Source organism: Cinclus cinclus, chromosome 5 (genome assembly GCF_963662255.1).
Source record: "Cinclus cinclus chromosome 5, bCinCin1.1, whole genome shotgun sequence".
Lineage (NCBI taxonomy): Eukaryota > Metazoa > Chordata > Aves > Passeriformes > Cinclidae > Cinclus > Cinclus cinclus.
Window position 1 is genome coordinate 15,589,400 of NC_085050.1, and position 288,358 is coordinate 15,877,757.

The following is a 288,358-nucleotide window of genomic DNA, read 5'->3' on the forward strand; positions in this document are numbered from 1 at the left end:
TCACAGATCCTGTGTAAGGGATTATTCCTGTAGCAGAATATCCCTGGTTTGTCTGATGCACTGAAAAACAAAGCATCAGGAAATGAGATGTGTGCAGCTAGCTGAATTCATCTCCATAAAAAATAGTCTTCCTTAAATATAAATTGAATTTGAAGCACCAGCACAGTGTGATGCTTACCATCATCAAGAAAACCTATACACTGAATAGACACTATTTTTTCTTGACAGTTTTCCCACACATGGTGAAAAAGTTGAATACAGGCCTGCATGTGATGATCATAATGTTCCTCTGTGTGGCCATTTTCTTTTCTCTGGTCAGTTTTGGATTCTGCATTCTTAACGCAATAAAAGTTCCTTACCGGGCTATTAACGGTCCAGCAGGAGCATGTCTTTGGAACTTCCTTGCAGGTAAAGAAATTTTCCAGTGTTTTTCTCTAGTCACATTCATAGAAAATGATACAAGTTTCTTCTTTCACCTTACTAAATACCTGTTTGATTTAAATACTTGTGAATACAATGAAGTTGGTGGTGAATTCACACCAATCAAAACAGAACTTACAAGTGGCATCTTGGCCTATTTCATCTAGTCAGCGTTTAACAGGAGCTATGAATAGCAGCCTTTAGGCTTTATGTCATGGATAGAAGTAGGTTTGGCCATACAATAAGGCCTAAGCATTCTGAAGGTGTTTTAAGCCATGCCTTTGTCTATCCCTACTCTGTATAGTGCTCACTGATGTATTCAATAAGTTTTTTGAAGCACAATCAAAATATCTGTCTTGTTTTGATTTGATAATGGTGAATACTTACTTCATTTTGTTGCAGGTGGATTTGTAGTACTTGCAGTCACTAGTTTCATGGCTGCTGTGAAACTTCATCACCTCACAGAAAGAATTGCCAATTTTCGGGAAAATGTCTTTCGGTTCGTTATCTTAGAAGAACGCTTTGAAGACTGCTTTTGGATTTGTGTGGCAAGTGCCACAACACATGCAGTGAATTTGCTGCTAATAGCCATTAGTGGGATTCATTTCCCTAAAATTAAGACTAAAACAGAAGAAGTGAATGTTACAGCAGAAGATATCATGTACTAACAAATCTACACAAAACTCTTCTGGTGAAGTCAGCTGTTGTGACAGGAACAGCTTCTTGGCTCTTCAGCCTTTGTTTTGGATAGGTGATTTATGAATAAACCTGAGTAAAGATGTCCGTCTACAATACCAGCTATTAACGTGTCTGTGAAAAAATAAAAAAACCCAAATGCTATAAATACAATTATTCTCAAAATAGACTGATATCTGCAGTGAACATATACTGTTTCTCAGTTTTTAGAACATTTGCACTTTGGGGTATTTTAGAAAACTAGGGTAAAATATTTCATCAAACCAACTGTCTTCTTTATTTAGAAAGACAACATGTTTATCACAAATCTTTGAAACTATAAGGTTATTTCAAAGCAGAAAGAATGTATATTTGGTATTTGCTTTCACAGAATGATCTAGAGCATATTGAGAGGGACATATATGTTTGTTGATGTTATACAGCATTAAAAAAGAGAACATCATCTGTGAGCCTAAAGTTAAGGGGCAGGAAAAGCTAAGTGTGTGTGTGTGAAATGTTTTTAAAACAGAAATTATCCAATACCACAAGGCAAAGAAGTGAGAAATGTATATGGGATGCTATTAGTCTATGAATTAAAAATTATTATCTGCTAGATGAATGTTTCACTGCAGCTTCTGGAAGTAAACAGATTAAGGCTAATAGTGTTTTTAGATAACCTGGAAAATATGAATCTGACATTAATTTTCTTCATAACTGTGTTAATTGTTAAGTCTATCTGAAATCATTAAAAGTGATGTGTGATTAAACAGTATTGGAATGAATAGAACTGGCTAAATGGATGGAAAAGTTACTTTCTTAGGAAGTACCATAATTTTGACATGGATTCCACCAGTTCATAGGTCCTGAGGAGTGAATATTTTTAAGAAAATATGGAATATATAGATATCATTAAAAATGGATACAGTGGCCTCTACCATTTCTGGGTTTGGCTCTACAGGGTTAGCAGGATTATGAATGAAGCAGAAATTTGTGAGGGTGCCTCTGCACTCAGCCCTACTAACCTGTCTTCTTCAAGACACCATAAGCCACTTATTTTTTAGCAGCACTAAAATTATTTTGAAATTTATTTCTAAAAATTTAAGAGATAGATGGAAAATTATGATGAGTCTAGAGAACTGTTACAATTTTAGCATAAAGGAAACTTAATAAAGCAGAAAAAAGTTCCTATTTTATACCAACTTCTTACTTAACTGTACTTCTAAATTCACTGGTGCTTTTTCTCAGACTGTACCCTGGGCCACAACTCCAGAAAGGTGGTGCAATAGCCAGTACATGGATAGGCAGCAAACAAACCCAAGCTACGAAGGTGTCTTAGATGGTAACAACACAGTACTGTCCTGAAAACTGTCCAAAGGGGTCCCTGTGGTACCACCACCTTCCCCTCCCAGAAAATTCTGAGTGGCTTTGAGACAGAAAAACTTGAAGGGCAGCATAATGGCACAAGTAGAAAATGTACTACTTATAATTTGTAATTGTTCTATGAACATGTATAATTTAGATGTAATTACTGTATTGAAAGAATTATATTGTGTCGTGTAACTTGGCTTTTACTAAATATAATTCTCTTCAGGAGGTGAGAAGAAAGCATATTCTTAAATCCTCCATAGAGTGATTGCTTTGAAATGCTTTTCAGTAGTATTAATATTCATGTATTGCAACACATTTTCATACTGATAATGCACTGCTTGATGGCCCCCAAATTTCCACCCCCTTCAAAAATATTATTGAATAAGAATCATGGGACTATTCAGGTGAGGACAAGATTACAGATTTGTTGGAGTGGATTCCTAGGGAGGTCACAGTAGCTCTGAAAGAATCTGTAGAATGCACTGTATGCATGAAGTTAAAGGGGGATAACTGAGCTGATTAGCGTTGTAATTTCTTGGTTTGAATCAATTCAACAATGGAGCATACTCTGCATTAAGGTCCAAGAGAAGATTTTTCTTACAGCAGAACTGTAAAGCATCATTTTGGGATACTATAGCTGCACAAGGTCAATGACCAAGGAAACATTATCACTCAGTGACTGTATTGTGACCTGTGAGAAAACAGTATTTTCAGAGTGAACAGGAGTATTACCATGCATGAACTAAACTTAATGAAACAGATGTAAGGCTAAATTAAACTTTCAGCTGCACAGGTTGTCTGAGTTTGAGCACTGCTAAGATACACTGACAGGTCAATGCATTAAATATTTGCCCTGGGAAATTTTGTCTGGAGAAAAAAAAAAGGTTAAATGCAGACATACATATTTGAAATGTACAATTACAAAGCCCACCCTGGGGTTAATAATGGGTAAGTTTATCGCTTAGACCTTTTCAGCTTTGCCTTGTACCTCATAAGCTAATTTTAAAAATGTGCAACTTTATATATACGCATTTTTATTGCGCTTCACATAGTGTATCTGATCATATGCGTGCTCTACATGTGGAAATGAATACGTCTCTGGGGGCACTTCTTACCTTGGAAGATTTGAAATCCCAGGTGAGAACATTTATGAGTAGTATCTGCGCTGGGAACGAGGGGAGTTCGCGCTCCACCGAACACGTCCGTCCTACCCCCGGTCCTGCCCCTTTTACAGGCAGTTTCTCGTTGGGCTGTGTCACGCCTACTGTGCTGGGGTACGAGACCGGGGAAGCCCGAACATGTTGGCTAGTACTCAAGCAGCAGTGGCTACAAGCCCCCACCAGGTCTGGACAAGGCTCGAACATGTTTTCAGGTTACACTTCTGAAAACAGGTAACAAACAGGTAACAGCAGTGACAAGCCCGTTCATGTTCGCACAAGTCCGCGTTTTCTTCATACATAAAAAGTGGATACCATTCCTAATTATAGTGGCAAAATAATAAAAAATACATTAAAACCCCCTAACAATTCACAGAAAAGTGACTGAAACAAATATAATGAAATCATTGTATTTTCCTGTGTCTCATGTCCATGCTTTACTTTCAGTTCAGTATTCTTGTTTATATTGATCCCATGGTGTATTTCTATAATGACACGAACCACTATATAATATTTCACAAATACGCACATTAAATATGCAGTATGCAGACTAGGGCTGCCTAAGTCTGTGAGAGAAGTACGACCACTTGTCTAGAACGTGCTACGAGAGGGCCAAAATCCGCGTGGAGCCGAGCCGAGCCGCGTGGAGCCGAGCCGAGCCGAGCCGAGCCGAGCCGAGCCGAGCCGAGCCGAGCGCGCTCCGCCTCCCCCCGCCGGCGCCGGCTGATGAGGCGCTGTGCGCGCCGGGCCCGCCCCGCTGCCGGAGTCCTTCCCCGCCGCCTTCCTGCCGTGCTGTGCGCGGTGCCATGCTGCTGCCCTGCGTGCGGAGCGTGGCCGTTCGCCGCCTCGCCCGGGACGTGCCCCGGGCCTGCAGCTGCTCGGCGCAGGGCCCCTCGCCGCGGGGCTACAGCCGCGGCTCGGCCGGGAAGGTGAGGGGCGGCGGGGCTCGCGTGTCCCTTCCTCCGCTCGGCCCGCGGCTCTCGGCTGAGCCCCCCGTGTGCCTCTCGGAGCTCATTCAGCAGTGGCTCTGCTCTCTCTGCTCCTCTTGGGTGTACCAGACCGGAGGTCTGCACTGGCGGGAAGAAGCTCTTTTGTACTTAAAATTACCGATTGAAAGAGTTTTTGTTTTTATGTGATCGGCAAGATTGTTGTAAGTTCGGTTATGTCGTATCTGATTTAATTTTCGAACTTTAAAGTAGTTGTAGTAGTTGATGCTGGTTTACTGAAGTGTTACTCTGTGCATCACGTTAGATAAATTCAAAAATGAGATAAATACATACAGACGTAGCAACAGTTTGAACAATATGCTCACTGCCTCTCTGATGGGTCTCTAAATTTCGTGTTTTAACATTAACGCGTGTCCTTATCTAGGGTCTTGTTCTGGGAGCCTACTCTAGTGAAAAGGATGATGGTGCTTCCCAGTTGACTAGTGCAGGAGATGCTTTTGATAGGCTTGTGTCTGGAAAGCTGAGAGCACTTCTTTCCCTGTAAGTATGTGATAAGCTTATGAAATGGTCTAAAGTACCTACAAATACCAGTAGGAACTGTATTTTCTGGGGGGGGTGGGGGGGGGGGGTCATTATTACTGTCTGTGTCCGTATCACTGTCAGGCTGGTATTTAGCTTTGACGGTTTGGAGGGGAACTCCCATGATAAAACCAATCACTGAGCAAACGTGGAAATTTCATGGGACCCATCCTCTACTCTGAATCAGCACAGAGCCAGGCATCCCAGTGCATGTGTGGCACACTGTGTGGTTGCAGAGTAAATGTAGTACTGTAAAGCTTATCACAAGTAAGGCTCTCTGTATTGAAAGAATCTTTTTGTATCCTAGGTGTGGGCCACCTTTGAAGAAAGGCAAAACACGCATATTTCATGGTTTGCATCAGGTATGAACTTTATGGTTTTGTATGCTAGTTGATTAATGTATGAATTTTGTCCTTACATCTAATTTTTATGCTGAATTCACTGCTGTGCTTGTATAAATGGCCCGCTCTTTTTCTCTTGTCTGGACTGTTTCAACTCCTGTTTTGCACTGCCCATGTTTGCATAGCCTTGTGCACAGTCCTGTACTCCCTCCACCATGCTGCAAATGGGGAGGATGTGAGCAAGTCTGCTCCAAAGGTGCTGTACTCCGAATCTCTTCTTCCTGAATCAGCTAAAGCGTGGCAGTTTTGGATCTGACTTCTGTGCCTCCTGTGTCCGGGAGGGGTGTGTGTAAGGAATTACTGAAAGGTGCAAAGACCTTCCAGACCTGACAGTTCTAACACAATGTAGTCCCTTTAGGCTTTTGTCAGAGGTTTTAAGTCAGGTGCTTGAAACCTTTGAAAACAAGATATGAGTCTGTTCTCCAAGCAGGACTTTTGTCTGCACAACCATGACAGATCACAAGGGTATGAGATGAGGATTCATCTCCTCAAAGTCAGGCTTTTGGTGCCATTTGAGAAGCCGGGATAGACCTAATGCACATATGTGAAGCTAACCCCTGTGGAATGATTTGTGCCTTTTTGGAGTCCTAGCTAAGGCCTGGGTAGGCATATGATGTGACATTAGGTGTTCCTGTCTAAGGAACTGAATCTTACATTAAGGGTATTTAAATAATCTGAAATAAATCCATTTGTAGTGAGAATTGCCTACCACATATAAACTCCTGTGCGCACACCCCATGCAGGTGACACTGGACTTGGTAAAAATTTCATGGAAGTTGAGTGCACTGAAGGTTTCATTATCCCAGCTCTGCATACAGGATGGGCTCTGAAGTGAGTAGCAAAGCTCTGCAAAAGAAGACAAGAGAATGTTAACAAGTATCACTGATTTTCTGCAAAGCTAATACAAATTTCAGCATTTTGTGGACTAAAAGACTTTACTACAGTGTAGCAGTTTGAAAGCTGATTGTTAGAGGCTGACAGAGATGGAAGGGAAAGCCTAAGATTAACTTTATTTTTTTCTTAAGAGCTATAGGAACATTATATATGTTCCCATACGTAGCTTTGAGTTTTATACAAATTTGACTTCACTCTTAAAAGGCTCCTTTGATCCCAATTCCTTCCACTTGCTTGCAGCTTATAAGGCAAGCATGTGTAGTCTGCTGTGCTACATTGTTTTCCTGAGTTCTGGAGAGGTGTACCTCTGTGCAGCTCTGGTTTGCTACCTGGCAAATTCTGCCAGCGGAGCTCCTGAGTAACACATTGATCTTTTGGAGTGATTTTATTTTCTTGAATATAGTACTGTGCCAAAAAAGGATACAGTTCTCCAGATAAGTTCTGTCCTTTCTTACAGCTCAAAAGCTGGATCTGCTTTCCAAGGACTCTTAGGCTTGCCCTTGGAATCAGATTTACCATGTATTGAGCATAAAGCCCTGTCTGCTATGTTCAGTGCTCATGTTTATTAACTGGATAACAGAATGACTGAATTCCTGTGGCAAATGATTGGGAGCACAGGACAGCAGCACCATGCAGGCACTCTTAATGAAAAGTGCCTGATATAGAAAAACTACTGCATGTATTTTAATGCTGTGCTTGGTTTGATTTGGAAAGTAAAGTCTTTTTAACAACTCTGCTATATCTGTAACAATGAGGAAAGTGGGTCCATTTGTGTGTTGACTTCATCTAGGACTTCCCAAGTGTGGCAGTAGTTGGCCTGGGTAAGAAGAATGCTGGAATAAATGAACAAGAAAACTGGAATGAAGGCAAAGAAAATATTCGTACAGCTGTTGCAGGTTAACTATTTTTAAAATTTTTTAAATTTTTGTCTGTAAAACAATTGCAGTTCTGCAGCATGTTCCATTTTTCAAGTCCAAGTCTAGGTATGCCTTTGTTTTGAAAAGCACAACTTACTGCATGGTTTCATAAATGCATTTACTTGTCACTGATACTTATGTAAATTTTTCCTTAGTGAGGAAGGAGTTATCAAGAATGTAAATCAAATCTGAAGACAGGTAACTGCAGTTATTTATATCAAATAACTTTCCTAAACAGTGTGATATTGAAAAGGCAATTGTCTAATTAGTATTTTGGAGCCAGGAAGCATCACCAATTCACTTTATGGTCACTCTGCACTTAAGTAAGCACCTATATTTACTTCTTCCACTTGTTTCGTAGCTGAGATATTTGTGTTAAAATCACAAACACATCTTTCAGAAATCAGTACTATGATTCAATATGCTATCTGTTGAAGACAGAAGAGGGCTTATCTTAATCAAGGATGACTGCTGCATCTTCAGTGTGTAAAATAAGAATTAAGAGTTCTCACTGAAGGCTTTTATAGTCCGTGATTGGATGACAGCTCTATGTCCAAAGTGCAAGCCTGTGTCTGCCATTAACATTGTTAATTAACATTCACTTTGTGGCTGACTAAAACATTGTTAATTTGCTTGGGAACATACTTAGGAAATAGAATTTATGGAGTGCATAGTTTATAAAAGATTATATTAATTCACTGGAAGAAAAGAACAGTCATATTCTTGGTAAAAATTAAATTATGACAAATTCCTGATACCTGTAGATAGCCATAATTCATAGCACTCCAGAATAGTAGAGCCTTGCTTTGCTGTAGAATAAGCTTTAAGGAGTCAGAGCAACTATGATATTTCCTTTTTTTATTCTTGTAAAACATTTTAATAATTATAATTAATGAACTGATATTTCTGGTAAAAATTTGCCAGTATATGGTCATTAGCATTTTCAATTCTTTTGCTGCATAATCTCTTTGACTGACTTACTTATAAACTCAGATATCTTGAGTTAAAGTTATTTTTTTTCCTTTCAGTGTCCCATTGATCACCTCAGACACCTGTTCCTGTGCTGTATTTTTCAGTTGGCTGCAGGCAGATCCAGGACCTGGAGATCCCTTGTGTGGAAGTAGACCCCTGTGGAGATGCACAAGCAGCTGCAGAAGGTGCTGTCCTTGGATTGCATGAATATAATGAGCTGAAGCAAAAAAAGAAGCCTGTAGTTACTCCTCAGCTTCATGGAAGGTGATGGCAAAGGAAAGCTTGCCTATTTATTCATCGGTTTGTTTGCTCATTTATAAAACTGTATGCGTGGCATGTTTGTGCAAGAGAAAAACAAAACTGAAAGGATAGGACTAGCAACAATACTCTGCTTATATCCTACTCATTTGAATTTCCTGAAGTATTTTACATCTCAAGTATATTTATAGTGTTTGTTCCATGTGTTTTGATGCCATATTCAGAGGTTAAGGGCAAATAAATGCTGCTTAATGGAAAAGAAGGAGCAGGATAAAAATAAAATTAAAAGCTATGTTGAAAAGAAGTTGTGATATTGTGGGACTTCTGTTGGTATTGTGTGCCAGAATTGTGGAGAAGAGGTATTTCAAACTCCATAAATGGATAAATCCTTTGGAGAATCAAGAAACACTAACTGACACCAGACCAGTGCAGTATAGATACATTTTACATAGTTCATTTGATGTATTTTCATTCACAGAGTATAATGAAAGAAGAGAAGCCTGGATTCTTCTGGTCTCTGAATAGGCATCACTTACTGAGAGCAGAAAGTAGAAACAGAGCTTTTGGTTTCAGAACAATTATCTGAATGGACTTGGGATGTTCTGTATAGGATATTCTGTCATGCAAGGGAGAGGTATTTCTTGTATGTACTTTAAACAGGAACAAGTTCTTCCTTACAAAGAAGTTAGTGAAATAAAGTGGAAGCTTCTTGATTAAGCATGTCTTGATAAGTTATATGTAAAATAAACACTCTTCATATTTTGGAGCATGGCAGTTTAGAAATGGATTAAATTTGTATTAAATAAACACTTTCTGAATACATAGATGTCCTATGACTGGTTATGGAAGTAATATTTATATAGTAATTTAGGTTGGAAAAGACTTCTGGAGGTCATTCAGTCCAGCTCCAACTTGGATTAGGGATAACCTGGCATTACATACAACATTAAAGCTTGGTCAGATTTGTCAGGCCTTTGTTTAGTCCACATTTTAATATCTGCCTAGTTGAAAATTCCACAGCCTCACTAGACCATCTGTTCTAGTGCTTAACTACAATTATAGTGAATTTTTTTCTTTGTGTCCTGTTACATTTTTCCTTGTTGAATGTTGAGATTGTTTTCTGTTACTGTCTTATTGTGCAACTCTGAGATGTGTCTGTTCAGACACCCGCCTGCTTCAGTTCATGTTTTCTCAGTTTGTCTGCAAGAATTCCTGTGTGAAAACCTAGCTAAAGTCAAGGAAAAACACAGAATCATTTAGGCTGGAAAAGACCTTTAAGATCACTTACATCCTCTCTGGTCCTCTGTGACAAACCCTCTCATCACAGAATTCAGTTATGTTGGTCAGGAATTTGCCCCAAATCTAACATGATGGCTCCCAGTGGCCATCTTGTCCTTCATATACCTAGAAATGGCTTTCAAAATTACTTTCTGTGCTAACTTCTAAGGAATTAGTCTAGAGTAACTGGCTTGTAGTTCCTTATATCCTCCTTGGCATTTTTAAAGATATGTACTTGTCTTATTCAGTTATCAGGGACCGCATTCAGTTACACCTTTTAAATTGAAAGAGCCCAGGCTTGCAGTGATGCCAGCCAGTTCCCTCAGAAGCCTCAGATATGTGCTGCCTGCTACCAAGGACTTGTGGATGTCCACCAGCCTTAAGCTAAGTCCTGAGTCTCTTCCTGTTATGAGGAGTGCCCTTCTTCCTCAAACTCTGTTGCTGAGCACAAAGAACTAGGGAATCTGGAAGCAGATCTTCATTGTTATTAAGGCTGATGCAAAGCCAGCATTGAGAACTTCAGTGTTCTCAGTGTTCAGTAGGTTGCCTGCACCATTTAGCAAGTGAACAGTATTATTCCTGTTGAAATCCTCTCCGTACCTTTCCCACTTCTTGCCAGTTTCAGTGTCAGCTGACATTTGGCTTCTTAATGACATCCTCCCATATCCAGGCAATATTTCTATATTCCTCTATAGTTGTCCTTCCCTTTTTAGAGGCAAAATCCAGTTCAACGCATTGCTTTGTGATAACTTATAAAGGAAGTTGTTTCAGTAAAATGAAAGGTTTTGTACTGGCTGTCTGGCAGAATAACCAGAGACACTTCCCCATTTCCTACACAAGCAGTACTGTGAATGTCTCTCTGTCATTTGTTAGTGAAGCACCTTGAGTGCACAGGGAAATTAGATCCAAATTCCACTCTTACTGCATAATCATATTTCAGTAAAGGGAAAAGCAGAATTGGGGACTTTATATATATGGTAAATAGAAACTTTCAATAGTAATGTGATTACAAACTTCTGAAGGGGTATTAAACCTTGTGTTTATGAATTTAAGCCAATCTTTGATTAGTAAGGATTAGGATAAGACCTAATTAATTGGATAGATAATTTTACATCTGTCTAGTCTTCGATTCTCCTAGCTTTCTCTGAAGTATTTGGCATTGACTAGAACCAGAGATGAGTTACTAGATGAGTCCTTGTAGTAAGATAACGGTGATATTTTTAATTGCTCCTAATTGATGATACTGCATTTTAAGAAAGAGAATATGTGAATGCTGACAACATCTTACTTTTGCAAATGTCTGTAGTCCTAATCATTGTGTGCTGTTGTTTAGTGCTGAAAGTGGTGCCTGGCAAAAAGGTGTTATCTACGCTGAGGGGCAGAACCTTGCTCGGTACCTTATGGAGGCTCCAGCTAATTATATAACTCCAATCAAGTTTGCTGAACATATTGAACAGAAGCTCAGAAGTTTCAGCAATGTAAAGGTGCACATAAGGTAAATTCCATGGAAATGATTCCTCTGTGGGGTAGAGGACCATAACAGTAAGACAAGATACCTTCTAGGTTATTCAGATCTGAAGTTATTCAAGTCTCATATTCCCTTTGCTACTTCAAATGACAAAAGCAGGGGAAGTGTTTGGGGAAAAGGTAAGAAGGATGCCCAGGCTGCAGGCTGTTCTCAAGGCTTAAGTGAGCTGCTGGTTTGCAGAGTAAGCGAGATACTGTGAAGCAGTAAAATTATTAGCTGTCAGTTAAGTCATGCAGTCAGTTACTGATTAATTAACACATGTGCTGTGAAAAGAAGCCTCAGTGAATAGAGGGCTAATATTAAGTACCTTTTGTTTTCTTCCCAAGTGGTTTTTTTACATACCTTTGCTTTTTGTGTGTGTGTGTGTGGATGTGGTAATAAAATATCTACTTATTGCTGTTACTGTTGGGATTTTTAAAATAGTTTTTTTAAATGTGAGATGAAGCCATAAAAGCCCTTGGAAGTGAATTTACACAGCTGGTGCTTCTTGCCCCTGAATTTCTACTTTCTGCTCTATAGTGGAAATGGTTGTGCAATGGTTGTGGAGGATATTTTGTTGATAAGCAAAAGACTGGGGGAAATCTTGCTAGCAGAAAGCTAAATGTAACCTGTTACTTCGCATACCTTTAGCATCTACAGCCTCACAGACAAGTGAAAGATCAGTTTTTCTAATGTAGAAACTGTAGACAAGCTGTTGTTTTGTTGGGATTTTTTTTAAACAAGACAAAACAAAAATCAAAGACCAGCTTTGATAAAAAAAGAGGAAGTATTTCTGTGCTTCTCCAAAAAAGGTAGTAGTGGTTGGATTTAAACTACAGTTTCCAAAGTAACTAACTAAAATGAAATGGTTTATGTACAAACCTTCAAGGATCACGATCCCTTAAAAAAACATCACCTTCGTCAAAGTGTCCAGTTGAAAAAAAAGAAACCCAAAACTAATACATGTTTCTTTTCCAGACAGGAGTCTTGGATAACAACACAAGAGATGGGAGCATTCCTGAGTGTAGCTAAGGGTTCAGCTGAACCTCCCATCTTCCTGGAGATTCACTATTTAGGGAGTCCTAATACAGATGACTCCCCGTTGGTATTTGTAGGAAAAGGAGTTACATTTGACAGGTGTGTATGTTTGTATGCTAATATTTTATTTACCAGAGGGAGAAAACGCTTTCCTGCTATTTGTATGCAACAGGGAGATGTTTTTTCTTTTCTCAGTGTGTCTTCCAATGCCATTCCACTAAACTTGCATTATATAGCAGCTTATGCTGCCTTTTCTGGTAATGAGGCAACATCAGTTGTCCAAAGTAGGAATTAATATGCCATCATCTTGTAAGGGGAAGAAGGAAATTCAGAGGGAAAGAAAATAAAGAAGGTGCTATTTATTTACTTGTGCTGAACGAACCTGTGGATTAAGGAAGGATTGGCATGTTTTGAATTGCAGTATGTCACTGGACATCTAGATTATGCTTGAGGAAATAGAAAATAGTTCATTCTTTGCAGCAATTCCTTATAACTGCTTTCCACTACTTTTCTGTACCACTGAAGAATTTATCAGTCAGTTCCCCATCCATATTTTGATTTTTACCAAGTGTACTATTTTGTTTGTTTTGTGCACTGCTATTATGAAGACCAGTCAGTTACTCCACTGCAGTTTACCTGGTTTCCTAATTATGAGGAGGTAATACTCTATCTGAAATGAAAACCCAGATAGCTTGCTTTCAGTATGCTTACTAGGGTTGCAGAAGTATTTGGAGCATCAGGTCTAGCATTTACTGATATTTGGTGTTACCACATACTGATGGACAGAACATCATCAGTGCATGTGACATACAACTTGAGCTGTTTGTTCCAGTGGTGGCATTTCACTGAAGCCATCATCGGGTATGGATGCAATGAGAGCAGATATGGGAGGAGCAGCAACTGTCTGTTCAGCCATTGTGACAGCAGCAGCTCTAAATCTACCTTTGAACATAATTGGTAAGTGCTTTTGTGTGGAGAATCCAAAAATCTTAGTTCTACAAGGTTTTGTGAGAGAATATTTTTCTAGTATTAGCAATGATAAAAGCCATGTACTGACATCGTGGACTCTTGTACACCTACTTCTCTCATTTCATTGCTCAACCTCTCTTCCATTTTTACTTGCATATCAAAACCTCCTATTCTTTACTTGAATAAAATATTGGAACACCAAATCAAGATTTTTAAAGTATGTTTTTTAGATCTTAAGTGAGAAATGTTTGTCACTAAAGATACTTTCAATGAGTCTTGGAAAAGTCCCAGTCCTTCATTACAAGAAGGAATGTGCATCTCTATATAAGCAGTTAGAATGAAAAGGAGTCAGGAGTGCCAAGCTACCTCCATGAGTGTGTGCCACAACTGAACAGGAAGGGGGATCAGCTCTAGTTTCCTTAGGTCAATGTCTCAGCAGAAAACTACAACAAACCAAGCCTGTCTGCTGATACTATTATGTATGTGCAATGATTTGGTTTTTTCTGAAAAAAAAAAAGTTTATTTCTTTCTGCGGAGGTAAAATTCAGACATCCTGACAAGATCAGCTGGCAATGACGTACAGTGTGGTCTAGGATAAGTTTTAGTTTGAGAAGCCCGACTTTGAGTTAACTGTTACTTTAGTCATTTCTGTGCTTCAACCAGGAGAGGGCAGCGATGCCCACACACACACACACACACACATCCTCACGGCCTTCCTCCCGAAGTGTGGGATGAGGAGGGCTGGCAGTGGAGCCGGTCTGTACATCATGCCACTGAAAAGTGGTGCTCCACTTGTGGACCTTGAGCCAGGTACAGGTTTTCCCTAGGAGTTTTCCCTTTCATTCCATGATCCCAGTCATAGTTGCAGTTTTGATGCTGAGCCTGTTTTTTGCTCCTTTCTAGTTCTTGGTATGGCTGGAGTTATGTGATAAGTCCTTGGACCACTCTAGACATTATACAATGAGCAGAGCTTGAATGGCTCAGAGCATTTATTTGAGAAGTTTTTAATTGCAGAAAGAAAGAAGTTCCTTTACATGTGAATAATTATATATGGGAGAGACAAAATAATATTTATTGCTTCTCTGATATCACTTGTCTGGGAAAAATGTAGAAGAAAACCTTAGTGGTAAAGTAGTGTAGGTGAGAGAGCCTGGTGTTGCATCATGCAGAGGAGTTTCCCTGTTTGAAAACTGGACCATGTGTCTCATTAACTTGGAAAATTTGGATTTTGAGCTTAATTTCAAAATTACACTTGTACTGTTTTCTTAAGGAGGTGTTTGGAGTTTATCTAAGTGGTTTTCTTCTAAATCTTTTCTGAGAAGAAAACTAGTAATTCACTTTGTTTTTGTCTCTGAGGTTTGGCACCGCTCTGTGAAAATATGCCAAGTGGTAAGGCAAACAAGCCTGGGGATGTAGTTAGAGCCAAGAATGGAAAAACAATACAGGTATGCATGTGAAACTTGGATTTTGTGTGCTTTTAGTGAACTGGTTTAATCAGCCAAGTTGAGTGTAGTCAGAGTACATTTGAAAAAATCCCTTAAAGATAAGCAGTGCAAATGTACCGTTTTTAAAATTGTAAGAAGCATGTTACTAACTAGAAATTGCTATCATAGGTTTTTTTTCAAATATATATCGAAGAGATGGGACATGTTTCATAAATTGCTAAGAAAAGCTGCAAAGAAAGGTCATTTATTGAGCATGCTTTTGGCACAAGAGATTGTTGCAATGCTCATAAATGCAGGCTCTAAGTCTGAATAAATAACATTAATTGCTTCTAGCAGACCCTTCAGGATAATTCCTTGCTATCTGGAGTAAAGCATCAGTTTCCTGCTGATGTAACCAAGGTCTTTACACTGCCAAAATGCTCAGTACAGTCAGAGCTCTCAGTCACAGGAGCTGTAGGTTCAAAGGAGCTTGCCAAATCAGTACCCATATTTATTACAAATGGTTCCATACTCATCTAATAGATTAAATTAAAAAAAAAAAGTCACTGTGCTGTAGATCATTGATTTAATGCAGAAGTAGATGGCTTTCTTTTTTTATGAATTTCTGGGATTCTGCCACTTTTGACTTGCTGGCTCTTCCATTTCTTTGACATTAATCTCTGAAAATTGAGTTGTCACCCTCTGATTTGAGGGAAAAAGACTGGGCAGGTATTCCCCCACCAAGAAGAAGTCTGCAAGAAAGTGCTGACAGCTCCAAGCACATGATGCAGTCTGTGTGCTCCCCTGAGACACCTCTCCAGACTTCTGAGGAGCCAGCAGTACAAAGACCCATCATGCAGAGGAGGCTGTAGTGCTGAAAGATGACTTACCTCAGCTATAGATAGCTTTTACTTTATACACATAACTGTGTATCAATACTGTATTTTTTTCTTTCTTTTTTTAGTGTAGTTTGAGTAAATTTTCATTACCTGAAGTTTCTAGGGCCTCTATCCAACAGCTATTTAAGATAATATATGAGAAATACATCAGTGAAAGAAGCATTTACAGTACTTTATCTGGCTTTTTACTGATTTTGCCTTTGAAGGTAGATAACACAGATGCAGAAGGAAGACTGCTGTTAGCTGATGCTCTCTGTTATGCCCACAATTTTAATGCAAAGGCTATTGTGAATGCTGCAACCTTAACAGGTAAGCAGTGTCCCTTCCCTGCTCATTTTGGAGTCAGTTTTGTGTTACTCATTAGTTGGGCTGTGTATATAAACCAACCTTAATTCAAAGGCAACTGAGATGATGTTACACATTTCAGGACAACAGTGAGCACAGCTTGTGTGTCTGTGGAGCGGGGAGGGAACATTCAGGGTACATGCTCAGCAGTGGAGATGAAGTTGGGTTGGCTCAGCCCAGCTGGAACCAAGAGCAGGAAAACCGACACAGACTTCAGTGTTTCCCTGTGATTCTTCCATCTCTGGGCTGAACCCTCGCAGCTCCCAGGCCTGTGTCACGCAGAGGTAGTGACTTGTCATGGAAGAATCCTGCCCCGTCCATCTGGCACGGACCACGCTGCAGCCCAGACAGGTTCCTGAATGGCTTGCTGAGTGCCTGAGCTCTGACCTAGCCAGTGCCAGTTCTCCCACTCTGAGAGCTAGCTCAGGCTTCATGGTGACAGGAGAGTCATCATCATTCCACAGGAATTCATTTGACTGAAGTACCTCCTAATTTTTGTGCTGTTTGCATACTTCTAGGCATTATGAAATGTGTTTTAGTTGTTTCATCTCTACAGTTGTATAATAATGAAGTTGTAAATTTAAATTTAAAACCAGAAATTGTCTGTGCAGCTCATGAACTTACTAACAAGCTGTCATGGGTGAGGTGACTGTAGCTGAAATAAAAGCAGACACAAGAGTAATTCAGACAGGACTCCACTGTGTTGCTTAATGAATATGCTAAGCAAAATAATCATGTTTATATAGATTCTCTGCTAATGCTTTAAATTGTGTTCTGTCAGTTTTACCAGTTCAAATGCTGTGGAAAATTTCAATTGACAGAACGAAAACTGATTTTAAGATTGTTGGCTTGTATGAAAGTATTCTTGTCTTGGGATCCTTGGGCACCAAGCAGGAAGGACAGATCCCATAGAAATTCCTTTGATATATTTTGCTAAGCTACTTTTTTTTTTCATCTCACTAAGGATTGAGTGTTGGTATTAGATAATCAGTTCTGGGACATCGAATAGATAAATCCCATGGTTTCATATTTTGATAAGGTTTACTTTAATGAATTAAATATAAATAAAGTAAATTTAGACATGATGTGCAAAAGTCTGTGTAAATGAAGCTCAAAATTTGTAGAGGTATATAAACTGGAAAAAACCTATTCACTTCTATTTTATACATAAAAATAATAATATCTAGCTTTTTTTGAGGATACTGTTACTGTTTAATACATTATCTTAGAACTATTTCTAAGAAACATTAATCTGGAATCAGAATATTTAGTTTCATGGGAAACAAAATATAATCTCTGTGATTTCTTGTGTTTTTTTAAAATATATAAATATTTTTTTAAATGTTCATACATTCAAAATTGTCCGTGTACTAAAGTCTTCAGTTTCTGCATTCTGATAAATTCCTGTTACTGATAATGGGAATTAAAAATGGAAAGTTCTGTGAGGAGTCAGGATGAAGGGAATAGCTCAGGTCCACCTTTGCCTTTGTCATGGAAACTTGAAGTTGTGTTTCTTTAGGTGCCATGGATGTTGCATTGGGATCTGCTGCAACTGGAGTGTTCACAAATTCATCTTGGCTTTGGACTCACCTCTATGAGGTAGGCTAGCAGCATTATGATTAAATCATAATAGCAATAATTCAGTTATATCTTATTGAAAAGTTAGTACATTACTCAAAGTCTATGCAAATCTGAAAGATGTTACTATGTTTTAAAATTTTAGAGGGATGATGTCAGTATTATATTTGCTTGAAAAATATGTTGACTATTAATTACTAGTGCTTCAGTGAGATATAATATACACCAAACATCTCAAGGATCTCCATGCTCTGATAACCCACTGCATATGCATAAACTCTGGACTACTGGCAGTAATTAGTTCATGTTAAAAAGATAACTGATCTTGGCTTAGCAACACAGAGGTAGGAATTCAGAGAGGCCTTTTGAGTGGCTGAAGTGTGATGGATTAAGGAAGCCTCTGAGGGGAAGGATTTCTGTTGCTAGGGAAAAGGAAAAACAGATAAAAAATGTGTTCTTTTGATGTTGCCTTTTGAGTAACACTTAAGTACCTAAAAAGCAGAATTGCCTGTTTTGTTTTGCAAACAGTGTATTTCCAAAAACCTGATGATGTGGGCTGAAGATTTTTAGACTGATAAAACCTAAACAAAAACAATCATGCATGAAAACAGGACTTACAAGTGCAGTTTAAAAAAAATTGCCCAAAATATCATTGTTTCTTTTTCAGGCCAGCATTTTGACAGGGGACAGAGTTTGGAGGATGCCTCTTTTTGAGCATTACACAAAACAAGTCACAGACTGTCCTCTTGCAGATGTGAGTAACATTGGAAAGTACAGCAGGTAAGATGAACCAATACCTTCCATGTGCCCCTTTCTTTCAACTGATTTATGTATGTATGTATGTATGTATATGTGTGCTGCTGGAATTGCTTTGGAAACAATACATCTTTGTTTCCCACAGAGCTGGAGGAGCATGCACAGCTGCTGCATTCCTGAAGGAATTTGTGACTGCCTCTCACTGGGCTCATTTGGATATAGCTGGGGTGATGTCCAATAAAGATGAGGTGCCGTATCTTCGGAAGGGCATGGCAGGGCGGCCCACGAGAACACTCGTTGAGTTTGCAGCTCGATTAAGTCAAGACAGTCACAATGCCAAATAAAAATACTTGTTCTAAAATCATCCACTCTGCCTTAAGGAAAAAAAATCTTAAAAGGTATCATTCATAAATGAATGCCCCAAGCACTATGGCAATTAACTAAAAATGCATTTTATAAATTGGGTAAGAATATCTCAACTTTGAGATTTGTCATCCCATACCATATTATGCAGCTTAAAATAAAGATTATTCTGTTTGAATTATTGAAATATTTAATACTGAAATATCATAATGAAAATTATTGAGACACCTATTTTATATGTAAAGTAGGCATAATTATTGTAAACAATAAATAACCTTAGTTGGATGTGAGCTTTGATTGAGAGTGAATAAACAATCTATGATAGATGTGCCTCAGTTTTGGGTGAACTGTAGGTCATGTCAAGGGCAACTTTATAAAATTGTTCCTAAAAACACCATTCTGGCATTCTTTTCCTTAGAAAAACGGAACTGTTTTTGGTATGTACTGAGGCAGAAATGATGCTGTGTGATTAGCGTTAGCATGGCTTCAGCACAGAATTATGTATTAAGTTATAAACATGTTAAGAAGTGTGTATATTGTAACTTTTTTACAGAAAGCTAGTGAGTGCAAGTTAGTGTTTGTGTGATTTTTAGCGGGACCTGCCCTCATCTCACAAGGCTTTTGTTATCCTGATAGTTCCCCTTTGCTTGGTGCGAGGTGGCCACACTCCAAGCAGGGTCATTCTTCCCACAATCAGTTCAAGCATCAAACAGTCCTGAAACTTAAAATGTGGGGTGATGTTTTCTTGACAATTTAGGGGATCCAAGGTTTAGGGTGGGTTTTTTTGTTAAATGCTGTTGTGGAACAAGCGATGCTGAAACAGTGCTTAACCAGGCTCACACGTGTCAGACAGAGGCAGGGCCAAGGCTGGAGGAGGGTCCCTCTGGGAAGGAAGGATGATGGCTTTGCTGTCTCTGCTTGCCTTGTTTTAGCAGGGCAATGCTGTCCTGGGGTGGAGAGGGAATAGTGTGGCCAGCAGCTTGAGGGAGGTGACTCTCCCCACCTCCTCTGCTCTAGTGAGGCCACTTCTGGAGTGCTCTGTCCGGTTCTGGGCTCCTCAATACAAGAAGGACGTGGAGTTACTGGAGAGGGTCCAGCAGAGGGCTGTGAGAGGAGGATGGAGGGTCTGGAGCATCTGTCATGAGTACAGACTGCAGGAGCTGGGTCTGGTTAGTCTGGGGAAATCTAAGAAGGGTTCTCATCGGTACATTAAAACCCTTCTTAGGTGCGAGGAGAACGGTGCCTGACGGCTCTCAGCGGCGCCCAGCGCCAGGCCGAGGAGCGATGGCCGTGACCGAGCCCACACCAAGCGGTCGCCCGAGGGTCCGGCCCTCAGCGGGCGGGGCCGCGCCCGGGCCCGCCCCGCTCCGCCGCCTGCGCCGCCGCCGCTCCCGCCATGGCGGGCGCGCTGGGCGGAATGTTCGGCTCCCAGGGCCCGGGACCGCCTCCGCCGGGGCCGCCCGGCCCGCCCGGCCTCATCCCGCCGCCCGCGGGGCCGCGCAACCCCAACACCACGCTGGTGGACGAGCTGGAAGCGTCCTTCGAGGTGAGGGGGGCAGCAGCGGGCGGGCGCTGCCCTGCCCGCGCCGGCTCCCCCCAGCCGCTCAGCGCGGTGCTTCCCTCTCCCGCAGGCCTGCTTCGCCTCGCTGGTGAGCCAGGACTACGTGAACGGCACGGACCAGGAGGAGATCCGCACCGGTGAGCCCTTCCCGGGGAACGCTGCTGGGAGCAGGGGCAGGAAAGAAGCCGGCCCGGGAATGGCCGGGCTCCGGTGGGAAGGCGGAATGTGCCGGTTGGCTCCTGGGGTTCGGTCGGGTTGTATTGGAGCGCCGTGAAATGCGTTTCAAGTACCGGGGAGGTGATGGGATGCGTTGGGAAGCCCTATGAAGCAGTAACAGGAAATGGGAAAGGCCAGGCCAGGCAGCTCGGTAGCGGTGCTCGAGGACGAGCTGGAATAAATACTGGTGTGAACTGGAGTTTGAAAAGTGGCCCTTGACTACTCCTTAGAAGTGCAGCTGTCTCTGAAATTTTTCTGAAACTTCACTCGAATGGCATTTCAAAATCGGCACAAATGCTTTTCAAAACTTTTTAGTTATTTGGTCATTTTCATGTGCTGGCATGAGACACCTTTTATTACCAAAACAATAGTGCATATGAGGGCAGAATATTCTCCTCAATAAGTGCATATTTTAGAACCCTAGTCTGAGCTTGTTGCTGAGGCATGCAAATAAGTTCCATGAATTATTTTATTACTACTTGTCAGAAGTAAACCTGGAAGTGTTGTCTTGCACTTTTAAAATAACTTGTAAGTTTGCAAAGCAGTGTCTTTCACAGGGACTTACTGGTTTATAAATGCATTATTTTAGATATTTTGAAGATTTTTATTCGAGAAGGTACTGTGAAAACTGTTTTTAATAGACTGCTACCATTACTAGTCTGAAGTATTTTATTTTCTGGAAGCTGTTCTTTCAATATTGTTGCATGTTTAGGTGTTGATCAGTGCATCCAAAAGTTTCTAGATGTTGCAAGACAAACTGAATGCTTTTTTCTACAAAAAAGACTGCAGCTATCAGTCCAGAAACCAGAACAAGTAATTAAAGAGGTATGTTAATTTACCTGTTCTGTGCTAGATCAGATAACCTACGTACCTTAATCACTGTGCTCATAATTTTGGTTTTCTCAACATGATGCTGTACCTTAAGTTAGTAGAACTTGACTGTTACCATAACTCTCACCATGAACATGGAGAAGCTGGATATCTGCTGCTGTCTAGAGTATTGGAACACTTGTGGGTAGAGACAAAATAGTTAGATTTTGCTGGGGATGGTGATCTCTGAAATATGTGACATAGGAGAGCAGCACTAGTGCATTCACAGTGCTTTCCCTCTGTATCATTAGACATTTTTCCATTATTCTATTTTTCTACTGTAAGATCAGCTTGAAAGCTCAAGGTCTAAAAAAGTTACATGCTCTTTATGTGAGGTGGTTATTCTTTTGAATACTGTTTACTAATACACAATTTTTTCATCCTTAGGATGTTTCAGAATTAAGAAATGAATTGCAGAGAAAAGAAGCATTAATTCAGAAGCATTTGGGTAAACTGCGACACTGGCAACAGGTCCTGGAAGACATCAGTGTACAGCACAAAAAGCCTGCAGAAATGCCACAAGGTCCATTAGCTTACCTAGAACAAGCATCTGCAAATATTCCTGCTCCAATGAAGCAAACATAATCTTCAGTTTACACAGCTCAATATTTTGAAAGCAATGGTGTTCTTTGTATGCTTTTTGTATAATGTAATTTGTACTGCAAATATAGTTAAAACAATTAAGCCAAATAAATTTTCTTCTTTTCTTTGATTACAGAAATAGGGATTGGTTTTATGTTTTAATGGAAAATATTCAGAGTTGCTGTTCAGGATGCTTTGTGGTAGAAGTGTGTCTCTCACAATGCATCCATCCTGTTCCTTCTACAAAGGGTGACCCTTTCCTTCCCCTTTGTCTTTTTGGTATGATCAAAATATTTGCAAAGATTAGTGTTTGATTTTTCTGGAATATTTAAATGTTTTGTCATCCAGTAATTATCCATGAGTACTACTGCAGAAACACCCTTAGAATTGTCTGTATGTAGGTCAGATCACTCTTTTTTTAAGTGAATTGTCACTCTCTACCAGACTGGTTCACCTCATGGAAGGTGTCTTTGGATATACAAATTTGATTCTTACAGGATGAACTGAAATGGAAGAATGCACACAAAAGGGTGAGATATGTAATGCAGGCCTCATGTTACTGATGTTCTGACTCTTAGGCTACTGAAGAGGTGTTCCAAAATACCTGCCCCCAAAATATAGTCACTGATTGTGGAGGTAGGCTCACCACCACTGTTCATTATACAGATTTACCTTCTATTGCAGTGCTCTATTTAGTAAGGTAAATTTAGCCAAAAAATTTTTGGAGGTCTGTGTGACCTGGGTATTACTAAACAATAAATTTAATTCACCCATATAACCACTTTTCTACATGTACTTTTTAGTTGTACCCCTTGAAATAAGAATTGCTAATTGTGTATTGAAATTTCCATTGTTCTTGGGGCAGCATGGATGAAAAGTAATGAAAATAGCACTGCACGTTTCCATCCTCACAGATGCCAAGGTACCCATCAGTGTTACAGTACACTATTTAATCTCTTTCTTGATTACAAGTACGAAGAGTGCCTTTTTGCTATATCTGCTGCCAAAGTCACTTTTCCAACCAAGCAGTTTCTCCTGGAAAAAAAACTAGATAGCTGGGATGGAAAGTACTGGCCTGTAGAAGTGTTCTGCCTTTCCTTCCACTTTTGCATCACCAGTGAGATACAGTGGCTGTTTTGTATGGACTGTTTGCATTTGGTGAGGTAGCTCTTGCTGGCTGTTGCATGTGAGAAGAGGAAGGCTGGAGGTACGCATGTAAAATTTTTTTAGGTAGCTGGGCCCTGATGGTTGAAACTTAATGGGGATTCAAAGCAATTGAAGAGGAACCATCCTGTCAAACAGCAGACTCTGGTTGCACAGTTCCCTGCCTTTCACACTTACTGGGTTAATTGCCCAAGAGTCAACTTCTTCATGGATTCTTTCCTGCCAGCAATGAATTAGCATGATCTGATAAATGTAGTCGTTCCCCCATTTTGCTTTTATGTGGGTATAAAACTAGCATGGAGTTAAAAGGTACAAGGGTGCAGTACCCAGTATACAAGTCTTACTTCAACATAACAGAACTCTTGAGAAACATAAATTGGATAATTTACAAGCTTTAATGTTCATACTTATACATTATCCTAATTTATCAGGCTGATACATATATTGAAATTCAATGGGAATATTACATAGCAATGCTGACTATACAAAGCAGTTTATGAAGCAAACCAGAAATTATTTCTAAACCAGCCTCCAATAAACATGCTATTTTTGAAGGTGTACTACATGCTGTGCAGCTTAGATTTTATTTAACAAAAAGCATTAAAAACTTCTAAAAATTATATTGTTATATGCAGAACTTACTTTAAATAGCTGATGGAGCCAGTGTATAAATGTACAGAAGGAAGATGTTTTTTCAGCTGGTGCCAAATTGACAGAACGTATCACAATCCAAATTCCATATATAATGAAACTATAGAGTGATACAGTCTCTTCATTAACAAGTCTTTTCATAGAACTGTATCCAAACTTTTCCTTCATTTTTACAGAAGTTGTTAAAAAATGCATTTTCCTGAATTCATGCCTGTAACTCCATAGTTACTAGATATAAGTGTGCAGGCATTTCCTAACTTTACTGAAAAATTATGTATTTTTTCCTTCCCTTAAATCATCTGTTGGGTATCATTCCTAAAAAGAAAACAGGAATGACTTTTATAGTAAGTCTGAGACGTATGGAAATAGTTCGCTTTAAAACGAAAAATACTTAGTAAACCATTCTTGATGCTGAGGGTCTTGTTTTTGGTCATCTTTGGTTTGTGGTGGTTCATTGCCATATGTCCTGTGCAAACAAATAAGCATTAGCATCACCAACCTACTTACCTACCTTACCAACTTGTAATACTTTTCCCAGAAAAATTCATCATCCCATGAATAGTTCTGTGCTCACATGAATGGATGAGGCCAAAAGGTGCAGCTACAGTTTTAGTATGATCTATGCCAGCCACATAACTGGACTAGCAGCACTGGTTGTAACATGAGGAAAAGCATGAAGCAGAGTTTAACAGCTATGGAGAAACATTTGAACATAGTTCTTAACTTGACACCCCAAAAAAATGAAACAAAAGGATGCTTCAAGGGTATGAAGTCTTGAAAATCAGAGAATGGCAGCTACAATTCACTCTTAAAAATATAATTTATGCAATAAAAGTGTGTGTAAAAGTTCTATTTGAAACGGAAAGATTTATCTGAATACTACCTGGTATTCATAATCAATCCTATTACATAGTCCCTGATTTTCCATAATTCAGGGGTTTTTTAACATATGATAGCAAATAGGACTTAACTTACAATTGACTGATTCAAAAGAACTGAGTAGTAGCCAAGCAACTCTCAGTCTCCCTATACGTTTGTTTCCCTTAAAACCAGAAATCCCATTTGCCTTGGCAGTCATCTGGCATGACACAGCATGTTTGTATCTTTAAGAAGTGGGAATTGCCAAACAGGAGCTAAGCCTGTGTCCCAGGTTGTTTTTATTAGCATCAGCAACATCTAACCTCAAGGGAAGAACTCTCTTGCACATAATTTACAGGATAACTAATCTCCACCAGGAGATAGGTGAGAAGGCTGGACTTTGCCCTGAAATATAGTGGTAAGGTTTGGGGATTTTTTAACTGTCTATTAGCTACACATGTTTTTAACAATTTCTTGAAGAGAGGGTTTATGTTATAAAACACTGAACATCATTTACGTAACTCATAAATTTGAAGAATTGAAGCTCCTTAGAGAGAAAAAACCAAAGAAGTTAAGTATCTACTGATCAGTTTAAGTCTCTTACTTTTGCCAAATGATCAGCCTAGATTCATTCAAATATCTCCTAAAATAAAAACATGCCATCTACATCTACCAAGTGCAAGGCAAGGCAATAAGAAGGAAGACACAGAAGACACATCCTTAACAGAGCAACTGAAAGATTTCATGTTCACAATTAACTACATTCTTAGTTAAATACTTGCAGCTCTTTTACCCTTTTTTGTGTATGTGTGTGTCTGTGGTTTTTGGTTGCTTGCTTTGGTTTTGTGATTTTTTTTTTTTTCCTGCTACAATGGGTTGTAAGCATAAGGTCTGCTGGGCAGGGATTATAGCCCACTTTTGCAATAAAGTTCTGGATCTGTCTGCAGAAAACCAAACATACAGAGTTCACTGCAGAGTAGGAACCATTGTTGTGTATTTCTACATGTCAAATGTGTTTGAATTGGCTACAAGATTTTAGATATGAATTAATTTATTGTCATACAAAATAGACAAATACCTTGTGGCAACACTGCTCTCTGAAGACTGTGTTGATGGAGAGCCCACCCTGAGGCAGCCAGAACTCTGGTCTAAGCTTGTAGATTTTGTTATTTGAGGAGCACTTCTTTTTGATCTCAAGTCACAGCTCAAAAAGCTCTTTGCGTAGGAAGCTAGATTCGGAACGCTGACAACACGACTGGGCACCTCAACCGTTTTCTTCTGCTGCTTTTTATTGTAACAGAAAACTTCATTACATACACATTTTTTACAATTTATTCTATGAAACCTCAATAATACCTCATTCCCAAATATCTTACAAGCAACACCCAAATAGGAAGATTTCTATCTTTTTCTGTAGGCATTAAAATTAAATTCTCAGGGTGTGCTGTGAGAATCTATGGATATTGTCATCCAATAAAAACAACTTGTCTATTTGACCCTAACATTTTAGACACATCAAGGTGCTTTCTACCAATTTGACCTCCCTTGTTTCTACAGCTATTTGTAGACAATATCATGCAGAGGGGCTGGAATGACAAAGGGCAGATCCCAAGCAACTCAAACAGATTCATAATTTTACTTGATGCATGCAATATCCTAAATTTCCTATCCTAAATATCCTATCCTTTAGGAGTTTAGCAACTCCAAAATCTGCAAGCAGTGGCCATGCTTATCCCAGTGGAAAACCGACGTCAGAGTTCTAGTGTTTTATATTGGCTTAAATACCTGTTATCTGTGTTGCATATATACTTCTAATGAATTTCTCCTATGCTCAACAATTGACTGTAGGTTGGCACTGAAAAGAATTCTACCGAATAACATTATCATAAAAAATTGATAGCATTTTTATTGTCCTGATTGCCTATATAATTCAAATACTAATAAAAACTATCACAATTTTTAATTTTAATTGCATTGCTCATCTTACCTTCATGAAGGGAGTCAGGCATGCTGTATTGGGGTTGAAAGAAAATGATCGATTCCTGTAAGATTCAGCGTTGGCTGCAAGTGAATGCTGACATTTTCTTCCTTCCTGAAGGGAAACAAAGTTATGTGTATGGAAACATGTATTTGTTGGAAGCTGATATAGAAAGATACGTTTGTCAAAGTATTCCAGAATAGAAAGAAACAACCTGTCTGAAGCAATGTGTGAAACACTGAATAGAGCCTTACAATAGATTCCAAAATACATATGTCCATATAAAAAGCAGTCTTACCACCAGCTGCTTGATAATCTCTTCTCTCTCACTTAATTCGTCTTGCAGACAGTTTATAAGGTGTGTATCTTCAGGCCTGGACTCCCACTTCCTTGACTTTTCTTCTAATTCTTTAAGTCTGTACCGAAGAAAATGCAGACCAGAAAAAAACTTCCTCAGATTAGGTTCAAGAGACAGCTCGGATATCCTCTGCCCTATGTTCCAAGCCTAAAATGCAGGGACATAGCCAGGCCTTTCCAATAAACCAGGAATTTTTAAAAATGGGCACCTGTATGTGCTTTATGTAGAAGTATAGAATCTTCTGGACTTCCAAAATAAATTGCCAGGGTTAATCCACAACAACATGTCCAGTAAAATCTAGCCCCTTGTGAAAAATAGTAACAACCTTGCACATCATATTGCTAGTTAATTTTCCTAAAGAAAGAAATCAGTGTCCCAGTATCTGTACATATCTATATTCATCTATTTGTTCTCTTTTCTGACCCAGTAACTTTGGAATCCTCAGATTTATTCAATTCCTGTAAATTTCATGAAGACAGGCTTGGATATACATGCTGCTTTACTAACCCTGCTAAGTAGTCTGTAGTCTGAGTTCAGCTTTTTAAATTCCTTAATCAGGGGAAAAGATTCAAATGCTAATTACACATTCTTAGATATAGTGTGGAAACATACATTTCATTGGCCCATAAAAACACAAGTCATTATTTCATCAGCCAGGTTCATGAATTTTGCTGCTTGAGAAACTGAATGCTATGATTCACCTACCATAACCAGGACACATACTGAGAAATGTATTAGAGAGTACAAAACACCATTTTGATTTTGTTTGTTTTTTTTTTTCATGTGTGGGTAAGCATTTTTGAGAGGACTACCCCTGACTCATATCACCTTAGAGTTATCTCTGAGTTAAAACATAAATCTTTTCATCTGAAAGAAGTTAGAGGGCTCCTTACATGCCAAGTCTCTCTTCTGGACTTCTGCTGCACAGTTGGGATAAGAGAAAAGGAGGAGGGATATATATATATATAAGGGATTATTTCTGAGGGGTCTCTCCTGATCAATCTGAAGCACCACAGAAATTCTTAAATCCACAGGGGGCTGAAAACTCCATTTATTTACATGAGCATCATTTTTCTTGGAAATTTTTAAGGGAATTAGAATGAGGTTAAGCTTTCACTCAATGATGCTGCTCTGCTGAACAAAATTAATACAAGATCATGGATCAAGGTCTCTGGTATCATCTGTGATACAGATGATTTTACATTTCATAAAATTTCTAGATCCTACATGCAAGTTTTAATTTAGCATTGTAAAACTTCACAGTGCTTTAGATTAAACAATATCCAGAATTTATTACAATATATCTGGGTCTTTTTGGTTTGCAAAGACAATACCTATACATTTCTATTTTGATCCTTATAATATTTTACTTATGGTGAATAAAAACTGTACATACTAAGAATAATAAATACAAATAGAACTAATTTCCAGCATGAGCCAGAGTTTATTGTTAAATTACTTACGCAGTTTCTAAGGAGAAAATCTTTGCTTGGAGATGTGCCTGAGTGCTGCTGAAATCAGATACTATATTTTCAATTTCCTTCCGGTGATCTTGTTTCAGTATATCCAGTTCTCTTTTATGCTTGATATTGAGGTCTTCTACCAGTAGCCTTTCATTAGTATTAAAATAAGTCTGAATTCTCAGGCTTCAATACTAGTTTATCATCTTTGATCAAAGCATGCAGTTTTGAGGTGTTTTATTGACTCCAAAGGTAGCTCACTGGGCAAAGATCTGGCTTCTGCTTACTGATTTTACTTTGAAATTTTGGTTGCAATATGAGAAAAAAATATTTTAACACTGAGGAAGAGAAAAATTATTCTGAAAAGTACTTGACCTTCACCCTTCAGGAAATTGAAGGTCTATTCCATATAATGATGCTATTGATATTCTGTCTAGGGTTAGTTCGTTCATCAACCTTAATGATAAAACATGACAACAAAGTAATGTAGGAACTTATTTGTATTAAGCAAAATTATGTTGAAATTTCTGGGACTGTAACATGACACTCTCATGATATATTTCAATACATCATGGCACCAGAAACATTTAATACTGCCTATCATCCTAAAATTAAAAAAAAAAAAAAAGGTGAAGAAATGTGGTAACAAAGCTTTTAGCTATAACATTAATCTTTTCCAGACAATATATTTTGGAAGGTACTGCTATATGATTAACACCATAAACTGAAAACTAAAAAATGCCTAATATTTTTTCAAGTCTAACCATAACACTGCATTCTAATACCAATCCCAAAAGCAATAGGCATCTATTGAAGAATCATAGTTTGATTTTTGTTTGCTATTGCTTGGAGAAACATTTTCATTAACTCAATAGAGAACCCATGTTCTATGGTTTACTAGTTGAAATAGACATCCTCAGCTCAGCATATTAACAATTTTCACATTCACATTTCACAAAGACATTCAGTTTATCTTTCATTTTCCTCCATCTACTTTTAAATGTATTTTATATACTTTTAAATGTATTCCCAAGTGTCTTTCACTTGTTTTTGAAAGGCTTCAGGAGAAAGGTCCATGAAAGGTTTCTCCCCTTGAAATTAGAGAACAGCCATGCAAGTGAGTGATTTGGTACTCAGCATAAAATGAGCAGCAGAAAAATAAGGGTAAAAAAGGGAGACTGATGAAATGAATCTTCAAGAGTAGAAAATTCTCCTTCAGAATAGCCATTTGGGGACTTGTTCTCTCTTCCCATAAAAACACCTTTGTCTGCTCTTATGCTAATCCTTGTAAAACCTTTCTGTGCTGGAGGTGGAATTCACACAATTCAAGAGAATGGAAAGAGAATTATTGCTTTAAGCAGATTACTGGTTTCATTTACTTGGCAACAGTAGAACTAGTAATTTTAAGTAATCTGTTATAAAAAATTGTCATATGCAAATAACAAGCCACTATCAGCTTTCAAATCAGAACAAAAACTGGCATAAGACAGGGGCACTGTTGTTAAAATTAAAAATAGCAGTTACTTATATGTACCAATTTAACTATTCCCCTACACAAATTATTAGTCCAGCAAAAGCAAAACAAGAGCTGCAAGTTAGTTTTTCAAGTCTTCCATGGGTTAATTTCAGAGCAGCCTGTATCAGGTGCCTAGGTCCTACCTCCAGTTATTTGAAGGATTTCTCCTTACATAATTTCCATTAATGCTTCCTTCCCAAATGCTTATTGTGGTAGAGCTACACCATTTATTCCCAGTAAAGAAAATCCTCCAGCCCAGCAGCCTTAGCATTTGAGGCCTTTTAGACCTCATCGCTGACACGTGAATAATTCTTCACGAACAGAGGCTCTAAATTCCTTCAAGGTAGCTTGAGGGCATTAATGAAACTCTCTGGTTTGCAATTTTCTCTGTTGATCTTGCTTCAAAAGCTTGAAATGAAATTCACTTTGAAGTAACTCTCCAAAGAGTGTAATGGCAAAAAAAAAAAAAAAGTTACTCATTCTTTAAATATCTACTGACTGGTAGACAGGAATGAAATTACTCTGGCCAGTGTGACAGAGAGTCTGCAGAGAGACATTCTATCCACTGAGTGCTTTTCTCTTGCCTATATGGGCCATAATTTTAAAGATTCCTTTAAGGGCACACTCTTCTGAAATCCTTTTACATATACAGCTTGTGTAGCTAGGGGCGTACATTCTACACCATTGCAAAAATGAATTGAAAAGTACCCACATACCAGATCCCTCAGTCTCTCTGCAAAGAGAATATATATTCATCCAGAAATTCCGAAGGATTCAACAGCCATACAAACGCAGTGGGCAATGAACCCAGTTTTGTCTCCTTTTTAAGTCGCACCAGGCGAGGTCTACGTTGGATATTAGGAAGAATTTCTTCAAAGGAAGGGTGATTAGACATTGGAATGGGCTGCCCAGATGTGTTTAAGGAAAGACTGGACATGGCACCCAGTGCCATGCTCTAGTTGACATTGTGGGATTTGGTCATAGGTTGGACTCAATGATCTCAGAGGTCGTTTCCAAACTGATTGATCCTGGGATTCTGCACTTTTACTGGACAGAAATGGGAAGACCCATTTGCACCACATGCCCTGAGTCTGTGGCTACACTAAGATAATTTACCTTCTATGAGATGGCCAAGACCCAAGTGACCTTGCCCTTCCTGTGCCCTGACAACCTCTCACAGTGCCAGGCTCATCATCAGCCCAGAGGCACTGTCAGTATCCACTGGCACTGCCCTTACTTCCCAGTGCACAGCTGGCTGCTACAGCCAAAGCAAATTCTTAACAGGGTGTATATATAGCATTTTCAAGTGTCCTCTTTGGAAATAACAGTTCATTGGTTTCAGCTACAGAGAGCACGTATAAAAATCTGATATTTATTCTCAGAGACATCTATATATATATATATTTTTAATAGCTCTTTGGTGAGTTTGTGATTTATGACTTCCAGTGCCTTTGAAAGGCTCACATTATGCACATTTTCTCAGGTCAGTCCTGTGGGGATACACTAGACATACTTTTCTGTAACATATAATGAACAATTAGTTCAAATGCATCTATTATGGCTGGAGGAAAATATGAAATGAACTACTGCTTTTGCAAAATTCATAGCTTCTAAAATTAGTACTTTAGAAAGATTCTGACATGCATCACACTTAGAACACCACTCACGCTAGTATTATTATTGAATCTCTGGGTAACACTGTCAAGTGTAAATTCAAGGCAAACCTTGTGTGCTGTTTATCTCTATCCTGAAGCTGTGCAGTTTCTTGCTTCTGTGACTCCAACTCAGCACTGAGCAGCTCCATTGTGTCCTTTAAAAGTAAATTCTCTTTCTTGAGTTCAGAAATTTCATTCTGACATTTTTCCAGTTCATCATGAAGATATCTGATCTGGCTTTGGCTACTTCCTTCCTAAGAAAAAGCCCAAATTTAGTTATTCACAGCCTCTTATTTTTAATGTTAACATCTTTCCAAAATTGTGTGTATTGCATTTTTGTGATCTGATTTTCAATTATATGTGCCATGATATATATGTGCAAGACAAAACCAGTGATCAAAATTTCCTGAATATTTTCTGTAGTCTCCAAAGAGTTTATATTATTGTAACATTCATTTGCTTCTTTTATAGATTCTGATCTTAAATTGGAAAGAAAAAAGCCTGCCCATAGGGAAAAAACTATAAACATTTAAAGTGAGACATAAAGGCAGAAAACCCATTCCATTTCTGGAAGAGACTACACTTTTATTATCACCGGAGACAGAAATTTGGTACTATTGCTTTTGCTAAACATAACATGGCAATGAAGTACAAACTGGTCCCTTGCCTGTTGCTTCTTCAGTGTCCTCACACTCCCCAGCTCTATTTGTAAATCTTCTATTTGTTTCTTTAGGTTTGTGCATAATGTCTGTTGCTCAGAGAGTTCCATCCTTAGAGATCCTAGTAACAATCAGACAGACAATCATTTAGGCAGTCAGAGGCCAGCTGGATGGGGAAGGCAGATACAGGGAATGTAGGTGAAAACATTAATACATTACATTTTGCTTTGTTCCTCAACTCCTTCCTCGTTAAGCATAATGACATCCTATTACTACAGAGGTAACTCAGCTGAGCAATAGTAAGATGATATGGATTTACAAAAGCAATGAGTCAACATCAGAGCCAGAGAGGTAATCCTGTGGCAGCTGTACTGCAGACTACATCATCCCAGTTGTTTCTTCTGATCTTGAACTTTACTGGAGCACCATTCAGCTTTCCTGTTAATTCAACTGGTGTTGAATTATAGTTCTGTAGAGGGCCATAAGGCAGACTGAAGAGAGCTCTGGTTGTGTTACAGAAGTACAATGCTTATGCAAGCTTATTTGTCACATACTGCAACTTTTGTGTATATTAGGTACAAGTTTTTCAAGTACAAGAAGGAAAAAATGTTTATCTCTGTTGTCTCCCTATAATTTTTCTTGAAGAAAGAATCTATCTATTGAACATATAAACTTTAGAAATCTTTCTAGCAAATTTTAATTACTGGCGGAAAAAACAAAGAATAAGATTTAGTTTGTATGCAGAATACTTTCAAATTATTCTTTATTTAATTAAAAAAAAATTTATAGATGAGCTTTAATAACCTGAGATTAAACCAGGAGATACTACACATCCTGCTAGTGCAGTGTTCTGTTTAGTTCTAAACAGTTTAGGGCACTTTTGAAACTGTCTAAACAGTACACAGGGAGCAACTGATCTCCACTGCTGAACTCAATAGAACAGACTTGAAGCACATATAAAAATTCATCTCAACATAGAATAAAAAAAGAACAAAGTCACATAAACTAATTATAATTTTCCAATCTAATATGCCTGATAATGCATACTTGAATGCTGTAAACCATACCACTCTCTCAGCAACATTTTGCTGCTGACAACTGAGAGCCTGGTTAACAAAGGATATTAAGACTGTATTGTTGAAATTGCAGGGTATGAAAAAAAAGATTAAAAAAGACCTGAGTTCCCAGAAGATGGGAAAGAAAATGAAAGGGATGAAAGTCAGTGGTTCTCAGCATATATACAGTCAGGAAGTAGAAACTGTGCATGATATGAGACACTATACCTAGCAACAAGGCTTGCTGCTTCTGTATCTGCTCAAGTTCATCATGTAATTCTTTCTTTGCTTTCTCTTCCAAGGTTTGTATTTCCAGCCTATGAGACTGATGTTGGATCTTGAAAGTCTCATTAAATTCCTTTTTCAAACGTTCTTCTGCCTCCTGTAAGCAAAAGTCCCCCCGAAAACAAAGTAGTTGGAGCCTATTTATCAGCTTGTTTTTTTAACTTGTAGTGCTAGGATGAATCTGCCTTTCATTATAGAACTTTAATTTTCATCACCACTTCACAAAACATTTTACCAATGCAAGCATAAAAATGAGCTGAAGTTAATTTTTAACATTTAAGAGGTACAAGACAAATTATCAGTGTATTGCTTCTTAGATTTGTTGTGCATGATGAAATAGTAACACTGATACTTTTGCACTATATGACATTAGAAAGAACATTTTATTATTCAACATACAAAAGTCCCCAGATTTGACCTGTCATTACTTATCACAGTGTGTCAGACAAAGGCATCTATCTTTCCTTGTATGACTCTTGGGTCACGCTCCCACTGTCACTAGAAGCACTGCTGGCACACTGTAAATGATGGAACAGTTGCTCTGTAGTGGTTCTGAAAGCAAACTCCTGTTCTCAGTTTCATTCTTACCAACTCATTGCCTTCTGCTTGGTTTTGTCAAAACTGGAATTTTATTTGGAATATATAAACAAGACAGTAAATTCTACTTAGGGCAGTTTTATTACCTAGGTTTCATAAAGTTCTCTAAGCTGTGGGAACCAACAGGGATATTTGAACTCCACATCACAATCACATGTACATTTTTCAAGTTGAATTTTTCTTGGACAGCAACAGTCTTTAGAACTTCAGTATATTGCATTAACTTTGCCATTTAAATAAATTCACTTGAACCTTTAAAAGCTTTGGTTATCCACTTACTGAATTGATTTCTTGAAGGTATATAAGGCAATACATCACTGTATGCATCTACTGTATTTCTCAAGTATTTATGTGTAAATTAATAATGGATGAAAAATAATAAAACTGAGTCCTGTTATTAATACACTCAGGAATTCCCTTGTATTTCTGAAGCAGGCGCACAGATCAAGGAGCTTGTATTCATTGCAGACTAACTGTAGGGTATATTATATTCACACTGTGGTCTAAGTTAAAATGTTTAAATTATTAAAAAAAAAAATTCGCACAAATCACCAACCAACCCACCCCTCCCAGCATGATGAAGAGATTTCAAAATTACAGAATAATTCATTATGTGCAACAATAGCAACCCATCATTAAACTAATCGGCGGTAACTGAGTTTTGATAACTGGCTCTCACTTAGATGGTTTACCCCATAAATATATATATTTCTTTTACATTAGTTTGTAGTAAACTGACCTTGAGTTCCTGATTCTTCCTTTCCTCCAACATTTTTAAGACTTTTTGGTGTGATGCCTCCAACTGCAGTTTAACATTTTGATTTTCTTTAATGGTGTTTTGAAGATCCTGCAAAAGCTTCTCTTTTTCTTTGTTGGACTGTAGATTATGTTTCTTCAGTGACTCCTTGAAATTATTTGCTTGCTGTTCTAATATTTGCTTCAGCTGAGCCACCTTCCAGAAAAGTAAGTCAGCAGGATAGGATTAATGGCTGCATTCACAATGGAGAGGAATTATGTAATGCCGAGTACATTTTATGAGCTTGTGTTGCTCTATGAAAAAATAACAAGATGCTTGTTTTGTGCAAGGAGCCATTTTTTCAGTGAAGAATGACAACCTTTTTCCATATCCTGTCTGTTGCTCATCAAGTACTTTTTAAAAATTTGTCTCCACGTCATAAATGCAATCCATAGTTCAATTTGCACAATAATATGGCACAAACCACAAGGCAGGCCTAAGGCTCTGCTGAAGCTATCCAACAAAACTGATATTTTTAAAAATTTTTAAAAATTTTAAAGAGCACCTGGCTTTGTCTGCCTCAGACTGAGTTTAAGTTAACTATTCATCCAGTTGTTTCTTAGCTTCTTCCACTGTGTCATCCAATGAAACACACACAAAAATATTTGTCTGATCAAGCTAGTGAAGAATAATTGCCTAACACCATTCACAATGAAAAACATTAATTGTTGTTAATATATCTGTGTAATGGGATCTGTCTGTTGCCTGGATACACTCCAAGAATACACACATGCCAGTGCCACTTGTCAACCATACTTTTGTTTCAAGAGATGATGAGCTTTTTTTAATTGCTTTTTAAAGAAATAAGTGGTAAATAGTAAGATTTAATCAAAGGGCACTTTGGTTTCTGGTTACAGGCAGAAAAACTACTTTGTCTTCACACCTACTGAACTCAAGCCAACGTTTTCCTATATAAAGAAAGGAAACTGAAGATTTTAGGTACTGCAGTTCCTTATAAAACTAACCTTTGATGAGAAATATTTAATGCTGTACAGTCCCTCCTATCAGCTGATACAATATGCATTAGCATCACTACACTCAAGTATGCATTCTTTATGGGCTTCCTGAAAATAAAGGGACTGAAAAAAATGTGCCAGAACAATAGGTTGTATATTTTGTAATAGAAAAATTTGAAACAGGAAAAATATTACTTGGAGTACTTCTTAAGCAAGTTATTTATCTAGGCAGGAAAGATGAAAAGAGGCCTATATAAACTTCATCTGTGACCACAACGTTATAAACTTCTCCAACTCTTCACAGACAATTATTGGCCCAAAGCACTTCTAACGTGAAACAAAAGATCATACTAACTAGAAATAAGCTAAGCCACGAACACAATGTAGTAAGAAATCAGATGGAAAAGTAGTTTTAAAACAATTATTTTTTCAGTGATTAAGGGGGAAAGCCCTACAGAAATGTACCAGGCATACAAACAGATTATTTCTCATGAGTCCTGGTACTTCTAACATATTAGAGGTTAAGAAACAAACATTTCCATCCTATCAGATTTCCTCCTCCTGTCTAGCAATTAAAAAGGCTTTCAAATCCACTAGAGAAAATCCTTCTCTGGAATGTTTTGCAGTGCCCAAGTATTTTTTTTTGCATTTCTTGACTTCTAACAGATAGCCAGACCCTCAATTTGCTTAAATTGGTAAAGCAGCATTTAAGCCAATGAAACTATGCCAACTCACATCAATCCAGAATGTATTTGGATGTTTTCATTATTGACAAAGCATCAACGCTGTGGGATTTTGTGCTTTATAATGTCCTCCTGCTGCAAAACAAAAATTCTTGAAAAAAATGTACTTTAATTCCATTACTAATGCACTTTTCTCCACCAGAATTTCATAAAGTGATCTCAGAGATGCAAACATCTAACATAACACAAACAGTAATACAGCATAAGAAGTAAAAAAAAAAATAAATTGTGTTTTACGGGTTTTTTTAGGCTTATTTCAGAGTTACTTCAATTAAGTTCACAGTAAACAATATTCCTAAACTTGTGGTAATTCCTGACTAGAAGAATTCCTGACTGCGTTCTTTGGCTGCTGTTTGGTGGAATCTTCAAGATCCATAAAAACTCTGGGCATTGCATTGTTCAGAGATGTATCATGACAAGACGATATTTGCACTTTCATTTTATGCATCTTCTAATTCCAGAATAGAACAGAATCATAGAATATACTGAGTTGGAAGGGATCTACAAGGATCATAGAAGTCCAACTCCTGGCTCTGCACAGCACCATCCCCAGGAGTCACACCATGTGCCTGAGGGCAGTGTCCTAACACTCCTTGAGCTCTCTCAGGTTTGATGCTGTGACCACTTCCCTGGAGAGCCTGTTCCAGTGCCCAGCCACCCTCTGGGTGAAGAACCTATCTCTAATATCCAACCTAAACATCCCCTGACTCAACTTCAGGCCGTTCCCTTGGGTCTGGTCACTGTCACCAGAGAGCAGAAATCAGTGCCTGCCCCTCCACTTCCCTCACAAGGAAGTTCTAACTGCAGTGAGGTCTCTCCTCAGTCTCCTCTTCTCAAGGCTGAACAGAACAAGTGACATCAGCTACTCCTCCTACGGGTTCCCCTCAAAACCCTTCACCGTCTCTGTAGCCATCCTTTGGACACTTCCTAATAGCTTCATATTTTTGCTTATATTGTGCCACCAAGATCCTTTAACACATGCTGAAGAGATCCTGTGGTTCAAAACCAAGGAACTGGAGGTCCCTAGTAAATTAGCATTCAATCTACACAGAAACTCACATTCTTCCTTCCAAATGACCAAACAGAGGCAAGTCTGATTTCTTTATCCATAGAAATCTTATTAATACAGAAATACTGCCACTTTCAAGTGCAACCCCAGAGAGATGAAATTATCATGCTTCTCTCTACTCTACATAGTGCTCCAGCTATGTCAGCCCAACTAAAAACAGGTCTTAGGCAGCCAAAGAAGCTATTTTTAGATCTGAAATTGTATCCAGGTTAGAACTGGATTAGTAACAGCACATTGCCTAACCTTTGAGGTGGAAGCTCTGGGCTGAGCCATTGCAAAGGTTCCCAGATGGGAAGCATGCCCTCAATGAAATATAACATTATGGTGCTTTCTTGGCTGTGAATATTCATTACCTACAGCAGGAAACTATTGCAAGTTTAAACAACTTCACTACCCTGGCAATACTGCCAAGTAATTAGTTCAGAAAGTAACTTTTGGAGTAATCAAGGAAAAAAAATCAAGAAAGCAAAATTTCTCTTCAAATGGAGCATTTCCTCCTTTTTGAGAGCAGTCAGATTCTAAGATACAATAAAATGTTTCTTAGTGTATCTGTTCATATTTACCATGGTGCTGTGAACATAACATATGGCATGCTATGTACTATTTGATATTATTTATGTTTACGTTCATAGAGGCAATAATTTTCCACCACTCTTTGCTAACTTACAATGATCTTGTGATGAGAGTGGATGAGCAGCTAGCAAACATAAGTTTCTTTCATATTTCACTGTCCTGAACATGTGATTTCAAGAGAAGCAATTTTATGACCCACAAACTTAAGTTTTTGCATTGGCAAAACCTGAGGAATAAACCTTCATGTCATAAACCTTTCACTCTGAATAGGCCAACATAGGTTGGATTGACCTGAAATTCTCTCAGAGAAGAATCTATAGGAAACAGTGGCATGCAGAAATGTGTAATGGAACTCAGAAATAGCCAGAACTTTCAGAACATTAAATTCTGTATTTGTAAGACTGGGAAATAGATAGAATGTCAGAATGTCACTGCTTGATGACAGAATATATAAATATGTTTTAGAGGAGAAATGAAAAAGAAAACCCATACTGCTCTCATAACTAGTACAGCTAGTATAGCACAGATGGGAGAAAAACCAGGCGTTGCTTATCTTAAATGAGCACAACACATGCCCTGATTGCTGGAACATGCACACCAAGGGGTAGTAATGGCATGTGGGAAAGTAGAGGCAGTAAAGGAAGGACAAGGTTTTGCTTAGCTTCCTGATAAACCTGTCTTTTCTCTGCCTTCAAACACTTAATGAGACCTTATTATGGCCACTGTGAGTCTACAAATAGCTGAAGAAGATCTAGGTCTTCAGCTTTTGCAGAGTTGCTGCCATGCAAACTCCCACTGAACTTGAGGGAGGTGAAAAGGGTTAGAATCAGTGAAGATACCTCTCTATGCATTAAAAAAAAATCAGAAAGTTAACAGCAGTTGTAAGGAAGATTTTAATCTCATTTTGTCCTGTAAACAAACAATCAGAGTCACTGTGCTACCCTGATATAGCCAAACTTCTCACCTCAGCACATCTCCAAAGAGTGATTATGCTGGTTTTATCTTGAAGCACCTGAAGGGAAGGGATACTAGGAAGTTTCTCTTCATAGGAACTCCCTCTGTGAATTGATGGGACCAATTGGAGGCTGCTTTAGTTGTTGACAGCCTGAGAAACCAATTGGAGAAGTCGGTTCGCTCCGTGAATCACATTTGAAGCAAGTAAACCCCAGGAAAGCTGTTTTGCATCGCCGGCCTTTGACAAGGTAACACCGACCTGGCCCGGGCCGGGCTCGGGAGGCTGCTGGGTCCCGTTTGTAACCGGGGCCCCAATAGCCAAAAGAAGAGAAGCTCATTGCTAAGATGAGGTTCGGGAGAGCCCCCAGGGCTTTGTGTGCTGGGCAGGGCAGAGGGAGAACCCCCGGGCTGCGGCTGGAGCTGGGGGCGGGCAGCGCCGGGGGAAAGCCATGGACACACGGCCTTGGCACCCATTTCTCCTCTGCGTGGACTCTGCGGTTTTCGTCCTGGCCCTGAGATCCTGACACAGCTCCAGCATGGCCTGGCCCAGCCCCTGCAACTTCTGTGTGAGATTGTAACTTTTTTACCAGTGATCAGATAAGACTTACAGACTTTGATCTTTCCTTGGGTGAGAGGGAGAAGAACAGAAAGGACACACTAAAGTCAATGAAGTAAAAGCTAAGTTTTCTAAATGGAAGGAGAATGAGGAGACACCATGAAGGTTGCCTGAAAAATCTTTTTGTAAGTTACAGAGGTGGACTGTGCTTCACGAAAAAATTCCTTTAAACCGTGGGGGGGTGGAGTAAGGTGTAAAGTGTTTGAAGAATCCTTTGCCCCGAGGGAAAAAGGGGATCTCTGTTCCTGGGAATGAAGTATGAACAGAGAAAAGTGAGCTGAAAAAAACTTTCGCCTTTAAGTAGCTCACCCTTAAAAGAAATACCGCATGGCTTTTACATAACCCACAAGCACGGCTCTGTCAAGACTCTGAAGTGGGAGGAGATTCATGATGGCAGGTCCGGGCGACTGTTATTCATGGAAAAAGTTGAGTCAAGAAAGAACTGGTTTTTATCTCTCGAAAAAAAAATTCTTATATAGCTAAACATTTAGAAACTCCTCTCCCTAAAGTGAACTGAAAATAATTATTTAAGGAATTGACTGAAGTGTCTCTGTATGTTGTTAAGCTGTAACAAAGAGGAAAGAGGAAGTGGTCTGAAGATCTATTCTGAATTTATTACTATTTTCCTTTATGTTGTTAATAAAATTTTTCTTTATCCTCTGTTAAGTTTTGAACCTGCTTTGTTTCTACTCCTAATATTATTTCACAACAAAAGGTAAATATATGAAAAATTGGCAAACCCAAACTATAACAGTGATATATGAAATAAATAGGCTTGTCAAAATCTTCACAGATATTTAGAAGCAGTTATTTCTGTTATCCTGTCTAGAGTCCCTGTATATTTTATAAATGATAGACACAACAAATAGTATTAAAAACTAATTCAAAATCTCTCAGATGGAATGAAAAATGAAGATACTTTTTATTACTGCATTACATTTATGCCCACTTTACCTCAAGTGAAGAGTTTTGAAGTTTCCCGGTTAGAACTTCTTTCTCTTTCTCTAGTTGCTTTAGTTCACACTCAGATTTTCTTTTAAATTCATCTAGCTGTGTCTGGAGCTCCTAAAATTCACCAAAAAAAAAAAAAATAAAATAAAAAATAAAGGCATGCAATAGCAGGTACAGAACATTTGGTATGAAAAGAACACATTTAATCTACATTAACCTAGATAATACGTAGTGTACACAATAAAACATGGTATTGTCATTTAATGTCATTTGTGTTATTTAATTTAAAATTTATAAACAGTTTGGTTTGGTTTCTAATATTAGTGTGAGACAATACAGCTCACATTATCCTAATCTACTGAAAGCTTTCCTAAGGTGTAAAACTGTACAGCATGAAGAATCAGACTGTTTTTCCTTGAGTGGTATTAATGTCCAAAAATAATTTAGTCTGCAAGAGTCACCCACAAGATCTGAAAAAAAACATAAATATACATGGGCCATATAAATAACAAGATGACTAATGGACCATTAGGGGAAAAGAGAACCAAAGGAAGAAATATCTGACAGCATCCATAAAGAAAATAATTCTGAGGAAGTAAAAATAAAAATTAAAAAATGAGGATTATAAAATCACCATGTTTCTGGAAATAGTTAAAAAATCACTGAGAGCATCATTTGCAAGACAGTGACCAAGAGCTTGTAGCAATTGTTTACAGCAAGTGTTAGCAATTACTTATTGTAGAAACACTAAATGTGTAACTTCTAGAAACTTCCTGAAGTGTTATGCATTACAAGTTTATTAGTGTGCTTGCTCTTCCTATCTGTGCACATTTGCTAACTCAAAAAACAATCTACAGTGTCTTCAGACACTACAAATGTAGGAAACAGAAAAAATAACTATTTAACACCTTCCCCATCCTGTACAGCTCCTTCTCATACATCCCTGTGTAAAACTTAGGTAGCAATTAAAGGATGGAATTAAACAGCTACATGAATATTGCAGGGGAGGAATTAGCTTTAGTTTTGCCTGTACAAAATGGAGCAGCTATAACTGTCTTTTTGACTAAAAAATGAAGAACAGGTGCAACATTCCCACCTCAACTCTGTCAACTGACTGTCTTCTTTGTATCTTAAAAAATAGGTATTTCCTTAACAGCTGTTACAGGTCTTAGTTGAATAGAAGAAAATAAACAGTATCAACAATGAAAAAAGTTGTAATTCTATTTGTTCTACTAACTCAATATTTTTCTGATTAAATTAATATGAATCTCTAAGAAGTTACTGTAAGCAATAACATTTATTGCCTATAAAAAATAAATGTCTACTAGTATGCCTTTTTCTCTAAAGTATGAACTGTTTGATACTTTAATTCAATCTGACTCACACAAAGAGCTTCAGCCTAGCATAATTTTAAGAATACATATACAAGCTAATAAGTAGAATATACTTTATAAAAGGCAAAGTCATTTCCATACGGTTTCACTAGTGCAACTATGTACCTGGAAGTACTTCATCTTCAGATACTGATCAAAAGTGAGCCATTCCACAAGCAGATAAAATAATTTACTCATCTGGGTTCAACTTTGAGAAATAAGATTGTATGCAAGTATAAACTCCAGCAGTTTTATAGAAATTAATTCTTTTGGCAAGCACTAAACACCATTCCTAGTCTCCAAGATTGGGCAGGTACTGTGAAGCTCAACATTTAGGGAGAGCAGCTGCTTGCTTTTTATGACTTCACAACTTCTCAGCAAGTATTTGATCATTCTCAAGTAAATGCTGAACTGAGAAAGTTATAGCAGTGTTAACTGCAGAAAATGGGTAGAAGCTCACTCTTAGCACCAAGAAGGGTCTAAAAACCACTTGACCAGTACTGTGATTGTCCCATTCTACAAATTACTGATATTAATCCTCTTCTACTGTTTAGATGATCTTTGATGAACACCAAAGTCTATTAGGAGTCAGAAACTAACTTCCCCCTTAGCATACACTCAAATTTGACAAATCACTTCGACGTGCACTGACTTGTGAACTCCACTAGTCATTAAAGCACATGCTTAAAACTAAACGTGTTTCAAGGTTATCCTCCCTCTGAATAGAATTCAGCTCATGTTTAGATTCCTACTGCACAGAAACATTAGAGACTGCAAATTTCCTAAAGCCAAAGGATTCAGTCACAGACAGCAGCGCTGATGAAAGTGAAATTCTTTGAAGAATCCCTTACGCCAATTGCTGCTAATGCATATCAATAACAAAAATAACATCTTAACCATTTAAAACACACTGAAAAAAAAGATACTGCTCAGGTAAGCTTTTTGGATCTACAAGAAGATGAGCCACCTTTCTGATTAAAGTTAAATAAGGACATACATATATGTATGTATTCATGTATTCATAAATAATTGTTATTTCACTGGTAACACATGCAGGCTGAACTAATTTACCAAAACTTTATAGAATTAGATCCTCTGCCTAAACATTGCAAAAATCTGATTAAACAAATTAATCTGATTATTTCACAGCAGCAATCCTTGAAAATTTTACTCAGAAATTGGAATAACATCCACAATACATTCTTCAGGAAGGATCTTATATAAAACATTACAACTTCCACATGCAAAGAATTCAAGTATAAATATTGCTAAGAAGGCCCATTTATCACAACAAGGATAAATTCACCTTCTTGTCTTCCGAGATTTTCACAGAAATGCATCAGTCTGATATTTTTTTTTCTCTGATTTTTTCCTGTTCCAAGAAAATCCTGGCATTTTGTGACAATCCAAAGTGCCTACAGTGAGCATAATTCAAATGATGTTACTGTAACCAATAAGATTAAAACCAGATTAATTAAAGCATCCATAAATAGAAGAGCATTCCTACGTTCTGCTATTTCTTTTCTCCAGATTCCATGAAGTTTTAAACTGGCCTGATTTCCTTCATATCCTTCATAACATGAGCTACCATTCCTTTTAACAGCTAATCCTTTAGACAAATCTTTTCCTTATAGGACTGATGCTTGATTTTACAAACAAAGTTCTCTTTTATTCATACCCTCCTTGTAAACAGCTGCAGTTTCCATAGTCTACAAAACACACTAGATATATTGTAAAACAAAAACCAGGGTAGAACTCTGGGGTCATGGTAGTTTATTTTGCAGTGAAAATGCTATTTAGGTGGTAATACTCCATTGAAAAATATTGGCTTTACTTTAGTTAAAAATGTGGAACTGTACAGAGTCAAGATGGCAAGCCTCTTCTGCAATCTAGGAATGATTTGGGGTTTTTTGCTGTTCTGGTTTGAACTTGGGTGTGTAACTCACTTCCAAACATGTAGGCTTCCTCAAGGACAACCTTAGGCCTGGGAAAAAGTACAGTAGACAATTTGCTGACTCTGATGTCAAGTCTAATTTTCCTGAATGGTAGCTTAACATAATAGTTTGAGAGAACTAAAAAGTATAGAAAAGATTCAGGGCTGAACAGTTGCTTAAGGGGAGATATTGTACAGAGGGTACTCTCAGGATACACACATTCCTCATTTTACTGAGTTTATTCCTGCAATCATTTCTGCAAAGCTTTTTAGAATGACTATTTTATATATTTAAAAATAAATAAATCAATATTCCAACTTGACCTCAGCAGAGAAAGTCTGCATTAGACGTTGTTCTCTTTAAGGATTTGGTTACAGAAGCAGTTGAATACTGGCCTAGCCCAAGGATGTCTGCAGCTCCTTTGCTGTCTGTGAAGAAACTCGTGCACCTCAGGTTATAAACACAAGTCAGTGCTCTACTGAATGAGCTCAGAGATCTGGGAATCTTACAGGATTGATTCCTGTACAATAAAGCCATCAATCTTAACCCCCCCGTCCCCCCGTCCCCCCGCATTGATTTCAGTATTTTTGGTATGTCATGTCTTTGAATATTTGAAGCAAATAACCTGCTAAAGCTCTTGAATATCTTCAGAGTTGCTCCTTTTCTGACTCTCTTTTGTACAAGTCATTTGCTGCAGCTGCATTATTTGATGTTTCAGTTCACCTGCTTTATTAACAGTTTTGCTTTGGAATTCAATATAGTTGCCATATCTTCTGTGGTACCAAAATTTACATTTCAAGTAGCATAAATAACTTGCAGAATTTCCAATGTCGCTGGCTACTAACATGGGAAATACTCTAGAATGACATTAATGAGCATCTTACCTGCTTTATGCAGGATTTCCTTTTCTTGATGTGAGTTTCTCTCACTACACTTAGATCTTCTTCCTCTTTTTTCACTATACATTTTGATCTCAGAATTTCTTGCTGTGTTCACTTAAGCTACACTTCCAAATCCTAAAATATGCATGACATTACTTTCACATTTATTACATAGGTAATTTTCTTGTAAAAAGAAATAAATGGTCATTTTCTCTCTTGGTGTTCCATGATATAAATCACCTACAGAGCTCGTTTAAATACATTTTTTTGCTCTTCCATACCCTTAAATTGCCTCTGCTGCCAGAATAATTGTGATGTGGAGCCCTTCCCCCACATGTAGCTGGCATCATCATAAAGTGAATACCCATCAATAGTTACCATCTAAAAGATGCCTGAGATTATCCTAAACTTGAAATAGGTTATACTTCTAATAATTTCATTACAACTTACGTCAAAAGTTAATTAATATTAATTATGTTTTTTTCAGCTGCTGAAATACAACAGTTTGTAACATAATCCATTATACAGATGCCTAAAATCAGAAAAAATTGGGTTCTACAGACTTTGCTGGGAGCTGTCTTTCCACAACTAATGGAAAAAAATTTGAACCACATTTAATGTTCGGTTTCTGGAGGTTCTAGTTGCAGTTTCAGATGCCTAGCATAATACTGCAATGCTCAGATAAAATTGCCTTTTTTGCCTAGATGGACTGGACAGATCAGACAATGATTTGTCAACCTTTGTATTCTCCCTTCTACAGCAATAATAATAATAATAAACATGTACTAATGTCATGTGTTTCATCTAAAGGCCTCAAACCTCTTGGCATATACTAAGGAGAAAACAGGAAAATTCATCTTGTTGAAATTACAGTCCTTTCACCTTTCAACCATTTTAATAGCTTTCCCTGCTAGTATTTACTAATGCTTAAAGGTATTTCTGATTAAAAAGATGTTTCTATTTTCCTGTCTGCCATTGTCCATAGAAGTCTGAAAAGAAATTATTCAATATTGGCATAAAAGATTGTCAATTTAGAAAGGAGAAATGTTTATATTTTTTTGTTTAAACTGTAAAGAAACAGAAGACAACACCGTGTCTTTTTTCCCTCCTTCCAGATATATCCTAGTCTGAGGGTATCTCTTCAAAGATTCAAGGCAATATGCTCCAGTGGTATGTAAATCAACCTCATTCCACACTTAGAGGACTTGAAATGTATGAGTTGAACATACGTCCTTCAGAAAATACTTCAGTTTTATCCACCTGATACTGAATTTAGAAAATGAGTTGTTAATGACACCACCCTCTTACTTCCACTTTCTATCATATTTTGCATTATTTATTCCTAAATTAATGCACTTCTTATTCAATAAATCAGAAGAGTGAACCATGTGCATAAATTTTGATGTGTTTATTCTTCATTTTCCCTGAATGTTACCTAGGGTACCGACAAAAAATCAAAATCTTCCTTTCTCTCTTCCCCTCTAATGCTTCCAGCTTCTACAGAGCCAGGATAATTTTTAGTATTGAAACAGACATTACAGATTGACTCAATTTTAAAAAAGGGCTTGTCTGCATCTCTGCCATTCATTGTATCCTCTCCACTTTCCTGTAAAAGATAGAGGTTGTTCTGCTACAGATCTACATGCTGAGACAATGAAATCTGAATAATGTTGGGAAAAGTGTATACAATTCATCCTCTGATCTTGTAAAACAAAAAGGTAGTGACTCTATTGAAGGCTGAACTCCCTCTAAGAACATCCTCAAAAAAATAGCTCAGAACTCTGCATCATCAGCAAAACAATAGAGGCAAGCAAGCTGTGAGGGCAGATGGTGAAAAGAGTTAGGATCTGCCTTGGAAGATCACAGCTGACTGGGCTGACCCTGCTCCCTACAGACTTCTGGGGCTCTCTTCCTCTAAAGGAAGAAAATCTTTTTCATTAAGGAACATTTTTTGTTATTCTGCAATGCTCCAAGTCTAAACCTTCAAGGTATTTTCTTATCTAATATTCAAGATTGCTGTCATAGGGCTGGGGGCATGTCTGATAGCTGAGTTTAGGTGAAGTAAAGGACCAAAAGTATCAGAAGGAAGTTGAACTGTTGAGCACAGAGCATGGCTGGGTGCTCCAGTTTCAGCACTGTGCATCAGCATCTCTCCTGCACTCTGACCTTATGTACCAAAAGCAGCAGATTTCCCAGGACATGCCAACCTCTGAAACTGCATCTGACACATGATGCAACCAGGAAGGGTCTGCAGAGCTGTGCTGCAAATGTATGAGATACACAGCAGTGAGGGTGGGCAGGCAAAGGGCAAGGTGAGAACCAATGGTGAAAGTCTCATGGCTCAGCACAGAAAACTTCACAAGTGTAAAGGACACTTCATTAAGTGGCACTTGGTACAAGCCACTGCTGCAAGAGTCATACAAAGAAATGTGATTCCTAAACTGCTGGCTCAGGTCTCTTATCTAGCTCTCTTGATAGCCATGCACGGAGCTATTGGAACCACAAGGAAAAAGGAGAATATACTGTGTAAACACTCAGTGGTGGCAGCAGTGCTTGCTTGCTGTTCTTGTCATATTTCCAGGCAGGAAAGGTAGAATTCCGTTCAGCCAACAGATAAATTTTACTTTGCTCCTCCCTCAAGGAATACAAATTCTAGTCTTCAAAGTGTTCTCCTAATGAGTTAGCAATCATCTTAACTCTTTATTTAAAGCTGTCAGCATTATACCACTCCTATTTCCATTCTAAGCCTCTAAAACTGCTTTACTATTTAAAAAGCATTTGAATCAACATGATATTTATAAGACACTCTTCACCCAAATTTTAAAGAATTGATAATTTTCACTTTCTCAGGCAGAGATAGGGATTACAGTCTCATATTCTACCTGTATTCTCTCCTTCAGCTTCTGGGAATGCTTCTTCTTCTCATTTATCTTCTGGCTTTTCTCCTCTAGGTCTGCTTCCAGCTTCTTTACCTGCTGTAGCAAAAAATCTTCCTCGGTCTCTGAGCTCTTCTTTTGCTCTGTTTCTCTTTGCTGACAGTTTGTTTCTATCACAGATTGCTGCATGGCTTTTTTCAAAGACTCTTTTTCTGTCTCACAAGGGGCTTGCAGTTTTCTTGTTTTCTGAATGTATTCTTCGGTTGTTTTCTGGTTCTTGCTCTTCACGTTTTCCATCTCATTTATTACAGTGTGTCTTTCTGCACTACATTTTTCATCTGAATTTACTTTTTCATCTAGATTTTCTCCTCTAAATGCTCTGTATTCATTTAGCAGTCCATCAAACTCCTGATTTAAATGTAGAAGTTTGTTTTCAAAGCCTGCATTGGTATCTACTGATTCTGTAGAAAGGTCTATCTGTGCTTGTTTCACTTCTGTTCTTGACTCCTTCTCTTCTGCTTGCTTTTTACACAATATTAACTCTGCCAAGGCTTCTTCCTTCAATCTCTTGTGTTGTGCTACTGCAATTTCAAGGGCCTGAATATGCTTTCTCAGTAACTGCTCTTCTTCAACTTTGCTTTTACACTGGAGAATTGTTTCTCTTGTCTCAGCAAGAATATTCTGAATTTCTTCTTCATGAGCCTCTCTCAGAGCCTGTATACTGTCCTCATGTTCATCATTCTTAGTGTTCAGGGCATATATCACCTATTGAACAAGAAAAATAGAAAAGCAAAGTATCTTGTGAACAATAGCCATTAATTCAGTTACTGTATTTATCAAGATGTTAAATCCCAGAAGAGAATTACTGCTATAGATTACTATTTTTTTGGTGGTGGTGCCTCTTTGTGTTGTTTTTTTTTTCCCAGTAGGAACAGAACGGACAATTATAAACTGCAAAACCTTATAAAAAAGGGAGACAATGCTGTGACAATTTTTTTCACTTTCTGTCAGAAAGTTCTTTTTTATTCTAGGTAAGTTGACACTTGATGTCACTAGTTTGATCTCCAATACAAAGAAGGAAGTTGTGTCCCTTTTCCAGCTAACTGACTATTTATTTGAAGTCCAGTTCATCTGATTTTCAGTGCAGCAGGCCACATTGCCTTTAGCATGACAAAGTGCTGGGGACCAGTAGTGGGAAATCTGAATATGAAACCTGAGGTCCTGACATCCAGTTCATGTGCACCAAAAGCACTTGATGTAAATGAAAGTATGAAAAGCAGATTAAATTTTGCACTTCTGGCTCCAGTCAGAACACCATGGAAGATGCACTCCTGCAATCATATTCCTGACAAGGCAGTTTGGTCAGCATTTCAGGGTAGGTATTGCCCAACTGCAAGCATCTTTTGACTTGATTCTGAGAAGTGTTTGGGCAATATGTTTCAGGGTTTTTGGGTTTTTCCCCATAATTTCAGTAACAGTGATAAATCTCAAAACAGCTTTTAGCAGACTCAAGCAAACCTCTGATGGTAGTAAGTAATTTTTTCCAAACAACTGATTTAAACCCTTTAATGCCTTATTTTCTTTTACAAAATGCAGAATAATAATTCTCATAACTTGCAAGACCATATTACCCGAAGCCGGCTTCATCTATTACCATAACATAAACCAAATATCTCTCACAGAAGCTGTTGTACAAGCATCACACTGTTACTTCAAAAAGAAAATGTTATTAGAAGCCCACAGCAGCCTGAAATGAAGAGTAAATGCCCAAGTAAAAATTACAGCTATATATAATTGCACAACAGAATAACTGCCTTGAAAAGACATATGCTTGTCTTTTCAGACCTCCACAAGGACATATGGGGGCTAATCCAGTTTCGACTGGACATAGTTATTAACTCAAGGAGAACAACACATTATATATGAAGGTTTTTTACTTGCTTGGTTGGTTTGGGTTTTTTAGGGATAAATTACTGCTCTAAAAAACTAGGTTTCAAATTTTTACACAAGTTACGACAGACATTTTCAGTCTGGCCTGAGCCCATAGAATTTAATCAAAAGATTCTTAGACAATGAGAAAATCATAGCCTTGAGAAAATCAAGTAGATAAATAAATAAATACAGAAACAATGACACAATTCTTTAATTATGTTAGAATTGTGGCCCTATCATCTTCAAGCCTTTATCAGGGCAAGTCTCAATTGAGAGTTCAGTAAATGTCTTGACCAGAGTAATTGCAATGTGTTATATAAGTCCAGAAGGTATTTTCAGAATTATTGAATTTGCTTATCTATGTCCAACCACTTTTTGTCCTATCTGTATATGAATAATATATTGAATTTCAGTCAACCATAAGTGAAAGCAAAAACATAAATACATCTTGTGTATAGTCAACTTCCTCCCTGGCAGTAATGAATTACATACAGAAGCCTTAAAAAGTCACAAATGAAAAACATGGTCTGAATATATTTCTCAAAAAGCATTTGATGAAACAGAACAACAGCATCATATTTCAGAAAAATATCAGACAAGAAGTTATTGTCTACATTTAGATAAGTGTATTTTGGGGCCTTAGATTACAAGCCATTAATTCCTCTCTGTTATTTTTAACCATTTTCATTTCAAATGGAAAGAGTTACAGTATACTGAGCTGGTTTCTTAATATCATTAACTAAAATAATTCTATGAACAATTCTTTTCTATTCAGAAGACAGACATAAAAACACCAAGATTATTCTTGCCCACATTTTCCACACTAAATGATCAGTAATTAGGTTGGGTAACTCTTCAGTTAACTAGGTCAGATGCTGATGATCACATTTCTGTATTTCATTCCACCAGCAAACCAGAAACGAATATGCATCCTTTGTGACTTAGACTTTCACTTAATGATAAATTTATCTAATAAATCACCATAGCCTGTCTCATGCCGTCTTATGTCATGTTCAGGTTTCCTCTACAATCTGTCCTAATCATACAGGTTTTCCAAATTCCACTAAGCATTAGACTACCACCAGCACCTTAGGTGAGTTATCTAAAGCAATGGAAGAACCTGGCCTCCCTGCCCCATCTATTAATCCTACACTTCTGTTCAATACTGGCTAGAACCATAATGAAGCATTTTGATTTGCATGCCCTTAAATTTAATCTTCAAGCTTGAGTGCTGAAACTTACTCCTCCATATCTTAACCTTCTTAAAAGATTGAATTTTGAGACGTCTGCTGCTCTCTACTTTATGAAATTTAAGCCCTTCCCATGTGCCTTTCACTCCCTACTGAACAGTTCCTATATTCCTACTCCAGATACAATATTTTGAAGACTGGAATTATATGAGATGAATACGGTGCTTTATGTGCTGAAAGGAAAAATACTGAAAAATTATTTCAGACCTGTACATTGTGAGTGTACACTGATGTGGTATAAATCTCTTAACAGCTATGCTGATAAACAGCTTTTAAAAAGCATCTCTAAAACTGATCATTTGACAGTACAAACAGAATACCTTTCAAGTGAAAAGAGCACATCATTGCTCTTGGAGTTGCTACCATAACACTAATGGCTTCTGCCTCCTTAAAGTTCTCCAAAACCAAATGGATTGAGAAACACTGTACTGAATTTAAAGCATCCTAGTGTTGCATGGCAAGTTGGTAAAAATATTACTACATACATACACTTGACTATTACCAGTGCACTGAATGTGAATACATCTTATTACATCTTATTACATTTTATCCTCCAAATGCTGTAAAACTAAATAGAATTTCCTTCCTCATTTTCCTTATGGTGATATAAAATAACATACAACAACAAAAACAAACAAAAACAAATAAAATAGAAAAATAAACCATTCAACTGCACCTTAACAGTGAAGACAGAGTTAAAGCATTCAAACCAAAAATTACTCTCCTCCTACAGCAGTGTTAAATACTATGCTTAGAGGAAACTGACTATCATAACAAAAAAATTGGTTCAAGAAGGTTGCTTTCTTAGCTGAATAAGAAGTAAGACAATTTGGTATGGAAGGTGAGGAGTGAGGATGTTAAGATGAATCAAAGAAAAGCAAAAGATCATAAATGTTGTTCCTTCAGGCCCAAGCTAGCAGAGAGGGAAAAAAAAAAACCCAACCAAAAAACCAAGGGGGGATAAAAAGAACAGAATAGAACAAAACAAAACAAACAATCCCCCCTCCCAAAAAAAAAAAAAACACAAAAAAAACGCCAAACAAACAACAACAAAAAAGACAAAACAAAAAAACAAACAAAAAAATAATGAGAGAAGGCCCTGTATAAAGATGCAAAACAGGGTACTCCCTGCAGCACTCTACACAAAGCAGGGAAGGAGACAAACTTCTGTTACTAAGGAAGAGGTTTTCTGGAGGCTCACTGATGCCAGGTGACTCTATGCATCATCTCCTTTTCACTAGTAGCAACACCACCTTGCCATCACTAGCATATGGATTTGTTTCTTTAATTCATCTACTTGCTGAGCAGAGCAGAGTGAGGTACTCATAAACATGCCAGCCTTAAATGGTCTCTTTAAAAGCAAAGGACAGAGAAATTATCAAAAATAGCTTCTGTTATTTAAACAAATGGCTCCTCTATCCCTTAGCTCCCTTTGCCACCAACTCCACAGACTTTCTAGAAAATAAATCCACCTCTCACAATTTATTAACTAATATTCTAATCAGTCTCTCATGTTCTAACACTGAAGAATAATGTATTTTAATTAAGGTACAGGCCTAGGCTATGATTACCTACAGTGCTGATCCAATTTTACACCTATGCTGATTTCAAACATAGGTGATAAATTATACAGCTCTAAGGTATGACCTGTAACCTAAAGAACTAAGTCTCAGCTCTCTCCTTGCATTCTCTGTGGTTCACTGAAAGCACAGGAATAATTCCATGCATCCAAATATTTGTAGCAACTGTTCATAACCTAAACACATATGTAGTGTTGTGTAGTATGAGAGAAGCTTTAAAAAAATTGTCACTCCAAACATCCCAAAGTGTTTCAGAAGAGGTGCCTCAATCTTGCCTGAATGCACCTCAATCTTGTCTTATCTAGAGATTCACAGTAGAAGAGGGCAAGTTGATCCTACATTCTTCAAATTTGAACATATCACTCCTTTTCCTACATGTAACATCTATTGCAGTCAGTCAAAAAAATACAATTAAATACTAAAATGTATCAGGAAAGCACAAACATAAAATACCTACAGGTTTCTAATATATTTAGGCACATTTTTTGACTCTTTCTGCCATTCCTTTTGTTCCTTCTGCCCTCTTTAGCTTAAATTTAATACAAGAAAATTACACCAGTACAATTATTTGGTCCCATTTTCTTACCTTTTTATTTTTCTGCTGGCTGTAGTGTAATACTGAACACAGAAAATGGTAGTTTAGGGATTTATGAATCACAAGTGTGATCTAACATAAAATGAGCTCTAACCTAAATTTTACTAAAGGGACATCCAGTTGTCCCTCATTTGTATTTTACAGTTTTTAATGAGCTACAAGAATAATTGCTAGGCAATTTAAGAATTAGGAAGGTACAACTATATTGCAAGAATATTTCCACAAGCAGAACAGGTGCTAAAAAACCCAATAATTTTAACAAAGAAAAAATACGCTGTAGAACCACGAAAGTTAATTGGGATCCAGGAAGTATGTTCACTGCAGTAAGTGTCACAAGTCTAATCTGTGTTGTATAAACCCCAAAAATGTCTCCAGAATTACTGAATTTGTTTCTCTATGTCTAACCACTTCTCATCTGTATATGAGAACATATTGGTCACCAGTACTACATTCCAACGATTTTAGCAAAGCAAAAATATATTTTAGAATTACAGAAGTTAATTCTAGAAAGAGACTCCTCTGCTGGGAGAATACCAGGGAGTTTATTACTGAAATTTATTCTGCAACTGTTCAATAAAATCTACTCAACTTTAATCCCTTCTCTTTACACTGGTCACAAATCCATCTGCTATGACTGGTTGTAGGCCGTGCCTCCGCAGCATGGTAAGAAACAGGTCTTCCTAAACAGTTGAGGAAACATTAAAGACTTCTCCAGATCTGACATGGAAATTCTGAGAGAAACTGGTTGTTCTGAAACACAGCTACCACATAAGGAGGTCTGAGGAAGCCACTAGAAATTACTGCAAGGAAATGTCTAGAGAAACCCTACACATTTGATTCTCAGGAAGATTTTTTCTGCATATGAGATGGGATTCATCTCACCCAACATCATCCATTGCATCACTACACATCTAATCCAAGTTAGTCAAAGGAGGAAGACAGTGACTCCAAAAGACAATAATTCCCTTCCCAATACAGATGTCTAAATCAGGTGACACAAGTGAAATTATTTGCTTCATTTATGAATTAATTAATATAATTGCTTTATATAATTTCTGCATACCCCACTTCCAGTGTCTTCTTTCTTCTACATAGATGAAAGAGTCCCATGCAAAGTGTAAAAGTTTCCATTCTCAGAGGCTGAAACTGATAAATTGTCTGTTCTCTAGGGTTTCTCTCCATCTTGCACCAATGCCTCACTTCATACTGATTCCATTTCTATATACCCACTTCATGCTGTTTTACCAACAATTTACAAACTGAAACAGATATTGGGTGTTAACTGAATGCAGTTTGTCTTCCATCTATATTACTTTTTTCCATTCTCTTAAAATGTTTATGACTCCCTTTGAATAATTATAATCTATTAATTTTAATATGTTGTTTCTTTTTACTTCCAGGTCATTACTTACTATGTGAAACAATGCAAGATCTAGCCCACATCTTTGTAGTATCTGCCTCCCTACATTATGACGTAAATCTTTCTTATAGTTCCTGGCTCATGTTGTATATTATATGTCAAAACCCTTTTCTACATAAATTTGAAATAATTTCTCGAAACTTAAATAGAAAGCACAAAATTTTTGGTAGATTCTGCGTGCAATTAAGAGCTAGAATAAATAAAATCAGTCGGCATGGCATTTATATGAAATACATTTCTACTACTTTCTTATCCCTGAGGTGATTCAAATTCATCTCGAGCATATTTATCAGGTTAAGCTGTATTCAAATGTTGTCAGAGGAACACATTATTTTTCAGTAAAAGCTAAATTAGGTAAAATGTCTGTCTATTAAAAACCACAGAACTAGATGAAAACACTTGAAAAGATTATGCTTAGACACTGAAAAATCAATGTCAATTAACACACACTCTTATGGAGGCAAGCAGAAAGGCCAATTTGTTTGATTTCAGAGTTCTTTCTCTTGACATTTTGCAATCTCTGTCTTGGTGAAATGCTTAACTCCTTAAGATCTCAAATTTCCCAATATATCTTAGGCTATTATAGTCTTGGACGAGTTCAACTTTATCTTCGGAACTATGTCAGATGCATAATGTACAAGAAGTAAAGGATCTGTCTGACAAATTTATGTACACTGTCCATTGCTGTTACTCCAGACCAGGTGAATTTTTAGTAGACAAGTGAAGTCATCAATTCTGTGTCAATGGAAGGAAAAGAAAAAAGACCTTATTTGCATGAAATTCACTGATAATTTAGCTTTGGGTTTTGTTACATATCAAGCTCTTCTGGGATATAAATCTAAAACTCATAGAAGGTTGATCTCAATTATGCTTCAAAAATATGTGCTAATGGATTTCATCAACCAGATTTAAATACAGTGGTGATAGAATTCATTTGCCAAAATAACACTATTTTGTGAAATGCTTCATTACATCTCAGACTTCCAAAGAACTTTAAAGAGTATAAATTGCAGACATGATCAGTGTTTTCAAAAGTTATGCTTGGTTTTTTTTTAAGTATTCTAGATATTTACCTAAAATTTTATGCCTCCAAAATACCTTCTGGTTTGCAGATTACAATAAAGCAACACTGTCCAATTTTACAATAAATACAGTACCAAAAGAGATTTGTCAAGTAAGCTCTTACTTGATTCCCATCTTTCCAAGTATTTACTTTAAATATAGTAGAATTTGGAAGACCTGTAAATATAAGTTGTAGAACTGTTGGTTTAATTACAGTTTGAGGTGGAAGAGATTTTTCCCAATCAAATACATGCAGAGACAAATATAATTCATTTAAAAACCACAGTATTTATTGCAAGTTTTGCCCCTTATGTAGATCTGTGATAATCATAGATAAAATGAGTCATGTTTCTTCCTAATCCAAATGAAAGCATTATACAGATTGGATCAAATTCTTGCTCTCCTGTAGTTCGCATTCTCAGAGAGGATTTTTTAAGATTTTAAATATTTTTTACACATTCTAGATACTTTGCTAATTAAGAAATGAAACCATGTGAACCCTCAGGTATCTATGAATTTATAATACCAGTTTCTGCTACTACAGGCACTAAAATTTAAGTTATTGCTACTGTAAGCAAATTCAACTGAAAGATCACAGGGATTCAAGAAGTGATTGTAAAATGTATTGAATAAAAATCCATTTAGGTCAAGGAAGTACATTAAGATACTCTGCCAGTCTCTGGAAAATCTCACAGATCGACGAAGGCAATGAAACTCTTGACAAGAAGAACACCAGATGTGTGTCATATTCCTGTAACACTCTGGGTACCATCAGAATCAGGCTATTGTCCCAGACAGACCTCAGCCCAGTGTTTTAAAAGATATTTTCTTTCAGTTCATCTCTTTGTTTTCAAAGCAGCATCACTGGACTCCAAGTCAATGTAGTATTATGAAGCTAAAGGGCTACATAATAATATACATAATAATACTACACTATTACCTATGTACCCAGTACATTTTTACACAAATATTTGTAACAGTGAAATGGAGCTAGATTGAATACAGCCACTACTCACATTCTCATTTCAGGAAGATATTCCTATTAAGCATATGCTGGACACCTTCTGGAATTGCATCAATGATCCCAAAACCAAGAAAGTTTAACCACCATTTATCATCAGAAAAAGTGGAAGCAGTCTGCAAAGAGTGTAGTGGCAATGCATCAAGTTGCATTGCAATGTCCTGTAGTCCACAGAAAATTCATTATTTTTATTAAACACTAAGGCATATCAGTATTTTAGTAAAAACATTTCAACATTGTAAAACATGTAAAAGTGCTAGCTATAGTTACTAACAGCCTTGTTATCAAATTCTAGTAGTTGTCTCTTGCTGAATGAAAAAAGTAAAATAATCAGCTGCAGGTTCATATTTAAAGGTAGCTCTTCTATAACTCTCTTGGAGGGTTATATAGTTACAACCAGCCAGTGCATAGTCACAGCCAGATGCTTCCAAAGATAATTAAAATAGAAGACTCCTCTGGTAGTAACTGTTCAAAGTTAAAACTGTGTTTATTTTATGTGCCTAAAAGCCACGTGAGACAAAGTTCTGAATGACAAACACATTAAAAACATATAATCTTCCTTCAGAAGAATTTAACCCAGGTCATTAACTTAAGAAAAAAAAGAAGAAATCCCTATTTGAAAACAGACAGTCAGTTTGTAGTTTCTTTATGAAATAAAGGCAATATTTCCTCAGCAATCTAGTTGTGTGTGTTCTGCTCTATCCAAGCTTTGGAAGATAGATTTCACTGTAGAGGTGGCAACAGAGGGAGTTCTACCTCAGTTACAGATGTTTTAATAAAACACAGAAAATCTTTTAACTAATGAGGACGTGACTGCTGGGGAGGGGAGGAAGAACATGATATTTTAAAGAAAAAGTGTATTTAATATACAATATTCAATGCTGGAGTGTTGAAAAGCCTAAAATACATAGCTCAAAATATTTACATGAGAATGTCTTCAACTGACTTGCCACTGTCTTCTAGACTTCTAATTTGGGTATAATTTTCACAATTGTAAAACATTGGCATGTACATACTGGTTAAAGGAAATATTAGGAAAGAGGTACTATTATAGTGTCATGGAAAAAGGTACTTTCAAATATTACCATTAAAAAAAAAGAACATGAAAAAGCTGTAAGATTGCAATTTTCTTTTGTGCAATTAATGGATCATTAGATATTTTATCGCCTATTGCCTATAATTTGCATATTAATAATATGCAAAGCATTGTATATAAACATTAACTAGGATTCCTTGATAAAGAGACTTGAATTTATTATGTACTCTCCATTATAAAGTAGTCTTGAGTTGGCAGTTACTAAGAACATCATATTTTCTGCAAACTTGATATTATTAGTGCCAAATTTGTATGGTAAGGAAGTAATTCCATACACAGATGTCATTCTTATACCTTGAGTTAATTTAAATTATGATTTCTAGCTATCCAAATAAGATACTAGGCTTTTTCCTAAATAAAAGTCTGGCTTTAATACTGCTTTTGACTAGCTGATCAACAGAGTTTTATGATATTGCACATGCATTTAATAATCCAGGAGTTTCCTTTTAAGGAGGAACTTTCTGCAAGGAAAAACAGTAATGACAAGTTAAGAAATCTTAGCCTACACATTCTTGTCAGCTCATAGGCAAAAAATAATGATGGATTTGAAATCCTGATAGTAAATTGTACACAAAAATCATGAAAACAAATACATCAGAAAGTACTGGGGGATATGGATGGCTGATTTTGTTGGTCTTGTTAGCACATAATTTAAGCAGTTTGATAAATAGATTCTCTCCATTTACCTACATAGAAATAATTTTTTTTATATTCCTTCCTCAAAGGAAAAATACTGTTGCTCCAAAATAATGATCCTAGTTTTTATTCTATTCTACTTTGCTTCATTTTTGTAGAATATTGAATACGTCTCTAGAGAGCTGAGATCAAAAAGCCTCAAGCACACAGGAGAGTTCTGGTAGCATAATAACTAACTGCACAACAGCTGAACCACTAAGCATTAGTTACTGAATACTGCTAACACACCGCAGCAAACAAGGTCAATAAACTTAAACTAAGTGAAAAAGGCAACATTTTTCAATAGGAACATGAGTAGACCACCGAAGTGCTCTGTTAGAATTACCCAGCTGTTAGGTGCTTCCAGAATAAACCATTAAAGTTTGATGATATTTCACGTTCAAAACCAATAAATGGCTGATAGCTCTATGGCAAATAAAGCATGAAAGGTTAAAAGATCTAATATAAAGCCCTGCTACAAAACACTGAAGTTGTGAAAATAGTCTATGCCCTCACACACATGCCAGGTCACTTGCTAATTCTTTGATAAATTTCCACCCACAGGAGTGAAGCTAGCAGAACTAAATATGAGCACATATTTTAGTGCAGAAGTCAGCCATCCCTCCCTTAAACAACAAAGGAAAGAGTTTTGCTTTTCTGGCTGATTTTTCCCTGAAGCTTATGAAATAATGGTCATATTTTCTACCTTGCTGGCTGAGCTGAGGGGCTAAACCTCCTCCTGACTGCTGGTGATAGGCAGTCAGAACATGTAACATTTTGAACTGCTCCATGCAGAGTCATTAAGGAACATCTGCCTATGCTGATGCTTCTAGAAGAGGAACACATTTGCTTCCCTTTGACATTTCTTTCCCTTAAAGGGAAAAAAGGGTTTGCAAGTGTGTTTTACCAGCAATTAACTTTTCCTTGCATCAGCACTCTCTTCCTCTATTACAACTGACAGTATCCAACACATATACACAGAAATCTTGCCAGACTACTTGACTTTTTTTTTTTTTGAGTAGCAATCTACTTGACCAGTAATACTGCAATTTAAAATGTGCTTCTTAGAACAAGGCTCCCAGATTCACAATATAGAGTCAGATGAACCCCGAGGTAAAAAAAGTATTTGAGAATAACTGTTATCTTTCATTAAAAAATACCCTTTCTTTGGTATCCAGGAATTTGTTTCTAAGAAGGAAACATAACTAGTTTGTGGTTTAGGTAGCTCTCTGACCACCAGGTATTGTCACCTTCCTAGGTATTCATATTAAATAGACTTGGTTTCAGAACTGCAGTCCAGGACAGCAGGTTTGGTTTGAGCCCACTGGCAGAGGTTTGAAAAGAAGCCTGGATAGCATGGATATCTACAGCGTGTCTAGCTCGTGTCAGCCCTGTCCAAACTCTCTCTATTAATGAAAGCTGATCCACTTTCCTCAACACTCTTCTTCAAGAGTTCATTTGAATTTCTCATCCTATTTCAAGTGCAAAGGACTATGCTGAGAAACCATAAGCACATGAAAATCCCAAAATAGCCAGTAGATGTTACAAATCCATAGCTTGAGGCAGCAGGGAGTAGACACCCCATGTCTTATAAAAGTCACCATGTATCTTCAACTCCACATTATTTCTAAACAGATACAGAAATACAAAGAACTGGGAAGCATGAAGCAGCATGCCATGGGTCCAGTGTCTGATGGAGTAATTTGAACATTATTGGTATTGCTTAATACCACTACACAGTCAGGCATTCTGCTACAATCCAATACAATACAAATACACCCATTTCAAGAGAAATGTGGCCCAAAGCAAACAAAACATTGCTAAAGATTTGTACTTCTTGTGGCTACAGCCAAAAATGTGCAGAACAGAAAAAATACATGATGGAAGGTATGAAAACTTAACTACATTCTATGTCTTCGAAAACAAAAATAACAGGGCAGTACAGTGGCAGCAGTTCTCAAAGTCTCTGTTCAAATTACCTGTTGGGATTCCCTGGATCCCTGAATTCCCCTAACCAATATCTTAAGACATAATCAGCACTACATGCAAGGACAGAATCAGCTCCCCCAGTTTGGCTCCTGTTGATACCTTTATGCACTTCTTTGCCTTTGAGGGTAGGAGGAGGCCCCTAGTGACAAAGGGAATGGAAGTCAAGATCTATATTTTATACCTAGTTTACATATTTTGTATTCATCTCACCTGGCATAACACTGAGTGGATGAATAATGAGATAATTATCTCCTCATCAATGAAAATCTAAAGTCACTGAAACAGGAAGTTGCAGCTGTTCAACAACATACAGCAGTATTGCATACTGAGTTAGAAACAAAAAGGAAATTAATATGGCCCATTTAAATTTAGGAGGGATTTTGTTATAATCATTCTGACTGTAATATAATGAAGAAAACAGTGCTTTTAAAGGGAGCTCCCAAAATTCCTAGGCCAAAAATTATTATAACAAATTTCCCATACAGCCATTTTTCAGCTGATCTGGTGTCAGATTTTGTTTCTTAGGGTGCTTGCTGTTGGTACTGCATTAGTCTACACAGAATTCAGAAGGGAAAGCCTATGATTTAAATTCCATTTGTGCCATGAATTCTCTGTAAGTGTAGTCTTATTGCAGAGAAAATTGCTTCTTAAAAGCCACATTCCAAAACAGAATTATTTGCTTTTCAGAAGTACTTTTTTGAGCTTCAGGTATAAATCATGTTCATTTCAGATAACAGAAAAGTATCTAGAGGGAAAATTCTATCCTAACTAAAGAAATCAACCCACACATACTTAAACAGTAGAAGTTTTGCAAAAGACATCTGAAAAAAATTCTTGCAATAAAATTATGCAATGTATGGGCAAAAAGTAAGGATCTTACTGTGCACAAATACTATTAAACAAACATCCAATCAAATAACCTGTAAAGTAAGTATTGGTATAGTACAGGAAGTATATGTAATTAGAGGTAGCTCTTGTTTATGTATTGACGCAGATGATGTACATTATCGTGTACAGTTATCATGAGAATGATGGCACTGTAACTAGTAAGCCAAACTAACTTGAACATCTAAACGACTTCTTATTCTTTGACCTGTATTTTTAGTCAATGTTTATTCATGGCTAATAAGTCCCTATCAGTTGCAGCAAGGTTACGGAACATGTAAAAGCTGTTATTAGTAAACAAGGGTGGCAAATAGGTTTTTCCCACTGACAAAGATGCAGCATAAGAATAGGTTAATAGATAACTGTCATTTCCTACATATTTTCTCTTATTTCTTACCATGGTGTGGAACATACCAAGTAGTTTAGTATTGACCAAAAGTTTTAAGTACAATATACCACGTAATTTAGTCCTGTCTCTTTTCCAACTCCTTTTACAAACGTCATCCAAAGTAGTTCTTCTTACGCACTTCAGGAACAATTAGCTGCGAGGTAGAGTACTATCGTACTGTAGTACCACGCATTGGCCGCAGATTTGCAACAATATTACTTGGATACCTATAAAACGCAAATTACTTGCAGTTTGTTGTTCCAGAAGAAAAGCGGATACTGTCAATCCCTCTCAACAGCTTCCAGACAAACCCCGCGTCTTGGCGGAGCTGGAGCTCTTCTCGTTATGGTCGCACGGTAATTAGAGCAGTTCAGTACGAGGCGTCCATCGTCTGCCACAAAGGCAACCCCTAAGGATGGGCTGCAGCCCCCGCAGGGGACCTGCGGGGAGGGAAGTTTGTGCACACCGATGTTCTCGGCAACGATCTAAAAAGAGAGGACCCCCTTCCCTTCCCTCCGCCCAGACAGGGACATCAGAGGAGACAATTCCCTGACACCCTCGGCCAGGGCAGCCTCACTTCCCTGCAAAGATTGCAACAGCGAGACTCACCTTAGTGAGCTGAGCAATTTTTTTGCACATTTTCATGTGCATTTCCCGATTGCATTCCTCTGCCGAGCTGCTGCGAGCGGCTTTAGATCCACTGCAAGTCCCGGGCTGATGAATGTTGTTTATGCCAGAGGCCATTAGGCTTGAATTTTAATCACGTCTGTCCGCGTACGCTCCGGGTAGCGCGATCCCGACCGCGTCGCTCTCCCCCTCGGCTGCGCTCACTCACAGCCCCCGGAGCTGGAGGAACTTCAGCCCCGAACAGGGCACTCTCCAGCCGCCGCCGCTCCCCCTTCTCTGCAGATGTCCCAGTCCTTCAGAAAAACACCCAGGCGAGCAAGCAGAGAACAGCATGTGCAAACGTCCTGATAGGGATTTTTTTTTTCCCTCCCCTTCTCTTCAAATGGTTGAGCTTCCGCCAGGAGAACACGCCAGCGGCTAGGTGCTACAAATTCCCCACTGGAGATGCTGAGCCAGCCTAGAGACGGTAGCACAGGCATTGTCCGGGGTGTGTTGTAGCAGAGATTGCCTGAAGATTAAATCATGCTGTGTCCTTAAGCGTCAAAGGACTGCAGAGGTCATCTGAGAAGAGAGTGCTGGCACCTTTCATAAGCTCTGTTATTTTGGCAATCCTTTCTAAACCAGGATGGGCTCATAAATGATGAAGAAAACCTTGGCTCACTTTTTGCTGCTGTGTTGAAAGCAGAATGGTAGCCAAGGGGCCCAAGAGCACAGCTGAGCCCAGGAGCTGTGTCCAGGATCCAGTCTGCCTGCCTTATTCAAGGATACTCGATTCCCTTCAGTTACACTAAATGCACTGGAAAAGTGCCTGAAGAAAACTGACAGAATTACAGGTTGGGGGGGTTTTTTTTGTTTTTTTTTTTAATGTGCACACTTTCAAAGAGATCAGGCTTGGACATGTAAAATAAATAAAGGAACAGAAAAGGTAGAAAAAATACACACATACACAAAAGGCAAGCTATTAAGATAATGGGGTTTTTAAAGAGAATGCTTCAGTGAAGTGTTATGCAAGAAGAAAACTGATGGTGAACACATTTAAACAAGTCTAGAAGAGAAGAAGTAGGAGAAGGCCAAGAAGGATGAAGTAAGAAAGGCAGAAAAGAGAGAAAGAACAGACAAGGGAAACCAAGAGCTGCCTAACACCCCTTTGCAGTGTCACTGCAGCCAGCACAAGAGACCCCATGGAAGTGCCAAGGGCTTCACCTCAGACCCTGCTGACTTGCAGCCAGCCAGAGGGACCATGAGGCTGCTGCTTCCCTGATGCCTATCCTGGAAAGGCAGGCAGCTTTCCTGTCTGATCTCCTGGCAGTACTTGCCATCCTTCTTGGGTGAGAAACTTCCACTTTCCTAGTGGTGGGTTTAAAAAAAAAGAGCTTCCTGAGGACTATAAGAATTGAGGAGGATATCTGGTGTCAGTTAATGGTAGGACAGAAGGAAAACAGAAAAACATCAGTGAGGGGAAAGAGAGACAAAGAACTGTTAAGACTAACACTTCTAAATGGAAAAGATCAGGGCAGAAGAGTACCTACAAGGCAGTGGGGAAAAGGAACACTAAAGATGTAGGAAGATACGACCTTGGGACAGGGAAACCAAACCCTTGATTGCAGGAGGAGAGACTCTGAATCTCCAGAGGCAGAAACAATCTTCACTCCAGGAATGAGAGGAAATTAAGACTGGGAAATACAATGTATAAATGAAAATGTTCACAGTTGCTGAGATGCTAAGCAGGGAAATTATGGTTAGCCAAGAAAGAACATTAATTAGAAAAGGTGAGAAATAGATCCTTGCACAAAGGAATAACAAAGTACAGTTTCTTTATTCACTGGCACTAGTGTCCAAGATGCTGCTGGAACTTTTTCTGTGACATATCACTGATAATTGTCTGATATCTGCTAAGACACGTACTTGCATATAAGTTTAACTCAGTTAATATTTTATAATATTCTTCTCTATCTGGTCATCAAATTAAGAAAAAGCCTAGAAAATTATTTATATGTACGATTTTGATTAAATTGACAAGCTTATTAGGACAATCAAAAGAAGAGCAAGGGTTGGACCAAAGTCCTAACACAGTTTCCTCAGAAAAAATAGAACAAACTAAGTGAAAATAGAAAGCAAATTAAGAAAACTGCAAAAGCTTTTACAAGTACTTACAAGAAGTTACCTGTGTTATCACACAGGTGGACAGTAACATTTATGGTTGTTCTATTAAACACTGGACCTGGATGCAGGGGTGGATAGAGACTTGATGGGCATGAGCAGAGCAGCACAGATCTTCAGATATATTGGAAAAGGAATAAACTACTGAGATATCTTCAAGCAGGCTGTTAATAAATTTTGGGGCATTAGTGGGAAAGAAACTGAGATTTTGCTACAAGATTATGTTTCAGCAGAACATAATTTGTCACTGGTGAAATACTCTCAGCTCAGTGAAGACTTTTCAGGCAATAGTTCAAGCCCTGGAAAAGTTTCAGTCAGATGTCAGGCACCAGAAAATACAACAACAGAACATAAATTCAAGGATGACTCAAGTTCATTAGTTTCATTACTCAAAATAGCCAAACTTAGTTTTAATAACAAAATTTCAGCAGATAATGCCAGAATGTTTCAGTAAGTATTTAACTTTTCTTTTTCTTGTAACTGATCTAGGAATCACCTATAAATAAGATGACAAAACAAGGATGTCACAAAGCATAATCTAAACGTATACTATACAAATATGGGTTTTGCAATTACCACATGGAACACAAGTAGATTATAGAATGTGTCTGAACTTGGGGCAGTAGATGGTAAAAACAGTTTAAAAAAAATTAAAATAAAAATTGTAAATCTAACCAGAAAATGCATACACTTCTGCTTGAATTATAATTGCTGCATTAGTTTTCGGTAAATTGTGAGAGAAGGTGATCATGTCACTATAGTTTTTATAAGTCTTTGATTAACTGTACACAGGTTTGTAGCCTTGCTGTTCAGATACATTAATTAAAAGAGCCATACTCTCAAATTCCAAGACATAAAAAAATTCCTGTTGCAAATACATGATTTTGTTTATTATAGAAAATATATATCCCTGTTTAATACCTAAATTTGCACCTTTGTTTAACATTGCAAACAGCTTTCCTAAAACACAATTAGCACAGCCCAATTCTTTCCCTCTGTCTGATCACCAGTGTTCAGTGAGATTTTATATATATATATATACACAACAGCAAAGTTAAACTGATTCCTTGGATTACATTCTACTGCTGCTTTGCAGTCCAACAAATTTTGCCTTTAAAAATGGTAGAAGAACAGTTAGTCATTAACTGTCATGTTATGTCAGAACTGATGACCAGGGCCCTGGGCAACCTGAACTAGCAGGTGGCATCCCTGCTCACAGCGGTGCTGGGGTGGCAGCAGGATTCAGATGATCTTCAAGGTCCCTGTCAACCCAAACCTTCCTGTGATTCTATGTTTCATATGAAAAAGCTATATTGCTAAAACTGACTTAAACTTCCCAAGTTAGTGTGTCAATAAAGGAAAATACACCCTTAAGTGAGATTCTAATCCAATTCCTAAATCACTATCCTCAGTTTTGATCTCCACTTACATTCACTTTGGTCCTAGAATAGCTTTTTGACCCCAGAATAGAGAATCCAGGAACTATTTTCTCTTTTATTTGACAAGAGGAAAAAAAAAAGGGAAATAAGGATTAAAATAACAGTCAGAAGACTTGTATAACTTATACTGCTCACCTAATTCACTATTCCATTTCCAATGAAAATTATTTTGGAACTGAGTACAAGAAAAATGACAAATATAAAGTGTTGCCACTGATACATCTTGGGTAATTACCTACATTATACATAATTACATATAAAATATTATAGATAACTACTTTATATTTTTAATCTATTCCCACCTCATAAAACAGACAGGATTTCAAAAACAACAAAAGGGCTACTGGTTTCCTCATTGACTGAAAACAGTAACTATTAAAAAATGTATATACAATTTTATAGATTACTTACATATGTGCAAGTTTAAGAGGAAGGTGGTGGACATAAGCTCTGATTCTATTGCATAATGATGGCTTGATTATGGATGAAACACTATGTTTATGTTTTTATGTTTTAAATATGGAAACTGGAACCAACCAGACACACATTACATAAAAGCCCTTGAACACCTAACAGGATAGCATCGACTTCCATTTTTTGCTACTAATATTTTTTATCCAGTGACCTACATCTAATATTACCACAAAGTAACTGGCATGCAGCAAGTTTGGCTTACCCTGTGGCACTGTATTTGCTCATGTTACAGGATCGACAAAGGAAAGATAAAGGATCTAGAATAGTGAGTCATGAGAAGTAGATCACAGCAGATGAGGTCACTACTTCAAAAGACAAGGAAAAAAGCTGGAATTAATAAGTGCATTACCCTCCAGGGCCTGAGGCATCATCCAAGGTTCAGAGTTTCATCATTCTTTTCCAGATAGAACTGTGCAAGCCCACTGGCTATAACCTCTGGGCTTTCATTACATCCTTACCCTCCTAGTCAGTCATTATATCCATCCCTCAGGAAGCAGCTGGTCCTCACTGAGCCCCCAGAGTCAGCTCAGCAAGGAACTGAAGGTACAGGGTGGAGCTGGAATGGATTCCTGGGCCCACAGACAAAGGCCTGTGGCTTCAGGCCTCAGGCAGGTCAGGGCCCATTAAAGCCGATTAGAGAAGTCAAGGCCCTGAAAAGTAAGCTGTAAAAACTATGACAGCAACACTTCTACCAGTTGAACAAGGTACCTGGTATCACAGAAACATGGCCAGCATTTGTGATCCTACTTCAGCATGTTATTTACCTACAGATGAAATATCAGTTGTACTGAGAATTTTCTATTTCTACCTATAAACACAAAGCCTAGCAGAAATATTTAAAGTAGTCGGGAAGAAACAAATCTCACATCCTAGATGAAATCTATGGTAAGGGACTATAAGGTATTCTCCAAGGAAGATCTTCTCCTGTAGACTTGAGATGCAGGTGGACACAACTGGGATGATAAACATGCAAATGAAAAATCGTTCTGTTTGCATTATAATTTCACTTAAAATAAATGTCCTGTGCTTTTAATGTCACAAGAATCACAAAGATTTATCTGCTCATCTTCCTGCTTGCATCTTCTTGTTCACAGACAGTGGTTCTGTTGCAGAAAAAAAATCTATATGAAGGTAATTATCTAGTAAAACTACATTAAATAGAAAGATTTTTACACATTGTATTTCCCCACAAAATTTAACCTTAAAAAACGTTTAACTCATTGAGGATTTGCAGTTTATTAAAGCGGTTTTGTAGAGTGACTATTTCACCAACACAAAACAAAAACTTTTAGAAAAATGTTAACATGTAAGATTCTATATTACTACTGTATTTGTGCATATAGAATCCATTTCCAACTCTCTAGGAGCAGAAGGGGATTAGGCCTGATCCATATGTTTTAGAAGTTAAAAAAAAAATTCACCTCTAATACTGAAGTATCTTTTTAAACACACACAAATGCATGGTAGTACAATACATCAGGGAAAAAAAAAGCTCTCTGCCACATATTTAAATTATTTTAGAATTAATTTTTATCTATAAAAGAAAATACTTTGTCTCCAGCTGTTGCCCTCCCTTCTTCACGTACAGCTCATATATATCCCATAATCCTTGACACCACTGTAAGGAGAAAATAATTCCAATTATTTGGTTGATTAAAATCTGCTTCTTAAATAAAACACTAGGAAGATTCAGATGTAGAACAAGACTGACCCCTAGTGTTTTTATTTTTAATTTTTTTTCCCTTAGTCTGTTTTTCAAGACGGGTCCTGCCTATTTGACCTATTGTCGTTACATTGTTTGTCACCTGTCCTTAATAAATAGCTGTCATCCCTTGAGGGCCATCAGGCACTTTTTTTCTTAATGCCCAACCACATATGTACGTCAAACACCTTAAGTTCCTGCTGTCCACACGGTCTGTGCTCACTTTGAATGCCGTCTATAACTCTGTAATTGATATTTGTTCAGAATGTTTCCCCTCATCTAATCACCCCCGGCCTCGTTTCCCGTTAACCGTGCCATTAAATGCTCACCGTACGTTCATTAACAGCAACGCAGCTCTGGGGTTTGAGCTTTGCTATCATAGTTCCTGTTTTTAATGAAATACTGAGATAATGAGATAATGGGGTTTATTAGTATTCCCAAGTTAAAGGATTTCTGGGAAAGCATTAGGTTCATAACAAACGGGGAAAATTCCACTAATAAAGGATTCAGTCTGGAAGGTACGCAAATGGGTATTGCATCCGCAGCGTTGGCCTCGTCATCCCCCTCGCAGCGGATACAAGAGCTGGAGTTTCAATGAGCTTTTATTATTTATACAGCGGCTGAGCTTTCTCAGGTCGCTGCCTCACATGCTTCGGTTTCCGAAACCCGTCTGTACTTACTTTCCCTGGTGCACACGTCCGGGGAGGACTTTGGGAGCGCGGCTCCGGGCGGGTTTGTCAGGCACATTTAACTACTTGGGCCAAGGTCATCGTGGCAGCCCTCGGCCGCGCCGCTTCCCCTCAGCCGCGGCGGGGCTGGTAGCGGGAACGGGCTTTGGGACAGCCGCAGGGAAAGCGCAGCCCCGCACGGCCCCAGCACATCCCGCTCCGTCCAGCCCGGCCCCAAGGCTCTGGAGCGCAGGTCCCAAGAGGAGCAGCGGAGGGAGCTGCGGTTTGTAAAGCCTGGAGGAGGTTCAGGAGACCTTATCACTGAACTACCTGAAAGGAGGCTATAGCCAGATAGGGGTCGGCATCTGCTTACGGGTAACCCGATACAGGACCAGGGAACAAAATGCGTCACCTTAACGCTGGACATTAGAAAGTATTTCTTCACAAAAAGGGTGATAAGACAGGGTGACTCTTCACAGAAAGGGTGAGTGGACTGTCCAGGGAGATAGTAAAGTCACCATCCCTGGAAGTGTTCAATAAATGACTGGACGTGGCAGTCAGTGCGATGGTCTAATTCACATGGGGGTGTTTTCGGTCACAGCTTGGATTCGAAGATCGCACACCGCCCCTCCAATTCATTCGGTAATTGTGTAAAAATGGCGACGCTCCGCGCGCATTGCCGGCCAACAGCGGCCATTGGCCGCCCGCCATCGCCCGGCCCGGCGCGGCCCCCGCCCCGCCTTCAGCGCGCGGGCACGAGCTCGCGCCCGGCCGCGCTTCTCGCGAGATCGGGAGTGGCTCCCGCGCTCGGTTTGAAACTGCGCGCCCGGAGCTGTGGCCGTTGCTGGCGCGCGCGCGCGTGTCTGTGAGGGGTCGGTCCCGCGCTCGCTCCTCGGCCATGGGAGCCAAAAAGAAGCTGTTGCAGGTCCAGGAAGCTTTTCAGCTGGCCCAGAAGCCTCACCAGAACCACGCGAAGCTCGTAGTGGCTCTGAAGAGCACGTACGCTCAGGTACGGCTGCCCTTCGGCGGCCCGGCGCGGGGGGAGCTGAGGGCCCCGGCGGCTGCTCCGCTGGTCCTCCGGGGGGCAGGGGCCGCCTCCGCGGTGTTCCGCTAAAACGAGCCCCAGTGTGCCTCAGGAGAGCCCGCCACTTAAAAACAAATACACAAAAAGTACCCCCAACCCTCCCCAGAAAACCAAGCCGAATGCCGCAAAATCAGGCCGCTGAGCTGTTGTGCACCGTTGTGTCCTGCGAACGCGGCAGTGACAGCTGCCCGCCGGTGTCGGCGATTCCGCGGGACGATGTTTGGACACCCGAGGTGTGAGTGTGACACAGGATGTAATGGACGGGCTGTTGATTGTCGTCCTGAAATCTGTCAGCAGCGGTCATAATGTCCTTGCTGTGGTTACTGCAAAATACTCACCGAGGAGGGCACGGCAGCGGGTGTGCCCCGGCTACTGCCTGTAGCCCTTTAAAAATTTAAATTCAATTGGAAGCTGTCATTTGTAAGCCCGCTTACTTTGGATTTTTGTGGTACAGCTTTGAAACTGGATAGTTAACTTTTGTTGTTTTTTTCGTTTGTTTTTTTTCCCCAGTTGGATGATAAAGAAGGCTTTAATGAAAAATTCATTCACTTCCTCAAGTATGCTATGATAATCTACAGGCGAGAACCAGCAGTGGAACAAGTGATAAATTTTGCAGCTAGATTTGTTACTTCATTCTATCAGCTGGAGAAAGAAGATGGTAGTGAGGAGGGGGAAGAAGATAATTTACTTCTGAATTATGTGTTTAAATTTCTGCTTGAGGTACAGTTAACATTTATTCTTAAATGTCTGATATAGAAAATGGAAGCTGTTTGCAGTGGGGAAAACTTGCTGATACTTGACAGTACTTACAAATTAGAACTTAAGAAGTGAAAGCAAAACAAAGCTAGTGCTTGACAAGTAACACCATCCCCATTCCCTCAACACAAAAAGATCCACCACATCCCACACAGTATTCCAACAACTGGATTTCAGAATTTGGGTATTTGAGAAAAAGGGAATATTCTCCTATATGGCTGTCAGATATGTCACTGTAGGATTTGCTATAGGTGTATTTATAAACAGGAAGCTATAGAAGTGTGGCGGAAATTAATTTATATTCTTCCTTTGATTAAAAAATTATGGAGATATACAACTTCTATACAACTGGTGTTGGTATATGTATTATTCCTTTCTGCTTACTGCAAGTATTACATAGGAAGATAAACAGTTCTAGTAGCATGAACACACTAATAGAATTATTTTTTCCTAAACTGTTGATTTGCCATGGTAAGATTATGGATCAGGCCTAAGGTAACTAATCATAATTGCTAATGTCTTTGTTTTCCTCTTCTAATGTTTTATGGAGTCAGAGCAGTAGGTCAGCATGCTGCTTTCTTTGTGAAGGCACTGCCATTTTGCTAGAGTCACTGATCCAGGCAATGGGCTGTAATTGCTTTTCAGTTTTGTGACTACTTAATCTTAAAAATATAATCAAATTGGAAAAGCTTTTGAAACGTAGACGTGCGTATTTAATTTATTCTTTAGAATGTTAGCCACTTGGATATGCATGTTAGTAGCTTTATGTTGGAAATGACAAAAGTGTGATTATAAGACTACCTTTTCTTTCTTTCTTTCCCTAAGTCTCACGATGCGAACAGCCATGCGGTTAGGTTTCGAACCTGCCAGCTTGTTAATAAGATTTTGGGAAATATGCCAGAGAATGCTGAGATTGACGATGACTTATTTGATAAAATTAATGAAGCTATGATTATTAGACTTAAAGATAAATTTCCAAGTGTGAGAATTCAAGCTGTCTTGGCCCTGTCAAGACTTCAAGATCCTAAGGATGAAAACTGCCCTGTTGTCAATAGTAAGTAGTATTGGTCTTTCTCCTTTGTCTAAGAATATTTGTTAATTTACATTACTTTAAAGCTTGATTACTTTGGGTTTGTTTTTTAGCATGGAGTTAGATGTTAGATGGATGTTAGAGAATATTCTTGTAATAATTTGTAAACTGTGAAACTCTTTGCTAGAGGAGATGGGAAAGATGCAAGTGTTACATGTGTTGGAGGGGAAAAGACAGAACTGTTAGCAGAGATCTGCTAGACAATCATACTGGGCTCAGGCTGCTCTGTGAACTGAATGTAGAAATGTGAAAATGTTCTGTAAACTAGAGTGAAGGTTTGTTCAGTTCTTGCCCTTTAAGGACCCTTTGGTACCATTAATTGAATTAGTACAAAACTCTTAGAAGAGTAGAGATGATAGAGAAAAACTATTGTCTCAAATTATTACCACTTTTCAAGAAGAGATTCATCTCTGTATGTTGATGATGTTTGTGGGTTTCTTTGTGTATTGTATGATTCTTGATTAAGCTTCTGCTTCCTTTGCCTAGAGGTAGAAAAAGTGTAGGTTTGCACCAGCACAGCTGATATGTAAACTGTGCCCTGATTAATCTTTACATAGTACCTTTTGTGAAGAATTACTTAGTTGGGGTTTTCTGTTGATAAGGCAGCTTCTTTGAAATTTTATTTTCTAAGTGCTATTTATAAGTTACTTATTTAGGAGGACATCAGTTTCACAGTAAACCATTGTCTCACAGAGCAAGATGAACTCATGTGTACCCTGATTAACCTAACTTTATAATTGCTTTCAATTTCGAATAAGATTCAAGAATATAATAAAAAAACATGAGGGATATGAGGGATTTACTGTAAGAGTTTTGTGGTAGGCTTAATGGAGATTGCGATTTTCCACTTACAGGAAAATTTGAGGATCTACTTCAAAGATTATGAAGAGGTTCAGCTAGTGAATAGAGGTCTAAAAGAGCCAATATTTTGTGGAAATTTTTTTCCACTAGTAAATGACAAAGTGGTTATTTATGAATGGGATCTAGAGTAGCAATTTTTGGAGTTAACTGATGATCTTACTTGTTATTGCGAACATTATTTCTTCTGACATCACAGCTCAGCATGTAGTTAGCATAAAATCTTGGGGTTGTGACCCTCAACTGTTTCCTAAATTATGAGCTCTGCAGGGGCAGGAGAAGGGTTTTGGTAACAGCTGCTGATTTTTTTTTAAAAAGTACTGTCTGTTTTTCTGTTTTTCAAACTTGTATGAAAGCGTTATTATGACTATTTTATTTTCAGTTTACAGCATGTTGCTTGAAAATGATTCAAACTCAGATGTGAGACGTGCCGTGCTGTCATGTATCGCTCCTTCAGAAAGGACTTTGCCAAAAATTGTAGGCCGCACTATGGACATAAGGGAGGCTGTCAGAAAGCTGGCATATGAGGTAAATTGGATCACTTACCATTAATTTCAAAGGCTGACTTTGGAAAAAGTCTTTAAATCTTCTATTATATTTCACTTAACACTAAGAACAGTCCAATAATTTATTTTCATTTACCAAAATTTTACGGGGGAGTGATTTAATACAAGTTTTCTAGTTACAGCTAGACCTTGACTGTAGAACTTGCTTGATAGAAATTACTTTTGTGTTAGAATTTCTCTGTTGAAGATCAGGTACTAACAGTATAAATTATGTATGCAGTCTGTTGGTTTTTATCTATGCATTTTGTGATGTTATTGAAGCAAATTTGCTTCTCTGTTATTATATAATGGATTTTAGGATGACAGCAGTAGTAAAATATTGCATGGTTTTGGTATTGCAATTTTGAAAAGTATCAACCATTACTCATGTTTACATGCAGAGATAAGTATGCTAACATGTCTTTTTCTTGTGCAGGCATCTTAGGTGAGATCTTGAAACAAAATATTCAATTGTTTTACACAGCACCATCTTCTGCTTTCTTATCTCAGATAGTTTTTTTCAAAATTAGTCTCTATATTAGTTGGCTTTTTAAGGAAAGTACTAACTTCTGTAATTTATTGCAGGTATTCACTACCCTGGGCACTTTAAAGAGAGAGGATATTTTTCATGTCCAGGTGTTGCATTCAAGCAGAGCTGATGATCTTCCAAGCTATTATTTTATTAGTTGACTATATTGTTTATTTAAGTTTTTAAATAACTTAAATAACTATACAAGTTAACTTTATTGTTTATTTTACTTTACATTTCTTCCATGCACGAGGATCTGATTGTTAATGTGTTGGTAAAGTGCTGTTGGTATAGGTCTTACAGATTTCTATTGATTTAGGATTTCTGTGGATAGTTAAAAACTCAAAGTGTAAAACCATAGTTAGATAACGGGTTTGTTTGTTATCATATGTGGAAATGTATTTTAATGTCCTAATTATTTTTAAGGTTTTGGCAGAAAAAGTCCACATGAGAGCTTTGACAATAGCACAGAGAGTAAAATTGTTGCAACAAGGACTTAATGACAGATCTGGTAAGAGATCAGAGGTTTCTTAACCTTTTAATACTAATGTTTGAGAGAATACTTTCTAATATGTTGTGGTGATGTATGCATAAGCTGTGATGGCAGTAATAAGGAGCTCAAAGGGAGTAATGAAGTACCAGGAAGTATTTAGACACGTGAAATTTACTTCCTGCTTTGTTTATCCAGGCCTTATAGTGAACAAACCATAAAAGAATTCCTCTTTCAAAAAACCTGAAAGCCAATGAGCTTTAAAAATAGGACCAAATTCTATTAACATTAAAAAACAATAATGTAATTAAATAAAGAAGTAGGAAAAATGTAATTAATTTGGTGTATTCAGAAATGTTTCATTACAGATATTTTTGTAACTAATACGTGTATTAAAGAATTTAAATATGAAATCAGTTTGAAAATGCTTCCTATATGCTTTCAGAGAGAAATCTTCAGTGCTGTTTTTTTTTTTTTGTTTAACTAGCTTGATTTTTTTTAAAATGAACTTTGACCCTTATGCATTTCACCATGGGGCAGCTTTTATTCTTTTTAAAGTCTTTTGTACTGTATCACTCTATAGAAAGAACCATTCAGAATGTACCCATAATTGTGTGTGGTGGTGTTGCCAAAAGATCGGAACATCACTTGCATCTGCGCAGGACAGTTTTGGCCTGCCTACATAGAACACCATTTTGGTTTTTTTGTTTCACCCAGCAGGAGCAATTACATGCATGAATTGCACAATAGAAGCTACCAGTTTTACTGAGTGCTGATGTGTCCTCTCCCTACCTTGTTTGGAAAGTCTGCACTGAGTTGAATTTTACTCTGAGGATTTCCCTTGCTCAGTAGTAATGTGCTGCTTGGGAAGTGTGAGAATTCCGGTCTATGTGGATATTCACATAGAAAACAAGACTAAAGTGCTGCATTTTCTGGGAACTAGAACTCTTTAAGATGTGTCATACATGCATATGATTTTAATGATCTACTATTCTTTTTGGCTAGCTGGGGATCATATTCTGTTCTAGGAAAGGAAGGGGCAATCAGCTGAGTTCTTTTTTGTGTTGTATAGAGCTACACTTAAAAAGGCCACCTCCTTCTGTATGAGAAGTTTTAGTCACTTTGCCCCACCTATCCTGGATTGATCTGTAGTAGCCTCCAGAAGTTTGCCATGTTTTTTTTCTGTAGTCCAGCACTGAGAAACCTATGTTCTGAATTACTGTTTCTTACTGATACACTAGTTTGCTGTTTTATCTAAGTAGTTGCTGCTTGTCTGCTAGCTGCCACCACTCACCCAGTAATGCTTGGTCTTGAGAGATGCTTCTTCGGGTGAATGCATTTCTCTGAGTAATCTTTCCAAACTGGGAAGGAAGCTATTTTCCCTGATTTTTTAATGTGATCCTTCACTTCTCAGGAGCAAGTATTTGTTGTATTCCCTCAAAGAGAAAGTACAGCCTTTCTGTGTAGCCTGTTTTTTGGTGACATTTATGTTTTCAACATCAACAAGTGCCTTTTTTATGATCCAGGAGAGATACTTTCTTAGTGCCTGTCTCTTCCTTAGGATGATTTTACATCCCATCTGTTGGACTTTTCTTTTTCTTGACATCTAGAATCACAGGGGAAAACATGTGCCAGGGTATGTAGCTTGACTGATATTATATGTTCTTTGCCAGGTAAGATAGATTTGTATTCCAAATTGGCTGTTCTATATTGCAAATCTTGTAACCCTGAATATATATTTATTGAATCTGCTTATCTGGGTAACTCCTGAGCTAACAAGTGAGGAACCTGCTTATTCAAGGTACTGACATTGAAATTTTGGATGTTTTTCCTTATTGGCTTCAGAACAAGGGCTTATAATAGATGAGGTCTAGAATAAATAATCCACATTCTGCTTAGTTCTACTTTTCAGGGTAAGGTCGGCTCTCATTCTACTGTATTCTACTAGTTTGCACTTCTCACCTTCTTGGAGAGGTTTCTTATTCTTAGGACCGTACTTTAGCTTTTTCAAGGCCTTTTTACAGTTCTTTTTGAACTCTTAAGCTATGTTCCAGTGCTGCATTTATTATGAGGAGTTACATATAAGAGGAAAGATGAATGTTGTCAGTGTCTGTGGACTTTGTTTCCCTTATACTGGATATTGTTTTCTGAAAGAGCCTAGGAGTGTAATTGTTTCACTCCCTAATTATTATGTTCTTACCTCCATCAGACTCCTAGCCTTTCAACTTTCCTGCTTAAGTCTGGGTGAATGCATTATTAATGTATACATTCTGGATGTTCCCATAAATACTTTTCTCATTGATTAAATAGTACTCTGTTGGTCCAGGAGCTTTTTCTTGTGGCAGTGGTTAACAGGGAGTTAAAATATCGCGTGTAAACTTCATGATCCATTGACGTAATTGAAATGTCATGAGAATTCTGTACGTCAGTTCACGTGTATTATCCTGCCTCCAAAAGTGGCTGATTCCTGAAACAGAGCAAGTATATAACAATGGCTACCCAGAATATTTGGATCTAGAGCATCTCTGTTACGAGGACAGGCTGAGGGAGCTGGGCCTGCTCAGCCTCGAGAAGAGATGACTGAGAGGGGAGCTCATCAATGTCTGTCAGTATCTGAAGGGAGGCTGCCAGGGGGATGGAGCCAGGCTCTGCTCAGTGCTGCCAAACAATGGGAAAAGAGGCAATGGGCAGAGACAGATGCACAGAATGTTCTGCCTGCATGTGAGGAAGAATTTCTTTACTGTGAGGATGACCTTGCACTGGAACAGGTTGCCCAGGGAGGTTGTGGAGTCTCCCTCACTGGAGATACTCAAGAAGTGTCTGGGCACAGTCCTGTGCCTTGTGCTCTGGGATGGTCCTGCTTGAGCAGGGGAGTTGGACCAGAGGACCCACTGTGATTCCTCCTAGTCTTACCTATTCTGTGATTCTGAATTTGAATATTTTGTTGTTCTACAGGAGTTTGTGGTTTGTAGATTTTCTGGGTGAGGTACTGTCTTTAGATGTACAAGTTTTTTGGATAAAGGTTTTTTTTTAAATTCCCTCTGAAGGGAAAAATTGCATTGCCTTTGAAGAAAGGTGTCCTAAGTAGTTCTTGCTCAACTGGGTTTTTCTTTATTTAAGGTAATGTTAAGTTTAACTGTATAGTAACTTTTTTTTGCAAGAAGTCTTATATGGAAAAATGTTTTGTGAAAGTATGTTTAAAATGTAATAACTTTTTAAACTTTGTTTTAAACTGTTTGAATTCCTGTATTATTAGATGCTGTTAAGGAAGTAATGAAGAAGAAGCTACTTCAAGCCTGGTTACAATTCACTGAAGGGGATGTTTTAGAATTGCTTCATAGACTGGATATAGAAAACTGCCCAGAAGTGGCCATCTCAGTACTAAATGCTATGTTTTCATTATCTCCACTTCATGACATTGTTCAGAACTGTAAAATCCTTGATAGCAGGTATGCAGAGCATTCTTCATGTCCAAAAAAAAGATGAGTATTATATATGAGAATATAAGACATGTTTAATTTTAACCTCTTAAAATACTGGCACATTTCCAGAGGCTGTAAGAAAGTTATTTCACTATTACAGGTGCTTTTTAAAGCCAGACAGGCCTACATCTATAGCTTTGGAGTGCAATGCGTGTAGCATCTACTGATTTCAAAACATCTGTCATGCTACTGACAAGAATGCAAGGCACTTAATTTGATACTGTGCATTTCCTCCCATAATACAGAGTAAGATCTTGCAACTGCTTTTTAATCAGCGACAATTTGTCATTTAATTTTATTATCTATGATTAGACTCCTACCACTGTTCAAAATCATTCCATTCTGATTGGTCTGACTTGGATCCTGAGCAAAATGAAGCTTCCATTCTGAAAAACTGAGCTGAGAATTTTTTAAGTAGCAGATCTGTTAGACTAATGACATTTTGAAAAGTAAGTCAAATTACTCAGTTTGTAATCAAGCTTACATTAATTTAATTTATGGAAAACACTAGGGTTGTTTTTGTATGAAGTTTCTGAGTACAGCTTGAATGATGGAGTATCAGAATGATAAATGGCTACGTTTTTGAAGTCTTGAGATTTTTTTTTTTTTTGTTAAATTTGCATTTAAATAAAGACCTGTCAGATTAATGAGAAGCTGTCAAAGGATCAGTTTTCATCTACATGTTGCCTCGGGTGTTTTTGTTTGTTTTGTATGTGAGCAATCTAAAGCAAAACCAAAATTGCCAATAGTTTACAAGTAAAATGGGGTTCAAAGGACTAAAAAGTACCACTGCAGTGATAGTGTCTTCTCTGTTTTGAGGAAGAATTAATGCACAACTTAATGTTTTGCTTCTGAAAATAAAGCTTAATTGCCAGGCTTGGCATGAAAAGTACTATGAATCTAAAAAGTAGTGGGTGTCTCATGATGGGTGATCTACCTATGATGGCAGACAGATGATGAGCTTACAGAGCTGCTGAGAAGTTGTATTAGGTTTTGCATTTGACATGCTATGATTACTACTCCATTATTGTGTCAAGATCTTGTATTAAGAATGGAAGAAACAATTCATGGAAGCTGAAAAATACTTTAATGCAGTTTTGCATTTCTGTGGCTTAATGGTGTTGAGTTTTCCAGACTTGTGCAGTGATAACAATGTTTCATAAAGTACCTGGGTGGTTGCTCTAGGAAGTCTGAAGGGTTGGGCAGGATGTTTCTACAAACTGGTCTGAACAGCCTTGGGTTAAAATACTGAGAAGGGCAGTGTAGTGAATGGCTTGTGGAGCTCTGTGTCCTCAAGACAGGAGGAGTTATTTTTCTCAATCTGTAACTATTTCTGTGGGGAATACTTTTGACAGGGTTTTATTTGCATTTTAGGAGGTAATATTTATTTCTTATTTTCTAATCTGTGTATTTATCGTTTTAGACTATTTTATTCATGTCTTCATATTGCTTTATTTATTCTTGCTTAGAAAGCTGATTCCACTGGAGGACTTAACAGCTGAGAATGTGTTATACTGGAGATGTCTTTGTGAATATCTAAAATCAAAAGGTGAAGAAGGTGAAGTTGTACTAGAACAGGTGTTGCCAGAACCAGCTATATATGCAGATTATTTATTAAGGTACATTGCATTTAAAAATAAATCTCTTATCACTGAAGGGATTTTTTTTTTTTTAATGAGAAAATACTTCTTTTATTCAAGTGTTCAGGTATCCTCCAAACCCAAAATTGAGCTTGAACAGTGATTTTAACTTTGCTTTGCTTTTTAAAAAAGATTTTTGAGGGATTTTTTTTTAGAGCTTGCAGAAACCGACACTTCTTCCATTGTTGTAATTTGTGAAAATAAAGTAAAATTTTGCTGCTGTCCCTAAGAGAAGCATTTTTGAATTGAAACTTCCCTTTTCTTTTGCCTGCTCAGGCAGGCATGCTTCCTAGGAAATTATTTGAAGGCAGTGATAGCGCTGCAAAATGAATCAGTTACTGAACAGTTATTTAACTGAAGGGTGCAGGAGAGTGGAAGTGAATGTTTCTGTTAAGGTGAAGAATGGTAATTTATTTTATTTAGTGGGGTGTTTGTGCGTTTCAGTTTTTTTGTTTGTTTGGTTGGTTTTTTTGGTTTTTTTTATTGTTTTGGGATTTTTTTGGCTTGGGATTCTTTAGTCTTAACATGAATTTTGAACAGAGTTTGCTTCTGAGCATGGATAGTACTGGGAAATCTTCCTGAAATGATAATAAATCAGATCTGCTGAAAAATGCATTGTATTGATGCATGTTTCCAATTTAAAATATGCATATTCTTTTCTCACTGTAGTGGGTGTAGTATACTGGTAGTAATTATCGAAGTCATTGCTGCTTTTCAGTGTGGAATGTGTTAACATGTTTCATAAACATGTAATAAATGAAGCATCTGTGCTTCTTTAGTTTTGAAATGTATATCCAGTCTGGTGGGTATAAATGTTTTTGTTCGTAATTCATTTAACAGTCCATGAAACATTTATTTTCCACAACATCTGTTCTTCAAGAGAACATTTGTTCTGTTTCCATCTGATCTTACTCAAAGTGCCTTCAGTTACATTATTCTTCTGGGTGAGGCTAAAATTAATCAGGTTTGCTAATAATTGTTTATGGTATCAACTGTTAAACCCCTCATTGTTGAGCTGTTGTTTCAGGTAAGATTTGTTTGTTCTCAGTCCTCTGATGTACACTCTACAGTTGTGCAGTGCACTGTGAGGATAGGTTAGGAGAAGAAAGAACATGGAAGTCACTGGGACTTCAGAAAAAAGCAGGATTTTGTGCTGCATTTTGATAGTCTCTGTTACCCAGTGCAGGTGACATTATTAAATGAGCAGAAACACTTGATTTTCATTTCAAATGTTCTTAAATAGTAGTTGGATGCAAGTTTTTTTTGTCCTAAATTTGAACAAATTTAAAAATTTTTTTAAAAATAACAAGCTGTTACTGAAAAATATCTACAAAGCTGGGGTAGAAAAAAAGCATCTTTTTCTCAGCTCATGTCAATATTTGAATTATATTTTGTGATATTAAATTTTGAACATGATGTTTCTCTCCAGATTTTCTGAACATGCGTAACTCTCACTGGTAGATAAAATTTTGGTAGAAAACCAGTTGAGTCTAGAAAAATAAAGAAATGGAACAAACTGATTACGCTTTCAATGCAATATGGCTGAATGTATCTGATAACAGATTATTTTTCTGTGATGATATATTTAATCAGATTAAGAAGTCACTGTACACTTTCATGATTTTCATGTATTTTGTCTTGTAGGCAATTTAACAATTCTGAACTTTAAAAAAATACATTGTACCTAAATATGCAGAAAATAGTAGGAAAAATGGTACATATATACATTTGTTCCTGAGGTGTTGCCTTTATGCATTTTTACACAACTGAAATGACATATGGCATTACTTTACACTTTACTTTTCTTATTGTATTACATTCACAAAAGGATATTTTTAAACGAAGTGCATTATTTTGAAACTGTACATTATTTGGTATAAATAACTTCCTGAAAAATAATCCATGAAAAGAACACAATAATTAATTTTTACAGTTTATACCTAATGTAACCATTTATTTATACAGGGCAAGATAGTGGTGAGTTGTTTTATTGGGGGTGGGGGATGAGTGGATATTTGGATTTGTTTGGAGGGTATTTATTTATTTACTTATTTATTACTGTCCAACAATGAATCTGAATGTAATTATATCTGTTCTGTTTGGATTCAGTTATCTTCAAAATATGCCAATTCTCAGTGAAGAGCAAAAAGAAGACTTTAATTGTTTTGAAAACCTGATGACAAAAGAATTTATAGGCCAGCAACTGATTCTAATCATAGGCTGCATGGATACCATGGAAGAGGGAGGAAGGTAAATTTAAATATCAAATTTGCGTTACTAAACTTAAGAAACTCATGTGTGAGGACAGGCATAGAACCTCTGCTTGGAAAATAACTTGATCAAACAGACAAAATACAGTTCTAATGCTCGCTGGAATAGAAATCAGTCTCCTTAATGGATTGGTCCCAAAATTGTGCCAGATATTGTCTGCTTGCTTTTATGGAAAAGCCAATTCTAATGCAGATTCAACATTGTTGGGGGGGGGGAAACAAATTCAGTTGTTTTCATGAAATTAAAAAACTTCTTATTTGGAGCACAGTATGTAAAAAATAAAGGAAGAAAAATGAATTGCTTCACAACAGATGACTTGGAGTAAGTAGCCCATTTGTTTCTTGTGTTTTTAAACTATAATCTGCCAAGGCCAAAAAGGCTACAAATATCTTAGATGCCAGGCTAAATTGGACTGTGTTAACTGAGTCATTCTTATAACTTGAACAGCCTTTTGGTGTGAAGTAAGAAGAGCAAATGAATATGGAAATTCATACCAGGCATTTTGTGAAAACTTGCAGTTCTGATAGTATAAACACAGCAATAATTTCAAACTCTCAGTGGAATGTGTAAATGTGTGCCAGACTGGTAGGATAGTTTAAATTGTTCTTTTCTTTTTGTTAAATTTTCAGTCAGATAATTTCCATTAAAGCGTTCTACAGTGTTGATACTGAGTGTTTCTGCTGGTATGACTTTTCTTTAGACAGTAGGGACATCTGATTTAGAAATTCAACATTTTCTAATCAAGAAAAAACAGGTAAAATCAACACAAAACAAACATTGCTAAATAAAAAGATACATTCAGCAGTTAATGTAGCCATGGAGAAAAGTTCCTCTGATACTGTATTATGAAGTCTTCATCATACTATCTCCAAGTTGGTAGAATAGTAACTCTTATGTCTTCCGTTTTCTTGAATAAGAAAACGTTTATTTCTTTTTTTTTCTCTAATCCAGAAAGCATCTACTAGTTATTTTACAAAAGATTCTCATTTTGCCTTCAACTTCAGCAGCACTTATACCTCTGCTTGTTGAACGGTTGCTCAGTATTGTTAAGGATGAGGACAGAAGGATTCAAATTGTAAGTAAATGTAAAAGCTTGCTTTATAGTCTCTCTTCTCCATAAATCAAACAACTTTTATGAAACATTTTAAAATAAATATCAACATTGAAATATTGCCTCTCTCCCCCTTGGATTATTTGGGGGTTGGGTGTTTTTGTTGGTTTTTTGTTGTTGTTGTTGTTATTTTGGTTTTAAGCATAGCTGAATTTTATGGTTTTCTAGAGTCCTTTCTGTTGAAAGATGCGACTGGTGTTGTAAATGCAGTCCTCAGACTAGGAAGGTGTTACACTTCAGTAGCCTGTTCCAGAATACTTTATTGTGTTAGATGCAAAGTGTTTTGATGAAAACATTCAAAGTGAGAATGATGTAGATTTCCAGGTTTCATATTTCTTTTCCCTCCTGTTAGCTCAGATAGGGACTTAACATCATGTTGTTCCTTGCTTACCCAGCTGGATGGGAGAAAATGGGATTGAAATGTGTTCATTGTCACATTGTGTTGTCAAATTGAGAGTTATTTACAGTGAACAAGCTGGAAAAAGAAACTGCATGGATGTGCAATACTTTTTCAGAAGGATAATATTTTAAATTTGGAGAAGTTAAATGCTTAGTATATATCTGCACTGCAATTAATGACACTAATATACTGCTTGTAACAATAGATTGCAGAAATTATATCAGAAGTTCGTGAGCCAATTGTTGCAGTTGACCAGCCTGTTGATGCTGCTGAAATAAGAAAGCGGGAGCTTAAGGTGAGCAGATTTTAGTTAATAGGAAAAAAAAAAATTAAGCTTAATCTTCTAGAGTTTTATGTAGTAAGTTAATATTGGCTAGCATCAATAGTGTATCACTGGCTAGTACCACAGAGGTTATTATGTTAATTTTCTTTTTACCTTGTATTTCAGCTTGCTGAAATAAAAGTGAAACTTTTTGAAGCAAAACAAGCTTTGGAAGAATGCATTACTCTTCAGGATTTTAATACAGCGTCAGTATTAAAAGAGAAAATAACAGAGTTGGAACAAACAAAAAATGATCTGATAAAAGCTGCAGAGCAAGTTGAAATTAAAGAAATGCGTGTGGAGAAGGTCTCTTCCCTTTCTGTATTCCTAAGTGCTGGTTATGTTTTAAAATTTATTCTTAATTTTAAAAGAAAGTGTAGCTTGGTCTTGTTTCAAATACATGCTTAAAATTGAAACCAAATGTTTATGGTATTACTATTCTTCTGCAGTTATAGAAGCCAACAGTATGCTCTAGCAAAAGATAAATTGTGTAGAAGCTGATGGTATGCTCCAGAAAAAGCAAATTGCAGTTAAACTGTTCTTTTGTTTGAATAACTAAAGACTTCTAAAAGGGTGTTGTTCTTAGTCTTTTTACTCTTAACTAATTGAAAACATAAAAGGAATTAATTTTGATCATAGCTTATAGAAAGATTATTAATGCTCTTGCACAACAAATGTGTAGTGGACAGGAAGTGTTTATTTGGTAGGGAAAAATTATGATTAATAGCCCCATTCTTCTTACCACAGCCATCATCTGTACTGATAATGTTTTCCTCTTTTCCCTGACCAACTTGAAGAATGATCCTGAAACACTGTTGAAGTGTCTGATGATGTGCTATGAGGTTCTGAAGATCATGTCACTTTCTAAAGGAATCAGTCCAACCATTAATGAAATCATTCAATCTCTGGTATGTAGGAATACAAAATAACTTAAACTCCTTAGTAAGTGCAAAATAATTAAATTAAGCCATTGCATTGTTCATAGTGTATCTAATCTGTTTTTTCTTTTGTGTGGCTTTTTACAATTGTCTTCTCAAAACTATTTCAAGTACATCAGAGTGGCATCTGTATTTCATAACTTGGAACTGGGTATTGTTTCTCTGCAAGAATGTAGATGTCTTTTATGAAGAAATGTGTTGGCTTGTTGTTGTGTGTTATTTTTTTCATTTCCCAGAGTGATCAATTCCATTTTGTTTGAAAACAAATATTTATTAAAAACAAACACAAAGCAAAACACTCATATGACTTTTGCCATTATTTTGTTTATTTTGTTGCTGATTTCAAACAACATACTCAATCCACTTCTGTTTATACATAGATAAACAGAATATTTGGTAGTTGCCATTTTCCAGTCCTGAATCAAAATAAATTATTTTTCATTTCAGGGTAAGCACATTTTAGTTGTCAGAGTTTTATTTTCAATTTATGTATTTTTTCTATGAGAAGTTTAATATTATTGTTTTCAGATACTTCCAGGTGTAACTAATGTCCACCCAGCTGTGAGAAATATGGCAGTTCTGTGTTTGGGTTGCTGTACCCTTCAGAACAAAGAGTTTGCCCAACAACAGCTTCCATTGCTGTTACAGGTAAAATATATGATGAGAAACAAAATGATGGTCTTTGTGACTTAGTAAATAAATCTAGTCTTGTATCTCTAACAGGCTACAATGCATAGTAATGTTCTTTGAGAGCCAGTAATTCCTGATTTGTGGTTTCCTGTAGATTTTTTTGATGCCTAGTAAGATTCAGTTTTATCTTGGTAGTAGCATGTTTTTCCTTTTTAAGGTCTCAGAATTCCTTATCTTTAAGGTCTAACTTTCTCTTCCAAATCTGGGTGAAATCTTAGTTACTATTTCTGTATAACAGTTTGTAACAGTATAAACCTGTTTGTTTTTAATATGTTTGTGAATATTTGTTACTCAATACAGAAAAGAGAAGCTGTAGAATTCTCTAAGCCTTCCTTAGGAAACAAAACTAAAAATGTGTCTGATGGTTTTGACATTTCTGTTGCATACTTACCTGTGATATTTGGTTTCTGATTAAAATTCTGAATAACTAATATGTTTATATTAAGAGTTTATTAATATATTTATATTAAGGAATAGGGTGTTAACTGGAGGGTAATGTAATATTCAGACTAATAAACAATAGCATGGCCAAACATCTTTGGATATGGAGTATGCTGGATGCTATACTATCCACAATTCCCATCCTTGTGGTGAATGTTCTGGTACCAAGCTAATTATAGCAAATATGACACTTGTTAGCCCTGGTTTTTGACCCTGGCTTTGAGGGAAGTGTGGGTGCTTTTCTAAGAGTGTGTTCAGGCAGACATTGGAGAAATGACAGTGGGAATTGAGCTGATGTACTTGGCTTGGACAAGATGGTTGAGTTATCAGTCATAGTAGGAGAACTTCGGGTTCCTAAAAAAGTAACATTTACTATTATTTTTAATTTGCCTTTGAGTATATCACATTAAAAACAATTTGTTTGGAGAGCATTTCAGTTACCTTTAGTACCTTACATTTTTGAGTTAAGTAATCTTTCTGCAGGTACTAAACCCCACATTCTCTATGCAGGCTGCCATCAGAAGCAGGGTGTTGGGTGAAACAGGTGTAGAATCTGTGGGCTAACCCACAATTCATGGTTTTACTTGCATGTAATTTGAACTATAATACATGGTAACCTATGTGACTTATTACTTTCTTGGTCCCTGTTGTCTTTTTACATACTGTTGATTTTAATTAAGATGTACTTTTATTTAGCTATATTTCTGTAATGCCTAACACTCTGGAGCTACCACAGGCAAACAGACTTTGTTTGTCCAGTGTTTATTTATGGGTTGAACAATAAAATTACGTCTCACACATGCATGCTCACTCCAGGAGTGAAATTAATTTGATTTTATGTAGTACAAATTGCATAGATGACTTGATAAATTATTTCACAGATGGTATTATAAATTCAGATTTAAATTTGTATCACAACTTCCTAAAGTTTGAAAATTTATTCAAGTATTATAGAAAAGTTTCCCAAAATAATCAGTCTTATTAAAGGAAAAATCTTACTGTGCTTAATTTCAAGATTGATGGTATACTGGAAGATGATATATTTATTTTCCTTATTAAACCTAGGTTTTGCAAATAGATAACGTAAAGATAAAGCTCAGTGCTTTAAAGGCAATCTTTGATCAACTAATGCTGTTTGGAATTGAGCCTTTTAAAACAAAAAGAGGCAATCACTCTCAAAGTGAAAGTGCTCACATTAGAACTGAAGATGGTGAGGAGGAAAGTGAAACAACAGAGGAGGAAGAGGAGACTGCCACAGTTCACAGCCTTCTGAAGCTTCTTTCTGGTTTCTTAGACAGTGAGGTAAGGAGTATTATAACATTTGCCTTAGTTTTGTTTTGCAGTTACTTTTGCAGATGGTTATCATCCCATTAAGTTGCCTGGGAATATTATGGGATGTGATGTGAAATGAATGGTCTAATTTGAAAATACCTGTCCTAGAAAATGACTTACAAGGCTGATGTTACTCTTGAGCTGCTTTGCTTTGTGTGCAGGTGGAAATATGTGAATGTAGAGAAGTGATTGGTAAGATAGGATATAGGCTATTAACAGTAAAGTATTAGTGAAAAGCATTATGGTTGGTGTACTGTGTATGTGATGAGCTCTTTCTTCAGTATTCAGAACTAAGGACAGAAGCTGCAGAAGGCATTGCCAAACTGATGTTCTCTGGGAGGCTGATCAGTGCCAAGCTCCTTTCTCGTCTTGTTTTGTTGTGGTACAATCCCATGACTGAAGAGGATACTCGGCTCCGACACTGTCTGGGGGTTTTCTTCCCTTTATTTGCTTATGCAAATAGGTAATGCTCTTTGTAATTCCTTTTACGACAATATACATTCATCTAGCAGCTTTAGGAACCTTTTTTTGGTCTTGCACAAGTAGAAACAGTACAAATGCAAATTAGATGTCGACATCCAATTCAGCCTCCTATGCCTATTGCTTTTGAAAATACGTAATCTTAACCTGTGGCCATTCTGAAGACTTTCCATTCATTCCCTGTTACCCATGTGGCTTTGCATGTTTTTTGATTTTTCATTTCCTAAGCCTACAGTTGAAACTGCTCTCAAAGGTACTGAATAAAATTAATTTGAAAATATATGCTTTATTTATTTATGCTGTTGAGCACTACAGGTAGGCTTTGAAGTGTCACTAAAAAGTAGCTAGCAGGAACACTTCGAAAGAAAGTAGTCAGTGCCCGGCAGTTATCAAAGCAGCAGGCTGCTGGGTCGTGGTTTGGGGGGGTTTTATCTTTTTGAAACAAGGAATACTCCAATTTAAATTCACAGCATATTCAAATCTCCTGTTTATTTTGGTGATGAGGAAGAGGTAGAGAGCTTATAGACCTAAACAGCAATTCTCATCTCCTTTTACCTGCTGCTGAAAGCTTACTTTTCAGTAGCTGCTAGTGGTTTTATTGAGTTACAACAAACTAAGTATTTATCTGCTTTTTTGTAGTTAAGTTTTAATTTGAGTGTGTTATGTTACCTTATTTATTTTTCAAACCAAATTGAATTAAATTTTAGTGGCCTGTATGGCCTTGCCACATTAAGAGGAATAGTACAAATGGGGGTTGTCTTGAGAGGCAAAAAACCCCTAAGCAATATATATTTTTGCTGTTGTCAGAAAAAAGCCAAAGAAAAATACCCAGTTTCTTATAGAATGGGATTTTCCCTACTTAAATTCATAGAAAAGTAACAGAAAAATTGATTTCATATGTTTCCAGTATCTCTGATAATGAGTAATGAATTGAAACTTTTAACATTGATAATCTTATGTCATCTTCTGATGCTGGGAGTTTTATTCTCTTTTTTCATGAGTTCTGGTGATTGCCCACCTATCCCTTGATAGTGGTCTACATGGATACTTATGCCATGAGTAATCCTATGTACTTCCAAGTCCTTTGCAAATGAGGTAATTTCTTGTGGCACCTTACAGATGATCTTTTTTTCTTGCAAAAATAACATGGTGTATGTGTTAAGCAAAAATCAGAAAAATCTTTGGAAATAAAAATCCTATGTCTTAGTCTGGCTCATTGATTGAGAATCTCTGTTTATTTAGGAAATTTCATTTTTCTGTCTCAAAACATTATCTGCATCCTGGATCACCAATGGTCCATTTTAAATTCAGTAATTTACTTTCTTCAGTGATGGATACTGCATTATTGGAAGCGAATTATTAAATACCATGTGTAATTCAGAACCTGTCTTCCAAGTTGCCATTCAGTAAAGGAGAATTTTGGTAATTAATGAGATTTGGCAGAGGCTCATACCTAAATTTGATACTTATCTCCCACTGAATTTTAAAATTCCATTTGTTTTCTGGGTGCTGCTCTGTTAATCTTTCCATCTGGTCACAGATATAATCAAGAGGTTTACTTTTTGAAATGAAATACTTGAACTCTGAGGAAAAAATGTTGATCCTGAGTTTTTAAATTATCTGTTGTGTCAGAAAGGTGGTATGAGATCCTAGAATAGGGAGAAGGTCCTGTAACCAGTGAACAAATCTTATTCATGGAATGTCTTCTATAGTGTATTAAACCTTCAGGCAGCATAGGAGGAGAAGCTTCTGCCTTGTTGCTGTGTATTATTAGAGGTGGTCTTGCTTTTCATTTACAGGGAATAACGTGAATGATACTTCAGTAATGGTTGAGCCAGTATAAAGCCTTAAAGCTGCTGAAAGGCAGAGTTCTTGCTTTGGGTCTTTTGTAGCCAGTTGTAGTGCTCAAAAGGTTTTTTGTCAGCTGGTTTGGCTCCATAATCCAGCAGCAAATAATCTCCTTTTTTAAAAATTACTTGCTTTCTTAGTTTTCTCCTGTAGTTACTTGGGTTCAAATAGGAAGTTAATATAAGTATCAGCAAGAGTGAAGGCTTCACTTCAACCGTGCCTTGTACTTTTTGACATCTTACTTGTTAAATTGTTTTGACAAGTCTTGTGGAGCCACACTTCTAGACAGCTTGCTGCAGGACCAAGTGAAACATGATTTTTAGGCTTGCTTGGCAGGAGTTATGAACTCTTCTGAGAAAGTATCAGGAGCATTTCTTGCGAAAATCCTGTTAACCACTGCATACTTTTTTTTTGCCAGGTTTCCTTGCTTTCTTATACAATGAAAAGAAAAATGCTAGAAGAAAGGAGGAATGAGCAGACAAGAAGATTAATATATGAAAATGAATTACAGAAATGTATTTATGGAAATGTTTTCTCTTGTCCTTTGAGATAGAACATGTATATATCAATTGGGTTTTCAGTAGTAAGGACGAATGTTCAGATTCTTCAGAGGAAGGAAATGTTACTTAAAACTTGCTTAAAATACTGCATGCTAAAATTTCAGATGGTACTGTGAAACAGTTTTGGTATCTTGATCTTGCTGGCTGTTGCTACCAAGTTTGGCTGTTCCCACTTAGCTTTGGTTGATATACCAAGTCAGAGAACTTTCATAATGGAAGAGAACTTAATTTCACCTTACTATGCCACTAATATTTGACTTCACTGAAACAGGTCTAACCAGGAGTGCTTTGAAGAAGCTTATGTTCCAACTCTGCAAACGCTGTTAAATGCTCCTGCAACATCACCTTTGGCTGAAGTAGATATCAGTAACGTTTCTGAACTGTTAGTGGACCTGACCAGACCAAGTGGACTGAAACATCAGTCCAAGAAGTCTCAGGACTATCAGGTACAGTGTGTTAAACTGTAGGAAAATAGTACTTGTGTTAGATTAAGAGCTGCTCCCCCTTTGCTTACTGCTACCTGTCTGGGCCTCTCTGGGATTGCCAGTGTCAGCAGTTGGATTAAATGAGTGCCGGTTCAAGTAGTGAGGTATTTTAGCTTGACCCTTTCCTCCCCTTTTCTCCCCCCCCCCCCCCCAAATTTCCCCTCCTGCTTACAATTAAAAAATGCTAGTAGGAACTCGCACATGACTGATTGTTTCTGTTGTGGAAGATATTTATAAATATTAGTTGGTGAATGTACTGAAAATGGTACATTTTAGGAAAATGTTGGCTGTGTAAAATTAGCCTACTGTTTTAATCAGATTGTTCTCACTGCTGTCTCTTGGAAATAGTTTCCAGCAAAATTACTGGTAACTAATTTCTTCCTTTGCAGGAGTTAACGGTGCATGATACTTTAGCCATGAAAATTTGCAATGAAATCCTGGCGGACCCAACTGCACCAGATGTCCGTGTTTATGCGAAAGCTTTAAATTTGCTAGAACTCAGTAGTTCTTCTACAGAGAATCTTCTGGTGCTGCTCAGTGAGATTCAAGAGGTAGTGCATAAATAACATGGTTCTTACTTTTTTAATCATTAGTAGTCTAATATTCTGATACACTTAAAAATGAAGGGCCTTTTGTTTACTACGACAATATGACTGGAATTTCTCCTCTAATCAGTTTTGAGAATTTATTTTTGAATCATTTACAATAATCTGATCTGATAACACTGCATAAACCACAGAGAGTATAAGCAACTTGAAACAGTGTGCCCGACTTGATACACTTGATACAGTACAGTAAGTGATGTAGTTATTTTCTTAAGTTGAAATATAATTCATTATTAAGTCTTGCAGTTTTTCAGCTTATCTTTAGTTAATTATTAACAACTGAAATTTTACATGTAAACTTAAGGTATAATGGGAAGATCATTAGGCAACATGAAGAGGATGCTTGATTTAAGATCAAGTGGGAAGGGATTACAAGAGTTTTACTTTGGTGTTTTTATCAGTATAGAAAAAAATTAAAATATGGAAGTGTGGCACATGAACACAATGCTGTATAGAAAATTTGGTAAGAATGCTGAATCCACTGTGGGCATGTCATCCTGAGGTAGCTGTACTCCATGTGCAGTTGCTTTAATTTTTTTTTCAGGTTCTCTTTAAAGAAAATTATGGAAAAAATTGGTATTTTAGTGCCTAGTGTTGATGGAGAAAGTGTTTCTCCTTTCAGCTTGACTGGTCACTTTTGTGTCACATGTATCCTTTGTGCAGTAATTTCAACTAATCCTATTAGAAGGCATATTTTATGGATAAAAGAAAATAGTTGTAGATCTAAGTAGCATTTGACATTAGATGTCTGTTCTCCAGAAAGTGGAAGATAAACTATGTCAAAGAGCTATTGAGAAGATGCAAATGAAATTGACCAAGGATCCTAATGTGGGCAAAAACCACTCTAGAAGAACTGAGGAAACAGCTCCCTCTGAAAGGACACAGGAAAGAGACACCACATTGTTTGAAAATGCTGTTCACTGTGAAGAAGGTAATTCAGGAGGGATGTAGTACAGTAGCAGGTGTGCAATTCAATGAATTGTTTAGATGTTATGAAAATAAGAAGTAATAGAACTTGGGAGACAACCCCAGGTCCATTGCCCTTCTTCAGACTCACTCCAGCACCTCAATGTCCTTCTTGCAGTGAGGGGCTCAAAACTGACCATGGGATTTGAGGTGGCCTCATGAATGCTGAGTGCAAGGGAATGGTCACTGCCCTGGACCTGCTGGCTGCAATCTCTGGTACTAGCCAGGATGCCTCTGCTGGCTCATGCTCAGCTTACAGACATTCAGCTGTTGGAGCTGGTCCCTTACAGTTTCAGTGTCCTCAAATGGAAAATCACTGTTCCCATGGTCAGGGTCCTCTGATTCAGGGGACCGGGCAGCCTGAGGTCTATCCGTAATATTAACGAATCAAGCAAATAAAGTACTGAATGGCTCTGCTTTTTCTCTCATCCTGTTGGTCAGGTGAATGACCAGCTTCACTTTGTCCAGTGTTTTGTTTGGACCTTCTCCTGCTTTTACTGTACTTTCAAAAGTTCTTCTTTACTATCTCTAAGAGCACTGACCAGGTTCAAGTATAATTGAACTTTGGCCTTTGGTGCCTTCTCCACGGATGTATCAACCACAGCTGTGTCATCTTCCTGCAAAGCCTGACCTTGCTGTCAGAGATCTTGCAGTTCCTTTTTGCTTTTGAGCTTCACAAGGAGGTCCCTGTTCAGACAAGCTGATATTCTGTCCTGCTTCCTCAACTTCCAACACAGTGGAAGAGGCTAAACAGTTATCAGGAGTAGTTTATGTATGATTGACCTTAGCTGGGGTGAAGTTACAGCTGAGTGATATTTTAAACTTCCTGTTAGCCTTATTAGCTGGTTTCTGGTTTAAAGAAAAAGTGGGGTTCAACTGTGTGCCTTTTTAATGTAACAGCCAAAATTTAAAATGGTGGTATTTAAGATGATGAAGTTTTAATTGATGACTTCTGCATGTGTTATTCTGTTTAACAGAAAATAATAAAGATACTCTTCATACTCCAGTTAATGAAGTTAGAGAAACTGCAAAATTAAGACCTACAAGAAGCAAAACTGGCAAAGGTACAGTGACTATAATATTAGTTGTTTTTAATAAAATAATTTCATACTAACTTTTTGTGAATGTATAGGTGGGAAAGCCATTCATACTTTGCTGTAGTTTTTACTACTGTATTTGTTAAAAGATTAAAGTAGTTAAATTTTTGTGCTGTTAGCCTCTCCCAATAACACAGATTTCAAAAAAGAGAAAAGGACTGTCCTACAGGCTTGCAGATAACCCAGCCATAGCCATTGACAGTAATGTACAAGTCTTTCTGGGAGAAGCAGAAGGTTGTGGGGTTTTTGTTGTTTGTTTTTTGTGACCACATTCTATCAATGCTGACTGCTTATGTCTGTGTTTCAATGCAATATCAAACACTGAAGAAAGATAGAGACAAAACAAGTTGAAGAAAAGAAATGGTATCAAGATACAAAAAATGACTTTTGCTTATACTTAGGACAGCGGAAAGCAACAGAAGTGAGGTCTGTGAGCAGAAGAAAAACTGGTGCGAGTGTAAAACATGGTCTTGAAAGGTAAATCCTTGTCTCCCCACCATCAAAACCATGGTGTCTGTTCTAGCAAGTAAATTTAATTCAAATGTTTTTCTTTCCCAAACCCATATGTTTTGATATCCTCTGCTCCTAAAACACTGATAAATATTTAAGGAAAAAAATTTTTTGAACTGCTGCTTTTGAAAGTGGCAGGTTTTGCCAAGAAGCCTGTAATATTATTTTAACAGACTTTTTGTGTGTTGAGTCAACAGATATTCTAGCTGAAAAAAGTCAGATTTTTTTAGTGTACATTATTGCTCTTCTTCCAATTAGTTTTTTGTGCCTTTTAAAATCTGTTCTGTGGAAGTATACATTTTTAAAATATGATTTCCTTTTTCCCCTTTCCCCCCCCCAACAGTTTTGTTGCTTGTTGTCCAACATGTAGTTGACAAGCATTTAGAAATGACTGAGAAGTGAATATAGACAATGGATTTCATTCCTTATTGATTTTGCAGGATATAAGCATAAAAACAACATTGTCTTAGTACTTTTCAGCTATGCTCAACTCTTTCTTCAGCAAATAATCCATTTACTGTGGACTTTTTATTGTGACCAGGGTCAGTCTCTCCCATTTACCTATTTTGATTCCATCTAATTTTGGGGGGATTTGGTTCCATCTAATGTTGCTTATTTTGCAACTGCTTATCACTTGGCTATCTTTACTGATGCTGCTATATCACTTGGAAAACACCAGTATATTATTAAAAAAAAAACTGTTTAATTGTTAAGAAGTATTTTTGCACTTTAAGACCATTTTTCAAGTTCGTTCCTATAAAAGCTCTTCCATTTTCTTAGTCTTTTTTTACCTAACTCATAAATAATCTGTTTCAGTGGTGATCAAATTCCAGAACCAGTCCCAGTGTCAAGTTCAAGGCCTCAAAGACGAGCAAAAATTTTGGCACAGGAGAAAACCCGAATGAATCTTTCAAGACTGTTGAATGAGGAAGCAGATGAGTGAAGACAAAAGGAAAAAGTGCCTTTTTCAACACTGGTAGTTAACATCAGACCTGAAAATAAGATTTTTTTTTTTCTTGCAAGTTTTCTTTAGTCCTTTTATATGAATCATTTATAATTCTATATTTCTCTATTAGTTTTTTTAAAATAGATGTTTGTATTTCTTGTATTTCCTGATATGAAGTCCCGCATTCATGTAATAAAAATGTATTAAAACATTACCTGAACAAAACTTGGGTGTTTTTTCTTTTACTTTATAGAGAAGAATGCATCTTACCTGCAAATAAAAATTGCTGTTGGTGCTACATATTCCATAGTTAAAGCTGTTTTGATATTTAACAATACAGCAGAGAGTGGTTGCTTGTGATGGCAGCAGTTTTGAATGTACCTACTTTTATGGCACATTTAATTTATTTCTTCATGTTTATAAGGTTTTATAACAGTAAAACCTGGGCAGCAGATGCAGGTATTTACTGTTCATGTTAATGTAAAATAGTTGATCTTAATTGGGAGTTCTGCTTCCTGCAGGTGTGTGCCCACTTTATTAAACAATGTCAAAGTGATAAAACTGAGTAACTGACTTTACAAACGATACTGAAAGTCTACTCGTGCTGGCCTTGTTTTACAGCATCAGTGATGTGCTTTTAGAAAAGCATAAAATTTATTTGTGGTACAAAATAGGAAATCAAGTTTTGTGTCTTTTTAAAGCAGTATCCAACTGTTATTTCTTTGTAGCTCTCAAGTTCCAGACATACAGGAACAGTCAGGAGTTTCACAGGACAGTAGAGGAAGCTGTGCTCACACAGCAGTCAGTAGTGGGTGAGCAGGTTCACTCGTGTTGGAACACTGAGACAGTCGTGTCCGTGTCCGCAGAGCAGTCGGAACAAACTCCCTCGATTCCTCAACATGCACATCTCAACTACTGATGCTAAATGCAGCTTGCTAAGGAACTTGCAATAGGTAAATATGCTATAAATGATCTTTGGAGATTCTCAGGGACACAACTGAAATTTAGTGTTCCTAAAATGTAATGCCCAAACTATTATGCTTGTTTCCAAGCTTCCAGGAAACAGAGGGATTCTGTTGCTTCTCCTCCTTTGCAGTTTTCGTTGGAAACCTGTCAAACTGCAAAATACCATGACACGCTTTTCTGCTGGTATTTGCTCTAATCAGAAGCTTCTGTTACTGTGATGAATTAATTTTGTAATTTGAAACACAATTTTGAGGTCCTGACCTCCCTGTTTTGGTAACTCTCTTTAAATCCCCAAATTGTGTTGCAGTATGACTTTGTGTACATGCAGCCACTTCAGATCAGAGATGCTCTCTGTTCCTTGAGTGCTGCCTGAACATAGTTGAAATGGGCCAAGAATATAGGGGGTTTTTTCTCAGTTATGTCAGAGCTTCCCTGGGGCTTTAATGTGTTTTGTGTTTGTTTGTTTGTTTTTTTTTTATAAACTCAAGTTCTCTCTCATCTTCCCTCTCTTGAGTGGTCTCGTCTTTAAGTGCTACTGCACTTTGAAGAACTGGTGCTAGTCCCCTCTTTTCTTGAAATTAATTTTGAGGCAAACCAGGAGCAAAACAAATCTACAAAAGCCTCTGGGCATGCCTTCCTGAGTAAGACTTCAGCTTTGCCTTCTTGCTGTTCTATTGTGCCTTACCACATGTGCAGGTTTTGTCACACATATACAGGCATTTCTTGGGAATGCTGGACTGAAAAGGCTTCCTTCAAGTCACCTCCTAGTCTGTGGATGTCTGCTGTGGATGTGGCTTCACTGATGTGTGTTCATAGAAAATTTACTTTGTCTAACTAGAGCCCCCTGGGGCTGGTGTGAGGCTGGAGTCCCTGCCCTCTGGGGAGAGGCTGAGGGAGCTGGGCTTGTTGAGCCTGTGAATATTGGGAGGATCCCCAGTAACCTGCAAGGAGTCCAGTAAAAAGATAAAATTGGGGTCTTTGTTGCTTATGGTGAAAGGATATAAAACCAATGGGTGAAAAAGGCAGTGGAACAGGTTAAAAACTGCTGCAACAGATTGCCTGTGCAGGTTCTGTCCTAGGAGTTTTTAAGACAGGCCTAGGTGTGAACGACTTCACAGCTGGCTGCATTTGAACAGGGTGTACAACTATGGACCTTCCTGATGTCCTTTTATGCCGGACCTACCCTGTGATCCTTTCAGGCCAAATACCTGAGCAGCAACTGGCACTGAATTTCCAGCCCCTCTGGGCACATTGCCTGTAAAGGGAATTCCCTATGAAGGAAAGGGTTTTCTGTGTAATACAAAATTTGATGTGTTCTTGTAAAATTGCTTTACCTTTCCAGGAGGGGTAGCTGCCTAATTGCAGGTTGGAAAAATCAGATGTGCACGGTCTCTCGAAGTTCACTGATAATCAAGGGTTCAGCGTAAGCAGCTGACCTCCTGAGAAAGGCACATGGTAGCAAGAATGCATCCGAAGGTGACAAGGAGCCAAGCCTGAACTTATCATCCTTACCGTGAAAAAAATTTCTATTTGGTATGCATCACTTCTTCTAGCTAAAATAATGCTGATTTTTTACTTTAATTCTATGTACTTAACTTCCCGCCTGCTTAATTAATGAATAAAATTTTAATTCCTAAAATATTTTATTTAAAACAGCTTCTTTGTTGCTCTGGACCAGTTACTGTGTGTCCTTCCCCTGTCTGCTGGCTAAACAACAGGGTGTCAAACGTGAACCACACTAGACCTAGACTTGATTGCCTAGTAAATAATGGTAAAATAGCAGTGGTCACTCATCAAACTTAGAGAAACCATGTATATTCCCACACTAATTTTTGTTTCTTAATGTTGCGATTCATGCTTCCTTGTGTATTCAGTCTTTTCAGCTTATGTACTAAAACAGCTTCTCTTGACAACAGCCCTTTGGCCAGTTGCTCTCCAGGTTGAAGGACAGCAGGGGCTGGTGAGCTTAGGTTATACCTGAAAACTCTCGAGTCAGCAGCCAACTAAGACTCAAAGGAATAAAATTATTATTATTATTAATACTGCTACTACTACTAATAATAATAAATAATAGTTGTTAACAAAAACCAGACTTCTGCTTGGAGCTGAGGGAGACATGTCTAAACTAGCAAGGTTCTGGTATTTACTGGGTCTTTGAAATCAGAAAATCCATGTGGCATCTCTTCCCATGAGCACACAAAATTCCAGTTATGTTGGCTCCAGTGCTTGTAAGATTCCTGTGATCCTCCTTACTGCCCTATAACCTATATCCTCCTTACTGATCCTTGTGCTTTGGTGGGGCTCCACAGAAGTCAACTTCAGTGCCTCTCCCCTGGGAAGTTAAATTCTCATTTTGGCTTTCTTTCCCACAGAATCAACGTGCATGGAACGGTTGAGATAGACAGAGATACAGTTGAGATACATAAAGACCTTCTAAACAGCTCAAAACAGGATGAAGTTTATTCTTTTAATCACATTCTGCACTTTTCATCATGTCCAATGTTTTAGAGACTCAATACCCTCTTGAGATCTCGTGACACCAGAATTCATAACAACTTCTATTTCAGTTATTGGATTGTACCTGCAAACCAACAAACCTCTATAAGGAGGAAGTGCATCTTCGTTTTTGTAAGGTGAATCCTTAAAACCTTTGTTTTGTATAATACAGTGTCTTCCAAGGAAATTTCCTTCTGGAAAATTAGTTCTTGTCAAGTGAAGGACAGACAACTCATCATGAATTAAGAAACCTCTACTCTAGCTACTGAATGTATGACTCCAGAAAAGAGAAGTATATTATATGGTTTTATTCTAACACTTTTTTATAGCTCTATTAATAATAAAGTTTTGATGAATGAAGTACATGAATCTTGCTAAGATCATTTAAGCATGGAATGTCTACAATGTGGTCAGCTACAACCATTTACTACTTCTTTGAGTAGAGATAAAATTTTGATTTTTACATTGAATTTCCAAAGTACACGGAAAAAATGAAATAGGAAGAGCATTTACATCCATTTTTAATTGGTGGCAGGCATAAATTCATAAAAACAAATGGGGAAGAAAGACCATTTAGCAGAAACCTCAAAAAGTGCAGATACAGATTTGTTGAATGACAATCTTTCATGAGATTCTCCAGCACACTTGGTCTTTCTTTTAGACATTAGGGTTATTAAACACTGTCACACAGTTCTCAAGGCAAGTGAAGATGAAATCATACTGCAGAAACAAACTGGTGCTTCCACACATTTCAATCCCTTGGTGAAGGAGATCCTCAGATAATTTACCTTTGTACTGCTTTGATTCGAGGTAGTCGGTCTCCACCTGTTACAGATTTGTTTGAATTATTACCATAAATCTTTACATGGTGACCTATGCCACAAATTACATAATATATTAACTTTCGTGCACAAAAATAAAATTGGGAAACCATAGTTAAATTTAAAGAACATAGAAAAATCACAATACTATTAAAGGGGAACATCCGATTCTGATAGAAATTTGTACTGCAAGAATTTCATGATGGTCAGCTCTGAAACTTCATATTTAGAAAAGTAAAAGTACATCAAACTGAATAATGCTAGTAGTATATAAAGCCAAATCACACAAGATAATTTCAAGATCAATGTAATAAATGCTTATTATTTAGCAGAAAAAAAAAATCAGGAACAATGTACAAAATAATAGTGCAAGAACAGCTGCAATCTATTTGCTCTCATCAGTTTTGAGATTTTGGTTAAAAACTTTACAGCTGGCGAGAGATGCTGCTGAAAAACTCAGATTCCACTCAGTGGGCTGATTAAGGCACATCTTTATGGACTTCAAATGTTCATTTTCTGTGTTCATGTCTATTGAATTCTGCGGCTCCGAGACTTTCACTTGTAGCGTGCTGTGAGAAAAAAAGTGAGGGTAGGAGAGGGAAAAAATGAGAAAAAGTTTAGTACACTTTCCTCTTGTCCTGCAAACAAGCTGATAAGAGGCAAGATGAGGTGGTGGCAGATTGTGTATTCTGTCAGGGATTTTTGTTGTTTTAGTGCAGTGTGTTCCAGCAGCACTGAGATTAGAACCCGACTGTGCTGTGCTGTGCTGTAGATTGGGTTTGTCTCTGTGGGGATGGCTGAGGCCCTGGCCATTGGCAGTGCCCATCCCAGGTCAGGCTCCTGCTCCTGCTGTTCCTTTGCAGGAGGGGCAGTAACAGCTGGCCTTGCTTCAATCATCTCCAGCTGACTACTGTAAAGGCACAGAGCAGGAACTGGGCAAGAGTTTGGGCTTGGTTTTATTGCTGTAGCAATACTAATTTAGTGCAGGAAGGACTCACATATAGCCAGTGTTTTGTTTTAAATCTAGGGAAAAAAAAAAGCAAGAAGGGAAATAAACCCAGTCCTTTGTGAGGATCACTGAGCAGACTAGGACAGATGTGTGGACTGAACCATCAAACAATTTGGGTAGGAAGACACCTTTAAAGGTCATCTACTCCAACCTCCCTGCAATGAGCAGACATCTTCACCTAGTCCAGGTGCTCAGAGCCCCATCCAAGCCCGATCCTGAATGTTTCCAAGGACAGGGCATCATCCAGCATGTCCAGCATCTGTCTGGACAACAGTGCTTCAGTGTTTCACCATCCTCATCATCAAAAATGTCTTCCTTAATATATAAAAGCACTCGGAAGACAATTTCAATTCTCTTTTCAGACCTCTTCATTCACTTTATTTTACTGTCTACCTCCTGCAGTGATTTGTCCTCCTGTGTATGATACATTGTTTCTCACCACCCCTTTCAAACTCTTTGAGAACTTCTAGAATGATAAAAAGTTGAAAATATTTCTGAGGTACTAAAAACAATGTTCTAAATCCTGTAATTAAGGGTAGGAGGTAATCATCATGATAAAACCTATCTGAACAGAGTTTCCTATCAAAGCGGTATTTAAGCAGCAAAAATATTTTTTACTTGCATTTCAGGAAAACAGGTTCATCACAGAACTCAGGTGCACATTCTGAAGGATTGACTGTGCTGTAGTGTCGTGCTCACATGGGTGCGCAGAGTACCTCAGGACAGTCAGTCAGTGTAGGACTATACCCTCAAACACTGGCTTGTGTTACTCAAATACCAAGGACTAACTTAGATTAAAATTTCTTATGTCACAGCAAAAGGGAAAGAGCAACAGCTAAAATAACAATTCACTGTCGCTTGTCACAGATATCAGAAAATGTCTTAATTTTTTTACATTTTAACATAAGTGTCCCTCAAGGCTGTGTGCTCCCTGACATGGCAGTGAAACAGAAGTTTCTCATTTACTAACACTAGTTCCCAACTTTCCAAACTGGTGCACTGCTCCCATGCCCCACATTTCCTCGTGTCATTATTCAGCCACTATCTTTTGCCTGATTTTGCCTTGTACCCTCTTCCTCTCGTGGCTCTAATCTTTTCATTCCTGCAGGAAAAGGAGTGCAGGTGTAGATGATGGACAGGACTTCAGTTGGCAAGGCTACCTTCATGAGTCGATAACTTCTTCAAATTTGAATCTTTGCCCTCAGAGTCAAAGGCTTTTCCTTATGACCGTGGGATCAAGTGCATATGGGAGATGGTGTTAAGGGTGACTTCTGCAGTTAGAAGCTTTCCCCACCCCTATGATTTTGTACTTTTCAGGCAAGGCCAGGTAGCAAAACAAAACTTTTAACAACTACCCAACAGCTAAATGAAGGCTAGGGCAGGAATGTTTTAGTTTGTTTTTATTTAAGGGTTGGGGTGGTTTTGGTTTTGTGGGCTTTTTTTTCTTTTTTTTTTTTTTTTTTTCTGGTGGTGGTGGTGGTTGCTATCTGAAAGGAACATAAATGCCTTGGGAATCAAGAAATTGCAAACTATGAAGTAATATATATACCTGCAAAATGCTTTCAAACCCAGCATTTCTACTGTCTTTAAAGCAGTAGACAGATAAACTGTGTTGAATGCTGGGCAAGTGCCAGACAGAAAAAGCCAAAGATTTGGGGTCTTTGTATGACCTGGCACATTCCTTCTGTAGATCAACTAGGAATTGTACCAAGCTGGTAAGGGCCATTTTCCAAACTACACTGCTGGTGATAACCTAGGATTTGGTGCAATTGTGGCCATCATTCCTTCTCATTTGCTTGGACTGCAAATGAAAATGCTGAGTGCCATTATAGTACCAAACAGCCCTTTCCAAGGACTCAGCTTTGTCAGGGACTGTCCTACTCTTCATCTTTTAGGTTTGTACAGGTTTCTGTAAAAGGTGAAATAGGCTGGACTGAATTTGCAAAATTAGAACTGGAGTATGTGTTGATAATTGACATGTGGTGATCCATTTACCTCTCAGAGAAGAACTCTAGGAAACTCAAGACTTTGTTTTTTAAATGAATGCTTAAGAACAGGAATAGAAAAATGTTTTGTCCCCAGTTCCTTGGTATGGAGGAACATGAACACAAAAAGTACTTTAATGTATTTGTTTAAACAAGAACCTAGTCTTTCATCTTGCTTTTCATTCCTTTACCTGTAGCAATTTTATTTTCCAGATGCTGATGTAACAAGGTAAAACATTAGTGTATTTCAATATTTTAAAACCAGAGAATGTAATTAAAGGGATAAAGTTAAACAGAAGCAGTTGAATTTTTCCAGTCAAACCCAATAGATTCTACTCCAAATTTTATTCCACTCTACCTGCACAGGCTCCACAGTGCATCAAGCATTCCTAGCAAAAGAAAATGTTACACACAACAACTCTCCTGTCAGGAATTGTGATTACAGCCCAGAAGCCATGGAGCCTATTTCAGGAGAGCCTGGAAGAGTATCCCCACTTTAGAGCCCCCTGGAGCTCTGCAGTACCCACACTCACACCAATAAGACCGATTTCCAATTAATGCCCTAAACAACAGGCACATACTGACCTTACATAATGGTCTCTAAAAAGGTTAGAATTTCCAATTCTGACACACCATGTGTTTATCATGCCAGCAATTATAATCTGTTTTGTATTTATTCACTTGGGACCAACTCAGTTAATCAGCTTCCATGCATGTGATCTGTGGCAGTCAGCTACAGGTGCTTCTGTGACGTGGAACATAAACTCCAGCTATCCAATAGCTCTGTTTTCGTTAGGCAATTTGAAGACAGGACAACAGTGCTAAAATCCCAGTGAAAAAGATGACAGCCATCTCATTTTTTTTCATAATTTGTGTGACAAATTAGTGAGATGTCTTGAAAATTCATCAGTTTTTCTTAATCTTTAATTACGCTGCCCTTTCCTAGCCTTTTTCTCTAAATAGTCTTGAAGTGCTGGTAACATATTTACTGCTTAATTGAAAAGATTTTATATTTCACCATGTATAATAACTGATCCATGTAATTGTTGTTTCTTCTCAGAAAGTAAACAGAAAAATAAAGGGATATAGAAACGTGACTATACTTTTTGGTCTGAAACAAGAGCAGTCTGAAGAAATGCCTTGGGAAGCCAAATTCAGCAGCCCCTCAGCAGGTGCTGTGCCATGGCTCTGTGCTAGGGGCCTGCTGAGTCTCAGGTTTGACTCCTCCCTAGAGCCGTGCGGAGCACAGAGGGGCGGCAGGCAGGGCACTGAGGGCACACACTGCCGGGTCAGTGCAAGCTGGGAATGCCCTCACACGCTCTGGGCTTTCTTTGGAAGCTGCTGCTCGCCAAAGCAGTGGGTCTGGAACAGTCAGTGAGGACTTCAGGATGGTATTGTGTGTCACTCCCAGTTCCCCCATCAGCATTACTGAATCACCTCTGACTTTACCACCTTTCAGCAGCGCTGCAGAAAGCATGGACTGCCTGTCTTTTTGTAACAAATCACCCCTGTGTTATTCTAACTCAGCAGCCAGGTCAGAGTAACACTGATGGTCTCTCAGGTCCTCTCTGGTCTCCTTGGCTGAGCAGAGAACCCTGTGTGTAGTTAAGTTTCCAGACCTGCTGGGGCCTAAAGGAATTATCTCTCCACACAAAAATTCCCTTCTATCGTTAAATAAAAAAGAATAAATAGCAAGGTTTGAACTCAACCTTCTACTAAAGCAAGCAATGAGTGGCCTCCCCATGCTTCTAAGCACGAAAGAAAACCTTGTTCTTTTCCACACTTCTGTTAAAACAGCCTGTATAAAACCTTTTATTTTTAATTCACATTTCTTTCTTTAGTTTTACCCAAATCATCATTTTAGTATTAGAAATACAGATTTTTAATAGCAGGATGGGAGAGCAACACCGGAAAAGTTGATGCTGCCAAGTACAAAAGGAAAATAATATTCTTTGAACTGCTTAATTTTGCTGCAGTTTGGAGACACATTCTTCTGGAAAAACAGGATATTTGACACCTGTTGTTGTATGAAAATTATAAAGTTTGAGAAAATCTGGCTAGCTCAAGTCCATATATTTGCTGAGTTAATCTGTCACAGCATGTCGAAAAAAAGTAGGGAAAAGAAAAAGTAGGAATGGGTAAAAATGTCTCTTATCTGTTAGGTCAGTCCCCAGCATTTCCCATCAGAGATTGCCGTAAATGCTGTGTGCTCGTGTGCTGTAAAACAGCTATGAAAGTATCACTGTAGGGCTATGTTTCTCAAAGTCTTTTGCAACACCTACAGGTAAAAACATATCCTTCCCCACTATTTGGGAGCAAGGTCAAACTGCTTTTTACCATCCTGTCTGACAGAAATTCTGCAAAATGCATTTCTCACACTACCAGCAGTGATTGCAGGCTGGTAGCTTGGAAAGCATAAGAGCATCTGTGGCACACAGCACTGACTCGAGGCTGTTACAGAAAGCTTTCAAAAACACAAAGCAGAAACAGTAAAACTTCAGCAGAATGTAAAGAAATGTTCTCTGTATAAACTCCACTCAAACAATTTCTCAAAAAAGGAACCAGTTGAACATGCTAGGTTAAAATCCACAACGGCAATCTACAATGACTACAGTAGCCTCAGTACGATTTCCAACAGAGACTGGTTTGGTAATGTAATATATATTAAAAAGAGGTAAACCAAGCATCCACAGCCTGACTGATTGTCTCTAAAATTTTAACTCATTTTTTTTCCACAATGTCAAAACCCTGCAGAAGAGAAATCTACAAAGAAAATTTTAAATGTCTCATTTCCATTTACTAACTGGATTCTCACTGTAATATGAAATAACATATTTCAACTGTTGTGGATGGAATCTCATTTGGGAATCAGAGAGAGAAAGAAATGCCCTGGAAATCAATCAAAGCAAGATGGGGAGATAAGCAATATTCAAGGAGTTTTAAAAGTTAGATGTAACAGTCGAATTTAACACAGCTGGAGTGCTAAGACAAACAAAACAGCACAGAATACCAGGACAGGAGTTGAACTGAATGGAGACAAAAAAAGACAGGGTGAGAAGTCAGAACCAGCCATAATCCCCGACTGAAATTATGGTGGAAAGTTTATTTTGGTCTTCAGACTAACTCAGAGTTGTTTTCTTTGGTTTGAGGAAAAAAAAAAGAAATATGAATGGAATACATACAAAATATATGAGAAAGGTAGCTAGAAGAGGCAACTAGGAATTTGTGAGTACTCTTGGCTTGTCAGTTAAAGAGCATTACTTACTGGTAGCTTTTTTCTGAATCTATATATTGAGACAACCACACACTGTTCAAGCTTCAAGTTTAACTTGCACAGAGACAAGCAGTAATATATAGCTATAGATAGCTATAGTATATATAGTATACAGCAGTACTGAGCAGCAGGTGGCTACATCTCAGGTAAACATTTGGCAAGTGGAATGGATGGCAACAGTTTCAGAGTGTAGTCACAGAAATAACATAACTTTCTCCCCAAAACCAGTTAGCCTCAGAAAATTACAAACAGATCACAGGCAACACAAAAAGTTTAAATTGCAATTTCATTTAAGAATTCAGGAACTAAAACTTTTTAAAAAATAAATTAATCAGGCTTCCACAGCCATAGAAGTACAGAGCTCCATTCTAATGGCTCCCCAAAATACAGGGCAGACTTGAACATACATTGACAAATTCAAATAGCTACAACATTCCTTCCCCCTTCTAAAGTTACAGTTTTTTAAAGCAGCCTGACTGAAAAGGTTATGTAGAACAGTGATCTTTTTGACAAGAATTGCCATTTTTGTGGTATTACAGACTCCCTAGCAGTCCACAGAAGGCACAGGGTTCTTCAAGAACAAGGAAGTAGAATATTAATGTAAGCTGTCACTGAAGTGGGCATGAAGAAGTCATAAAATTTTAGGGTGTAATTTACTAGTGATGATAGTATACAAACTGTTTAAGAGAAAAAATAATCCTATTATCTCAAATTGTTAACAGAATACCGTCTTAAAATATCTTGGGAACAAAAAGCAGCTAAGATTCTAACAGTTGAAAGGCAGCATCATTAATTTGATGATGAACATAATGAATTCTTAGCCTCTAGGCACCACCATGAAACAAGCCCTCCTCTGATCATCAGTTCCCTGAAAGAAAACTAATTTCTAGTTATTACTAGAAGGTAGCAGCATGCAAATAATTAAAACCCCTAAACACCTGTTGTGCAGATGAGCACTGTTGTATTTGACTTACAAACATACCATAACAGAAGAAAAGCTTTTGCTATTTTTTCCTGCCTAATAATAATTAAAAATGGTTTTGAATGAGGCACAGTAAGGTGAAGGTTGGAGGTTCAGAACAATGTGTGCTGCTGGTTCAGGCTGTTCTGAGGAAGCACAATGCCTCCATCTCAGTTCTGTGATGAATGCAGCTATGGAAGTCCTCTCATTTGAGCTCAAATCTTTAATCCATAACAGTTTTTTGACATTATAAATGCAATTATGTCATGCAGAGAGATCATCTTAGAAATACAATGAGACAGTCCCTGGGTGGTTTAAAACCCACCAGACTTCTGAATTAAGGAAGGTCAAACAGCAATTTGCAAATAAGTAATTTCCTATTCTGAGATTTCTACTACTTAAATGTAATTTAAAACCAGCTGTAAGTAGTAAACTGATAAATAGGAAATGTCAGCAACAAATATGATACACAAGAGAATTTATTCAAACACATATCTCAAGAACTTTAAACTAGAAAGACAGGTAACAAGAACCACCAAATTTTAAGAACTGGTACCGTAAGTATAACTCTTAAATACTCACTTTCATCGTAAATAAACTTCTTAAATTTTAAAAATAAATTATTCTTATTGAATGTTTTGAAAATTATGCTAAGTGCCCCAATAAAAACACTGAAGCCTAACTTTTAAGTAGTTTTTTTCTCCCTAGAATTTACCCTGCATTCAAAATGAAAGACTTTACACTTTGGCAAGAGAGCCCAATTTAAATAAGAATTTATTTTTAAAGAAAAATATTTTAAGTCATTCTACAAGCTTCTAGACAAGATGTTTTCAGCTAAGTTTCCATTCTATGTACAGGGAAATAATCCATTGTTTGGACTAAAATTTCAGTAGTTTGAAATACGACAGCTTTGAGGGCAGGCCTGTGTCAGTAAAATACCAAGTATAATTTGAGTATTTGTGAAATCCATACCTTAGGAAACAAGAACTTTTGACAAGATCTATGTGAAAAGAGTGACTTCCCTGATCATCTTAATTTTCATGTATTCATGTATTTTAGTATGAAATGTGAGAGCCTAATTATTCTAATTCCTAGCAGAATCATAATTTCGAAAATTCTACCCTGAGCTACAAAATGAAAACAAAGAATAAGAATACCTACATAAGACTTGCTTAGAAAACTTGACTGTAGTCACATTACTCACTGATGGCTTGACAACTGATATAAAACATCCCAAACCAAGCAGAAATTCAGACTTAGGCTTTTAAAAGTATTTTAAGACCTAAGTTAATTTTAAGGCCATTTCTACTGGTATGCATGAAGTAAGAGAAATAGGTCTAAAGTTGATCTTAACTGAAGAAAGATCTGCAATCAAAATAACTGCCCCACTTACAGATAAACCATGATAAAAGAAGCAGTTTCCTCTTATGGATGCCCAGAAGTGGAGACAGAAAGGAGCATGTGGCAGTAGGTGGAGAATGCAGAGTAGGTGAGTGGCACAGCCACTGAAAGCAAGTGTGAAACTCCTGCCTAAGTTTAATTTGTGGTAAGAAACAGTAAAGCTGAAAGCAGACATAAGTCAGGTGAGTTTCTGTTGTTGAAAAGACAAATCAAATAGTAAAATCTAGTCAGATTGATGAAACCAAAGAAAAGAATAGAGAAAAGGGCACATTGCCTCCATAAATCATGATGTTTCCCACTAAAGGTTTACTTCCTCTCGACACAGCAAAAGATACCATTATTTGTACTCCAAAGAAATTGAAGAATAATCTAAACAGCCTTTACTGATGTCTGGAACATAAGAGGAATCAGCATCAGAAAATGGTCCCCGTTCAGTCACAAAAAAATGAAAAGAAACAAAAATTGCTTGACCTATCCCACAAGAACAGAACGTGCAATTTGCCATGAATATGAATCTGTAGAAAACTGTAACTTATCTAGAGTTATAAAGCATGAAGAGCTGTTGGCCCAAAAGCATGGAGACAGCAAGATGAAATACGTTTAAATATGCTGACCTTGGGAAAAGACATATCTTTACACTTCAGGAAAAAAATTAAATCACCTGGTCATCAATATGAAAAAAATGCATTAAAAATCTGGTTTATCTTTTTACAAAAGACTTTCTATACCTGGGTTTGAAGAAATCTGTGACAAAAGCTGACTGACATTTTGCTCATGGTATTAAAAATCTCTTGGCAGGTGTACGGACCAGATAGAATGGACCAGCCAAAGTACACAATGAAAATCATGCAGTAAAAAAATCAAAACAGGACTAAAACTGAGCTGCACTCATTTTCTGCAGAATATCCTTTGGCACTCACAAACACACAGCTTGGGATAAAAGGAAAGCTGATGCACAATCTGAGAATCAGTTACGGTTTGGTACAAAAAGAGAGCAGAGTATGAAGGCAGGATGCAAAGAAATGTGGAACAACCAGGGTGTAACAGCTTGGCTGGTCTGAATCACGGCTCAGACGTGGGTCTGAATAAACAAAATTAATAACAGCAATGTTGTGAAATGAACAACAGCTCAGCAGGACCCTCCCTGGTGCTGCACCAGTGCAGGACAGGCACTTCTGGGACAAAGGCACGGGCAGCTGTCGTGGAACACAGATGAAGCACAAGTCAGTGCTGTACTACTGCAACACCACAAATAAGTGTCATGAGACACAAAAAGCACCAGGACAGCCAGCACAGGAAGAGACGGCCAATGGCAAAGGTGCAATTTTCACTACAGGAGCAGAGCTGATGTGCAATAACTTGACATCCCAATTGGGCTCATCACCCTCCTTGAAAAAGTGTGCACACCTTTCTAGAAAAAGGTACGAAACTGCAGGGAAAACATAGATCATCTGATTTATTAAGCGAGTAATTAACACAAAGGTTCATGAAAAATCACACACTGAGAATGAAATATAAAGTGAGCATTTAGATGAGAAAAGTCAGTCTGCTGAAAGCTAGCAATCCAACAATGGGAAAAAAGAAGTAACAGATGGAGGAGATATGAAAACGCTGGTTTTCATTGATGGCTTTCAAGATGATACCTCATGCATTGACTGAAAGGAGACAATGGAGAATGTGTCTCAGGAACAGCATTATTTTAACAAATTACACTGCAACCAATCAGAACATTCAGTCCTAACCTGGTTAGAACTGTGGAATATGTATTAATTATTACTCACAATAATTTCTATCTTTTATTTGACTAGCAGTGAAATAAGATTTACTTTTCTAGCTTTTCATAAAGCAGTATTTAAAAAACCCTTGTGAGCAACAAAGTAAAAAACTCCAATTAACTTCCCAATTGGTATCTCAATCAAGGTTCTACTTGCAGTTTTTCGAATAAGTGATTTTCTCTTAAAATCATTCCTTAGAAAGGTTCACAAGCAGCACATATCCCTATACATTCAGGTATAGGTCTACAAATCACACAATTTATACACACATTTTATATTTCTATATAAATATATTTGGTAAAACCCTGATTTCCAAATAATTTCCTCTGATTTCTTTTAAAATATCTAATAAAATCTTTAAATAACTATGAAGCAAACATGGGTAATGAGGACTCCATAGATTTTCTTTATCTACATCACACACCCAAAACCACCATCATGTTTGACATGACATTGAACACAGGATGCACGACACTGCCCTGACTGTCACCAAAGGCAAACCCCCCAAGCTGTGATGCTGTAGTGGGGTGTGCAGGATAATATTGCAAAATGCTGCTCTTAAAATATTAGGCTTCTCATATACAGCAATTTCCTTTCAGATACATCCATCTATTCAGTTGTTTATCACTATAAAAAACTGTCTAAAAAATAATTAGAACCTGAAGGTTGTCAACAGCTTTCAGAAACACAGAGCATTCTGTGACACCCAAGATTCAAGGACATTTTAGAAAGCCTTTCCTTTCCATGTTGACCACAGGAAACATTGGAGAGAAAAAGGCTTTTGATAAGAAAATACTGTCCTTAAAATATGACAAAAATACTATTTGTATTAAATTAATATCCAGTTATTGATTAACAAAAACATTTCTATCAGTCTCAAAGGTTGTTTAAACAATATCCTTAAGGCACAACTGTGCAATTATAGGAAAATTAAAGGACACTGCAAGCAAAAGGATGAACAGTGAATAAATGTGGCATTATATTTGGCTCAAAAATCTGAGAAAGATTTCAAACCATCAAGGGTCAGACTAAAACTATCCTTTGATGAGTGAAGGATGAATTAGGAAAGGAAAATCTACCCAAGAATACATACAAACAACAACCAGTCATCTCACACAATTTTAAATTTCCCCCTTTGATTCTGGACCAGAATCCACACTTTTTGGATGTAATTAACTGAAGATTCCAGTAAAAGACACTTTACAAAGATGTGGTGAAAGTAAAAAGGCTGCACTAGCTTTAGCATACAAACAATAGAGAAATAGTGCACAGGCCTCTATGAATTAAAGCATCTCTCTTGAACTATTTTCAACACCAAAATGTGGAATTGTCTCAGCAAAATTAATCTGCTCTGGTCATGGTCAGACTACATAAATACTTAATTCACAGGTTACATCTTCACAGGCTCTGTTGATTCCCTCCTTTTCTAACAGCAACAGAAGCTCTGTTTCAAGGCCATAAACTCTCAACAGAAGAGAGGATTTAAAAAAGGATATGTACTTGACAGATTTTCAAAAGCACTGTGCAGGCCTTGGAAAGCTGCTATTTTCTCTTCTAGAAAAAGGCTTACAAAGAAAGACAGAAGATTGTCTATATTTATTTAGTATTACCAGTCCCCTAAAGAAAGCTGAAAAATGTAGCCATTTCCTCAGGACTGAGGACAAATAGGAAAATATGACTACGAGTTTCTTAGTTTTTGAAGAAGTAAAATTAAAAACAGACAACAAAACAATACCGAATAAAATTATGTAAAAAGCACCCCAGCTTAAGTACAGAAGTGGGTATATAAATCCTACACAAATGATTAATGATCATGGCACTAAACAGCAGAAAACTACATATCCTAGCAGGTAAAGAAATTAGAAGACCTCAGAACCAAGTTATTTTAAAAAGTCCATTATTCTAAGAAGCAAGAGTAAAAGTCCTTAGCTCAGAAGCTTCAAAAGAAGATGAGTAGCAGCATACTCTAAGGTAATTTGCAAATAACTGCAGCTTAAAACCAAACGGCACCCAAAACCTACACACCCCGCATTAGATGACATGATGTGAGAAAAAGAAAAGGAAAGAAGAGTACGTCATTTGGCAAGTAGAATTCCAGAGTGTAAAACAAAATGGAGCATTAGACTGTGGCATGGGAGCTGCTGTTATTCCATCATGGGGAATGAGGCAGAGACCATTAAGTTCTTTAAATGAGTAAGGATTTATTACACAGGTATAGTCAACTATATATCAAGTGTACCTTTCTGCTTTTACACTTCTGCATTAAAAACAGCCCACTTACATTCATTCATTTAATACTCTTCTCATACTTCTATTAATGCTCTTACTTAGGTTTATGTCTGCCTGTGAAAAGGTAGCTTCTTGTCTGGCAACTACAGGTATGAAAATTTCTATCTGCTTGCTCTGCATCACAGGTGAAACTTATTTTAGAGCCAAGTAACCCTCTGATGAAAAACCTTTGTCAAAGGAGCCTTCTTAAAATCAAGAGATTTAATGACTGTTACAGTATGTCTCCTCTGCACTTTTCCTAAGCTAGTATTTTAAATTTTGTCACTCATTGGGAGTGTAAAATGTGGTCCTTCATGAAAGCTGAACAACTTGCTAAAACCAATCTTGTTTGTCACTAGCTCATTCACAATAGTAGGGAATTTCTAGTATTATCATTACTGGATTGCACTACCTTGAGACAAATAAGTAGCAACACTGGAATATTGAAGCCATACTAACACGGATGTGTAAAAAAGAATTCACAGAATTTTCTCTTCCAATTTTTAGCAAACTTAGAGTAATGGAAGTTTAGTTTAAGAAAATGTTTGTCTGTAATATAAATACAGATATTATTTTATGTGCACAATGAAGAGACCAATTAGACTCACAAAACCAAAGTTTTCATAGTTACGATTCTTCACTTTTGCAGCCAACTTTGAAATCACTATAAAAATTAGCTAATTCACTTTTCAAGTACAGCACTAACTTGATTTCATTAAGGTAGAATTTAAAAACCACATTCAAACATAATAAAAAAATTAAAATTCAGAAGTCACATTCTCTGCCAACAAATCCAATAGATCTAAAACTCCAGAATATTTGAATAAAATCCAAAATGTAAGGGCAAAAATGAAAAAGTTCATGTTAGATTAAAATATCCTAACTTTAAGTGATAGAAATTGATTTTTAAAAGCTTTTGTATGCAAACTGATGTGCAGGGCAAGTGCACAGGTCTGTGACGTCAGCTCTGCCTGCTACTGTAGAAGGTTCACAGTCTCTTTTCCATCTGTATGAAGTCCATATCCCCTGAAGCAGATTTTTAAAATCTTCAGTATGTTATCATAAAATTGAGTATTTTATGTGTCCTGGTTTTATCATTGGATTAATAGATTTTTGTATTTTAGCTTGGCTTTTTTGAAACCTTTTGCCCAAGTCCAAAGAATGTGAATGTGACCTTCAGTGTTACAAGTAAACTACTCTAGTGAAAAAAAAATAAATGCTCTCCTAAAAACACGCTTATGTAATTTTCTTTACACAACGGAGAATAATAGTGTTTCAGCTTTGCTAAAGAAATTGAAATTGCCAGAAGATGGATTTAGAGCAAAAGGGAGCTGCTCCTCAACACATGAAATGCATCGTGGAAGCAACAGCTCAGAAGTAGCAACAAACATCAAATGCACCAATGTATCTACCAGCCACCTTATCTTGAATACAACAGGCAATGAGAAAAAACAATTACTCTTTTCTGTTGCTGCACTGAGTCCATGGCTAGTTCTGGTTGCTGGACACTACCTTGAGCTGTAAAAATTCAATTGTTTATTCCTGCTTGCACATGGTAATGACAATCAAGTGTACATAAAAATTTGGTAACAACATTCTGCGCACCTGACACAATGTTTCACACAAAAAAGCATCACAACATCTCTCTCTTTGAAGAACATTTGATAAGACCCCAAGATCCACAAAAGCTGAAGAAAAACTTCAAATACTGACCATAAATGTATCTATAACAACATTTCAATCATGACAACAGAACAATGATATAATTTATGATATCACATAAACAAAAATACAATCCAAAGAACATATGAACAAAACACGATGTTTTCATGTGCATTAAATTTCCAGATGCAGGAATTATGTTTGAAATCACATGCATGCACAGCTAGAAATCATGTTGCTTCTTTTTAGGGAATAGCTATATTAGACTAAAAATGTTTGTATGATTTCCTTGGCTGGTGCAGAGTACACAATGTTGAATCAACACAGCAAAACAAGACATCCTTCCAATATCAGAAAATCCTCTGATAGTGCAATAGCACCCCTAAGAAAGATCTGGGGTTACAAGTGTGGAGACAATTCCAGAATCATCATTCTTTGTCTTTTAACATTTTCTTTATCAATGAACTTCCTATCATAGTCTTTCTAAAGACAATGACTGACATGAGAAACCATGAGTAAAAGGGAAAATAACAAAAACTGTAAATGAAGTAATGTAAAATACCAAAATAGTTATCAGATTTCCTGAAGATCCAAAACTAAAGAATGAAAGTTATCAGGTAGATAAAGTTGAATCCCAATTAAAACTAACATGAGACCATATCACAGTAATAGGTCTTGTATTACCATAGGAAAAAAAAACATTCGCAGATAAATATAATTGGAATGTAACATTTTCTCAATGAGTTACAGTATGAGAGAGCTCTTTCCTCATTTGCAATACAGAAATTGATATGTGCAATCCTTTCCTTTTCTAGTTTTTTTTTTACAGCAATTTTGTTTCAAAGTTTGAACTTCTTAAAAAGAAGTTATTTTTGTTGAGCTTGGCTCCGGACCGATGAAATAAAATAGAAAAGAGTAGTCTATAGAAAAAAAAATACTGTACTTTGGAAAAAGCAGGGTTATATTGAATGAGGTTAATATGAAGAATTCTACATATCACATGAAGTACAGGAGAAAGAAAGCATACAAGAGGCATTAAGTTGTGTATATTACAATTTAAATTAACCTTTCAATTTATTATCAGAGATCCTTTTCTAAAAGATAGAATACAAAGGAGGCCCTAAGATTTTGCTCTGATATTTTGAATAAGGTTTCTTTATTTGGGCAGTATATCAGATTAACTAATACAATATTATTTCTACAAAGGCAGTCATTTAAATCACATTGCAGGAGCTGTGTTTTACTTGGTGAGGATTTCACACCTTAGTAATTATGTTGAAATGTGTTGAGACTTCTGTTTAAGGAGATCTCTTCACCCAACAGAAGAAATAATTACACAAATGTGCCCTCTTTCTAAGTAATATAATGCCTGAGATCACAATAGTATTACAATGTATTTATAAATACCTTTTAAAAAACTATTTAATTTCGCACTAGCCTAAAAAGATTCCAAGCCAAAGTACTTAGCATAGTAACTCTATATTGTACTTGTCAAAAATAATTTTTGCATTTTAAATCATTGTGTAAGGATTCAATGTGCAAACCCCTTAGAGTCAGCAGATTTCATCTGGCATGGAAAGGGTACTAAAATGGTTCTCTGAAAAATTTTCAGAAGTACAAAACACTATCTTTTTAATGCAAAATTACAAAACTACTACAGATTTGTAACAGAAATTGTTCAGTGAGATTTTTTTAAAACCAGCTATATGTTAATGCACTGCATTTATGCTTCATTTTATAGCTTATGCCTCCTCACACTATGAGAAACTACACAATGGAATGAAATTATGTTCCTTTTGAAGTCAAATCAATTGTGACTGACTTCAGAATGTCAGAACTTGACTTCTTGTCTGTCTGAACTATACTGGTTAGCTTATCAGAGCTGAAAGAATGGTGCAAAATAGTATACACATTTTAAAATTGCACTTTCTGAATTATTCTGATGTTATGCAATGTTTAATGACTTTTCTGAAATTAAAATGAGTAAACATGCAATTAAAAAAAAAAGGTGCTTAGCTGTTTGACCTCCAATTCTTTAGGATTTCAATTTTAAGATGAAGTGGGGAACAGGAACTTACCTACTTGGTACTTTGGGTAATAAGGTGCCATTTGTCCACTACTGCATGATTGTCTCTTATGCCTTTTTCTTAAATTTGTATCAGTGGTCTCCCATTGTGGACTTTTTCTTTTATTTATTCTAGTATGACCTTCAGAACTACTAGCAGGATTATCGTCCTGGTTTACACCACTACTTAATTTTCTGCTGTGAAACTGGCCATCCAGCTTTTCAGTCACTTTAGAAGAATTAGATCCTTTAGATGTTTCCACTTCATTTTCTTGTTTCTTTAATGTATTTTGTTTAGTAGAATGGGACCTTAAAAGAGGATGTCTCTTTTCTTCCATATAGGCCTGAGTGCTTTTACTGTCAACAGCTTCAGGAGAATAGATGACATTATTTAACTTAAATGAATTGTGCTGCTCAATATGGTTGATTTTTCTCAGAAATATCCTACAGTCTTTAAAGGTTTTGGCTTTCCAAGTATTTTGAAACAGTTTATCTTGGCTTTGTTCTTTTCTAACATTTTGCTGGCAACGACTTGTTCCATTTGCCTCTGAATGTGACTTAAGTATATTTGCTAAACCAGGATGTGGGTTGAAGTCCGAAGATCCCATCATCTGTTGAACAAATGCATCTCTGGCTTCACTTTCAGTTGGCAAGAGGCTATTCTGAGACTCTACCAAAGTCTGAGTGGGCTGGATTTCTACTGTACTTTTTTCCTGGAGCTTGGATGTTTCATCATTGGCTTCCCCACTTGTACTTTTAAACAACTGACTTTGGCAAAATAACTGCAGATTTTTCTTTTTTGATTTCCAGCCTCCAGAAGCCTGATTATAGAGCTTTTTTGTTTGTCCCCACCTATCACGCTGCAACTTCTTAAATTCATTTCTTTTTAATCTGGCTAAAGTGAAATTACTTTTCACACTTAAGACTGGAGACCTCACCATGTTATGTAATATTTGCAATTTCCCTGCTGGTTTTGAAGGGGAGGATAGTGCAAACTTTTTAAAGTGCTTTCTGAAAGGACAAGTACTAGGATCAGATTGTTTAGTTTCCACCTTTATTTCTTTAGTGCTAACTACTTCTAAGGGACTGCGAGCATTTGCCTTTCTCACAAGAGAGAGAGACTGTGTTTCTGTAGTTTGCATAAACCAGGTGCAGAGTTCATTCATATTACACTTTTTCTGGAAAAGCATTTTTATAGGTGATGTTTCAAGTTCTACAAGGCAGGAGTCTAAAGGGTCTGACATTTCAGTATTACACTCTTGTTCAATAGGATCCCTTTTTTCACATACACATTTATCAAAGTCACTTCCCCCCACTCTCAACCAGGTATTAGTCATCTGTTCAAATCTATTGTTTAGTTCTTCCAACAAGGTGTCACTTGAAGTGGAAGTAGGCCACCACCTGAGAGAGGGATTTGATGAAAAAATGGGATCTGATGATACTTCATTAATGGGCCGGAATTCACCATCCTTAAGATCCTTTCTAGCATTTCCTGAATTTCTCAGTTGTGAGGTATCTTTGGATGCCATGTTCTGATTTGATTGCGTAAGTTTTTCCTTTCGCTGTTTAGCTTTTTTCAAATGGAGTTTGTAAGATTTATGTAGTAAGGCACTTCTACAAGTAAATGCACTAGAAGATGCTAATGAATGCAAAAAATGCAGTGAAGGTTTTCTGTCTCTAGCAGAGTGTCTTGACGGAATTTCACGTTTTCTTGACACTGTTGTAGTAACGTTGAGTAATCCATCCTCTCTAGAATCTTTCTGTGTGTTCTTTACTTGACCCACATTATTGCACAATTGATTTTTTCTCTCCTGTGGTATGTTTTTTTCTAACACATTCTGCGATTGTAAAGGAGGCAAACCGTTGCTGATGCTCACTTTTCTTTCCTGAGGGGAAAGTCTACTGACAGTCACTGATATGCCAGAAATTTTTACTTTTGCTGGCCTGCCAGGTTTTCGAATGGTGGTTAATGGTTTCTTGATCTGCCGTATAACATTGCTGCAAGGATGTGGTGATGCCAGATTACTCTTGATAGGCCTGACATAGTCATAACCAGAGAACTCCCTTTCAGTAGAAGGATTCTGGAAGGCTTTTACCAGTTCAGTCAAAGCATTTCCAGTTTCTACATCGTGCCTTGCTTTGCTGGGATCATTGGCAATATTAGAGTCAGTATGTTGTGCGGGCAGAATGCTGATTAGATTTAGATTACCTTCAGAAACATGTCTCTTAGTTCTTCTTGACCTTCCAAAAACAACTGTCACAGTAATATTTTTGTTGCTGTTAACTTCTTCCATTGCTGCTGCATCAGACTTGATACTCTTACCACCACAGCCAAGTTCATGTCTAGGTTTTGTGCTTCCACTCATGTCTACTTTAGGTTTAGGAGGTCGTCCAATAGGTCTCTTAACCTGTTTAACTACTTGAGGACCTATTTTCTTTGGTCTACCAGGTTTTCGTTTGAAAACTGATTCACTGCTATTGCTTGATTTCTCCACAACTTCATCTCTTTTTTTTGAGTCATTTATATTCATTTGACCAACTGGACAAGAGCTTGTAACTGCTTCTGCATAAATGCAGCTTGACCCCTCCTTAGCATCATTTTCACTGCAATCACAACCCTTGACACAGACTGCTTGAGAAAGGTCAGCTGTGGCCTGTTTATCTAACAAAGTGTTTGTGTGCCCTTGAAACAAACAAAGATCTGTGCTTCCCTTAGAAGATGCAGCTGCAGATGTCAAAGTATATTTGACTCCTTCATGACTATTAACTTCTGAGACAAACATAAGCTTAATAGGACTAGAGTAGTTTAAGGGAGATGAGGTCTCCCCATCTTCAGACGTTACATGCAAGTCCCCATTACTGGAAGTTGAACTGCTTGAATTAAAGGTCAGAGATTTCAACAGGCCATCATTAATTTCTTGATCTATAACAGTTTCTTCTGTGTTTGATGCAACACAAATTGCTTTGATTTTACTGCTGCTTGGAACATGTGAATGTGGAAGGAAGCTTTGCCCTGTGCATCCTGTTTCACTCAGAGTGAAAGGTAAGCCCCTTCTATTAGCTAGGTTCATAACCTGTTCATAAGCATTATCTTTTAATTTGTGGCTTATTTTGTAACTACCCAACAGTGAGTTGCTAGTCTTTCTGGCTAAGCTTATTGTATCTTCTAAACGCTCCACAACCACTTGCAGATTTGTGTCTCTCACAATTTTACTTATATCACTGCATCTTTCAGCATGAATATTTTTATTTATTTTCGTTTTTTCCAAACTTCTCAAAGACTTTTTTGTACTGGAGGACTTCCTAAACATGATATTATTTGTTACATACACAGAGTACCACCCAGGAGGCACAATGGTACGTTTACTTCTACTCAAGATTTCCTTACTCTCTCCCTTCAGAGGAATCTGACCAGCCTCTTTAAAGGTTGCACAATCTCCTGTATTTGGAAGTTTTGCCTGGCTGGCTGTAAGAGCACTGCTTTCTGAAAGAACTAAAAAGCTGGAGCTGGTCTGAAAATTAGTAAGAGGTAGTTTGAAAGACTCTGTTTGGTGGACTGGAAAGCACACAGGTTTGGTTTGGCAATTCACACATGGATTACTTTCAAGATGTTGCAAAGTCTCATCTTCTATCACAGAAAAACTATGTCTTTTAGTTGGATGCATTTTATCATTTTTTTTTGTAAATTTCTTTGTATTTCTCTCAGAAATTGACTTTTTTCTTACAAGAGTTTCATCAAGGCTTGCAAGCTCCCTCTTGATTTGCAAAGACTGTCGTCGAATGATTGGTGAATCAGGAGAATTATATGTGGCAAATAAAGTTTCCTGACGCTTGCGAAATCTTGTCTGGATAATTTTACTTTCCACTTGTTTATCATGTTGGTGAAGTAATTCCATAAAGCTGTAATCACTTGCCTTAGCATTATGCAAAAGAGAAGTTATGAAGTCTCCCAACTTGACATCATTTTCTGGCGCCCTGTCACTGCTAGAAAGTTTTACAAGATTTGTTGCTAGATCTGTAGTGTCTATTGATTTCAACTTCTCATTAATGCGGTCCATTAAATCTTGAAAAATGGCAGAATGTTCACCTTTCTCAGAGTTCATATAACCATCACTACTTTCTTGGTCTGCTGACACCAGTGCTCCATCTGAATAATCAATCTCTTTTCCTCTGCATGTCTTACCCTCATACTCAAATTCTCCCTTGCTTCCTTCAGCAGGCAAGAGGGATGGAGGCTGGTTGATGGATATTTCAAGCTTGTTGTTCTCTAAAGTTGGAAAATCCATAACCATTCCTTCTGATAATTCAAATTCTTTACTGTGTACAGGTGATAGCGGAGGTGGTGATGGGCTGCGGGATCTGTTTGGATTTTTAATGCTGCTTATGAGGTCACAGTCCTTAGCTGAATATGTACATGATGCTGCTTTCACAGAATGCCTGTTATAATTTTGCAATTGGTCAGCACAATACTTAGGAGAACTACATGCTTTGTTCACCATTGTCTTAATACATCCAATTGCTACAGCTTGGCATGACAAAGAATGGAAATCTTTAATACAAACAGACAGAGGTGGTAAACAAGTGTTAGGCCTTTGATTTTGTAAACAGCACCTTTTTGTCAGCATTTGTCCATTGCAACTGCAAAATGGAACGTGAACATCCTCTTCAGTAAGGGAACTGGGAGTTTCAGAGTGGACCAAATGTGTTTGCTTGCAACTGCAAACTATAGGAACATTTTCATCCTGTATTAGGAATTTTAACATAGCCAAAGTCTGTTGCCAGTGATATGAACAAAAAGACTCCAAAACTTTGTTTAATGTTGATTTTCCTTTTTCCAAATTAGCTGTTTCCTCTGAATTTGCATCAGCTGTTGAGCTTGAACTGAAAATGAAAACAAATCAAAACAAAATATAAATTACAGTAAAACAGCACATCTAATGTTTGTTATAATGGTAAAGCTCAAGCCTAAAAACCTGGCTTTACAAAACAGTTCTCTTCTATTTGCAGTATTCAATCATGCTTGCAAGTGTCACTAGCAATGATGTGCATCTTATCAGTGATAGCACTAAACTACCATAAAGAAAAACAATCATGAAGAAATTAAAGGCAAAAAGAATAATTTGAAATACTGCTTACTGAACCTAACTAATTACAACAAAATTAACTTTCTGGTATTTCAAAATATCTTAACTATTAGTGACAGAAAACCTCACCAAGAACCTGGCAAGCTTGGTATTACTCCCATTTCACTAACTGGGGCACAGAGAAGGCAAATGACTGAGCTTTAAAGGTTGTGGCAGAGGAAAGAATGGATCCATCTCTACTGAATCTCACTCTTAGATATTTAAATTCTCAAGTGTATTGAGTGCTCTTCAGGAGACACTTAAAAGGTACTTCTAAAAACATTTTTATTTCTATATTTATTTTAAAGAATACTTAACAAGCTAACAGAAAATGGAAAAAAAATAGCCTAGTGCTCTTTGCAGATAAATTTTTCCCTTTCAGTTTTTAAGAAAATTGCAGTGGTGCATCACACACTTTTTTTGCAATATATTAAAGACACAAGTATGTGTGCACACACAAATTCCTTAAACAGAGAGAATCACCACTGGAATAAGTAATTTCCAAGAAAAAGTTAATATCCTTTAAATAGGGTAGGCTTATGTCTAAAGATTGCTGAGCAGCTGTTCCCAAATGTATTAACTAAAAATAACCTTATAAAATACTACTTTAACTATTTAATCAATTTCTCATAAATTATTAAAACTAATGTCACTACTTACCTAATCAATCACTTATACTGAAAAGCTGAAAATTTTCCATGGTAGAAATTAATACAGGTATTTCTTCAATTAAATACAAAATCCTTATGCTGGATAGCAACTATCAACAGATAGTTAACAACTAGTTCAAATGTTTTATTAAAACCAATTGCATGAGCAGAAAATGTTGGAAGAATTCTGTTTTAGAAAAGTATGTATAGTTTAAACATATCACCAAACTCTGAACATGACACTAACTTTTTTCTCCTACTATTATCCCCTATCTATTTTTTTTGCATTTCAGCCTATACTTCAAAAATTTTCATTTTGATTTGTTTTACAATTTGATCAAGGAACAAACATATTTAAAATTTAATGTGCTGTATTTAAATATGGTGACATATTAATTCATTAATTCATACCCAAAATTATAAGCATCAATAACTTTTAGCTTCAAGTCTCTTACTGGAAGTTATTACATGCAAGCTTGTATTTTTATTGTCCTAGACAGATTTTAAACTTTAGAGCTTAAAACCAGCCAAGTGTACATAATTCTTCATGTTTTTTTCCCTCTCCTGTAATATTCAGTATGAAATGGTATACATTCAAAACCAGGCGTCTAGATGATACTAACTCAAAGTTGTAATATAATTGTGATGGTATTAGTTGAAGCTGGGATTATATTTAATCTGAAACAATTATGTCCTAAAAAGAAAAGACCCCAAAACCCTCTTTGCACTTGCAATCTAGAGTAAAACTCGCATTATTCAAGGGAATGTGAGTGTCAGGATTGGACTCTTTCTGAAATGCCATTACACTGAGAAAAGCCTGACTGTTACTCCAAGAAATTTGTGGGTCGCAAAGTATCAAAATCACTACACTTGTAAAAACAAAGTTTATTCTAATAACACAGTTAAGGAAAAAATGTAATTGCCCTCTCCCCACCACAATTTTAATTTATGTTTTGAGAGGCCAGCTTAAAAAAAAAATTAATCCACATGCCACTAGGCTTTTACTTCCCATATTCTATTTGTAAACCAGAGTAAATTTGCTTTTTTGCAATTTGTTAAAAAGACAGCTATAGCAGAGTCTTTTTTAGACTGAATTTCTAAACAGGTACCTTTCTATCTGTCTAGACTTGCAAGGTGTGTCTATAGTATCAATGGAGAGCTTTTGACTGTAGAGGACCTGTATCCATAACTGCTATTTAAAGCCTGTTCATTGGTGGAAGAAACTTCTGGAGCCTTACAACCTTCCCAAAGTGAGAGACCAAATCATCCACAGGCCTCAAGACTGTTTTGAATTTGCTGTGTGGAGATGAATTTGTTGTATAGAACAATATTCTGATTATTACAGACATAATGGACCTTCTTCTAAAAGAATTTCTTTCTTGATTATCCACCCTTGTGTGACATCTACACCTGCTTTCCCCTTAATGTGAGTTAGTTTCTAAAGCTCACAGACAACAGACAACTTTCATCTATTCTATGCAATAATACCACAGTCCAAATGATCTTCTGAGTTCGTAAAAACACACTGAGCCCTTATTCAGTCACCACTTGGGAGCAGAGCTTACTACACAAACAAAGCATTAAAGCAACACATTCTCTTTGAAGTGTTTCTCCAAGAAGAGATGTCAATATATTTAAACATACTAATTTTTAATAGCTTTTCAATACAACTATGGAATAATACTTCAGTTTCCTTGCAATATCTTCCTACATCTCTTTAAATTTGTGCTGTCACACTGTAGTTTAGACTGTCCTCAGAATAAAAGACTTAAGCAATAATTTCATAGAAGGAAGACCTATCACGTTGACAAACTGCACACTTCCTCCAAATCACACACAAAAAGATGGCTGGAGAAAGTGGGCAGGAAACTGGTGGGTTGAGAGGTGAGAAGATCAATATGCACTGCTACCCTGGTACCTTTTGTTTTGCTTAAGAGAAAGGTTAAGCATGGAATGATGTTTCCCTTCTGGCAGATAGGGGCAGTTAATAACATGGAGTGGGGATTGACTGGAGTTGAAAAATGGCACAAAGGCATCAATGTGATAAGGTTAATGACCAGACTTCCAGTGTATTAATTTACATATAAAGAGGTAAAACTTTTCCTCCTCCACAAAAACTATCAGGGAAGAGCTCTATCAGAGGACTCCCAAAAGAGGTCCTTCCCTCCCCTGTCAGCTCAGCCAAAGAGAGGACAGATCACTCCAGCAAGATCTTTACAGACTGGGAACAGGAACAAAACTGGAACAGAACATAGTTTCAAGTACTCATACAAACAGCATGGAACTACTATAGAAATATAAAGCTATCTTACAGAAATGTTTGTTTTCTGACTTCTATTAAGTAAATAAATACCTCAAAAAAGCTATATCCTATTTATAATTTTTAGCTGCTAACTGAAGGGGGTGTTAGAAAATTAATTTTCTGATTTTCTTCTCATTAGTAATTAATCAATTCTGAGAAAATAAACCACCCTACCTTAAAGCTACTATTTCTGATAAAATTCTCATAGCAAATTAGTCATTATGAGCTTAATTTATACAGTTCTTGGTCTTATGCCACTGCTAATCAACTTTTGCCTCAGGAATAAGTCAAATAAGTCAGTGTACAGGTTTTTGTTTCTTTCTTTTTTTTTACTGAATGAGCAAATCAATCACACATCAGTGTTGTAAATTTATGTGCAAAAGCATTGAAGTGCTTTACTACAAATTACAACGTAGAAACACGTTAACTAAACAATTAAATTCATACAATCAGATTTAGGAATATAACAACACAAAGAAGAAACAGAATTACAGTACATTTACAACACAAGACAAATACATGAATTCATTAGAAAATATTGTAATAAATAATTCATGAATTATAGTGCAATTGATTTATGCATAAATATAACTAATTGCCTAAAAATCAGTTGTTAACAAAAATCTGTCAAAAATCAAGGCAGCCACAGAGTTTTACTAAATTACTGCGACAATGGAAATACTGCAATTAAAAAACAAATACAAGTATTTGTACTGTAAACAACTAAAAAAAAATCAGTCTCACTAAAGTTAATATACAATTTAATATAAAATTGTCATTAGCTACCAGAAATGGTTTAAACAACTTTACTGAGCAGTAGTTCTAAAAACAGAGGCACTGTTTTTTAATATAAAATACTTGAGAAACATTCAAATAAGTAGAAAGCATGTAGGGCTTGCTTTCACCTTCATTTAAAATTCTGCTGAAACAGGAATTTTCAGAAATTGTCAATTACTAAGTAGTGACTGGTAACTGAATTTATAAAATAGTTCAAAATGTATAATTTAAATGACATTAATGAAATACATAGGGGTTGGGGGAGGAGAATTTACACAGTTCCCTGCCTTTCCTTAGTTGTGTAATTAAATGCTAGCCTAATAATTAGAAACAAATAATTCTGTTCTTTAACACTTACAGGTTGAGTATCATCTATAAACTATCAAAAAATATTTTAATTACTATTTCTGACCAAAAAATAAATACAAGTACTAAAATGTTGAAAATTAATTATAATATTACATACAAAATTACTGAGTACTGTTAAGTCAATAGTAAAATGATCCCTGATTTTATGAATCCTGTTAAGTTTTTGGTCAGGTCATCTTTTAAATGATATAAAAAGAGTACTGTCACTTGCCTTCAATATAAAGTTCTGACTCAAATTTCTAACAATGTCCGAGGAGTAGAAAACATCAGTATGGTACAAATATTAGGCAATGTATTGAAGCCCCAGATTTTTGCAAGTAAAACTGTATAAAGACAGATGTTGAAACTTTTAAGGTTTTCTCAGCTGCATTTTTCAGTGGGGATATATTCACAAATTAATCCTTCTGGCCCTCACAAAATATGGCTTAATTATTTTAAAATGAAAGATGACCCTGACATCTGTTCTGCAACTCCTTATCAGGTACAGTTCTGCTTAAAATCATAGACTCACAGATTAAGCTGAGTTGGAAGGGACCCACCAGGATCACGGAGTCCAACTCCTGACCCTGCACAGGACACCCCAAGAATCATGTGCCTGAGAGATTCATTCTGTAATATGCAAGTAAACCTTAATGACTCAAGAAGATTCAGTATAGCTCTGAGAGACCAAAGAACTGAGATACTGGTTGTGCAGTTTCAAAGGACTATTCTGTTTTAAAGTGGCAGTTGTCATTTTTTAGTAGAGTTAATAGATATGGGCTGGATTTTGCCACCAGTATTGCAGTATGCTCTCCACTGAATTTAATGGCAAGTTCATCTGTACATGAAATTACATGATTTGGCCCATATGTATCTAACGTCCCATTTAATTTCTATAATTAACCCATACACATGCAAACTGAAGAAAATATGTTTGCATGTCCATCATGTGTATAGAAGTTGGAGAATCTAATGCCAAATTAGATACATACAGAAAAAATGACATGTTGAGAGGAAAAGGGCATTGATGTTCAGTAGTGAATGTATGAAGCAAGCCCCCAGTCAGATGCAGACATATACTTTTGATATTACATAAAAAATTAAGTGCGATAAAAAGTCCAATGTGAATACTTTGAAATTCATGTAAAATTGCAATATGCAGGTAATTGGTTTCCCTCAAATTGTAAGTTATGTATTTAAAATGAACTGCCTAACTTCTAACTACCAAATTTATAAAGAATTTATATTACTGAAAGTTCAAAACAGCTTCACTGTTTTGTATTTGTATTTCTATCAAGACCCTGAACTGCAAATTTGGTTATTAGCAAGATGATAATGTAACTTTGTATTCATTTTGATAAACTGAAAATGTTTTGAAATGTCACAGCAGCAAATACATTACAGTTACAGTGAGGTTTTTCAATAGGAGTGTGACACAATCCTTAAATAAATTTTAAGTAGTCATAACATCAACTAACCAGCACGTTTAAACAAAAAAAAAAAAAACCAAAACAAAAAAACCAACCATTCTCAAGCTCATTCTGTGCACATTATGAACATGCTCTAAGTTGCATTCCAACTTTCTTTTTAAACCTTACAAGTTACCTTGTCAAACTAAAAAGAAAAATTGTTAAATTATTTTATGCTCTTAGTATTCCATCTTATTTAATATTTAATAATTCTATAACTACAGTAATTTCTCAGATTTCATAAGTGTACACTTTGTAAACACCAATTTCTTTCTAAACCAACAACAAAATTTTCTTAAAATGATAAAAAAATGCAGTTTATGCCTGCTAAACACACATTTTTGTAATGAAATGTTTTTCTTACTTGTATTGGATATTTAAATAACGAACTTTTTTCTTTCACAGAATGTACTATATCCTACTAATACTTCACAAATCCACTTCCTTGTGAGGAACTATCTTTTTTTTTTTTAATCCCTTGCTGTGTATAATCTGAGTTACTTACAATTTATTGCAAGTATTCTGTGAACTACAAAAGTCTGCTAACCCTTGGTTGTGTATTTCCATAATAAGATGGATAATTGAATGGATAAAGTGGTTCTTCACCAATTAAAAATTATGCTTCACATGACAAATACTTGTTTTCCCAAAACATCTTTATGCTAGTGACTACTAAATAAAACCTGAATCTTTTCACCTATTTATACAAGGATTATATTAAATACACACTATCAGAATTAAGTGAGCAACTCTATAATTCTGTCCACAGTGAAAACCCTGAATAAAACTATTTTTCAAAAGGCATGTATGTGGTTTTTGAACTGTAAAATTTCATGTCTTCTGTCAGAGTGAGCATATGTATTTCTCACGTCGTGTGTGTATACAGACATACATACACACACACAAAACAATTTGCTAACAATTATTCTACACAGGCTTGCTACTATTTTTGCAGCTGCCAGTCCCTGAATCTGTCATATTAAATAAGCCAGTATCTGGTAATCGGAGTTTCTTCTTCGGTGGTGTCTTCAATGTTCCAGATCTTTCTTTTACTTTATATTCTAAAGTGCTGTGAGGTACCCCATAAATTCCTTGTGCTTTGGAAACACTCATTTTCCCACTCATTACCATTGCAATTGCTTCTTCCATTATTTCATGGTCATACTGCCGATAGCGGCCACGTTTTTTCCTTGGTTGCTTATTATCTTTACGATCCAAACTATCTTCTGTATTTTCTGAGGTTCCATCTACTGTCCCATTCTTAGCATTAAGACACAAAGGAGAGAGGTCCCCATGCAGAAAGTAGGAGTCAACACTTGAGTGAGTTACAGGTCCAGAACATTCTATTTTGTTCTGTTTAGGGAGGATATTTTTCAATTTTTGAAGAGCTGATCCTTCTAAGACTGAGGTGGTTTTAGAAACGTGGTACATAACATCCAGAAGACCAGCAGTATCAGACTGTGGTTTGGACACAGAACTTATTCTTAGCTGAGGAATTTTTAATTGTACAGTAGGACTTGAAGTTTCATATTGTAGATTTTCATTTTTTTCTTTAAACTGAGTGACCATTCTCTGTAGAGTTAACTGGTGGAGGTAACTGGAAGCTGTTGGGAATTTTAATTCTGAGGTTTCAAGTAGACTGAGTTTACTTTCTGTGCGCTCTGCTTGAGCTCTTGCCCACAAGGCTACTTTTTGTAGGACTGCACAAGTTTCTTTACTGTCTTTAAATGAATAACTATCATTGAAATCTCGAGTTTTATTTTTAAAAGGTGCAGGCTTTCCTGCTGGTAAGGCTTCTAAGTGGAGAAGTAAAGTTTTTTGAGGTATGCCATAAAGTATGCCTGCTTTATTTATGTCCAGTGCTCCAGACTGAATGTCTTTCAAAGCTTTTGAGAGCAAACCATCTGCAAACTCAGCACTTCTTTCCACATAGTCCTCTCTGTTTCTGTGTAGTCTCCTGGATGGATGGAATGAAACGATGGTAAACTGATGTATGAGAGACTCTCACACAGCTATGGAAGGGAAGGGTCCACTCCTTTATTATACTCCTTGCTTCGGTAACATCACTGCTTCTGATACTTTTTAGCCTTTGAGATGTGGTAGTTAAATGATTATCCTAGCAAAATGTTACAGTTCTGGTAGGACAGTGGGTCAAATATCATACCATGGCTTCTACAGCAGCCCTTCCAAGAACTTTATATCCTAGCTCAGTATTTGGTAATAGTCTCAAGTGCTTGCTATATTCCCTTGTTCACATGCTTGCAGAGCAACACTGTTATAATTTTAATTATACAATTAACGTTCCGTTAAATACCCAAATCCTGAAGGAGTTTTTGTTAGTAGAAACGTGACGTTACCGCTAAACAAGTAATAAAAGAGTCAACCCCCTCATAGAAAATTTGCAGCAAGAAGTACATAACTACACACAAACATCCCAGACTTACACAAAACTAGGCTTTCTACAACAAGAAGATAAAGTGCTGTAGTTAACAATCAAGTCCATTTTTTGCAAAATAAGACACAATTTTAAAAATTTCTACTCGCTATTTACAGCTCACTAATTACAAAGCCATATATTTTCAAACCTTTTCATATCAGCAAATTAATAAATGCACTTTTACATCATTCAACAAATGCTGCTACTGTAGTCCTATTTGTAAAAAGTCATTTGTAAGACGTACAGGTGACAAAAAGGGTCCTGCTATGGCTAGTGGATGGGAGGATGCCAAGATCATAAAATCCAACAAAACAATTCACTAATTCTGTGGCAGCTTTCAGCAGATGCAATAATGTTTTCCTTGCTGAATAAAGAAATTTAACCATTTGCCACCACACACCATAGTGAGAACCATGATGCAAGTTATAAGTATGATGATTAAGAGCTCTCTCTCACACGCTTGCTCTCTCTCTATTAAGGAATATTATCGATAATAGTTGTTTAATTTGTTCATGTTAGTTGAAGAAGATTTTGCATCTAATTATTAACACGGTCATTTTCATTGAAAATTGAAGTTCCCTAAATAAATTCTAAAATAATTATTTGCATTTTCTTCTACTAGTCTCTTACTTTTAATGTGTTATGTAATCAATTTTAATGTAATTTTTTAGTAACATGAACTAAAGTTTGGTGATTGTTCTGATAACTTTTCTTTAAACAGAAAAAAAAGGAAAAAGACAAATGAAACATATGATATATACATAGACACACACTTATGAGTGACAAAAATTCTTTTGAAAGCAAAATAGGAACCACATGTGTGTGCCAGTATATAAAGGTATGTTATGAACATAAAACCTGGCCAGAGAAGAGAAACCTGGATTGCCTTTTTGATAAGCCAAAGAGAGTCCTAAACATTGCTTACCCAGACACTGAGTTTTCAGAACACAGTGGATCATATTTTGGTTCTTCCAACCTTGCGCTTTTCTTTGTAGAGAGATCTAGCACTCCATCCCCTGCAAAGAACGAGTAGTGATGATAACAGTGGTTTTAAGGAAGATCTCAGATTTTGTCAGCAAATGTATTTGCACCTACGGTACAATTTTCAAGCACCTACTTTATCTTGTAAAATTTCTGATACCTTATTCCATTACAGTACCAGACATCAGGAAATGATTTTATCTATTTGATTTGGAACCAAACTTTTTTAAAATTGAGAAAAAATAAAAAAAGTAAACCCATTCAGATATAATAAAATTTAAAAGAACCTGTATTAACCAAACATGACTGCTTTCCTAAAAATCATGTATATATATTGCACTTTTTACTTTCCAGGTAACAAAAAAAAATGCACTTGATATTACAATTATTATTCATATTTACATTAACATATATTTACATTCTGTAAACAAACATACAATCCTGATGCTGAAGTTAAGTTTGACATAACTAAATCGTAGGCTTACAGGATATTTCAAGCTAATAAGGATCTCAGGAGGCCTCCAGACCAACATCCTGCTCAGAGCAGGGCCAGCAATGACACCAGCCCACGTTACTGAATGAGCAGGTACCAGAAATTGGGTAACTTCCCAGTAGCTTCCCCATACCTGGGAAAAGAGCTTGAGCCTAATACAGAGTTCTAACACATTAACTATACATGCTTCTCCTGCTGCCTCCCCATATATGCAATAATATTAGAAATTAGAAAAATGAAAGACCTAAAGTGGGGTTGGAGTCCACTCTGTCCAGTCACTGGTAAATGCTAAGTTCAAGATTTATACTTGGCTGTTAAATTCTCTGAAGTATTGAAATAGAAAAACATACCTTTTAAAAAAATCAGTATTTAAAAACATTAAAAGTTGAAATAGTAATTTTAAATTTTATTTTTTTCTTTAAAAAAATCAGTAACATTTAAATTATAATTACATCCCCTAAATATATTTAATTTCATACCTTTCTTCCTTGGTTCTCTGTTTCAAACTTGGGCTGTTTTGTGTGCCTGAGCTCTGCGAATTCAATTTTGAGTTTCAACATGTAGCTTAACATTCAATTCTATAATCACCCTTATACTACCCCTTATTGCATTTACAGTGTCATTTTCATGTTACTGCCTATTATTTCTAAAACATCAATTGCACATATTTTCCCACAGCCTCAGATGCACACAACGAAACACTGTTTGACGTATCCAAATGCCAACAGTCAAATAAAAAGTCAAGGAAATTGTTTGGTTAGCTCTCCTTTATACCAATAATGCAAAGAAATAGAATTCAGTGTAATAATCCAGATTTTTGGTTTTGGACTGCTTTTTGACTGGTCTTCCAAAATTATTTTGCACTATTTGAAGGAGGTTAAAGAAAGAAAAAGTAACATCATAACTCAGCATTAGGGGATGAATATACATAAATATGCCAAGTGGCAAGGGTGCTCCTTCTCACCTGAATATGTTCCTTCCAAAATTTTACTTAAGAGAGTTAGAGGAAAGACTAATGCTAATCAACCTTCCTGATGCACTGATATTACAGAAGAAAAAGCCAATTAAGAACACTACAGAAAAGTTCTACATGGATGTTTTGGTCTACCCAGAAATACCCAAGCTCAATCCAAGTCCCTGAGTCCTGTGCAACAGATTTCGTCTCTTGTGCTCTGTCAGTCACACAAAATCTATCTCCCTTTCTTAACTGCTTGTGTATTCCCTCTTACAACAGTTTCTCCATCTTCAGTTGATACTCATAGACATCACAAAAAAGTTTAGAGGACATCACTGGAAAAAAAACTACTTCAAAGTTGACAACTTCACAATAAAAAGCTAATTGTCTCTCCACCAATTTACAAAAAAAAAAAGCCAAAGCTAGATAGATTTTTAGTAAAAGAAAAATCCCCAAAAAATAAACAAAATCCAAAGGCTCTTGTAATATCCCATAATGAAAACAATTTCCATTCCCGATCTTTCAGAATTGGCTTTGACAACACCATGCTAGCAATCAGCCTGAAACAAAAAAACTAGACACATTTTCAGCCTCTAAAGGATACGGAGAACTGAAGTAATTTGAGGTTCAAGACATTTCGTACTTCCGACACAGCAAATTCATTAAGTACATGACATCTCCCTAAAGACAATGCTTTACGGGAAGATGATACTCAATAAAAAGAATCCTACAAGAAATTTGATATACATGCAAAATACCAGATAGTGTCACTGGACTACAGATTTTTAAAGTAATTTCATTTGAATTAAAAAAACAAAAAAACAAACAAAAAACCAAACCATCCAATAAAAAAACAAACAAACAAAAACCAACCAAACAAAAAAAAAACCCCACCAAAACCAACAAGAAATAACCCTCACAAAAGCCCACCTCAAACTTGCAGGAAAATGAGAGCATTTGCTGTAAAGCTCTAAAACATAGTGAATTCATACCTAGTGAAATTAATCTATGTATTTATACACAGTCAAGATGTTCACTTTGGTACATTAGGTACAGGACCACCAATAAGTTTGCAAAGAGGCATCCTACATGTGGACTATGAATCTTGGAAGCTTGTTACTTGCAAAGTAGGAATAGTCTTCTCTAAACTGAGCCAGAACTTTCCAGTATTTCTTGCAAATCAGTCAAAACTGGTATTACAGCAAGATTTCTGGACAGGAACTCAATTACACCAGGAACAGAAAAAAGCACTCTGTAAGGTGGTTTTAATAAAAGATATGAAATTACTTCCACTCTTTAGGTGAAACCATGACTACTAAGAAGTGAATCTTCATAAAAAAAATAAGTAACACTGGATAATATAGAAAACTATATGTTTTTCAGGTTTGCTGCTCATGGTCTTCTAATGCAGCTATTTCTATGCAAATTAAATTATTCTTATCTTCAAAGAAATGGTTCAACCTCTGGCCTTTGATTCTCAGTGTAAGATCTATGCACCAATACTAAGATGAAACTAAGTGTGATCAAAGTTCATTTCCAAAATAATCAGGGCCACAATCATTTGAAACTCCTCCAGACTAGTTATGTTAGGGAAGCAACAAAAACTAGGTCAGCCTTGAGTTCCTACAACTGGTATTTCTACATTGATTTCTAAACTGAGATTTTTTTCTGGGTTTCAGGAAATCACTCATTAGCTATTATAAACTGTTTTATTAGATTTTATTATCTATTTATCAGTCCTCAGTCTCCAGGCAGGGGGAGCACTTCACTTCCAGTGTGGAAGAGCACACCAGCTTGGCTACTACCTGCAGCTCTTTCCTCTCCTACTCTCCTAGCAGCTGCTATCCTAAGCCAATGCCTTAGGGATCTCAGAGCTTCATCCCTGCCTACTCTAGCTTTAGTTTCTGGCCTTGGTTCTGTTAGCTGTGAAGTCTACAGCCCTTTTTGATGAACCCAGTGACCCACGACCTCATGTTACAGCAGTTCCCATGTTTAAGAACTGTTGAGCAAAACCTGCCTGTTACCTGTTGCTTCCTCTAAGAATTTTCAGAGACCCTTACCTAGTTTTAATATAGTGAGATTTAATAAATAACAACTCTACCTTTTCCATCTACAGGATAAGGGGCTTTGCAGCAACAAAACAACAGTCTTGTCTTCAATACTTTTCCTGATAGTGCCTTGCCTTTTGCTGTCTATTTTCTGTGCTTCTGAACAGTTTTCAGAAAACTGTCAGAAAGGTTTGGTGGAACACCAAAGCCTTCCATTAATTCTTAACTACTACTTTGAGTAGTCCCTTTTGACTTGAAGTATTATTTTGTAACTTAAAAAAAATGGCAGATGAGAAGTATATGGCCATACATTGGGTGATCATGGCACAGTCCTGGCAGTATCTGTGAGGACAGGCCAGGGGCTGCCCTCTGCCAGACACAAATGGCTGGCTCCAGACCTACTGGACAAAAAAAATGGGAACAAAAAAAAAAGAAAATGCCCAAGGTAAGTCCAGTGGCAGAGAGAAACCATTAGGTACAGACCATGGACAGCCCACACCCAATCCCCTTGCACTACTGGGGTGGCAGTGGTGTTAACAATGGAACCTGGAGTAAAGCTGAGCCTGAGAAAGGAGAGAGGAAAGAGTGTTTTAATGACTATTTTTGTTTCCACTGCCTGAATTAATAGTGAAGTATTTATATTAATAAGCAATAATTAAAATTCTTTTTCCCAAGCAAAGTCTGTTTAGCGCATGATGGCAAGCAGTAGTAAGCAATGACCATGCCTTTATCTAACTTGTAAGCCCTCCTTTCTGCTCATCCCATTTCCTCCCCTGTGCCATCATGAGAGAAGTAAACAAGCAAGCATCTGACAAGGAGCTTGGCTGCTAGCCACCATGGCAGCCAGGGAAGAAAAACACCTACTCCCTTCCAAAGTGTAGCTTTTTAGGGTGACTTTCTCATACAAAAGTATTAAACTGTTTCTTGAATGTACTTACAGCTCATACATTTTTCTTGAGAACATAGCACGTACATCTTCAAAATGCATAGTATTTTTACCAATATATACTGTAAAAACAGGATCTTAAGAAAAAGAAGTTTCTTTTCAGTAAAGTTTGGAATTCTTTCAATACACTACCAGTTATCCTTTGATGTCTTCCAGTCTATGATGGCTCAACAAAACAAGGGAATAATGAAAATTTTCTTGTCTATTTTGCCTTTGTTTACACACTATCAGTGTGTGGTTCCAGAAAAATCCAGAAACAAGAATAAGTTTGTGCAGCTAAACCAGCACATCATATATTTGTACAGCTTCTACTTCTGACTCAAAGTCACTTTGCTTACAAGCCTGAGAACTACCAACCCTCCCGTATCTATGAAGTGGAAGAAGCCTCTGCAACAAATTTTGCTGCTGCCAGGAACATTCCTGGAAGAGCTCAGCCCCATGACTGCATGAGGACCTAAGTTGCTGCAGGATATTCCAACACTGTTCCTTACTCACCATTTCATTCTGCAAGGATGCTGCTTCTTCATTTGCTTAGTTTACAGGAAAAGCAATATTGCAAAAGTAACATTCCACTTTTGTTAGACGCAGTGCATGGAAAGCAGGTTTTGTTTTACAAATACAGAGTCTTTGTTTTTAAAGCCTGGGCAATCTAAAGAGTTACATGGATCAGAAAAAGGAGCAAGATACAGGTATTTTTGGAGACAGTTGCTCCTGATTCACTGACAGTGAAATGACTGCCTGACTACCAGCAAGGTACACAGGAATTAAAGCACCCTGCTAAATTACCACACTTGCACCTGCAGAGGAAAGCTGAGCGTGCCCTGGGACTCCACCACCAGTCAGGCGTCAGCTAGACATACCTGGACTGCCAGTACTTAAACACTCATACTCAGTACTAAATGCTGCAGTTCCAGAGATGCAACAGGTTTACCACAGCCAGTAGCTAGATCCCAACTCGGCCCCTCTACCACTCCTTGTCTTCAGTGGGGGGCAGGAAGAAATGAGATGAAGATAATCAAAATCACTTGCTAATTACCATTACAGGTAAAACAGACTTGGGGAAAATTAATTTATTGCAATTTAAAATAGGTTTGGTAAATGAGAAGATGATAAAAATTAAAACATTTCTCCACCCCTATCTTTTCCCAAGCTTTCAACTTCACTCCCAAGCCCTCTATTTTCCCTCATCCCCAGATGGCATAGGCAAGACTGAGAATGGGGGCTGAAGTCAGTACAATTTGTCTTTCCAGCTCCTTCTCAACAGGCCACAGATCCTTGAGGAAACACCCAGATACTCCGATGTGGGGTCTTCCACAGGCTGCAACGTGAACAAGCATCTGCTCCACACACTGCAGCGGAACACTTGCTCCCCCATGGTCCTCTCCACGTGCTGCATGGAAGTACCTACTCTGGTGCCTGGAGCACCTCCCTTCCCCTTTCTATCACCTTACTGTTCCCAGTGCTGTTTCTCACCTCCTCTGCCTGTCCAGCATTTCTGCACTTTCTTAAATATGCTTTCACAGTAGCATCATGAGCCCAACTCCTGTGCTCCACTTCAGCCTGGGGAGGGTCTGCGGCAGAGCCTCACACAGGAAAGCCACAACAGTTTCTCACAGATGCCACCCTACAGCCCTCCCCAACTACTAAAACCTTGCCTTGTAAGCCCAAAAATCAGGGCTATCAGGTCTGGAAGTATCAGAATTGAGGACTTCTTGGCTTCAGAGATGGCCTCCAGACACTGGAGGAAAGTAAGAAGTCTTCTTTAATGGAGAAACTTCAGTGGCATGATCTCTTTTCAGTGCTGAGCTAGCACTTAGCTTGGATCTGCTCAGAGTTTCTAGTAATCTGGAAAATAAAGTTTACTCCTGCTGCTCAATCCCAAGAATCATTCTCATAGTAAAGGAGCAAGATTGTCTATTTAACTAGTTAGATAATTCATTTCAAAGACAACTATTGTAAATAGAGCAGCTGCCTAAGCAGAAAGTGAACCTCAAGAATTTATACTTGGATCATTATCTTAAGAGAATTTGAATTAAAGATTTCAACTTTGAGGATCCATCAAAGCAATGTACAAATCTGAACCTCCTCCTCTGCTACTGCCATTTGATTTGAAAATTGTAACAGGAATTAGAAATAGCAAATATTAAAGAGCTGTATGACATTCAAAAAATATTACTAGGAATGAACCATGGTACAGCTTTTACAAGTCTCCAGACCAAAGAAGTATACAATGTGAGAGAATCAGACATTTCAAAAAATAATCAAATAAAAAAAAACCTCGTAATTCCTTACCATAAGTGTACGACACTTTATTATAACCAAGCTGTCTTCAGGAAGAGTACAGAACTGAGAGACAGATGCAATAATAATACACAGTCCCTGACACAAGCTAATTGAAATAACTTTTTCATTAATCTTTGCACTTAGAACACAATGCAAATAAAAAGAGCAGGCTCACATTTTTCATCTTGAACTTATTTGCTTGTGTTGCCATCACTACAGTGAAAAGCTAAAATAGCTCAAAAATTAACACTCATGGAAAACAGAAAGCACAGTACAATTTCCCTGGTAGGTAAGATGTTCAAGCCACCTTTCTCCAACTACAGTCTTATTCCACTATTATTTCTCATTTCAGCATCTCTAAATTTCACAGCAAGATGTTATCTTTAGCATCTAAAAAGCAGTCCAGCAAACATGGCAGTCCCAGTCCTGAGACTCTGCAGTGTCTTACATAGTTTAATGTGTAACTCAGACTGTGTGTGCTGAGCAACTATTTTAGCTATAAAAAGATTATTTAAATAATTCAATTTCTCTATATTTAAGAAAAATCTTAAAATAAAAGATCAATGGATTTTTAGATAAGAGTGGCAGCATAACTTTCTTCCTGTCCCTGCCCACCTTCCACCTTTCCTTTCATTCCTCAAAGATTTATTTGGGCTCAGCACTGATCAGAACCTGCCTTTGGGGACTTTGCTCCTTCATGAACATTTAAGACTGGTTATTTAAAACTAGCTGTTGAAGTAAGATACATGCTATAGTGTTGTTATCAGGAAAGTATGTTTTATTGCTCTTGCAAAAGAAATGTGCTTCAATCTGGCCAATTATAAACCTCTAAAATCCATAATTCATCCATGGCAAAATGACATCCAAGCACAACAGGTATTTCCTCAGGAAAAAACACTAAATACTTACTAACCTTGTCATGAAATTATTTCCACTGACTACACAGAATAAAAGCAAGAATTCCAGTATTTCTTAATGGTTTTTCTGTCAAAAAGCATTCTATAACCTAGAATAGGTATATTTATCATGAGGAATCCATCAGAACTTCCTGCCCCCAAGGATTTCCAATTAAAGACCGCATCATTAGGTACACACACCTAATCTGCTGATGTATATTAAAACAGACAAACAAAAAAACCAAACAAAACCCAAAAAACTTAGTTCTGGCTTCTTTCAAGTTTTTTAGTATGGACATGACATACATGTCAACTTTTCCCTTTGGTCTGCAGTATTATAGGATTAACACAGACCCTAGTATCTGTAAAAGACAAAAGCTGCTTTTGCCACTGCTTTCATTTGCACATGACAGTCACAAACCTTCCTGAAAACTGCTGCTAATCCAAATCTAGTTCAAAGTCCAAAACATTCTTGTGATTATACTGTTATCAGTTTTGGATAGCAATATTCCTTGAGACAAAAAAGTTATTTCCTTTTTGTAAACAATAGTGAGACAGGCTTTGTTTTTCCAGCTTTACTCTCAGTTAAGAAAGCTGCACAGACCTCTAATGATTAAGGTATGAAGTATGGAAATTTCCTCCCAGATAATCTTCTTTTCCCATCATTCTAACCTGCCTGTATTTAAAGAATCAAAGTGTTCAAGAGCTGATACAGACTGAGTGACATTTGCTCTCTGAAATCCCAGCATCTTTTACTCTTTTCTCAGGCTTCTTGACAGCCATTTCTTCATCAAAATTTTGAACCACTGTTACCTGTGACAGCACAGGTGAGAGGACTTAGATTCAGTATTCTAAAGCTGAGAAGTTCCAATGCCACTTAACACAGGCACTCAGAAATCAGAATAGTTATCTGCTAACACACAAAAAAATGTTTCTATTTGACATGGACATTTATTTTTAAGGGAATAAGACAGCATAAAGTAAGCACGTGACAGCAAAACACAGATTATCAAATATAGAAATTTACCTTGCTGAGTATTCTGTTCTTGAGTTCGATTCACAGTGAGGTCTAGAGGGCTATCCTGTTCTTCCTGAAGGGAGTTTTCCGTTTGGTTCATTTGGATACTTTTACACATCAGACTTGGTTCAAATGATGAACCATTTCTATTCTCTTGAATTTTGCTACTTTTTGAAATGTACTCAATCGCAAACTGACGGATCATTTTTTTCATTAATTCCTGAGCAACTAGGGGAATGTTAGGATCACAGTTCTGAGGAAGATCTAGAAATAAAAAACACAGGCAACAGATACATTAAGAACCAAACTTAATTACTTTTCTTATAATAAATGCTTCCTGTAAGCACATAAATGTGTTAAATAAGTACATATGCAATGCACATATTAATTCAGGCATCTTTCAAGTTTTTTTTTAATGAGCATTCCTAACTGGAAATCACTTGGAAGAGCTTTTAGCATAGATCGTTAATTTTCACCTTACTCCTCTATCATAGCATGCAAGCAAGAATATGTGGGGTTGCTTTACTTAGAGGACTCAAAATCTGTATTGTTGGCAAATGAGTTGTATTTTCATTCGCGCACTGTTAATTTTTGGTTTTGAAAATAAAGACTTTTGAATACCATAAAACCATGAAAGTAAAATAAGATATGGATTAATACAGAAGGAAGTTACTTTCAAAGCAGGAACGTAAGAAAAATAATTTTGAAGTGTAGTTCTAAAGATAAATCCTCTTCTTAACACAGAAGAGTTGGACTTTGGAAGAACTGATCTTTAAAAGGAAAAAAAAAAAAAAAAGCAAAAAGACATGTGTTCCACTCTGGCATAATAATCCCCACTACAGGTTCAGGATTGAAATGTAAAAACTGCTATGACGCTATTTGAAATGTCCCAGACAATTTGTAGTAATACAAGCAACTAAATACAAACAAAGTTTTAAACTTTTATTATAAAATCTTACAGGATTTTCAGGAGATTTTCAAAGTGCTAGCAATAAAAACACTTGGAAAAAAAAAAGCAGCTTTATTTTCTATTTTAAACTGCGTATATCCTATTTTTGCTTGTGTATGTAACATTTCAATGGAAAGAGTTACCTCATTTCAGAAATGAAAGGATCAAACATGGCACATATGACTTTATTTTAATGTTACTTATCAGCTAGAAAAAAGGTAAAACCTCTTATTAAAAAGCATAACTGAAACTGCAACTGTGAATCACCAAAAAGAAACCTAAAAGAAGCAACAGAAAAAAGCAAAATGTAACTTAGCATAAATAATGTAATTAAGAAACTCACAAGTAAGATGTGCTACTGCATTGATAGCTGTGCTACTGCATTGATGGCTGCAACACACCATTTCACAAGACAAGTAAAATTGATCATACTCAGAGATCTGTGTTTTCCCTTAAACTGGCAGTAGTAGTATTTACTTCACTATCCCACTCTTCCTTCTTCCCTTCAGCTCTACACCCCTACCCATATAAATATCCTTTTCAATATTTTAACCATGGCCCATCCTTGAATTCATAGATAATGAGTGAAAAGTTTCCATCAAGAAGGAAGAAGGATTTCAAGTGAGTGTGAAAGCAATGAAGAGGAATCAGCTTTTAGGTGAGCCCTGACTGCCTGGAGGAAATACCAAAGGACATGGTTCTGTAGTTACTGGGATCATAAAGTTACTCTGAAACAGATAAAACAGATGTTAAACTGAGGGTTTTTTCTCACGGAAGTGAAGAAATTGAAAGGGTAGATGTTTGCATGCAAAATGTATATTTTCTAACAGGAAGTTTGGAGGATCACACAGAATATTTGCTCAAGCATTTTATGCCAGTGAAGCTTTATCCATGTACTATAAGAGAGTGACTGCCAGCATTGATCAAGAAATGCTGCTCAGGTTTAGGATGAATGTGTGAAAGATCTTTTGCTTCTTCATTTCAGATTTATTTAAAACATATTCCATCTTGAGAATTCATTTGCACCAACAGAGCATTGCAAGGAATTACAAACCTGCAGCTATGAGATCTGCTGCCTATAGCACACAAGAGGATAGTTGACTCTGCCAGATGCTTCCTGTCAAGACCTTTTGGTCAGCCTCTCCGCAGTGCTTGATGATGTATGGTGAAGTTCCAGCATTTTTAAGACATCTTGGCTTCAAGAGAACTTACCCAAGACACGACATAACAAATCTGCTTATGGTTAAAGCTCTATATGCCAACAAACCAGTTCTCTACCAAAATACCTAAAATTGGCAGGTGTTTCTTGAAGAGAGGTATGAGGTAAAATTCTAAATGATGGATGATACCTACAAAGAGAAAAATCTCTCCCCACCATGTAACCTCCAGGCACAGCAAGATAAACAGAGCATACCTATCTCCTGATTCTTCAATAATGAACTCAATAAATGTTCAACTGGAATTTACCATCCTAGAGATACACTTAGAAGAAAAAATTCAACAACAGATACTGGAACAGTAAGGCAGTAGGTGTAAAACACTGATGCATGTGCAAAACACAAGAAAAGAACATGGGAAGAGATGAAATTAAATAACTGAATTACCTAGGAACAAAAGTGTTTGCATGACAGAGGAGTGGTAGTTCCAGGCAATGAAATCTACTGATCAACAGCTTAGCTTGAAAACCAAAAAATTTGACTGCCTGTAATCAGAAACTCATACAAAATGAATTATACAAAACATTATCAAGACTGAGTAGGGTCTGGAATGACCCCACTTAGAGCAATTAGTCTGTTGCATGCACACTACAAAAACTTCTTAGACAACTTCTGGATAACAGGGGATCATCAGTGCAAATGGGAGATTTATTTTACATCTTGGTGGAATCTGTACCTTTAAGAAGCAAAAGACCAGAGAGTACAGAGGACCATTAGCAGGAAAACACAACAGCCTGGAACAGATTTCTCCTTATTAATCACCATCCCCTGCATCAATTATTATAAAACTGCAAGACAAAACTAATTCAGAATTTACAAGCTTTTACTGCCTTTCTATTCCACTTCAGACTCTGCACCTGTAATAGCCAAGCATATATTGCTTTTAGGCACTTGCTGGAGAAGTCAGCTTTTCCCTTAGGAGCAAAGGCATCTTTTACCTAGTTAGAATAGTAAAGGATTTGCTTTTTGTTCTTATAATAATTTCTTAGTATTAGTTTAATTTTTTGCAATGATTTCCAAATACTCCCTATTAAAAATACATGCAGCAGAATTTCTCATATATTCAACTGCTACAGCTATTGTCAGTTCACAGATTGAAGTTAATTTACTCTAAAAAATGTAATATGATGAGGCAGTGTGTGCATATAAGAGCATATACTCTGAAATATGCATTCCTGGGTTGCATCTGAAGTCCTCTTGCTGCTAAATGCACGTTCAATCAACAGGGGTAGACTCAGGTAGTCTAAACTTACCTGCAATAAATGCAAATAGTGTTACTATCACATTGACTGATCTGTAATGTAAATCATTAACTGATAAATAATGGTGGAAGTACCTTGGGAGGTCTCCAGTAAAACTGACTACTCAAAGTAGTAATCTTTGAGGTCAAAGCAAGCTCCTCTGCATCTTGCTTAGTTAGGTAAGGAATACTTCTATGGATGGGAGACTCTATAACCTCTAGGTGATATGTTCTACTGCTTGCCTGTCCTCATTTTTCCTTACATTAAAAAGGACCTCCCAATTCCAACTTCTTCACAATCTGTCATTATCCTACTACGAACCATTGTAAAGACTTTGACCCTGTGTTAAAGTCATAGAATATCCCGAGTTGAAAGGGACCCACAAGGATCATCAAAGTCCAGCTCCTGGCTCTGCACAGGACAGCTCCAAGTCACACCATGTGCCTGAGATTATTGTCCAAATGCTTCTTTAACTCTGTCAGGCTTGGCGGGGCGACCACTTCCCTGGGGAGCCTGTTCCAGTGCCCAACTACCCTCTGGGTGAATAATGTTTTCCTAATATCCAACCTAAACTTCCCCAGGCACAGCTTTGGGACTGAGGTCAACCTCAGGTCTTGTCACACGTCACCAGGGAGAAAAGATCAGTGCCTGCCTCTCCCCTTCCCCTCAAGAGAAAGCTGTAATTGCAATGAGGTCTCCCCTCAGCCTCCTCCAGGTTTAAAAAGTAACTTCAGCCACTCCTTACATGGCTTCCCCTTAAAACCCTTCACCACCCTTGTTGCCCTCTTTTAGACACCCTCTAATGTTTAACATCTTCCTTATACTGTGGTGCCCAAAGCTGCCCCCAGTACTCGAGGTGAGGCTGCCCCAGCTCAGAGCAGAGCAGGACAATCCCTCCCTTGCCTGGCTGGTGATGCTGTCCCTGATGCTCCCCAGGACACACTTTGCCCTCCTGGCTGCCAGGGCACTGCTGGCTCATGTTCAACTTTCCACTGACCAGGAGTCCAGTAGCTTACTGCCCAGTCTGTTCCACCCAAAATGGGTAAGAACTTCACCTATCCTGTGATTCATAGTGGTAATTTTCCACTGCATGTAAGACATTTCTAATCATTCATATAAAATTTCTAAACACAGTGAAGTGTATTTTGGGCAAGAAAGGTATTAGAACTCTGAACTTAGTACCACTACCAAATATTTCTTAATTGTTATCAGCAGATGGCACCAGATATACTTGGTATGACCTGAATCGGCTTTTTTTCTAAGATGTTTCATTCAGAGTCGTGATTACAGCTAAAACTTGCAAAGTTTTCAATTTACATATCTGCATCTGCTTAAATTCCCATTTTTAAGTTGTTACAAAATACAAGGCAGCCGTATTTAGTCCATGGATCATGTATGTACATACATACTACTTCAAATGTAGTGGAACAGTATCTAAAGGTTTAGAATAAAAGTAAGCCCTCATGTTATTCTAGTTTCTCTCAGATCACTGCAGACCCAATGCTATTAGGATAAAAGACGACTGAATTTGTATGATGTAATCTGATATTTACTGCTTGTGATTGTCAAGGTAATGGTGTGAATGCAAGAGAAGAGAGCAATAAACATAATGTAATTATGACTAAATGTATATTGCAATGATTTATTTTAATTCAAAGCTCACTTTTAGGATTAATACTTCCTCAGTTTATGTGCAGCATGAGCTTATAACTACTCAAGTCTGTACTACTAACTATTCTGCACATTAACATTGTGTGTGATCACTAGACTGCAATGTCTATAGTGACAGATTTGACTGTTTGGCAGGATAATGAACAGTGAGCTAAAAGCTCCCAAAATAGTGTTCCACAACAGTACTCCATTTACCAAAAATCAGTACTTTTTCATTAAAAAGCTAACCTAATGACTTAATTTGTCTTCTGACACAATGCCAAAAGGCAGTGAAGAGCCGCAGGGAATCACAATCCCCCTTATACCAGGAATCCAGTTGTGTGAGGAGCAGGACTAAGAACACATGATTGCTTCTCAGTGTGTTTTATAAATTCACTCCATCACTCCCCTTTTCAAAAAAAGGTCACATTTTCTTTTAACAACCTCACCTCAACAACCACCAAACTGTCCCAGTAACACTCTTAGTTCTACTTGTAAAATCATTCAGGTTACTGTCAGGCTATCAGCACACTAAAACAGGAATACAGTTATTTATTCTGAACCATGTATCACAATTAGTTCAGTTAACTTGACCAATCAACAAACAGAAGGAGTTCACTCCTCTCTTCTCATAAATGTTCCACCTTTTTTCTTCCTCTATTCAATTGCAATTTTCACTACTCTATATCAGTCATATTTCTATGAATCCTCATAAATGTAGCTGAAATAACCAAGAAATGCAGTCAGTGAAGAAAATAACACTGGCAGTTTTGTGGTCAATACTAAAAGTATGCTTTATCTCCTTAAAAAAGCAGTGAAACCCAATTGAATAGTTTTTCCTGATGAAGTTTAAGAGGGACAGCAAAGCTGTCACAGAAGTTTACCACACAAACTGTGTCAATATCAATGATTACAGAAAACCTCCCAGATTTTGAAAGGAGAAAGTAGATTTCTTAAGATTATTAATCAAAATAAACTGCAGGTTTTGGATGAAGTAGCATGTGCAACTCAAAACTACACCTCAGAAAGAAACATTTTTTTTTTTTTAGTCTGAGATAATATGTGCACAATTTCATTGTCATAGGTTTGCTAAATTAAATATACATTGTCCAAGAAGGATAACCAGCTTGTGACAGCTACACAACTTAAAGGAAACTACAAAATGAACAGGACAATTCAAAGTTAAATTCAGGTATATGGTATGGTATAAGAAAGCTATATTTATGAATGGAAATATTTTAGAACATAACAGGGATATCTAGAAATAGCAAAGAGCTTTAAAAAGCTTACAGGAGAATTACTTTGGGATGGGAAACCTGGCATTGAAGACACTTGACAAAGCAGCCCACAGCATCTGAAAAGATTACTTGAATCTCAGACATTCTCTCTATAATTTTGTGCCTAATTCATTATATTCTACAAGAGCTTCTCATATCTCAGTTGTCTCTTGGTGGATCATCGATCCTGAAGATGGAACCTGATTCACAACTGTTTTTCTTTGGTTTTGTTTAAAGACTCACATTAATATTGCATGGAAAAATGAGCTTCTAAGAATACAATGTATGGCACTAAAAATACAGAAATAGTCCACAAACAAAATGTCTGATCAAGCTTTTAAACAACTGTGATATAATAATGATCATGTGTCACATTATGTAATACTCATAGTAAAAAAAGACTTAATATGTATTTTGTAAAGCACGCTGTTTTTTTCCCTTAACACAACAGAACAGCATTATGTAAGTGGAAAAGCACCTAATTCTACTCTTCTTACACCACCAACAGGGTAAAGAGAGATGTCATACTTGGAAAGAAAGCATCTGGGTTTCAGACACATTGTTTAATGGCAACAATCAGTGTTTGATGGCAAGAAGGACTTTGGGTTTGCTGACGTGTCTGCTGAGCACAGGACTTTCCCACAGACAACTGAGTACAAAACTGGTCTTTCACTAATACATAGCGAAGTTGGGTTCCTAATGGGAAGACTGTACTTGTTTACAGAATTTCAAGAGTTTACTCATTTTGGCAGGGGTTCATCATCTTTTATCCCAGATTCTATAGACAAATTGTTAAACCATAATGCCTGAAGGCTGTCTGCTCCAGGCAGCAATATACCATTGTTGCATGTTTTGAGATCTTCTGAATAAGTTCCTTGATAAAAAAAAAAAAAAAAAAAAACAAAAACCAAACAACACAAAAACCAAACCCGCAACCAAATCCCCTCAAACTAGTCTGCAAATTAAAGAAGCCATATACTAATTTCTTCAAAATAGAAGATTAATGGGACCAACAGATGAACTCTCAAATTTGCTCACTAGTCTTAGAAGTTGTTAATAGAGGCCTAAATTAGCTACAATAGCAAGAGAGTAGATCATCTTGAGGAGTTTGCATCCCAAGCAAGCGTTACTCTACCTTAAAGACAGCCAGCAAAGAATTTTACCATTTTCTAGCAATAAAAGAACATCTGTCTTGGGACCAGGTATAAGAACTATTTCTTAGATAAAAAATTACTGGATTTTTTTTTTTTATTCCTATATTCCCAAGTTGATACTTGAACTCAAAAATCTACAAAAATTCAGAAAGCAGACTTGGGATTTTCTTAGTACAACTCTTCATCTTCCTCCTAAAATCCAAACCATTACTTGACTACCTCATAAATTGGTTTCACACGCCCTTGACTACTTTTTTCCTTCTCACTTGCCATAATTTGAACAACTTTAAAAGCTTTGTTAAAACCTGAACTGAAGCAATATTCTTAGTAAATTCTTATCCAAGAACAGAAATACTGCAGATAATCACAAAAAACATGGTTTTTTAATCAATAGACAGAAACTCTTTAACCTAGCACTACTGATCCGGCAGATCAAACCTAAAGAAGATGCTAAAGCCAAATGTTCTTTGTGAAAAATCTTCGCTTAAAAGTCATTCACTCCACTGAGGTGAGGTCATGCCAAGTTTCACTTCTCCCGACAGAAGTTCCTCTCAAGGAGTATCAAAAGAGATCATCTGCAGCAAGAGTATAAAGCAGGCGAACACAGAAAAACATTGTACACATCAAGACCGAGAAGAAATAATGAAGTAGAAATTTGAAGGAATTAAAATATCTGCCTAGGGAGATGCCACGCAATTGAGCCTGTGATAAGACTATAACACAACTTTAAGAACTTACAAGGTCCCAACTTCATTGGACATTTTATTTCAAGTAGAAAATAGCTGGTTTGAAAGAAAGCCAAAATATGGACTCAAAATCCTGTTGCACTCCATTTTAAGTTCTTTAAAATGCAAAAAAAGCAAAATGTATACTGAGTAGACAAAATCCATACAGAAAAAGAGTCTACATATCCCAGGTTCAAGGACATAATCTCTCCTGCTGCAGCAATGTAAAAGGGAGAAAACTAACTTTGCTTTTTTTCTCCCACCTATGTGAAGACGAGACAGTATCTGACTAACTCTATTATAAGCAAGAGAGAGCTGTCACCCTAGCCATACTCAGCTCACATACACATACTAAACCCAAGAAAAATCTATGAAAATTGTAGTTACTGCATTCACAGTAACTTCATTCACATTTCCTCATTCACATGAACTGAAGGAGGAAAATTGCTATTTCTGCTCTTGCTGACAGCGAGTAACCAAGTAACTTTCATGAACTAAACAGACTTGTCAGTCACTCATGTACTACTCTATTTGATGAGTGTCAAAGAACAAGAACAGTTAAAGAATTAATAACCTACTAAATACTGTATTTTGACAAGAAGTTTTAACCTCCATCTCGGATGCATTTGAAGGAGCAACTTTCATGCAAGAAGATCCCAAATTCCATTTTGCAACCTGCAAAGCACATTCTCTCATGCAAAATATTTCTCCCATTGGAAACCAGAAGCGAGAATTTAGGAACAGAAAATGTTTAAATGCCCAGAATTCCAGAGAATGACAACTGAGGCTGGCATGAAAACAAATCAACAGCTCATGGTAAAAAGAAAAATCCAAAATAATTTATGAACAGCAATTCAAAAGAATGACAAGTAATACAAGAGGATGAAGAGAAATGGCAAGTAGGAAGGGCAGTACTTCATTTGGTGATTCAAATGATTAAGGAAAGCCAAAGGAATAAAAAAAAAGAGAAACAGCAGAAACATCTATTTCAGTAGATAAATTTAGAAATACTTAGGAAATAAAATTAACCCTGAATAACTTGATTATTCTAGACTTTTTGTCATATTTCCTAACACAAAAGACATGCTTTTATTACCTTTCTTTCGAAAGAGTGCATTTAGATAGTTTTCTGCTTGGCATTCAATCTTATCAGTGTTGGACTGGCCCTGAGATGACAGTTCCTCTGTAGGCGTTGACTGTGAAGAACCGAAAACTGATGCACGATCCTAGAAAACATATGAAGATCATAACGTCTTTCAGAAGATAGTCTGCTAGTAGTAAAATACACAATTAAATTATGGAGCTATTGAATGGAACAGAACCACTAAAATCAAAACTACCTTGAGTCAAAATGCAGAATTTACTTATTAGCAAAATTCAATTTTCCTACTTTCATATCAAAAAATGAGCGTTGGGGATTAATGATTAATATAATGCTCATACTTACACTGGCTGTTTCTTTGTGTAAATTACAAAAGGAACATTTCTCATCCATAGACCAGTCAGTTAGCTCTTCTGGCTCACAGTCTTAAAGGAAGAAAAGAAAGCTCAATGTTTTAAAGAAGCAAAAACGGCTTTTGAAAACAAAATATACTTCCTAAAATTCTCTTAAATAAATTCCATCCCTAATATAATATGGATTTATTGGTACAATGCGTTTAGTCATACTCAATTTGTGCAGCTCAACTTACAAAGATCAGAGTGCCTTTCTTAAAGGAAAAGGTAAATTTGTGTAATTCAATTGCCAATCTGTCATAATTACATAATTACAGAGGTATCTGAATACTGCAAAGAAAGCTCTGAATTGCAAACCTCATTCTTTTCAACTGAAGTGTGCAAACCTGTAGTAAACTAAGCTAAAAGTCAGATATGGGCTCCTCACCACGTGAGCTACATGCATTATACTCACAATAACTTAATTGATTTGATATAATCACTATAGGAAAATCCAAGCCTTATGCTCACTTGTAAGCACTTCACTTATCTAGGAAAGTACTTTTATACGTTTTATCAGAAAATGTACTTTGGTCTAGAGGAAATGCAGGACTTAAACTTACATTGCCTATATCAAGTCCAGTCTTATACTGAATGGAGACATATAATCTACTTTTTTTTTTTTAAACAAGCCACTAAGCTTCATTTCAAAAAATTAAAAATTTTCAGCCAATACCCTTTGCTTCACAAACAAGTTACTTTAAAACTTTTCCCAAACCAACTGTGCTGCTAATAGTTAAAATTAAGCTTCTAATTGCTTGTTTAAAATTGCACACGGGCAACTTATTCCAGTTTGCTTTTGTAGCAATTTGATTCTTGTATCCATGAACAATAACTAGGTATTTAGCACCTCAATGCATTTACAGCCTTTCATTATCCCCTTTACACTTCATTTTGTGGCTAATCTAGTCCACCTGGTTTTCCTCAAGATTCAACTCCATCTCTTCTGCACAAGTCTCACCTGAACACAGGAACCAAAATCTCAAGATGATGTCTTTTACCTTTACACCAGACTTCCTTACACTGCAGGCAGTACTTTTCCTACAGTATCCTAGTTATGCAGCAGCCTTTATTACAGCTGCAGTGTTTTGGCAGGTGAATCCAAACACTATTCACTACAACACCATCCTGTTCACTTCCAGTTCATGTGCTTACAACCTAAACAACATTTTCACTCCCCTTATTAATTCCCAGGTATGTTTCCTCCTTTTCTCCACACCACTAAACTACAGTCAATTGTGTTTAGGGAGGTTCTTGAGATTATCTGCTTTCAATAGCACATGATGGCAGCCTGATCTTGGCTGGCTGCCAACCCCAGTCCCCTGATACTCTCACTGCCCCTCTTTAATAGGGCAGGGGTGAGGAAGTAAGATGGCAGGGGAGAAAATCAGGGGGAGAAACTTGTGGGTCACGGTAAAGACAGGAGATCACTTACCAATTACTGTCACAGGAAAGTCAGAGTCAACTTGGGGAGAATCAATTTCACTTATAGCCAATAAAAACAGATTTGCATAGTAAGAAAGGGAAAACACTAAACCACCTTACCACCCCTTCTTCCCAGGTTTCAGCTTAATTCCTTCATTCCTGACTCCTCTACCTCTTCCCCCACCCAAACAATGCAAGGAGGATGGGAAACAGGCTGCTCTCAGTCCATAACAACTCCTTCTCTTTTTTTCCCTGCTTCCAGCTTGGGGTCTCATCCATGGGCTACAGGCCTTCATAAACCGCTCCAGTGCTCTTCCCACAGCTGCAGCTCTTCATGAACTGCTCTAGTATGTGTTTTATTCACAGGGCACAGTCCTTCAGGAAGAGAGCACTCCACAGACCCACAGCTCCTGCCAGGAATCCTGCTCCTGCATGGGCTCCTCTCTACAGGCTGCAATTCCTGACAGAGGCCTGCTCCAGCATGGGACCTCCATGAGCTGTAGCTTCCTCCAGGGCATCTCCACCTGCTCCAGTGGATCCTCCAGGGGCTGCAGGGTGGATAGCTGTTTGACATGGTCCTCCATGGGCTGCAGGTTCTATGTGCTTCACCACAGTTTTCTCCAAGGGCTGCAGGGGGAATCTCTGCTCCAGGGACTGGAGCACCTCTCCCTTCTGACATTGCTGTCTGCAGGGCTGGTTTGCCTGTCGCCCACCTTCCTCCACCCTCTTCCCACAACTTCTGAGCTTTTACTTCTTCTCAAAGATATTATTAAAAGGCAGAAATCAAAATAAAATTACCCCAAAAAATAAAGGTTCTTCAGTTGAGAACGAATTCTGTATTATTGTATTATATGCTTTCAGCAATGCAAAACAGCAATTTTTACAGGTTGGACAGCTGATGTTTAAAAACAGACATGGTATTTTTCTTGGCTGGACAGTAACAAGAGATAATGAGTCATTTTTGCTGAATTAATTTACCTGTCCCAACCCATTAGAGCTATTCCTTTAGTATGGCCACAGCATAAAAACAACACTATTCCTTCATGACAAGCTCATTGTTTTCCTTGCAACCATGAAAACTATTTATGAACCATGGAATTTGACACTTAACTCTAAGACAGGTTTCATACTTTCAGAGAAGTTCTTCTGCCTTGGGATGCTGAATTTCCACTGGTAAAAGTCAAACTAGAGAGCAATCCTTGTGTATTGCCAAAAAAGCCAACCCTGAGAAACATCAGCTCTACCTAACACTAAACTCTGTATTCTAAGTAGTATAAATCATGTACAAGACATATTAAGTCTGCCAGTGAGCTAAGCAAAACTGTATCAGATATATACAAGTTATCAAATGCCAAACAGCCAACAGTTTCAGGTCACCACCACAGGAAACATCCTGAGATCAGTATTAAGTTTTTAACTACAGATAGGCAGCCATACTCTCAGAAAAATCAGTCACAGACCACACTTCAAGGCGAACAAACTTTCCTCAGCTGCACTGAATTTAGGAAGATCATCATCTTCCTTCCCCATTTTATCTTGTTTGGGGTCAGATGATGAAAGATTTGCAGACAACCTATAATGCTTGCCAGTCCATGAGAAATAGTTGCTAAGACTGTGCAAACAGGATTTTAACACTAAACACAGTACAGATTATTAGTTGAAACCAAAGTCCTTTAGCACAAAGCTGTTAATCTTAGTTCCATTTATTAAGAATAAAATGGTGAGCTTTGACAAAAAGAATTTTTTTCATTTCCTAAGAGGCTCTCATCTTTGTTTCGCCAAACCACATTTCCCAAAAAGTAATGCCAAATTAAGTAAATTAATTCCGACATCTGTAGTACTGAACAGATTCCATGTTTATATCTTATAATATGAAGTAACTGCCTAGTAAATCTAAATACAAAATAGCTTAAAAAATTCAACTCTTACTTACCAATATTTTATGATTATAACATTCCAGAAGATTCTCCAGCTATTTGTGACAATTTTTAACATATCCCACCCTTTCTTCATACACAGCACTACTGCTTCCTAGTAAGTACATTAAAACAGCTGAAGTGTTTATCATATCTGTATTTTTAATTTCATAGAAGCTCCAACTCTATTAGATTTTTGTGTTTGAGGTAATTTTTCACTACTATAAATACTTCAAAACAACATAAAGAAAAAATAAAACCTTTCCTTCTGTATGAAGACTATTTTTTTCCAGGCAGAGAAAGAGCATTGAGATCTGCTTCTCTCCAACAAGACACAGCTTTTCATCAGTGTTAAGAGAACAGAATCCCAGCACATAATCCCCCCCAAAAGGAAGTACACACATACCACTTGATTAGAGGAAAAGCTTTTTAACAGTTTAGCTAACTATCCATATGTAAGAATAAAGAATAACAATTTATATGTGAATCTACTTAGCTGAAAATGGGTATAAGGAAAGGATTAGAAAGCCCTAAAGATTCAATGACATAAGAAGCCTCAGTTCAGAGCTTGAGCCAAGGTCAGATGCCAAGACACAGAACTCGACCCCTCTGCAACCAGAAGCTGCAGAATCCAAGCAGTCAGGAAAACAAAATGGTGCTGAATAATGGTGACAAGAACCACTTTAGCAAGTTCAAAGTAAATCCTACATATACAAGAATTTCAAGACACAAAGAAAGGTTTAAAAGGTATCTTCTTGGAAAAGTGTAATAGTCTAGTAAAACTGAAGTGTACCTTTTACCATTTAAATTTGTCATTACAGTTTATTATTCACTCAAGTAACTTTAAGATAATAGAATACAGTATTTTAATTTATAGATCAAATAATATTTCAAGAGAAAACTAAGGAGGAAATACATCAATCATGTAACACTTTATGCACATTATTGATTTTTTTTCATGTCACAATAGATAAAGTCAACATCATAAGAAAAAAATTGCTACTGGATCTAAGCAGCATATGTTTCAGCCAATTCTCACATATTTCTGCACAAGAAAGCCACAATTTCTTGAGGTATGTTTGAGGAAACATACTCTTTCTGCTAATGAGCCATACTATTCCATGTTGACAGTATTAATTTAGTGGTTATGATGAGGAAAATTAACAGCCTAAAAGATGCAGTAATTCAGGCACATTGCTTAGAGTCTAAACATGAATTGTAATTCTACCAGCCATACCTTCTAACTAAAGCAAATTTTTTTACTTTGTATCTTAGTTTCATTATCTGTAAAATGAAAAGTGGCACTTAGGACAGTAGAAAGATTTGTACAATTTTTACCTGAGAGTTCTGTATTAATCTTTACAACAAAATTCAGATTTCAACTCAGAAATAGCCTGCCTACTATACTAATGATAAAGCTGACCTCTACTGTGCCAGTATAAACAATTGCACATAGTATTATTGAAGTTACTGATACTCTATCTATAAAAATGAACCAAAAATAGAGTAAGGTAAGGTGGGCATCCCAACCTACCATGCCATCTCTCTTCTGCAGTTGGCTCCAGAACTAAAATCAATTTTATGGATACATCAGAGATGGAAACAGACTTTAATTGTTGAAGAACTGTTGCATATTACTGACAAAAACTTTCAGAAATTGAAGAAAAAAGCTCAGAAACGTTACATTTTAGATAAACACTTATTTAATTTGCAAGTCACAGGGACATCAAATGGCAAAGATATGCAAGCAATGGGAATAAGAAATCTTCAACAGCATGAGGCAAATAAGTTAAAACTTTGCCCTTAAGACAGCTCAAATACCTGCACACATGAACTCCAAAGGAGCAATATAAACTTTACTGTGTAACATATAATGCCCCTTCAACTGTAGCTTAGACTTTGGCCACTACCTCATTAGCTCAGTACTTTCTGCCGCCTTATTAAAACAAACAAAAAAGAAAAACAAAAAGCAAAACAACCAAAAAAATCCACCAAAAGAAAGAAAATGTAAATAAACCCTTTGATATAAAAAAATAAAGCTTTAACTACTAATCAGTGTAAATCCCAATACATACAATATATTGGAATTACAATAAGAAAAAAAAAGAAAAAAAACCACTGCACACTTATAACAATATCCTGTTTCCTTTTCAAATATGCTTGCTTATCACAGCAGATGAGAATACCAGTCATGAAAACAAGGTTTAATCCAAATGTACATATTTCATAAATGTTTTCATGTCATATTAGTGGCATGCCTAGCTTGAGACAGGAAAAAATATTCTGAAAGCATCAGCAAAGAGGTATTCCAAGCTCACCCCCTTCCCCATGAAAAGACTGTGTTATGCATATGATACAGGCCAAGGAACTTGCACATTATGAAGGGGACAAAACCATAACCAAGTTAAAGCAATTGCTCCAAAAGTATTCTAAGCAAAGATATACACTACGTGCCACTCTGCCTCATGTACTAGCACTAAATAAATTATATGCTTTACAAATTACACTATCAGAGAATGAATTATAAAGAAATGAGATGGAGCATTTTAAAGGTTTGATAGCAGAAAGAACATTTTTTTTAAGTCATAAAATGAACTTGGCAAAACAATTTTTACAACATTCCAAAGCAATTTTTTGCTGTATAGTCCTCATGTTTCCAAAGACAGATAAATCATTCCATACTTAACTAAGCACTTATGTGTTACTGACAACTATTCCAGCAAAACCAAACCCATTTGGATTAATGCTAGGTCTTATAAGAGTAATGGAGAAGGTGTAAATATATGCAAATACACACACACTTACTTAAACTTACTATGACTTTATATACATACACACACAAAGCATTATAAAAATTAAAAGCTTTGTGTATATAAAGATGTAAAAAACATGAATGTATAAACAGCATAAACTTTCTTGACCATTGCAAGACCAAACTAGCATCCACTACCTTCCTTTTACCAATTAATGTCAATAGGAAGCTGAGCAGCTTGTCTGCCCTTTCTAAAAGGTGTTCAAAACCAAAGTAGGAGATGCACTCTTCCAGAAGAGTAAGTCTTTCTCACGAGAGCTTTGCAGAAAATCTTAGCTAATCCAAATTCCCCTGTAGTGGAACAAAACCTAGGTATTATTTTACCTAGTGTTTTGCTTATGCACAGTATTGGTAAGAAAGTGAATAAATTAATATTGGAAAGAAAAGCACTGGAAGATTTCCTCTTTAAAATTCAACACATATACCTAAAACTAGTTTTAGCTGAAAGAAAAACCAGTAAGTTAAGGTCAAAAGTTGGCTCATTTACCTTCAAATAAACTGAGGTCTCTTCGTAGCCTTGGTCCATAAAGCCCTTCTAAAATACTTTCAAAACCTGGAGACAAAAGAAACATTTAAAACAGTAAATAAAAGGTTTCTTAAAAGAAGCATATTCCAGAAAACTGGCAATAAGTATCCTCAAATTCTCAGAGCAATTCCAAAAATTGTTACATCCATCAAACAAATATTTACTCCTTCCACTAGAGTACTACTCAACAGCATTAGAAGATAAAAATAAGACAAGGCAATTGCCATCTGCCCACAATCAGCCTATTAAGCCATGCCCCAACAACCTCATTAGACTTAAAATAACCACCACAGAATCCTAAAGGTGGAAGGATTAGCCTCATAGCTCTCAGCAAGTGAAGGAGTTTCTCTCTTAGCCTGAGACTCTGAGTCATGTACAAAGAGAGGAAAAAATGAAAAGAGAGAAAACTTCAAGACCAGAAACTTATCATCTCTTGAAACTATATAATCTGACCAGGCTAATACTACAACAAATAGAAAAAAAAAAAAAAAAATCAAGCTTCTTTTACTTCTGATACCATGACAGTATTCTCTAGTCCTCTGTATCCCTACAAAAACGTTTAAAATTAAGGATTAGAAAAATCCAATTATTTTACAGATTTACCAGCTAGTTTGTTTAGGTATTTGGTAAAAAAATACTTCAATAAGGGTCATGAGACACAGAGCAAATCAAATGATGGATACATAAATAAATGAACAAAATTAAAAAAAAAAAAAATCTCAACCCCACAAAAAAGTACATGACAACTGATGAAATATGGTGACAATTTACAGCATCACTATAACAGAAGTTTTGTTCAATACAGAAACAGTTTCCAAGTGCTCCCATTTCTCCTTTCAAATAATAAGCTTATTTGAAAATAAGAGGATAATTGAAAGCGGCATTTGAAGTTTCTCATTCTTTATACTAAAGGCCTGTCTGTAGCTATTTTGCTAGACCAGAACTTTGCAAGACCCTTTTATCACCACATCACATAAAAGATACCAAAATCTTCAGGAAACAACTGCTATCAACAACAAACCTTCAGAATCATAAAATGTGCTCATCATGTGATATCTTTTAAGACAACACAGTATCCTGTTCTCTCACCAAAAGTCTTATTTACATTTTGGTTTAGATTGTATGTACACAAGTATAAAGAAGAATAAATATGTACCTTATTTGAAGCAGACAAGGGAAGATATCAACACATAGGAGCTTTTCAGTTTGACAAGTGAGATTTTGTTAAAATTTGCATTGCAAAGTAATTTTAATATATGAACTGTACTGTGAATCACTTATGTCTACAAATCTGCTATTTGAGCTATATATGGATTTATATCTTTAGATCTTGAATTATATGGATTTTATTTTCCACTTTTCTTTGTAATAAATGTAGTACTGACAGACAATACAAATTAAATGACAACCACTGTCCTCTAGCATATATACATATACACACATCCTTTCAACAGCCAACAAGAACTAGAAAGCAAAAAGCCCAAAGCCCAGGCACACACTAAAATTTACCTTAAAGCATCATCCAGCAACTCTTAGATTCAATGTAATATAAATTCACATCATATTAGCATTGCACAAAACCCCTGTTCTTCTGGCTTCAAAGGGTTACAGACAAAAAAGGCAAGAGAGACGAAGCCTGAAGTTAAGATAGCAATCCTCCAAACACAACAGAGCGGAAATAGAAAACACACCATATTTATTGCCATTAATGTTACAGACTGTAAGCCATTTTAGGTCAGCAGCTACTTACATTCTGCCAAGTTACTGTCCCTGGGTAAGGAAATGAATGAAGCAGCTCTTGGAGACAGCTCTGCTTATTTCAAAAGAACAAACAGCAACTCCTGTTTTTCAGAACTTTCGTCAATCAAAGAACAGGAAGCTTGTTTACCATCCCAGTCATCCCACCTACCACCCCTCCCACCCTGTGGAGGGTGGTATTTGTTTCTGCCTTTACTTATGTCCTTATCTGCCTGCCCTACCTAGGTACACCTACCTGCTCCTGCCTGTGCAAAACCATGAGTACAGAAACCCCAGCTCTGTAAACAGCAGTTTGTCAAGGAAGATTGCAATCTCCAAACAGACTTCCATACAGCCTGTATTAAAGATGGCAATTAGCACACTGTTGGAGATGGTTTTTTTTGCTTTGTTTGTGTTTTTTTTTTTTTTCTTACCCTGAGGACAGGATACATCAGACCGCTTCTTTGCTAATTCACCAAACTTAATTCCATCCTACCCATCCAAGGGGATACTGCTCTTCCTGAAGTATTACAGAACCTCTCCAAGGAGCCACAACAGACTTACCCTGCCCAATCATTTGCTTCCTCACCTTCAGATACTGGACGCCTTCTTTTAAATAAAACATACTTGTACAACCTAAGAACATCAAGAGAATCTTTTTCAGACCGTAGGCTAAAATTTTCCCAGAAAGCACCTATGTTACTTCCATGCTCCACAAAGTACTTCTGCCTTCCAGCAGAATCGATACAATTTTAGTTTAACCTAAACATGAAGATATATCTTAGTTTCTAGTATTGATGAACAAATGCTAGCACTGTTTCCTAAAATGTAGCCACCTGGACACAAGCAGTTCAACAAATCTTTTGTTTTTCTTCTTGAGTCAATATGCTTAAGCAAATAGTAGTAGCAGCTTTGGAACTCTCCAGAACCTGCAGAGCCTACAGAAACCAGTCAGAAATACACTTTGCTTGTATTTTTTTATTATTCATTAATGGAAAAAATTTGCTTCAAAATAGTTTTACAGAATTTGCTGTCTCATGGTAGTTGATTGCCTCTGATTCCAAACTGCCTTTCAAAAGTGTTACTCGAGATCTGACACTTTCAAGCTCCAAACTGAAAAGCAACCCTTGGCTCCAGTATCTTGCAATACCCTGATCTGTCAAACTCCTCCCTTCTCTAATACATTTATTATATCTTCATGTAGAAAGAATCAGCTTTCTTTATTATCTGACACTCTAAGTAGAAATTTGTGATAGAGGTAGTCTCTTAACCCAGTTACAAGTTTCCACAGTTTGTTTTTCTGAATGAAGCTGTGAACAGTTTTGTTTTTTTTTTCCCCCCCCATATTAACTCTCCTTCCTGCCTTTCTCCCACCAACGATACTGCTTTCCTTACTCAGGGCTGGGATGGGACAGGAATTCCCACGAGTAAGGAGGCTGAAGCTGTAACCTCCAGCAACAGGAAGGGGGCTCTCTTTTTCCATCGGTAGCTATTTGTGTCCCAAAAAGGCAAACAGCCCAGGAACAAGTTCTATCAGGTTTGGCATATAAGCCATGGGTCACAGCCAAAGCCACCAAAAGGAAGCAAGAGGTGACAGTAACTGCAGACTCCCATGGGGCTTCTGCCCAGAAACTAGACTGGCTGTCTTAGAAGTTCAGCCCTTGCCTCTGGTCCAAACCCAGACAGCTACAGAGAAACTCTTATGGGTCATCTGGCTGCTGAAAATATCATGCTACCCATCCACCTAGCCACCATGATACTGCCAAAAGTCATCTGCAGCAGACCAGAGCTAACTACAGGAGCAGAGGGGCAATGGTGAATGACACCAGGTGTCAATGTAATAAATACCAGAGCCCAGGTGTTGATCCAAGGTGAAGGCTTTCATAGGGCAAACAAACATCCTGTTGGATCTACATCTGACTACATGGCCGCAAGCAGAACTTCAGCTCTTACAACATTAGGATCCTTTGAGAAAGACAGGATCTATTTGATAATGCAAATCATGATTACCATCAGGCCCATCTCATAACGTCTTCAAGCTATGTTTGTCAGGAAAGTGGAGACTGAAGCCTAGAAAGGAAGAGAATGGTAGAGAGGGTAAATGCACACAAGGCCCTTACAATTCCCTGAACAAGTGGCATAAGCAGGGACACACCTTAAGTAGCTGTACATGAGCCCATTCAGCACAGGAAGCAAGGAGCAGGGATTATAAACCAGAGAATGTAACAATCTACCTGGTGAGACAGTTCACACAACTGCAGTGGATAGATACTGGCTTTTAAGAAATGTAAAGTGAGAAAGTCAAGGAAAAGTGCTTAGATTTTAACTTAAACGGAGCCTTAGTGTGGAATGGGCTACAGGACAGTTAAAAATCTACAGGCCAGGATTCAACCAGGCAAACATCATAGTGAACATCTATTACAGACTGTACAGACTGCCAATCAAAGATAAGTAGAAGTTCCTCAAAAAACAAAAATAACCCCCAAAAAACACCACTACAACAAAAAAGGGAAAAAAAAAAAGAAAGAAAGAAAAGAAAAAAGACTGCACAATCACCAAGACACATGCTGGAAATGCAACATGCCAGTGCACAAGCGACTCGGGGGATTCTGTGGTGTCTGGAGGACACATCTGCCTGAGGTGATGGACAAGCTCAACAGGGAAGAGCACTATCCAGCTGCTACTCATCTTTAACTAAGAGATAATCAGTGATGGGACAGTTAACAGTGGTCTTGGCCTCAGCAACCATGAGACAGAATGCAGGATCCCAAGGGAAGTGAGGAACTTGAATAGCTGACTAATTTTCTGTGGGCTTAGTAGTCACTGATTTACATCCCTCCCCCAAGATGGGGGGAGCACAGTGGAACTAGAAGTGGGATGCTATATCGTCTTGTACAAATCACAGAAGTTTCATATGGGCCAAGGGCCTATGGCAAGGTTTTTATTGAGTTATCCTACTAAATATTTTATAACGTCAAAGAAATTGCAAGATGAAGAGCAATTACCACTACTGAAGGATTAAAAAAACCCAATGCTTTGTGAATTAATTCCAGTATGTTAAGTGTCTCTACCAGTTTACTCAGATTTAAAACAGGATACCAAGTCCAAAGCAAGTCTTTAGACTGTCTTTACAAGTTTTTTTTCTTTCAAAATCTTGAAGTGAAGCTACCTTTCAGCTGCTCATAAAGCTGAAATCATAAAATCTTCCATAAGGTTTTATCACTGTAAACTACTTAAGAGTCTGAAACATCTTAAAGTCTATCTATACATTAGAGAGTGCCACATATGAACAGTGCAGGCTCTAAAATTCTTCATCATTAATAAAACAGAGTAATAATTAAAAGGATGTATTCCATGGAAGCTTCCAACCCTGTGCCACTTATACAGTTACAGGCATTTAAGTAATATACAGGGACTCTTCCACATGACCAGATACAGACTTTCTTCATCCTACTCCTCAGCAGCAGCTGCATGGCTGTGAATTACAAAAGCCTTTTCCATTCACAAACTCCTAAGTAGCCATGCAGACCCTGTCACTGTGGAAGCAATGGATAGTCTACCCTGCACTAAGCCTAGAGAAAATCACAAGGTCAAGATTTACAGAAATTTTAATGCAAAGCTGGTCTAGGTTAATTTTGGACAGATATAGTAATTGAACAGTTATACAACACAAATTGAGGTAAGACTGGTTTAGCTATACACTGACTATTGTTTTTCCAAAAGCTTTATCTCCATAATGTTTCTCAGAGGAAACAGTTACTTTAGCCTCAAAGATGAATTCAACACCCATCTCCTCCTTTCATCCCCACAACCTGTAAGTGAATGGAGACTGCAAGTAGGTTTCCAAAAAACTTGCATTACTCAGACTATGTGTTAGAAAAATAGCCAAAAAAAAGGAAGAAATTTCATGCAATAAATGGAACTGACATTTGACTACCACCTTCAAATGAAGCACTTGGTGGGTCTGAAGATAGGAGTACCACTTACTCTGCAGCTGGGAAAAAGAATAGCAAAATATGCACAGGTTGTATTAAGTTTTTTATAGGTTTGGTGCACTCCACATCACATTAATTTCTTGATTGCCCTAATCTTGGTCATACTAACTCCTGGATTTGTATGCTCTTTTCAAATTAAAGTCCACTTCAAAAAAGCAGATATATTTCCTTTCCCCTTTCATTTTTTGTTTCACTACTAGTCTTTCTTCTCTACCACTTTCCATGTTTCTGTTTAAGTAATCCAATTCTAGGGCTTTAGCTAAAAGGCCTTTTTTTTTAAAAAAAAACCAAACTGATATTTAGGACATTTTACTAAAATGTAACCATTTTTAGTTAAAAAAAATTACCAAAGCACTTTATTTGCTATTTTATTCAGTGCTATAACACAACCATGCTAAATCTCAAGAAGTGCCTCACAAAACTTGCACAAACTGTAACAATGACACCAATGACTGCACAGTAAGCTACCTAAAAAACTTTTTACTTATACTTGCTCTCCCCTCCTCTGATCTGCTGCAGCTTTTTCAGTTTAAGAAAGTGCAAGTTTTTTTATCAGTTCATCTGCTCAAGATTAAAGTGCAAATACTTCCAAATAAATTCACTTCTGATTTGATATTTTTCTAAGTCATAAAGACTGTTTTATTCATGCCTCTGGATGCATACCACAAAGAGTAGGTAAGTGTTCCTTACAGGTACAGAAAAAAATTAAATGAAAGAGGGAGCTGCTTATCAAGATTGCTCATCTGATTCATAGTTACTGCTCTACTTTTCATCTAATGCGAAAGGTTACCCTTTAGATGAGATCCTACTGTCATAAGCTGCTCTATGTTTTAAAGAATTTGGAAGATTCTGGGTGCATGAAAATTAAGTTCTGCTTCCTCCCTTCTTTTCCAGCATATCACCAGCTTGGCACAGGGTATGACTGCTGCACACTGCTTCGAAGGACAGAGCATGTACGTGTATTTTTGCTAAAATGAAAAGAGACTTTTAGCCTTAAGTACTATGGCCTCTGGAGGCAATGGAGGAAAAAAAAGAACCTAGAGGCTCTGCAAAACACAATTTTGTTAATCCACCTAAGAAAATTAGCAGCAGTTTATGTTGAAATCTTCACAACTTCTGTGTGCCTGAAAGTTCACTTTCATCACCCTTCATTTTGTGACTTAGTACACCAAGAATCACTTCTGAATTATGGTAGTTTGATTTGTTTTACTGGAATCCAAAACACTTGTATTGACCTTCTTACATAAAATCAGGCCTCAACCCTACTCCTGTTTAAGATCCTGCTAAGTAACAAGCATCAGCAACGAAGATTCATGTATCCTCCTTGTTTCTTGAGTTTAATATTCTCAGCAGAGAAAACAAAGTTGAAAAAAAAAAAATGCACATTATAAACAATGTGGAGTTTATCCCATTAATATTGCTTTTCAAATCAAAACTAATTTGAAAGTAGGCTCAGAACTGCTGATTTCAATTCTTAAAAGGTTGCAAAGTTAATAAATGGTCTTTAAAATGTAATAAGGAAAATCCAAAGAATAAGATTACATTTAATGAGATTGAGCACCATACTTCAGACAGCATTAAACTACCTTCTTTTACTTCTTTGGTGCGGTAACAGCTACTGTTACTTTACCCAGTTGTTAAACAGACTTGATAACAACTCAAGTTCAATTTCTGTTCCTGCATTTGCCTCTATAAACACTTCTCTAGTAGACATGAGAATTCTGTTCCCATTCTGAAGTCATACAACCTATATTTTGAGTTATTTTGAGGTGTTTCTTGATCTATGAGGACTATTATACAATTTGTATGAGGAGTCTCAGAATCTAAAATCACATGGACAAATAAAGAACAAAAGACAGATCCTGCACACTGCTTTATGCCCCATCCAAGAAGCCAACCTCCACCATCACCTGCCCCTTTCACCCATACACACTTTAAGTAGCAGTAGCTTCATGCCAAGGTATAACAGATAAACATGAAGTTCTGAGCTAAAACTCCCCGAGACAACTGACATTACCATGAGAAAAATGAATTCAATTTTCCCCCACTACCCTTGAAACTTTGCTGCTTCATGTATCTGAAAAGAGATTTTTTTTTAAAACAACATATAATTCAAAATAGTAGTATATCGAAATAAAAACTTCAGTTCTCCTTCTCCCCATTTTGTACATTTCCATGACTGAATTATTTAGCTTGGCCCCCTAAAGGAGTATATCTGAAGGAAGTTTTGTGGTTTGCCCTACAAAGACAGCTACCTTGGATTAAAACAAACATACCACAGACAGAATTCAGCTTCACTGGTTTTGTCAAGTATTAGAATTGCCTTTAATTATTTTTTAAAATGTACCCCAGGCAGACAAAGCACCAGCTGCAGTTGCCCTAAAAGAAAACCCTTTACTTTTCTACAAATTCTCTCTCAATAATACTTCAATATTTACTGATAAATATTATTTCTCATTAATAAATGATAAAGGTGCAAGAGTAGGAGGCAGTATTTTGTTTTGGCTTACTTGAAAAAGCCATCTGCCTTTCTTATAAGTTACCCCTTCCACAGGAAAGGGACTTGGAGCTCATGTTTGGTCATCTTTTAGCTTCTAATCACATGAATTTACAGCCTTCTGAAGTACACACCTATATTTTCCAGGTGCAGCTTGCACTCTGTTGTCCACCGTTATTTACCACTACAGAAGGGAACTGGTTTACCTGAAAAATAGTTATCTGCTCCAAACTTTTTTCTTTTGTCTCCAACTGACAGGAAAATAAAATTAATTACATCAGAAACTCAAACCCCTTAAGAGTATGTGTTTATTACTCAGCCATCACCAAGCTCCTTTGATATATCAGACCACTCTCAATTATTTAGAAAATAATTTGAGTTTTTTGTAGCCCAAATTCAAAATTTTGAAAAAAACAAAATAATTACATTTTTTTTCTTATTACACATCATTACCTTTATCCCACCATTAGGATATAAGCAGAAATTCTCTTACAACTTGTTAAAGGAGAATACTCTGTAGAGAAGAGAATTATTTTAATATTTTATAGGAGTGGAACAGTGTGTTTAAGAGAGAAACTTAATTTAACTATTAAGATCTGTGTCTGTTTCTTTTGCCTCTCCCTTTGTTCCACAGGCCAGCAGCTGTCCTCTTTGCCACTGTCCACCCCAACCAGAGAAGGATTAATAATGTTAGTCTTGCTTATATATTGACATAAAGCTTCAAGTCACAGGGTTTTTGTTGTTGATGGTGGCTTTAGTTTGGTCCTACTTATATATTTGTTTAAAAATCTACTACTGCAACAATCTGGAAAGGATTGACTATAGTATGAAACAACTCAAGCACTGGGATAAATAAAAAACAAAACAAAACAAAAATAACCTCAAACGTGAAAATAAAAACACACAAACCAGTAATAAAGATAAACCCCCCCAAAACAAAAACAACAGCAACAAAAAAGCAAAAAAAGAAACAAAAACCAACAAAAACACCAACAAAACCCCCAAAAATACAAACACACAGACCAGTAATCCAGTAATCAAACACTCAATCACCTTCCTGCCATTTATACAAATGGCAAGAAAAACAAAAAAGTAATCTGCTAGACAGAATACTCAAGACAAAGCATGATAACCAAAGCAAAAATTATTATATATTTATTCAAACATTTTATTTTTTCTGTTTGTAACACCACTACAGAATATCTATTCTTAAAATACATTATTAGATAAAGTGTTGGCCGGATTATCAGGTAAAAAGTAACCCATTTTTCTTGCAGAAAAATTATCGGGATTTAATTTAGGACAGATATTGCATAGGAATGGAGCAGGGAGGGGGCTTCTGTTGAATATGTTGTCTAGTTTGAATTCATTTCTTGCTTACAGCATTACAAAGCTCTCTTACAATAGAAAGTTCTAAACATTTAACTTAAAACGCTCAATTTCTTTACCATATTGATTCAGTTCCCTGAGCAAACAGGAACCAGCATACCAGAGATTCCAAAATGAAAGGGAGGAAATCCTCTATTTAGACTCCAATACAAATTCCAAACCATAGCTAAAATGATGCTTTTCCTTCTCTGCAAATCTTGACTCCAAGAACTAATGCAGCTGGGGACACTGCTGCTGCCAGCAACACAGGGTGACCAAAACCTGAAATGGGACTACAGAACCATGTCAGTGCTGACTGCTTAGTTTTCACTTAGGATAAAAATCCTTGGTTTCAACTCTCTGTGCTGTGCTTTATTGTGGGGATAAAGACAGTGATAAAATACAATTTCATAAAAATACTATGTACATTAAAAGAGCTAGCTGCAACATGAAGCAGTTACAAGCATTAGGCTGAATACAAAGAGAGAGACTGACATTGGCCATACCTCAGACACAGAACAAAAAGAGGAAATGTCATGCCTCCCCCCCAATTGTTCACAATTTTAGAGAAAAGGGTGGCAAGCCAACAGAGATGGGAGGGGGAAGTTTTTGTAGGTTAAATAAAGACTGCAATTAGCATCAAGTCTGAGTTCAGGTATTTATAAACCACAGCAAGAAAAATGAGGTTCAATAAAAAGGAAAGCAGCTCCCTTCTCCAAAGTAATCTATGCCAATGTGTCCTTGCAGACTTGCAAACAGGAGAGCCCAACATGACACCTCTTATTGTACCTTCAGACATTGCCAAAATTAAAAGTAGATTTAATTTCTAATGCAGTAGCCAGATATTCTGAGACACTTGTGTTATTTATAATTTAAAAGGCATAAGGAAGATGCTTCAGAAGTGACTATGCTGCTCTGTGGACAGGGAGAGAAAAATGCTTCCAAATGACAGTTACTTAAAGTTCATTTTTGTTCTCTCTAAAAACTCTTTGACCAGTAATCTAATCCCAGCTGCTGCACTGGGACATTTAAATATGTAACTGGTGTGAATATTGATGTTCTTCAGACTGAAGCTTCTCTTTTCCTTGCCTTCTCTTTTTTCCAAGACGCTGCATCAGAGCTAGCTAGATACCAACTATAACTCAGAACAGTGCTGGCAATAATTCAATCAGTTCATAGCCTGCATCCTTAGAGAAGAAAATTCAGAGGGAGGAAGACACTGTAAAAGAAGATTACATCCAGCTTGGAAAAATGCTTATGACTTCCTCATTTGGTATCAATTTAAATGTTTTATGAGGAGAATGATGGACGAGTAAGACATAGAAAGAACTGTCACTCTGAGAAAACCACGTACCTAAAGCATGTGACTGCTTCTTAATTCTCATTTTAAGATTTACAGGAGGACTAAAAAGTTTGGCTATTTTACCTAACAAGTTGAGAATTGTTAGATAAATTCTTTTTTTCTGCATGAAGGCCCAGTCAGATGTCTACTGAACCACAGAAAAGTCAAGTCCACAGTGAGTCTGTAACAATGAATAGGTCACAACATTGTTTCACTACTGCAGTATCACACATCCAACCAGCATCTGGGAGAAAGTCTAGGAGTCAACTAGCAAATAAACAGGTCTTGCACACTTCCTGGATTACCAGAATCAAAGAACACTGGGCTTTCCGCTAAGAAAAGCTGTTAGAAAACACCAGTTATCAGAAAACACCAGCCCACTGAGCCAAAAAAATCAAAACATTCCTAGCCTGATGGGCTTTTGAGAAACTGAAGCTAAGGATTCTGTGTTACACCATATATCCACTGCAAACTAATGAAGTTACAAGCCTTTAGAGCATTCCATGAAACTGATGCCTGACACTAGGTTTTCCAATGAAGAGGAATTTCAGAAGAGAATCCATTTCAAGGGAATTTTTAGGTTTCTTTTCAATTATAATTTCTGTGCCACTCAAACAACCTATTTCCCATAAATAGCTTTGAAATTATGATCAGGAGAAAAGTCATTCATCTCACCCAGCATATTCATCTTCCTCCTATTCAGAAACTATTTCCTATTGAGAAACTATTTATTGGTTTCTATTATTTAGAAAGTTTGAAATTGACTGAAATCGTGCAACTAGACTGCAATAAAACTGACACTTTTCTTACATAATGAAGCTCCAGAAGGAACAGCTTCTTGTATCAAGCTACCGAAGTATAACACAGTGAGTGAATTATCAACTCTATAAATCTCAGTGTCGGATTCTTCAAAATATTTATTTTCAAATTTTCATCATTAACACAAATGCTGAAACTAGATCATAAAAAAACATTTTAGTAATCCTAGAAGTACTGAAATGTTTGCATGAAATGAGTGGAACGTACCTTTCCAATAGCAGTTAATTCCTTAAATTTGTCTTAAGTTCACTTTTCTGCATTTTATAATACCTATGCCATATATTTTCACCTTTAATTTACAGCTTATTTTTACAAATACCTAGTTTTAAATCCCCCCAAGCCCCTCTAACAGCCTTCATTTTTTAATCCAGGCAGAAATTTGCTTTGCAAATTAGACACAATTTAGAGCCAGCAACATGTAAACAAGAAACCAACTTTTATCTATTTAAAAATGTCATTACAAATACAAATTTTTAACTCTGGTTACTTTCTCTAAAAAATATTTTCTGGTGCTCAAGGCTAAAATTACAAGTGCCCCAGATGCTCCTGTTAGATGGAAACAACTCAGCTAAACTGTGATTTTAAACCAATTCTTAAACATGCTCAGTGAATAAAAGAAAAGTTGACATTGCTCAAGGCATGTAGGCAGTGTAGCCCAGCTTACAGGTCACGGACAACCAACCTGGAATATGCATCATTTAAGTCAACATCTGTTGAACTCTTAGAACACACTGAAATGAATAGACAAAAGTTTTCAACTGCTTAACTTTTGATTTAAAAAGGCTGAATCCTTTCATTTCTCCCTGGAGATTAGAAAAGCAGAAACACAGAAAGAAAGACTTTAAACATAAATTTTAGCTTCACACTGGGCATTTTCATCAGATAAAAGGTGTCACATATAAGAAGAGAGCACAAAAAAGTCTCTGGGACTTGCTTTTAGTATTTGACACAATTCAAAAGATTAAGCAGGCATGGTTGGGGGGTTGATTTTTTTTTTTTTTTTTGTTTTTATTTTTTGGTCTGCTTTTTTTTTTCCTTTAAGCTATTAGTATGCATCTGTAAAAACTTCTGATAAACTTCCTCCCAATCAAAAAATGGCACAAGATAAAGCAGAAAATGGTAAGCTTCAAAGTGTGTGACTCAAACTCATCTGCAGTGGAACAGAATTCATATAGCACTCAATTCAACCATATATTAGAAATGAGAATTCACTGGGAGATTTTTGTAACTGTTTTGTATTGAATGTCTGATTAGACTCTATAAAATTCACATTAGTAACAATGTCTGACCTGCGTTGGGAAGCAGGGAGAACACCACAAAGGAAAACCAGATAATTTTTTAAAGTACCTAAGTGGCAAGATCCTGAATCATGCTGGGAACAGACAAGAGCTCTTACACAAGGCAGACGGGTTTAAACAGCAGTTATCCTGTCTTACAAACACCCTGTTCCTGCTGCTCCAGCACTATGTCTCTTCCTTAGCAAAAGCAAACATTCATTATTTCCACAGACAGTAATTCTCACTTCTAAATTTATTAGTCTGCTCTAAAAACAGAGATGCCTCTTCACTTTACACTATGCAAAAAAGGGGAAAAGTGAATGTCCCCATTTTATTCCTTAGAACAAACAACTCAGCACAAATTCTGCACTAAGATCAAGCATCTGAAAAAAAAAAAATTCAAATCAGCTGTTTTGGGGTTAATTTCTTTTTCTCCATAAGAACCATAAGATAAATAGAGAAGGCAGAATCTTTAACAGTGTTCATTATTCCACTCACAGTTTAGGGAGTCTCTTTGACCCAAGACAGCCATTACCCATTGCTTCCCACAAATCTCAAGCAAGACAAAACAAGAAACTTCAGTACTTCAAGCTGATCTATAAGTAGAGTACTTTTCCCTCTTAATGAAACAATTTCAAAAGACAACTACAATCACAGCAGCCAAGTGAACTACAAGATCAAGAATACATGAATAATATTTCTTAAATGGAAGGTGTGATTACAGTCTGCATTTCCAGCAAGAGGGACACTTCTGCAGGAAATATTTATCTCAGTACCAGCATTCTGGAAAACTAAGTTACTTATTTGGTACCAAATTTCTTAAATCAGTCTCATAGGTCAAGATCACTCATACCTCTCACATAAAGAGCAAAAAAACATTTATTACTTATCAGAAAGGTTGAGAATGAAAGAGGAGAAAATCGCTGATTGCCACTTGAGATGCTGAATGCATGAAGCTGCCGGGTATCCAGTTAATGCCACTTAATCAGGTCAGTTAAGGGCAGGTGGAGAAGTGCAGCACCACACAGAGCAAAGGAGAGTTAACAGCTCTTCAAATACACCATCTAAATCACTACCAAGTAACTACTCCAGCAGACAACAGTAGAAGAGGCTGTTTTGGCTTTTTGTAGTTTATGATGCTGGTGGCTGAATGAGGCAGACAAGGTGAATTATTCCATTCCTCAGTCCAAAAACATGTCAGGATCTCCTCAGACAATATGAGACAGTGGGGAATCACTTCATGTTACATCAAGGAGAAGCTGTCAAAATACTACTGTATGTGACAACCTGAGGTAAAGGCCTTATAAACCTAAGTGTGGGCCAGCAAAACTCCTTCCTGAACCAATGGACAAGTATTCTTAGAGTCACCAATTAAGAGACACATGCAGCAAGTAATATCACAGACTTCAATAACCTAAATTCATCATGCAAGTTTTCTCAGGTCACACTACAGTGTGTTTCTCTCACAGCTTTTTCTCCTGCAGTGTAACTGCAGAAAGCATTGACTACTTAAATAAGAAATCCATGATACATTAAATCTTCAGCTCACACTTTGAAGGTTTGTGGGACAAGGAGCACTTGCCAGAGCTGACAACAGTATACATCAGTTAGAGTTAGGACAGAGGTCTTGTCAGAGTTTAACCAATTTAAACACCAATTAGCATCTCAAGACAAAACTTTGTCAAGCCTGAAGGGAATTGTGCATGTAAAACAGGCGCAGAACTGACAAAAATGAGGAAGACAAGAACAAGTAATGCTGAAGGAGATGGTGTACCCTCAAGAAGACAATTTCCTTAAGAGTAAGTTTTATCTTGCTAAATACATTTAACCAATAATTAAAATAAAATCAAAGTACACTGGAAGTTCTGATTCATTGCATCAGCAGAGTACGATGTAGGCTTCGAAGATAAACAAATGACTTCATTTCACATCTAATCAAATGATGTGCAGAACATACCTGTAATGGAGTAAAGAACCCAGTAAGAGCTGCACAGTTGAAATTACTTTGACCCAAGGCACTCACTTCCTGATAGATCACAGGACAACTATAACTGAATAAGATTTAGGCATTAACAGAAAGAGGTGTGGCAGTACTTCAATCAGGAGAGCTTTGAAACTTGAAATATCACAGGAAGATCTCTGACCTCAAAAGCCACAACAGAGTGGAACACACAACAGGTGGCAAGATTGCCAAGTAAACAGGGGTCATAGAACAGCTTGGCTTGGAAGGGACCTTAAAGCTCCTCCAGTTCCAGCCCCCTGCTGTGGGTAGGAGCACCTTTCAAAATGGCAGAAGTGAGTTGATAAAACATATTTCCCCAAAAGCCATTGTACTATATCGCTTTCAAGTTTTAGTCGAATACTTCTCATGAAAGTTGGAGAGAAGGACAGATATGTCCTTCAGGACAGGAAGAATAAGAAAATTGAAGGAGCATGTACCAGAACCACAGGTAACTCCCACATTACTTAGCTGATTGCACAGCATTGAAAGAGTTTGTCACAGCTAGCACTCAAGCCCATACACAGAACAGTTTAAGGCAGCAGTAAAATTCAAACAGATTTTATTTTTCTTCCCCCTCAGTGGCAAACACCAGAATGACCTACACCTGAACTAAGGTCACAAAACACTAGCCATTTGATAATCCTCCCCCATTTTCAGATTAGGGGGCTTAATAGTAGACTTAAGTGAAGTCAGATCGTCACATTTATCTGGGCCTTGCTGTGGCACACTCTGTTCTGTGAGCCAAACTGCCAGCTGCAATCACAAGCAGGGCTCCTTTAAAGCAGTCTTCTACAATCTACATTATATATGGCAGCAATGCTAATTCATTGTTAATCAAAAGACGTCCAGCAGTTTTACACCAGTACTGGCATTACTAAATGGTGTAGTCATTCTAGAATGGAAAATAAAACTTTTAAATAAGATATACAAAGCTTTTTGACAATAGTTATGAAAAGGAGGAGCATATTCAACCTAGATTAATTGTACTCCTCTCTGACTTATTAGTGGATCAGCAGACTACAGATGCACCAAAGCTAGTTTATAAAGCTAAATAGTCTGTAAAATTCCATGAACGTAGAATTATGACAGTGAGAATTATTATTCACATACAAGACTAACTAGACTTTAATTAAGATTATTTGAAGAAGCTGCTAACTGCAGAAGGAGGAAGATAAATACTTAAAATCTTAAAATTTAGCATTTTAAAAATAAAATAGCAAAATTTTATAATAAGATACACTGAAAACCAGTAATTTTTCCCACTGAACATCACTTTGAATATGAGTAATCAATCCCCAGGTGCTACTAAAGCTAGGATGTCTCATAATTTTATATCAGGACTCTACTAATAGTAGTTATAGAGAAACTGAAAGCAAGGAATATAGTTAAAGAGGTCACAAATTCAGTGAGCTTAAAAAATTGCATCTGATGACATTTATCAAACTCACACTCCTGCAGTACAACACATGCTGCTATGGAGACACAAGCCTGGATGGACGTTGAGAACCAAACACAGCAGTAACTGAGATGCTATAAGAATTTTGCCAAGAATAGGATGTTTATCTGAGAAGAGGTTAATTCAGCTTCTCAAGACACTACACAGGAACTTGAACTGTGCCAGAAGTGAAAACAAAGAAAAATAAACCCCTGACTCTTTGAACTGCAGAGTGACATGCTGCTTGACCACACCCCATAAAGAGGAATTCAGCCTCCACAGCTCAATGCATTTCTGCAGATTCAGAGTTCTCTGCTCTTTGCAATACATCTTCTGTGCCCTTACACACTCAAACAGATGAACCACTACCATGCATCTTCTCTACTCCCTCCTCACACCTTCCTGGCTTTTTTATGCCTTTAGTGAATGGAAGGACAAAGTAGTAGATTAGCAGTGGAAAAAGAAGAGATGCATTACACGACTTTACACCCCCAAACAAGGTTGGTTTTGATTTTGGTTTTGTTTGGTTTTCTGTTCTGTGACTTTTTTTCCTAATACATGGTAGCTAAATTTAGAATGTCATCTTACTTTTCTGAAGTTTTAGTACTGTACCTGTGAACCACACCAATTCAGTTCTGTTACAACCTCTATTAATATTGCAGCTTATCTTATCGAAGTTCCCACCAAGCACATTAAAGAGAGCAAAGCTCAAGAATAACATAAAAGACAGTAGTTCTAACTGGGACAAAGAATTTTAAGTTAGTGAAGCCTATAAAGCTCTGCCTGACCTCTACACTTTACATAAACACACTGAACTCTAAAGGTTAGAAAAACAACTTTGTTTGAAGCCCTCATACTTGAGTCATAGTCAAGAAAAAGGGATCCATTGTAACCATCTACTCAAAACACCCATATAATGTAGCAGAAAAATAAAAAAGACAAGGGTAGAAAAGGGAAAGAGGTACTAATTTTTCCCATTTTAACTGTTGGCAGTACAAGCACTAGCTATTTGAGAGTAGTTGGACTACAGCTCCTCAACAGCATACACTGATCTGATAAACCTATCAGCATAAAACATACCTATTATTATTTCCCTTACATAGCAAGGCAGGTCAGGAGACCCAACTGAAAACCAACCCAGAACAATAACAACAAAAAAATTTACAGTAGGCCTCCCAAACTAACTTAAAACAGAAGGGCAGCTCACTGTCAGACTAGACAAGTTCTACTACAAAGGGAGAACAACTAGAAAGATCTTACTGTTAGTGGTACTGTATTCTCTCTCAACAGTTTTGTTGGTTAGGACACTCTCCAGCCAACTTACACACTTCAAACATGCAAAAATGTTGCTAAAATAAGCAGTTGCTAAAAATCAGAAGCCTTGTTCTGTCCAGCAAAGTTACTTACACTTGACTCAGGAAAAAACAGGGACACTGTAAACCTGATTGGAAAACTGATCCAAGTTAAACTAGATCTGACCTTTTCTTTCCTCTTCTTCCTCCTGCCACGTTTCCTCTCCTGTTTTCTAGGTTAGTTTTTCATACTAGTTTGTTGAACTGTTCAATAAATGAATGCTCATACCAGTCAACATAAATCATGAAGGTAGGTACAGTGAGTTCAGAAAGAAAAAAAAACAATCACATTGTGTTATGCATCAACCAGAAAAAAAAAAAAAAAATCCCCCTGAAAGTTACCAACCTCAAGCATTAAAGTACAGAGTTACTAAATGCCAAAAATCAAGGGAAAAACTGAGAGGGAGTTGCAGTGACTTTATTTGCACTCCATGGTTTTGGTTTACACAAGTTCCAGCTTAGGAAATTCTCAGTGCTTATAATGTAGAAAGACTTATCAGAGTTTAAATTTCTCAGTTCTCTATCAGCACATAAAAAGTACACAGCTACCATACAAGAACATACAAAAAGAAAGTTCAAGCTATGCCTAGAAACACTGACTAAGATTACAGTAGTTCCTGGAACACTTAAAAATTGAACTGCTTCCACACAGCAATATCTAGACATAGGGTGCACCAAAAACAACCACAGGTTTTATCAACACTACTGAAAATATGCCTATCTGCTTGCATGCCCAGCAACACATTTCTGTTCCATGTGCAAAGAATTCAAGCACTGCATGCATGCTACACAATCCATGGAGTCAATGTAGCAGGTACAGTTTCATCTTTCATAATAATTATGCTCCACAGATCCTTACAATTGCAGGTTCTCAAGGGATCAATGAACTAGTATTGCATCTACAGCTAAATACACAGAACTACCTCCCTCTGCCTTTTCAACTAAATCTCTGGGTGTCATTAATCTAACTTTTCTTGTACTGTTTTCACCACATATAAATTTCTCTCAAGAGTCAATCATAAGACAGCCATTCAAAAACATATAAGCAGTGGGGAATTACTTCTTTCTGAGAGAAAAGCTGATGAGTTGAAATGGATTATGAGAGAATACAGAAAAGAAGGTGATTTAACACTACATATTTGAAACAGAGGTAGTCCAACACAAAACAAACACCATGTGTTTTCTCTTACTTCAATCTAACGAAAATTAATGCAATACATACACCACAGCAACTTCCAATGACCTATAAACACACACTGACCATTTTTTTCTCTTTTGTTAACCTGTTTTGCTCAGGGCAATTGGGATGGTACATTTAGGACTGTGTTCCATTGCTGCCAGCTAAACCAATCCAGTGGTTCCTTTCTGCTACTACCCATGCTGCTTCTGTTGCAAAGGTCCTTCCCTGTCCTCGTGCTAGCAGCAGGAGCCATCAGTTTTGGTTTTTTTCTGCAAACCCCCAAACCCACAACAGTTGACCAGATATTGAGTTAAAGCAGGTAACATAGGGGTCCAATGAGTGCTGATGCAAACATCCAAGAGGTACGAACATGTAATCAGAATTGCAATTACTCCATTCTAGTAACAATTCCATCGGATTTGACAATGCAAAACAGCACTTTATTACATTCTTAAACTGTGGTTTACAATTAGTGTTCAATGCTAATGCCTACTTGCACACCTGGCTCTGTAATACTAGTTCAAGCTACTCCCTTACATGATACCATCTTCCCCTCATTGTATCAAAAATTGCCTGTGAACCTGTGCTGTGACATACATCTAGATTTAATTCCTGTTCTTCTTCCAATATCTGCAGTAACACTGAGATTACTTCCTTGATCTGCTTCATGCTGGAATCACACCAAGGGTTTTGCTTCACAGCTCAAACTACAACAGATCCACAGGAACACCTTATACCAATATTACTGCCCAAAATATAGGATGACAGCATTATGGCCATAGCAGGCTTGTTGGCTGTTTAAAGATGCTGCAGTGCCAAGGAAGCAAAAGAGCTCAAAGCAGGTGTCATACTGAAGTCACTGCTGCATGCAGTTGTTGCAGTCTCTTAGTGGCCTGACAGCCACTCAGTGACAGAGCACTGAGCCACAATAAAAATAATTATTAGATACACAAGAACATTACAGATGTGTAACACAATAACTGGCTCTCCCACGACTACAATGGCAACCATAGAAAAATCACCTAAAACCATGGTGATAATACAAAAAAAAAAAAAAAGTTACACTAACCTGCTGCAAAGGAGACTTACAGCCACATCAAAAGTGAGAACACTACTGCATATTGTAGGAATAAAGATATAGGGTATTTAATGCAGGAGTGTTGCCAAGTGTGGGGATACCACCAAATGAAGCAACTATAAATCTTTTGTTTGGGGGGAATTCCACTGCTTGGAAAGGGCACTTTTGAGACTGCTTGTTTGAAAATAGTAAGCTGGAACAGAAATTCAATTACTAAAAAAAAAAAAAAAAAAAAAAGAAAAAAAAAACAAACTCTAGATCTATCAAAACAATTAGATGCACTAATGTATCCTACTTTTGAAGGAAAAGAGTCCGAAAAGATTTAACAAGAGTCAAGGAGTATTGCATGCTTGTGAAATCTAGCATATAAAAAATGGATTTTCACTTTGATCAAATTTCAGTTTTCATAAGAAATACCAAGGCAATTTCCTGTCAAATGTGTGCCCTTGAGCAGCAGCAGAACGACAGTAAAACTTCTGCCCTTCCTCCAAATAGCAACGTATTATTTTTTTTAGAAAAAGTAGCAATAATATCTTAATCTTTCACTGAAAGTTTTACTTAGACACTTATTTTCATAACACACTGCAGAGTCCCAGCAAGATTCCAACATCCATGGTTGGTATTACCTGACACTTTCATTAAAAAGCCCCTTATTACTGCTCCAAACCTCACCCACAGGCTACTGTGAAAAAACAGCAAAAAGCCCAACCCTGTGCTTGAAGCTTTCTTGCATCCCAGCCATACTTGGTCTGTCCTGTTCCTATTCAAGAAAATAACGGGAACTCAAAGTACTTGCCAACATTCTACCTACAAAGTTCAAGTGAAATTGAGCAGTGGGATCAATTACTGCTTGAAAAAACCTGCATAAATCCTGTTTCTTAAGGCTGATCACAAAGCTAGACTTATAGCTCCATACTGCCAAAGCCTCTCAATCCAATGGAATAGAATTAATCAATTCACATTACAAAGTTCTAATCAAAGAGCACCAGACAGCACTTTTTAATCCTTCTGATATCCACCTCTATGAAATACCTTGCAATTTAAACCACCACAGAACTCAGGTACTTCAATTCGGAGCTTTCTGGCACTTTTCTATAAATACACAATTTAGAATTGAGGGTATTTTGTGTTAGTTATGTCACAAAGACTGTACCGAAGACAAAACATACCAGTGAGCACTGCTGGTAAGTATAAGCAGTACTTGTTAGCATGTACTATACAGCTGTGAGGACACCAACAGAATTGAGATCTCCAGGTGCTTTTTAAGAGCATCTAGTATTGGACTCTGATCGAGTCATGCAAGAGTTAGAACACCCAATAAGCACAAGTCTAAGCATCTTAGGAATGTCAGTGCTCAACATAACACACACAAAGATTTCCAGCTGAACAGACATTTTGTACTGAACACCTATTTCAAATTTCTGTTAATATATTCCATCCATTTACCATGTGGAATCTTTTATACCTTCAAGTATGTTTAGATATCAAATAAACAAATTTTCAGCAATGTCAGTGAAATTTTATCACTGTTTTTCTTTTCAAATTCTTTAAGTGTTTGAACATTTTGACATGAGAATTTAAATAGTATTCTGCAGGTCACAAATTAACGTACTAGGCTGGCAAACCCAAAGCTTTTACATGTACACATGGGCTTCAGAGTTAAGTCTGCAGCCAGGCTTTGACCAATGAACAATTCAGCAACTCAGCCCTTCAAGCAGAAGTCCCTAACCATCACTAGTCCTCCACTGAATATTATTTCAGTCTCACTGTCACAAATATGACCAGTGTTCACTGTGAGCCTCAACCTTGGAGTCTTGGAGCTGTTACCTCTGTCTCAGTTTAATACTTCCATAAAGAAAGTAGATGAGGAATCCCTGACAGATAAATTATTTCAGTGTTCAATTAATTATACTACAGAAATGCCAATACTAAATTTAGTATTGAGACAGTAAATGACACAAGACATCAAGATAAAGTTGATCATCCAAAAAGTTCAAGAACTGGGGGACTATTGCCTTACCATATTGTTTTTCTCACTTTACTACAAACATATGATCCTTGAGAAGACTGCCAAATCCATCATACTCACCACTCCTTCCTCCACCACGTTGCCATTTCAGCCATCAACCCAGTCATTGTTCAGACCTTCCAGTCAACACTAACTTTGTTAGACTCTTCAAATCCTTAGGAATACTTTGGCAAGCGAGAACAATGAACCATTATTACTTTAGAAGTTATTTTTAGCTACTGTAGGAGGTTATTTTACAGAATCTAATGCAACAGAATTTCAAAGGAGTAAAGGGGAAAAAAAACCCACACACAAAAAACCACCAACCCAAACCTGTTAAGCGTACTCTACCTCCATTATCCTGACCACTCACTTTCTTGCCACTTTGTTTACACTCTCTCTCTGATAAGGGCTGCTCAACAGGCCTGCCAGGTAACAGTTCTTAACTGAGATAGCTCTTGACTAACTATTAAACCATAACCTATGTCCTTTCTCCTGAGCAGTTGCTAATAATTTCATGGGTCCTTTCTATTAACTGGATTTCACATCATGAACATACAAAGAAGTTGTACCCTTAAGTTTTATTCCAAATAAGACAAAGCTGAATGTGAAGCACCACCACAGTGTAAGATATAAGTAATTACATGACAGTTTTGCACTTAGCAATTCTCAGGGAAAAGCTAAGTGGAAAGGCAATTCTGAAGAAGTTCGCTAAGCTCAGGAGATCTGCCCAGCAGAGGACTCAACCTATTGTATTTCTTTACACTCCTTCTCAGGGTGGGTTGTGCTCTGCAACTGTTTCTCGAACACATCTGACAGTATACAATTACCACCCGAGGTTCCTCCAGTCATCCACTGTCAGGCAGACTTCTAGGATTTTAGTTTAAACTTTTAAGTGAAATGCCATTAAACAACAGGCAATCACAGAAAGTGTCACTTGTGAGAGATACCTATCCTCAGATTTCACACCTTATCACAGCATTTATGCCAATAAACTGGCACTCTAGTATATTCTAATTAAACTGTGTTCTCTTTATTTGAAGTGTTATGTAGCGTAGTAGTGTTTAGAAAATACTATTCTCTAAACAATACCAAAGCTTGGAGGAATAAAATGACACTGCAAGCTTACACAGGTGTCACAGCAGGTGTTTACAAGTGCTATTGGGGCAACACAGCAAGACCAAGAAGCTTGTGCACATGAAGCGGTTTCCAGGTTACTGAAAAATGTAAAAAAGTCCACGAACTCGGACAGTGCTAATTGCCTGCAAATACAGGTTTACCAGGTGATTAGGTATTCACCTCTTACTTTGCTGTAGTCTCAAGCGCCTGCAGAAATACTGAATGAAGTGCTGCTCACCCTCCCAGCCACACTAGATGTATTTCCCCGCTCAGCCATCGCGGAGGATCGGCACTGACTCTAACATTCTACTCGAAGATCAAAGATTCTGTTTTCTCAAGAAGGGAAACGTCTGTTGAAACAATACAAATAAGCAGTTCCTGGCCTCTGTGTTCGTACCCCACCTCCAGAAAACAAACAACCAACCAACCAACCCAGCCGAAGCGCCCGCCGCCCCGAGGCGGCTCACGTGCCGAATGCCAGCGCTCACAGGGACAGGGGCCGGGGCCGGGAGAGGAGGCTGCGCTTGCCCGGGCGGAGCGCAGCGGGAGCAGCCCCGGTCCCGGGGCTCCTCCAGGCGGGAACGCCGCCGGTGCCCGCGCGCCCCCGCCAGCCGGACACGCGCGGGGAGTCACGTGACCCGGGAAACCTCCCGGCACGAGAGCCACCGGGGCAGCCCCGGGGGCGGGGGGGGAGAGCTGCCGTCGCCATGACAACTTCCAGGGGGAGGGAAAACTTCAAATCCCAACCGTCAGTGCAGGAGCGGCTCGCTCTTAAAGGCGCACGCACACACAGACACACACACAGAGGCGGGCTCCCTTCCCCCCTCCGCCCCCCAGGCACTGGCGATGGAGGAGGAGAGGAGGGGGGCAGCCACCGGCGCTCACCGCGCGAACGACGAGGAGCCGAGACAAAAGGACCCGAGCCGAGAAATGGTCTCGATCGGCGGTGACGGGAGGGACCCAGCGGCCCCAGGCAAAGCCCTAACATCCACCCTGTATACTGCCCGGAGGCGGCTTAGGACCTTCGCTCTCCCCTATATATCCCGTCTCCGCTCCCGCCCTCCAAGAAAGCTGCTTGAGCCGCTCCCCCCTTCCCCCCCCCCCCCCTCCGCCCACCCGACAGACCTGGGCTCGGAGAGCCTCGCCCGCCCCACTGCCCGTTCCCTTCTCAGACCCCGCTCGCCGCCCCGTCCCCCGCCCCTCGGTCCCCCTCGCTGCAGCCAGGACACGCCGCCGCCCCCTCTCTTACCCACACAGTGCATGAGCCGGTGCCGCCAGGAGTCGAGTTCTCGGCGGACTCCCCTGCGCTCCGCCGTGCAGCGGGGGCTCCGGCACTGGGAGGCGGCGGCAGGAGGAGCGGGAGCCGCGGCGGCCATTCCTTCTGTTCCCTTTTCCATCTGCCTCTGACCTCACGCCCGCTCATTTACATACGAGCGCGCGCTCCCCCGGCTCCTCTCCCTCCCCCCCACCCCCCTTTTCCTCGTCGAGCGCGCGCCCGCTCCCCCCCTTCCCCCCCTCAGCATCCGGCGCGGGGAGCGCGCGCGCCGCCTGGCGGGGCGATTGACGCGCGTCCCCGCTCCCCGCGGCTCACTCGCCCCGCCCCGCCGCCCGCCCTGCCCGGGCTCCGGCTCTCCCTCACAGACCGCGGCCCGGGTCGAGAACCGAAAAACCTTCCCTGCCCGCCACTGCCCCGCTGCCCATCGATTTTCCCCGGCCTGCAGCTCCCGCAGGGCAGAGCACGCCACCTGCTCTGGCCCGGCCCGGGCAGGCGGCAGCAAGGCAGGCCGGGAGCTGTAGTTCGTGAGGGAGGGGAGCGGCACCGCCCCCGAGGTTTGTCCCCGGGCGGACAGCGCAGCCAGGCTCAGAGAACCTCGAGAACCGGCGCGGTTCTCTCCGTCATCCCAGGTCTATCCTGGGCGCTGCTTGGAGCGGGGCTCCTGGCTCAGGTGCCCCTCCGCCTCTTCCAGCCCCCGGGCTGCCGCCAGCTCGCTCCCCCTCCGCCCCTGCCACCACCGCACGGACGCGGCTGTCACACAGCGCTGTGCCTTCCAAGCCAGCTCGCCAGGTTCACTCCGCGGGGAGATTTTCAAAGTTCTCTGAACTGCTGCCCGGTTCATCAGTCTGTTCTCGACGGCTTTGCTTTCAGCCCAGTTTTTACGGGGGTGTTGGTCATGCGGAGCCGGACAGCGAGGTTTGCAGGGGACTGGCGTCACACAGCATTGTATCCCACCACCCCTTTGGAAAAGGCTAGCGTGAAAACTAGGAGCCAGATCAATTCAGTTCAGTGTCTGGGAGCACGCCTGAGAAGGCTTACTATCAACCTACAAACTGAAGTCAGATTAAGGTAACTGCAAGAAACTTAACACACAAACGTCAGGTTGGATTACTTTGGAACATTTGACAACCCCTTGGACGGGCGGTTGTGCTGCTCTGCACAGTCACCCTCGTGTTGTGCCTCCAGCACAAAACACGTATTCTTCCACACCAGTCCAATGCGACACTCACTCACCCATTGCAAGAGAGCAATTAGCAGTCTTTAATTCCCTAGACAGAAAAACCAAGATCTGCAGTCTTCTCAGATCCTGGTACATATTTGAGCAGCTCCTGCTCCTGCATGCTTTCCTTCTCATGCCAGTCTTTGTAAGCAGTGTCACTTCAGCAAGGAATTACATTTTCTGCGCTTATTTGGAGGTTGTAAAAGAAAACAGGATTTAATAAGGCCGCATAAAAGACAAAGGGCCGTTTCTTCTCCCCTTTTGAAGATGCAAGGCTGGAAAGAACCCAACCACTCTGTACCAAATTTTCAGCAATACTGTGTCAAAACTGCAAAAGAGCTTCAAGTTTGAACAGTGAAGGGGAAGTTAGTCCCCACTCATTCATCCCTCTACATCTCTGTGTAGAGAGTCAGAAGCAAGGCTGTGTAGCAATGGAGGGAGCCCTTACCACCTTTTAGTGGAGCCTTTTAGGAGAACGGCAAGACTGGAAGTGCAAGTGTAAAGGCAGATTTTGGCTTCCTCTAATGTTTCATCATGGCAGCCAGCAATAGATAAGCAGCAATTTACCAATCTCCTTCTTCACTCAAATCTGTTGCAAGTATCTTGGGTCTCACACTGGCCTTCCAAACAGCAACAAAAATTCTCATTCTTGCGTCAAAGAAATGGCAAAACCTAAGGTAACTCAGGGAAGACAAAACCCACACAAACTAAAATGTAACCTTATTTGGACAATGCATCAGTTTCAAACTAATAGTACCCCTCCTGTATTTTTTTCTTTCTTTTTTTTTTCCTGTAAGACTGGTTAAAAAACAAATCTGTCATGAATTGGCTTCTGCTGCAAACCTTACCTGATGAATATGTCCTTCTGAACTTCATAAAGATGTTCCTTTCTTATGGGTGAAGGAGACATTCAAGGATTGCTTGTAGAGGTCCCTGAAGTTGAGTTCTTCTTCCATTGGAACAAACCAAACTTTGGGAATAGATGGCAGATCACATAATTGTTTTGTGAAGAAATTTCATAAAAATAAACTTTGTCACTTCTGTAAAGCAGCTAATTGAGCTTAATTAATTCAACACAGAAGAATTTTAAATGAATGGTGTTTAACTGAATCCCTGAGCTTATGTGATGTGACTCAGTTTCATAGAGACACAAATGTCCCACATCTGAAGAGTTTTATTTTGAGGTTTCTGTGATTAAATAAAGAGTAGGGAAGGAACTAACACCTCCCCCCCCACCTCCCCCCTCCCCATTTTGTAAAATTAACATAATATTTGTTGCAGCTTCAAGGTTTCTCCTGTTTGAGAGTTCTCCAGGCATGAAAGGAAAAAGTAAAAATAAACTAAAAACCTTAGTGGACAGATTTCAGAGAGAAGGAGAGGAGAAAAGGAGAAAGAAAGCATTTCAAACTGAATTTTTAGAGTTGCCTAGGTTTTGAACTCTTAGTCCTGAAAATACTGTCTAGAAATCAGATATGCTGTAGAGACTAGTTTTGCACCACTTTTTTGCACCACTTTTGCACATTTCCAATTTTCTGAACAAGGGTTGGATCAAAACTACAAAGCTGATTGAGGGCAGATGCTGAAGCAGTGAGAGGTAGTTTCAATTTGGTTAATTTTAGCTGCCTGTTCATGCTAATTTTTATGGGATCAGAGTGCCAGTTACTTAGAAATGGCTCTGGAGACAAAGTCCAGTACAATTTTTTTTTTTAAACTACAAGAATTATTACTGCTGTTCTTCCTGTGTATTTCATCTCATATTAATTTGGCAGTAAAGAGAAATTAAAACACTCAGAGATGCTTACAGTTTGATACCACAACCCCATCTGACATTTTGAATTAATTTTTGAATTAATTTTTTTAACATATTGGGGAGATTTACCTATCTTACTGAAGCATTGCAAAATTGTTCATCACCAAAACCTCTTTATAATTATTCCCCAAAGATGAAATTCACTCCTGTACAGATAGCTTTGCATGGCTCTTTGTCACATAAGTGCTGCTTTATGGAAGCTGGGGGCAATGATGAAGTGTAATTAAAACAGTCTAACGTGAACGGTCAAAACCTTGTAGCAATCCTTCTGCAGATGCAGTCAGTGGTGAGCTCCTCTCTCACATGAATACAATTTGTAAACCTTGAATCTGTCAGTGTCTTGGTAAAACACAAAGGGTTAAATGATGAATTGTGTGATAGTTTTATGACTGAATATTGCAGATGATCATTGATACTTGAAAGATATGCTGCAACAGAAAACAGAAGGGTGAAAATAATGACACTAGAGGACATTTCGGCATAAACACTGACACGATCATTCTTTTTCCTTCAGCAGAGGCAGCTGGACCAGCAGCTGTAGAGCAGTACAGCAAGAATGCTGTTAGAGAGGGGCCAGCTCATTATCTACCACTTCCGTGTCTGGGGTGGAAGCAGCACAGCCCAGGTAAAAAGATTATCCCTAATCTAGTAGTTTAGACTTTGAATTTTCATAATAACCTCAATCAGTGGGAAGATATGCAAAAATATGTTCATAATCCAGATGTTGCTGACATTTGGGTTAGGGGCCCTGTGAGTCTTGAAAGTTAAACTCCAAACATTTCTTTGCATTGTCATCAGTTCTAAATGAAAATGAAGGGAAATGAAAGAACAAACTCTAATAGAAACAATTGGAAAAGTTTCCATTTCATACACAAGTGGAAGAATGAGCTTTTTAACTGAGCAGAAAAGTCAGGCAACTTCAGGTCTCTTCCTTGACTTTTAGATCACCAGGGAAAAGTATGATTTGTAAACATTCCAGGTTTACATCTTTTTTTATGTCTATGCTCATATAAAATTCAGAATAGTTTACAAATGGTGATGGGTGGAGAGACTATAATTTAATGTCAAATATCTTATAGATGAAGAAAGAAATTTTCTGTTTACACCTGAAATTTCAGGGTATGTTGAATACTGTGATTTAGAAGGGATCCATATAGATCATTGAGTCCAACTCCTGGCCCTGCAGAGGAAGACCCCCAAAATCATATCACACATATTTGGTATAGCTCAGAATATATATTTAGTGTTCAATGACTGTGTATTTCAGTAGAATATACAATTAAAAATACTGCTAATACCATAATTACAGGGTCTGTTTTTCTGATTCTTGTTGGCATTAGCTGATTCCACTGCCTGTATTTCTGTTCCTGTTATTGACCTAATTCTAAGTACATGAAACATGATTATTTCAGGCAGATGACCATCTTTTACAAACATTGTAGTCGTTTGTCTAGGAAGGTAGAAAATGGGGATATTATTCTTGTGTTCTAGCAGTAGTGCTCTTAAATCTGTGAGCATCTAACTAGGTGAAACAAAGTTTGTATCTGAGAGGATGTGCTCTTACCACATCATCTAATTAGCTCAGTGAGCAGCAGGCAGGCTTTCAAGAACACCAATATTCTTCATGTCCTGTCTACTTGTATCAGCTAGTTCAGTTAAATAGAAATGTCACTTCCATATATCAAACTAGCCTTGTTTGTAGCAAGCGAGCATTATAATGAAACTCTACAGTAAATGTTTATAAAATACAGGCACTTGATTTTATGTGGGTAACTAAAACACAAATGGAGTTCTCCATTATATGCCATTTTAGAATATGCAGTGAAATTCTCATAGCTTATTTTCAGGTCTATTGTTTACTGTTTAGAGACTGTTCTGCTACGCAAGAAAATGCGTGTATGGAGACTGCATTGTATTAAGACAAACTCTTAGAGCTAGGAAAACAAAAAATCACACAACTTTTATGATGAGCTGAGCACACTTGATCATAGTAAAATCATGTTACTTTATAGAATTATTCCTCAAAGCAGAGCTATGTTTCAGTAAGGTCAAAAAAAAAATGGACTCTAAACAACACAGGCTTGTAAGGTGAAATAAAATATCAATATCCAACTATATGAAAGACTCCATGGTGATATATTATAAAAAAACAAGCAGAAGAGAAACTTTTGTTTAGTACTAATTTAAAACATTTATAATTCTTGAAGTGTTCTTATAAGGATGATGTATCTTGTTTCAGTACTACTCTGGCAGAAAAAGGTGTGTTAGTGAGAGCAGTCAGCTTGAAATGCCAGAAAATAACAAATTACTCTACTGTACATTGGACTGCTGTTTTAACATATCATTATTTGACTATTAAAATTGAATTTGGAGGGAAGGTAAAATATATACTCCTAAGTGATGTCTCTATAGCACTATCTATCAAATATGGCTGTTTTTCCTTCCACTTAAAACGTTATCCTATGTTCCACACAGCTGAGTAATGTCACTTACACTCTCTAAAGTTTCCCATGTGGCCAAGTAATTTAAGTATGCCATCACCAGAGCAACTCTGCAGCTGAAAATACACTGCTATTAAATCCAGAGAGAATAGATTACTAATTTCAGCTTAATATTAGAGATGGACATGAAATACTAAGCCAGCCATCAGAGAATGCACTGGTAATCCAAACTTATGTTATAATTGAAAAGACAAAGAACTGTTTATGTCTTCATGTATGACTTACAATTACAGTAGCTAAGAACTTGCTAAAGATAAGTAAGACAAAGACTGCTACTTCTGTTGCAGACTACAGCTTAATTATTATTTAAAGTAAGAATGAAGTTTTTTCCCCAAAACCTACCCTTCCTTGTATGGAATGTCACACTGGGTAGGTTTCCCTGTATGAAAGCTGAAGCAACAGAGCATGTGACAAGGTACAGCACGTGTGGAACATCACAGGAGGGGGATCCTTCTCCATAAAGGATTGCAAGGAAGATGAAAGATTGCATAAACAACACCCCATTCTCAAGTTGGCTGCTCCATGAAAGCCATTGCCCAGGAAGCAGAGCATGGGGTATCACCTCCTAGGTCCCTACCATCTCTGCAGGAGTGTGAGTCAGTGATGAGGAAGGTGTATGCCTGTAGCAGGTTTTTTTTTGATTTACTGCAGAAATTAATGTTTTTGAGTCCTTTGCACCTCTTTCCAGCTGCAGCTTCCAGAATAGGCTGCAATTTTATAACCAACTTAACCAGCATCCACCACAAGTGGGAGTCACTTGGGTAAGGCAGTTTATTTCCTGTAACATCACTTGTAGATTTATTGCCGTTTGGAGTAGAACTGTTCATGGATTTATTTAGAAAAACTATTTTTATTACATATTTGGGCTTCATCTCATCAATTTTATGTATAACCTTTCTTTTTACTGAATTGCACATGATTCTGAATCCCCCACTGATCTTCCCTTTTGCTCTTTTCCTACCAACTCAATATCTCAATTTCCAACCTAAACTTCTTGAATTGAAAAGAAGTGGAAGAAAAGAAGGGAATATCGTGTATGAAATTCACTGTCCTTTTAGCAAAACAGGGAGATTAACATGATTTCTCAAACTCAAAATAAATTGAAGAAAAGAAAAGAACCTGGTTATTACTGAAATACAACTCTTTCTGTAGCTAGATCAGTCTTGTGGGGTTTAGTTTGCTGTGACCTTAGATTTCTTCACATAACTGCATTCCTGAAATATTTTGATTTTTGTCTGCTGGTTCTCAATAAGTATATTTTCATGTGGTTGTTATCAATCTCAGTAGTGCTGCAAATGTACTGAAAATAACATTTTGATTTTGTAAAGGCAGTTAATTCAACATAAGCAAGATGTTTTCTTATTTCCCTTTTTTTTTAATACTGAGATTTTAAAAGCAAACATGGATTTTTTTGTTCATGTTATCTCTAAAGTAGTTTAGGTTTTTTTAAGTTATTATTTTCTCACATTTACCATTTTCACATTAATTTTAAAGACTGTTTTGTATTAGACTATTTCATGTAAAGTGACAGAACAAGTATAGATTCCTATTAAGTATTCCTTTTTAGGACTACATTAAGTAATCCCCTCAGCTAATAAAAAAAAGAAGTCACAGTTGGCTGAATATGACAAACTGAACAGCTCCTCATTGGATTCTTTCTGAGAAAAGTAGACAGCAGAGATGATCTACTGCAGATCATAATGAGAAAAAGTATGATATTTCTGTTGTCCTTTCCCATAATTTGATCATCCTTGAAAAAGCCTTTTTCATTTTAAGTGATCATGGATTGAGATGCAAAGAGAAGTAATTCTTTCCTTCTCTATCTTATGCAAACCAGTTTCCCCATAAAACCCAAATATTTTGAAGGTTTCTTCCTTTTCCTCCTCTTGTTTAAAACTTAAGTGTTTAATTTGCCATGAAGGATGTATTCACAGCTAGCTATCTATATTCCCTGGCAATACCTCCCCACAGTGCAGAACAAGTTGGCTGGGAAGCTGTTGTGCCGTATTTCAAAGCAATGCTGGGATCCCTCTCCTTGAAGTTTGGGCCCAGTGCCACAGTGATTCAGGTCTATTCCTTCTCCATCCATTCTCTCTAGTCTATTACATTCTATTTTACATTTTTTCTTGCCTTTCTGCTTAGGGTTGAATCAAGGTATGTTTTCAAACTTTTCTGCACGATAATGTTTACAGTTTCTTTCAAAGGATACCCAAGAGGCCTCTGTCTTCTGGTTCTAGAGCCTTGGGCTTAAAGAAACAGCAGAATTTGAAATGCTAGTGTTAGAGATGGCAATGTTTTGCTCTTTAAAATAGAATCTCTATCTTAACTTTAGTGCTTTACTGTTAATTTTAAAAATTAACCACTTAAGTATTACACAAATATTTTTACAAGCCAAGGCTGTACCATCACTTCATCAAATTTGGCTGACAAAATTTCATAGTGAGTATTTTTCATACCCTTGTAATAAGCCCTTCCTATTTAGATTATTTCTCATATTCTTAGTCTTTTATACATTCTCACAATCAGCTTTTCCTCAAAATTTATCAGTTGGGTGTTGCTGCCTTAATATAGATCCTAGTGAGATACTCTCCAGACTGGAGAGTCAAAGGAAGTGCTCAGAATGTCTTAAGTCAACAGTATTTGTTGCTTCTAATTTAGAGTGGGCTCTAGTCTTCCATTATTGTGTCTACAGGTCTATGAAATTGGAAGAGATTTAACAGAAAACTCATTGTAGAAATCGCATAAGCTTTTAAAATCCAAAGCAATTTTGATCTTGAATTCTTCTCCCAGTGAAGGGATAACAGTAACAAGTTTCCTACTGCTGTGCAGTTATAGAATGTTTCTTAAATTTAACCAAACATGCCAATTCTCACCTTGCTATTTTTATCACTGCAGAACTAAATACAATCACAGCATTCTGAGGTTTGGGTTTTTTTCGTAGGACAACACTCTCCAGTTATTTTCAGCTTCACAAAGCATTTGGTTGGAACAGACACACTTTCTCTTGTTAAAGATATCTAAGAGGACTGTGATTAATGTTTAAAGAGCTCCATGTGTACCCAATTATGAAACCAATTAATTTAGTCAAACACTAGATTAACTGCCATCTGTGGCCTGATTGTTTCTTAAATTTTAGTACTTCTGATCAAAGTTGTCATAAACAGTCTTACACAGCATGTAACAAATCAATGTCATGCAAGGATGTCTAGATATGAAGAGTTCATCATTAAGTATTCAGTATTATTATACAACTTTTATCACCATTCTTTACAGCATATATTATTTGGGATACATTTTGTTTCACTAGAAGTGAAACCTTGGAGCTTGCTAATAAAATAATGCTGCTGTTGCTTTTGTAATAGATAATAGAAGAACTGTGTCTAGGATGAGCTGATAAATATACACACAGTAGAAGACAAAAGCCAAGGGGAAGGCATGAAAAAAACAAGCTGGAGAAACAAATGAAGCAGAAACTTGAACTTTGATTGGCCTTCATGATAAGAACTTTTATGGACACACTGTTGGTCACCAAACAGGCTGTGCACCCATTCAACTATTTGATTTTGCTTTTCTATTTTACACTTCACAGTGACCCTTCATACAGTATATGATGTTCAGCTGTTCTACTCAACATGGGAATTGGCTATACCATCCACAGCTAGAATTTACTCTGGGAGGCACGTCTGTGATCTGACTAGACCAGAGAAAATGAGGTGCTAGGTTTATCTAAAGATAGAAACTTAAACGGTGGAGATTATAGACATGGGAAAATGGTCACCCTTTTTATCATCTGGAAAGATACTTCCTCTTAGTTACAGAGGTATTCAGCCAAGCAATAGCATGCCATGGAGCAGAGAAATGCATGTAAAACAAATCCTTCTGAACCAGTATGCTTCCTTAAAATGCCAGTTTGTGACGCTGAAAACAGTAAAAACATCTTAAAGGTGAAGAAACAGTTCAATTCCACGCAGAATCCTGATCACTCACAACAGTTTTCTCTCTCTCAGAAACAAAGCCACATATACACACACACACACACATAAGTATCCCTATGTACACATACAAAACCCAGTAGTAATTCCTTGTCATGCAAGCAAAGCTCAGGATGAAAATTAAAGTCAAAAGAAAGGAATGTTGAAACATTCTTACACATTTTTCTTCCTTCACATTCCTTCTTATAAATATGACAAAAATTAGACGTGAATAACTGGGGTCTTACCAGTCCAGCAAAAGTATTCAAAGAAAGGGTCAGTATGACAGTTTTTCCTACTGCTCATTGAGAAGAAATACATCTTCTTTGTACAAGTGATAGGCAAGAGTAGCTAGAGAAAGAGGTTGTAAGGAAATCCTCTTGGTACAAAGTATACAAACCTCTAAGCTCCGTAAGCTTCTTGAAGTTTCATTTTAGCTTTCATTGAGCTTTAGGTTAATTTTGGTATAGCTTGCTGAAGAAATTATGGCTTAGAAATCTTCTTTCCTCAAAATCTTAAGTGATCTGTTAGTCTTCTTGCATCTTTCGCTGAGGAGGAGTGGGGATCCTGGAGTTTATGGAAAAGTTGTTTGGAGACCTGCCCACCTGCCTCTAACATAACTAATGCTGCTATCTCCAGCACATACTGTGGGCTTTTAGGCAGTATCAGTAGATTTATTATTTAAAAAAAACCCCAAAACCAACAAAACAATGAAGCAAACCCAAAACAGAATAAAAAGAACCCTGTAATATGCTGTCTTCAAAAGAACCAGAGCAAAGGAAAATATATTCAAAAAGTACCCAGTACAAGAGCTGAGAAATGAAAAACAGAAGCTCATCACTCCCTAAATTAGGGTTTGTGGTGGTTTCACCCCAGCCAGCAACCAATGACAAAAGCATCTATACATTATCAACCCTGTGTTCAGAACAAATCCAAAATCTAGCCCCATACCAGCCATTGGAAAAAAAAAATTACCCCAGATTAAACCAACACAGCTATAATCAATATTAGTTTTTTCCCCCTTTTTTTCTAAAAGAGACGCATTTCAGATTAGAAAATAGAACACAAAGGCTATTTTTATCTAACCTGATTACCCAAACTTAGAGCTATAACCAGGCCTATTATAATAGTCCATTGAACTTTATGTTTATAGCTTACTCCATGTTATGCTTTGTTAATAAATCTATGACAGGGTACAGAAAGAAAAGCTTCGTCTCTCTACTCCTCTGGGTGTTGCAAATGCTCAAGTGAAGTCCATAGGCAGAAGGGGAAAATCCCCCTGAGAGCAGTTACCAATGTTCACCTGGGAGTTCACAATGCATAATTTCTGTAGTACTTGGTGAGAAAAACTCTTGCCTTTTTAGTAGGGTGAGAAAGAGTCTGAGGAAGAGGTCATAGTGAATTTCTACAAGAAATAAATTTGTAAAAGAGTTAGGGTTAAGCTGTAGTAGTGTTAATACTCAAATAGTCAAGCTTTAGAGGGAATAAAAAGATATATTTTTTTTCTTTGTTGAGGCATTTGTACAGGCTGCATTTAGTTTGGGGAATTTCTGAGTAAGAAAAATTACCTTCAAGGAAGGTTGTAGCCTTTAGGGGGGCTTAGCAGGTAGGGGACAGATTTGTTCTCAGACTGTTTTTTAAAGATATCTCAATATTTTTGAATTTGCACTCATTACACACATAGTTTGTGCTACTTTTTAGGGGTGATAAATTGGTCATATCTTTGGGTGACTTTAAGAAAAGGAGAAACTGAGCTGATATTAAGTTTCTGGCTGAATTTGGGTTATTTTTTTGTATAACTTGAAGCCTTGGTCCTGCCAGGGTATTTATGTGGCCAAGTTATTGCTCTTCCAATAATTCCATTCTAACTTACTTGACTGCAGGTAAAAAATTAAATATCTTTGTGTTCTTATTTCATTACTCAGCTCTATATCTGAAAATAATTGTTTCTTTTTTCATTCTTTAACTAATTTTTGTCACTTTTCCCAAGGTGAATGTTTAGTAAAGCTTTGTTTAAGCTATGCAATTCTGAGGCTATCTATGGTATCTTTTTTTTTCTGGAGAAAAGTGTGATAACAAACTTGAAATATAACAGGCACAAGGATAGTTCCCTACCCCTGAAATAAAATGGAGTGAGCACTTAACAACCTGAAAAACAATTTTTAGAGAGCAAAGATCAACCTATGGATTAATAGGTGCCCTTGGTGATGCTGCAACTGTTGCCACTATCTCTGTCAGCTCTGGTGTGAGCAGAACAAGCTACATTTATGGAAAGCTGGGAGTATTTCAGAACAGTTAACTATATTTCTGCTTTTTATGACATTCTGGAGAATGTTTAGTAAACACAAAGGTGTGGAAGTGTTTTTTGCACAAATTCATTGAACGTAAAACATTGCATGCTGAATGATCATTTTCAGAAACAAGTGTCCAGTTGTTTACAGTGGGTAATAGGATTATACTAATTCTAGCTCATGTTTTCTTGTTTATTGTGATTTTTAAAATATGCTTTAATAATATCAAATGTATGTATTTACAGTTCTTTAAAAATCAACATTTTAATTAAATTGCACTGAAATTATGCCCTTGTAAATATTTACTCAGAAAGCTTCTCACTGGGGTGAGGGACAGGAAACGTATACACTGAACAATTATGATTGGAATTACTGCAAACCTAACAACCGTATCTGTTTTGCAATAGAGGTAAGAAATGGTACAAATTGTTATAATAAGAAGGAAAACAAAAAGCAAAAGGGAAATGAAATGTTTTGTATAAATAGGCTATTGCTTAGAAACATATCAATCTCAAATTACAAAAAATCAATCAGATTTCTAAATAAAGTTCAAACTGGTGTGACAGCATTGAAAAAAAGCTAACAAAGTTAGCATGAATAGAATTTACTCAGCTTCATTTCACTTCCTTTAACCTGAATGCTTTCTTTCCCTGCTTCTGTGTAGAATCACAAAATGTAAAGATAGTTATCAGTTATACCAGTGTATGGCTCTAATTCAGGAAAGCACTTAAGCAGGTGATTAAATTCAAGCATCCACTTACCCACTTGCCTAATTATGAACTTAAGTGCATACCAAAAGTTCTTTCCTGCACTGGTTTCATGCTACGCCTGCTGACCACAGAGAGCACAGCACTGTGTGAGCTGCCTGAAAGCACTGTGCTCAGGGGCTGGAAATGGTCTGTAAGCACAGCTGCCTTCCACTGACAGGCCTCCAGTGCTCCAGCTGCCTTGGTAAAGCCTAATGTGTTATGCAGCTTGCAGTATATACGCTTCCTTCTGTTTGTCACCTCTATTTTTCCAGTATACTGCTATTCCTTTCAGAGGAAGTCTACTACTAGACCTCACAATCAGAGGAATTGGATAGTAGCTCAAATAAAGGGCTTATGAAGACTAAAGAGTGATCCCCAAAGTAGCTGTTTCATTCTAGATGCACTTGACTTCCTTTGCTTCTTTTCCTTTTAATGTGTATATGTGTCTAGACACTTGTTTCTGTGCATGTCCTGCTTGGAGTTTTCCTGTGTTCTGCCTTAATCTGGCAGCAGTCTGGGAACCATTTGTCTACCAAATCCTCTAAGCAGCTTCATCTGGGAGGTATTCTCAGAGCACACCTAATACTGACTACAGGATTAGGCCCCTGACAAAATGCAGTTATAATGTTTTCTAAATCAGTGCTAGGAATCACTTTTTGTGATGGCAGCTACCACAACCTACAGACTGTTATTGAGTATTCCTGTCTTTAACAGAAATGTCTCAATCAATAAATTAAAGTTGGGCTCCCCCTTTCTGATCCAATTTATGACAAATTTCTTTCTGTGTGATGTCACAGTTTCACTGGTATAGGGAGAGGGCACATTCTCCCCCCAAATCACCCAAAGGTTCCTGGTTACAGATATTTCTTGAGGGAGAGAGGTTTAAATCCCTGCAGATGGAACCAAGAGTGGAGTCTGGATCATCTTGGTGAGATTTTTATTTAAAAGGTGAAGATGTGTTGTCAATAAGGATTTGTCAGAGATAACCTGGAAGCTTAAGTCTCAAGGATGGCTTATCACTAGATACTTTGGGAAACCCATGGAGTTAGAAGAGGAACCATTGGCAAGGGAGCACTTGATGTTCCACTAAATTATTATATACTTCATAAGAAGAGAGCAACTTCCTGTCATCTGTTTAATTCACCACAGTTTTTATAATTTCTATTAAAAATATTTCGTTTAAATTATTTGTACATTTAAGCATCAAAACTCCTGTAGCATTTTTCTGGATGGAAGGGCTATGTTTGTATCAGCAAGAGGCTTTCCTCACTGAACCTAAAGAGTTTTGCACTGGTGATTGTGTCTTATGTTCCTGTGACATATATTTTTTTTTTTGTGGTTTTCTTTGGACTTGTAGTAATCTGTCCCCTGGCCTAGATGTCTGGCCAGGACTGGACACTATTACACATGCTTCTGGTACATACCTTCTACCTTAGTTTTATCTGGAAGGAATGCAGATTTTGGACTCTAAACCCGTTCCATGATGTGAAGTGGAGCATCGTAGGTGGCAATGAGTGGGAAACATGCTTGAGAACAGTAATCTTTGAACTAAAATGCTAATGTAATGTAATAGCCCTTCAGTAAAGATAATGATCCAATTTATTAATAACAGTACTTTGCTGATGGTGCTGAAACACGAGCATTATTTTACTAAGAACTTTGATATACCTGGAAGAGCAATGTAAATACATGACAGCAACTCCATACTATCTCAGAGCAAGTAATGAATTCAATGACGAAAGAATAAGGTTTTTTTGTTAAATGGGTGCTTATTTTCTAGAAAAGTGAGGAGATGGTTTTTTAGCATCTTTCAACATATAAAACCAAAAATATTTAGTAAATATTCCTGCAATAATAATAAAAATCCCATAAAACTTTTAGAAAGTCTTTTCAAAGTCTTACATTTAACAGCAGTTTTGCTCTGCTGGCTGTGCTGCTTTTGATGCAGCCCAGGATGCTGTTGGCATTCTGGGCTGTGAGTGTACATTGCTGGATCATGTTGAGCTTCTCATCAACCAACACCCCCAAGCCTTCCTCTTCAGGCTGCTCTCCATCCGTTCTCTGGCCATCCTGTGTTTGTTCCTGGGATTGTCCTGACCCAAATGCAGGACCTTGAACTTGGTCTCATTGAATTTCATGATCTTATAACCTATTCACAAGTGGCTCAATAACAGACTAAATTAAGACCAGTGGTGATCTGCTCCTATATGATCTCCTATAAATGCAAGCACAGGTTTTGTGGGGATAATTTTACCCATGCTATTTTTCATCTCTAATTTCTTGGTTCCGTATCTTTGCAAGTTAACAGGATATTTGCTCAGATATCCTGTTGGTGCAAACCCTATGGCTTTTAATCCCCACATCTGCTGTTTGGAATTGTAATTAACTCATTGAAATTGTTTTAAAGACATATAAAAAGTGGAGATATGATTTAAACAGAAAAAGACTAAAGTGTGCATAGAAGGCTGATGGGTGGACAGTGTGTCAACATTAAATGCCAGATGGGTTATTGAAGATTTTGATCATATAATTGTGATCATTTCAATGAATTTTATTGTAGTAAGTACACTAGGGCACGCTTAAGTCAATATGAATCATCAGAAAGATATAAAGTAAATAAGTGCTCACCTAAGTAAAGCCATAACTTTACTACAGAAGAGACAGGTAATTGTATACATAAAAGTAACATCCTCACTGCAAATTTTTCCCTTGGTTGTATCTCCATTATCTCTCTCCAGGTTCTCTCCAAAGTTACAGTGGACATTAATTTTACACACACTGTGCTCAGTAATATGTTCTGTCATGAATTGTTTCATGTCAAGTAAAATAATTTTTAAATATGTACAGTATTTCATAGCTATTGTGAAAGAAGAATCAGAAGAAATTATTTATTTTATTCTTTAAAATAATTGTGTGATATAATGCTGTGAAAATTCACCAAAAATTAAGCTTTGTTGATAGGATTCCTTATATGACATTCTTTGATTACTGCTTTTAAAAAAGGAAAATAAAATATGAATTAGTGTGATATTTTGAGCTCCACAGTTGCTCATTATATGCTAATAGCATTTTAAAATTTTAAAGATGAAAACTGACATAAGATATAAGCTGTTAAGCACTTTAATTTTATCTGCATTTTTTTGTCAAAAATAATTTTAATATTAAAGGACAACTGTAGACTGTTAATGACTTGAATGCAGTTTGACTGTTTTCATGAAGTGCTCTGTGGGATGTCAGAATATTTAATTCAGGATGTTAAAAACATCCCAAAATGTCACAATAATTATATCACAGCAGGCAATTAAAACACTGGAAAATGCCAACTGACTAAGTGTGTTCTCTGTTATTTAGGAACCTAATGAGTGAGTGACACATAAGGCAGAAAATACAAATTATAGACACAAAATCCAATATACATTATAATTGATTTTAATATGAATGTGTATTAAAATAAAGCATCCTGTGTTAACAAAAACAAAGAAATATTTATTTAAAGCTGCTGTTTCATCTATAAATTCTATAATTCCCCAGGCATTAGAAACTGTTTTTGTTTCCCCTTCATTATTTAGTTAATTAGTTATATATTTGTGTTATGACACTGTAATATGGGCTTGTTCATGAAGCCCTTACTAACTACAGTGGCTCCATTCACTGCACTGCAATAGTTTCTGCCAAATTCTCCATGTGTCTTCAAATTAGTCTAAGGGCAGCTGTGGGAGGTCTGTGTGCTTGTGGGTTGGAAAATACAACTCCCTTCACAGCATGTCAGAGAAACTACAAAATCTGTATGGACTGGGGGAAGTTACAGCACAAGTAAGGATGCTGGTTCCCAGACAGAAAGGAATGGAGATCTTCTAGCAGAGTTCCTGCATTTGAAGGCAATGGGTTAATTGAAGCAGCAATTCAATAAGAGAGATGCTTTTGATTTAATTTGTACAGGGATTTAATCCATAATTATTAAACCAACATCCTATGTTAGCAGGCACAGTGGAAATAAACTCACCCTATTCAACTTATGGGAAAGAAGTACTGTAAGAAGCAGAACTATTCAAAAACAAAGAGAAAGGAGGGATGTAATAAAGGTGAAAATAGGCAATTATTCTCATTAGTTACTGTATTAAAATAACTATAATTACTGCAGCTGAATTGCTTAAGTAACAGAAAAATATATGAAGTGCCAGGCAGAGAAAGCAACTATGAGAGATAACTGAGGAATGACTGTCATTGCTCCTATGCAAGACTACAGTGGGCAACAGCCTCTGTGCTCCAGTTTTAGGGTTTCCCCGTCACCTGGGAGTCCAACAGCAGTCAGCAGAGTTTTAGTTGTTTATTCTTGCTCCTTCCCTTGAGCAGACCTGAACATTGATCGAACTGCAAGGTCAATTAGGTCTGGCAATGATCTGGTTAAAAACTAACCCCCCAGCTGTAATTTTCATGGGTGTGAGATCTATGTTTGATGCACCGTGCGTTTTCCTGAGTGCTAGTGCTAGCACCAGAGAGGTTATAGGAATGGGGAAAGGGGAAGACAGGCTCATGCCCCTCAGCAGTAGTGTGGATTTATACTGAAATAAACTAATTGGGGAATCATGACATAAAGAATTGTGTTATATTCATAATTGCAACAGTTCAGACATAATGAATTATTGCTGCATTAACTTGAGCTGGAAAGTCAGCATTTAGCCTCTTTTAAAATTACTACTCTTTCCAGTTCCTTTCAGTTCCTTGACATGAAAGAATCCTCAGTTTTCTGTTAAGAGTGCTGAGTGCACTGAATGCCTCAAAGGCATAAAAAATAAAAAAAAGAGGAACGGTTACTCTAGTAGTTTTTTTTTTAAAATTTTATTTTTTTAGTAGATCTCATTGATTCTATTTAAAAATTAAGCAGTATTTTGCATTTGTTTGGTTATTTTTTACATGTCCAGAGTTTTAGCTCTGGTTGTGGATGACCCATTTGTAGCTGAGTTTCCCTTCTGTATCTGGCATCATGCAGTGGCCAGTAATTACTCAGCCCTTACAATGCTTGCATTTTGTGTTATTTTGAGGTGTATTATCTTGCTTCTGGCTCTATATTCATGTTATTCTCTGGTCAGGCTGTTGAAGCTGATATCTGGCTTATTACACAGCCTTTGAGCACTACTTATAGCTGGTAGACATTCAAAAGGAAGGATTTTGGGTCAACTGATTACCTGTCTTACTACTTCCAGGGAAAAAGAACTGCAAAAGTCTTACTATTCTGTGCACTTTTGAGTCAGACTGAAGGGAAAACTTTGAAATCTGTCCTCATTTGGTTGCTGTGGAATAACTGTGCATATCATACTCACCTGAAGGGTGATTCCTATTCTCTGAGAAGCCACACTTAGTTCCATGAGAGAATCCCTGGCATCATGGGGATCTAAAGTCTGAGTAGTTGAGGAATAAAAAATTATGTTCTTCCATGTCTTGACACACTTTCAGTCCACTTTGCTGTGATGCCAGCTGCTCCTTTCAAACAGTTTGGATTTTTTTTTCTCCTTTGCTATGACAGGATGAACCTTGCAGAGTAGCTGTAAACAAGAGAGTTAGAGAAAGCAATTTAACAAGTAGAAATTACTGAATTGTGATTTCCTTGAAAAAGAAAATCTAGGCAAAGATTATACTCATTTCTAGGAAGCTCTTTTCAGTCACAAAGGCATTGGAAAAGATATTTATAGCTGACCTTTGAAGATTCATAATTCCTTTCAGTAGAGAACTATAGAATTTTGTACTAAATATTCCATTACATTCTTATAAAAAGCATGTGTCATTTTAAACTATAAAATTAGTTTTAAAGCACTTTTTAGAAGACCACTGAAGCAATGGTACAGTATATGGAAAAATTTCTGTTGTTTAAAATGATCCTCTGACAATATTTTGTCCACGTGAGGTAGAAGGTAAAATATTATAAATAAATGCATGTAATATATTTCTGATTTTGACCTATGTACTTGTACATGACGAATTTCTTCCTGTTATCCTGAGGGAAGGAATTTTTTTTTCCATTTCTGACAAAAGTATAGCTTCAAAGGTTTGAAAAAAAAAGTATGGAAGCAGAAAACTATTTTAAAAATGATAGTTTCTGAATAACAGCAGAAACAAAATCCCCTTTGGTTTAAAAAATACTATGAAAGACTCTTTTTTCAAAGGTGAATTTTATTTCTTTTATATGTGTTTCATATTCTTCCCTAGTTGAATCTGCTTTTCTAAAAGCACCATGTTGCAGGCTGCTATTCTGCAAATACCTGTAAACAACTGTGCTCACAGTAACTAACCCCCTTTTAGTAAGAGCTGGTTACTCAACATAGATAAAATTAAAGTCATTAGGCTATGTAATATTTTATCTATAGCCCACATACATTTACCTCAGAGTTCAGATTAAAAAAAAAAACAAAAAAACAAAAACAAACCAAAAGCACACAAATATTATTTTATATTTACTAGATGCCTTGGGATGTATCACTGTCTTAATGATTGGTACATTACTATCTTTTTAGGTATATTAATCTTCTATGGTATAAAGAAACAATTTTAAAAAACATTAAAACATTTATAGTAAAGAGTTCATTTCCTGGTAATTATTTTAATATTACCAAAAATATTTCCAGATATTTTAGCTATATTTTCTGACAAAATATGTATTGCAGAGAAAATCTATAGCAGTGTTATGCACAAAGAATGACTCCAGCTCTTGGAAGAAATACACTTGATTAGCAGCCCTGAAACTGCAAGTTGCAGTGAAATCACCTGCTCCTTTCCTTTTCTCTGTGTGGCCAGAACACTGCAGAATACAGCACCTGTATTAAAGTTATTGATTAAGTACAAAAATGGTATGTCTGGCTCTGTCATTTTTTGAAGAATTATTATTTGCAAATTTGTGATTGTGAAATTGTGAAGCCTAGCATATTTGATCTAGCTGAAGGTGTAGCAGACCATGCAGCCTTAACCATGGAGCTGGACAACCTCTGTATTTCTACCTACTTTTTGTCATCCAGAATTGGGTGAAAAGTCATCATCATCATGGTATTTTCCAAATAAAGAACCAAAGTCTTTCACTGAAATTAGTATGTTTTTCTTCTACAGATTTATTTATGTTTTTGAGGTGATTTGGTTTGCTGGTTTGGTTTTGGTTTTGTTTTTATAGGGGATTTTAAAAGGAATATAACAAATGAGAGAATGGCATTTTGGAAACATTTTTCATTTCCAATATTAATGGCTTTCTGAAAGGGAAATTTGAAAGCAAGAATAAGCAAGTGAAATTAAATTCTGTGAAATTATAAAAATACAGGTGCTGTTATTTAATGGTATTGAGGAGCACACAGCTGTACTAGAAAACAGCATAAGAGGGTAAAGCTTGGGACTGTTGGTTGAAACTTGCCCTACATGTTTCTGTGGCCATAAGTGAAAACCACAAAATCCAGTTAGCTTTTTAAGGCTGAAAAAAAAATCCCTGCATTCTTTAAAACAGGATTACAGTAGTGTATGCATGGGACTGGGAAGACATCTGCATGTTCTTTGAGTAACAGGACACTCCTGCCACTTTTATATCTCTTTCAGTCCAGATACAGTTTTTGATGATGACTAAACTGTTAATCTCATGAATGCAATTAATCCTATAGGCAATGTGTTTATTAGAAGCAAGCATCAAAAGGCATGATAGTTGCCTTTAGGAGCTGCAGACATGGAACAATGCAGCCAGTGGCCTGTTTGGGCCAAGGTCAGAAGATGTAGATCCTCAGAATCAAGTGTCTGTTGTTACTGGTGTCAGGTATCTCTTTTTCAACCTTCCTAAAATCTGAAGTTTACCTACTCATTCTCTTTCATGAAGTTTTTACCACCAGTTTATTAACATTTAATTAGGAGTGTGCAAATAATGACTGCTTCATTTTGAGAGCTACTGAAAAATTTGACAGGGGCAGAAAGTCATAGGGACAATACTGGTGGAAACAAGCTTTCAGCCTGTCACTGTCTTAATTCTCTCTCTCTCTCTCATCTCACAGAACATGCTGATGTGCTATTACTCCAGTTCTCTCCCCCTCTTTTTCTTCTAACTCTGTAATCACTTCCATGTTTGGCTGGGCATGTAGCAGCTCGTGCAGAGGCTGGCTAAGTCCATGTATACACTTCTGTAAAAGAGGAAACTGCTGGAGTTACACTGTCTTGCTTTAAATAGGGAAATGCAATTTAGTCTGCCTTCTTCTAACAGCTCTCAATTAGCAAACACATTTGTAGAAATGAATATTTTTTTTAATTTGTATTTTAATGTAGTCATGGGATGAAAAGCTGTCGGAAGACCTACAGTACAGATGTCAATTGACAGTACTGTTACCTAAACCTAATTTATTTAGATAATCAGTGTAAAATTAATGTGGGAGGACTCAGGATAGAAATTGGGACATATGGAAAGTTTCTTAGGGGAAAAAGAACAAAATTCAATTAGCTTGAAAGGCATTCTTTTATGTTGTTCAGGTCAAGTGAAGTAGTTGAATTGAAAACAAATGTAGATTTCTGGGTTCATAAGATGGTTTCACATCCTATAATTGTTTCTGTTTCAAAAAAAAAAAAAGCATAGTTCTTAAACAGTGTTAATAATTCTTGTAGCAAATGTCTGAAGAACTTGATTTCCCCTCTAATTTCTGATGTTTCTTTTTTTTTTCACCATATCTACTATTTATTCAATCTCCTTGTTTAACTTCTTGTAGCATTTAGTTTCAAAATATAAATGGTATAATAATTTCAGACATGACATTATCCTGGCAGAGATCATTTACATGAATACATTTTGGAGAATTATGAGACATACAATATTTGTGATTTCATCCTAATAATAATAATAATAATAATTGTCTGCTTATTTTGGGTGTCTGAAATCTTCCAGTCTCTTGCTTGTAATTATTTGTCTTGATCTGTCCTCTTAACCCAACCTGCCTCTTCTGTTCTTCCACTGCTCATCTGTCTGTTGGCAGAGACAGAGAGATATGAAAGGCAAGAAGATCGAATTAGTCATGACCATGGAAAGTAGGTCAGAAAGCAGTGATAGCTTTCTAGTGTTTTTTGGTCTGAAAGTTATCTGGCTGTTAAAACCCTTTTACTATTAGATTTTTGGGCTAATTAATTTTTTAGTCAAAAATCAACCCCCTAGTTTAATTACTGATTCTTTCACATTTTGATTTTCATTTGTTTCCTTTGACTTGGAGAAAACATCAAAGCTGTACATAAACAGGGAAAAATACATGTAGCTGGGATTTCCCCTCCTGTGCACCAATGACGTTATTCCCGATGATTGTTGTGAGTTCGTTACCTGTTAAATCAAATCCCTTCCTGTCTTTTCTCCTTAAGTGATTTTAAATATAAAAGAGTGATATTTTTTTTCTGTTCCTGAACTCCTATTACAACAGATGATTATACAAAATTGAAAAGCACTCATTTAATGTGGAAAGGTGAAGATATTAATCTAGCCTTGAGTGGTTTCAATAACTCTTTTCTTTCTTAATGTCCTCTCCTTTTGCACTGAAAGACTTCAGCCATCTTCGATAGCCCCATGCTTATGCATGATCTTTCAGTAGGGAGTTAGCAGGGTTGCTTAGGAAAACAGCACAAATAAATAACTCTCACAGTTGGAAGACGAGTAGCACACAGCGAATAATCATTAGAAAAAATATAGCATCAAGTTAATAACTGCTAGAAGCAAAGACACTTTAATCCATAATTTCTGGTTATTCAAAAGGACTGGTGTCCCAAACTTTCCAGCAAATCTATTTAGGACTGGGCATCTAAAACTTTAATGAAGCGCTGAAATAAATTCCATGATATTCAGTGTTAGAAGAAGTAGCTCAGGTTTTCTGTGCTGAATTACCAGTTCAGGCTTGATATGTTTCCACTGTCACAAGCAGTATTTCCTTTGCACTGCAAACTATAAAACGGGTAAATTGCTGTCATTAAGTAATTGTACTCCCTTGGTGACCGAGGCAGCCAGTTTCTATCCTGCTGCAGTCCTGTGCCCATTCCCAGCTCTGTGTGACGTGCCCTGCCAGGTTCAGTGATGGGAGATTTGTCTGCTAGAATTTGAAAAAAAATATCACTTGCTTTGCTCAGGAAAAATAAACAGTCATTGATCTGCTCTGGATTCAAAAGGAGAGTGTACACACATGACAATTTCTGCCTCTTTCAAGTTGCCTTCTGAGACAGCAGATGCTTGAGAGATATTTTAAAGTGACAGAGCAGCAAAGAAGTGGAAAAAATCCTGGGTTGTTCCTGGCAGGTTTGTGCTCCATTCCTAAGCCTGTATCCTCATTACCAAGGGAAGCAAGGCACAAGGGATCTCTGCCGGGCACCTGCTTAGACTGTCAGGTTGTTAGAAGAATTATGGATGCTGTCTTTTACAGTGGTTGAAAAGTTCCATTAAGTATTTATTTCTTAATTTATTTTTAGATTTTGAAAGAGATTAAATGATTCTCCTTTGAAGCAGTTTATGTTTGAAAAGTATTTTTAGAGCATGGTTAGAGAAGGTGGGCATGTACTTTAGGTTGGGGCAGCCACTGGAAGTGTTCTAAAGAACACCAGATCTTTCCCAAATGCTGCAAAAAACCATTTAAATCAAAATGCAAAAAGAGCAATGTAGGAGTAACTGCAGTCTTTAATCCACCTGTTTTTGTGGGATGCACAGAAATATTCCTTACATTTACAACCTTCTATGAAGCTTTGAGAACAAGCAGTAGTCTCTTTTGTGGGGAGGGTTTTGCTGGGCTCTGTGGGCTGTGTGACTGAGTGCCCTTTGCTTGTGGCACTTGCTCTGTAGCCATTATTAATATTTACAGAAGGCGGCACCTACAACTTTCAGACTTTACAGGAGGCAAAGTCTTTGTCTCAGATTTATGAGCCACCTCAGAGGAATTCACCAGTACCACACATAATCTAATAGTACAACCAAGAAATACTGTTTCAGCCTTTTTCCAGCTTTGTTAATTTATTGCACTAGGTAGTACTTTTGTCTTTTTAGTTTGTGAAACAATAGTATTTTATCAATGCAATAAACAGCAAAATATAATATGCTGGAGTTAACACAGTGGATCAAACCCACAGTCAGACTTTCCCAATAGCCAGTGACAGGTAGCTTAGACTGAAGAACACAGTTCCAAAAAACTCCAACAAGCAGCTGTAGTAATTTTTTTTCCCCACATACATTAAATGCCATCCTAACCTTTTATGCACAGGAAGTGGTTTGACTCAAAAGTTTAGTTTTTTTCTTAGATCTTTCAGTTAAATGCCTTGGTGTAACTTTAATTGATATATGTCAGAAAGACTATCTCTCAATATCTAATCCTTTTTCTGATTTTGTTAAGTTGTACCTGCTATTGTTATAAGCTCCATGGAAATGTCTGACAGTATCCTATCAGTTTTGGTTTTGTCATTTTTCTGATCAAGAAACTCCCTTTTAATTTTGTGACTTTTATTTCCTCTTGGGACAGGGGTGGTGGGGAGAGCAGGAAAAAAGCACTTAGTCTCTAAATCTCAAGTGCTTTGTGAAAGAGGGAAACCATAGTTCAGGATTACAGAGGACGATAGTATGTGACAGTTAGAAATCTGCTTGCCTGCTCTGACCCAAGAAATCTCCACAAATTCTGCAGCACAGTTTGGCTGTTTATGTTCTGCCTTACTAGATCATCCTGTGCTCTCTGTTGTGAAATGCAAGGCTTCAAAATAGATTAAAAAGATTACCTCTAAAAATGCTTGTTTTTGTTATATGACAGATGACTCTCTAGCTGGGAGGTTTATTGCAAATACTTTAAAAGTTTTAGGAGAGGCTGGAATACTAGTAGTCTAAAATAATAATCTGCAAGTGTCCAGTTATGCTCTTTTACAAGACAGTATGTTTAGAACAGCATGACTTAGCAGTGAATCTTTCCAGACCTGACCTAAAATATTTTAAGACTGCTTTTTCTGATACCTAATTAAAAGGGTAGGATAAAGAAGGAATTTACATATATTTATATATGTATATGAAGCTGTCAAAAGCCTCACACAGATACAGAATAATGAATTAACTAGGTGAATGACGAACAGGCTCCAAATCTGAAAATGTGATAAAGTATGCTTTTCCAACAGATAGCATAAAAATTTATGCCTGTGTGTGTGGATGGGAAAGGGTGAGAAAGGAGAGGAATAAAGACTTTATTGTCACTTCTAAGAATGAGTTGTGTAACTTATTTGTGAGGAACAAGCTCTTCCCAGAATCATGGTTATAAAACCTCTTATTATTACTTGTTCTGTACCTGTTGGATTTTTTTTTTCATGACACTGTCTTTAACTGCATAAAATAGAAAAAGGCAGGTACAAAATAGGATGATGTAACTGTTCTACATGTTATACAAGTTAATAGTTATACACTAGTTATACAAGCTCTAGTTTAACAGTTTATGTAATTTATTGCTGATTTGGCTTTCAGGAAAAGCCAGTCTTAAATCATCCTACAATGTATCCATTCAGAAGAGCAACTCACAACTTGTCAGCTTAGGTGAAGAGCTAAGAGAAAACAAACCAACTCTGGCCGATACTTTTCAAAGGAATTTGAATGGATGAGGAAGTCTCCATATGCCTTGTCCTACAGAGCTAGTCTTTGGAAAGTGAGTTTGGGGCTTCCCAAAAATCAAAAGTATTTGTCTGATTTCAGGTTGGGCTCTTGAAGATAAAGTACAATCAACCAGCTTTTGAACTTGATATTTTTTCCCTGAATTTTCTTTTAGTTTTCTAATCTTCTAGGATTTGTCCTTTTTGCTCTACCTATTGCCTTTTAGGCAGGCTGAAAAAGATGTGTGTTCTTCAAGGTGTCAAAGCTGTTATTTTGCACTAGTGGATTCCATGTCACTGAGGGAAAGGATTAATCAGTATTCCTTCCTAACAACATTTTGACTTTGAATTGCCATATGTTTAAGGTGTTGATTGTTAGTTTATAGGAAAGACAGATTATAAGGGATCAGAGGTTCATACTGGATTTCCAAATACTCTTTTCTTCTCCAAACGCAATTTTGGAGAAAACACTGTTCTTCAGAAGGGTATGAGGACATTTGGCATAAGCATGAACTCGGAATGGCCATAAAAGTTTTTCTGGTTCAGTGTTTACAGAGCAACAAAAGTTCTCTGAGACGTCACTGACTATTCAAGGTGTTGTAAAGTCTTACTACAGACAACTGGAAGCCAAAAAGTGATGTGATTATTATGGAATGTAATAGTGACAACTTTTCTTCTATCCTCTTTTTCTATGAACAGAACAATAGCCAGACTTTTCCACCTGGCCCAAACTTTTTAGAAATAAGGCATAGAACTCATACTGAGATTGATCTGCAAGATTATGCAGGCTGGGTCTGAAAAGATGTGATTTGGCAACATCTGGGCAGGCTAAGAATCTCAGGGAAAATGCTCCACACAGGAAACATCTAAACTGAATCAAGATAATCCAGGTTACTGAACTAGGGACTCAGCCCTTTCATGAGTTTGTAAATCTTCTGGTGTCAGACTAAGAGTATGAAAGGTGTGATTCCTTTCCTGCAGTGACCAGTGAGATGAGTTGCCCTTAAATATTGTAAGTACTCTCTTGGGGTTTAGCATATTGGGTTCATTAATGTTCTCTTCTGTTCCTGCCACTCTCTGGGACTCATTGGAGGGTTGCTCTGCTGAATGTATCACACAATGTGTTCAGTTTCCTGTGACCATGGAAAAAGTTACCTTTCCATGTCCAGAGTAGTCTGTGCTTATGTGTTCATTTTTGTGCCCGGCCTAAAAGAGTTGGCATGCACACGGGTTATGAGCAAAAGTCTTACTATCCCAAACATTGGAAGGCATGTTTCACTTAACCTGCTTCTAGAACACTCCATTTGCTTGTAGAAGTAGGTTATAAGGAAGCCATACTTCTAATTCTATTTGAGAAGATGTAATCTGTAAGGACCAAATATAGACAGGCTACGGATTTAAGCAATGACTTATGGGTTTTCAAAATGTGCTGATTACCATGAAATAACATTTTCTGGAGTAGTTTACCATACTTTATTCTTCTTAAGAACCTTTACAGGTATACAGGCTAAGTATATCACCTAAAATTTAGACACGTGCCATCTAATGTCTAAATATACATTAAGTAACTACAAATAGAAATCAAACATCTGCATAAAGCAGTACACCACTTTTGAATATAAAAATGAGGGCCATTAGCATCTGGAATTTGCATAGAATCTTTTAAATCTAGATCCACTTTTGCTGCACTCAGAAACTGGCAATATATTGAGGTGGAGCACAGAACCAGGCTACATTTAGACCTGTATGTCAGGTGTAAACCCAAATTTTTACATTAAAAAGAAGGGACTTTTTCTTGATACCATAACCTGAAATTTTTGCTTTTTTCGGAAGTGAAGTGCTTGAAAATTTGTCTTTTGACTAGCAAATATTCTGTCACAAGCAGAGAAAGCCTGGGGTGGTGCAGAGCTCAAGTTCTACTGACAGTTTTAAGTATGCTATTACTAAAGGTAGTTCCAAAGTTTTATATTACCATTTATATTAAATGGCCCTTGTAAGTATAAGAGAAGAAAGCAAGCAACCAAATTTTAAAAATTGTAACTTAAAAAAATTGTGGTAGCATGGCTTAAATGTAAAATGGAGTTTGTGAATACTGTGGAAAATCCATTTTATAAAAAAAAAGGAGTAGGTATGGAATAATTTATCTTCTTGGGACAAAATCCTATCTTGTAGCAGACTTGAGTGGAATGTGCTGGTTTCTTCTAGACACTGGGCTTGGTGGGGTTAGTCTGAACAGTAAGGAATTCCTTATTTTAGGGCTGGATCAAGGTGCTATTAAGAATTCAGACTAAAGTTTTATATAATAAGGGACAGAAAAAGGTGTTCAGGTGTGTGATACTCTCTCTAGGGTAGGCTGGTCTGCAGATAACTGGTCTACATTTTGGTTTTTAAACCCATAAGGTGTGGCCAAGCCATGCATTCAAGAATATGCTTGCAGATGACACCCTGAAATCCTTATTTAGATTACATGAAAGCTACAAGTCTCATTTCATGGCATCAGTTTGAGAGCTAAGGCATTACAAAATCCTTTTGTACTGAAAGTTTCCAACTTGTGGCAAAATTAGCTGTGAGATTGTCAGCAATTAAGCTTTTGTGCAAGGAATGTGTTGTGATTTGTATGTTAGCGGTGGGGTGCGGTGTTGAATCTGACAGGGTTTTTTCATGTTTTTCAGATAGTCTTGAATAGGGTTCTTCAGCTGAGAGGAAAAACTACTAGCCTGAGAAGGAGTGCTTCTTAATTTCTTTGAGAACTTGCGGCCATTTGCAATGTGTAGGTTTGGGCATTCTATTGATTGAGAAAACCATGAAAAATAAAGGCTCCAATACCCCCAAACATGTAATATAGAACATTAAGGATTTTCTTATAGAAATTCTATGTGTTTAGGGAAGGATGGGTGAGTACTCTGACCTGCAAGGTGCTGCAGGGCTCATGGGATCTTCCAGATTCTACTTCTCACTGTCCCAGTGTCTGCCTTGAATCCTGACTTTCATGGGAACCAGATTTGCACAACCTTGCCCAGCCACAAAGACTGACTGAAACAGCTCCTGGTTCACCTCCTGGGTTTCTTAGTTAAAGCTGTGCAGCCACTGGAAAGCACTGAGTGCTCTTCTGCTTAATCATCACCAGCATCAGAGTGTCTGTTGTCCAGCAACTTGAATCAAGCTTACACCTCTCCGTCATAGATGTCTAATCAGTTCCTTAAACAAAACCCTATAGGCTATAATTTTCAGCATGTGCCTTTAAAAATGGTTAATTAATTTATTAGCATGCAAAACATGTACACAAAATGTAGTCATTAGTAGCACCACATGCTCAGTACAAGCTATATATGTTTGAATATATATATTCAAATATATATAGGTATATATATTTCTGGCATTTTCCAGGCTGCATCCACACAGTGCTACAAGCAGACTTTCACTTTTCCTTCAACAGACTATGACCATCTTTCCTGCTAGTCCTTCAGTTGCATAGCCGTGATAATTAGACTTTGAATTTTTCATATCTTCATATCATTGTGTGCATGACCTTTGCTCTGTGTCAGTTGAGTATTGATCTGGTCAACATGACTGCTGTTATTCTGCGTTGGATTTAGTCTGGTGGAGATAGGCACCTTCTGTTATATATGTGTACAGTGCTTAGCGCAGTCTTTATGCTGGACTCTACTTCCGAAGTGTTTCAAAGCATCTGAAACTGGCAGCAGAATTTAACACTCCCACTTGGTATCCAGTTGGTATTATCAATCTGTTTCAATATGTGCCTGAGTGCTGTTTAAAGATCTGTAGTAATCAACAAATTTCTGTCACTAGAGAGCTGAAACTGTGGCATTTAATTTCAAAATAGTAGCACGAACACACAATGTAAACAGGAATCACTTAGAAATAAGAACATGGTCTTTGATTCCTTTCCTGGAATATGCCCACTATTATGATTTTCATTAAAAATAAATTATTTGTAAGCTATGGATTCTTTAAATTATAACACCTGTTAGTGTCATGTATTCACTGTGCGCAATTAGAAGTTTAAAGTTACAACATCACCAGAAATAAACACTAGAAATAAATACAAATTGCAGTTTTGCACAAAAAAACTACTCAGTCCTGCACTGCAAGTCGCACAACATCTCACTTTTGTGAATTCAGCATTTCTCTGTTCGTACATCACAGTGAAAATCAGGATTCTAATGACAAGTAATTATTATTGTATGTACTATGATTAAATTATAGACAGCTTCAATTTTCTACTTGACTGTCACTGCACATGGAAATAGAGATGTATTTAATAATTCAAGCGTCAATTTTTGAAAAATGCATGCTGTGTTCCTGTTTTTTTCTAATATTGCAAAAAGCACTCACGTCACAAAATGATCTGTATTTAAAAAAGAAAACAATGTCAAAGTAGGAAAAAGTCAAAGATAATACACATGATTGAATAAGGATGCTTTAATAAGGTATCTTTAAAAAGGGTAATTTATGATATGCATATGGGAGGAAAAAGGAGAGGAAAACAGAAAAAAGTATACTATAGCAATGAATTGCAGCATTTAAAGAAAGTCCTGATTACTAAAATATCTTACAAACCTGATGGTATTCAGGACATGGGAATGAACTCTGCAGTGATTTAAGAAGGCAGTATTTTTAAGAAAGATACATTTACTGGTCCAACCCCTGTATGATAGAAAGAAGAGAGCCTTCAGGTGCATTTCTTTTCTATAAGACTATTAACACCTTTCTCTGTTTCAAAGCATCATTTCCCAGAAGAGTTGAATCTTCTTCATCAATTTGTCAACATATTCCAGAAAGCAAATGATCTGACTTTTTGAAGAGCTATGTGTTTATCAGAAAATCAAGTGCTGTTATTAACTTTCAATCTACAATTGGATTTAATTGGATCAGCTTATATCACAAGAATATAAACTATACAAATCTTTATAAATCATAGAATCATGGACTATCCTGAATTGAGAGGGACCCACAAGGATCATTAAAGTCCAACTCAGCCCTACACAGGACAGCTCCAAGGATCACACCATGTGCATTTCCAAATGCTTCTTGAACTCTTGTCAGGATTGGTGCTGTGAACACTTCTCTGGGGCACCTGTTCCAGCCACCCTCTGGGTGAAGAATTTCCTAACATCTACGTTAAACCTCTCCCGACTCAGCTGCGTGCCGTTCCCTTCGGTCACATTACCACAGCGAAGAGATCAATGTCTGCCCCTCCTCTTCCTCTCATGAGGAAGTTGCAGACTGTAATGAGGTCTCCCCTCAGTCTCCTCCTCCAGGCTTGGAACAGACCGAGAGCTTTTTGTTATTACTTCCAAAGGTAAAACAAGAGACTTTCCTTATGACAGACAGTGTTCTTTCATGTTTAAATCTAGTCATGTTTCTGAACCAAACACTGTGTTGGGTTTGCTTGACAAAGTGCCTCTGTGTGGAAGACACAACCCATCCCATCTGAGTCCCTTAGCCACTAATAAAGCCTCTAGATAAACATACTTAAGAAAGATGGGATGGTTGTTTAAATTTTTGTCTTTTTTTCTCTAACCAATTCTATTTTAATTGGTATTAAAATAAATTAGTTTTTCCAAAGTCAAGTCCTTTTTGCCCATGTTGCAAACTGTTAAGCAATTTCTGCAAGAACAGGAATACTTTTGTCTTATTTTCACCCCCTGGACTGTTGAAGAGGAGCGACAGAGCTGCTGGGTGGGAGTTTAGTCAATGGCCAAGGGTAATCCACTACAAAAACATTACTTTTCCTGAAGATAAGTGCACTGTAGTTCAGTTTTCCAGAAACTGTAATACAAGAGTACATATAATTCATAGTTTTCTGGTTTTCTACATTTTTTGCCTTTTAGTAAGAGAAATCAATCATAAAGCATTTTGTTACTGTACTGTTTTTGTCTAGAGTGGGAGCTCAGAAAGAGCTGAGCACACATCTTCATATTGAGTCATCCAGCTCTTAAAGATGTTTTCATCCTAGTCCTGGCTTTTTTCTATTTGCTGCACTGCAGAGTTCAGTTTCTATGTGTAAATCGAATATTTGATCTACCTTTTTTATTTACAATCTGTCATTATTTTATTAACATTCTATTTTTCAATGAACCAAACTAGGAACTACAGAAAAGACACCAAACAAACAAATAAAATAGCCCATCCCAAAACCCAAAAAGACAATACTGTGTTCTGAGGATTGCAAACATCTGCAAGATGGCACAGCTATTTCCTGAAGAGCAATTAGCCAGTATCAATGACTCAGTATGGTCAGTGCAGGGAGATACCTTCCTTGCTTCTTAATTGCTGAAAGTCTTTAAAAGGCTTTCCCTTTCCACCTTTTTCATTATTATAACCACTACAAAATGTGATTACTTGAAATAAATATGTGGCCCCTCAGCAGCACTTTTGAATAGGAGCGTAGCCGGATCCAATGCCCGGTGCAGGCTCTGTTCCCTGCCTGCTGCAGGCTGTGGAGAGACACGTCCATCGTGCATTGCTCCCAAAAACCCTGCTTGGCTGCTTTCCCAGAGTGCCCTCCATTCACTTCTGAGTCCTGAATGGTTTTCAATTAATGTAACAAGACTAATTAACTGTATAAGAGTAGGGGTTTTCATAGCGTTACTGACAATGCATTTATTTAATAGTACCTTAGAAATTCAGTGCTTCTCATTCTAAAAGTACACAAAGCCAGTGGGTTACTGGGGGTCAAAATAAGGAACATGATTTTCTTTCTTTGCCTCTGAACCTGAACAAAGTACAAAGTTACTAGGACAAAAGTAGTCTAATCAGAATGAGACACCTTTTTAGCTGGTTCTTCAACAACCTTACCAGACAGCCTCTGCTGAAAGTGGTGTCATACAGCCTTGCTGTTTCAGTACCATAGCTGAAGATCCCTGTACTTGTACCTAGCAGTCAAGAATAACTGTTAAAAGTAACCATCATGTATAAAAACCCATTTTCCCCTGAGCTCTTTTTCCTTGCAATGTAATATCTTTGCAATCAAGTATGAATACAAGGCAGTGTTAATGAAAACTTTCCTGTATCATTTTACTTAAACTCTTTTAGGGTAGCACCTGTTATGTTCAGAGATCATTTAAGCTTCTGTCCCTCAAACCTTGAGGTTGTCACCCAGTGTGCTAGCTGATGTCTCTCTTTATTGGGGTGGAGGATGCATGACTTGTGGCAAGAAAGGGAAGTGTGATCTGGATTATATGAGCTATTAAACACTATCAGATGGAAACAATATGATAACAATACATGGCATTGTAATGACTAAGTAATCCAATTAATGGCTTTACTATCATATTTATACATGCTGGTGGGTTAGAAAAGATTTATTTTTATTATGACAGATGGTTGCTAATAAGTGAACTGGACTTCAGTGATTTTTTTGTCTATTGTAAGAATGCTCATTATTTTTTTCATATGAAACTTGAATGCAGTAGTAAAAGAAGGAATGAGATGACAGAAAACAGTAATGCTTGTTTGTTTCCTTTTATTGAATATTAAACATCAACAATTCAAAGGGACCCACTTTACCAAGAAAAAAATTTATTAATATGAAATAATATGTATATTTCTAAAAATATTAGTCTTAACTGTAGTGTTAATGTGTTATACTACTATTTTATGGTGAAAGAATTCTACTTAATACATGACCATTTTCAGTCTGCAAACCAAGAAAGATTCTCAAATTATATCCCCTACAGTCCTGACTTTTTAAGTGTGAGGAGAGAAATTCTACCAGGAATCTGGATGCATATAAGCTACAGTCCTTCCTGTAGATTTTTTTTTTTTTTTAGTTGAGCTGAATCTTAAATTTTGTGGTCAGCAGCTAAGAAGTAAAGTGTGGCAATGGTATTCTCAATTGTTTCTTTGTTATTATGCAGTCTCCTCTTGACAGTTTTCTACTTTTTGAAAACAGCATTAGAAGTCACTAGGGAGTGACTTCAGCCTCTTAGAGGAGAGAGATGTCTGACTCTAATATAAAGCCAGGGCTATTCAGGATCTGATCTGAAGTTTATGAAATTAAATAGAAAGATTCCCTATGATTTTTTTCTGAGGTTTGAGTCAGACCTTTAAGTGGTTCTCTGAAAATCCATGTGTTTTTAGTGGTATTTATCTGAATGAAAAGGAAGGCCCTGACTGTTTCTTGATGGGAATAATAGGTACAAAATTGGCACAAAACATTACTGTTCTGGTTCTTCTCTTTGTGCTGAAATAAATATTTTGCAAGATCCAAGGCAATGAATTGCTGAACAAAGATATGATCAGAGATAGTTTAAGGACAATTAACTGGCCAATATCTACCAAAGGGCAGAGCTCCTACTGATAATCAATAATCAATCAAAGTAAATTAATAAATCACCTCTGAAGTGTAGCTCAGCAAATAGCTCACTAGGAGCCACCTACTGAAACTGGTTATCTGATTAAAGATGCATGTGTAATGTATTGTATATAGAACAAAGGTGTTAGTGATGCTTCTTTCACATACAATATATGAAAACTTCAATTTGCTTTCGAAGAAACTCATAGAAAAAAGCCCTAAACCATTCACTGCTGACCTATGTAATTCTTTTTTATTTTTGTTTTAGATAATTAGTAGACAAATATCAACAAATGTATTTTGCAATCTGTTACTATAAGTTAAAAAACATTGGCACTGGAGCCAAAAATTAAAAAACCGGTAACTGCAGCTTTGCCATAACTGCCTTCAAAAACACGGCAAGCCATCAACAACACAAGGGAATGACAGTTTATGGACAAGAATGGAAAATATGAACAAAAAAAGATAAATATTTATGCTCTTGTCTTTCTAAAACTATTCAATTTTCCATAACACTCTTGTCTATGTACTTGTTTTTCTATCTTTCTCCCATTTGTATGTGACAAGACCTGTACCTTTTTCCATATAAAAATGAAATTCTTCCAATTCTAGCTTCAAATTTTGCTACGTTTCCCAAATCCCGACGATGCAAAGTCTTATAATTACCAAACTTGTTTTCAGGACATTTGAGCTACTTAATACCAATGCTATAGTTACTGTTACAGATTTTTCCTTCCTTCCTTCCTTCCTTCCTTCCTTCCTTCCTTCCTTCCTTCCTTCCTTCCTTCCTTCCTTCCTTCCTCCCTCCCTCCCTCCCTCCCCTCCCTCCCCTCCCTCCCCTCCCTTCCTTCCATCTAGTAAATTATACTTTTAGTTCTCAAATAATAAATAAATATTTAGAAAAGTATTAAATTTGTGAAACAGTGTGTTCTTTCTTATATGAAATACAGATTTTTTTTTCCAGATCTCTCAGTAATATGAATTTAGGCAGTTTCCCAGTCATTACACACTTCAAAGAATCTTGGATTGAAAAGCAGAAATTGGAAAGGACTTCTGGAGATCTAATGCAACTCCCTTCCTCAGAACAGGTTGCTCTACTCTGAGGCCAGTCAAGTTTTGAATATCTCCAAGGATGGAAACCCTGCAGTTTCTCTGGGCAACCTGTTCCACTGTTCAACCACCCTCACAGTAAAAATGTGTTTTATTATATTGATTTGTCATTATTTATCCTGCTTAGCTAAGACCTGCCTTGCTTCAGTGTCTTCGTAGCTTCCAAACACAGAAGGGCTCTTCAAGAGCAAGAGCAGTAGAACAAATCTACTGAGAAGCTTCAGGACAGATGTACAATAATAAAGATCACTGAAGGCTACTAGTGAAAAGTAGTCTTCTTTAAACATTAGTAAATTTCTATATTTAAAGAGAAAATTAAACTATCAAGTATTTAAGTATCATATCAAATATTTCAGACTAAGAAAAAAAGCAAGGTCAAGCCATGACCACATTATTTTTGTATTTAGTGTCCATTGCATGAAGGGTGGAGGAAATGCTGTAAAAAATATTACTGATTATATTCTTATTACAGCATTTCCATTACACTTGTACAAAGGTACTAACACTTTAGTCTTACTGACCTTGCTTTTGTTTGCTAACATTATGGCTCAACAGGGCAACTGCTTTCTTTGTAACTGTCATGCCACAAAAACTCTAGAAAGGAAGTGCAAGTGACATCCTTGCAAGTGACAATTCATAATTACAAATTCCTATCCCAAGAACAGTAACTGGATTTCTTCTGTTCAAATTCCATGGTCACCCTGACTTGAGTTTGTTCTCTGACTTGAGAACAAACTCATCCTTTCATCACATCATGATTTAAATCATACCCAGTCATAGTTATTTCCTTTGATTTCCAGTGAGACTTTGCTTGGTTTAAGTTTTGTTTTCTCTTGTTGGTTGAGGAGAAAATTTGGAATTTTTTCACTGCAAATTTGAGAGGTTTATACTCCATTTTAGACCCCTTTACAGTCTTGCCTACTGACACAAACACATGAATGCTTTCAAAAGGGTTACTAGGGAAACTAGAAACTATGGTAACCTACACTGGAAGCACTCTTATTTGTCCAAGGAGATGGAAAGGAAAATTCAGGCAATGCATACTGCAGTCACACTGAAGGTCCCGATCTTTCCTTTTCTCTTCAGCTGTTGCAGACCTTCTGTTTCTCATATTTCCCCTCCAGCAAGGCTATCAAAACAGAATTTTAACTTAGATAAAAGGAGAGAAAAATAACAACAGTAATGTAGATGAATGTAAATGGTGGTAAATGGATTTAGGCAGTATTACTACACCAAACTGGTAATGTATTTAGTTTTACCATTAGATCAAAAATCCCTCTAACCTCAATCATTCTTCTGTTATTAATATAGCAGCTTGGTCAGCAGTGCACCATACTGCCTGCCTTTGCTCTGAGGAGTAAGGTGTTGTGTTAGCAATACTCTTCACAGAACCTCTTGTGAAAGCTGTCACTCCACAGATGCTTATATTCACTTTTAGTTCTGCTGTCATAAATAGTCTCATGGAGTAAGAGCTACCAAGGGCTAGCAAATGCTCTATGATTGCTAAGTAATGGTGTTTTGTTAGAAGTAAAAGGAGCTCAGAAGCTCATTGAACTGGTCTGGAGATATTTAATTTGTGCCTTGTAGAAATGTTTCTTTTTACTGCTGAATTAAGCGACAAAATGTTCTGTAATTGTAGGGCATGCAACAAAATTTAGTAATGGATAAATAATGGAAAAATAAAAGGCATCATAATAAAAAGATTAATCTTGATCATGTTCATTCCTTTAAAGTTTTGAGAAAAGTAAGTGCTGTTTATACTGCAGGATAGGCCCATTTATTTAGAAACAGATATGCAAGTTGCCTAGGCTGAATATATTTGTCTATCTTTGCTAATGATCTGATTCAGTGAGCTGACAGGATATTTAACAGCACAAATGTAAATAGATTTACTGAAATTAGTGATATTATTCCAATGAAGTAATTTGATTCAGGGTTACAAGACTGGACCAGGATTGAACCCTGTGTTAACAAAAAGTATAAATTCTGTCAGAAAAAATTTGCTACAATGTTCAACATAAATGCTTAATGTGCAAGAGATTGCTAGCCACAAATACTTGTCTAAGTGAAGCATCCAGAGAAGAATGTGGCTTTCTTATTTAAACAAGAACAGCAAGTAGATTTGCAAATGTTCATGCTCTTTATATATTTTTAAAGAATTTCTGTATATACAATACATTATGAAACAGACTAATTATGTTATTGATATGTTTTTGTTATTGCATAGATGTGGTCATCAATAACAAACTGATTAATATCACATGCAAAATGGTTGCTGAAAAACACCTCTTGAGCAGAATTGTGACATTTTGTTCATGTGAGCTAGAAAGACAAGGGATGATGTGAAATCCCTCCCATTTAGCATATCCACTTCAGAGGTAGCCAGGATTTTGTTGCTATGAGAGAGGGAGGAAGCCAACCTCTGCTGGCTGAATGACACACAGAGCTTTTTAGTCACACAGGCAAAAACACGAGAGCTAGGGAAAAAAAAGTCTGATATTAATAGTTTAAAGGAGTTAATTAAATGGAGAAGTCACATCATAAAATAGCACGAAGTCCTCTCTGCTATCTGCATGAGTTATGACCTGGGGCTGGTAGTACATGTTTTGTTAGATTAGCAAATATTTACAAAGTAAACTGTGATTTAGGGGATGTGAAGTGTGTAAATTAAATATTAAAAACATACCTGAAATTTTACTGCTATAATTTCCTAATTAATATTTTAATAAAAATGTTGACCATATCAGATGTGAAACTATTTTCTACAATCACAATTTAGATGAATGTTATTTTTCCTGTGGCAAATACTTTGTTTTCAGAAAATAAAAAAAAAAAAAAAAAGAAAAAAAAAAAGAATGCTAATGTATATAGTGGCTGGAACAAATGATTTTTACTAGGTCTATTTGTATTGCATGCAATATGCTAATATGGACCATTTGAATCAACAGGATCACCCAGTTTGCATTTGCAGGTTAAAACTCCTATTTATGCAACTCTGAGGCACAGATTACAAAGACATTGCTTGGTCTTTGGGCTGGAAGCGCTATAGAAACCGCACAGAAACACCACAGAGCCCATGGGTCTTAGTGGAAGCAACATTAAAAGCAGAGAGCAGAAAGTGGAGAAATAAAATTAAAAAGAGGGGCAATTCCCTCCTTCAGAATCCAAATATACCAAAGAAGGAAAGAAGTCTCTTTTGAGAGTGCCAGAGAGGTAGAAAACCTCCTTTGCCATGCAGCAAATCTGAAAGGGAGGGATATGAGGAATGGAAAGACAAGGGTAAATAAAGTGCCTTTTCTACCTGCTCACAAAACCCACAGACAAAGCTGTGGAAAAGTGGCTAATGGTCTGCTTGGGGACTTGTCAGGCTGGACTTGCTTATCTGTCCTCTTCCCTGGAAGAGGAACGGAAGAAACAAGGTACAGATACAGATACAGATACAGATACAGATACAGATACAGATACAGATACAGATACAGATACAGATACAGATACAGAGATAGATACAGATACAGATACAGATAGATACAGATACAGATACAGATACAGATACAGATACAGAGATAGATACAGATACAGATACAGATACAGATACAGATACAGATACAGATACAGATACAGATACAGATACAGAGATAGATACAGATACAGATACAGATACAGATACAGATACAGATACAGATACAGATACAGATACAGAGATAGATACAGATACAGATACAGATACAGATACAGATACAGATACAGAGATAGATACAGATACAGATACAGATACAGATACAGATACAGATACAGATACAGCAGCAGCATGACAGGACCTGCAAGTCTGGCCTCAAGTTTTTTACTGATTATGACCAATGTCAACTAAACCTCCTGGTTCTGTCACTCTCAGTCTTTATCCTACTGTGCTTTTGCTCTGTCATATTCAGTAGTTGTATTTCTCAGGGCAATTTGTTAGAGTAGTTAATCAGAAAAACAGAGGCATCTTAACTAACTCAGTACTCTGAACTTTCAGGAGAAGCAGCGAATGATTACTTGTAGGGACACATTATATCCTTGGAAAGAGAGGCTTTGCTCCTTTCACCTGATTCAGCCTATTATTATGGCACCCATCACATTTTCACAATAATTTTGGCTCTATGAGCAGAAATAAATCCATGCCAAGAGCCCCCCAAAAATGTTTGATTTCTTGTTTTGATTGTATCAGTCCAGTTTAATTCCATGTCCTTTAATGTCTTTTTGATTTATATCAATATTTTAAACCAGGTCTATTCCCCAATTAATTGACTTAATTTAGGCACCCCCATTGCAGTTTTTCAATTCAGGGATTTAATCCTCTATATTTAGCCTTTTGATTTTCAGTATGAAACTCCAACCTAAGGGAAATAAAAACTGATGTTGAGGTCATTTACACCTTTTCTATTTCTAGCATGCAGAAAATCTTGTCTCTTTCCTGAAAAAAAACAAGAGGATTTAAGAGCTCAAACAGTTTATGACTATTAAAAAAACTTTTGATAACTATTGATATTCATGTGTCCAAACACTTTTTAAATTTTAAATTCTTTTTTGCTTCTGGCTACAACTACAGAACGTGATGTGTCTACCAGCCAATCAACTGGATAACTCCAGTTCCCACAGCATCTAAAATTTTTACCTATTTTCAGGCAGATGGGTTCTTAATATGCCTACTATACAGAATAAGGCTTACCTGAATTACATTATCTCTTTAATATCTGCTGCTAGTGATCTTGTGGTCTATGAAATTCATTTTAGGAACACTCATTCTTCATCTGAGCTCAGCAAACCATCCCAGCTGGGTCAAGTCTGTCTCTGTTCCTTTAAGCAGAAAATATGCAAGTCAGAGTTTTCAGCAGATCTGCTTGCCAAAGAATTCCATTTAATCAACTACTGTGATTTTCTGTATGTCAAAGGCTGTTGTGTCACATACTCATCTCCCCTATAATCCAAATACTTCAGTTTGTGAAAATCATTCCAAATGTTGGGAGACTAAACATGTCGGTTGTCCTGGCTGATCTGTTGCAAACAGCAGCAGAAGTTTACTCTCTCCAAATCTAGTGATAGAGATATAATCTTTGGAGCTGAGTACTTCATTCATACTTGGTAAGAAAGTGAGCTGTACACAGCAAAGAAAGCTGATTGAGTTGTCCTGTTGACCTCTCTAGGTAAACTCTGTTGACCAATATCCTAAGTCCTAAAAAAAGAAAAAAACAAACCTTTCCTGAATGCATCTCAGATCTGTGTTGCTGAGAAAATGAAGGATTTTTTCCCTAATGCAGTTAAGGGACTCACTGAATCCCTGAAGTATGAGTTTTGATAAATTACATACTACATGAGCACCAGAACAGCATTACTGCTCTGCAGTCCTTTTAAAAAATTGTCTGGTGACGATTTACCAGGGGCTGAAATGACCCAGCCTCCTCATTCTGGTCACTCTCCCTACCGGTTGTTCTCATCACAAGTCCACGCACAATGCTTTGAGGGGCAGTCCGTAGTGAAAACCCCTGCTCACACATTCCTGAAAATGGGAGATATTGTACAGCTGGGCATGAGAGTCCTTCTGTGCCACAGAGGGCGATTGGCAGCCTGCAATCCCTGATTCACCCTTTAGCTTGCTCATGTCTGACATTAGAAGAGTATCCTAGTCCTTAGAATAACCCTAGAATTTCCAGTGAGCTTTTCAGCTAGTTACTGTGGGGATCTTGGATTCAAGATGTTCAGCTTTAACTGCAATCATTAATTTTAACAAATTCTCCTTCACATCTTTCTTTGTCAACAGATGGTAAATTTTACTGCATACTTAACATCATATGGGATGTAACATCTCCTTCTGCTTCATTATAAATACAGAATAGAAATAAATAGTGATAGTTTTGGCAAATATGCACCACTACTTGTAACTTTAATCTATGTATTTAGCAACAAACATAGGCATGGACTTTGCTTTGTGGCATTTTGGCCATTGTCAACTCTGGATTATTCTGGAAAATGTGGCTAGGAAATTTTAGGCTGGTGTAAAAATCTCAAGGTTGTGAATATTGTGAATCTGGCTGCAAAAAAAAAAAAAAAGAAAAAAAAGAAAAAAAATATATATTTTTGTAATTACTTGGAACATACTTTGGACTCTATAAATCTTGTTAAACTCCAAAGGTCAACACTGGCTTTTCCAGGTACGTTGGCTTTCTTTTGGTCATATCCCTGGGTAGTTTGGGTGATGGGTTTAAACCTTCTCACAACCTACCATTCACACTCTGCTGTGCCCATCTAAAGCTCTCCTGGAGCTGGGGTACTTCAAAATGCAATCATGAGACACTGAGATTATTCTCCAGGAGCAAATTAGGGCAGATGACTTTACAGCCTTAGTCTTGTATCACATGAAATAAGTTGAATTGTTTCTGGATGAGTTTTCCTGGGATTAGTGTATCTCTGTTTTGTTCTTTCTGAGATTAAGCCAGTAAGCAAGCAAGTTCTGCATCAATAGCAGTAAAAATTCACAATCTGTGTAAATGTCACTTGACTGTGTGCTTAAATAAGTAGTTCCATGGGCAGGGGAAATATAGAAGTCTGGTTTGTTATGTGTTTGAATCTTGCAGTTAATTGACATTTTAACCATATTTCACTAAACCTCGCCATTCTTTGACATCAAATGATATAAGTGGAATTTGTATAATAATTATTACAATGTGAATTACAGAGGTTTATAATTGTCTGCATGAGGTCAGCCTTTTTCAACAGCTGCAAACTTTATTATGCTTACAAGGATCTATAATCCAAGGCTGAGAAAATATCCAGAAAATATGACAACAAAACTAATTTTTCTTGTTACCCACATCCTCTATAGCAATAGAGTTTGGAATGGGAATGATTAAAAGAGTTTGCAGATGGAGGAAAGCACAGCATAATTAAGCTTAGATTTTGTTTCCCTGATTGCCTGGTGTGAGAGAAGACATGCCATTTATTTATAAATCTAAGTAACTAATTGAAATAAAATAAGTCTGCAGGAGCAGAGAAGCATTAGAACAAGATCACACAGTTTAATTGTGTGTTACACTTGCCAAAGTCGTGCTGTTTCTTTGAGATCTAATTGATAGCTGGAATCAAGCAGGTGAAAACAAACATGTATGGGGCCTTTACCATACTTTCTATTAGGTCATCCAGTTTTTATTAAATATGTAAGAATAAAACTGTGTACAATGTCCACTTTTATTATAAGAAAAATAATAATTGACTTTCCATGAGATTATAATTTTTGGCAAAGGCCAACAGGTGAAGAAAGAATTAAAAGTCTGTACTGTCCTGCAAATGATGAACAAGCTCTTAGCTCAGTATGAGCTCTCAGAAGGATGCCTTAAAAACAGAAATGAGAAATAAAATTATAATGAAAATCAGTATATTCTGGTCGTGTAGGAGATCTGTTAATAGAGTGTGTGAGTCTCCTTAAACTAGTTGTAAATTGGTTGGACAGCCTTTGAAGTGACACCAAACCTTTTTTTCTTGTTGTTGTCTGGCTAAGAAGGAACACAGTTCTTGTGAGTTACTGTTCTGTGCAAATTTTGATGCTTAAATTGTATTTTAAATTAAAGAAAAATGACCATTGGATAGATGCAAGCTGTGATAAAGCTTCCTCAAATATACTGAAAATGTATTTTAGAATATGGAACAGCTACCTCCACCCCACAGACGTAAGGAAGAGGCATCACCCAACTAAAACTATATTTACCTCTTTCCTCATATTTACCTTAAAATTTCTGTAGCACTCCATAGAAATAAATTCTCCCTCCATTAAGGAACAGAAATCATTAGAGCTGAGGTCAAAACCTGCCAATGTCAATGATTTTGAGAAGGATGTGGGACAATGTGTGGGATGATGTGGGATTTTCAGTCCATCAACATGATGAATTTTCATTTTCCCTTGGAAAACAGCATGAAATATTTACAAGCCCATGTCACATTTTAGAGTCGTGAAGTGAATGTCTTAAAAAAGTGAATGTCTCCCTTACAATTTTTAATATAATATTTTTAATATAATATTTTAAAACAATAAACATAACCCATATTCAGGCACCTGAAAAAATAAACCCCCTCTGTTACTGATAAGTGCCTCCAAGAAAATAACCTCATTGCTTTGTGGATTATTTTACATCCTTTATTCTGATGCTAAATTTTAGTAATCCATGTCTGAAAGCTGTGGTATCATGACAGAACTTTCAGTAATGGACACTTTTGAGTTTGTCTACTGAGTTCAGCACACAACCTCTTTTCCTCTGCCTTCCACTTGAATTGCTGCTTAAATTCATATAAGCCACTGTTGTACCTCTAGCACAGTATAGAGAACTCCATGTAAGCACTACAAATGCAAGCACAAAAGGGAATCTATAAAAGACCATTTAATAAAAGTGGAAAAGTCTGACTATAAAGTGTGTAGGGGAAAAACTGTAATTACTTGTTAAAGCAAATGTAAGAGAATGTGTGGAGCAAGAAACTCTAAGCACGGATAGAGGTTTTAAAATCAAATCCAGTAGCATTCACCATGGAACAATTATTTTGAACATTATTATAGTGGATAAACTTGACTGAGCTTGAAGTTTCATGATTTGGCTTCCTTAAGGAAAGAATGATTCAAAAATAAGGATTTTGATAGAATCTAGAAAAATGTCATAAAATCTTCAGAGTTATGATACTGTATCAGGTAAGAGACTTATTTTCTTAGTGACTCACCCTTTATCAGTCATGCAATGGAGACAGCAGAAACAGAGAAACAGTCTGTGAAATCCAAGAAAAGCAAAGGAGAGAAAAAAATGAGCTTCAGTCTAGAGCATAGAAAATTGTTACTAAAATAGGCATTGCAGAAAAGCCATGTCTGCCAGTAAAAAGGCTAATAGAAATTTAGTTTTTTCAAAATTACATTGGGAACAAAGGAAATTCTACTGATCGGATGGGCCATTATAAAACTGGAGATAGCTAAAATGAAGATAATATCTCAGGAAATGTCCAACAGATATTCCTATCCCCAGTTTGGGAAGGCTGATGTATAAAAGTTACATAAGAACAAAGAACTTTCTAGCCTGCTCATAGAAAAAGAGCTGATAACACTGCTGATATCAATAACTGAAATACAGAATTTGAATAGAGCTGGCTAAGATATCTGGTCTGCTAGTGTTAAACTTTTTAAACATTTGGATACTAGGGAAGTTCAACAGAGTTGAAAACCAACCCCATTTGTACCAGAAATTAAAAAGAGTAAAAGATGTTCCAGTTACCCTGAAAACAAAACCAAGTGAAATAATGTGAAAAGTGCTGTCTGATAAAACCATAGAAAAAGAAGAATATGATTTATCATCATTAATAAGACTTAAAGGAAACACATCATTTCAAACAGGTCTGACAGGTCCTTGCCAGTGATGAATCATCATCATGTGGTGGGTTTTCTAGGGAGGTACTGCTCAGATTTGTATTAGACTCAATGTTTTTTCAGCATTTCATCAATGATGTGAGGAAGCAAACGTTAAATCCAAGATGATAAATTGTGCAGATGGAAATGTGAATAATCCTGAAGGTTTGATAGTTATTAAGAGAAATCTGGATTGCTTGATTAGCTGGAAGTATTCAAGGAATGCTCCTATTCAGGTGTACTGTTTGGAATAGTGTTCATCAGTGAACTGAGACTCCAGGCAGGACTTTAGGAGACTTAAGCCTATAAATGGTGAATATAGGTGACAGTTTCAGTCTTGTTTCTTTTGCTGTGTGAGTTTTGACCATAACACAGTCTACATTTATATATTTATAAGTTTACCCAAATAATTTTTGTCCTTTTCATAGATGTTCAAATCTTCTGGCCATGCTTTTCTTTCATTCTCATGCATGCAAAAACTTCTTGTAAGGATCTTAGAAATATCTGTATGATGAAACGTATATGCACACACACACACGTGCACATCTCTTGAAATTTCAGCATGTTGACTATGGATTGTAATGGGAATAGCAGCGCAAGAGCTGCCCAAAAAGTGAATTGAACATACACAGGTGTACATGGTATTTTTTGAAAGATGGCTACAAGCTTATATGAATGTATTTCTTGCATTAGGAAAAATTAACCATACTCTTCTCTCAGAAAATACTCCAGATTTGCATATTTTATATTCAACATAAACATGGCATTATTTGTTCTTTGATTCCTAAAGTGATGAGCATCTTCTGATAATCATCCTTTTCCTTGGAATAAAGTGAAGAATTGGTCTTCATTACCTATATTCTATAATCTGATGAGAAAAATATCCACCTAGAAAGTTACCTCAAACTGTTCCTCAGTTGTTTTAGCTTCCTTTTCCTTCAGTAGGCATACTTGTTCATTTCAATATATACTAATAGATACTTTCCCCTGAAGTTCTGCTGCAAATTCCATCTTTTTCAATTTATTTTCTCTCAGATTAAGTTTGCATTTTTTCACATGGAATGTATTTTTATTGCCCTAAGTGATAGGAATATAAATTTCTTTTTTTTTTTTTTTTCAAATGACATAACTGCTTTTGGCACCACACTGCCCAGACAGTGATCGAGAACCAGCACATTTTGGAACAAGGCTCTTGGTGTTTGCTGCTGCAGTTCTCTGCCTTGTGCCTATGAAGCGATCTTTGAGCTAAGGGGTTTTCTTCTCTTTGCCTTTACTGCCTTACATGTTCTTTCAAGTGTTGGATCATGGTTTGGTTTGTACTGTTTTGACAAAATAGCTTTAGTGCATCTCTTGAAGATTCATTTGAAATGTCTGTCTGCTTCCATGTTCATTGCTTGCAGGAAAATTGTGCTCTCCATAACATAAGGCTATCATCTAGCTTTCATAAACCTTATTTTGGTTTAGGTGACTTTGATTGGCAAGTTCTAATTTTAAGTTAACTCTCATTCCATAGATTTTACTTCCCAGATCACAATTGTGATTTTTTTTTTTAACTTCAGCAGAAGCTTATTCTCTGACAATTGCAATATTAGATTTCCTGGTTTATATCAATTAAAAATAGTTACCTTATTATTTGAACTATTACATAACACATAGAAATTTTACTTTATTTTTAATTTGATAGTGCAGAACTTCTCACATTTCAAAATCACAACTTCATAGTTCTCCTCCTCAGCCTTAATTAACTGAAATCTGTTAAAAATGAGTACATTAGAAAAATTGCTCATCAAATTACATCTGCTCCCAATTATTCCTGCTAGCTGGTCATTGTCTAATATTTTCAAATTTTTTAGAAAGTTTTTGGAAAAACCCTGTGTTAGTTTAAGACATGCTCAGAAGGTAATTGAGGTTATTTCCTCATAATTCTATAGCAGAAAATGTGAACTCCAAGAAGTATGACCTTTCTATTTATAAATATCATATATGTGCAAATACAGGCAAATTAAAAAAAAACATAACAGTGGACAATTCAAATATTGAAAGATGAATGACTCATTTTTTTTCCAAATGTTACATGTTAGGAACAAATTAATATGAGACCCATGCTCATAAAGACAAACTCTTCATCAGGTTACAGAAAACAGTGTTTGCATAGATTTATAACAAACAGAGAATCTCAGTTTTAATTGAGAAGTAATCTGTGTTTTGTAAAGCTTGGGGTTTTATTTCAACAGTATCAGTAGATGTAATAGAAGATACATCATTGCTTCCCTTCAACTGACCTCATCCTCCATATTGGCTATTTATAGCATTTCCACGTTAGAAGATACTGTGGTGCTGAGACATCGTGCAGGTCTTGAGATGGATGGGACATCCCAAATGGATGTCATAGGCTGGGGCAGGGTAGTGTTGGGCTCCCCGTGGTTTCCCTTCCTGCTGCAAGGGATTCTCAGCAGCAGGAAGGATGGTTAGTGAGGGTATGGATCTCTGAAGGATTCCCCACATGGGCCTAAAGCCTTGATAATTTCCAGTGAACAGAGGACAACCAGGAAATAATAGCAGAGATACAGTGATGTTTTTAGATGACTAAAAGGACATTGCTCTGCTCTGCTCTGATTATATATAAAATCACTATTATTAATTGTTTAGAGTCTCTGGAGATTCAGTGCAGACTAACTTATGTGTTCCACCTTGAAATACTGCCAGATTCATCTCTGAGTTCACAGTAATTGTAATGTGGGAGGCTCATATGGGAATGTGAACTGTGTGTCAGGCTATCTAATTAGTGGTCTTATCACTTCAGAAAATCTTTATGTGGGTGGTGTTCCACAAACTATGAGGTGGAGATAAAAAGATTGAAAGAATCCATTAATATCTGTGAAAAGACTGACCTGATCTTGCATTGAAGCTGTGGAGAAAATTCAAAGACTTTATGTTGAGGACACTGTCTGATACATTTTACAAAACAGTAGCTGCAGAACTCAGGGAATGAATGATATATTACCTAATGTTTCTTTATGATCCTGGGATGGAGAAATTAGAAAATATTCATTTACTCTCTGCCATTTATGAAAAATATTTTCTGATAATTTCAGATTCATAAGACGGAGACAAAAAAGTTTTTCAGCTCCAAACCCTATGTCTTGGTTTGCAATACAACTGCAAGCTGTGCCTGTAACTCCTCACCACATGGACTTCAGACAATTAGGAAAATTGTTGCTCAAAGAATTATTGAGAGCTGTGCATCTCTGGTGTCTAAACTAGTCTGAATTAATTGCCTGAAGTCAGAGAAAGTGGAGCAAAGTGATTTCTGATATATATTTTTGTTAGAAGGAGTTCAAAATCTGCTAACATTAGTAAACTTATGGAGTTATCAGTGGAAAAATCTAAATGTAATTAGGTCAAGGTGGGCATAACAATGACAGACCAGTACACAACTGCCTCTTGATGAATGGTAAAGGGGATGACTTCTTTGGATCTGTAATATAGTACTTAATGACTAATTTTAATTAAAACTGTGTTTGTGGTACAAATGAGTAGGCAAAGGTGTGAAGAGATATGTCATTTCTGTAAAAGACAAGTAGGAGGAGAAAGAAAAAATTATATGGAGCTTACCAGAGAAGGTGAGAGAATGTAATTAGACAGTGGTGTTTTCTGAGGTTAGTGAGTTTGTTCAAAGCTTTTATAACAGTTAAAATACAATTTCTGGGAAGTAATTTTCCACCTGAAACAGGACAGTTGTTTATTTTAATTTGTTGCTATGTATTTATGTCTGCATAAATAATGGCCTGTGGGAACACTTGTATAAAAAGAATGTGATTGTTTTAGGAGTCTCTGGAAATCAGTTTTATGTGAAGGACTTTCAAGGTATTGACTTTTAAAGGATTAAGCTTAAAAGTTCAAAAAAGAGTATTATATTAGTTGTTTGTACAGTTGTATTTTAAGGAACATTTAATACCAAAATATTGAGTTTCTATGTTATGAGACATACTTTCTTCACCAAAAGTCATTTGCAAGTGAAGAATTCTGGAACTATACAGTTATTGCTGTTATTTCAGTTAGAGAGGGTGGATTGCTCTATTCTCAATGATTGCACAAATTTATGCAGAGGTCTTCCCCCTTTAAAGGCATTATAATTTTTATGACATATGCTTACACTTATTTTTCCCTTATATATTTTATGTTATAATTGAGCCAAACATGAAACTTGCAGTTACACATTCCATATATTTCCATCAAAAGTAGCTCTCTTAAGGATGACATGAATTATTTGAGAAGATATTTCATAGGTAAGAAGTGCTTTCCATCTTTAAGAAATCTAATAATACTGTTTATACTAGACACTTAACATGGTGATACAAATATTTAGGAATACACCAAACCAAATATCCTGCCTGACATTGATAACATTTGCTCTAGTCATGCATATACTCCTTTTATCAGTTTCTGATCAGCACTTCAACATATTTCCTACACTTTCAAACAAACTACAAAGCATGAAGTTCACACAAATTTGGCTTAAGGGGTCAAAAAGGATAAAAAAGATGAAACCTCTGTGGCAGAGTGTTCTCTCTAGGATGCAGCAGAAGCTTTCTTTGTGTAGAGGTAGCACATATTTTTTTCATTTGATGGATGGAAGAGACTGTGTGCCCTGGAAGAAGTGCTACATCACCAAAGGCTTCCTTGGAATGCCAGCACATTTTTCCTTATACTTGCATATTCTATACAAAACCCTTGCCAAGTTATCCTGTACTGGACAGCACACTATCAGTTCCCATTTGTATTTAGGGAATATGTTACAAAATGAAAAAGAATCAGAAATGACTTGTTAAAATACATTTTGACTAGTAGTTTCCTGTGTTGCCAAGAATTAGGTGAAACAGCTACATATGTAGCAGGTAAATCTGCTTCCTGCGTTTATACGCTATATATATGTATATATGTACAGCATATTTATGTGTGTATATACATATGCATGATACATTTATATACATGCTGTCTGAAATAGATTTTTTTTCATTTCCAGAAGACTGAAATCTGAAAAAATAGAGGACATAATTTTATAGAGTTCAGGATAAGGAAATACAGTAACTCTTGAATTCTAAAGCTGAGACTTGTTTGAATAAATATATTATTTTCTTTCTTTCTCTTTCTTTCTTTCTTTCTTTCTTTCTTTCTTTCTTTCTTTCTTTCTTTCTTTCTTTCTTTCTTTCTTTCTTTCTTTCTTTCCATTAATCCACCAGATTAGTGATTGGCTTTCCATGATCAACTAAAGATTTATAGATCAGTACTTAAATGAGTGTTACAGGCTTTTATCATGCAACAAAGCACATTCTCACTAGATTATGCAGCTCTTACTGAAGTAAATTAACCATAGTTTATATTCATATGCAAAGTAAAAGGTTTTTTTAAGTCTGTAATTATTAATATGTTTTACATTAAGCAGTTATTTATATAAATTACTAGATAATGGCTAGCCTGTTCAGCATTTTGGAGCATCAAATTTGAATGTCCTGAATCAACTGCTACTGATTCAATTTCCATGGCTGTGAAATCTGTCCCTGTGGACTGCAGGAAAAACTAAAAAAAAAAAAAAAGCAGCCCTGATAGCAGTAATAAAGATCTTCATTGATGAATGCTTTAGCCCTAAAACTGAGTACTGTATGAGGAGCCACCTCTTCCATAAAAGTAAGATGTGTGACAAGGTACAGAATAAAAGAGAAAGTGCACAGGAATATAGGTCTGGAAATAGTCTCCTGAATCATCAGATCTAGTTATTTGTAATCTGTAGCAATCACACCAAGTTTGAAGGTTTCACAGTATCGTCTGTGCCACACACTATTTATACATCTTATGGGACATGAAATATTTCTGCATTCCATTAAAAACATAAGCTCTGTAATAAAAGTCTTAGCTAAAATTTTCCACAGGAAGAGATCAAAAGACACTGTGGCCATTGTCAGTGCACTAGCAGAATGTTTATTAAATAACCTTTCCAGATCATCCCAGAAAAAAAACACTCCATATGAACAAATATCCCAGTGATATTGTGATTGGTGATATATCCCTCTTGACTCTTTGCTACAAGAAAACTCTTCCTCAGTACTACTTCTAGTGTTCTTTCTAAGATTAATAATTACTGTAAATGATGCATTTATTATTTTAGATTAACTTCACAAAGTGAATTCAAGGCAGCTTGCAGTTTCACATATACATTGGTCGATGTATTTTTATCTCACTGAGTCTGTTTTGCATCATGTGATACTCATCCTTTACTTAGCATCTTCGTTAGCATGCTCACAAGACAAATACAGTAATCATCAGAAGGCTGGGGTCCACTGAGGTACTCATACAGGTGGTATATGTACTAGTCAATTGTACTTCTAAGCCTTAGGATATTGCATTTACTTCAGCAAGCTACATCCTTTCAGAAAGAACTAGCAGATCAATTGTTTCCAGAGATGTGAAGCAGCAAGGTTGGGTCTTTTGCTCAGCATCTGTGTTAAAAAAAATAGTTATTGTAATCTCTGTTGACTGAAGAATACTTGAGGCATAAAAATGGTATTCTTTATAATTGCTTTTGTAAAGTGGTCATACAAAGAAACTGGAGAGCTTTACATGGTGAAGGCAGCACAATGAGAGCCAGGGAAAGCCGAACTGTTCTGAACACTGCAGTACAATGGATCTTCCTAGGATGTTTTGGTAGTCCTTCACCAGGCCAAGGACACAGAACTACAAGATTTTTCTCTAAAGTATGGATTTTCATTCAGAGTAGAAAGGATTTTTTTTTTGGTGCAATTTTTGGAGTGTGAAATGTGTTTTATTCAAGAAAGGAATGCAGTCTGAAAATCTCAGAGTTGTCACAACCAAAAATGAGGAAAATAGTCAGCTCAAGTAAATTCAAATGCCATATTTAATATCTTCAAATATTTACACTCTATTTCACTGTGGGGCTTTATTTTTAATTTTTTTATCAAACTTATTTTTAGTTCAGGAAAAGTAATTTTAAAATTTCAAAGCACCATAATGAGATGTTTTGGTACTTTTCTGAACTCTCTGCATGTTGTTTTACAGGATTTCCAAGGCCAGTTCTTTCCTGATTCAAATAGGCATTTTCTGATGAAATGTATATAACTGAAAGATTACAATTACTACTTTTAAAGGTTCTTTTTACAACAAGGCCAAAACTGCAACTATTGGATACATATACTGCTTGTATTCTAGTATCTGTAAATAAAGCAGAATATTTTTGTCATCAGTTGAATTTTGGGGCCTTCTAATGAAAATACTTTGATTCTTAGAAAGCTTCATTTTGTTATCATGTTTCTAGTAGGATTTAGTGTAAGTTGTCTGTGTTTTCTGCAGATCTCTAATGCAACCACTGACTATGAATTTAGTGTCTATAGCGTTTTCAATATAGAAAAAAGACACATATATGAAAAAAAATCCTTAAAACTGCTTAGGCAGTGATCTGTTATGAAAGTGTTTCAGAGCCACTTGCTGACACTTGCTGATACTTGTGTTATTTTATTCTTAGGAAGGAGCCACAGTTTGGTGGCAGAAAGACTGAGGGTAGATTATTCCATCATTTAAGTGCTTTAGGCATTAGAGCAGCTAAATGGATCCCAGTGCTGCTCTGGCATCCTGAAGCAGTTCTGCCGTGACTCACGGAGTTACTAACGAGGTTGTCCGGGTGCTTTGCTCAGGAGCCACTGCCAGTTCCTGCCCTGCAGGACAGCAGCCCCACAGCTTCCAGGCTGGGTGAGACAGGCCAGCTGGGGACAGCAGGAATGTGAGCCAGCAGTCAGCACAGTGCCTTCAGGTTTACCTTCCTGTGTCTGAGAGCAGGCTTTGGCTCACATTCCCCAGGATAATATATTAGGGTGGCAGATGAAGGCAGAGCAAAAGTGAAAGGCCAGCAGAACGTGCAGAGTACTAAGACTAGGTCTGGGTGCCTCACTGCACATCCAGTGATGTGGGTGGGAATGTATGATCAGAAGAGAGGGAGGAATTGGCAATAAAATACAGCAGGAACAGTAAGGCAGCTCTATTTTTTTTTATATTCTCAGTTAATACGAAGAGTTAATGTAGCAAAGTGAAGGAATTTATTTTAAGTGAAAACAACACACGTTCACATGTCAGAGAGCTGTGATGGTATCTTACTATACCAAAGTTCTTAATAAAATATGAGAAAATGCTTCAGTTCTGAAACTTTTCTGGTGAAGAAAGACCTATTTGAGTAAAAGAAATACAGCTTGAAAGAGTGCAAATGTTATCATCCCTAGATACAATTTTTAATGTTCAAGTCAGCTAACAGATCTTGATGGGACTTTTTGGGCAGTGTAGCAAAGGATAAGTTCTGGCAATAATCATATCATGCTCTCAAACTGAGGCCATATTCTCAATGAGTTTAATACAGGTAGCTGACATGATGCTGAACATGGCTTGTCCTTTGCTATATTGGCTGCAAAATCAGCATTTTATTTGCAATTGTTAAAAATGGAATAGGATGAAAATGTCCTGTGTAAGTAGGACTCTTGAGCTATGGTGTAAATAAAGAGCTTTTATTACTACTTTACTGCACACTCACATGTAATGGAAAAACTGTTACAATATCCACATTTAGCTCACATTTCTAAAATAATTTTGAAAAATCACATGAGAGATGTTAACAATTCTGCTTTTGGCTTTGCTCTTGAATAGAAGAATATATCATAAAATAACCAAAAAATTAAAACCCCTTGGTCCATTTCTTAAGCAATATTCTGTCAGATTCTCCTGTCCTGCCCATAAATACTCACAGAACAAACACATTCATAGGGCTGAGTCTTTCATATTCACACTTTACTAACTTCTACATTTAAAAAGTAGCTTCCTCCTTCTTTGTCAATGTTTAATACAGCAGTTAAATTTTAGATTGTGAGGAAATAAATTGTACATGGAAAATACTTTAGAGATTATTCAATGAAAGAGTATTAAGAAAGTAACTATGAACTCAAATGAATTTATGGGTTCTTTCCTCTAAATGTGAATTAAATGGTTTGGGAAATATTAATGTAATTTTTGAAGTATCATAAAATATTTTAAGTTGGTTCCAGTACACTAAGCAATGGAAATTCATTAACAGCACTGAGATTTCCTCCAAATAAAATTGAACAACAATCCTTTTAATCTATGATAACATATCATAAAATCTGTAAAAATGAATATGCAGACTTGGTTTTTAAAAGTACTTGGTAAGTTTTAGTGACCCAATTTCTAATGACATCAGAAAAGCCCATCAGGAAATACTTGCTTTTCAAAACCAGAATAAACATTTCAGCCCACTAAAATCTATTCAAGATCATAGGAATCACAGCATAAACACTGTTATCAGAAAGTAACAGGCTCAGCAATTTCCCCCTTTTCTTTTTCTCACACTCTTTTATCTCCAGCTATCTTTACTTTTCCTCCTCTTCTCCTCCCAAAGGGAAGAACCATAGCTGTTCATTCCTTCCTATATGTGAAGACCCTCATATTGCTCCATCATCTCTCAGCAGCCTTTTTGTCTGTTTTCTCCTCCCAGTCTCAAAATAGGACTGGTCTAACTCTTCTAGTGCTGCTCTCAGTACTGAGATAACTCTACGTATGATTTATTTTTTACCTCTCAGCTCAGGATTTCCCCTTTTTCTTTTTTTTCTTTTTTTTTTTTTGTTTACATTTGATCTCCCAGTTCTGTATATTTGGTCTTTTTTTAGGCCCCTTTGAATAGAAGCAAATAGCTGGTTATGGTTGCACATGCTTCAAAAGCAGAACAGCAGCACAAAAGCAACTCATTTGCCTATATACATCATTACCAACACCCCCTATCAATCATGCTTTAGCATAGAGAGGTGGTATCTTAATGTATTCTATGAGTTTCTGCTCCTCAAGCAGCTATTCAGGCTTCCTCTATGAAGTTCTTTTTTTAGGAAGCTGTCAGGATATTTTACATGTGTGTTGGAATTAGCTGTGGCTCTGTGGATGTCCCACCTGGTAGGACTCTTATCCATGTTCCCGTACAGCAGGGAAGAAGCATCTATCAGGGATCATATGTGGTAGGCTTGGACCTTGGGAAGGGAGCAGAACAAGGATAAGCCATATAGAGCCTTCCAGACTGTAACAACAAACAAATGAGCTACTACAGTACTCAAAGTTTTCATGTTAAAGCAATTGACCCCTGCAAGATGCCTCATTCCTTTTCCTGGGGCCCACCTCCTCTGTAGTGCTCATGTCAGGCACTGATGCCCCATGGCACTGCCTGATCCCTCTCATCACTTCCCCTGAAATTTGCCAAATTGTCCACGTTGTCTGTGTTCATACTGGGAGTCATGTCCAGTCACTTTGAAGCCCTTAGGTACAGTTTGACTTCCCTGATGTGCTGTGGTGACCCTCTTTTCTCCATCAGCATAACTGTTCTATGTCTCCACAAATGTAATCAATGTGCTGCAGCTGCTTCACCTTCCCCCCACCTCCCCTCAGCTTCCACAAAGCACCCTGGAGATCTGCAGGCAGTGAGATCTCCAAGTCAGAATAAGTGGTGGGTGTTCTGAGTCTTAACCCTGTGACACACTTTTAAACAGAACAGGTACAAGCAGGAGGAAAGTCAGAAGGAAGGTACCTGCAGCTTAGTCAGGCTGTCTGCCAATGTTAGTACACAAAAGCAAGGCTTAAACTGAAAGGTCCAAGGGTTGCTATTTTTCTTGTCCCAGGGTGTTATCCTTGTTCAAAACAAGACTTAAAAGTGAATTTAACCCTATTTCACAGGAGTCTGTACTCCAAATAACCCCAGGTATTCAGGAGTAAGCCTTCTCTAGGTGTGTGTGAACACAAAGGAGCATTTGTTTCACTCTACATCGCATCATCTTTGAGGCTCTTTTCTTCCCTTACGCTGAGTGTTATGACTGGTCTTCCCAGCTTCAGCCTGATAATTCATAAGGCTTTTAGGGTTTCCATTTCTCTTGGTATCATCTGCCAATAAGAGCGGATCTATTGAAGCTTAGCTAAGCAATAGGGTTGGGCTAGGCTAAACTCAAGTGAGAGAGTGAGCACCCTTCAAAACTGTAGTGCTTCTTAAGTTGCATCTATCTTTAACAGCCCCTCATCAGCAGTAAGAGAACTCCAAGAAAAGCCAGGGAGGATTTCAGAGGTGTTCTTGTAGCTCTAACTTTTGATGAGACTGATCCAGTGATTTTTTTTGAGAGGGATCAACAGATGCTGCTCACAGCAGCATGAATGTGACAAGGTCTGCAGAATTCAGGAGATAGAGTATGAGGGTTGCTCTGGGTGTAAGGCAGGCTCCTGGTCACAGGCACATCTACTTTCAGAGGCACATCTGCTTTCCTAGGTGTCCTGCAATAGTGAGCTGTGCATGAGTCAGTCAAGTGAAGATTCTCTTATAGATGATGTTTTTCTTGATCCTGAGAGACACCAAAGGCCTGTAATCTGTTAGTAAGTGTGTGTGTGTGTGTGTGTGTGTGTGTGTGTGTCTGTTGCCAGGTTTGCCACTCCCAAGTATGGAGACAAGAATATTAGCATCCCTGAGTAAGGCTTTTCTTTCAGCCTACTATGACCAATAGAAATGATGGGAAACTTTAGTTCATATGTTGGACCAGAGGAAAGGAAAGGTATAGCATCTCTCTACTCCATGTGGCCCAGCATGGATCTTCACATTTAGGACTAGCTTGACTCTTGGAAGAAGTTGATTTGGGCTCAAAAAGAAGAATAATAAGGAAGATGAGGAACAAGAACAGTGAATGACTACCCTGATTCCTTTATTTAGCTCATACCCACTGCTGTTTCCAGTCCTCTGCCTGCACAGGTGAAATTGTTTGTGAGAACTGGGTCAGACAATGGCTTTAAGGCTCTGTAAGTCTGTGCTTTGCTGTTCTGGTTTAAAGTTTAGCAATAATTAATTCAATTTATTGATTAATTAGTTAATTAATACATCTGTTTAATTAATTTTATTGTATATTTCATAAGTTTTGCTGGTTTGAGGTGACTTCTATCTTAACCCTATACCTCAATCATAAACTATATTCTTCATAAGGACTGCCCCAAAATTTTGGTTTAAGTTTCTATTTTGCATACATATTTTCAGAGCTAGAAGGTAGGAATAATTTTAAGTTTGTTTGAAAAAATATAATTGTACATAACTAATTTTATAGGGTACTTTTAAATTCAATTTCGTCTCCCTTTTAAAACATTTGTTTTGAAAGAAAATCATAGTATTCTCTTTGTTTTGTTTTGGTTTGGTTTTTTTTTGGGGGTGTAGGTGATTGACAGATACAACATTAGAAGTATCTTAGCAGTTTTATTGACTAGGATCCCTGTCAGCATATGCCCCTATATTGAATATTGCACTTTAGAACATTAATAACTTGTGCTTTCAATAATTAAACATCATATTCAGACTTAATTTCATTATTTTCTTATTGGTTTTCTTTGAAGAAAGGGAACTGTTGTAACAGTCCAAGCTCAGAGTGATAGAGAACAGAGGACATTATTTTCCCCCTTTGGATTACTTTTTGACAGTCTTTCTGTTTTTTTCAGATTGTTCAATATATCATTTTCCTCACATGAGAGAAAGTAATTAATAAGTTTTACTTGCCAATGGTGCAGAAAATGACACAAATGTTTTGCTTACTGAGCATTCTTCAAGTTCTTCCCAAGCATTAGGCATCCATGATAACAGGATATTACTTTTGATTAACACCATGAGTTAATTTTTTTTTTCATTAAAATACATCTATTTCAGGTACAAATAATTTAGAACAGTGTCATTAGTAAAACAAATGAGAGATACTATTGATCAGATTCACATTCATTAAGCTTTCTGGTGACAGTAGGAGCCTAAGCTTGTTGCAGAGTCTTGTTGGCAAGATAATTTTTAAAAAGTCATTATTACAATTATTAAGCTTCAACTAGTCAGTTCATACAAAATCTACTTGTACTGTAATATTCCAGATGCTTGATTACTGTTCTTCAGTGTAGGGAGTTGCCAATTTCTTCCTCCTGAGAATGTGTGACAGATTGCAGTACAATCTGTTGATGGTCTTGATTGTAGCTAAAGTACATCATTGTCACCCATGCTAAAAAGCTGGTACATTTACTGTAAATATATAATTTTGGGAAATGTATGCTAGTGTTTTGTGTTCCAGCAATTGCAAATGGTACATGACAATATACTTGTTCTGGTGAGGAGGAAAATCAGAGGCAGAGGAAAACAAAGCAGATAATTACAGCAGAAAAATGCAGTAGGTACACTAATTCTATGAACAATATCAATTGAATTGTCTTTGGTGTGCATGCTGGTGTTTGGGTGTTTGGGGGAAAGGAGAGAAAAAGAAAGAGGAAACCATACTTGCGTCAGTCCTACTCTCTAATTTCTGCTCTGGAAAGTTTGGCACAACAGCTATCCCAGCACAAAGTTGTAAATGGTAAATGTTGCAGCAAACTCAATGACTGGCAATAAATCAGGAGCTATGGATTGTTTATTCCCTCTTTTCCCCTGTGGGGAAAGATCAGGGATAGAAAGGCGCTTAATTAATTAATTAATTAATTATTTTTTAAATTTCTGCTGACTTCATAATTTCTTTCTGCATCTTGCTCTCTCAACTTCCTTTCCCAGCATAGCCTTTCTTCCTAGAAATTCACTAAGGTTGCAGCTCAGTGAAGCATTTAAATGTTAGGCACATTCCCACTCAGCAAATGACCTAGGTATTGTAAACACAGATGACTTGGTCTGGTTCTCTCACCCTCTCACAACTGCTTATGTTGTTTCTTCTCCAAGCACTTAGATCATGAGGCTGGAGACCTAGACCTGTCCCAGCTTTGGCTACTGTCACTACATCACGCCCTGGTAGCTCTTGTATCTTAGCATAGGTTTCACATCAAAAAGGACTGGCTCTGAAAGCAGCAATCCCTCTCCCCTGCCTGTCTTTGGCCCCTTCCCCTTGACTGGAAATTGCTGTAATGCAGCTGCAGGGTCAGTTGGCTTCAGCTCATACATCGGAACACTGCCCTGCAAAATCATGTCTTTGTTTTGTTGGCTCCATCACATGTTGCATGGCCAAGATCCTAAAATTTTTAGGAACATACAGGAACATTTTAGGAACAGCTGCAGACAGGCAGGTGTTTTGGGAGTGGGACAGCTTATTCCAGGATTGCCAGTTCAGTTATACTCCACAGAGCTGCAAAACAAAATTGTGCCCTCAGTGTTCGTGGATAAGACACGACCCAGAGTCTTGCCATACTGATACATTCAGTGGGAACAAGATCAACCTTTAGGTAAACATGTTGCTCAGGTCATGTTCTACCTTCTGTTGTGTTGAATAGTACAACCTGCTGGGAAGCCAAGCATTTCCATGTTGTGAAACAAGTAAAACCAGCAATTAAAAGATGGCAAAATTGGTAGGTTACTGTACTGGCAAATATTATTGACATGATATCTTCAGTGTTCGGAGGACTAGGAGTGCTTTTAGTTTTATGAGGATGGGTATAGTTTCCTGGATAGAATTCTAGAATAGTAGATAGTTAAATTGATGCTTTAAAATATTGCCTATGTTTCAGTAAATAACTGTTTGTTTACTACCAGCAAATATTCAAATACATCAATAAATTCACCAGCTTATAGGCTTTCTCCTTTTTGAACAGTACCTGAACATGAACAAGTCCTATCTGTGGACTGGTACCACAGATACCAGTACCAAGAGAAAGTATTTACTGCATATGAAAATTGGAAAAGATATAGATATATGATTTACTTTTTCTGGTACCAGATGGTGCTGAAAGAAGTTCAGAGAAGTCATTATAGGATAACGTGGAAATCAAGAAACAGATTTATGTCTAAAGAGAAGTAGTGTTCATTAACACAGACTCTTGCTTTAAGGTGACGTATTGACAGTTTAAATATTATTTGGTTACTCTTCTGTGGTGCCCAATAATCATGCATATAGGTAGGCCTGTTGGTATCAAAAGTTTTAGGTTAATGACCTTTGTCTATTTTTTATTTTTATAACACCTATTTGCTTTGAATTCCTCACAAGATGAGCTAATAATAGCATTATTAAGACTGCACAGGATGAAAAGAGAAAGCTGAGGGACAGTCAAACCATTTTCTTCATTGTATCCATAAGAGGTTATCTCTAATACTCCAAGAAATAGTGGAATAACTTTCCCTTGGATTCTTTTCAAAGCTTGGGCTGTTCTGACACCATGCTTAGATCCATCTGGCTTCAATGTATGCATTTCTGTTCAGTCTGTGGGGAGTTTGGAGGCTCAGGCTGCTTTTTGCAGAGAGCAGCCCCTCCTTTGGCTGCATCTGCTCATGGGGATTTCCTGTAAGAGAGCTCACACAACTCATGAATATATTTCTCTATATAAGATAATGTCAGCATGCAAAAATTTTAAAGTGAACTGAACTGCCATGGGAAACATTTAAGGAGTTCTCCCAGCTGAATGATGTTGAGCCGGGCCAACCCATTTCCCAGTTCTTTTTCTTGTAGGTTGTTTGTGATGGAGTGATCTCTGTAGCAATGTAGAATCGAGCCATGGAGATGGCTGCTTAGAAGTGAGATGAACCCTAAGAATTACAGCAGCAAAACTCCTATATTGATGATAAAATGTAATGCTGAATAAAGGGTGTCTGCTGTTACCCTTTATGTGGTCATGTAATAGCACTTATAAAATTGGAAAGATTGTTTCTCTGGTATGAAACATTCATTTAAAACCCCTGCACAGAAAAATTTTGGCTCTGTTTTTTCATTATTTTCAAGTAAGGAAACAAAATTAATAATGACAGATTTTATATATGTGCATATTCATGTGTATGAAGAATTTTCTGTAACATAAACTATATTTTACTGTGTTAATGTATGTCATATTCTCTTATACCATGACCATTCTTTTGTCCTCCAACAAATCGGTGTTTCCCTTTAAAGGTTAAGAAATCAGAGCCATGGTAGTAGGTCATTCAGTAATATACACCTACTCTCACTTGTTTAAATTACATTTCCTCTTTACATTGTGGCTCAGCAGTATCAGGAGATTATTGTTCCCTGGGCTAATGCCATCTTTCCACATGAAAAGCTCTTGATCTGTTTCTTTTCTACACTTCAGTTGCTTGCACCAATGTTTCATCTGTTTAGTGCTAAAATGCAGAGAAAGTGAATGCATGTAGTTTCAGTGTTAAGGTATCCTTCCTCTAGAATCTTTAGCTTGGTTTATTTTCATTAAACAAAGCTTTTCCTGTCAGCAATATACATGCCCTTGTGTCCTTCACCTGAGAGAGAGAGTAAGAAATTAAGAAAGGACTAAGCAGGTTCAAAAGCAAAAATGTTAGAAACCCTGCTGCCTTTCAGACAAAGATCTTGAGATTTACTTAGTGTATGTAAGCATATACAGAATTGATACATCTTTATTATTGCCCATTGTTGCACAGATGCATACATAAACATTCACTCATTTCACTTGCAACATCAAGCTTTTAATAAGGGTGTTATTTAAAATAAGTAAGAATAGACCTGGTGTTCTTTGATGCTAAAAACTTTCTTCTGCCATTAGCACCAATGAAACTCCATGCTGCAAATTAGCCAACAGAATTAGTTCAATTTCTTTTTTATTCTTGAGCTTTTATGATGTTTTTATGGATGTTCATTTAAAAATTCATATCTGCATAATAGATTGATTTTTTTTTCTTTCAGAAAAGGAATGGCTTTTCTGTTCTTATTAACTCAAACTGGTATGATTTGGGAGCCAACATTTCTGAAAATTAGATTCACATCAATTATTACACTTGACCTTGTAGTATGACATTCTGAAATCTAGATTACCTCTTAGATCTCACACAGGTCAACTCAAAGATTATTCTATAACTATTACAAATAAAAATATTGTCAAAATACGTATTTTAATGAAACCAGATTTTCTAATATCTAAATTATTTTCCCCAGTAAAACTCTACAAATCTGTTCACATCAGAGGTGATTAAAAAATTTAAAAATACAGAGGTGATGGTCGTTCAGAACACCTTAGCCATGCTCATACACAAACTATTCAATTAACAGATTACCAATAGAATAGAGAACTGTAAATCATAGTGTTGAAAAATTTCAGTTACCTGCCACAAGAAATTTACTGTATCAGTCAAACAAAAAGAATGCAAGGAGGTACCAAAAATAATGTTTGTAATTTACTGATCATACGCTAAAAAATTAAATATTGTTATATCAAATGATAAGCTTTTATATGAATAATTTACTGAAAGAAAGCTGGAGCCTATAAGAACACAATTTTAATACAATAATAGGCCTAATACATCTCTTTTTATTTCAGATTCTTGTTAATGATAAATATAAATACTTTCAAGTACTACCACATGTACTATTCATTTATCAATAATTTGTAATTTATCATATTTGCATAGGCACTCTGTACTGTTATTATAGTTACTTGGTTTTAATTAAAATTGATGCAAAATTTGGCATATGTAAACCCCCTTGCATTATACAGAGACAATTTTTTTGTATAAAAAGCTAAGTATCTCCTTACTGTGTGAGGTAAAAGGGCCTTTAACAGTAGGACTGTTATCAGTTGCTAGTGACCAACTGTCTTCTCCTCAATAATTAAAGCAGCAAGTAAATGTGCCCAAATTGAGCTTTTCTAACCTCTGCAGTCATGCAGACCCTCTACTGACTGTAGTCACTAGTGAAAGATACTGGCAATGTGCCAGAGACATTTCTCTCAGTCAAATAAATACCATAGAATTGTAATCAACATATTGTGTGAAAATCCTGCTGAGCTATATTTATTTTCATAATGAGCATTTTTAAGCATTTGAAATAGAAATCAAAAGTCTAAATAATTTTTATAAAATGAAATAGTCGAATATTTGCCTCTGAAGGTTTGCTTTTGTAAACAACTATGGTCAAAATGAGGTTTCCAGATAAAGTTGTTAATTCTTTCGTTTTGCTGAGTCTTCGTGGGGTTTTGAATCAGTGGTCTGGTGACTAATGGTTGTAATTGCCTGAACTATTTCACTGTCTCTTTAATACTAGGAGACAGTCTTTGCAGCACCAGTCCCTGGGGAATGGGCATGAACTGAGTTTTAGGCTTATTCTCTGAAGATAACTCAGACTCCTTTATGCCTGGGTGGGGTTCCCATTTACAATTTCTCTGGAACCCAGTGATGTACTAGGCTGCAAGGAAGTTTGTGGCATTAAGGCTACTGTAGTGAGTATATGTCTTTATTTTCAAAACATGTCCTGTTTGTATAATTTTTGAAAGGTTGTTGAATATGCAGAATAACTTGAAATGAGACTGACCAGCTGGCCTAAAAGATTTATCACCAGGAGGTTCATTAGCATCTCCATTTCAGTGTTGCATCCAGTTCCCTCGTATTGTTGCAGCTACAAAAAAATACAGTGCTCAAACAGAGCTCACTGTGTGTGGCGTTGACCTCAGCAAGCATATAGTAAATATTTTTAAATAAATGTATAGGTCTCAAGACAATGAAAATCTTCATGCTTTCTAGCGGGCATTGGCAATTACTTGTGTAAGTGCTTTGGAAAATTCTTTAAAGCATGCATCTATGTGCCAAAACACCTAAATACCTCTTCACTTAAGTACATAACTTATCATACCCATATGAGCTACTACAAACTCCTGAAAATCAAAGGCAAAAGAAGCATTAAGGGCAGCATTTGAACAGGCTGCAAATTAGAGATGCCTCTGCAAATGCATGGGGTATAGAGCTGAGATACTCAACAGAAGAGATTAGAGCATAGTGGAGTGGTTATATCTGGTATATCTCCCTGCTTTCATCAGCTCAGGGCTCTCTGTTCTCCCTGGGGCAGACAGCTTGTCACCTCAATTTAGGAGACAGCAAGGTGTCAGTAAGATTTGGCTCACTGAGACTTGCCCTTGTTTATTCAGTTCTTGCTTTGGGGATTCTGTGCTTAAATGCTCATTAAGAAGATTTTGCACATTTTTTTTCTCCAATGCAGATCTATTACAAAATTACAACACTGTTTGGGATTTAGCTCACTAAGTTAGCTATAATTTGTAAAACTCTCCCTCCCCCCACCCACACTTTCTTTCTACAGCTCTTTAGAAATGCCATTTTCCTTCATTGGCAGCAGACATTCTAAGGTCCCAAATTAATAGCATTTAAAATGTTTTGTCATCTCACACATCTCAGTGAGTTTCTTTTAGTCAGTTGGGTGTTGACAGAATTGGTTAAACCCTCACTTCTCAATGTCACATTTATTAGATGATAGTGGTGTTGGTGGTTTTGAACAAAGGCTGCTGAAGTCAGCAGAAAGAATCCAATCCGTCTGAGAAAAATGAATATTCAGAAAATAGTGTCTTACCAAAGATGCATCATTAATTTGTCAGAAGTGGAGTCAACCTGCATTATCTGCTGTATGTAGGCCAAAACTGCTGTTTGAAATTTACCTGAGCAATAAAGGGAAGAAGATCTAGGAAAGTAAATTATTGACAGTATTAGAGTGGGAAGATTCCTACCCATCTAAGCTATCTAAATGTTTTTCTCTAAATAAACACATTGGAAATTTTCAAGAAAAAACACTGAGTAGTTATTTCAATCACAGCAAGCTATGAAAACAATGGTTAAAAATTTATTCCACTTGCAAGTCAGCACCAGTACTTTCCTTCATTTTGGGTGACACAGTGCTACAGTTGTTACCAGTAGTAGACACTGCAGTAGACACTGTGCAGTGCTGGTAAAGGAAGTGTCCCTTCCTAGAAGGGCTGTGATGGAAACAAGTTTGGGCCCTCTCTGCTGATTGACATGGTTTTATGATCCAGTTATTAATATTTCTAGAGTGATGGCTCTGCCAGAATTAAGGTGCAAATGAGAACCATATGCCAAAGTCAGTGGTATAGTTTTTATTTAACAAAAAAATGAGAGAGAGAGACAGAGAAAGAAATAGGAAAGAAGTGAGGGGAGAGAAAGAGAGTAATAGAGACAGATTATGTAGAAATTATCATCGCTCTGTGGATCCCAGTGGCAGCCCATTGATTCTCTCCATCTGGCCTTCTTACTGGTAAAGGTCCCCCCCAAAAAATAGTCTCATGGATTAATATATGTTCCAACCAGGTGGGAGCACCCCTGTACTTCCCCTAGAGTGATAGCAAGTTTGACATAATCTCTTGCAACAGTCTGTGCATCTGTTGCATCACATGCAGTACTCTGGTGCAACGTGTCAGGAATGAGTCTGGGGAGCACTTGGGGGTCTTTGATGTTTTATGACACCCCCTCAGCTGCCCCTCACATGAGTGTCCCATGGATGTGGCCTTTTGGAGGTGGGGGTTTTACAGCTGAGCCAGTTTGGGTAATGGAGGATGGGTGTTTGCTGCCTCTGAGCAGAGGTTATGCCACAGACCCAAAACTCTCCTCCTTACCCCTTGGTTGGTGGAGAGGGGTCTGTGTGAACCTGGCCTCAGCAGATGAGCCTGTGGGCTTTGGCCTCCCTCACACTGAGCCCATCCAGAGCTGAATTTCAGGACAGCTGTTGGGTTTGGCTTGTGGATACATTCTTCTCTCTCAGTCTTATTTATTTCTCCCTAGACCTGAGATAATTGAACAACTGTGTCCCCTTTATCTCAGGTTCCCTTTGCCTTAACTCACAATCCAAAGCTCTAGTCAGGAAACATCTTCAGGGAGGGGTGAATTTTGGTGACTTCAGCTTCTTCATACAATTTTGCCATCATGGGCAAAAGGACCTTCATAACATTCTTTAAGCAGTTAACCATAATATTTCAGTCTCTAGCATGCGGACAGCAGCACCAGCCACATGGCACTGGCTCTGTTGAAGCTGGCTCTGTGGAGGAAGCCCATCTCTCTCCTTCATATCTCACACCTGCCTATATTACACATGCTCCTTTCCCTACCTCCACAATGTGCCTGGACACAGAGACCTTTATGCAGGAATGTTCCTCTCCAAATCCCTGTGGGTATTGATGGTGCAATGGTGTGTCACTCCTCTGTGTGCCACATGCCTCTGTCCCTTTGGTTAGGAGGGTGAAGAGAGGTAACTCATGGTACTTTTTACCACTGCTGAGACACACCAGACACTAAGTCTTTTTTGTGGGCAAAAGCTGCCCCCTGCCTTGCCTTACCTTGGATGAGGTATCAGTGGGGTTTGCACTAGTCCTTTGCAAGTATCTGCACAAGGGCCTTTTTCTTGGGGAAAAAGGGATTGTGTGGGAGATGGAAGAATTTCTCAGGATGGATTTCACTTGTAACAACATATTGGTTCAATCCTGCCTAAGCAAACAATAAAAAAGCAGATCAAAAGGAAGGCCAAAGCAATGGAACAACTTATTTCAAAGTCTGAAGTTCAGTCGCTATTTAAATGTAGATTTATTTTTCTTAAGGTGAAAATAACTGACTGTGGGACCATCTAATAAAAAAGTCACATATTCTCCATCACCTATAGTTTCAAAGTCAGGATTTGATGTCTTCCTAAAAGATATTCTAGCTAAACCTTAAATTACACAAACATTGAAACCATAATCAAATTTGGAAGATTACAAAAACCTCTCTGTGGTGTTCTCAAAAACTACAGGTCTGTTATTGATGAAGTTTTGCAAACACAATTTTGAAGGAGAGAACAAACTTCACTTTGAATACCAAGTCTGGCTAATATCCTCAGTGCTAACCTAAATATCCTGATGGGATCACTTGCATTTTACAAAAGAATACCCTGATAAAAGCACTCTCAGAGGACAAGTTCTGTAAGTTAAACACATAGCTCTCTACACAAAAAAAGTTTCTCATGTAGTGCATCTTTCCTGTCCTGAAAGTACCTGTTTATGATGATATGCTCTGACTTAATTTAGTAAAATAGGGCATTTATCAGAAATCCAGAAACGTATTTGTTTTTTTTTAAGTCTATATATATATGTGTATATATATATATATATGTATATATATATATGTATATATAGCACATTTGTTAGACCTCAGGAATAGAGAGGAGCAGCAGGTTTGTGTGTGGGCACAAAAGCTGATACTCACTGCTTCACTTTTTTCAGAAATTCTCCAGGATTAGTTCTTGGCAGCTGATATTTACACTGTTTTTCTGATGATTTTATGGTCAGTTTAATTGCTGTTGAAAACAAACCATCAGCTATATGCAGATTGGCCAGGTCTCATCTCTTTTAAAGTCTCACTTTTACTGTAGTATTTACAAATCCAGGCTACCTATCACAGACATGGGTTTAAAATGATTACATGTTTACTAGTTCTTCCATAATTTAAATTACTAATATTTATTTCATCTATTCATGTGATACAGTCCCACATGAATTAGTTTAACTGAGCTAATGTATAATTAGTGTTTCTCTCCATCCCCATGTTTTCTACCTTAACCAGATGGGAATTAGGCTCATACTTTTATGTTCCAGAAGAAGAAGTGATTATAATGTTTGAACTATTTTATTATTTTATGTATTCAGAAATTCCACTCATTTAAAAAAATAATTTAATTCCTAAATTTTCCATGTTTGAAGGTATTTTGGTTTGTTTTGTATGCATAAAATATAATAAGCATATTATATCTTCCTGAAACAGAACACTTTCTTTCAGTAGTTATGTGGTTTTGTGTTTCTAAGGCATTCAAAATGCGTTACTAGTTCAAAGCTGGGATTTTGTCTGCCCAAGAGTTTGCAAGGAGAAGAAAGCAAATGACGGACATATGACTGAATTGTGTGTGCTAAGGGGATTTTTAAGAAAGGTAAATTCATTGCAAACATGATTTTTTTTGCCTGGTGAACCTGCATACTTATTCTGTGGACCAAGCCACTTGCTTATAAACAGCTGAATTATAATCTTCTCTGTAAGAACCTGTGGTGCTATTTCATAATTTTTCAAATGAGCTTGATACCACAAAATGCTGGTTTATTTTGAAAGTTTTTAGCTTTTAGCTAAACTGCCCTTGTACTGCCCCTGTGTTCACAGCAGTTTGTTTTCCCTTAAGAAGGGAGAGTGAGAGCTGGCTGTAGTGACTAATCTTATTCCCTCTATCTTTTATTTCCTCTACCTCAAGTATCTAAACTGCTGTCAACAATTAAAGGGAATTTGCAATTCCCTGGATAATGTAAACATTTGTAGTTAGTAATTACAGAGACTTTTCACTCTCCTGGCCCTGAAGAAAATCAGCTGCTCAGAACTAATAAGTACTGTTTCTAGTGCCTTGTGGTATCCTTCCAACTGACAATTCCCTTTTAACTATTTTTCTGGTACTTCCCCACAATGAAGATCTACAAAATATCAGTAGTGTTAGGTGTCAGTGAAGTGAGGCCTCTCTGACTAACAAATCTTTCTCTTAATAAACAAAAGGAGCATAATTCTCAGACCTGAGGGAATGTGACTTCCAACAGAGTGGTGGAAAAGGATTTGCTATTCCTGCCTTGGAATCCTTCAAGGGTCATTCTAAGTCCTTGTACATCTCAAAGCATCTTGCTCTCGACAAATTACCAGTCAGTGAAAGCAGCTTCAGTGCCTTAAGTAGCAGCCGAGCAAGACAAAGGCACTGCATTGAAGTCAGAGATAGGACCCATCATTCTTGGCATTGTGTCAAAACACAGAGTTCTAATTTATTCAATGATTAATCCCCACCTCCAGGAGAAATCAAACTGCTGCAAGCTGAGCATGACCACTGGTTATTAGGGCAGACCAGCATACATCACATTTCACATCTGAATACTCACATCCATGCCTTCAGAATTGAAAAGAATTGTTTGAGTTCCCCCTTATAGGGCCACCATTAGCTTGTCAGCAGGTTTTAGAAAGTGAATTCCCAGCACTCTGCATGGTCTTGTGCCACCCTTGGGAGTACAGAGGTAAAGCTGCTCTTAATACTGACTCCAGTGGTCCCTTTCCTTAGAGGGTAAATGTGCTGCAGAGGGCAGAGTGGAAACCTTTTAGCAGCTGATGAGAGACAGTGCTTATTGAAGCAATTGCTTTAAAATATTCCCAGACAGGAACATTCTCAGAGCTGCAACATGCACCTGGTAGGACTCAGGGCTGAAGTTGGGAAAACTCTGGCATTAGTAGCAGGGACTATGTGACCACAAGGTTTTGCAGTATGTGGGAGTGAAAGACAGTAATGATGATGGACAAAGGACCTGTGAGAGATTTCCAAACTCTCAACAAAGGTAAAATTGCTATTACTATTGAATGTGTGCTGCATGTTACATTCTTGAGAGTTTGAAAAGAGCTTAAAACTGTTGTTCTTTGATGTAGACTCCTCTGAACCTCTCAAAATCTGTTATCACAGAACTCAATATTTTATTTGAAATTTAGATTTATTCAGTGGCTTATTGAAATGAGCTATACAATATTTTTTCAGACTAGTTGCTGTGATTGTGATTTTGGGATGGAGTAGTCTGACTCACACCAGAGAAATAACCCTCTTATAATAAATTTTTATTTTCTATTTTTTTCTTCAAAACTAAGCAAAATCAGCAGGTATTTATTTCAGGGAGGTGAAAAAAAAATCAAATTATGAACTGGTGTGTTATTTAAGGCCTTTATTGTGGGAAAGGGGGGAAGTGGATCAAAATCTTTGTTAATTGCAAGGACCTGTGGGGAGTTTCAATCCCCATTGCCTCAAAGGTAGTTCATTCAGTTCTGACTGAACTTTTGTTCATATTGAGAATGTTTCTAATTCTTTATTTTGATCATTACTTCACTGAATTTTAAGATATTTACTTTTAATTGGTTCTTTCAAGGTTTTTAGCCTCATTAGTATGGAAAACTATTTACTAGTTACACATCATCTGTGAGTACATCCATCCACAGGTTCTCTTCTACCTGGAATTTGAGTTTTAATTTGCTATTTGATCTTGATAAACTTGCTACTCTTCTGATTTAATATAATTAATTTTGTTAGCTTCCCATTTATGCAGGTCAAGATCTCTAGGCAGATTATACAAATTTCAGTTTTAATACATAGACTCATTAGCTCACAGCTTGCATTGAGAGCATGATGCCCCATTGGTGTATTTTCAAATGTTGACCAGATATCACACTGGAATTTAACAGCTATTTACTCATTAATCCAAAGAAAAGGAGAGGAAGAATCTAGTGATGAAGAGAGAGAAAATCTTCTAAACGTGATTGCTCATATTAACTAAAAATCTTAGTAAAGGTTTAATCCAGCCAACTCATAGGGCATCATATTGAACCCAATTTGGGGTGTATGCTTTTCAAGAATGAGGCCAAATATTTGAAAGAATAATGAATTCAGACTTTCTAAGGTGTTGTTGAGGGATGTGGTGGGCTGACCCTGGCTGGACATCAGGTTGCCTCCAAACTGCTCTATCACTCCCCTTCTTAGAAGGACAGGGGTCAGAAATGATGGGTGGGCAGGGAGGCTAGTTACTGTAACGAGCTGTACAGACTCATCTTGGGGAAATTAATTGAATAATTAATAAATAATAAAATCAGAGTAGGATGATGAGAAATAAAACCAGATCTTAAAACACCTTCCTCTCACCTCTCCCTTCTTCCAGGGATCGACTTTGCTTTGGATTTCCCTACCTCATCCCAGTGAGTTGCAACCGGGGTTGCAGTCACTTCATCAAATATTGTCTCGGCTGCTCCTTCCTCCTCAATTTCTTCTCCTGGAACCCCTTTGGGGTTCCATCCATTGGAGACAGTCCTCCTTGAACTTTTCCACTATGGGACCTTCCTTTGGGCTGCAGTTCTTTATGCACTACAGTACTATAGGTTCTTTCTATGGGGTATAGGCCTTTACTACAAGCATCACTGTGGATTCTCTGTGGAGTCACAAGTTTGCTGGAGCAAACCTGCTCCAGCAGGAGCTTCTTTTTCCATGGGTCCACAGGTGCTTCCAGGATCATGTTCCAGCTTCCCATGGTGGGGGGAAGTCTTCCTGTATTTCCCAGTGCAGCATCATGCAGATACATCCACCTGCTCACCAGAGCAAGTCCTCTGTAGGTTGCAGGTGCTGCAGGGGACTGCTGCCTCACCATGATCTTCACTGTTGGCTGCAGGGGAAGCTCAGCCTGGGCACCTAGATCATCTCCTGTCCTCTGTCCCTCTGCACTGACCTTGGTGTCTGCAGGGCCCTTCCTCTCACGCCCTCGCTCCTCACTGCAGCTGTGCAGTTGTTTCCCTCCCCCTGTTATCCTAGCAGCACTACCCTCACTGCTGATGGGCTCAGCCTTGGCAGGCAGCAGACCTGTCTGATGGCAATACTGGACAGTGGGGCAGCATCTGGCATCTCACAGAAGCCGCCCAGAAGTATAACACTCCAGGCCTGGAGTACAGCAGTAGGCAAAAGTCCAAGGGCAGTGAATAAAAAGAGTGATGGGCACAATTTAGTGAACTGTAAACAAAAGAGACTTTCATAGTCAAAACAACAAATGTACAGAAGCCGAACACAGTATGGGATGAGCTAAAATGGCGAGGGCCAGGGTGGATACAGAGCATATAGAAGCTAGGTTGAGGGCAGAGTCTGAGGGTGAGAGTCCAATGGAGAACAACTATTATGAATATTAAAATTAATGTGGCAATCATGAACCAGTAACAATAGGGGAAACAGAGAACTTGCTAGAAACATTAGTGTATGAACTCCCAGGGGGCAATGTGGGTGAGTTTTTACACACAAGAACTACAGGGATTACCCCCACAGCTTTATGCAAAAGCCTTCATCTTGCTCAACCCCAACACAGCAGCACCACATCTGCCTTCCCAGCCTCCTACCCCCCATGCTCACCACTACCAAGACCTTGGCATGCAAGTGTGATACGTAGGGGAAGAGTCAATAATGATATGGGTGGGGATGGTTAGCCTGTTGGAAGGAGAACTATGGAGTCATGTGGCAACAAATTTCTATATTTAAGGGCTGCTGTAAAGGAGTTTTCTGTGCTCTGTCCTCATTGTGGCAGAAACAAGATGAATCTCAAGCAAGAGAGGTTCAGATAGAGTATTAGAATAAACTTGCCAAGGCTCTGAAATACCAGAATGGAAGTATGAGTCTTTATCACTAGAAGATTTTAAGAGCAGGCTGGACAAAATGGTCAGGTGTGATAGATAATTGATTCTGGCTGAGGTCATAGACACTTTCTAAATGTAGGAGACTTCTTTCCACTATATGATTAGATGTTTCTATCACAACTGATGCTGCATTGTTCCTTTGCTGGGAATTTCATAGATGCAGGAAAAATTTACCTTAAGAGCCTGCCCTAGTCTGGGCTGGGCTGCCTTTTCTACTTAGAAGCTGGTACAGTGCTGGGTTTCTTGGATTTAGTATGAGAATAATGTTGATAAACAGTGATGTTTTGGTTGTTGCTAAGAAATGTTTACTCTGAGTCAAGGATTTTTCAGTGTCTGTTGCTCTGCTGGTGAGGAGCTGCACAGAAAGCTGGCACAGAGTGTAGCCAGGACGGTCCCAAACTGGCCAAAGGGTTATTTGACACCACAGAGCATCACACCCAGTGTATGGGTGTTGGCTGGAAGGTGACTTCTGTTCAAGGACAGGCTGGGTCAGTGAGAGGTGGGCAACTATGTTGTGTATCACTTGTTTCTGTCATAGTCTGTTGCTCTCTCTCCCTTTCTTTATAATTACACTCTTACTAATTATAATATTATTGGAATTAACAGTAACAACAACATTTTGTTTCAGTTATTAAATTGTTCTTATCTTAGTCCATAAGGTTTATCTATTCTTTCTAATTCTCCGCACAAGGTTGGGGGAAGTGAGTAAGTGGCTGTGTGGTACTTAGTTGCTTAATTTATTCCAGTGAACCTTTAAAACTAGAACTTGCTTTATAGGTACTAAATGCTCAACAATTTACCTTATTGGCTTTGGTGAAAATAAAACAGGAATATTTCTTAAAGAGAAATTAATATTAATGGAATATTAGCTACAGAATCGAAGTCAAATCACAGGCACTGTTTGGCCTTCTAATTAATTTAACTGCCTTAAATTAGGATCTTTTTTTTTTCCTAAGGCTCTTACATAATTCTAATTCTTATCATAAATCCTCAATTACAATTGTAATTGTAGGATAATTTACATTTCACTTAAGAAAATCATTTAACTGCGATCAATGTAAATATAGGCAATTCAGAAGTTCAAGTAATTATTTTAGATGCCAGCGTGTTAAATAAGCTTCTGTCTTGATTTGGACAGTATGTCAATTAAAATGTCCAAGTATTGCTTAGTAAAAGTTACAACATTGGTTTTAATTCTGTCAGATGTGGTAAGTAAAGAGAGTAAGTTCACTTCTGCTTTAAGGTTTCAGAAACCTGAATGGCTCAGGAGTGCAGATACATTAATGTGTGTTCCTTGGACTGAAAATAAAGATACCATTCCATGCCATGACTGAGGGAGAGGATGGCAATGGAAATGAAATCTGTCATCACAAGGTGATTTATTTCTCAGTGGAGCAGGAGACCTTCCTGGCCCACAGACCTGCCGTTTAATTTGCACCTGATTGAGCCAGCAAGAATGAAGCCAGCCAAAAACCACTAAAATATGTTTGCATAAGAAGAAAGAACTAAAAAGTGCTTCCAATACTTGAAAGAAACCTTAAAACTACCAGTAATAAGCACTGTTTGTCTATTGCCATGGTAATACAATGACATTCCCACCTCTGTGCTGTCATTTTCCATTATGGCAACTGAAACGTGACACCCTTTTACTTTGCAGGCAAAATAGAAAAAAGGAAAGGCAGGGAAACTTATAGCACTATTGTTCACATACTTCGATGCTAAAGGGATGTGCAAAAATATGCATTGTATCTTTATTTTTGCTTTGTCAATAAACTGTAAAGATGTTATCTATAAATAGAAAAATTTAAATAGGTGAAAAAATGATTGAAGAACAAGATATCTTGCTCACTCCATTAAAAAAAAAAAAAAAGAAAAAATTAAGAAAACACTCAGCTAAACATTCAGCTTCCTCTTGGCTCCTGTGGCCTATTTGAAGTACAAGTCTCCTTGGAAATTCTCAGAAATGCTGATGCTAGAGGTGAAAAAGACTTGTGAGATCACCTAAAGCATTACCTCACCAGCACAAAAAAGGTTTTGTATTGTAAGGATTTTTTCCTAGAGAAACTTATGTTCATAATTAGCTTTCTTCCTTCCTAAGGTTAGACCTAAGGTTAATCTCTAAACAGGTGTTTATTTACTTGAAGTTATTGTAGAGGACACTTTCTTTCCAAAGCTAAGGTGTACTCCAGACACTTTTCTGATTTCAGTAACTATATTTGAACAAAACTTTCTCTTGAGAACATTTAGATTTTGGGAGAGAATTTTTCTTTTTTTATTTTTTTTTAATAGAGAAATTACATATAAAGAAATTTTATAACTAATCATCACTTTAGCTTTTGATATAACAATTAATTCACTTATGTAAATTAATACAAGTTCACTAAACTCAGTCAGTCATTTTCTATCCACAGCACTGGAATATGCTGGAAACTGCCTGTTTACTAAAATCTTTCAATTTCTTTTTTTTCCAGTTGGCTTCCAGCAACTTTCAGATTGCTAGCGTAACACAAAATGTATGGATAACAAAATTGGTGATGTTTCTTCTCCTGTTCTCATCCTCAGAGAATATCTCTTTCCCAAATGGTTTTGTTTACTGTAAAATACAGATAATGGTAATGCTTTGAAAAGAGCTTTGAAATCTGCATTTGAAAGATGCAGCAATAGCCTGCAGGTTATTACTACTTTCAAATGGACTGCCACCCTGATAGGGTAGAGGAGGTGGTGTTAACCCTCAAGATTGTAGAGCAGGGCTTCATTCAGCCTTGGCTCCCCTGTTGCAGTTCAGCTCTGTGACCTGGAACTGGGCCAGCTGGGGAATGTGGCAAAATGAAATAGGGATGAGAACGATGGAGTAGTCTGGAAAATAAATCAGTAATGATGGTAAAATAAAGACACGTCAGCTGACAAAGAAACCACTCGCAGTATAGGACAACCTCCAAAGACCTTTTAATGGGGAAAGCTCAACAATATACAGGGTAACATCTTAGGGTAGGCAACCAATCATCAACATGAGTTTGAAACATAACCTTATATGGAGAATATTGCAAACCAACCACGGATTGGAACTGGAAACTACCTAATATGGAACTACCTTATCTGCATAACTGTACCCATAATCCCATTCTTCTCGCCCTAACTAGCCAGCGCCTCCTTTCTTAGCATCCCGCTTCCCAAGGACTTAAGTCAATGCGTCCATCATTGATGAAGGCTGGCTCACTATCCATCCCAACCAGTTGAATTCCCACACTTCCCCAGTCACCATGTGCGAAGATCAGCTCTTTTTCTTTGAGAAGGCGTGGTCTGAGATATTGAGTAGTGAGAGGGCCAACCTGGTTCTCAGTTTAGTGGTGCTGACAATAAATATTGTGATTGTTTGAAAAATAATTGTACTGACCTTTAAGAAGGCTGCCAGAATTTGGGCTGGGCTTTTTCAATTAATGTATTCAAAAAAGGACATTACAAAAAGGTTGCATTTCCTCTCTACCCACAACCTAAATAAACTGATTATACATCAAAGAAAAAAAAGTCATTTAGCATCAATGCAATCATACAATTACATTGTGAACTTGAAATAAATTTGCCCACTTTTACTGTAATTTTACTGTATTTGCCAAGAATGTTCTGGCTCTTGTCTCTAAAAGTTATTGTCTTTCCTTCTCTTGCCAATGTTTCTAAGGGAGAAATGCAGGGGGTCCTTAAGTTTGAGAAAGATATCGATGTTATTCCATAAACCTCTGAGTAAACAGCAGTGATTCTTCACTGCATGAGTATTTACGATTTTATTTGACAATTTTTTTTCAGCGGGAAAATTATTTCATCTGTCTAAATTGAACACATCTGAGATTCCTGACTCTTTATGGTCCATTTGGATATCAGAAAAGCTGGAGGAAGAATTTAACCTTCATTTGGGTGCCTTTACTTTTGCCTCTGTTACTCCCTGAGGACCACCTACCATACTGGCTGCTTGTGAGTTGCCATTTCAGAGGGTTATAATGGATTGAAACGGAATCACTTAGCCTTCCACAGCTTTCTCTTTTTTTGGTGTGGAGATATTAGGGAGAGATTGCTGAAAAAATTGCTGTTTGAGTATTTCTGTTTTTGTTATTCCTTCCCTGCAAAATAGAACTGTGCAGCAGTGCTACAGAAAGAGGAGAATGGTGCCCAGTAGGCCTAATGTGAATTTAAAAGTATACATGGAAGCTTGAAGTAGATTCTTCTTCTCCCCTGCCCAGCATCTTTGTTTTAATTGTGTTCTTCAAATGACTGGAGAAATGCTTACAGATGGAGAGGACTCTCCACATGCACAATAACAGACAAGGGAGATGATGTGCACTAGTTAGATGATGCTGCCTCTCAGATTTTCTAGGTTTTCCCTGGATGCCAGTAGTCCAGGAAAACCTAATGTAATGGCAGAAAGCTAGTAGAGGTGGAATAATATGAAATTCTAGAAAGCAGGGCTTGATTCTTATCCTGCAGTTTTTTGAAAAGGCTTAAAAAACTTCTCTGGCCTGACCAAAATGTAAACTAGAAGTGTACTTTGTTTCTGAGGTCTGGAATCATGCTTTGTTCAACACTTCTGACTGTGCAACATAATCATTGGTCATAAAACCCGGTGTAAACCAGAAAAGGACTGCTGGCTATATATAGCTGTGTCACTTTCCATGTGCTGAGATGTACTGATAAAATGCAGCTTAGGCTATTTTGTTTTCATTTTTTCTCATCTCTGTGAGTCTTGTGAGTGCTATTCACTTTGTAGTTGATTTGGGTTCTCTTTCTCCTCTTTCTTGTTTCTACTTCTGGCCTGCAAGTTTGGGAAAAAAGTGCTCCTTCTATTGAATTTCATACCACAGCACTTTTCACTAGTGATTTATTTGAGAACAGTTTTTCAATTTGTGGCTCATATAGGATGTAAGATAATTATATGTGCAATGGTCCTGTTTATATAAAAAACCACAAGTCCAGAAACGCACTCATATGCAAAGTAGAGCAGAATTCTAAAAAAAAAATTATCAGAAATTTGCAGGGAGAGAACCTGGCTATGCATTCTTTTATGCTGAACCTATCTGGAAACATTGTTTTCCTTTCCTGGGAAGAAGGGCAGGCAGGGTGAAAAAGTAGTGTTCCTTGGTTTTAATAAAAAAACCCTTTTTTCTACTTTAAGATACATTTCTGAATATAAACACATGGAATTGCAACATCTCTCATATTTCTATACTAAACTGTCAGGCAAAATTTATCAGGACAGAATGACAGATCTTCGTACTGAGAGATTTTCCTTCTGCCTCCTGATGCTGTATTTGTTTTCTATGAAATTTCGTGAAAAGTTCTTATAGAAAAATGTTAACAGTTTGATTTTTACTCAGGACATATTAATACATAGTATACTCAGTGGTGGTGGAGACTTAGAGCTCCAATGTAATTCTGACGTTTTTTCTGAAACCTGTAAAAGCTGTAGAGTTTTGAAGGGCAAAATCTGTAAGAGGGCTCTACATTTAAAGTAAAGGGACTGAAAAGATGAGGTTCCCATACTTTCATTTTAATGTAAAGGGCAACAAAGATGATCAGAAGGCTGGAGCCTCTGATCTTTTTATTTCCTGTGGAGACAGGCTGAGAGAGCTGGGGTGTTCAGTCTGGAGAACAAAGGGCTCCAGGGAGACTTCATTGCCACCTTTCAGAACATAAAGGTGGCTTATTAAAGAGAAAGAGCAACCTTTTACATGGTAAGATATTGGTACAACGAGCAGAATGTTTTTAAACTAAAAGAGGGTAGGTTCAGGTTAGATATTAGATAGAAATTCTTTACTGTGAGAGTGGTGAGGCACAGACACAAGTTGCTCAGAGAAGCTGTGATGCTCCATCCCTGGAATTGTTCAAGGTTTGAGCAACCTGGGTTAGTGGAAGGTGTCCATGCCCATGGTGGGGGGGTTGAAACTAGGAAATCTCTGAGGTCCCTTCCAACCCAAGCCATTCTATTTTATAAAAAAAATTAAAAGGATGGCTTTCACTTAGCCCAAATTAATTTGTCATTCTGATCTCATGCACCCTTTTGTTAAATCAACCAACTGTTTATTGAGTCAGACATCCTTGGTGTTCTAAATTATGCCCTATGGAGACCTTATTCAAATTTAGCTTACACTCTCAGTGGAGAGCCAACATTAATAATTACAAAGTCTGAACAGCAGGATGATCATTTACAGTTTGGGATGTTCTGATGTAACCTTTTTACATCTTGAGATAAAAAATAACAACAACATATCTACACAGAAACAAATGATCACTCTTTCTATGGACCTCACAATTTTTGTAACAGAATAAATTACATAGGACTCGTTATAAAGTAATTGAAAAAATGCATAAACTAGCAGTGATTTTAATGGGCTTCACCCCAGACTTAGTGTTTCAAATATGGACATACATGTGTGCCCAAGTACACCAAACATTGCAAACACTCTTATTTTTTTAGTGTTTCCTAGAGAACTTGCTACGCTCTTCAGAGGCAGAATGAAACATGGAAAAACATTTACAGAACTGAGGAAATCACTCCCCATTGTCACACAAGTTAATTGATGTAACATGACAGTAGACAGTAGAGATGTTCTTTCCTATTAAGTAAAAATACAAGTTATGTCAATTAAATAATTGACCAGGTATCTCTAACAAACAGGTATATATCAGGGGAAATGTCATGTCAAAAACATTCAGCTTGAATTAGTAAAAGCTGAGAAACAACTGAGGTAACAGAATGCAGTGATATTAAAATGAAGTTATTAGAGCTCTAGAAACACCTTTAATTGCTCAGATTCAATTTTATGTTATCCAGAAGAAGAACAAAAGAGCATGTACTAATATTTATAAAGCGCTATGAGCACTGAACTACTCATCCTAAAATAAAGTGCATTCAGATGTAAGATTTTGCATTAGTCACCTATAAGGAGAGGATACAACTGGGATTTTAACATCACTGCTCAGATTCTCTTCTAAAATGCTGTTCCTCTCTTATTCCCTCAGTCATAAGGCAGCCATTTTTGAAAGAGATTTGTTGCACTCTTAAATATTATAGGCAAACCCCTTAAATGAAATCTTTAATAATACATTAAGGATTTTTTTCTTTTGTCTTCTGCGGGTTCTTCTGAATCAGATTCCTATTTACTTTCCTGAATAACTCACATTAATTTTCTAGGAATAAAAATATTCAACAGAAGAAAGGTAAATTGACTTATATTTTCCTCAAAACAGTGTCATCATAATTTAAAAAAATAATTGGCAAAGAGTCAATTGATTTGAACATGAGGCTATCCCAAGCCTGTTTAGAAATGTGGATTTTAAAATTTTAGACTTTGCATCTGCAATCTCATTAGATTATCGATCCTCTATCAGGTAGGATGCTTTAGCTGCCACTTCAAGTATTTATCACCACTCTGAGTTGGAAGCAAGCTAGGAAATGACACTTCAAGAATAGCCTGAACTTTTCTCCTTTTTATCTGAAACAAAACAACAAGAATAACAAAAACCTACCGAAAACCAAAACCAAACCAAAACAAAAACAAAGAAAAAAATAAACACACAACATTGTTTTGGAAAGTTCCTGCAGTTCTTACTCTGCTGAGACAGGCCTGGACAGAGTATGACACAGTCAAGTACTTCACGATTGTCTCTGACGTACCAAGGTATGGCAAAGGGCAATTCATGTTCCTCCTTATTGCAGCAGCACATTTCTGGTGCACATCATTCTGTCTTTAGTTTGTCTGATGACAACTGGCAACAAGGCATTAGTAAGAAGCTACTGCTGACTTGAATTATAGATACTGTATTAAATGCAAAAAATATTATGTTCCTGATTGAACTGTCCTGTTGCTGCATTGTGCACTCAAAGCCAGGAAATGTCCAACTTAAGTGGCCTTTATTCTGCCCTCTGGTGTATATGCATTACAATGGTCTTTAATTTAATGATTTCAACAACTTCTCATATGATAGAATGACAAAAATCCCGTAGTTTTGAATTTTAGCTACAAAACCAAAGCTTGCTGCAGTGCTCTTTTTCCTTCTTTGGTAGAAATTAAATAGTCATGACATTTCTAATGCTCAAATACTGCTAAGAAAACTTCAGTAGAAAAATAATATTAAAGCAAATATTCATAGCAAGTACCACATATATATGTGAAATAAATGTCTCATCAGAGTAAATTGTTGTTTTGTAATTTATATTTTAAACAGCTTTTATTTAATTTTTAACAACCATTCTTAGGAATGGGAAAAAAGACCTTGTTTTCTTGAGTTGTAATAAAATTACACTGGAGGATTTTTTCAAGCTTTATTACCATTATGTTGTTACTGTAATTACTGCATTTCCTAATGTCTAATTTGCTTTTACATTTTGTGTTCAGAACCTGCATTAAACAAGAGGAGTCCTACTCTCCTTTTGTGAGGTGGAGAAATAAAGCACAAAGACATAGGTTCCTAAGTGTCTTTAGTACTCACACTAACTTCACTGCTGCTGCTGACATAGCTGGAGCTCAGAACATCTGTACAAGCTGCCTTCAAGAACCAGACATGGTGGGCACTGGTAGCAGGGAAAGCAACCCAGGCTGTGCAAGCAGTCAGAGAAGAATCCTCTCTCAGGTGCCAGTCTGCAGTGAAGTCGCCGTCACTGGGCCCATGCTGAGTGGGCCATGCTTTGCTCTCTGATAGCTCATGCACTCCATGCTGCTGGAGAACCACTAGGACTGCCCACCTTGTCTAGTGGCTTGACCGCTGACTGTAGATGAATCTATTTTACCTGACACAAGCTCAGCAAAATCTTAACCTTTCAGCTCATTTTCAGTCAGTTGGTATCACTGCAGGGATCAGGAGTACAAGGTCAGTTAGTACCACTGCTGCCTCTCTTAGAAATCTCTTCTAGAACAAAAATGAACTCTCTCTGGAGATGCACACCTTTTTTTTTTTTTTTTTTTTTTTTTTTTTGCACTGTTGGGAAGGAATATTGGTATCTGGTATAGATTGGATACTTTGCAGCATTTGAAGTTGAACAGGATCACTCTATTTCAAGGAGTCTTGCCCAAAGTTATGTTGTGAGCCTACGGATGATCAGGATGCAAGACCAGGGATATCTAATCCAGACTGTTAAACTCAGCAGTGGGACACTCTTCTTGCATGTGTTGCAAAGCTGAAACGCTGAGCATTAAACACTAAAAAACTGCCTCATCCTTTTTGGCCTGCTAAAAATCCCTGGAACAGGAGTTGAACAGTTCAATTCATGTGCCCTTTTCAACTAAATAAAATATGATTTAGTAACATCCAACTGAATTACCTGTAATGTTAGCCAGCATGCTTGATTGAAAGTTACAGTGCATTGGCCAAGGATGTGAGATTATTGGGAAGGTGGGACTGCATAAATCTTGCCCATAGAGATGTTCAACAGCTGCTAAACTTGCACATAGTCTTTAAGTTATAAGACACCATTTTAGGGGCTACAATGGATTTTCAAAGTTGAATTTCATATTTGCCATCCTTTAACTGACTGATTCTTTGTTATAGATAGTAGATACTAAAATAAAAGGCTCAAAGAGTAGAAAACTTATGTAGAGCTTGAAAAAGAGTATGAAGTTGTTCATAAAGCTCCCACAGAATTTTTCATTGCAAAAGTCTTGTTTGCAATATTTACATGATTAGATGTCTTACTGAGGAGAAAAAATGTGCTAAAGAAACTTGTGCATCAGAGTTGACTGGGAGTCAAAGAGAGGTAGTTTTAAATCTGTTGTGCTGTAGTAGTTTCATGCAATACTTCTTGATTTTCTGCCGCAAAATGTCTGCTTGAGTACTAAAGTATTCTTCTCTGTTGAGGCAAAATTTCTTGTGCTTGTGATAAAGCTCTCCTTGTCTGGTGGAAGTGAATTAAAATATACTTAGTGTGATTGCAGCCTTTGAGAATTCTGTTTATTTTTGCTTTTTCTTTCTGTGTTAATTACAACAGGAAAGTCTAACTTATAGTGTTAATACAGCACACACAATGCTTCTAAATAATGATGGAGTGAAATACAAAAAACTGAAAGGAAAGCTAATTTTGCATCTGGAAACAAAAATACATTCTAAAGGGCAAGCTATTATTCTCATCTACTTATTCTAATTCCTGCATGCTTCTGCTAAATTCATTTCCACCTAAGAAACCTTGGTCAAGGGTCCCATTTCTAAATATAGACAAAACTCTCTACTGTACTTCCTAGAGAGTAACAAAAACCTCCTTCTGGCTCAATTTTGTGTTTACATCTCTTCCTGATTCTCTGGCCGTGCAGAGGACAAATCAAATAAATCTAGATCAAGTACATATTTACACCTTTAAAAGTTGTTTTGGTGGAATTTTTAGGCTCTGTTGAGACTGGAATTGCAGAGCCAATGCTAAACCCAACAAAATCAGTTTATTATGAAAAAATACCCTTTACATCAATATCATTATTGAGAACTGAAAGAAAGTAGAAAACAAACTTCTGCCTTTTTTCTAATGCCACAGGTTCTCATGTATATATGATGACACAAACCCAATACCATAAAGAAATGTTGTGGCCTTTATAGTTTTCCCAGCCCAAGGTAACAAAATTAGTTATTTAATCTCTTGTCTGGATCAGATTCATTACGAAAGACTGTGACATGTCTTCCTTATTCACAAATGGCAAGCAGAGACCTGATGTCTTGTTTCTCAAGAGCTCTGATTTTAGTGGCGTAGTTTTTTTCCTCAGAATAATTTCTGCCTTGATTACTTGTGCAATGTCAAGCTCTTTTCCTTCTGAACACATGCATTATTACCTTTGCTTTCAGTTGCTCATGTATACTGGATGAAGCCACTTTTGAAGACCACTCAGCTTCTGATTGTATAAAGTCAAACTGCTTGATATAGTTTTCTGGTGACATATTTGATTTCTTTATTGAGAGGCTTAATAACAGTTTCTGGAAAATAATAAAGATGTATTTTAATGGCAGGCTTTTCTCTTCAGCTTAGAATTATTAAATATAGTCAGTCATCCAATGTTCAGATCTTCAAATTATTCAAAATTGTACCTTTCTCTCTGAAAAAGAATGATGTGAATCTTAGACTTTGGTTTTTATAAAATAACCAAAGATAGAAGTTGGTATTGAACAAGGTATCAGATAAGTATCTTAAGAAACAAAACATGACCTGTCTTTTAGAATGTGAGTTAATAACACAGGTCGGATCCCTAGCAGTGATAGATCTTGACATGCCTTTCCTGCAAATTTATTGTCTCAGAAAAATTGGCAACATATACACCTCTAAACTGAGATTATTAAGCAGAATACCACTCAATTCTTTGGATAACTGGACCACACACATTCACATGTGCATACATGTGTCCATTAAACTTAATACACAGTGTGAAAATGACACAGGAAAATCAGTGTTGCTTCCCAAATTTGTGATGAATGATAGCCAGATTTCTGGTTGGCTTTATTGGGGTACATCATGGAGTAAATTATTACCCAGTGTGAGTAACAATACCAGAAGGAGCCCCTAACTAATTATGTAGATGTATTATGATTAATATATAATAACTACTATTATTGAGGAATGTCTTAACCAATAAGGTCTTCAATAAATGTTTAATAGTTAAAATACATGATAAACAAAACCAGATGGCAATATAGCATATTGCCAAGTCCCACTTGTTCAGCACAGGGTACACTGCCTTATTAGTTTTGAAAGCCCAAATGAAATATACCTTGAATGTAAAGAAAAGGTAATTAGAATGTATTTTCATTATTTGTGACTTTGTGTGACTATGAAGTGCCCACACATCTCTAGAGCAAAAGTGGCTTTTTTTTGTGTCATCGATTGATTTCTTGAAATTGTCCATATGCTTTGGTTAAGTTACTTTCCTTATTTCTTTTGTATGCTAGATTCAGAATAAAAATAGAATAGGAATGAATATGGCTTGCCCTTATATCGACCTTTTAATCTCACATATCTTTTAGATGAAGTCCGTAGCTATCCTACTACGCACTGTACAAAATAGAAAAATCTATTTTATTTTCATTGAACCTGTGATTAATCTGGCCCTGTGCAGTTGATCTTGGTCTGGATTCCATTTTTTCAATGCAGCACATTGAATGAGATTTTGGACATTTTCAAATGAGATACAGGCAATACTTGGATCAAATTCTTGAGTCTCTAGTTAGTCATACTGAAAGCTATGATCCATAAATGACTGTAATTAGTAGATGACTTTCCATTGACCAAATGGCTTTGAGGTTACCTTTCTACCTGGAGTGTCCTGTGATCATGGCGTGGCTGACCAGTGACAGCTCGGTAGCAGGGTTCTCAATATTCTCTCCAAGTTAACTTAATTATCTCCTTGTCCAGGTGTTACTGACATTATTTTCCCTTCGTTGTGTTTGTTAGGTTCTGCCCATCATTTCTGTCAGTTATAAGGTTGGCATTAAATCTATGAGAGTAATGTTTGACCTTTAAGATAAAGGAATAAGAAGGGATTCAGTTTTATTCTAAGTATTACCTGTCTTTTCCATATAACATATGCAAATAGACTTTTCCTTCTGAGGCAGCAAATTATTAGAATATATATGATTTAAAGAATATATATGCATTGATATGCATTTAATAGTCCAGTTACTAGGGTCCTAGGCCCAGATTTCAGTGTAACTACTGATTCACATAAGCAAGATTTTGCCTTTGCTTTTAAGAAAACAGGAAAGGGGTGCCCTTAACTTGAATTTACTTCTAGCCAAGATCCGAATAAAAACAAGGCAGTGTGTAATTATTATGTTTTAAAAACTTTGTGGTATAGACTGGCCTTGCTTCCCGCTAGCCAGCTCACCAAATAATAGAGCTTTTGATGTTTATAATTGAAAAAATAATCTTTCCATCAAAAAAGAGGAATGGAGTAACTCAGCTCTGCTCTGTTAACCTCAGCAAAAGCAAGGAACTTGATGTGACTCCAGCCAAAGCACTTAAGGATCTTCTGAAGGAAGTAGCTGCTCTCACTTCAACCACTCAGCCTTCTTATACTGGGAGGCTTTTAAACCAGGGATAAAGGAATAATGTCCTCCCTCTCTCCTTGTTTCCCAGCCAATTCTCTTGCTTGCACCCATTCTAGCAATTATATCCAGCTGCACTTTGGTGTTTCTTGCTGGGTTCATGCCCTTCATCTTTAGAGAAAGACAGTTCTTAACAACAGTAACAGACTCCTTTTCATCCTATGTCCTCTCATTTTACCTTTCTTGCATTGGTAGTCTTGGATAAAATCCTGTCCTTCTGTCTAGGTGAAGATGAGAACCTATTCTCTTCACCTAATCCTGTATTAGCAAACTTTAGACTGGCCAGGGCCAAAATAATATCATTTAACTCATGGCAGTGTTCAAGTCTTCCCTGTTGTGTTTTCGTTTAGGGCTAACTGGCATCTTTCTAAACAGCTCTGAGGTTTGTCTTGGGAGCAAGTACAGGCAGAGGACCATTTCTAAAAATCAGCTTTTGTGGGACCTCTGTTTGAAAATACAAGCACAAATTGTTTTGGTCTAAAAGTCTGCACTGCTGGAGAATGGTTGCAATTTTTTCCAGCTTCCTGAAGCTTCCTCCATGGATTGACATGGTGAGGACATAAACTTGGTTCTGCTTTTGTACATAAAGATAAAAGTACTTCCACATATAGCAATTCCAGAAGCTTAGCAGAAAATACTATCAAGATGATGAAGCATTTATTTATTTATGAAGCTGCCTATAGTGACATAAATATCCCAATTAGAGGCCACAAATTATATTTATATAACTGTATGGATTAGTATTGCTATGCAGAGCATAGCATTGTGATAGAGCAACAGCAACAAAAAGGAACATATTCAGTGACAATAAAAAAGACTATAAAAATAAACCTGATAGAAAATAGCTATTTGTATGGCATAAAATTAGCCCATAGAACTAATTATCAGAACTTTAATTAAGACATTTTGCTCAGTACAATTCAAGCATGATTAGGATTGATGTGAATAAATAACTTACTGGAACTAGGCTATCTTGGTTAAAATGTGGCTTTAAATCATCACAGAGTTAATAAATAAGTTTATAAATAGTCCCTCAGGGCTTCTTACATTTGTGCTACTGAATGTTTGCAGCTGATATGAGGATGAAGTGCCTTAGAAAGAGATGTGAACTCCCAAACTAAAAAACCCCAAACAAACAATATAATTTTTTTGATATCTTAATCTTAGTTCTTAACAGTAGCAAAAGGATGAAACATTTTTGTATTGTCTTGTGGAAAATTGTGGAATGCATGAAAATGCCCAATTCTGTTTACCTTTGAATTGCAGAGTGGGTGAGAGGTGAAGAAGAATGAAATGGGAAAAGGGTGATGTCCAAATGTAAATCCTCAGAGACCAGAGTTGCTTTGAAAATAATTTACTGAATCACTAAATTTAGGGATTAAGTACTGAATACTAATGATAAGTACTATATACTAAAATTAAAGCTAATTTAAATAGAAAACTATTTGCATTTCCTTTCTAGCTAGAAATGAATATAATTTATTCAGTATTTTCTATGTATTTTGCAGAATATGTTATGATCTGAAGGAAATTTTTTCAAAGCAGAAATTTTTAGTATGATTAGTGATATTCTATTCTTCTTGCCAGCTTCCTAGCTAAATGTAAAAAAAAAATAATTAGAAATCTAAATTAACTGAGACTGGAATGGAATTTCTTTTCAGCAACTGGAAGTCTGACTAAATGTTTGACGAATAGAATTAAGAGAGAGTACAGAAACATGGAAAATGACAGAAAATATGTCTTCCTTTCTTTCTTAACTTGTTTTTAAATGTAATTTTCTTAACTAGCTGCATTATATTTTCATTTTTAAAATCTAATTTTTCTCCTCTTTTTATTTTTCCTCCTTTTATTTTGTCTGTCACAATCATACTTATGCTAAGTGGTCCTCTCATACCTAACCCTTGCTCCTCTTGCTCCCAATCTGAATTTCTCTCTCTTTCTCTCTTTTAAACCTTAATCTTCCCGCTTCCCTCACACAGGAAAAAAAAATAAATTTCTGACTCCAAAATTTTCTTGCCTAGGGAGGTAACAGTGATGCATCACAAGCAGGACTGACCTGACGTTTCTTCTGAGTAATTCCAGACAGACTAATTGGGCATCATGGGTTAAGGGAGAAGGTAGTATCTAAGTCCACTATGCTAAGAGGATTTCAACTTGCAGAACAGATGGCAGGTAAAAGCAGCCTCTCTCACTTCCATTTGTGAGGCCCTGTGTGGAAATGCATGGAAATTTTTACTATGCTGTCTAGAAATGCATTAAAATCTTGAGTGAAGTGGCAGAGTAATAAAATGCTGCCCAATAAATGCATTATGTTTTTTCTATAAAACACCATTCTAGTTTTTAAGAGGTGATGAAACTACAGCTCAAATACATAGAATCAAATAGCGAACACTAATTTTACAGTTAAAATGGATTATAAATGTATTCAGATAAGTGCTCTAGAAAGGTAATTCATGCTGTAACAGCTGGATTTAAACTGTGTTTGTCTGAGATTTTGATAAACTGTGCTGCATTTTATTATGACGCTTACCAACTTACACATTTGCAACTGTACCTGTTCCACATAATTGTGGAAACAGGAGCAAGAAACTAAACACACAGGTAGATGTATTCATTCCTGTTGCCAATGTACTCTTTCTATTACATTCTGACTTGATGGCAGACATTCTGTTTTCTGAGAGCAGTTTGTTGCCACTATATAACCTAAGGTGAAATCAATTAGTCTTACTGCCCTCATGACAGGGCTTTCATAATGTTGGCTATGGGATAATCCTTCCCAATAGCAGTTGAAATTGAGAAGAATGCAAAAACTCATCAAAACCATTTTATATTATTTCAGAACATTTAAAATGGGGAAAAAATGCTAAAAAGGCATTTAATTAAATATGGAATTCCATATTTAGCATTAAAACATTTTAAAATAAAATTTATATATTTTTGTCAAATTTCTCCCTGTTTAGAATGAGTGAAATGTGACTTCTCAAAACTTGATCTTTATGAAATTTTAAAAAAACCCAACAAGTAGACGTTTATTTCATAAGAAGCTATCCTACCACTGTATCATGTCAGTGGTCTATGTTAGCAACAAATCTTTGATGGGTTTTGCACAAAGTGTCCTAGGCATGCAAAATGCTGTATAAAAAAATACCATAAACACAGTCTCTTACCCTAAATAGTTTATCTCTTAGTCACGACACAGCATGCCTAAAACTGGGAAAGATGATACAGAATGTAATTCTAAACCAGAGTATTTTAAGTACGTTTTTTGACTCATTCTTATTTTAAAAACCTCTAGTATAAATGAGAGGATTTCTGGTGAGGTCTGAAGAACAGATTTTGAAAATTCCGGATATGGGAGCAGAGTGGATGGTGGGCAGAGCCAAAGGCAGTTTGGCAGGAGTTTTAATATCGAGGTGCTGCCCTCCTTCCCTGCAGTCTGGAGTGTATTCCTTAACACGCTCCTCTGAAACTGAAGTCACCCCTTTTCTGCACAACACTTGACCCTTTGTCTGCATCTTGATGAATGTCAAAGTAAGAAAGGCTTGAACTAAAATGTAATATCACACCCAAATCCACATACCCCCCCACACACCCCCAACACACACACCCCACTTGCACACCAGTTGTAAAAAATCAATATAGAGGCACAAATGTGTCTGCCATGGAGCCATACAAAACAGCCCCTGTGTTTCAGTGTCTTTTATCTTCCACAGTATTTCCACATTAGTCCTGTTTTCAAGGTCACCGTGACATTTTTACAGCTGCCACTCAAAGAAATAACACAGAAACTAGCTGTGGTTGCAACAGCTATGGTAGCAATTCATAGCTTAAAAGAGCTAAAATAACCAGAAAGTTCAATTGGTGAATTTGCCTTGTGATTCAGACATGATTTGAAGATAATGCTTCCTGGAATCAGTGCATATATGTGTATGTGCTGTATCAGGAGAGACCTTTTACCTTTAGTAAGAAGGCAATCAACTAAGCACTTCACTTTATCTCATCTGTTATCTTAGACACCAAGTTAAGAGCTGGGAATTTTTTGAGAGGTAGTTTTTAAAACGCAATACATTCTGGGGAATAAAATAAGTTGCGTTTCTCATTAAGTTGCTCTCTGAAATCTTGTGAATTAAATAGCTGACATTCCATTGCTTGTCATTCATGAGACTTCAGTTACTAAGGACTTCTCCTTATGGTTTTACTTAGTGGAAGGATTCTACATGAGTAGTATTTAGTTACATGTAAATGTGCATATCATTAATAAACTTCAGTATCTTTGCTTCCAAAGCTGATGCAACACTTCACTGAAGCCAGTCAGTCCAGGGCAGAATGATGAAAAACTGCACATGCTACAGATACTATCAATGACACTATTTTAGATTCCCTTTATACTTCTGTGAATGACTTAATGAAGTGCAAAGAGAGAGGGGATCATTAATGAAATGAGAAATAGGTTTTCCCACCTGTAAAACGGGGATAATCATTCTTACTTTTCCTGGAGAGTATTAATAGCAGCTGGAAAAATGTGCTCTGGTTTTGTAATTATTACTGCTAGAAGACAAGCAAAATGAAATGATTTATGGTATACTTTTAAATGGATGCCCAGACTATGGAACAAATACTTTGAGGGCTGTCTGAGCATAGTTTGCACATTAATTAACTGGATTAGAATCTAATTTAATTAAATTCTCTTTGTATGGAAAATGTCTTTTGTATGAATAATACTCTATTCATTTGTTTTTTGGTGATTTTTATTTAGTGGTTAAACAAAACTGAAAAGAGGAATACTGAATTCAAAGTAAGGATGCTTGTGGGAGGAATACATAAAGTTAAATTAAATTGGTCTCTGAACCAATTAAAACCGTAAAAATAAGGTCATCTAGATCTGTTACCCAGGTGTTATCTGAACTGTGAATGTTTATGTGCATATACCCATATTGAAATTAGAGTGGACCCCTTAGTCTAGGTTACTGTCAATCTCTTCTATAAACACTGGGTTGTTAAAATAGGGAAAGTTTTGAGCAGAATGAAGATCCTAATTTCAGTAAATTGTGGAGGATCGTTCACATGCTGGGAAAAGCTAGAGGATCTATACATTAATCCTTCTGCAATAAAATCTGTATTGGTCTACCTTGATCATACAAATAATGCAATGTCTTTACTTGGCCTGTGCTTCAACACAGCACATTTTGGCCTTGCAGTCTGTTTAACCATGGATAATATGCCCCAAAAAAGTGACTCCCCTGAGAGGCAGAAGGTCTCATGTAGTTCAGATGTGGCTGCATCCCCTTGGACACCAGGAACTCTGAGGAAGCTGATGGGTCACTTCTGCATTAGACAACCCCCCCAGTTACCTAACTTTCAACTCTCACTCTCTAAAGATGTTTAGAAGAGGTGTGCTCTTAAGTGTTTTGTGACCAAAAAATATGCAGTGCAACTGCTCACATTCCTCATGATATTTACTATGTGCTATTTACAACCTACTGTTAAAAAGACAACCTGAGCATTTCCCAGGGTCTTAAAAGCTCTCCCAAAACATCTTAAAACACTTTCAGTTTTCTCTGTTCCTTTCTAATATTTGAAGTAATTCTATGCACAAAAAAGGGTGTGAATCTTCATTTTTCCTGACTGCAATAGTCTACGAAATGTTCACATTATCCTCTGAAATGTGAAAGTTCCCTCCTTCACTGACGTCCCCTGCAGCTGAATATACTCTGTATCTTCAGTGCCCTAGGACCTTATAATTATAGAACCTGCTTATTCACTGTTTTATATCTGCTCAGGTATTTAGATAGCTTTAAAAAGTCTTGCATGAGTATGAATCTATGTGTATATGTATGTATACATGCAGTCATGTTCTGTATTGCTTTCTTAATTTGAGATTTTGAAAAATATTCTTTAAATTGGTTTTCATTTTGGACCCACCCAGAAAATAAAATGATTCTACATATGATCTACATGATAAAGAATTACAGGGGCATTTGGAAGAGCTGTTTTTACCATATAAGACCTGTGATTTACAGTATTCTAATCACAAAGTGCATTTTCAAATTATAGAAGCCTTTAAGGGGAGATGAGAGAGATTGAAATAAAAATGAAGCTGCAAAAATACAGTGTTTTACTTAGTTTAGGTAATTTCCCTCTGCGTTTGGAATATATTGTAATGTCAAAATCCAAATAGCATTTGTGAATGTTATTATGTTTTAGTTCACCTCATAGTTGTTTGTGTAATTATATTTACCAGCTTTGTAGTAAATTACATTTGGAGCAATCTAATGATTAAAATACACTTCCTGAAAATCACTGTTCATTAAGCTTAGTAAATATTCTGGATGTGCTGGCTTCACCTGATTAACTAGTCACCTGTATTACGGGAGAAGGAACTTTTATTTGAAACTGCTTACAGAATACTCAGCTTGTGCCGTGCTAACCGTTGACCCCTAGAAGACAACTGTACTAATATTTTAAAAAGGCATGAATAATGATGAAAGATCTTATGTCATCTAGCTATATATAGAGATATTGCCCTTGCTTTATGTGAAATGACAATACTCTAAATATAATTTGTGCTACAGTGCTCTTTTACTGTATGTTTTCATTTATAGAAGACCAGGTGTGGCAGAGTTTGCTGTCTGATAGTCATACTGAATTAAGTGGAAACTCTGTAATTATGTAGTAGAGGTAAAAGGGACAGGGTAACAATGAATCTTAATAAGGAAGAATATGGTACATCTGTATGGCTGTGGGCCCCCGCTGTAAGCACAGTGACCTGGTTCCAGACTATTCTCAGGAAAGATTGGACTTTCCTCTAGTTAGAGTCCTTGGGAATGTGATGTCCTGGGGAACCCAGGGACCTCAGCTAAAGGGAACTTGCTTGGACCTGGCCTTCTGAAAAGTCTTGTGCTCAAAGCAGGAAAGAAGAGTCCTCCAGGAGACCTGGCCCTGTGCAATGGTCAGAGTGATTGGGCTGGCTCAGTGCAGCCACCTGCCATGGCAAGCTTCTGCTTTGAGTGGTCTCAAAGGCCACATATGTATAAGCAAATGAAGCATATAGTTGAGAACAGCCCTGCATATGGTGACCAAGGAGAGCAGGAAAGACTTCATCCCTGCAGCTTAATGCCTCCATGATACCACCTGGGAATGGCTCTGGGAAAGTTCTGCCTCTTGAACTGTGCTGAGGAACTATTTGGGAAATTGTTAGCTGGCAAAGAAGTAGTATGCCAAGGACATTTATTAGTATTTATTTGCAATTTATTAGCACATGTAGTTGTGTTCCTGTGACTGGGAAATGATCTGAACTTCAGATGAGCTGACTAGCACAAGCACAGTTTATTTTCTTAGCAAAGGTGCTGCTTCCCAGCAGTTGCTAGGTAGAGAAAGAGGTGCTTTTGCTCATTTTATGTACCTGCACCTCAAATACAAAGTAGATCATGGATATATTTAATTAAGCTTTTGTGAACACTGTCTTTTGTGGGACTGTTTTCTGAGAACATAATTCTATTCTGATTCAAAAGCATTGCAGGCATATTTACTGAGCCACTGGATCCAGGTTAATAAATTCTGCTTATTGGGAGGAATGTCTATAAAACATGGAGAGGTAAAGAGCTTTACTGAAATGTGTTGGTCTGATCCTCATGGCAAAATTTTGGTCCCTCTGAAGCCATTTTAACTCCAGTGGAAGTGACATTTGTCCCTGTCTCAACTTACTGTGATTAAACCTCTAATATTCCACTGAAAGTGGTTAAAGTCGAAAGTCAAAGGCTTTCATGTAAAGTGATGTTTTTTGGTGGGTTTTTTTTTTTTGTAAATGTATTTTATTGCTGTGAGGGTTCTACAATTTAATTTAAGCGTGAACTACCTCAACCCTTCCTGAAATAGCAGTTTGCCTACAGTTTAGCTCTGAAATCCCTGCAGATAAGGCTCCCATGAGAAAAGGCCTGAAATATCTTGAGGAATGATTAAAAGCTTCAATAATGTTCCATTAAACCTTGCTGCTTTTAAAATAAATGGACACTTCATTGCTGTAAGACATTTTACCTGTAGACATTCATTTGGTGTCTCATGTTTTTAAATTACTTTGCCCCCATATTGCAGTCAAACCTCAAGGTAATACAGGAAAGAAGGATTAAGGAGAAATACCTATAATGACTGGTAGATTAGTAATGATAAGCAGAATGACTCAAGATCAAATTTTAATTTCATATGATGATTGATGTGGTTTCAGGATGTTATTGTTGCTGCTCATAGTATCAATTCATTAAAGTAAGTAAATGTGGCCTAGAAACTAAAAAGATCCCACCTATGTCTTTCAGAGACGGTCAGATTAAAGCATGTGGTATTTTAATAAGCACAAATGGATATGTGCTAAATATTTTAATGGAAACCTGAAACCACAAACCTTTTTCCTGACTGTATGTTTTATAAGCCAACTAGAAGTTAGAATAGATTTAAAACTCTCAGATCTTTTGTTCTGACTTGATTGCCATTTGAAATTAATATAGGGCTTTGAGCTAGGAATAAATCTGCTACAGTTTCCCACAGTTTCATCAATATTTGTGATAATTATTAGCAGTGTGTACCTGTATAAGAAGGGGAGGGAGCTCTACTCCACAAAATGTAAAAGTATTTAGGTTTAGCATTTTTAGTAGTATGGAAAATAAGTAAGTTTTCCATAAGTTATTGGAAATTCCACTTCAGCTGTTTCTCTGAAGCTTTAGACTCATGCAATCCTGAGACTGAGAAACAGAGATTATTGAAATCACAAAAAAAATTTGCAGATTATTACAGTGTACACATGTATTAATGACTGTGTAAGCTCTCTTACAAAGGCTCGTATGTTTGAGTCACTCTGGAAATATTCAGAAATAATTTTTTTCCCTCTCTCTATATTGGTGTTTCCACAGACAATGATCAGGGTTTTTTTAAGTTTAGTGTAACTTATTTTGGGAAATGTGTTATTATTTATGAAAGCAGCTGAGGTTCTGTCTGCTTTAATTTTTTCTTGAAATTATTTCCAGAATCTTATCCAGTATTAAAAAAAAAATTTGTCCTTGTTGTGGCAATTTTTTGCCTGTCAACCAATGACTTGTGCTTCCAGTGGGAAGAAGCAGCTACAGAAATCAGGAGTCATGGACAGAGGTGATCTTGGATTCTAAAGGTCAGTCCTGTGACAGGGTCTAATTAATGGGATGGCACCATGCACTTGCCTATTTTTAGTGGGGAATCAATACAGAGATTGAAGCCATGCTGTGATATTCTCATGGTGCCTCAGCTGGTGGGAAGTTGCACTTGCATCAAATGGAGGTTTCTCAGGAACATAGTTTCTTTGCTTACATGTTGCAGTAATTCAGCACAAGAATCAAGTACTGGCTATTCACATCAGTCAGACTCCTAAAACTGACCAGCAAAGAGGTCTGGTCAGCCCACAAATGGGAAAGAGCCACATGTTTGGATATCCAGTTACAAATGGACTTGAAAAGCTTTTAGGAGAAGCTCTTAATAGAAGAGGGAATTGTGCAAAGGTAGTTGGAACCACCTGTTTTCCACATTTTTTATTCCCCTTGCTGTTCCAGCTGCTGACCCTGGCTAGGCACTGAGCAACCTGGCTCTGCTTGTGTGTGATAAGAAAGCTGCTGTCCACAGGTGGGTATGGACACTCAGTGATAAAAGAAAAATGTATTTTTTGCTAGTTAAGAAGAACCTACCTCCAGATATATGGTAAAAGTTCAGAGGTGAATTACCAATTTGATAAAATCTCAATAGGAATAAATGATGGAGTCTGCCAGGGTTCTGTGGGTAGGTGTTGTATCTAAAATTTTACACATTATCTGCACTTATTTTAATTTTTATTTTTGTTTTATTTTTATTTCTATCTTATTTCCATCCTTTAAAAAAATGTTTTATTTAGACTATGGATGTTAAATTGACTCATAGTAATCTTTCCAAAGTCAGCCTTTCATTTGTCCTTTCATTTTCCTGTGTTTTTCTCCTGAAACTAAGACAAAATGTCAGAAGTGGTAGTATTTATGAGAACCATTTAGAAATACAAAAGAATTCATCTGAAATGAGTTGTGATTGAATAGTCTTCGCAATTGTTGTAGCAGCGAGACTTAATATAGAGTTGCCATGGAGACTGGTTCTTTGGCCACTGGTCTAACACATTAAAGCCTTTTAGTTCAGCAATATGCTATTTGTAGTTGATGCCATACATGATATTAACAAGTGGTTTGCTTCCATTAAGAAGAAGAGAAGTCTAAAATTAATGCATTTCTCATTACTAAAGAAATATGCAAAATGCCTTGAAGTTATTTGAATATTCAGTGACACGCATGATATCAGTTCATGTAAGAGCAAAACATGTTTATTACATCAAAACTTGGGCAGACATCCTATTCAGAGCTGTGGAAATGTGAGTTTGAATGGATGCTGTCAAGGTGAAAGAGTCAAAGCAACTTCTTCCAAGTGCATGCTTTGGTCAGTTTTAGGATGAGGTTACCTTTTCTTCCATTAGCCTTTTACAAAGTAAATCTCTTGAGTGCAGGGGTGTTTTGAGTACCAGATCTGAACTGCACTATGAAGATACCAGTTCGTTTCCCCTTGAAAGATTTATATTTATTACTGTTTAATGACATACTGTTTTTGTAAATGGCATGCTGTATTTTTACTATGTGGCCATTGCACAGAGTTCTGTAGAGTACATTTAATGGAATAAATGGAGGCACACATTAAACAGACTGCAGAAACTCAAGCAGGAGTAAATCACTTAATAGCAGTGCCTGTAATGAATTTCCTAACTAACTGGCCCATTTCATAAACTGATAACATAGATAGAGACTTAGCTTTAAAGGCCCTTGATCAAGCAATAGACAGAAACAAAATGAGAGACAGAGCTGAAGCTATCAAAATCCATTCTGGTTAGGCATTAGCCTGGGGCATTCCCTGTAATGGCCTGTTTGCTGGCTAAGTCAATATTTCATATCTGCAGTCCAGCTGGACTGGAATGCTAAAATACTGAGCTCCTCAGTCCAGCACTGCTGTGTCAAATAGAGTCTGAATAACACTGGGATCCTATAATTCTAGCAGAAATTTAGCTTTTGCAGAACAACTGTCAGGCACAGAGGTGACCCAGAGAGGCCAGAGGCTGGATCAGGACACACTGTTGTGACACTTTGCCATCATTTCACTGCTATCTTGTACTGGCTGTTCCTGCCAGGGTGCAACAGCATCCACACATCACACATAGCTTTGGCTGCTTCTTATACAGCACTTACTGCTGCCAGTGTCTGTGACAGCCAGGAGGGACATCTCTGGTATCTTAATCAAAGAAATGTAGCACAACCACAAACCCTTTTGATATTTGTGCCCAATCCTGCAAATTGCTGTGCACTTCCTTGGAAGCACTCAGTCGCTTCCCTGATAACTGACATAAATGACAACCAGAACAGGTGGACCTCAGGAACCCAAAAGACCTTATGTAGCCCCAGGAGGTGCTAAGCATCAGGCTGCATGGCTACCTCTATCTTCAGGCTCAAGAGGGTATTGAACAGTACTGCAGGGAAGAACAAAACTTTCAGATGGAGTAGAAGAAATTATTCATCTGCATAGGAAAAATGACAACCTTGAATGATTAAGAACCATGTGAGAGATATTAGTAATTACATGGCTGAGCATAGTATGAAATACAATACATAATTCATGAACTCACAGCAAAGAATGATTCACATCGCCTTGAAAATTAATTGAGAAAGATGCCTGGTAATGCTAAGGATTCACCAAGGTCCATAATTCTAAGAAGGAATGAAAACAGGCCTCTATTTGTATTGTACTGTAATACTAAAGCATTACAAAATTCTGATATAAAAGGGAATGAAAGATGATGTTTCAAACAGCTATCAGACTTCTATGCAATCATCAGAAAATCAGTTTCCGAAAAATCTGAAATTTTCATCAAGAGAAATAATACAGCCATAAAGCAATACAGAGATCAGACAATAAAAATTCATCAATTTTTCATGAAATAAAACTTAGAATTTTTGTTTTTAAAAAGGAGCCTCAGAGTTTCTGTTTCCTGTCAGGAACGCTTGGCTAGTTCTGTGTTCTTTGTACTAAATTGCTTTGCCTCTTCTCTGAAAGACAGGAAATTTGTTTCCTTAATAGGTTATAAAACAATACTGGAAAATTTGCAATTGTAATTAGTGGTGGCTGAGGTCAGCAGTGTGAAAAGCTAAATTTGTGAGGTATTGAAAGCATTTTGCAATTCCCTTGCCCCATTTCTTTTTGTTTTACTTTTTTTTTCTTCTCAGCAAAATTAATCTGGGAAAACTCTCCAGGCGCTGAACGAAATAATTTGGAAATGTAAGGAATAAACCCCACCATTTTTCTTATTAGCTAAAACATTTATTCTGTCCTAAATTTCAGTCTAAAGCACACACTATTTCAGAAAGCAAAAGATACCAGTGCAATTCCGTGGTGTTTGAAAGAGCCACACTAAAGAGAATTGCGCAGAGCAGTCCAAACCACCCAGTCCTGGGAGAAGTGTCTTATCTCCTTTCTTTGTAAGCCATAATTTCTACCAGTGGGAATTCTATGGCATTTTGCACCTGGTCAGGATTGTGTTATTTGGAAGAGAGTGACTGTCTGTGTACCTCAGTTAGGGCATTTCAAGCGGGACTGTGCTGGGAGTGCAGTACTCATTTGTAGGACGATGTTCTGAGAAGTGCCTTTAAAGGCCTATATCAGCTCATAAAGTTACTGTGAAAGTCCTTCCACAGCCACTGAGATGTCTCCCTGCAGCTTTGGAGGTACACTTGTTGAGTGTCAAAAAGAATTCCTTAGTTCTTTTCTCACCAGTTACCATCATAGGGGACAGGAGATTAAAAAATGCAGTGTATTCTTCGGGTAAGGGAGAGAATAATTTTGCTTGCATGAAATTAAAATTTCCCAAGGATTTTTTTTGCTAATATTTGTTGCATATAAGATTGTTTGCATGATTTTGTGCATGTGTGTTGCTATTATTTCACAATAATCATGGAAACTTAGTAATAGCACTAACCCAATTTATTTCATATGGTATCAGATTAAATAACTCCTTCATTAAGAATCAACAGATGAAGATTCCCTAATCAATACTATGCAGATGAGATACTTAGGTGCATATAGATAATACTCACAGAGGCAGTGTGCTAAAAGGCAGGTGTTTTTCTTCAAATTTATCGCTTACAAGAGACATCAAACATATCATATTTGGCCTGCTAAGCATTGTTTGCCATGAAGGAAAGGGTTTCTAAGCACTCTTGCCTGTGCTAGGCTATCTGTGTGAACACACAGAAGTCAAGACTGTTGTCTTAACAAAAGAACACATCTCTTCTGACCAGCTCTAGTATTGCTGTATTTTTTCCCCTGATAATGGTAATTACTTTGCTTTGTCTGCCTTACATTGCTTTTATGAATTAACTAGATGAAAGCCTCCAGCCAGTAATGATAGCCAGCTTTCCCTTGGATCTCTGCCAGCAGCCTATAATTAAAGTGTTTTCTTCAGAGAGGACCACTGTATAGTACCTATTGTGCATGATGTCCTTGGAACTTGACTGCAGTAATTGAAAAAAAAAATCTCTCTCATTTATATCATGGCATATTTCCATGGCACACAGTAAAGAAAGAACTGATTGGTGATGGTCAACATGGCTTCACTGAGGGCAAATTGTAGCTGACAAATTTGGTAGCCTTCTGTGATGATGTTACAGCTATCCTGATTAAGAGAAGAGAGACTGATGTCATCTACTGGACTAGTGCAAAGCATTTGACACTGTTCTAAAAGGCATCCTTCTCTCTAAACCAGAGAGACATGGATTTGATGGATGGACCTCTTGCTGCATAAGGAATTGGCTGGATGTTTGCGCTCAGAAGAATTGCGGTCAATGGCTCAATATCCCAGTAGAGCCCAGTGACAAATTCCTGTGAGTTTGGTATTGGGGCTGGCACTATTTAACACCTTTGTCAATGACATGGACAGTGGGACTGAGTGCAGTCTTAGCAAGATTGCTGATGACACTGAGCTGAGCGGTGTGGTTAAAACACTACAGGGAAAGGGGGAAAAGATGCCATCCAGAGGGACCTTGATGAGCTGGAGATTTGGGCCCATGTGAACCTCATGAAATCCAACAAGGCCAAGTGCAAGGTCCTGCACCTGGGTCAGGGCAATCCCAAGCACAAACAGGCTCATCAGAGGTGGATCAGAGAAGTTATGGATTCCCCGTTCCTGGAAGTGTTCAAGGACAGGCTGCATGGGGCTTTGAGCAACCTGATCTAGTGAAAAATGTCCCTGCCCCTGGCAAGTGAGCTGGAACTACAATATCCTTAATGTCTCTTCCAATCCACACCATGATCATATTACCTCTTTTTGTAGCTAATTATGTCAGGGGATTGTTGCAAATGAAAATGTATTTCACAGGAATGTAAAAACCACAGAATGATATGGATATACTAAAAATGGATATAGTAAAATATTTTATAGTGTATTAAACTAATTAGAATGAAGGGACTGGTCCCAGAAGATTAGTATTTGCAGACAGAAATAATAGGGAGTGCCTACTGAATTTACATACACATCAATACTATCAAATTTTTAGGCACAGAGAAGATCTAAATGTTCAAGTCTTGTTTGCCACATAAGCTTATATTGCTAAACAAAAGGATTTTGTCATGGCTTTAGCCAGAGACCTTTGAGAAAGATCAGCTTTATATGCTTAGAGCCATTAGGCAGATTGAATGGCTTTTTGTTTATTGAGAGACAAACTAGAAGAACCATTATCCAAAGTCTGAGCCATCATGATAAAGATGGAAAGATTTTCATGACTGGCATTGTGTGTAGGTTTTTGATGACCTCTGTCTTCTGCCTAAATGAGATAATAACTGGAAGTCAAGAGCCAACCAGCAGAAATCATTATTATTTACCCTTAAATTGAACAAAGCCAGTGCTTCTCAGGTACACTGGTTACAAAAGAAAGTGAAGACTATCGATAAGAAAGTTGCCTTTTACATCAGAAATTTTACTGTCGGTATTTTTAATTTTGCATATGTGAAACAACACTGTGTAGTTTAAGGATTGGTTTACACTGCTTGTGCCAAAGAAATACCTGTGTTATTTATAACAACAGTCAAGTTAGGATCCCTACTTGAAAAATTTTCAGCAAGTTCTAAATATTCTCTAAATTGCTGATGTCAAGGGCCAAAAATATCTATAGAATATTGCTTCACACTTGGTATGCCTCAGTAAAAATGCAACTATAAATAACTGCTACTGAAGCAGAAACTACTAAGTATTCCTGATCTATTTCTTTTCCTGAGGGAAATTTGATGATGACTGTTAAAAGATTTAAATTTTTGTTGTTGTTGTTGTTTGTTTGTTATTTAAAGGAAGAAATGTAAATCTATCAAGTTACAGGATGTGTGCTTTAGATTAATGTTTGTATTATGTCAGTCAAATATGTATGGTAAAATAAGTTAAACACCTTATTGCTGGTAGCTTTCTGATCTTCATATCAAAGGCACCTGCAGAAATAGGAAGTCAGACTATTCTTCAGGAACTTCAAGGAAACAAATTACTTTTTAAATGGACATGACTATTTAGAAGCTTTCTAAACATTTTTTAAGATCAGCACATTGAAGAAGCACATTTTCATAATGTTCTTCGAAAAAAATCTGGCTCAATTTGGATTAACAAAATTTAGCTTTTTATATGGAATTTAAAAACTGTTCCTTGCACTGTGTCTTGCAATGTTATTACTGAAACAAACTTCGGTATACTGACCACCTACATAAAGTTTATACAATTAGTTGTTTGGGAATTTCTTAATATATACATAGAAACCATGCTGTGAATACTGTGCTTGTCTTAATTTGCTTTAGTTTCTTCACTGTGTTGCATTAAAATTGCAAATGATGGTGACATACAAACTTAAACTCTGGGGACCTTATATTCACATGGAAGCTGCTTTAAGAATTGATTATTCTCTTGGGTAAATCAGCATTTCAAGTGTCATTGTGCTAGAAACATCTGTTTATATATATAAGATTTGCCAGTATCCCATTTCTTTCCAGCAGCAATGCCAAATAATCATAAATAATGGCAGAACTCTTCAGTCTATAAAGAAAAAAACATATCCAGAAATTAGTTTGACCTATGTAATTAATATGTCCCACATAATCCTCAGTGAGAAGTTATGCGTTCCAGATTAAGTGGTTATCTAAGGAATTGCTAGATCCAATAGTCTGTTTCCTTTGCCCAGAAAAAAAAATGGATCCAGGAAAAAAAATCTTGGAAGAAAAGCAGGAGAAGAAAGACATTTTGGAATCTGTTTTTAAACCCCCAAACACAAAAAACTTCAGTTGTTTATACAATTTTGAGTACATTATAACTTATTCCTTCCATGTACCCAAACATATGATAGACATATGTTTGCAGACAGCTAAAATCCTTGAATATATGAGGCCTCTAAGATCAGTAAATTTAGTTTTACAGAAAAGGTTTCCTTGAGATTCTCCCCTTTGCCAATTAGAAATTTTGCAAGGCCAGCCTGTTCAATACACCACAATCAGATGAGCTCACTGTCTTAACTCCAGCACTGTCCAAAACACAGCAGACTGCTGCCAGGCACAGGGAGATCTAAAAGAACTCCGCTCCATGGGCAGGACTGGGGCCTCCTGGATGGTTTCTTTAAGTGTACATATTAATCTTCTTATCAAGTGCCATGTCCTTTATTATTACTGGTACAATGGGAGAGAAGACCAGAGATTTTCTGCCTCAACTGTAGATGAGTGGTTTGGGTTGAAAGGATCTCTCCCATCTTTTTGAAGACTGAAAGGTGGTGCCTTTCCCTCTGAGTGAGCTTATACAATTCTATTTCGTATTTTACCAGTTGCTTCCAGATTTCTGTTATGGTTATCAGTTTTAGATTTTTATATTATAGTAATATCAAAGCTATTTCAGACAGACTTTTTGTGCACTTTTTCCAGATAAAAACTTACTCACTTCCCCTGTGTTTGTTTTACAGTTCATCTGACTGATTTTTTTTTTTCTATTGTTCACAGTCAGGTGCTGTTTGGAATGCTCAAATAGGCTTTGCCTTCAGGAAAAATATTCCAAACAATTTCCTGGAAATCAGACATCAATACAAAGGTTTCTTTAACCCAGAGATATTAAGGATACATGATTTAAAGTAAGCATGTTTGGAAGTCTGAGATTCCTTCTGGAGATTACTATTTCAAAATTTTTCTAGCTTCATATCCATTGGAATTTGGGATTGAATTTTGTAAATTCTTTAATTGTAGATTCAAATGAAAGTAATACAGGAATGAGATAACATTTGCAAAGTGTAATTTTGATCCAGTTCCAAGCAGAATACCTTGTGATACAGATGTGCCTCAATAATAATTGATTATTTCTTTAGCAGAAAAGCTAATTAGAAGTGTTCCAAGACACAACACTGACTCTGCAACTGCCTGTATGGCAGCAAGTTATACTGCGTTTTCACTTCTTTCATCTTCCTAAAATTGAATATGGCCAGAAGGAGTGATACAGCTTCACTGAATCTTATGCTAATGCTTTCCCAGAAAATGTTTTCTTTTCTCCCTAAATTATTCATTGAGCTATTAGAGGTCTGAAATAAAACTTTAATTCGTTGTTAGAGGCTTCACAAAGTATGACCTGCTGGAATGTATGAATGGAGTTGAAAGAGAGCCACCTTACTACAGGAATTGCAGCCAGAGGAATAAGACATGGGCAGAAACATCACATTTGTTGCAGTGTTTTGGGCAATATGATTTTATCTGAGAGCTGAATGATGGCTTTTAGTGTACTGCATTTTTGGAGTATAATAAAATAAATAAAATGTCTTAAAAAATGTGTACTGTCATTTTCAACTGATAATTTCACATTGGAATGTACTTGCCTGTCCACAAGCTAAAATTCATCAGTCTAAGGGCATCTATCATGTTAAACAGTGCCCAGTATCATTTCAGGATGAAATCATGGACTTAAGTATCAGTATAAATGTTTCAGGAAAAATAACACTATTAGCATTTATCATTATTTTATTGAAGGATTTGCAAAGTTTAAGAAAGCTTATTAGCAATTCTGAAGTCAGATATGTCATATCTAAAACATCCACCACATTATCATTGTCATTGGGACTTAACATTTCCTCAGGTAGATAGAAGGATTTAAAAAAAAGCCAACAAAACCTGTGAAATTCTTGGAGCACAAAATCCTGTGTAATAGTAATAAACTTTTGACAAGTGAGTAAGGGCTTCTGTGACAGTTAAATAAAGGGTGGTGTGGGCTGCTTTTTTCTACAGGGAAAGGATGACAGATAAAAATAAAGCAATCCTCACTAATGATCTTGCAGTCCTCTACTGCCCAGTGAAGTTGAGGTTAATTTGCAAAATACATGACATCAACAAAGAATAAGGGCAGGAGGGAGTGGTTAAGGAATTAGAAAACTGCCTAATACAAAACTTCAAGGGCATTAATGGGAGGGGGAGAAATCTTGTTGAATGAAACAGGAAGACTTCTGGGACAGAAAGAGTAGGAATCAGACCATGGTGCCACCAGAACGTTTGGAAAAAAGCAGTTCTCCACAGCACTAGGACAGGCTGAATAACTGGCTTCACAGTTCACATACTGTAGATGTTTTTAATTTGGCTTAGTTTCAAATTGGAACAAATCCATTTTTTAAAAGAAAAATTTCTTCAGAAAAAAAAAATTCCAGGAAAATGTTTTGGAAACATTAACATACTGTGTTTCCAAAACCACGCATTTCCCTCTGACCCTACAGCTGCCTAATGGAACTGGCATTCATAGAGCAGCTCCATGGGAAGGCAAGGTCTGTGTCTTGACTTTGGGCCTTCTGTTTTCAGGTTGCCACCGAGAGCAGGCAACAAGTAATGGGTTTAAACTGAGCTATAAGATGCCTTTTTAAAAATTAGCTATGACATGATTTTTAATATTATTATATGTATTTAATATGTGTTTATATAGCTACTCTAGATATAAAAAAATTAATTATTTTTCTGTGAAAGTGTCCAGAAAGAATTGTGGAACTGCTTGTAAAAGGTTTGTATATGGTTTTTGACCTCTTCATATCCCTATGTAAGCATAATTACAGCTGATTTTAATTTCTTCTTTTGCTTTTCACAATCCATTTTTAACAAAATCCAAAGGTGATCAAGCATTTTCAATCCTAAAATTAATAGAACTGAAGTAGATAATGAGGACCTGCAGTCTTTTCCATTCAAATTTATTATAATTATTTGAACTGCATGTGATATGCCAATATAACTTGGAAAGATAACAGTTAATTTTCTTTGTAATGTTCCCTGTATCCTAATTTTTTTTCCAGTCTTTCTCTAAACACTTCCTTTTCCAAAAAGTCTGTTTCTTCAAGCCAGTGCATTTTTATATTTTAAGACCCAAGAACAGAATCAAAAGCCTTTTCCTTTTTTTCCTGTGGCATAGCAACACAGTTTGAATTTTGAAATTTTAAGTGTCCAACGCTCACATTTTTTTGATCTACTTGTATAATAAAAAAAAATCCCTGAAAACCGAAAAATGCGACTTCCAAAAACATGGTTATTTTTAAATGACAAATACATTACAATATGTTGGTGCATACCAGCATGCCACAGAAATATGAATAGCTCATGTAATTTGCAATGAGTCATCCACTCAAACTAACAGTGAGGGGGAAAAAAAGCAAAAGAATTGAGTGAGGAAACCACAGAAATTAGTGAAAATACAGAAGGCCTAGATTCTTTTCAAGATATGAAATTATTTAGAGCTCATATATATAGGCATGCATATTTCCAATCACAAACTTCTCTGTGATTTGCTATCTGAAAACCTATCTGAATGTCTTTAGCTATCAAAGATCTTGTTGCACATGAAATCTGCAGTTCTTAGCTGATCTTAGCATTTCCAGAACATCTCTTAACACTTTTGCATTATGTCCAGAGTATTTGTTTTGTGATCTGAGGTCTGAAGTGTTAAAAATTATTGGGAATTATAAGAAGTTAAAATTCTGATATGACTTAGTGTATTTAGGAAAACTTTACCCTTTCTTTTGCTGTTTTCTATAATTAATAAGGTTCTTCCTGAGTATTTCACTGATTAGATGAGGAAACTGAAATAAGTTAATACCAGGTTTTCCAAGGAGTTAGCTCTAACATACACTCTTGATAGTGACTGAGATATGTTACCCTTGAGGAGTGATGTCTTTGCTGGCAGTGGAAACCCAAGTACAAATGGAAGATGCTTCACAGTTCTCTCTGAAATGGGACAATATATTTTTTTAATTACAGAATTACCACATGAAGATGACATTCAAATTACTACATTTTAAACTTTGCAAAATATTTGAACACACAATTGAACCCACATTTTGGATGCTTTCATTTAGATATATATGGTTGTCTGTATGTTTAGAAGGAGAACTTATTTTAATAGAAATTTTCTAGATTTAGAATGTTCCTGCAGACAAATTTCTGATGTGAACAAGTATGCCATTACGCATAGGATTTTATCTCCCATTTAAAAAAAAACCGTGTAAACAGACATTATTTGTAATTGTGGTATATATATAATTATATATATATATAATAGATATATATAATTGTCTCTCACAGTTTCAATAAGTTTTGCTTACTGCTTGAAATTCAAGGTATGTTTTTCTATTACAGGACTGGTCACGACAGTCACTATTTATTTCTTTAGATTTCTGGTGAGATACATGTAAATCTTATAGTCCACTTTATGCTGAGTAAGTTCATAGTAAAAGAGCAGTACATTTATTTTACACTGTTCTGAATACATATAATGAAAATTCACTATTTTTGAGCATTTATGCTGGGAACTCATGAAAATTTTTGAAAGCAAACCCCTAAGAAATTGAAATGTATTTGAGACAAATAGTCTAAGACATCAACTAAAAGATTCCTTTGCTTTTAGCAGCAAGTTGGTAACATAACTGGGAGCAGAACTCTGGTGATTTAACATGTTTATGCCAAGTTTAAATGAAGTTTAAATGAATATCTAATGCCAACTACCAAATAGAATTGTATTAAAATAACTTAAATGAACAGATTTCTTGCATTTCTGTGCATCTGAAAATTTTTAAATATATATATATCAAGGAATTGCATATAGATTAGTTTTCAGGGTTTGATTCTTTTAATTCACCTTAATATTCACTTTATAATAGATGATTCTTCTCTATTTGGGGAACTCACTATAGTTTTGTCCTGGTTTGAAAGATAGGTGTTTGCTAAGGAAAGCAGAAGCCTCCCTTTGAAATGAAAAATGTGATCCTTCCTTCCTACAGATTATTATGATTTTGAAATTAAGGGAGCTCTCAGGCAAAGATATGGGGGTAGGAATAACAGTTCTTTACTAGTATATTTAACAAGACAAACAAGAACAACAACAGCTATGAAATTACCCACAAACAGAACAGTAACTCAGTCCCAGTGTTTTTTGGCTGCAGGCACCTTTTCCCTGAGCTGCAGTTCCCGGTGCTGGGGGCGGGCGGGTCCCGCAGAGCCGCAGGAGGGCTGGGGGTGATGGCAGCGCTGTCCCAGGGGGAGAGAGAGATGGGGAGAGAGCTCTCCGCTCACGGTGTGGGTCCTGGTGCTCAGCAGAGTGCTGGATGGTGGCAGGTTACAGCGAGAAGGCAGCAGGGCAGGGTCCGACAGCAGTGAGGATGGCTCCCGATGCTGGGATGGCAGGGATGGGACACAGGCAGCGATCGTCCTTCTCGTCCGAACTCCGCGGGGGAAATGGGGCCGAGCCAGAGCCTTCTGTCTGCTCTTCTGGATATTTGGATATCGAGGGGTTTCCCTCTTCTCTCCCCTCCCCCTTGTCACCAGGGCCCAGTCAACAGGTATCTTAGCATGACAATGGGGAAAATTCCACAGAGGGAAAAGGGAAAGAACCAACCCCCAACAAGTTTCAAGGTTTACAAACTCTTGGAATCACAGAGTCACAGAATAGTTTGGGTTGGAAGGGACCTTAAAAATCATCTCATTTCAACCCTCCTGATGTGAGCAAGAACACCTTTCACAGAACCAGGTTGCTCAGAGCTACATTCCAACTTGAACACTTCCAGGGATGGGGCTTCCACAGCTTCTCTGGACAATCGGTTCCAGGGCCCTACCATCCTCACAGTAAAGAATTTCTTCCTAATATCTAATCAAAAATCTTTCCGTTTGAAGCAATTTCCCCTTGTGGTGTCACTGGAGGCTCTTGTAAATGCTCTTGTACAACCCACTTTGCTCTGTTTTCTGAGAGCCATTTTCAGCAGTTGGCTCTTTGTAGTCTTTGCTTACTGAAATATAAAACCAAACAATTAATCTTGTATAAATATTTGTAGATAATAGAACCGGCATATAATTTGATTCTTTTCTCAATTTAAAGGAAAATGTTTGAACCTTTGGCTATATTAATTGTGAGTAACCTGGAAATGTTCCCATTTTTAAGGCATCAGTTTACAGCTGCATTGTAACATAATCTTATCTGAACCCCGTGCAATCTGTTCCAAGGCTAGGGACATAAAAAGCTGAAAAAAGAAAAGGACAAATGTGTTTTTAATCAATAGCTAATATATGTGTGCAAGAGAGATTATTTTGTTTTTAAATGTGTTGTTATATTTAGAAATACTTTGCTTAAAATGAAATGCTGGAGTGTTAAGAACATGGAAATATCTCATATTAAACAGAAATACTGTTCAAAGCTGTAATTTTCAGTGGTTGCCTTTTCTATATTTTCTCTCATCTAGTTTTGAAAAGTCTCTTGGTAGTACCTATTGTAATAAACTGGATTTTTGAGAATGTATTCAGGAAACTCTAATTGGATTATTTTACCCTAATACCCCAATATACTACGTAGTATAATAAACACCAATGTGATTAAGAGATGGTTGTAGGGTTTGTGCTGAAACACAACTGTGCTGTTGAGCTGCATCTCAACAGTGGTCTTACCATTGTCTCCCTCCTCAGAGATCCATGGCCTGGGACACAGTGATTAAAACCAGGAAAGAGTCTTCACACTCAAATGATGGTTGAAATTCTGGGATACTTAATAGATTAAAAATAAAAATCTTAGTTCTTTAATTTAGTTTTCTTAGCTTTAATTTTTAGGATGTCTTGTCTAGATGCCTACACATTTTCAAATATTTGATATTCTTCTAAGTGCAGTCTTACCTCAGATTTTCCTGGTATTAGCAAACAGATATGGTAAGCAGCTTTCCATTTTATATAGATGGAGAAATCAAGTTGCATCTCAAGTTTTGTACTGCATGGGTCTCAGAATAATAATCCCTTCTAAAATGTATATTCAGTTGGTAATATTAATGAAATATAATTTTGTTTATGCTCTTTTGAATTTCTGCTTTCATATACGGCTTTACAGTACTAGCTCTGCCAAACCTATAACATATTGTGTTAAAACAAATACTGAGTGCTAAATTTCTTTTCCCCCTCAGCTCCTCCTAAGGCTTCAGGTAGCTAGCAGCTGATAAATTTAATTTCTAGGTTACCAGTGAACCAGATGGTAACACGCAGAAAAATAAAAAAAAAAAAGAAAACCATGTTTTTTTCTCCACTTATTTAATTATAGTTTTCATATAGTTCATTAACTAAGATAACTTGTGCTAAAACCATATTTTGTTCCAGGAAAAAGATGCTGCTTTTCAAAATAACTAAGAGTTTTGAGATGTAAGTTCCCAAGTGTTAAAACATGCTGTCATGCAATATAACAACATTAAATACATGCAACCATGTAATTATGCACGGTACCTAGTGATCATTGTGTATGTTGATAGGAAGGATAAGGGTGTGGGGGGGCTGTTGTATATTTAACTGTTCCTCTGCACCTGCAGAAAGCAGACGACTCTCCTCGCTGTGGAGGAAACAAGATAATGACAGCATGATATTAAATGCAAACATTATTTTTTTACAATAAAATACTAGGAAGAAGTCTATTAATTAAGGTTTGTTATTGGGAACAGCAAAATTATGTTGTTTGTCAGCTTTAAGACAAATATAAGGCTTGTGGAATGAAATCCTTAATTCTGTTTACCACATAGCTGCTGAATCCATTATTACTATTTTGAAGAAGATTTATTTTGGCTATTTAAGCTTCTATTTGGGATAGACTCTCCCTATACATATTAAACTCTACTTCGGTTCTGAAGTAAGTAAAATCATCAGCCCATGTGATCTGATATTTTACTAAAAGAAAAACAAGCTGCTGTGAAAACATAATTGTACTAATACTGGGGCTCTCAGCAGGCATTATTAGTTCAGGCATAGTCCTGCATTAATGTAGCTAATGGCTTTTGGACAGGCAGTGGCTCACTTCCAGATGATTTGGAGTGCGGGTCTGGGGCCAGCCCACGGCTTTCCACATCCAACAGCATAAGCACACACTGAGCTGATCGGTTATTTATAAAAACCAACTTAATGTGTTTGGGAAAGATTAAATTCTGCTGAAATATTTGTGCTAGCATAGGGATGTGGCTACCTGCCATCTGGGGCTGATGAAAGCGGGTAAAACTGCTCCTGGAGATAAAACCCAGAGCTTTCAGAGAGTGAAGCACCCCATAATGCTGAAGCTGTCAAAAAAAACCAGTACATGTTATCATGTTTTCTCCACGACTTTCTGCAAGAAAGGTCTTTGGAAGATGAGCAGTTGGAAACTATTTTCTGTCATTAACGAGATTTCTCAGAGCTTTAAATTATGAAGTGTATTATGTTACATCCTTTATGTTCTGAGCTCTGGACCAGGATCTTAACTGGAAATGATTCAGCAGCACTGGTGGCCAGGTTCCTTGTGGCATCTCAGAGGCCACTGCTGTTGACTTCATAAGTATACCTGTCACATAGTGATGTTAATATATAGCATATGCAAACATGTGATGGAGAAAGCCAGTCCTCCTAGTTATACTTCAGTCAGTCAGGATAGCTAATCTTTACTGTTGGAGGGAAACATCTACCTGGTATTTGTTAATAAATTAAGTACTCTGAGTAGTTTGGGTTCCTTATATACCAAAATTGTTTTTAAAGTAAAATGGGACCTGCACTGTAGCACTGGCAATGGATAGTGCTAGCAAGCAAGTATGAGCACTGGCACTTGGCAGTCACAGGAGCTATCTGAACAGTCTTTCATTTTGGCGCAGTATAGATAAGGAGACAATGAACTTAAGTGCACAGGTTAAATACATGTTTTGAAAGTAAGGTCAGATGAAATTGGCTCCAGGAAAAACATGGATACTATAGTGTTAGATAGGAGCAGAATGCTGTAGTTACTGTTTAACTTTTAGTCTGCTGAATATATACCAGTAACTGCATCAATAAAGTAATTTCTTGTTTGCTCTTTAGTTCTTGGAACATTCTTGCAAATCCAGAATTCCCCCAGTGCAGCCAACTACATTACATTGGATTTAAATCAGTAACTACGTGCAGAGCCTCAACAATGCAATCCTAACTGATTGTCATAGTCTGGATAGCAGTGACAAAGTGCAGACTGTGCAGGGACACAGTACAAAGATGCTTCTATTGAACAGCCCATCTGC

General features: G+C 37.1%; 6 protein-coding genes across 9 annotated transcripts in view; 4 read left to right on the forward strand and 2 right to left on the reverse strand.

Moving 5' to 3' along the window:
- Nucleotides 1-1,088, forward strand: part of CLRN2 (clarin 2) — a 4,887-nt gene extending 3,799 nt beyond the window's left edge. Inside the window, exons 2-3 of the mRNA XM_062493837.1 lie at nt 229-408; nt 823-1,088. Of these exons, the coding sequence (XP_062349821.1) occupies nt 229-408; nt 823-1,088 (446 nt within the window). The remainder of the gene's footprint in view (nt 1-228; nt 409-822) is intronic.
- Nucleotides 1,089-4,425: 3,337 nt separating this feature from the next.
- LAP3 (leucine aminopeptidase 3) lies at nt 4,426-20,047 on the forward strand. Of its 2 annotated transcripts, XR_009933239.1 has the most exons (14): nt 4,426-4,549; nt 4,992-5,107; nt 5,454-5,508; nt 7,232-7,337; nt 8,435-8,594; nt 11,200-11,361; nt 12,352-12,510; nt 13,244-13,368; nt 14,737-14,825; nt 15,910-16,012; nt 17,568-17,647; nt 18,294-18,406; nt 18,528-18,780; nt 19,971-20,047. XR_009933239.1 is itself a non-coding variant. In XM_062493407.1 (13 exons), the coding sequence occupies exons 1-13, from the start codon at nt 4,427-4,429 to the stop codon at nt 18,724-18,726; spliced, it is 1,590 nt and encodes a 529-aa protein (XP_062349391.1). In that variant the 5' UTR covers nt 4,426; the 3' UTR covers nt 18,727-18,839. The 2 variants fall into 2 exon arrangements, 1 of the variants encoding a protein (XP_062349391.1); XM_062493407.1 differs by lacking the exon at nt 19,971-20,047 and having other exon boundaries at nt 18,528-18,839.
- Nucleotides 20,043-22,084, forward strand: MED28 (mediator complex subunit 28). The gene is made up of 4 exons (XM_062493408.1): nt 20,043-20,291; nt 20,377-20,443; nt 21,235-21,347; nt 21,780-22,084. Exons 1-4 carry the CDS (start codon nt 20,142-20,144, stop codon nt 21,975-21,977), a joined length of 528 nt encoding a protein of 175 aa, XP_062349392.1. The 5' UTR covers nt 20,043-20,141; the 3' UTR covers nt 21,978-22,084.
- Nucleotides 22,085-24,164: 2,080 nt separating this feature from the next.
- FAM184B (family with sequence similarity 184 member B) lies at nt 24,165-62,569 on the reverse strand. Its single transcript, XM_062493409.1, has 12 exons — nt 62,435-62,569; nt 47,939-48,697; nt 40,872-40,982; nt 34,950-35,162; nt 33,557-33,710; nt 32,282-32,394; nt 31,684-31,868; nt 28,447-28,599; nt 26,924-27,041; nt 26,635-26,739; nt 25,726-25,931; nt 24,165-24,255 (listed from the first exon to the last, which is right to left on the reverse strand). The coding sequence occupies exons 1-12, from the start codon at nt 62,567-62,569 to the stop codon at nt 24,165-24,167; spliced, it is 2,343 nt and encodes a 780-aa protein (XP_062349393.1).
- A 7,224-nt stretch (nt 62,570-69,793) lies between these two features.
- Nucleotides 69,794-94,582, forward strand: NCAPG (non-SMC condensin I complex subunit G). Its single transcript, XM_062493410.1, has 21 exons — nt 69,794-69,904; nt 70,490-70,699; nt 71,561-71,789; nt 73,066-73,211; nt 74,184-74,268; nt 77,504-77,696; nt 79,199-79,348; nt 81,479-81,619; nt 82,592-82,715; nt 83,357-83,446; nt 83,600-83,779; nt 84,271-84,381; nt 84,940-85,059; nt 86,608-86,844; nt 87,156-87,337; nt 90,034-90,208; nt 90,637-90,798; nt 91,612-91,783; nt 92,796-92,882; nt 93,317-93,392; nt 94,242-94,582. Exons 1-21 carry the CDS (start codon nt 69,794-69,796, stop codon nt 94,366-94,368), a joined length of 3,108 nt encoding a protein of 1,035 aa, XP_062349394.1. The 3' UTR covers nt 94,369-94,582.
- A 4,457-nt stretch (nt 94,583-99,039) lies between these two features.
- LCORL (ligand dependent nuclear receptor corepressor like) lies at nt 99,040-178,772 on the reverse strand. Of its 3 annotated transcripts, none has more exons than XM_062493412.1 (7): nt 178,625-178,772; nt 154,128-154,193; nt 147,441-147,520; nt 147,090-147,219; nt 137,790-138,044; nt 129,086-129,176; nt 99,040-99,223 (listed from the first exon to the last, which is right to left on the reverse strand). In XM_062493412.1, the coding sequence occupies exons 1-7, from the start codon at nt 178,770-178,772 to the stop codon at nt 99,040-99,042; spliced, it is 954 nt and encodes a 317-aa protein (XP_062349396.1). The 3 variants fall into 3 exon arrangements, with proteins under 3 accessions (XP_062349396.1, XP_062349395.1, XP_062349397.1); XM_062493411.1 differs by lacking the exon at nt 99,040-99,223 and adding an exon at nt 126,651-127,680; XM_062493413.1 differs by lacking the exons at nt 99,040-99,223; nt 129,086-129,176 and adding an exon at nt 127,604-127,680.
- Nucleotides 178,773-288,358: the final 109,586 nt, after the last annotated feature.

Excerpts from the sequence above, each read along its gene's own strand:
- LAP3 (XM_062493407.1), top strand. The coding sequence starts at position 4,427 with ATGCTGCTGCCCTGCGTGCGGAGCGTGGCCGTTCGCCGCCTCGCCCGG. Across the intron at positions 14,826-15,909 it reads AGAATGGAAAAACAATACAG|GTAGATAACACAGATGCAGA; the intron begins GTATGCATGTGA and ends TTGCCTTTGAAG. Across the intron at positions 18,407-18,527 it reads AACATTGGAAAGTACAGCAG|AGCTGGAGGAGCATGCACAG; the intron begins GTAAGATGAACC and ends TGTTTCCCACAG.
- MED28 (XM_062493408.1), top strand. The coding sequence starts at position 20,142 with ATGGCGGGCGCGCTGGGCGGAATGTTCGGCTCCCAGGGCCCGGGACCG. Across the intron at positions 20,292-20,376 it reads AGCTGGAAGCGTCCTTCGAG|GCCTGCTTCGCCTCGCTGGT; the intron begins GTGAGGGGGGCA and ends CCTCTCCCGCAG. Across the intron at positions 21,348-21,779 it reads CAGAACAAGTAATTAAAGAG|GATGTTTCAGAATTAAGAAA; the intron begins GTATGTTAATTT and ends TTTCATCCTTAG.
- FAM184B (XM_062493409.1), bottom strand. The coding sequence starts at position 62,569 with ATGGCCTCTGGCATAAACAACATTCATCAGCCCGGGACTTGCAGTGGA. Across the intron at positions 28,600-31,683 it reads AGAGATAAACAGCACACAAG|TGAAAGGCTACTGGTAGAAG; the intron begins GTTTGCCTTGAA and ends TTTTAATACTAA. Across the intron at positions 26,740-26,923 it reads AGATTATCAAGCAGCTGGTG|GAAGGAAGAAAATGTCAGCA; the intron begins GTAAGACTGCTT and ends GTTTCCCTTCAG.
- NCAPG (XM_062493410.1), top strand. The coding sequence starts at position 69,794 with ATGGGAGCCAAAAAGAAGCTGTTGCAGGTCCAGGAAGCTTTTCAGCTG. Across the intron at positions 70,700-71,560 it reads TGTTTAAATTTCTGCTTGAG|TCTCACGATGCGAACAGCCA; the intron begins GTACAGTTAACA and ends TCTTTCCCTAAG. Across the intron at positions 83,780-84,270 it reads AAGAAATGCGTGTGGAGAAG|AATGATCCTGAAACACTGTT; the intron begins GTCTCTTCCCTT and ends ACCAACTTGAAG.
- LCORL (XM_062493411.1), bottom strand. The coding sequence starts at position 178,772 with ATGGAAAAGGGAACAGAAGGAATGGCCGCCGCGGCTCCCGCTCCTCCT. Across the intron at positions 154,194-178,624 it reads CCGGCTCATGCACTGTGTGG|GTTTTGAAAGTATTTTAGAA; the intron begins GTAAGAGAGGGG and ends TTTTGTCTCCAG. Across the intron at positions 147,220-147,440 it reads TACACAAAGAAACAGCCAGT|GATCGTGCATCAGTTTTCGG; the intron begins GTAAGTATGAGC and ends TATGTTTTCTAG.